Source organism: Paramormyrops kingsleyae, chromosome 16 (genome assembly GCF_048594095.1).
Source record: "Paramormyrops kingsleyae isolate MSU_618 chromosome 16, PKINGS_0.4, whole genome shotgun sequence".
NCBI classification, from domain to species: domain Eukaryota; kingdom Metazoa; phylum Chordata; class Actinopteri; order Osteoglossiformes; family Mormyridae; genus Paramormyrops; species Paramormyrops kingsleyae.
The window spans coordinates 20159390-20432286 of NC_132812.1; the positions used below are offsets into that span (position 1 = coordinate 20159390).

General features: G+C 42.2%; 4 protein-coding genes and 2 long non-coding RNA genes across 8 annotated transcripts; 3 read left to right on the plus strand and 3 right to left on the minus strand.

The window, feature by feature from the left end:
- The first annotated feature begins 13257 nt into the window (after positions 1-13257).
- On the plus strand, positions 13258-14940 carry LOC140578653 (uncharacterized). The gene is made up of 3 exons (XR_011982924.1): positions 13258-13275; positions 13399-13455; positions 14776-14940. It is a non-coding gene; the product is annotated as an uncharacterized lncRNA (long non-coding RNA).
- Positions 14941-27737: 12797 nt separating this feature from the next.
- On the plus strand, positions 27738-206803 carry gpc6a (glypican 6a). 2 transcript variants are annotated; one of them, XM_023793112.2, is made up of 10 exons: positions 27738-28258; positions 68637-68795; positions 116418-116809; positions 142955-143120; positions 170504-170634; positions 172810-172953; positions 175188-175217; positions 200358-200494; positions 202797-202972; positions 205614-206803. In XM_023793112.2, the coding sequence occupies exons 1-10, from the start codon at positions 28108-28110 to the stop codon at positions 205829-205831; spliced, it is 1704 nt and encodes a 567-aa protein (XP_023648880.1). In that variant the 5' UTR covers positions 27738-28107; the 3' UTR covers positions 205832-206803. The 2 variants fall into 2 exon arrangements, with proteins under 2 accessions (XP_023648880.1, XP_023648881.1); XM_023793113.2 differs by lacking the exon at positions 175188-175217.
- A 1618-nt stretch (positions 206804-208421) lies between these two features.
- dct (dopachrome tautomerase) lies at positions 208422-216919 on the minus strand. Its single transcript, XM_023793115.2, has 8 exons — positions 212854-216919; positions 212268-212567; positions 211851-211951; positions 210986-211152; positions 210663-210839; positions 210301-210436; positions 209901-210102; positions 208422-209613 (listed from the first exon to the last, which is right to left on the minus strand). Exons 1-8 carry the CDS (start codon positions 213140-213142, stop codon positions 209438-209440), a joined length of 1548 nt encoding a protein of 515 aa, XP_023648883.1. The 5' UTR covers positions 213143-216919; the 3' UTR covers positions 208422-209437.
- An 872-nt stretch (positions 216920-217791) lies between these two features.
- LOC111834121 (integral membrane protein GPR180-like) lies at positions 217792-224990 on the plus strand. 2 transcript variants are annotated; one of them, XR_002835914.2, is made up of 10 exons: positions 217792-218041; positions 219390-219530; positions 220998-221198; positions 221293-221473; positions 222041-222090; positions 222619-222773; positions 222959-223150; positions 223728-223805; positions 223897-224333; positions 224499-224990. XR_002835914.2 is itself a non-coding variant. In XM_023793081.2 (9 exons), the coding sequence occupies exons 1-9, from the start codon at positions 217888-217890 to the stop codon at positions 224047-224049; spliced, it is 1305 nt and encodes a 434-aa protein (XP_023648849.1). In that variant the 5' UTR covers positions 217792-217887; the 3' UTR covers positions 224050-224990. The 2 variants fall into 2 exon arrangements, 1 of the variants encoding a protein (XP_023648849.1); XM_023793081.2 differs by having other exon boundaries at positions 223897-224990.
- Positions 224991-240444: 15454 nt separating this feature from the next.
- sox21b (SRY-box transcription factor 21b) lies at positions 240445-242513 on the minus strand. The gene has a single exon (XM_023793120.2). It carries the CDS (start codon positions 241998-242000, stop codon positions 241257-241259), a length of 744 nt encoding a protein of 247 aa, XP_023648888.1. The 5' UTR covers positions 242001-242513; the 3' UTR covers positions 240445-241256.
- Positions 242514-248269: 5756 nt separating this feature from the next.
- LOC140578713 (uncharacterized) lies at positions 248270-252828 on the minus strand. Its single transcript, XR_011982975.1, has 3 exons — positions 250903-252828; positions 249798-249924; positions 248270-249610 (listed from the first exon to the last, which is right to left on the minus strand). It is a non-coding gene; the product is annotated as an uncharacterized lncRNA (long non-coding RNA).
- Positions 252829-272897: the final 20069 nt, after the last annotated feature.

Consider the following 272897-nt stretch of genomic DNA (forward strand, 5'->3'; position numbering starts at 1 on the left):
AAACACATACAAATTCAAATTCCTTTCACTCCAAACCTTTAGCATTTAAAACTCTTCAAAAGATTTCCCTTTCAGACCAAACACAGAGAATAATTGACTTGGGCAGCTAGCCATGACTTTTGATTTAAAAGAGAGTTAAAAAAGCAAACAGCATACATCTTTAATTTCCACTTTGTCAGTTGTGCAGCCCCGTCACCTTCATTTAAGCCATTGGACCATTGCTCAACCGATGCAGCAACAGAAAAAAATTTCACACTTAAAGATGTGTCCTTTTCCAAAGCCAGTTAGACCTCCACATGGATTTCAGACAAATCACTGTGCTTTTATAAAACACTAAAATGCACCTGCCTAGTTTTGCACAATGCTTATGACATCCTGCAGTGCAAAAATCTTTTCTTCTTGAGCTGTAACATTTTAGCAAAGTAGCTATAACTATTGCTTACTTTTAAAAGTAAAAATGTTGTAGTGCACACACATAAGAAAAGAGGCCGCCATTTTTAACATATTATGCAAAGTGACAATATCATGCAAAAGAACATTTTATCCAATAAATTGATTTTTGTTAAACCCAGCTATATTTTGTGCCATTTTTAATTTTAGTTTCATGGTCATATTGTTTTTTTTCCATGTGTTTCACCTGATTTTACAGCACAGTGTCTTGGGACCTGAAGCTCTTCACAAACAGCTCAGGGCTCAACCTTGGACAGAATGGCAAGCTATCATAGCTGGCACAAACACACACGCGCGCACACACACACTGTGGGGGATATAGAGACACCAGTTCACTGAACTGCGCATCTCTGGACTGTGGGAGGAAACATGGGAGAACAATGGAACTGGCCACCCACACGGAGCGCAGAGGCGGGATTCAAACCCTCAGCCTTTAAGGTGTGAGGCAACAGCACTGCCCATCACAGCGACTCCAGAGGGGGGCTTGCAACAAAGGGCAGGCTGGGAATTTGCTAAAATAGCCCCAATTTGAGATCGTGTGGCGAAACAGGGGTGGGGGGAATCCTCCTTGGTATATTTTGTTGATAGTGATCAACGTGTGTTATATGATTCCAGCACATCTTTGCTGCAGACAGTCCGTTTTGCCTTTTGGGGAAGGAAGACAAGCTGAGCGGGGAAATCCCCATACTTCTCCACGGCCAGGCTGTGCCTGCACCAGCTGTTCATTTTATAGATTTATTAGTGACAACACATTGCATTTGTCATTATATAAACACCTCCTGCGTAAACAATATTCATTATAGCTTATCATCAGTGTTTTCCTAGCTAATAGCTGGACCTACAGAAACACTAATCATACTTATTAATTACATTTGAAATTTTGGACTTTTTGCTCATTGAATATGACAAATCGTCTGTAAGTGCATGTAGTATGAAGGGAATTTGACAAAAAAAAGATTTTAAAGTTTGTGCATGTTGTCAAGTATAAGCATTTTTCCCAGTAGTAACTAAACATAAAGCTGTAACCAGGATTAACTGTTTTTTTTTTTTTTTTTTAACACTCAAGTCTGCTTTGGTCCAACTCAGTCCAACATATATCTGAAGCTTTGACCTTCACTGTCAGAGTGAAGCTGCTGGTTCTAGCAGCTAATCATGATGCCTGTGTGGCTGCAAAGGGATGCAGACCCGTCTCTGATGCTCTGTCGGAAGTGAGCGTTCCCCTAAGTGGCCTCCTGTTAGCATCTACTTGGCAGGTAGGTATACAATCATCACCAGTCAAAAGGCACTTCAAGGGATCTGCAGGTCACTCCTACATTGGCTAAGGCTCATTGTTCAAACTAACAGGCCTTGGATAAAAATCAGACACATAGCAAACGAAAGAAGTGCTGTCAAACTAAAGAACTTTCACATTAATTCAAGTTTTTCCAGAAAACACATAAAGCTGAATCTGAAGCAAAAATGGATCAGAAAACGATATAATGTTCTGAAATGCGTGAGCAAGTCATCAGCATGATCTTAGACTCTGGCTTCTATTTGGCTATCTGCATACAGTACATTGCTTATACAGTATACACCGATTAAGTTCATCTTTTTAGTAATTTTTAAACACATTCATCACCCATTATAATGCATTCATAAATTATTATAAACATGGCTATAAATATTTATAAAAGGCATAACACATTATAGCAATGTATATTATGCATTATGACTGCCTTATGAAGCTCTCATCTATAATGCACTATAGATACCTTTAGTTAACCTATTATCTAATATAGGGCCTGAATGGAATACTGAATGGAATGACCTGTCATGATTGATTAATGATGAACAAGCGCAGGATCAGTATGTAATTAACACTTAGTTACTGTTTAATTAATGCATTAAGTAAACGTGTACAACTACATTATTCATGTTCCCTCAAGTAGAGTGATTTTAAGTAAAGTTTTACCATTCATCTTATCTCATCCTTATCTCATCCTATCTTATTTAATCTTACCTTATCTCATCTCATCTATCTTCTATTGCCTTGTCGTGTCTTAAAGAATTAGTAGAACAAGGTCAGACTCCAGAACCATTGATGTTGTGGTGAGTCCTGAATCAAGCAGCTCATGCTTATACCATAAATATTGAGTTAAAGTACTGCACTGTGAATAGGGCTAGAGTTATACAGCGAGTGTCTGATCAATAACTGCAGGAAGCTTTTGGTTGCAGGTATTCTTGCTAAAGGCAGTACATTGTGTTATTCAATATATGGGTGAGATTTCTTGGGAGCCATGGATGTGTTTAAATATATCTACTAAAAAATTTCAGCACTCAAAATTCAGGTAATTTGATGTGCAAAAATATAGAAATAATTATGTGGAAAATTACTGGGGAGATTTTTAACAGAACTATATTAGATCAATTTTACATTATTGATCCATATTCATTATCATCATGTATTTAACAGGGATGTTACCTTTGCGGCTTTTGGTTATCAGTAAAGCCTTTCTTGGATCCATTATTCTTCATGCCAAATGCTAGTCAGTTAGCTGAACAAACAAACAAACAAACAAACAAACAAACAAACAAACAAACACATTGAATTAATCCCAAGCCCAATGTAAACCTTTGGAAATAACTCCAGTAGCTGGTTTCCTTTTGCTCAATGGGCCGTAGAATAACATTATTGTGACATTTTTTCTGGCACTTCAGTAGCTCTAGAGAACAGCAAACAAAATTCCAAACTCTTACTGTAATATAGCCTGATTCACTTTACACTATCATGCACCAATCACTAAAATTCAGGTATTTAATGAGACTTAGTCACCCACATTGATCTTTTAACTTCCTGTAAACTGGGCAATTAATAACAGGTAGCAGAGGCTCACAGAGCAGTGACACAATATGAAATGTGCCATGACTGCACCCTCCTGCAAACAAAACTCAGCATCATTCCTCTAAGAGGCAGCCATGCAGCGCCGCACCGGTGCTGTGCCAAAGGCCGACCCAGTGATGCAGATCTCCACCAAGGCCTGAAAGACAAATGCCAGACTGGCCTCATCTGTTCCAACAGGCTTTTGGCTAAACGCTTTAAGCGCTTTATTCCCAGAGGGGTCCTTGCGGCAATGTTCATCTGGAAAAAGTAAGTGAAGGTCAAAAGTAACTGCCAAAACAAAAATCCAGGGGTCCATTAGAAACAAATTACACAAAAAGTTGCCAGGACAGACCGTGGCAACAGTGAAGGCCTTGTAGCTGTTCACAGTCCAGAGGATCTATCAGGAGAGCCCAGCGGACCAGCCCGGAGTCTGCTGTACAGCTGAAACACTGCAGGCAAGTACAGCGACGAAACACACGGACCTGAATGTTGTTGGTTCCCGATCCAGTTGAAGTCCTGCTGTAGTGTCTCAGGCAAGCGAAGAGGCCATGTTCCTTGAAGGATCTATGAATAGGTTCAATTTTAAAGCATTTTGGAAAGAAGAAATTAAAATATTGTTTAAATCTTAAATTGAACAGTGATCACTAACAGCAACTCAGTCTATAATATGAATTCAACAGGTGAGGTTCCCCCTCATTCTCTGATCCTCCCAATGTGAAAGGAATGGTATTTATACTGTACTTCTGGGAAATGCCGGAGCTGGAAGGCAGCGGAACATCAGTGTAATCACACTAATCTCCAAGATTAGGCATCACAATGACACAATGGGGGTATCCTGATATTAGAAGTGCATGTTTTTCTTTAACAGGAATCTGAGACGGAAATGTTACATACAGCACTAGCTAAAGTCTTGGATAAGTGTAGCAGCATGATGACAGTGAGAACGTGGGGTGTGGTGGCATGCCTCGCAGTGGGCGGCACGCCTCGCAGTGGGCGGCACTCCTCGCAGTGGGCGGCACGCCTCGCAGTGGGCGGCACTCCTCGCAGTGGGCGGCACGCCTCGCAGTGGGCGGCACGCCTCGCAGTGGCACCTGAGAAAGCATGGCTCCGCAGAGGAGAGCTGTGTTGCCTCTGTGCTGCTGGCTGTTGTAGTTTATTACTAAAATCTCATTCTTCTCTATAATAAAGATCATCTCCAGTGTGATGTATTGTGGGATAAAATGGCTGCAGAAGGAGTTTGCAGCACTGTGTTATTTCCAGCATTAATGTGGCGCCGGTCTGTGTATCGGGCTCATGCAGTGTAACCCAGTGATGCTACCTGGCAAATCCAGGGGCATAAGGAATGGGCCGCTAATGATTACAAGACGTTGTACCTTGTTCTTTAGTTACACTATCTGCCAATGGCCAAGCAGCAGCAGTCCATGAAATTCAAACCTGAGTGCCTCTATATGCATATTACAGTGTAGCACATTTAATGAATTGCTATCTGAAATATAAACATTGGATCTCTGTTTTCAGTTTGGCAGGTATTTCAGGAGGGATGGTCACTGCCCAAACACACAGGTAATCTAATTTATACTCTCCTATAGTTTGATGAGCTGTGAGACATGGCTCAGGAAAAACTGTAATTGCTTTCTGAAGTCAGATAGTTCGGGGCACTGGTGGCCTGATGGTTAGGGAAGCGTACTTGTAATCAAAAGATTGCTGGTTGAAATCCCCAACCAGCAAAAATACCACTGAGGTGCCCTGAGAAAGATACTGCCCCCAAACACTGATCCCTGAGCACTGAATTAGCTGCCCCCTGTTATGTCACATATGGGTTAAATGCAGAGGACATTTCATTGTTGTGCACTGTGTGCCGTGGTGTGTCAATGATGCCAACTAATCCCTTTCACAGATCAGTTAGGTAACCACCTGTGCCAATATAATTACACTAACAATTTGCAGATGTTCTGTATTTTGATGAATAAACAATGTATGCATTTTTTTCTACAGATATAAATTAGGATGCATGTTTTTTGTGAACAGGTATTTTAAATGAAAATGACTTTTTTAATTTGGAAAAAAAATAGTTTTCTCAGTGTAAATGGCACAAAGTCTCGTACCTCAAGGCTTGAGAAAATTCAAAATGAAGATTGAGATGGGAAGCATTTCCCCGCAAGCCTGAAGCTGACAATGAGAATGCTTAACGGGCAAGAAGTCATGTAATAATGAAGAGCAGTTTCAATACGAAACAACAAACATAATTTCATATTGAAGCTAAGTAGTCTAAAGCTATTTATTATTTTATTGCATTTTTTTAAAATCTGACACCAAATGGAATGAATGCCACTTGGAAAAGGGGTGTAATTTGTTTTGTAGGGTAACAATCTTGCCTGTTTCTGTCACTCCAAGCCGTAAAGCCGTAATCACTTTCAGATGCTGGTATTTCACATGATGCTCTGCTTTACAGATGCTGCAAAACACTTATGAAGCAACCCGGAAATATTGATAAATATCCATCATCTTGATTGTCAAAATCATTTCTTTTTAATTTAAAAAAATGGCAAGAAGCATATGAAGGAACAAACACTGTGGTACTGAATGCTTTAATGCCTTGTTTGTTTTTTCATTGTGAAAAAAAAGTAATTTCTTCCCCATTGGACCACAGTTTTATTAGATGTAATTGAGTGCTGACTTTTAGACACGCCATGATTCACTCGTCACTAACACTCGTTTGTAATTTGGCAGTCATAGTTTATTAATTTGAATGGTATGTAAAAGTGACGGATGAAACAACATGTGAAAGATCAAGGCACATGGGATTACTGTTCTGTCATCGCTGCGTAGTCCATGCAAACGAGATTCAGTAATAAGCTATGTGAAAATGCTTTGGCTGTGTTCAGAAATTGGCGTTAATTGCGAATCATTAAATTGTCAAATCAAAAAATGCATATATGTAGATTCCGATATTCTGCTTTCTTATATTCCCCTTAAACTGACTGGCACTGATTTCTAGTTGGATGAATCAACACAACACTAAACTGTAGCACATGCAATAAAGATGTATTTAGCTCTGTGTATCCTGACCCAAAATAAACTTGAACAAATTAACATTACTGTTTGGTTTTTCCAAAATTTTAATAGAATAATTAGGTACAGTATGCCTTACTATAATCTCATTTGCCTGCAGTGACATATTATGTTTTATGCATGACTCGGAACTAATGCAAATCCCCTGCCGAAGAATATGCATTGCGCTTGTTTGAAGCTAAGATCGCCAATAGCTTTGTAAAATAAATAGCTTTGGCTCAAATCCTCTGCCATTGTTACTGAGTTATATGTATTCACATGCAGAGAACAGTTCATTTTGCAAAGACATCTCTTGAAACAGGACGGCCATTCAGACTACTAAACATGAATTCCCCCGTATATATCAACAAGCACAAATGTCACAAGATGAGAGGATAAAAGGACACGTGTAAAGGTGTGACAGGAAAGCAGAATGTCATCTTCATAAGCAAAAATGGGCTGTTTCAGTGTTATCCTTTAATGTACAGTAGATTTACTTGTGTTACCTGTGATTAAAAAGTGCACACTTATGTAGAAATGTGGTAACAAGAAATCTGTCTAATATACTGTAAATAATGGCACAAAGTCAGGGGTTTTTCCCTCTGGCCGTCTCCAAATCCCAGGCCTAGATATCCAAAAATAAACGGCTGAATCCTCGCAGTTACCCCACCTTCCACAAAACCTAGTGGTCATGTTAATCTGTCCGTCATGTTAATCTGTCCAGTGATTGTAACTGCTGCATCATTTATAATATTTTTTTTTCTATTGCTTCCTGTAATACATCTTTTCTGGCATTTGAAAAACAGTCCCAACAAACTCTGAAATTATTTGCTATTCTGTGTATCTGCTATATATTGAACATAGTCCTCCAAAAGGAAATTGAGTTGAATCTAAAATAAATATTGAATCATGTAATATTAACAGTATAAACTGAGAATTTCCACAATGGGAGTTGCACACAACACCATTCTCTTGTCAACATCAATCCACTGTTTGATATTTACATATTTTGGTTTATTTATTGTTAAGCTAATATAATAAGCTGCATTCCTGTACCTTTACCAAAGCACACACAGTACCCTTAGGTACTGTTAGGTATTCATCACCACATTATGTCAGACATTGAGAAAGGTTCTGAGATTTCCCTGCTCATGTTGGTATACTGTTAAATCACAATTAGAAGTCTAAAGTATCTAACCATTAAATTAAAATTAAAGCTGTCATTTGAGCCTGTTTTGTACAAACCATAATCACCAATTTATAAAGGATGACAGTTGTAGATGATTATAATTTAAATGTATCATATTTATGTGATGTGTGTCTGTCTGTCTGTCTGTGTGTGTGTGTCTGTTTGTGTGTGTGTGTGTGTGTGTGTGTGTGTGGCCTGCCAGTTGTAGAGAAGAAGCAGGGTGGAGCCTCAGACGATCAGCTTTTAAGGAGGCTCTCCTTAAATCATAGCATTATATAATCTGGATTTATGTATTTACTATTTAGGAATTTCGTCCAGCCAGGTACCTATTGCCTAAATATGTGGTTGGAAAGGCACTAGACTCAAATCCCTTTTGCAGTATAAGTGGTTGGAAAACAGTTGGATGGAATATACTCCATTAATATTATGTTGTAGGTCAGTATGACATAAAGTGGATTCCACATTTAAATAAGGCTTTTGTTTTTACCAGTTTATAATAAGTTGAACGGGAAAGACCATGGCTCGTTCTTCTATAGTGGAATAATGCTTCATGTAAAACTCTTTCATTTTAGCTTTAGAACTTCATGCAAAATTCATGTTTCTAATTATTAAGCCCCAAGACATCATTAATTCTCTCAAATGAGTTATTTTCATCCCAGCAAAACAAACACCTTAAACCATTTTAAATTTTTAATAAGAAAACTTAAAATAGTCCTTTCTGTAGCAGTTTGCATAAATTAACAAGTTAGAAAAAGTTCTGAAAGCCTTGTTCTAGGACTTTTTCCAGCTGTTGGATTACGTTTCCCACATCTGTTCTGTTCTGATGAAAAAACATATGCGATGTTATTTATGAAAGCATGTTAGCACATTTCACAACATTAAGTATTATCATGTGTTGGAGAGTTTGCATTACAGAATCATAATGCATTGGAGACTCATACTCATTGTGGACTCCTTAGCGTACAGGAAGACTAACTAACTGAGGAATCTGTGATTGATGGTGCTCTTTAAATTTGGGTTAAAAGACATCCATACAGCTCTGAACTCATCTGAACTTCGCTGAAATGTTTGCTTTAAAAATATGTACGGTTTGTAGTGAAATATACCAGAATAATAAAAACTATGTAGTAATAAATAATAAAGTTAACAATTGAGTATGGAAATAACTGTGGAGATGGATGAATGCTTGGATGGATGAGAGACCACTTTGGGTATTTACAAACATTTATCTTCAATAGTTCATGATTTTTTTTTTTTAAAGTAGCTTAAATTAGACTTAAAAATACGGTAACAAACCAGGGCATGCTGAACGTGCTAAAGTTTGTGGAGTAGGACACATGTACAGTATAAAGACATGAGACGTGTCACAAGCCTGTGAAGGAGCCCCTCATGAGATGGGCTGTGTCTGCGTAAGCCTTCACAGTGCTGCAATCGTCATAGCTTTAGAGAAAGAGAATTCACATGAAGTCTAATGTAACATGATATCCCTTATTATGTACAGATATCCATCATGTTGGTCTTTTGGGGGGTGGAGGGGGGGGGGGGCTCAGACAGATGAGGGGGGTAAACCCCTGATGTCATAAGATCCCTGCAGCGGCCATGGAAGACATTGCACTGGAAATGCTTGTGTGTTACTGTGTTCAGTGTGAATCGGCTTCGGGGAAACACGTAATTCCTTCTGGCATTCAGAAACTACTTACAGTCTCTCAGTCGCACATCTAAGGTGTTGATATATTCTTATGCATAATAACACACCTGGCAAGACAAGAATTATTACAAAAATTTAATTAGCATTTATGTGTTACCTTCTCTTAAAAAACGCTGACATTTGGCTTCTTAATATTGGTTTTAGGGTATTTGTGTTCTTAATTTTTTTTTTGTCTGCGACAAAGGTTAACAATAATAATTATGTTTCCGTTTGACTTTACTCATATTTTATGATAAATGACTGTCTTCCAACCATAATTACATTAAGCACCTAGGAATGCCTTCTAGCGTGCTTTGCTTAATGCATGTATTAATAAAGGAACAGATGCACGACAAAGCAGGAACGAATAGATTAAATTGTGATATCTATCACAAAGAACCGCTATTGGCTACATTTTCCATAGAGAATAGTCAAATCAATATGGTGCACATTGACTAAACGTTGAACCACAGCAAGTCTTCCTTCAAATCAATTTCATATTACCTGGAAAGGCCACCTGTCTGCTTTGGGTCGATGCAGAAATTCAAGGTTTGTTTGCAGAAATTAGTGCAGAAGCAAAATGCAGAACAAAGACCTTGAGGCAAATGCAGATTCACACTCATTATATCAGTGTTTTATTTACTTTCTGGAACAAGAAGAAACATCTGAAGGTGTATCTGAGAGTATTATACCTTGTGGTGTGTAACATCTTAGTAGGTATACAAAGTTAAAGTCTTTTAACTACGTTATGGTCAGGAAGTGGTTAACATCTTACATCACCACAATTTCCACTTCAGATGTAATATATTACAAAGGTGTTATTGAATGTTTATATTGAAGTTTCCATGCATCTTCCTGCTGCTTCTCCAATACAGGCTAATGGGTCTGGATCCTATCCTGGGCAGCGCAGCCTGCAAGGCGTTTGATTCATACTGAAACTCACCGAATATAAGTGTGCTGCTGAAACGTGACATCAGAGGCCGGTGGCCCTAACTTAGTCATACTGCTGTTGATTGTGCATTGAATGAAAATAGACACTCATGTGGTTACAAAAGGTCTGAGCTTAATGTGCTTCACTTGGAATTCAAATTTTTCAAAGCATATTTCAAGGTTGGAGGATCTGCTTGCATAATTGATTCATGTATCATTGATGTTTTAACTCAAATGTCTTCAAATGCCAAGAAAAAAAAACTCTTTCAAGATATGATTTTACTTTCTACCTGCAACGTTATGCAAGGTTATTAACAATATTGTGCAGTCATGGTCTCAGGAAGAGGCTGTAGTGTTATTGTAAGTAGTGTCTTCTTGGTGTTGCTGTTCATGGGTGTTCCCCTAGAGGGCAGAATGATTGACTGAATGAGAAATGATTGGAGGGACTGAAGGAGACCATATGGGTGTGTTTCTTGGGCTTTCACTCCCTCGGTACCCTGCTCATGGCTATGGCCAACAACAGCCGTTTGGAAAGTGATAAAAGAAAATATCTGATATGTTATGTAGGGAACGCAATAATGTTAATCAACATCCGAGGAGTTGCTAGACATTCTGGGCTCCCTGACAAATCATCACCTTGGGGCCCTTGCCCCCTTTTCATTATGTCATTTTATGTATTCTAGGGCCCCTGCAAAGTGCTGGGCCCCCTGGATCTGTCAGGATATCCACACATCCCTCCGATGCTCCTAGTCAACATACTCAGTTTTGTTTTTTTTTTTTTGGTGAACAGAGGCTTTATTTTTATTACGTGTGCAGTACTGTTTCTGTGATCTTGGATCAATGAGAATTCATCTGTTTCCGTGAAGAAAAGAACCAAAAGGTCTTGTCATCTTCTAAACCTACATTACACACCATTTTGATCTCATCAATGAGCATGTCCAGGCGTAACAGCGCACAGTATGTTCCTGCTCATTAGTATCTGTTCTAAGTTTGTTCTAACTGCAACTCTGCTGTCAGGATAAAAAAAAAAAAAACTTCTATTAGGTAGCTTGAAAAGGTCATGAAGGTTCGCTGAGAAAACAAACACAGACTTCAAGATCAACTGATCAACTATAACTAAATTTTTCCTAGAATTTTAGTGTTAGTTATTGCTGTTAACTGTGTTAGTGAGGCTCCCTGTGCTGCTGATGTACTGTTCTCTTTATTTCGCTGATTTTATACAGATCTATCCAGCGACATGCAAAGAGCAGGAGAGGCCATCGGAAACATCCTAAGGTGAGATGTGGCTGGAAGAGAAAAATCTGGCATTTGGGCACAGTGAATGTACCCCAGGAGAACACCAGTCAAAACTGCAGGCAGTAAGCACACCGCTATTAATGAATAGTAGTGGGAGGAAGTTAAGTGCTCATAACCAACTCTTGTCCTGAATAGAGGAACATGCATAGTTACCATCCTGTGACTGCGTCATACTTACACAATGACCGTACGACCCTATGTCTCAGCTCTATGGTTGATATTCACTCCATCCCAGCCAAGACTACATATATAATGAAAGTACTGTGCAAAAATCAGACAGAGTTTAAAGCTATTTCCCTGGGTAGAAAGGGAATATTTCCTGTTCATCATTAGAATGCATGCAAATGAACAATAAAACAAAACTTGAATTTCTCCTGTTCTCCAAAAAAGACCAAAAGAGCAGCACACTTAATTAACATAATTAGTTTAAAAAAACGTAATAAGGTATTAATTAGCCAAAAATGGTGTGTTAGTGATCGAGTCAACAAACACATCAGGATATTGAAACGCGTTACTCCAAATATTGTGATTGACTTCTGGAGATCTTTAGAATTTGTTAAGCTGACACACTTTATCTGATATAATACGATAGTTTTACACAAATATGAAAACCGGCCATCTATCTTCTATTATAGCCACTTGCCTGTAGCAGGGTTGTGATGGTCTGGAGCCTATCCCAGAAGCCATGGGTGCAAGACAGGGAATAACTCAGGATGGGATGCCAACCCACCGTAAGGCACATAGTCACAGTATGTAACATTTGTCATAATGGACAATTTGACAACTGCAATTCAACTTGGCATGCTTTTGGGCTGTAGTGGGGAAACCAGAGGACCTGGAGGAAACCCCACGAGGACATGGGGAGAACATGCAAACTGTAGCCAGGGCAGAGACTCAAATCCCAAAGGTACCAGGCAAAGATGGTAACCACTGAGCTACTGTGCAGCCCAACATAAAGATCATGTAAACACAACATACATTTTTTGTAAATATTCTTAGATGTATTTTTTTAATATTTTCTGTAAATATGGTGTTTCTGCTTCTAGCACTTTTTCACAGTATCATATTACTTTTCTACATTTCATTGAGTGCTTGTACTTGTTGCAATGGCAATAAAGTTGAATCTAATCTAATCTAATCTGCACTTAACACCCATCACTATCACTAGCAATAAAGTGAGCCTACAGCCTGTAATAGGAAGCATTGGGCACGAAACAGAGGGCATCTTGGTGGTGATGCCACCTCACTGCATTCCTGTCCTATGTGTTCGGCGCCGTTTAGCCAACAGCTGCTGCTGGCCATCCTGTTCGCTGTCATTGTACTAGTACCTTCAATTTTTTCCTATTTTTTCCTATTTCTCCCTGGGCTATTGCATAGCTCAGTGGGTTGAGTGCATGGTTCTGATCCTATAACCATGCAGTCGTAGGTTCAAATCCAACGTCTCTTGCTTTGTTTTTTGTGTTTCAGTTTTGTTTATCCTATTTGTGTCTCTGGTTTAATCCTGTTCTGCTTGTGTCTGTGTTCCTAGTCCCTCCTAATGTTCGCCTTCAGTTGTGTGTCAAAATTCCTAGTGTTTATTTTCCAGTATGTAATGTTTCCTAGTTTTGGCATTTGTTAAACTTCCCTAGTTTCTATGCTTGTTAATTGTTAGTTAAGTTTCTCCACTTGTGGCCTGTTTCCCTGCACTGTGCTCTCTGGCTAATTGTCTTGATGATTCACACCTGCCTTTTGTTAGTCCTCGTGATTTGTGTATTTCAGTGCCTGCCTTTGCCTTGCTGCTTAGGCTGCCATTGTGAATGATATTGACCTGTGGTAAGTTACGATGAGTTGCTTCATTGTTCTGCTCCTAGTGTTGCTCTTTGCCCATCGTTGTTACCTTTTTGATATTTTTGTAGTTCTTGTTCCCCCCCCCCCCATGATCCTTTTCTGTTGTAGTTTATCCATTGTGTTCAGTTTCTCCAGTAAACCCCTGTGCTGTCTTGGAGCCACAAGGTGGGTCGTCACCTTTTCCCACCTGTGCAATGCCGAGCTGTAACACAGTCATGCACATACTTTGGGCATCTTACCAACACCAACTCACTGCAGGTACATAGTCACACGCATACTATGGGCACCTTGGCAACACCAGCTCACTGCGGGTACATTATCACACGTATACGCCACACCCTCCGGGTGGATAGAATAGCAGGTACAGTATGTATACTGTATCTGTATACTTCTCCATAGTACATCTGTATATTTGTCCTTCTGTATAGCAATATAGAATATCTGTATATCTACCAAACTTATTTGTATATTACTAATGCTAATTTATCCCCATCATTTACACTGCCCTTATCTGCTCACTTAACATACTTGTACATAAACTCCACTTCTGTACATACTCTCTTAATTGTGCAAATTGTACATACTGCACATATTGCACTTGCTACTCTCTGCACTTCTGATTAGATGCTAAACTGTATTTCGTTGCCCTTTATTTATATATGTGTAATGGCAATAAAGTTTAATCTAATCTAATACTATGAGCGCCTTAGTAATACCAGCTCACTGCAGGTACATAGTCACGCACATGCAATGGGTGCCTTACCAGCACCAGCTCACTGCAGGTACATAGCCACGCACATTCAATGGGTGCCTTACCAACACCAGCTCACTGCAGGTACATAGTCACGCACATACAATGGGTGCCTTACCAACACCAGCTCACTGCAGGTACATAGTCACGCACATACAATGGGTGCCTTACCAACACCAGCTCACTGCAGGTACATAGTCACGCACATACAATGGGTGCCTTACCAACACCAGCTCACTTCAGCATTTCTAAGGTAGAACATGCAAAGCAACTAAACCCACAGCCCCGGTAGTCTGAAGAAACGGCAATTTCCCCTAAATCACCTGCTACTGAGTATCATTTAGATATATATAATCTTTTACATTAATGCAGTTAATACGTCTTTAATATACAGCATGTCTAATTTTTGTCAATATTTTTCAAATAATTACCTGTGCACAAGGAGTCTGCTTCGTTTATTCTGCTATTTTATAGTCTAATAGCTTCTCATTTATCTACTTCTGTCATGAGAAAATATTGATCATAGCAATTATATGTTGAAATATCATCCTAATATATTCATCACTGGGTAGCAAATGAGTCAATTCTTTATATTACCAGCTGTTCTGCATACTCTGCTTTCTTCTGTGCATCAATCTAATCTGAAAAAAAACACTCTATTGAATCTGTTGATGAGATATTTTGCCCCTTACACTATAAAGGGAAACGAATCAAACAAGGATCCATGTTTTCAGATTCTGGCGTCTCTCCCAATGGAATTTCAGAGTGAATATGACCCACCTGCACATAACCTTAATTCCCTGTTCTCCGTGAGATACAGAGCGGTGATTCGAATGAGGAACTGAAAACATAAATTACGTTCAAATGAAATCTGTCTAGAGGGCAATGCTTGCTTGACAATATTGATTGAGGAAGAGTGGATAAATTCAACCTCTTTCAAATGATCCTATTCATTTTTAATTAATATCCTCCAGCAAATGTACCATGGTTGGGTTTTGACTAAGTTGTCACTTTGTCAAAGTGGATATGGTGAACAAATGTTCTATATATTACATTATTAAGGCAAATCACTTGCATGCATTTATCATTTTGCACAGTTATGTTTTCACTCCAGTTTAATGAATTGTGTTGTATATTACAAATATATTTATCCCATATCCCAGTTCATGTTTTGAATTTTGAAAGACATTTGTGTCTTCTCCAATACAAACATGCCATGACATTGATGATTCAGCAGTGATGCCTTTTTATTGGATTATAATGCCAGAGTCGGGGGGGGGGGGGTCAACATCATTGCCTGCAATGTAACTCTTACAATCTATTCAGTGTTATAATGAACTTCAGATAATTGGAAATCCACAGAAGCATCCTGTCTACTAAATTACTATTTGTGCTGGAGTCAATCATCTGGATTTCATTTTCTCTGAGGGTAGGGATAATTGGATTAAGGTTGAGATGTGTGATAATTTGAGCATGCATGATTTTATGAAAGCACTTGTCTCAGACCACCGGCAAACTACTGTTCGAGAAGACATGTTACCAATAAAGTCCTGTTATTCATTCCACAATGGAAGCAGACACCACCAGCTTTGTCAACCTCCTGTCCCCTTGCTCCTTCAAAGCTCTGGTGTGATTCATTTATAAAAGGCAATATTATAATAATGCTATTCTTTAGGTGGCATCCGACTCTGTGTATCTGAGTTTATAACAGTATAAACATATTTGATATTTAGTGATTAGGAATCTCGGTCCTGTTTCTAAGGTAAATACCAGCTTGTGATGTAAGATGCTCTACCCAATGTATTGGTAATAAGCACTGTTAATAAACATTGCTAATAAAAACCATCAGAAGTTCTCAGCTTTTGAACTGCATAAAGGCATGTGTGATAATTCCAGTCTCTGGTTGTCATGAATCACCTCCTGCAGTTTTGATTGTGAGGGCAAAAGATATATAGAGGATATTGTTAATATCTCCATTGTTGCCAAAAGGTGAACAAAACAAGTAGTGCAATATAACGTCTGAAAATTATTGTAAGGAGATTATAAAGCTAAGCTATCATGATCTGCATGGGAACAGACCCATCACACATGAGAAGGGGCATTTTATTTTGTTCTGAGATATGAGGTTGCCAAAATGGACAGGGCTGGGGTCAACACAACAAAGCAGCTGGAAGCAGATGAGAAAAAAATGTAAGCATTGTTGCGGTAGAGTGGAAAAATACAGAAATGAATGCCCGCAGGCTTTGGAAAAGTGAATGAGGAAGATATGGGTGGCAGTTTAGTAGGGGCAACAGAAAAGCAGAGGGAAGCTTTTACGAGTGATGTGTTTAAGTGCATCTTATTGAGTTTGAGTCAGGACCGAGTCCAACAAGGGCTTAGTCCACCTAATTGAGTCTGAGTCAGGCCAGAGTCCAACAAGGGTGGAGTCGACCTTATTGATTTTGAGTCAGGACCGAGTCCAACAAGGGTCAAGTCCACCTTATCAAATTTGAGTCAGTACCGAGTCCATGAAGGGGCATGTCCACCTTATCCAGACAGAGTCAGGACCGATTAAAAACAAGAGGCGAGTCTTATTGAGTTTGAGTCAGGATAGAGTCCAAGGAACTGACTGAGTCGAGGAAAACACAATTCTATGCTATGAATCTGAGTTTGAAACTGTAAATTGCAAACTAAATGTATAAATATTTATAAAAGAAAAGGTTGAGCTATTTTTCAGCTAAAAAATTAATTATTTATCAAACACAAAGGTAACAGAAACACACCTCCACTGCATTATGCAGTAATTATTAAATTCATTGTAACAATTGTATCTTGCTGAACAAATTAAAAATTTGTTCTGGAACCAAAGAATACACATAAAGCCATACAACGCTTAAACGTTGGCTTTTTTATTTAGCAAACATTTTTAAAACACACACACGACGTATGTAAAGATGCATACAGACACACACTATGTATCACTGTGTAACATATCTCTTATGCTTGGAACTCTCCACACTACAACACCAACATAGTGCTATTCAGAAAAGGACTGTGAGCATTTTATGCTTCGAATACACACGATGGGGTCTCATTATCATGGGGTGATATCATTTTTACAACTACCTAACTAGGAACTACCATCAGCACGCATAACATAATTGATTTTAAATTAGGCTCCAGTTACTTAATTTAAGTATATACTGTAGATAATGTTTAATGTATTTAGTATGTGACTCAGCGGGTTAAAAATTGCTGGTTTGATTTTGTTCCCAGCAGATCAATCACAACACCATTAGACCCTTGAGCGAGAGATCGAAGACAATTGTTGAACATAGTCAGTAGTTTTAGGGACTTTTAACAACATGATACTTTGGATATATATTCTTCAAAAATTATTGAAGGGGACCCCAAGCTGCTAAATTTTATCACCAGGATTTAAATAAAAAGTCAAAATACAGTATAGCACGGTATAATGTCTGGGCGTTATAAGGGAATAAAACATCGTTACCACCCCAGGCTGAACTGAACCTTCATCAACTGTGGCCAGTCTCCCCTAAAACCTTTAAACGTAACTTCTCCAGGGACGCTGACTGATTATGTCTCTCTGGAGACCAAGGTCTGAGATGTGAAAAGGAAAATTTTAGGGATTGATAAAGTACAGCAATAATTATTATTATTAGACATTAGCTAGCTAGCTGAATAGCTATCACTAGATTACTATGTATTTTTCTGAACATTTGACCAGCCATTGCCTCTTGACAAACTGAATTCACTAGCATTAGCTTACGTCATGCCAGCCACCACAATTATTGATACTTTGCAATATTTGCATTTCACAGTGTGCTTGTTTTTACCTGATGTATTGCAGAGAAACTCCTTGTCATGGCCAGACAGGTGACCACGCCCCCCTAGAGGGAACACGGCTGTAGTCAGTTTGGATGTTCTTCCCCCGCAGCATAAAGGCGGTCGAGCCTGATAGGGCAGTGTGAAGTATTGTTGCCATTGTCTGTAATGAGCCTCACTGCCTGCCCCACCTGCCCTGTCTACCTCGCTCTCTTTTCCTGGATCCCTCGTCTTTCCAGGTCCCACCTGTTCCTACCTCTCGTCCTTCCCGTTCCCCTGTATGGTGTGACTTCGTAGGACTGACCACCCCAGTTTTGACTCCTCCACCCCGTCTGGTATTTGACTATGCCTTCTGCTTCAGTTCCTGCTGTTGGTTGTGTTGGTTATTGTAATAAACCAGAGGTCTCGCGCAGACTGGGTCCTGTCTCCTGTGTTGGCCCACGGTCTGACGCTCCTTATGGTTTATGTACACAAACCGGATAATTGCTGACTTGGCAGACATGATGGGGACATGAGTGGTTGTGGGCACAATGGTCGAAAAATATTGATGCTAACATCATAAATCGGGAGGGGGCTAAAGCGGCATACAAGTTGCAAACATATGCTATGGACTCAGATGGACGTGGGAAGGTTTTTCCAATCATGAGTGCTTGAATCTGAGTCAGGACTAAGTAAAATTTACCCAAGTGCATGATGAGACCAAGTCCATTTATATGTGGACTGGAGACTGGGCTCGAGTGCCACAACTCTGGCATCTATATTTAATAACAAAGTTCATAGAGACAATGAAACACCTCCTCTATTATCCTATAGAAAAATGCTTCCCTTGATTCAAAGAAGTTCAACCCTTTCTTTGTATCAGTAGTTTGTGGGAAACACCATCCTTCAAGGAACAAACAACAGGAGTCTAGTTGTTGAAGACCTTCATCTAGATGCCTATCGAGGACAGTGTTAACAGGGTTAAGTTCAAGCATCTGCTCTTCGTTAATGGTACTTTTCACAACTAGTCTACATGTGTTTTGTGGACCTGGAATAGGATACAATCGTGTCCGTCGGGGGGATCCAGTGGGGGGTTTGGTTCGCATTGCCAGCAGTAACTCAGACTCGTTCCCAGTGGGTGTTGGATCATCTTCTATGGACAGGATTTCTAGGAACAGTGACAGGGCGAAGGGTGTATTTGCTTTTTGCAGATGATCATTGTTCATTGAGCAGTGACCAGCAGCATTAGGGTGTTTTACAGTCAAGAGGGGAGTGGCCAGGATGAGGGTTTACACTCTACATTGGAGGTTGTGGTTCTCAACCAGAAAAGGGTGGACTGCCCTCTTCTGGATGAGAATGAGTTACTGCCTCAAGTGCAGGGGTTTAAGTATCTTGGGATGTTTACGAGTGATGGAAGGTTAGAGCGGGGGATTGACAGGTGGATTGGTGCAACGTCAGCAGTAATGCGGATGTTGTACTAGTCTGTCATGGTGCAGAGAGAGCTGAGACAGAAAGTGAAGCTTCCAATTTACTGGTCGCTCTACATTCCTATCCTCACCTATAGTCATGATCTCTGGATAGCAACTGAAAGAATGTAATTGTGGATACATGCATCTGAAATGAGTTTCCTTCGCAGGATGTCTGGGCTCAGCCTTAGATGTAGGACATTTGGGAGCTGCTGCTCCGTCACACCGAAAGGAACCATCTGAGGTGGTCTGGGCATCTGTCTAAGGTGCCTCATGGATGCCTTCCTGAGGAGGTGCTTTGGGTATGTCCAACTAAGAGGAGACCTCAGGGCAGATGCAGGACACATTGGATGGATGGTCCATTCTTCTTACCAAAGGGTAGAACTTCTTGTAACCTATGTTTTGCATTATCCTACTATGTTCCAGGTTCTTAATATTTTTAAAAAGTCTCGAAATGTAATCCAAGGGTCTGTTAAACAACTCCTCTGTATATGCATATTCATGACGCCCTCATGAATTATGCAGAAGGTATACAGATCGAGACATGTAAATGAATAATGCAGAACACAGACCTGCAGGGACAGGTAAGTTGGAAATTGAAAAAATAACCCCTAAACCTTAAAAACAATAATTTTGTTACTTTGGAGACATTTTTAAATCCTTTTTTGAGACTAACCACAAAGCATATTGAGTACTTTATGTTCTTGATAATACCCTAACTACCACAGTTTAACATGGAAATAGTCTGGTGCACACACTCATTCTTCATGCACCCTAGGACATATAATTGCTTACATTGATCGGTCAGGGGTGCTAGATTAAAATGGCTGATTCTTTGGGGTATCCTGCAGTAGTTCAGTGGACAAATGTTTTGTGAGATATATCTCATGTGGAATTTGAGCTGCAGGAAAAAGTCTGGGTCATTATGGGTTTTATCACTCATAATTCAGTGTGTTATGGACAGCAGTGACTCAGAAAATGTGGTGTAATTCACAGCAGACAGGTCCCTAAACACAGAAACCAGTATCAGACATACTATTGATTTTTTCCCCATGTCATTTAGCATTTTAATCTGTGTTTAGCTCTGTTTCTTTTTAGATTAGTTTCTGACCATGGAAGTTGCTCTCTGTTGTGGTTTAAAAGCAAACGGAAAGGAATTATTTTAAAGTTGTATCCACCAGGTAATTTGAGGTTTCAGAATATCATCTTGCCAATCTATATTTTGTCTTTCCCTCCCACAAGTGCCGGGTGATCCTAAGACTAGAACTTTCACGAATGTGTCCTCATGAAAAGGGATTATGGTGCATGTCAAAGGGGGAATTCCATCTGAAGATAATAGCCGTTGTTTTGTGCATAACTGGGCCCTTTTACGAGCATCCAATAGAAACTGTCTTGTTCACAGTAACATAAACAGTGAACTGGTCCAGCCCATTTTCAGTATCAATGCCAATATTTCTGGTCATCTTGTGTCAATCAGCTGAACTATCTTAGTGTATTTTTTTAGTAAGAGTGAGCTGCTCACAGCACCTGCTGATTTCTGAATTTCTAGTGCGTTTCCCCTTTAAGAATATTCTCTCACATCAGCCTAATGTATGTCCGTAATAACTGCTTAAATCTAGTAAAAGGTTTCGCCTGAGTGGGGATATAAAACAGATGGGAAATTTGCTTTGTATTATTCTTTATGTTGTATGTGAAGGAACTGCAGCATTGCTCTGCAGGCATGGTGTAATATTTACTGTGGTAATATAATGCATAATAAGCTATTAATCAGGCTTCTTACTTCATGGTAATACAAAGATCTTTAATCTACTGATACCAAATGAATTCCCATAGTGCAAAATTGCATGAACTCCACTGAACAGAAGTGATTCCCCCCGTTCTCTCAGAATGTGTCAGTTGCTGCATCGTAGTTGTTGCCTATTTTAACATATCCTGTTCCACAATATGGCATGATGCTGAACTGTAATTTGCCTCTTATTTCCCAGCAGAGTGAGGTGCACCTGAGTAAACTTAATGAATGATGTGCCTTCCGTGATCCGCGCGCAGACAGTCCTATCCCAGATGCTTAGCTAACACATTACATAGTGCGTATAAGAAGCTCTCTGCCAGCGCCAATGGCTCCCTGCATTGGAAGTGGAGATTTGCAGCCTGCTTTTGGTTGCACGGCCTGTTTGGTGCAAGTTCACAGCCTACAGTGCAGAAACAGTACAAATACCAGTGGCCTGTACAACGAAGCGAGGTTACTGGCTAATTGGGGTAACTTGTCAGATTTAAGGTACCACAGTTTAAATGGACTTCATATTCGTTCACTTGCATTTTGCCCAGACTACCTTAAATCCGACAAGTTACCCCGATAAGCCAGTAACCCCGTTTCGTGGTATAAGCCACAGGGCTTCATATGTTTTCGTACCTCTGAACCAATTCAAAAGGGATCGAATGGCTTATTTTTTTTTAACTAGCAATTTTTAAGCAAGCCAAACCATTTTCTAAATTGAGTGAGAAAGAATAAACAGGATTATTAAAATTTAGTATTTATGCTGTGTATTATAAGGGTAAGCAAATTCAACACTGTAATCAATAACGTTTACGGAACTGAAATGCATCGATAATGGATGGATGGAGGTTGGTGATATTTAAATTATGAAGTTGTAATTACTTATTGAAACAGAGGTATTATAGCCTGTAAATTTGTTAATTATGAATACAATGAAATATTCGTCAGCGTGTTGCTTTTGATTGACATTTCTGTATATCCTTTCAAATTTCCATTAACATATAACTTCTGTTATACGAAGAGTTGCTAACGTAGAGCACAGCCATCCATATTGTCTGTTATTCTCTTTGACACATGTAGGTAATGGAAATCTCAGGGACTCAGAGATGTTGCATCTTGCATGTCGTCCCAAAATGTGATGCATAAGCTGTATTTTTGATTCCCTTGATTTTTTTTGTAATCATCTTAGTATGATGTGGATTTTTCCTGCCTGTCTGACTCGAAGTGAGGTGTGGTAGCTGAAATGGGGAGTCATAGACCATTCCCTCTGCTTCAACAAAACTAGAGTCTGTCTCTGAAATGGAGAGTCATAAACCATTCCCTCTGCTTCAGCAAAGCTACAGTTTCTCTGAAATGGAGAGTCACAGACCATTCCTTCTGCTTCAGCAAAGCTACAGTCTTTCTCTGAAATGGGGAGTCACAGACCATTCCATCTGCTTCAGCAAAGCTACAGTCTTTCTCTGAAATGGAGAGTCACAGATCATTTCATCTGCTTCAGCAAAGCTACAGTCGTTCTCTGAAATGGGGAGTCACAGACCATTCCCTCTGCTTCAGCAAAGCTACAGTCTTTCTCTGAAATGGGGAGTCACAGACCATTCCCTCTGCTTCAACAAAGCTAGAGTCTCTCTCTTTCATTGGGTATCATCAGCCACGTCGCAATCTCCTGTTTGCACTGACAAGACCCTGAAAGTTTTTTTGAAGTGATTCTACATTATGTGTAGCTTTTTGTGGGACCAAGGCTCTGCATTCGTATTGTAAGTGAAGCATATTGTGAGTAATAAGCTGAAAGCTTCGCAGCAACAACGAAATGGTTTCACTGGACTAATATCTGCCTTCAGATGATTGCCATAGACTTTTTTCTACTTATAACTGCAGGACACTTCTGGTTTTCAATTTTCTTTACGTGTAAAAAATCCAGAATCATGAATTTACCTGTTTTGAGAACCCCCCCCCCCCCCCCCACATGGAGTCTGCAGGCAAGCTTCAGTTAAACACTGGCGTTCGTTGAATTAACGACCATGTACCACATCAAGAGTATATGGTAATTGAAAATGCAATATTTGTATGGGAAAATCAGCCTCAAATTGTTGGTTTCTTTTGCCTCTCATAGCTAGAAGGATGTAAATTAATTGGTGATTCAGCCTGTCTGTTAATGCATGTACTTGCAGAATCATGGATTCCGATTGAGTGTTTAATGGTAATAAACTATGGCTGTGTGAAGTATGTAAGATGCGAACATGCTTACATTCTGCCTATTTTCCTCTGTTCCCAAAATCTTTTAAAGGCAGAATTAGTGTAGTGGACCATATTCTAAGCTATTTTTACATGGTCCCAGAAAGACTCGCATAAATATATGTGCATATATCAGCTATACACATACAGTATATATAGAATCTGAATTAAAAATTGAAATATCTGTGAAGAAGGCTGCATGCGAGTGACTGATGTGTAAATTGTGATAAACACATATAAACATTCTTTTTATGTGTGCATAAGGAGAACCTTCACTGAAGACAGTCTCTGGAAATTGCTAGCCAGTCATGAGGAACTGTCTCCAAGGTGTTTTTTTTTCCAGAGGAAGAGAAGTAAGGACATCATCACTGAGGTGGGTCAGCTCACTGAGTGGCTTAGAAAGGCAAGAACAGAGCTTCTCCACTCCAAAATCACCTGTGAATCCTCTGCAGAAGAATAAGCAGAAATGGCTCATAAAAACATGCCCTACGAGCGCATATTCAGGGAGCAAAGGCATTATACATCTCGGCAGTGTAGACGGTTGATTTGTTCTGACAAAGTGCTAATCACCATGTTCTAGGCTGAAGCATATCTGGGCCCTGTGATGACACCCCAATAAATGGAACGCCCTTCCTGATTGGTTCCTGTCGGATCCATCCTTGACTGTCATTCCCCTGTTTGACCAGCTGGTGTCGCTGGCCATCCCGTTCTGTGTTCCCCTAGTGCCCCTTGGTTTTAGCTCCTAATGTGTTCTCGCCAGAGTCCCGAGGCCACAGCCCACTTAGCCCATTTAGCCAAGCAGTGGTCCAGGGAACAGGAAAACACATTAGGAGCTAACAACTAAGCAGCTAAGAACGGGGTAGCCAGCAACACCAAATGGCCAAACAGGGAAACAACAGACAAGGCCAAGACAGATCCTGACAGGTTCCAATAGTGGCATTAATGATGTGTAGTGCTCATTTGCTTTGCGTGACCTGGATCCACTTCTATTAAAGGACAGATGTAATGCACTCAGTCCCATGGTGGGAAAGGAGTATTCTAGCATAAAAGTATGACGGACCACAATGCACCTCTGAAGACCACTACCCAAGGCATTCTGGGATGCCCCTGAGTGGAACTGACAACAGTGGTGTCCTCCTCCACAAACTGGCATAAATTACAGGCATTTGTAGTAGGGGAACAGGGTCAGAATCCCAGCAAAGTGTCTTTGGACTGTGTGCTTCTGAAACACTCTCATCTGTAAACTCCTATACTCAGAAATTACATCATGTTTTACTATTTTTTTCCTCCCTGTTGTAGCAACGGCCCACTCCTCATTTCATACTGAATATTCTTTTTCATGATGTTTTATAGTTGTATATTCTTTAATTTTGGAAGTAATACATATACAGTATATGTATCCACATATATTGCTGAAGTAATTCTGTATAAGGTCCCTTTCTGGGATTTGAACCGACACGAACTGGATTACACGTATAGGTTCTTAATTACCTGCCACTGCACACTGTTCTACTAGCATTTCTTGTAGAGCACTGGCGGATCAGAAGTCCTACAGACAGCAAACCCAGACCTATTTTCTCCCTTCAAAGCTAGTGTTATATGCCATAAACTGCGGTTATGCTTGACACTGTGCCTTATTATTGATTCTGCTGAAGGTCTCTTTTTTTTCCTCCAGTCCTTTGTTAAGGGAGCACTGACTAGCCTCTGTTCTGTATATCCAAACCACCTCAGGGGGTGCTTAGTATTTCCACGCTCAGTGTTCAGTGTGTCACACTCCTCACGTGTGAGGCAGCCACACCACTGGCCAGGAGCAGTGACATTTACAATAGGTTTGGCCAGCCGACTCGTCCACCAGGTCACACGCAGCCGAAGGCCTCATCACTAGAGTTTTTGGTGGGAGTAATGTGTGTGTTTGGGAACTGGGGGGGGGATGAAGTCCAATGTTATCAATACAACACAGAGGAAAAAAACATGGTTTCATCTTTGCAGTAAAAGCCTGAGACCTCCTGAAAGAAACGCATCACACAGGAGTGTAATCTGTCCTGGGGAGGGAAGGCAGTCTCCTGTCAGCCCCCTGCAAATGAGTTCTGCCAGTGACGGGAATCCCGTTCACTCTCATACGTGGCCGTTCTGCTTTTTTTTTGGTATTTCTCTATACTATAGCATCAGATAACACACCTTACACGCAGTAATTCCCGCAGGCCTATAACGATACTGAACGCTACATGTAGTGATTCAGCATTTGACTGGCATGGAGATGACAAAATACTGAGTAAGAATGAAAAACAAACAGCAATTCTGCTGAACCTGTCTTCCCAGTATCCCATAATGCTAACACTACACCAGAACTTAAAAGCAAAACTGTAAAAATTTCTAAGAGTCAGCTCAGCCACTCTAGTAACAATTTATCTATGTGGCCCCTTCAAAGAAAAGCACGAGACATTTAACACACATTTCTTTTTGAAAAACAGACAATGAAGGCTTTACTACATAATACTATTTACTAGATACTGTGGCTTGGTGTTCTGTACATTAATATGAGGAAGTCTGAATATCTCAGACAAATGATCTTTTTTTAATATGTTTATTGTAGCCATATTTGACATACTTCCAGTGATCTCTGAAGGCTCATAAGACTGACGTGAGGAGTACAAGGGGAATATACAGCTAAAAACATGAAATGCCATGAAATATGTCTCCCATAGGAGTACCTATCTTCCTGTTTTGAACATGTGATCATTACATCTTCCAACCCATTTTACAGGAATCAGGGCGATGTGAAATGGAAACTCCACCCAGAGAGAAAGTCCCGCATGAGCATAACTTTGAGCAAAGGAGTGTCAAATCAGGGCACGGACGAGCACGGCGAATCCCCGCTGATATATACACTCCGTGGGCAGTTAATTAGGCACACCTGCTTGTTAATGCATACGGCTGCAACTGAATACACACAGCACACATAAGCAAGGTCAAGAGATTTGATTTTGGTTTGGCTAAGCATCGTATGCATGGATGTGCATGATCGAAGCGGCTCTGAATGAGGTGTGATTGCATAAGCGTGGATGTGCGTGATTGAGGCGGCTCTGAACATGGTGTGCTTTCATACAATATGCATGGATGTGCGGGACCTAAGTGGTTCTGAACCTGGTGTTTTTTCATGTGCGTTGATGTGCCTGATTGAAGCGGCTCTGAATGAGGTGTGCTTGCATAAGCGTGGATGTGCGTGATTGAGGCGGCTCTGAACATGGTGTGCTTTCATACAGTATGCATGGATGTGCGGCACTGAATCTGGTCGCCCTTCATATGCGTGGATGTGCATGATCTAAGCGGTTCTGAACTTGGTGTGCTTCTTGGTGCCAGATGTGGTCAGTTCAGCCTTCAGAAGCAGCTGCCCTCCTGAGATTTTCTCCTGCCATAGTCTCTACAGTTCAATGTAATGGTGCAATAAACAAAACAATAAAAAAACCAACATCCAGTCAGCAGCAGACCTGTATGTGAAACATCTTGTTAATGAGAGAGGTCAGAGGAGAATGGCCAGTTTCGTTAATGCCAACAGGAAGGCCAAAAGTGCAAAAGTAACAGCTAGATACAGCAGCGGTGTGCAGAAAGGTTTTGGTGATTCACTTCTGGAGAAAAAAAGTGGCTCCTGTCTGATACTAACTAGGTGTACCTATTAAACTGGCCACTGAGTGTGTATTTGTCTATATTTCCATTGTGCAATTTGATTGGACATGACATCAGGACACTGTTGATTTTCTGTAAAAATGACAAAACATGGTCTTGGAATCTGTTATGCCCATGAGACAGATACAGAACATTTTTCTTACTGGGTATACCAAACTCTCAATGAAACGTCTGAGTGCAGTGTTGACAGTGAACTTATTTCTGTGCAGTGTCCAGTGTTTTTTTTTTTTTTTTACCACTGACATGTCGCACTGGATAACAGGTTTAAAAGTAGTGCACTTCAGCTTCAAACGTTTTAAGCTTTTCTCCAGCTTCATGTTAGTATTTAACCTGGCACAATAAATCTGCCAGAATGGAACAAGTAAAACAAATGATAGACAATGCACTTATACATGCCCCGTGGCCATGACCAGAAAAGGCGTCTGGAAGATGGATGAATGGATGGGAATGTTTGTGTGGAGCTGGGGTGCAAAAGAAATAATAATAATTAAAAAAAACACATTTCGGAGCCATCTTCTTATGATTTATGAACATTTAGGTTGCCAGAATTAAAATAGGTTCCTTGCTTCAAGACGGCCAGTTTATTTGATTATTGAGAATAACAACGCAATCGGTAGATTGGTGAATATTTAATGACAACACGTTGAATGATGAAGTCCGCTCCGTTTCTCTGATAGCGAGCGATGCTGATCTCCGGACTCCGTTCCGCGTTTTGCCGAGCGCTCGGACTCGGTGCCCTGGCAATGCTCGCCGAGTATATCTGGCTCCGCTGGATCCCCGGTTTCCTCTCATAGATGTAATACAGTATCTCCGTATGTGACAGAAGTTAACAGGACACTGCATGTAGCGGTGCCTCGCGAGTCGGATTTATAGGTCTGTGTCGCGAATTTCCAAATTAAAGACAGGAGCCCGCTTCACTGGTGGCAAAGTAAAAAGTGTGGTTTGTGACTGACAGATATTTTCCCAGTCTGCAGAGCAAGAAAAAAAGTGGAAAGGCACTGAGCGCTATATTATCAACAGAGCTACGGGGGCTGCTCTGCTGCCTGGATTTGCTTGAACCTGGGATCGTTCGTGGACCAAATACGGATTTATCGAAGAAGTGCACAATGTCGAGAATGCAAGCCGTTTTTTACACTTTCTCGGTGCTCTCCCTGTCTGTGGGAGCAGATGTGAAAGCACGGAGCTGCAGTGAGGTTAGACAAGCCTACGCCGCTAAAGGCTTCAGTCTCGTCAATGTACCACACCAGGAAATATCAGGTAAGCCTAAAACGTGTACATTTACAGGGCAGCCCTCGGAATATATCCGCTACAGTCCAGAGCGGTATATTTATATACATCTTTTATTTATTTTTTATTTATTTATATACATTTTTTCCTGTCTCACTTCCTTTATATTGATTGGTACCATTAATGTGGTTACTGGTAAATAAATATACCCGTTGTCATCATATACGGCTAAAGAGAATTCGTAGGGAAATTAAATACTAGCAATAATTCAAGGGCCGTTAAACTTGTCAAAACTTGACCATAGTAGTTAAAGGGTTCTTCACACTCATCCGCAAATACCTAAGCGCACAAATCTATCTCACATCCAACAGACGTGACTGATTATAGTATTATATGTATATAGGCTACTCATATGTTTTCATAAATGTTATAGGCTATATATTGTCTACGCACTGTTGGTGTCTACCATAAAACTTGCCCAAATATGGTTTTCCGAACTGTTTAATATACACGTCTCCCTTCCTCTAAGATGCCGATTAAGTGCCAGGATGAAATTATTGCAACCAACAGTAACATTTATATACTATAATGATCTCGATGTAAAGGCGAAGGACGAGACTTTGGCCAGAGCGGCTCTTCCGTGGCGTAACTGCCGTTCGAACGAGATCCGCTCCTGCTTAATTACTTATGGATTGGGCCATCAATGAAACTCTTGATCTATCTATGATAAGCGGAAAAGGTTAATTAATGTACTGTGGGGTAAAAGTATAAGATAAGACAATAAGGTTGGCCTACCGCAAAAACAACATTGATCTCAGCCTAAGCACCAAAAATCAGGAAGTCACATGTTGCTTGTGTTGCTTTTTCGATAACATTGATTGAAACATTTTTGCTACCCAGTGTGACCAGAACAAGCCAACAAAGTACTATATACAGTCAGTTTACTGGAAATGATTTTGGAGACATCAACAGAAATTATCGTAAAATTTTAACTATTAACTGTAGCTTGTTGGGAAGCTGTCAACTTTAACAAGTTAAAATAACTTTGCACAACAAATTTAAACTGTTTAAAGCTCCACATAATTCGGTAAAGCACTGTCGAATACAAATGACATACTCAGTTAAAATTAAAAAGTATCCACAATAAACATCTTTCTGTCTACTAAGAAAATCTGGCAGGCCTTTTCCTTTATAATTTGGTTTGATTTGGGGGGAATTAATAATATTAATATTAATAACAGACCTACTAATAATATCATGTGTAAGTTTTACCTGATAATTACACAATTTTATTCCACAAGTCAACTTCAAGGTGATGAGATACAGAACAATGACCTGCTTCTGCTCTGTTATTTTATTAAAGATTAAAAAAAAAAAAAAAACGTCGTTTGCTTGTATGAAAATACAATAGCGTGAAATTATTTAGTCTAAATGTTTAAGTATGACTATTATTCGTGAATATAAAAGGAAGATGTATATTATACTATAATACAGAGTTCGTAAATATATCACTTTATCGCGAACATTTTTTTCCAAATCTGCCCGCCCTTCTACAAGTACCTAAGTCACGCCATGGATCTCTTTCATTGTTTTTAAGTCCGAATAATCTCAATTGACCTATAGATTTATAGTGATTGTAAATGAGTAACATTCATACGCTTAATATAAGTTCTGCCACGTTTAGGAGTTCATTAACCGGCCGGAGTCCCGTTTTCCATGAGTCATCCGGAACGATGCCCCGTGTCCGTTAGAGGGCTCTGTATCCGCGGCAAAGGGGCCGCTGTCTGCACTCGCATGCGTGAGATGTACAAAATTACTCATGTTAGTTTTAAAAATTTCATTACCATTTGTGAACAAATAGCAATTCTCAGATATGCATGCGCGTGCTCCATTGTGGAACTAGATTTGCGTTTAAATGATTAATAATGAGAAACCTGGAGACCGAAACTGGTTTCTAATACAGCCTGCGCTTAATGCGGTTTTTATGTTCTTTTCCAAACGCTTCACTTACAGTTAAAGGAAATGGATAAACGAATAAATATAGCAGAAATCTTTCATGTGAAAGGGGTAGCAACTGATATTTTAATTTTTATGATATATATTTTTATATAAAGCCTCTACCTTCAAAGCAATTAGATGGATCCTCTTAGGAAAGAGGGAACCAGATGCTGATTGTATTTTATCTGACATATAGCATCTTTTAGCAGCCAGTTAGCAGCAGGTGCTTCCCTGCAGGTGTGATTCCTGGGTTAATTAAATAATTAGCATCCCATCATGCTTAGGGCCATCTATAAACATTCTGGAAAGAGCTATGTGCCCGTGAATGTGGGCACAGTGGCTAAGGGAAGAGATAGCGATGTCTGTAGTGTAGTCTGAGTTTAGCTTCACATATGGCAGGGCCTCAGTGATAGACTGCTCTGGGTAATTAAGCAGTATTAATAGTCATAAGGTTTGCCTGTGAATCTGTGGGAAATATATCAGCCGTGGCCCAAAGTGTGTATTTATAAACTGTAAAGTGCATGTAGTGGTTCAGGATGCAAAGGCTCTGAATTTGTCTCCCACAGATATTTTGTTAGATACAAAAACTACTAGTTTTGAGATTGAACCTGTGCCCAGTGCTTACTGGGGCTGATGTCTGGCAGATATTATGCAGTTTGAGTCTAATGCCGATTTTCAATTTCACTACCACATTGAATGTAAACCATTAAGGTGAAGTCAGTAAACACACCTAAACCTGAAATGCTTTTTTTTTTTTTTTTGGAAATTAATGACTTTTTTTGCCTTTGGCTATGTAAGAGTAACACAGAGGTAATTACAGGAGGCTGACTTCACAGCCCAGAATGCCTAAATTAGTGTCCTCCTTCTGTCATCATAATTAGTTTTCACACACCCAAAATAGATGTTAACATTTCACGCTGTGAGTTTCGTTTTTCTTTTGTATTTTAAACTGTTTACTCATATTTCAGCATGATAATATTGGATTTATCAGCAGCATTATTTGAAAGATACATACTTTTTGGCTTTAATGCCTTTCAGTAAAGCAAAGCTGTTTTTTTTTCACTTGTGAAAGTAACTAACTCTACCTTCTAGTTCACTAATGGAGGTTAGGATGTGAATCGATGGTGTCCCATGCTGAGAAAGTCAACAGACTGATGGGATCTGTGCGCTCAATATGTACCGGTGTGGTTCATTCTGCTGTAGTAGCACAGGGGAGAAGGTAGTTACACCATCAATGAAAGCTAGTCAGTCTGGTACTGATGGTATATAAAGAGTACAGAGGGAAATTACTGGAAGGTACCAAGGCCGTTCCCATTGTGGGAAAATTACAATGACAAATATGCTGATATAACAAAATAGATGTATTCAGAACATTCGGGTATTTCTGCTTAAATACTCGGTTCACAAATAGTACTTTTCTTATTAACAGAAAAATCTATTTAATGTCATATAGCAGTATGTCATTTTTGCATGCAGTAGTCTGCTGTGGAAACATGGAACTGAAGTCGGAAGGCAATCAATGCATCAGTAATCAAGGGCGTCGTTTATAAGATCTTATCTAGTTGCTGTTCATAATTTGCAGTCTGATATTCAGGAGAAGGGGCTTCAAAGTATTTCCCATTTTAAATGTTCTTTAGTTCATTATGTAAAGCAAAAATGTGAGTCTTATTCAAAGAAAATTGTAGTGGTAGATGTGTTTTAATGAAACGGCAAATAATAAAATCTATTTATATGGCATTTGAGGAAATTGGAAAAAGTATGATAGCTGTTCTGATAACTATAAATTTAACAGCATGTAGATGTGTGCTTGATATATAAAGCATGCAAATTTACCGTGGTTGGGAGTATTAATTGGCCAAATACTGTTACCATGAAGAATATTTCAATTGCATGGTGAGTGTACAGAGATGAGCTGTTTGGTAACCTGTGCCGAGGCCAGCAACACAGAGATGAGCTGTTTGGTAACCTGTGCCAAGGCCAGCAACTCAGAGATGAGCTGTTTGGTAACCTGTGCCGAGGCCAGCAACACAGAGATGAGCTGTTTGGTAACCTGTGCCACGGTCAGCGACACGAAACCCCAGGGTTACCGGGGCTCCAGAAAGGGGGCCAGCACAGCTCAGTACTGAAAGATCTGAAATTACAAACACTTTTCCCACTTATACAAAGATGGGAAACCCACTTCATGATGATCTATGCTGAGCTCTGTTGCTGCATTTTATAGAAATTCTGCATTTGTCTGATTTTGTATGGAATTAAATAAACTTAAATCTCACTGTTTAACAATTTATACATGAACTTATTATAATTGCACTGCCAGTATTACATTTTCTAAAGGGTTTTTTACCCATTTTCGCTTTAATGTTTCAATGCCATTATATATTTGCTTTTTAAATTGTTAACTTTAATTTAAAATGAAACATATAATGTGCTGCATTCTCTTGACTAGAGTTTCAATGACCAATTGAGGAATGGATCCACTTGTATAATTCCCTATAAACCCTCGGTAATGATATCGGCATTATATTTACAGCACTTTTTTCCTGCTGCCGTAGCTGTGAGGGAAAAGCCTTCCGTCTGCAACTGATGAAAGTGACACTGATGTGACGGTCTGTTAATATTAAGTGTAAACTCTTTCAGAGGTGATCGCAGCTTTTATTATTGTATGTGCAACTAACTGGAAAATTGACCTTAAAAATGGCATCTGTTAAAAGTGTCCTTTAATAAGTAGAAAGTTGCATTTTTAGCAGTTTATTTGACACATCCTTTTTCCTAGAGGCTGTGTAAATCTCTCACTGGTTCATTCAGTGTCAGTGTTTGATCCATCAGATGAGAAAATACGTACTCTGATAGGAGTATTGTGTCTAAGTACTGCAGTTTTTTCTGTATTCCTTCCTCTTGTGGTCTGAAATGCATCAAACTGCTCTGCATGATAAAACAAGTCATACCTCTCAACTCTAGTTGTTCACTTTTGAGACGCTCCCTAATTCACTTTTATGTATGCGTCTATAAATGTTAGGGCCCAATCTGTTTTAATGGCAGATTTACTTTTCGGGCAATAGTTCACTCATCATTATTAGTCTAAATTTTATGTAAAGGTTATGCTAATCATAATTACCCAATATCCTGCATTCTCCCCTTGGTACCCATAATTGCTTGATACCCAGGCAGAAACCCTGATTCTTGTCTGTCACTGGGTAGAGGACAAGGGGAGAGACGTGCGTTCAGAGTTAATGCCGATGTTTTGGTGTCAGGCATGTGGTCAACACATTGCTGTTAGGTAGACCAAAGAATAGCGTAATTCTCCCTTGATGACCTTTTCACGCCGTGATCCTTTCGTAGTCCCACCTCCTCATTTTCAGTCTTGTCATTCTGCAGGTGCGCCTGAAAATTTGGCCCTCATATAAAGGCCAATTGTTTAATAGCAAGTCCACCTGTTTGCGGATTCTGCAGTTAAATGATTGAATAGCCCAGATCTGTGTTTCTTTCTTTGTCTTTAATCACCCAACATAATGAAAAACTCAGCCTCCTACAGCTCTAAATGTCACAGCTGAATGAAAGGCGCTTGATCATAGTTAGCAGTAGGCTGTTCTGGTTATCCTGTGCGCGAGGTAATGAATGACATCTGCCTGTATTTATTATGCAGCACAAAGGCATTCTGTTACATGATATCTCTTCCTGTTTATAGCATTGCGTTGAACTGGTACACAAAAGCAGGTGTGTTGGTGATTATCGTTCCCTTCATCATTTTCGCTTGCATTTTAATTAATTTGAAATGCAGGTAAATTGAACATGTTATACAATGAGAAGAAGGGGTGCAAAAAATTACAACCACAGAAAAGGAAAAAATTGTAATTAATGCGAGAGGACACATTTTTCATGCATAGAATCTGTGTGCGTGTATTTTTATTTTATATATTTCATACATGATATTAACTTTCATGTCTCTTTTTCTCATAGTGTGGCAGATGTCGGATGCCTTTAGCGTCAATTCTCAGCCATATGATGTGCAGGCTAAGCGGTTGCGCTGTAGTTTAAGGCCATAGTCTACTTTGATGCAGCATTTTAGTAAATATAATCTCCCCGAGGCTGTGAATCACATTCCTGAGAGAAAAGGTGACCTCTTTTGTAAAAGGTTTGTTTTGTCTGTGCAAAGTATGCAAGTCAAATGTGGTGAAACTAACTGACCGTTTCGATTATCACGGTAGCTGGGCTGCCTTCCTGGGCAAACAGAGTTTCGGTGCCTCATTTTCTGTGGAACATGTTGACCACACACCCAATTGTGTAGGTTTAGGAGCACCAAGAATCTTAACCACTTGGAATTGGTCTGCTATTGCTGCTGATACTTCACCTTAGTCAACTTATTAGAAGGTCCTAGTTATAATTTAGAAAATTTTAAATGAAGATAAAAAGAACTAAATGCCTGCATTTGCTGTTGCAAAGTATTGCCTGATGCAGTCGGGGTAATGTGCTGCATTCTGTTGATGATGCAGAAAATGAAGTTAATCACATTAGAAATGCAATTCCTCCTTCATTCAGGGCGACCCCAGCACAACATCCACCATAATCCTGTCTCTCTTCTTTCCTCTGCCTTCCCGCTAAAAGGCAGGATACTGATAATGGTCAGGCAACTTATTTGAATGAGGCTGCCCTGAGAAATATATTTAAATGTTATTAGCTGTAATTCAGAGGGTATTTCCATTAAAGGAGCAGAGTAGCTAGCAGGGGTAGGCTGTGTGGCGCGCATTCAGATTTTAAGCCGCTTGTGTATACATCTTCACTGTCTTTGGTGTAAGACATAATTAATGCCGTTATGAATGAAATACACCCCATCTTCCTGATTTACATAATATGCAACATATCTTCCTGATTTTCTTAACATAAACCCCATCTTCCTGATTTACATAACATACACCACATCTTCCTGATTTACATAACATACACCACATCTTCCTCATTTGCATAACATACACCACATCTTCCTCATTTGCATAACATACACCACATCTTCCTCATTTGCATAATGTACACCCCATCTTCCTCATTTGCATAACATACACCACATCTTCCTCATTTGCATAACATACACCACATCTTCCTCATTTGCATAACATACACCATATCTTCCTCATTTACATAACATACACCCCATCTTCCTCATTTACGTAACATACCCCACATCTTCCTAATGTTTTATATAATATACACCACATATTCCTAATTTATATAATATACACCACACCTTCCTGATTTCAGATTTACAAAGGCGAAAGCGCTTTCAGTCGGCAATAGGGTATGCAAAGCAGTGAGACACAGCTCACAGTCAGGTGCATTACGTGGTCACTGCTATGCAGAGGTAAGGAAGGTTCCTTACACCATTTACCTTCAGTTTATTAGCCAGAGGTGAGAGTTTGGACTTCAGTGCCTTTAGTGTGCTGCTCAGTCATCCTTTACTCAGAAGTTACCCAAGTTATTAAGGACATGGCTGGGCCTGATCCAGGGAGGGTCTTATTTTCAGGAGCCTTGCCCAAAGTGCGTAACAGCATAATTCCTAGCTTAAACGTAAGTGCCACTGGAATGCCAGGCAGCTATAACGTCAAGTATTGTATCGTTTGAAATTCAGTGAAAATCATTATTCACATTATTATATATATATATAAATTCAAATTCATTCACTTTTATATCACTTATCAAAACTTGTAGCTGATGACTTTACCGCTGAAGGAAATGACATGGAACGCGTTGAGGGTGCTGGGGGTGCTGAGAGTGTTAGGGGGTGCTCAGGAGTACTGGGGGTGACACAGCTGCCGGGGGTGCTCTGAAATGCTTTGGGTGCTGGGTGTACTGAGAGTGTTAGGGGGTGCTTAGGGGTGCAGGGGGTGCTCAGGAAATGTGAGGGGGTTCCAGGGATGCTTGGGGAATGCTCAGGTGTGCTCAGGGGTGCTGGGAGTGTCCAGGGGTGCCACATACTCAGAACTGTAGCCAGGTGGCTGACGTGAGCATCACTTTGTGGTTACTGTGGTGAATTACAGTTGGAGTTTGTTCTACTGTGAGGAATTGTTTGCACCGGCCTGGCCTGTGGTCCTGTGGTCCAGGTGTCAGAGAGGTGTGCTTGTCTAGCAACTCCTCCTAATAATTTTTGTCTCATTTTCATTTTTATCTGTGATTCTTTTCAAGCTAAAATTAATCCATCTCATGCATGCAGTCAGCTGTGATGCATTGAATGTACATTCCAGGGTTGATCTATAGTCTACTTTCAAACTTCCCTGTTGTCGTTGTTTGTTGTAATGAAGTAAATTTAATCTAGTGACCAAAAATTCCCTGCATTAGAGAAAAGACTCCAGGAAGTTAAAAAAATGACTGTGCTGCATTTCTGTCACACTCATTTGTGACTTGAATTGACGCATCTCATTTGTATTCCCTGATTGTGAAAGGTGGCATACAATGAGAGACCCTCTGCCGGACAGGATGGACATACGGAGAGTCGCTAGACAAAAAGAAAATGAAAAGCCACACAAAACGAAAGCCATGTGTACATGTTGTGCTTTTGCCTATTGAACAATGCTGGGTGTCGGGCCTTTTTAAAATTCAGTCTCTATAATACATAATTGGGGTTTTAATGCCTTCAAATAACCTTTACATAAATACTTCAGAAAGTAGTTGTTGCCTCGGGAGGACTGTTGCGGAATGCACTCCGCTTTTACCTAATTAGCACTGGCATCTCAGAAAGCCAGGCATCGTACAGGCTCCAGACTAGACAGTTACATGAATATTTATCTTTCAATCCAATCCCACCTCTGCCCTCCTGATCATATCATGCTCAAAGTTAATAAAACAAAGTGGTATTAATTACAGCCAGAATACTTTGATTTGCATAAACTGATTATTTTGACAGCTTTGGGAGAATCCAATTTGCCCAGGTTATTAGTGGGAAGGAACGACATTTTTGACTGGGTTAGAAACTGGAAGCAGGAAGGGAAATGGGTATAAAGACAGTTTTGCTCTATGTAAACTGCCCACCTTTTCTCTGCCGTTTCTTGGGTGTCGATGTTAATAAGTTCTGTTCAGAGCTTCCAGTTTCACTCTAGAGGTGAGCATGGTTTATTATTGTCTGTTTCCATCCTTTAGGAGATTCCGTGACTCACGTTATGTCCCCACTGGAAGTGCAGACTCACTGCTTGTGTCGTTTTCCCTACTGTCTCAAATATTCCATTTCCCAACTAACTTCATTACAGTTATGGATATTTTTCATGTTTCGTTGGATGCTTTTTTTGATATGTTAGCATGCATTCTGACTTTCACCATCTGGAGTACACATCCAGTGTGTTTAACTGGTCTTTATCTGAGGAGCAGACCGGCCCATATCTAAGGACTGCGTCTGCACCGTAAGTCGGCTCTAAGGGTTGTGGTATCGACAGAAATGCTGCATTAAGCCAGGGCCATGAAGTACTTTTGGCCAAGTGGGGTCTCTGTGTCCAGCCCGCAGGGGCAGGTAGACCTGCTAAGAGGCTGTCAGCGGCCTGCTGGAACATGCCGGCGAGAGCACTAGCAGAGCAGGCCTGTCAGGCTGCAGACCTACTGGGCTCCCGGCCGAGCAGAATAGCTCCGGCTCCTGTGGCTGAGAACTGGGACCAACTGTCAAGGAGTTTATTGCATGTGGACCCACCTGCAATCATGCAGAACCCTGAGCTGGGGAGCCAGGGAGCCATACCTTTGCCGGCAGGTGCCCGGATCCCGGCCTACCTTTCAGTGAGTTCGGGGGCCGAGGGCGTTCGATTAAGGCGGACTCGCAGGGGAACGTGCGCCGTAAGGCAGAAACGCGCCTCACCCTCTGTGTTGCCTCCTCGCTGTTAGTTTCTGCAACCATTAAAGAGTGTCAGGAGAGCTGAGGGTTTGGGTGTGGGGCATATACAGAAAGGCATCTAGCGCTCTGCCACTGCTCATGTATTAGCAGCTATGGCTAATAGCAGTTTACATGGTTAGCAAAATTTATTTATACAAGTGACATGCAATTGAAAGCAGGTTGAGACGTTCCCCATGGTAGTTGGGGTTAAGGGCCTCTGTCAAGGGTGAAATTTCTCTGACAACCCTGGGATTTGGACCAACAACCTGCTGATCCCGGGCACAATGTTGTAAACTGCTGATCCACGCACACTCACACAGGAGTCCCTGATGTTACTGTGGCCAATCATGAGATGAGTCAAAGCACAAGCCTTGCGTGTCTCATTTTGGGGAGGGGTGGGTGGGGGGGGGGCAGGGGGGGGGCATCAGGATGACAAACAATCTATGAAGCTTACGCTGTGCCTAAGAGACACGCCATGCTAAAGCGTTAAGGCACCTTTTCCTGAGCTCACTTGACTTGCACGTCACTGCTCACCAGATTCTGGTTTCACTAGGTGGGGGTGGGGTGGGGTGGGGTGGGGGGGCAGAAATCCAGCACTGTAGTGTCCAAAAAGGGTGGGGAGCAGAGCCGTGCTTTATCAAAGAGGGGAGATTAACTGTAATGACAGACCAGAGTGGTAAATATTGGTTCCTGGAACAGAGGCACGCGGGAGGCATCTGTAGCGGACCAGGGCTGGATCTTCTGGTCCTTCTCTCTGCCAAAATAGATCCATTCGAATACTACCTACATCTTCTCCCCATTAAGCATGGCCACGAAAGCCAAATTTCTGCATGACGAGCTTTTTCAACAGGCCCTTCCCTCTCCACTCTGGGCAGAAACACTACACCCCCCCCACCGACCCCCAGAAGAACACCCCGGCGTCTCGCTGAGTCCAGTGAAGCAGTGCTTCATGGCAAATTAACAAACTGCGACAGATCGGGGAGCCAGGAAACCCGGGAGTCCACAGCTGTTATCGGAAAGCCGAATCCGATGAGGACTCTGGCACTGTTTTGTCTTCCATCCCTCCAATAAAAACGCTCCTTTGGGAAATGGACCTTCCAGCGTAAAGGAGGACGCTGCACTTCACACGTATCCCACCGGTCGCAGGGACCTTTCCGTTTGCTCCAAGCGTACCTCTCGATATGCTGAAAGCAGCGTCGGCAACTAGGGAACAAAGACCACATCATTATCATATTAGGTCATAGTCAGTCACTGCTTAAGTGCACACTTGAATAAATAGATATGTTTTAAATGTATTCTGGCAAGCATGAGGAAATGTCTGCTCTGAAGAGTCAGTGTGATACTGCTCTGTTGGTCCACGATCACTTTCCCCAGCCCTGCATTAATAATCCTAATTTTAACTGTATGCAGAGCTAATCTTAGATCAGCAGTAAGTTCATGTAGATTTGTGCAGTATAATTGCTGAGGTCCACTAATTCTTCTTTGGCACCTCCATTCGGGTTTACCGGTCTCTGCATTCACTGCAATCCACCAGAATAACCATCTTCATTAAGGTGTAGTTTTGCTTAGGAGCGTGTGAACCTTGTTTGCTTCTTGTGTGATGAATATGCAGATGTTTCTGAAGTGCACCTCTGGGCCATCGTGGTTAAATAACAGGAACGTGCTGAGTTGGTACAGGTGGGTGTCTGGTGGACGTTTCAGTGACAAAAAGCAAATGGCAGCCAGTGTAACGATTCGAAGCTCTCAGTCCAGTTAGGAGCCAAAGTGGGGTGAATGATGGGCAAATCAAGATTGATCAAAGGCAGCAGAGAGGAATTTCATAAGCGCAAAGAGTGTAGGTGTGCAGCTGTGGATATACAAAACATCCATCCATCCATCCATCCATCCTCGAGCTGTTTATCCATCCTAAGAATGATGAATCTAAGGCCTATCCTAGGAATGGATGCCATTACATTGCAGAGAGTTCCACCTTGAATGCTGGCAGGTGTCCACTTCCAGGAGTTAAAGGGTTCCAGCCGTTCTCTGTCCTTCCCATTCACATGCCCAGAACATATAACACAACCTGCAGAGAAAAGACATGGACTCATTAGGAAATTTTAAGGTGCAATATGCGGTTTAATCAGGTTTGACTGAAAGTCCGAGGGATTTCTAGCACTTTCAAAGCAAATAAAACCTCATTCTGCAGGTCAGAATCATTCAGAAAGAAAGTAGGGATGTCAGTATTCCGTGGCATATAGCTGTGCAACGTGACTCATTTAACTATGGAAATGCAGACAAGGAAGAAAGCCAGATGAATGTGGCTCGGAGACCTGAGACTAAAGAAACATCTGCAAGCTTTGGAAAGCAGAAATCTGGGGTGACAAATTCTAAATTATTCGTGCGTCTTTTTAAAATTTAAACCAAAATACTTTTAAATGCTAATATAGCAGTATTTATGCTGGTTTTGTGAGTTCCGGAGCGTCTAAATCAAGGAATTCATCATTCTTTCCCAATTCTTATACGTTCCCTTTTGTAGGTTTTTTTTTTTTTTTGCTATGGCCCAGGGGAGTGAGAGAGAAGAAAAATGGGCGGCTGTTTTATAAACCTCAAAACCTCGTCTGTGGTCAAGGGCATTAGTAGATCAGCACCTGCCTGATGTTTTTACGAGGAAGTGCACCTGGCAGTTTGCTGTAATGGTGTTTAAATTGGAAGTACAGAGTACTCTATAAAAAATAACTCGCATTTCCAATGCTGTTACTATTTCATATCCTATGTGGCAATATATTAAATAAATATGTCAAAGCATTTTCAAAGTTATGCATCAATTTTTCACCCCTGGAACGATACTGCATAATCTGATTCTCTCGTCATGTGAGCCGTCCGCACCCCCATATTCAGTTTCCCGGCCTCTCCCACCTTTTGTGAAGTGGAAGTCGTTTCAGGATTACTTTCTGCTCCAGTTGGGCTTAAAGCCAATATCATTGTTTAAATATTATTCTCCTTTCATATGCATGGTGGTGGAGATAGGACGGATACTCTTTCTACATTCATTTACGTTTGTCCTCATACTCCCGTTGGCTTTAAAAATTTAATGGCGTGTGAATTTTCCATCTGATGTGCTGCCTTTTTTTATTTCTGGGATGGTGTTTTTTTTTTTCTCCTACTCCTTCTCCTCTGGGGGTCTGGGAAAATGTCAGTTTGCATATGCAGATGTGTCGCCTTCCCAAGCTGCTTATGCGATATGCTGTACTGTTGATGGGAGAGCATGTAGGATGATTTGCTGACAAATGCCGGCACTCAGCAAACAGGTAGAGCAGCTCACCTTCCATGCGTTTGTAGGCTCGAGACAGGAGACGGAAGCCTATTATTATTCTCTCCCAGCTGCCTCCCTTTACACAGATACAGCTCATTCATCCATCTTCCATCAGGGACCTGGAGTCTGTCTCAGATAGCACAGGGTACAGTGTTGGGGTACAACATGGGCAGAATGCCAGCCCACCGCAGGGCACAGGGCTGGGGTACACCCTGGACGGGATGCCAGTCCATCACAGGGCACAGGGCTGGGGTACACCCTGGATGAGATGCCAGTCCATCGCTGGGCACAGGGCTGGGGTACACCCTGGATGAGATGCCAGTCCATCACAGGGTACAGTGTTGGGGTACAACATGGGCAGAATGCCAGCCCACCGCAGGGCACAGGGCTGGGGTACACCCTGGACGGGATGCCAGTCCATCACAGGGCACAGGGCTGGGGTACACCCTGGATGAGATGCCAGTCCATCGCTGGGCACAGGGCTGGGCTACACCCTGGGCGGGATGCCAGTCCACTGCAGGCCGACTATCATACTCTACAATTAACTTACACACCAGTTAGCCAAACTCTGGACTGTAGGCAGACACCAGAATACCATCACGACAGCTGTACAAAAATGGGGAGCATGCAGACTGTATACACAGGTTGTGGAGATGGGATTTAAACCAACAACCATGGAGACCTGAGCCGCCACGTCTGCCTAAATCTCATCTGAGTGTATAATATTAAACTATAAAAGTAATCTTTGGCGATGGCAGGCATTCATATTTATAAGCAAAATAATAACTTATTTATAAATTATATTTATGAAATCAGAATGTCAGTAGTTCAAGTTGTGTTTTTAATGCTAGAACGCACTCAAGATATTTTCTATAGAATTTTTCTTCTGCCAACAGTTTTGACATGAAAATGTACTTATCAGTCAACACTTCCTTAAGCCTAAGTAAATCATTTCAAGTAAGAAAACATCAAATGAATGACACGGGGTAAGCTTGTTGCGGGTCATGTCAGATGCATGAGTCTCTAGACAGAAAACTACTGAGAAAAAAATATTATTGCTGACCTCTCAAACTGTAGTGCAAATAAATACAGTGATGACCGTCAACTTGTTAATGAGCCATTACTGGCCTCCATTGCTTCTCCATTTCCAGTAAACCCCTGCAAAGTGTAAGGGGAGACCCCGCATCCAATTTGGGAGTCTTATATCAAATGGAAATAATCTACAGTGCCCAAATTTAAATGTGGAGAAATACCTAGTCTGAAAACTATTTATAAATAAAGAATTTGTTGTGGGGGCCGCATGGTGACTCAGTGGAAGGCACTGCTACCTCGTGCCGCTGGGGGAGGGGGTGGAGGTTCTGATCTTGCCTTGGCAGGTTCTCCCTGTCTTTGGTGGGTTTCCTCCTACAGTCAGGAGACATGCAGTTAGGCTAATTGGTACTTTTAAATAGCCTCCGGTGTGTGTGTGTGCCCAGTGATGGATGGGCATCCCACCCACGGTGCGTCTCTGCTGCCTGGGACAGACTCCAGGCCCCCTCCCAGGACCATGACTGCCATCAGCATTTGGAGGATGGATGGAATTTGTTGTGAATTCCGATAAGCTTCTGTAACATGCTCTGTGTTTCTGTGTGTGTGCATGCGCCTGAGCAGGTATGCCTTACCTTATGGGGACACAATGTCCCCACAAAGTGATGAATGCCAAACTCAATTTAATAAAAATCTGTGACTGCAATGAAAAAACTAAAAATGCAAAAACTGCTTTATTTTGCTTGGTTACTTATGGTTATGGTTAGGGCTGGGTAGGGGTTAAGGTTGTCAGTTCGCGTTAGCATTTTTGAATGAATGAGCAGTCCCCATAAGGATATGTTTACCCGACATATGCGTGTGTGTGTGTGTGTGTGTGTGTGTGTGTGTGTGTGTGTGAATTGAATTTGCTCAGAATGTGAATAAAGGAAACCGTGTCTTTATTTCCGCTCATGATTACTTAAATTAAGTGCATAATCACCTCATGGCACATTACGAAATATTCAACACAAACAGCTCACATTTCTGCTTTCATTCTCAGATCCATCGCTAATTTTCTCTTCCCTGTTATGTTAAATTGTATTGATTTATCAAAGATGAATCAGAACACAGTCTTTGTTTTGAGGGCTGGGGATGAAAATCACACAGATTTTAAAATGTAATTAATTTAACACCTTTACTTTGTGGCATTGGTGAGAACATCAGTGACTCTTGACTGGTGTCTGAATCTCCCTCCCTTAAACTCGGGCGAAATTATAGTGGAAAATCTTAACATCTACTGGCTGTTAGCTCTGCAAAAAGTCACTAGGTCATGCATTATTAACATTACCACCTTTGCGGTCAACCCCACCATGAGATTAACGTGTGCTGTCGCATGCATATTTGCTCTCGTATTTAAGCTGCAGTCTCTCGCTGTCTCTGAGACACGTTTTAATTGGGTTACTCCTGACACATTCTAAGGCACCTAGGTGACCTGAATCGTGTCAAGCTTTCACAATTTGAAGCCTCTTATGGCATCACGATATGCCAACCAAAAGCTACAACTTTTACACCTGGGCAACTTAAAACGTTTCCATGGTAATTGCGCATTTGTTTTGTACTGTTTACCTATTTCTGGAAACCGGTGCCTAATTTCATCAAGCGCGTTATGTTCCTGTTGTGTACCGATGTTTATGGCTCTGCAGTCACAGTTAATAAGCAGCACAAATGCGCTTCTATGCACTACCGTACATGTACAATTCATTTATGTGCATTGTAAGTACGCCGTGTGCACATTCTCTAATTGCCTGTTAATTATCTGTTACCAAAAATGATAACTACAAGAGTACCAATATATACTCTTTCATTACAAGACCTGAGCGGAAACTGCACCTTTTAGTGGAGTGACAGTCCAGCAGGGCACGGTCTTTATTGTCTTTTGATTTAGTGGGGTTACAGAGACAGCTCAGCTCTGCAGTGAATGGAATAAGGCACAGTGTTCCATCCGTCCACCTGTTTATCCTGTCAAGGTCATGGGAACCCCGTTGGTGTAAGATGTAATAAGTGTGAATTTCCCTTTTCAGGCCACCAAAAAGGGGAATGCTTACCCTTTTAATTTCTACATTATTTTTCAGTGTTTCTTTTCATTTTTGTTCAAAAGAAAATAAAAATCTACTTCCACGTTGCCACTTACATTTCGCTGTTCATTTGTAAAATGTCCAACGAACGTTACAATGAGAAAGGTGCTTCGAAGCGATGGATGTCGTGTCTGCGGTCTCCTCAGTGATGCCGACAGGGTGCCGAAAATGTGCATTTGCTCTCATATGGTCAAACGAGCTCGTTAATTGCATTTCGTTCGAAATGCTGCACAATATATTTTTGTGGCTATGCTTGCACACATCTTTGGGCAGATGCTGGCGACAGAGTTTATTAAAACTTATCAGTTAAATTAGAAAATTACTGAAAGTTTGGAATTGGATCCAACAGAAATAGCATGAAAGCAGAAGCCATCGTATTATGAAATTTTGTTAAATTTGAATAATATTATTATATACATACAATAATATATTCCCCAGTTCATTTAGAGATACTATTTTGTGGCTGTGTCTCAGTTTTATTTTCACATAATGGAATATATAGTTAATTAAGACTGACTTTTCTGTTAAGTTTCAGTAAATGCAAGTTTTATGGTTTTCATTCCGCCTTGGTAATAATGTTTTTTTAAGAATACAATTTTAACAATTTTATTAGCTATTCTGGACCAAATGTATTTAACCTGAGATTGACATTAGCATGTACATTAACCCGGGAACCGCAGAAGTTAATATGGGAACCACAAAAATGGTCAGACTTCGCTTTTTCCGGAAGTCAGTCCAACCCAGCCATTAGTCTCCAGTTTCCCTGGAGAAATGAATGATTTCTGAAACTGAAGAAGAAAATAGAGTGGAATCAAATGAGTGACTGAATGGGGGAGGGGGGGTGGGGGGGTGGATAATCTGATAACAGATCAGTGATTGTCCTGGATGTGGCTGTCCTGCTCTATTCTCTGCGAGACTTTTAGAAACTCCTGACAGATAAAGCGGTGCCATATCTACAGTATATGCAGAGGGTTTCTGCATCCTTTCTTGTAAATTACTGTATGTTTTCACTAGAATAGGGTAGGAAATATGTATCTTAAAGAGAACATGACATGGGTCATCAAGAAAATGCAGGAGAACAGGCTGTTGTCTTGCTTTACTTTGCAAAACTGGATTGGTCATAATGAGGCATTGAAATCCAGCACTTAGCTTCCATTATAACTCCAACAGCTGGGTCGCTTAGTTGGGTTCTGTTATTATGAACATTTTTCACTCATCCTGAGACCCAGACCAGGATAAACGCTTGGAAGACGGATCGATGCTTTCACTCATTTGCTAAACCATTTATTTTTCTGCTCTGTCCCTAACCTTATATAAAATGCCACAGCTTTTGCTGTAAAAACCATAATAAGTAATGATAACACTCGTATACCCAAGGTTTTACTCTCACGGCGGCACGTTTGCTGGAACAGAAGCATTAAGTGTCTCCCTGCTTATTGCTGCTTCAATCGCACGTCTCTGGTTTTACTGTTATTGACAGAGCAGGACTGACAGCACGCCTCCGACCGCAGAGCCCCCACGTTTTATTACCACAGAGCAAACGGGCACCGTCGCTGTGGCTCTTTCCCGAGCCGCCGGCTCCAAGTTTGGAGGAGGGGGGGGGGGGGGGCACCAGAGGTTCCGCTATCGCTATACCCTCGTGCTAATGGAAGCAAGCACCCCCCTCGCCCCCCCTCCCCAAAAGTAGGCCATAAATGACGAGTGAAAGATAATGATTAGTGAAGGCCTTGGGGGGGTCTTTCTGGCTCAGTCTCTCCACCAGCTGCTACCTGCCTGACTCTGCCAACGTTCCGGTTAGCGGGGCGGGGGCGGCGCGGTTCTCCAGGCTCGCAGGGCCCTAGCCTTTATCAAACGCTGACGACAGCCACTCCGCTCTTCCCGCGGTCCATCTTATTCCCTCTCTTCTTTGCCTGGAGTTGAAGCCAGGCGAGATCAGACTCCATTAGCAAGGAGTTGGGGACGGATGCAGCCGGTGGCAGTTAGTGCGGCGCAGCCCCATCACCCGGGGCTAATGACGGAACTCAGGTGTGACGTTTAAAGGTCTTCTGGGGGCCCGGAGGCCTGGACTGTGTCCCGTTTTGACTGCCTTTGTAGGGACACGGTTTTAAAAAAAAAAAAAAGAGAGAGAGACAAAACACAGCCATTGTACGGACATCCCGATGAAAGAAAAATGCCTTTACACAACTTCATTAAAAAATGATTAGAAATGTCACGGTTGATCTATTTTTGAATTTTGTTGGAATGAGGTTTGAAATCATTAATTGCCTCAAAATTACCCACAAAAATGCCAGCATGTTGCATGTGTGTGCGTGTGTGTGCGTGTGTGTGCGTGTGTGTGCGTGTGTGTGCGTGTGTGTGCGTGTGTGTGCGTGTGTGTGCGTGTGTGTGCGTGTCTGTATAAGCATATGAAAGACTGCATGATTTTCTGGGAAGGACTGTGTTAGGTGACAAGGATTGATTATAAATATACCAATTATCTTGCTAGGCTTGTTTTTTTGACACGCTTCTGTTTTTCCTTTGTATTCGTTGTCTCTGCTGCTTGGCAGAGTTTTATCTTCTGTTATTCCATGACTGTACATTGCCCCTTGTAATACTGCAGTTGCGAGTATTCTGTGTGCATGAAAACTCCCAAAGCCTCACAGGTATTAGTACTGTAACATTTTAATGGCCCTCACGCCCAACTGCTGAACGCATCCGGCAGGTTAGCTAACGTCTGAAGCCTCGGTTGGCGGCCCCCTTACGATACGCTCGTGCCGAGCCTGCCGGCGGAGTCTAACTTCTAATTAACGCTCAACGAGGTTTCGGTGGGCATCTGAAATGACTCGCGAGGCCGTCGCTTTACAATAACGAGCCTTGAATTACGGGACGGCGGAGAGCTGCGATATAATGCGCGATGCACCTTGGGCCTGCGGTGGGATGCTTCGCAGGATGATGAGCAGAAATGCCATTTCAATTCTCACTGGCCGTAGCTCTCGTGCCTAAGAACCAGTGGACCATAATTTAAATTAGTCCAAAGTTATTTCTCTCCTTTTTTCTCTCTGAAGGTGAATTGAGGAAGCTTATGAAGCCCAAGGCCTCAGCACTGTTATCTTAATAGTCCTCTGCCACTTCTTCTGTTTAAATTCTATTTTATGTATTGTTAATCTTAAAGTCATTACACTAGTTACCCTAGAAACATTTTAAGTGGATTCGGTTGTTTCAGTTCATCTTCTGAGTTTCTGTACGCGCTTCAGGTGCTCACTGTTACAGCAAAGTTGTATCAAAGGAACAATTATTGAGGAATAAAGATTGTAGTAATGCATGCTATCTTGAATATTATTATTTTCTTTGTAATTACTCCCGAAAACTCATTCCGTTGTGACATAATTAATTTTCACTCGGGATAATGCAGTATATTTGGCTTTTACAATCCTTCGATGTTGAAACGAGATGGATGTTAAAATAAGCAAAACAGTAACTTATGCCATTGACCACGTCTTTTGAAGCGGCTGTAAGGTACTTACAGTAGAATATGCGTTTAGCTGTGAGTGTAAGACTTGCCCCCGGTCTGACGATAGAGAGATCCTGCATGATACAGTGACGGCAGGAAGGGACAGGACACGGGTTGTGAGTATGGGAGCGGATCCGGGTGGAACAGGACAGTGGGGAGGAATGAAAACAAAACACCGTTTTGGCATCAGCACAAGGGAAACACACCGGAAAACAAAACTGCCTGACTGAGTTCTGGCATGAGGGTCTGATTGTCTGCTTTGTGGCTGAGAGGGGAAAAATAATTATTTTTATCTGATTGGTAATTAAGGTGAAGTGAATGACTGCTCTCATCACCTGATTCACCCCAGGATGTGTACGCCCCCCCCCCCCCCCTTCTAGCAGTGCTTTATGTACCTATGTTATACAACGCTTGATGCCGTTTAGAGATAGTATTAATTAACAGTTTTCATGTTGCTATATTCTTTGTTTATCGACATGTACTGTTATGGTTGCTAACAGATGTTTCGATTCCTGTTTTCCTTCTTTCTTAAAAAATGGCCCCTATGGATGCCTACAGCCTAGCAATCACTTTGAAGAATCCATATTTCCTCGGCTAGCAGCTGATGGGCTCCTGTTGGATTGTAAGAAGACCTTGCAGTAGAAACACTCGCATGCATATACATATATAAGTACGCTCACACACACACACGTTGGCGTACCTATCTAAATGGGGAAATCCCCAATCCCAGTCACAGCACCCTTAACCCTTAACCCCTACCCAGTAGGTATGTATCTCGATTCTAAAGTCACGGTTCAGTACGCTTTCAGTACAGTGGGGTAAAAGATACAAATCATAAACTGCTTCTTTTTTTCCTTTATTAAACAGTGGTTTACTGAACAAAGTATGACTGTCTTTTTTAAATAAAAAATACTGCTGCAAACTATTAATAAAAAAGTAACGTTACTTATAACTAAATAAAATAAATATTCTTTCAAGTAAATAAAAATAAAATAAATACCCATTAAGGCACACATTTAGAAAATTAACAGTACCTGTACAAATACTGGTTATCTTTGTTAGCCATAACTATGCAGACGTGAATTGACGCGGCTTCATCCGTCCCCTGATGTGATCCCCAAATGTGATCTATGTAAACCCACACAGACACACAGACAGACACAGACACACACAGGCTCACACACACGCGCACACATACACACGCTCACACACGCACACACTTATTAATGTCAAAGCCGATGATGGTATTTGGGGTCATTCCAAAGTTATCCAAGTCTTAGGCTTCGGGGCGTGTGACATATGGTTGAGCGGGGCTTGGGAATTAGGCATCTAGTTTGGATTGATTTAAGTTGGTTGTTTAAGTAGGATGTTCATCATTCCAGATAGATCCCACAGGACACTGTTACGCAAGATGTTCTGGAGGTGAAATGGAAGGTGGCAGAGCTGATGCTGTGATATGCTACCGTTTGTTCTTCCACCCCTGTCTGTAAATGCTGATAATGTAGAACCCAACGATAAATGAATGCCGCCGTTCTGCTACTGGGAAATCATTCCAAACAGTACCTTGGGTTTTATTTGCCTAATAGTGTAAGCGGGCATATGGTGCTGCTCACAGTGTGTTTATCTGCACGGTGATTGCCTTTGCCATGGCGATCACTGAACACTATGATACAAATTACATGATGGTAGTAATTATTTTGTCTTTTTCATTATTGTTAGCAGGGCTGCAATTTAATTCTGCTCATAGCATACTAGTAACAAATTCTGGGACTGAGAGATGCTCTATGTACCTGGGATTCTTATAGAAGGTCTGGACACAAAGCCTATTAGCTTGAAGGTGTCAGATGAGCTGAAGAAAAATCATGGCGTGGACACAGTGGTACACAGTGAGATCCATAACCAGGTTCATAAGCTGCTCTTGTATGTTGGAGAAGCCTTTTCTTTCCTTGGGGCACCACTCGACTACGCTATGGGTCACATCAGTCTGATTGAGGTCTTCATTTGAGTGCCAGACCACAGAGTGAGAGTGGTAGCTTGTTCTCCATGCTGAGGAGAAAAGAGTTTTTTTCTGCTGAGGACGGGTACTGCTGTCACCTGCCTCTTCACTCTGCTGTCCGTGGTACTGAATTCGGGCTTGTTGGTAGATCAGCCTGCATCCAGAGGCAGACTGCAGCAACATCCTTCCTCCTCGAACGACATCTCAGAGCAACCATAACTGCAAGGCTCCAAAACGTACTAAAGTGAGTCAATAACATTGCATTTACTGCAATCAACCAGGGAAGATGAAAATGCAGGAAAAGCGTTCCCAGGTGCCTCGGTCTGGGCCTGCATTTATTTGCTTAGCCCATAAACTTTTCTGAAGGATCTTCACACTTTCCCCCTTTAACATGCCTGGATATCTTTATGCAACCTGAAAAGCTGCTGCAGAGACTGAGACCGAGGCGCTGATTACATTGCGGTGGGTTTCCAAATAACCTTTTTCAGGTGACGTCCTTAACCGCTAGGCTGAGGGCGGCTCCGCACGCAGCCGCACGGCGCTGGTCGTCACGGCGTTGCTTTCATTTGTCTTCCAGCGCAAAGGCCTGATTATTAGTCATAAGGAAAAGGTGTTGCTTTGCGACACTCTCAGCTTTCCTAACGAGCTGTTAGGTTAATTCCGCGGTAGGCGAAAGACGGAGTGAACTTTCTTTGTGGGGGAAACATCTGCCTGCTCCAGATCCGTTCCACCCATTTGGCCTGCAGTGTGAATTTTAATAAGTTAATGGAACGCATGAGCAACTGAAATCAATGGAGAGAGACAGCGCATTAGAAGCACAGGAGAACATGTTTGGGTGGTGCGTGAGTAATGCTACTCCGCATAATGAGCCTGTCGCGTCACTCTCCTGGGCTGCGTGGGGATGTGGCCCCAGCAAGGGCGTATCTGATGCCAGATCGATGTTATCAAGGGTAATTTATTCAGCCAGAGTGTCTGCTGCAACACTAGCACTGAGCGTGGAGGTTTGGCGTGGTGTGAAAACATGAGTCGCGAGGTGGGACTTCTGTAACGATGGCCTCAGTTCCACTTATTTTTAGTTACAGCAGAATGACTCTTCTGCCGGGGGTGTTTGCAGGTAGGGGGTGACCCTTCAGGAGCGGGAGGTCCGCAAACCACGTCACCCACAGGATGTCCCTTCTCCGCGTGAACCCTTTCCACCCTAAGCCAAACCAGTACAAAAAAAACCCAAAAAAAACACACAACAACACTCACCTGTATATATCTCAGGCATTCCACTTGTGTTTGTTTGTGACATATATAGAATAAAATTTTAGAATTGTAGATTTAAATATTTGCCTTTATTTATGAGTTTGGCACAGGCAGCAAGGGAAGGGGATCTTCAGCTACCATTATAAATGTGTTGTAGGCCCCAGTTGCTAGGTACACTAATGAATACTACAGAGAGGTAGTCTAACTCTTCTGGCTTGGATTCTTGCAGTGGCTTCCTGATTTTCCCCATCTCCTCTTAATGCCAGTGGACCGTCACTTTACAGGTACACAGAGAAAATAAGTAATTTCGCATACCAACATAGAGAACCAACAACTTATGTGACACAGAGCATTTGGCAATGATTCAGCTTGGTGGTGATTACAGCCCTGGTGGCGATTTTGCTGGGGCAATGGGTTTATTGTATCTACTCTTTCAGATAAGCCTTTGGATATTTAATGACCAATATGAGTCAGGACCCTGGATAAGGTCTTCAGCTGAAATATGAGAATCTACTTTATCACAGTTCGTTGTCTGGAAAAAAACAGCCTTTTCTGAGAGCCTGTGATCCTTCAATCATCCTTTGCTCCAAGGATAATTTCCAGTTCCGAGTCTGGAATTGCCATAAAAATGTTATTTTGGAAGAAATTGATTTTTTAACATTAATATGCATATAAAATGCATTCAAACATAAGGATTTTAGTCTGTCAGGAACACATTAATATTCAACCGATTTTCTTAAAAAGAAAGCCTACTTGGATGGTATAAATACGCTATCTTGTTCACACCCTGCGAATCCCATTGTATACGAAGTTACATAAATGTGAAGAATGTGTCCCGTGATTTCGGCCATGATGATAATTTATAACAGAGCCCTATTCAGTGGGAGGGACAGGTCATCCGCTGAGTGCCTGCGGTATGAGTTAAGCCCCGATTTTCTGCCGGTGTTTTCCTCCACTTTGACAGAGGGATGGCGCATATATCATGAGAACGACGGGTCTCTTTGGGCGAAAATCCGCCATAAACAAGTCGGCGCGAGCTGTCTGGTGGAGCCATCAGCCCGCGCGCGGTGCTTTAGCGCCGCGCGTGCCTCCGCCGTCATCCAGCAGCGGCGCGCGCCATCCCTTCTGATCGCTACCCTGTCAGTCTTTATTGGAGGACGTCCGGGGTCCGGCGCGATAAGGTTATTATAAGATATCCGCTATTGATCCGTGGGCGAAATTCTTGTGTGTATAGCAGCAAGGTGCATAAAATGCACATAATACAAACGTCTAGTGCAAGACAAAGACAAAGTGCAAAGACGGACGGTGCACACAGTGCAAACAAGTACCCAGTGAACAAAATGAATATCCTGAAAACAGAATATTGTTCAGCAAATAAATGGAGATTTAAAAAAAAAAAATGGTATATATGCAATTGAATCAGATAGTGCCAGTCTGCATTAAAGATGCAATGCTTTTGTGATGTGCTTTGCCTGGGGGTGGCCCTGGAGATAGTGCACAATGTCTGGGGGAGATTCTGTTTTCCCTGCTCGCCCTTGCCCTAAACTATAGATTATCAGTCAATAAGGACGAAAGAAGGGAATAGAAATAGTACAAATTGCCGTAAGTGAGTATGAAACGCAGGTTTCCCATATGCGGCATACGGGAGGGTGTGGTGAGCGTGAGCCCCCTCCATTATTGGGCCTGCTTGGTGGTGATGCTGTGATCCGGAGGTTCTGCCTCATGCCTAACTTAATTACAGCATTGGGACAGGCAGGAAGTAATTGCAACTCAAGAAGGCAGGTCAGGTACCTGCAGATGTAACGCTTAATAAATGCATTCTCCTCATTACTGTGCTCGGTCTCTGTATATTTTCAAGGCTTCAGTGACAAATTTGTATGCCTGGGCACGGCTGCCTGTTAACAAGCAGAGTCTTAATGCGACGTGTCCTAACCATAGCATGAACCAGCAGCAGCTTAATGCCATCCGCTAGTTTATTCGGATAAATTTTCAAAAAGGCCCCTGATGTTTGTAGCCTTCAGATAAAACAAGTGCGGGTTAATTTCATGAGCACCATCCGTGCATCTTCCAACGAGGTTTATCCAGCGCAGGGTAACAGTAAGCCAGTAAGTTTGACTTTTCATTTTCCAACAGGATCACAAATGTCAGAGTTTGGTTATTGACCTCAATTAACTTTTCTTTTGACTGTTATATGTTCTTGTATTTTACAGCTAAGCAAACTAAATATAATTATTGTGATATACAGTGGCATTTTATATATTAATTCAAGTTCATAAACTTAATTAAGTGTTAAGGTTAGGACTGCATCGGGGTTAGGGTTGTCATTGTTGGGATTAGGGTTATACCCATATAAATGAATGGAGAGTCCCCACAAAGATATAGATAGCTGTGTGTGTGGAGGGGGGTGGGGGCTAAAATGAGCTTGAGTGAGTAAAATTCCGAAAACTCTGACAGGCAGCACCCTGGACGACTCACTAGTCTGTCTTGGGCCTTATTAACAGCAGACATGGAATCCTCCTCCACAGAGCGTGATTAGGAACTAGCTACATTTGCTATATAAACACAGCGCTTAAACTTTTTTTTCCCCCAATTTGATCATTTATTGTGTACGGTAAAATATAGAAAGTGATCTGTATTTTTATCAGTTATTCTTTTCCCATTTCAGTAATAAGAGCTGAAATTGCACAAATACGGCGCATGCTGAATGATGGAAGCAGTGTAATGTTTAGTTACTTGATCACCATCGGTCATGCGGAGTATGGGATTACAGCAATTTCCCTTAGCCAACTGTTATTTTTCTGCCTGTAATGGGTGTCTGCCACCCACAAGTACCACAGCAAACAACAACAGGGATGTAGGCAGCACAATCACGCTCATATTACAATTAATGAGCCTTAAGATTTAGGCACCAGAGGCTTGCATGTCTCCCTAAATGACAAGCATAGAAAAATGTATTATCTGTAATGTGAAACCTTTTGCAGTGCACTTACAATGCTTTTTTCTTTTTTTGTTTCCTCAAATTTTGCCTAATTGAATGTCTAGATAGTACAACATTAACCTCTGAGTCTGCTCTGAATATTGAGCGACTGAAGCCTTGAGACAGATTAGGTTTGTAAAACAGCCCTTAGTAGCATTTTAAACAGAATTTTTCAGTGTGGGTGCCTGAAGGTGTGGTAGTGTTTTGCTTTTTTACATATAAGTTTCGAATCCCTTTAGGAAAGGCATCCATTTACTTCCAAATACAATGTTCATTCAGTATGATATTCATGCAGCACAGAATTTTTTTCTTTTGCATTGTTTTTTTTGGACCATAACTACGTCAGCCAGTGGGTGGATGGTCTGTCCTCCTGTAGAACTCTGTGATGCCAGGCTGAATTTAAGGCTCCTTCAATGCCATAGCATCCATCCTTATGCAGCCAAGTACCCTCAAACAGTGACACTATCACCAAGGTACCTGCCAGGTGACCTGGGAACCTTACTGTGCAGTGTAGTGTGTGATTTTTCACCAAGCATAATGGCTTTTTGTGAACCACCCTCAAAGTTTTACTTGAGGGCTATAAGTGCGACCACGGTCTATAAGATGAAATGTTTTTTTCAGTGGGAAATACAGTGACCGCAGTATCAGACGGCTTACTTTTTTGTGATTATTTATTGTTTACAGCTTAAAGTTTATCAAAAGATGTTGTTGTCCTGTCTTTTACCTGAAATCTTAAATGTTCACTTTATGAGCTTCATATATGACTTTTGACACCAAAATTATTATCATGTTCTAATACTTCATTCTATTTGCAATATAAGCTACTTATATGCTTGAAATGATCTCTTTGCTCTTCAAAAAAAAATCTCATGTATTGAAATATAGTCTTTTGTTCCAATTAAACATCAACATGAAATTGCCAGATACCGCATTTCAAGATCGTGCTGAATAAATTCAGGTTCTCAGCAGCTAACATCTATATGCGTTTCGTATGTAGCACTTTGTATTCATTTTATGCTGCTATAAGGGGGCGCTGTATTTTCACGTGAGCAATGCCATTTTAGAAATTGGGGGGCGGGGGCGTTAATATTTGTGAGGTCTGTATACTTGTGCATTAACTATACACACACATACATACATACGTATTCATACATAGACATACATATTTTTACAAAGACAGTAAAACTTAATTATTGGACATTTTTATTTAACCGCCATGTGTAAGTAAAAGGGTTCATGGGAAGGTAAAGACATCACAATACACAGTGCAGGCAAAATGACAAGAGTTTATTATACATTGTTGTACAGTATTAAGCATTAACATGAGCTTGAGCACTATACGGCGATCACGTAAAGGCATAAACTAATAACTCAGAAAAATAACAGTACAGACAACTTTTAAACGGCACAAACTATGGAGACCGGTTCGGAGGCAAATGGGGGGCTAACTTTACAGCGGAGTCACGTGACTACGTAAATAAGCAATATCTGCACGGAAGCAGCACAACGAACAGTTTTAACGGCACAAACGACTGCGATCGGTTTGGTCGAAATCAGACGCAAATGGGAGGGGGGGCATAAGAACATAAGAAATTTACAAACGAGAGGAGGCCATTCGGCCCATCAAGCTCGTTTGGGGAGAACTTAGCTAATATCTCAGAGTTGTTAAAATCTTATCTAGCTCTGATTTAAAGGAACCCATGGTTTTAGCTTCCACTACAATAGCAGGAAGACTATTCCATACTCTGACTACACGCTGTGTAAAGAAGTGCTTCCTCAAATTTGTTTTAAAATGTTCTCCCGCTAATTTCCACTTATGGCCACGAGTTCTAGTATTTAGACTAATATTGAAATAGTCATTTGGCTGAACAGCATCCAGACCCGTTAGAATCTTATAGACCTGAATCATATCCCCCCTTAGTCTCCTTTGCTCAAGGCTGAACAGATTCAGTTCCGCTAACCTCTCCTCGTAAGACATTCCTCTAAGACCAGGAATCATTCTCGTAGCTCTTCGTTGCACCTTTTCTAAGGCAGCAATGTCCTTCTTGAGGTATGGTGACCAAACCTGCACACAGTATTCTAGGTGGGGTCTTACCAAGGAATTATATAAGTGTAACATCACCTCCCTTGACTTAAACTCCACACATCTAGAGATATAACCCAACATTCTGTTCGCCTTTTTTATTGCTTCCCCACATTGGCGAGAGTGGGACATGGAAGCATCAACATACATACCGAGATCTTTCTCGTAATCAGCAACCTTACAAACATTAATATCTCAGAAACTAAAGCAGCACAAAGGACAGTTTTAACGGCACAAACGACTGCGATCGGTTTGGTCGAAATCAGACGCAAATGGGAGGGGGGGCAACCTTACAAACATTAATATCTCAGAAACTAAAGCAGCACAAAGGACAGTTTTAACGGCACAAACCAGCACAAACGCAGCACACACAATTGCGATCGGTTTGGTGGAAATCAGACACAAATGGGGGGCTAACTTCACGCTGCTGTCACGTGACCATGTAAACAAACATTTATATCTCAGAAACTGAAACACCACAAACAAAAATTTTAACGGCACAATCCGGCACATACGATTGAGACCAGTTTGGTTGAAATCTGAAACATATGGGGGGCCAACAGCAGGTGAATCACCTTCCTGAGAAGAGGATTATCTTCTGTCAGGTCTTTAACTACTTAAAAAAATGTGTACTGATTCCCAACAACTCCATTAAATCCAAACAAATGAAGGCCAGATTAAACCTGTGTGGGATACAAAAAGGTGCCTTGAAACCAGGATGGAATGAAAAGTGAAGAGTGACAGGCAGCCATGTATGAATGAAGGATCAGAATTCACATCAAAGTTCTAGCATTGGTTGAGATTTGTGATCAATTTTAAGATTATAGTTGCAAAAATGCCTTTGCGAACAATGACTTATTGTTATCTTTGTTCAAGACTAAATGAACAATTGGCAAATCAGATCATGCTACAATGTTCTAGTATGCCTTTTGCGTGCTATAATGGACAAGTTTGGGTGAGCTTAAAAACGTGGGAATGTTGAGATTTGTTGGCATTGCAGCCCTGATAATTTTCTGAGCAGCTCTTGCATTAAAGAGCACCTTAATGTTACCTGCAAGCTGTGTTCTTTACAGCTTTAGTGAGAAGCATGTTTCTTGGTGGTGAGGTGGCCTCACAAGCCTTTCGTAACATTCACTTGGTCACTGCGTGACACGGTGTCCTGTGGAAGCTGCTGGCACTTCATCTGCGGACAGCGTGACGACGAGGAGGAATGGGCTGACATGCGTAATGGAGAGCTGTGCTCTGCCGATGACTTGGAGGGACCGTCACGTTCCTGCCACCGTCTCCCCCGCCCCATCTAAGGGCCAGTTCTGGGCCCTGCCCCCCAAGGCAGGAGCTTGACAGAGATGAATGGTGTGTTGCAGCACCTGGGCAGATGGAGCTCCTGGCTTTTGTTTGCTGCCGCAGTGTCGATACCGCCATTTGCCCGACACTGTGAGCAACAGGTTCTGATTTACAGGTGTTTCTCCTCTCCCGGTTCCGAGGAGCTGGATGTTTCCAGAAATCTCCCATGTGTCCGAAAATCAGAAGCACCATTTGGAATGCCGAGCTCGGTCATTAGCATGAAAATTTTCATTTACTCTCTGCTGTATGGATTTTCTGTTGTTGTTGTTGTGGTTGTTGAAAATACCAGCAGTATGATGGGCCCTCGCATGACCTCGCACCCAAAAACAGAGAATACATTGGGGGGGGGGCATCTTCCTCTGTTACCTCCAAGAAAAACCTGATTTATTCCCTTACACCTGCTTCCTGTTACTAAATGTAATAAATGGCTTAATGAGAACGACTTTCACCAGGCAATGCTTCCAAAGCAAATCCGTTTTTAACTGATCTTACATGATAATTGAGAGAACAGGTCTGCCTTGTGCTGACCTGTTTATAGAAGTGTTTTGACTGTTAAATCTGGAGAACTCCGCTGGTATTTTTCACTACTTCACAGCGACTTCTGCCTTTCTGTATATCATACAGGCTGTTGTGTAGCTTTTTCCCCAAACTGAAAATAGCATTACCAAGAGGGTTTCTTTCTCTACTTCAAGCCTCACTGCATGAATACAAACACCTTTTGCCTGCATGTACATTAATTGAGTGCATTTGTGAAGATAATGTACTTGACAGCATGTAGCAAACATAATATGATTCAATTTAAATATTTAAGTAATGAGAACATAATTTTGCAATTATAAACTGAGCTGAAAAGAGGAAAATTATGGATTTCTCTAATGTTAAGGAAAATGCTTGTCTAATTATAGCTGCTACTAATTACTTAAAATATGCTTAGTAATGATGGTAATATACGTAATTTTGGTATTAACTATGTGGACTTTTAAATTAATATATTAACATATGTACTTGTATTGTTTGTTATGGTAATACACTCCTGGATTAATTGTTGTTTTTTTATGTAACGTTTTCCTCTGTGTCCCTGTTTTCACAGAGGATAAAAGTCATCAAACTTCACATTTAGATAAATGTCATTTGCTGTGCCTTGGAGACATAGCTGTTTATTTCCAGAGCAGAATGACCTCATGGGTCATTCAGATAACCTTCTGTAAGGCATGTTACCGTCCCCAATAAGGCCTTTATCAAGTGTTTGTCAATGCTGCACTTTCTATTTTGAATTGTTGCTCACAGAGTATGTAAATAAACGGATAACACTTTAAAGCCTGGAATCATACCTCACACAGATTTCTAGATTACAATTAGAGTTTCAGTAAGTCTATTTAAAATTTAATAATATACCTCTACATATGACACAGGAAATTTATGAAATATAAACAATTCAGATGTGTAAAAAGTTACAATATTTTTTGTGATTTTTATATAACATTTCAAATGTTCATGTATGTGAAGAATGATATTTTTATAAAGAAATGCACTCTGAGCCATAATGGGTGACACTGTGCACGGAAATAGTTTCACAAGACCGTTTTTTTGCGAGCATTTTTTTTTCATTTAAAAGCACCCTGATTGAATGTTTACTTTTGCGACTTTAGTGCTAGCAGGGGACTAACAAAGACAGACTTTACTCGGAGATAAACCTTTGTCATCGACTGATAAATGAGGCCGAGGGTTGGATCTAGCTGGGGAGCGGCGGATGAATTTTTCTTTCCTTTGTGTTTGCGCACACACACACAGGGAGTATGCCCAGTCTGATGCACGCGTGGCACACACACAGGGAGTATGCCCAGTCTGACGCACGCGTGGCACACACACAGGGAGTATGCCCAGTCTGACGCACGCGTGGCACACGCACAGGGAATATGCCCAGTGTGACGCACGCGTGGCACACGCACAGGGAATATGCCCAGTCTGATGCACGCGTGGCACACGCACAGGGAATATGCCCTGTCTGACGCACGTGTGGCACACGCACAGGGAATATGCCCTGTCTGACGCATGCGTGGCACACGCACAGGGAATATGCCCTGTCTGACGCATGCGTGGCACACGCACAGGGAATATGCCTTGTCTGATGCATGTGTGGCACACGCACAGGGAATATGCCCAGTCTGACGCACGTGTGGCACACGCACAGGGAATATGCCCTGTCTGACGCACGCGTGGCACACGCACAGGGAATATGCCCTGTCTGACGCACGCGTGGCACACGCACAGGGAATATGCCCTGTCTGACGCATGCGTGGCACACGCACAGGGAATATGCCCTGTCTGACGCATGCGTGGCACACGCACAGGGAATATGCCCTGTCTGACGCATGCGTGGCACACGCACAGGGAATATGCCCTGTCTGACGCATGCGTGGCACACGCACAGGGAATATGCCCTGTCTGACGCATGCGTGGCACACGCACAGGGAATATGCCCTGTCTGACGCATGCGTGGCACACGCACAGGGAATATGCCCTGTCTGACGCATGCGTGGCACACGCACAGGGAATATGCCCTGTCTGACGCATGCGTGGCACACGTACAGGGAATATGCCCTGTCTGACGCATGCGTGGCACACGCACAGGGAATATGCCCTGTCTGACGCATGCGTGGCACACGTACAGGGAATATGCCCTGTCTGACGCATGCGTGGCACACGCACAGGGAATATGCCCTGTCTGACGCATGCGTGGCACACGCACAGGGAGTATGCCCAGTCTGACGCACGCGTGGCACACGTACAGGGAATATGCCCAGTCTGATGCACGCGTGGCACACACACAGGGAATATGCCCTGTCTGACGCATGCGTGGCACACGCACAGGGAATATGCCCTGTCTGATGCATGTGTGTCGCCGGAAAAAGGGGGAAAGACTTTGATGTTGAACCCTGGTAACATGAACTAAAAGGCCTTGAGCTTGGGGGGGTGGGAGAGACTTCATGTATATAACCATCTCGTGCATGTTTCAGTTACTGGGATCCTACGGGTTTATATGTGTGTGTGTGTATGTAATGCTTTTTCACCATAGACAACTTACTCTCATGTTCATCAAGCCTGTCCTTGCTGGGAGATCAGTGTTGACATGAAAGCCTTTCCCTCCAGTGAGGCAGGAGGGCGTGGGGTGGGGGGGAGGGGGGGGGGGTGCTGTGGGCTGGTAGAGTCGTACACATAACCAGGCCGAAAATCACAAGGAACCATTTAGTTAAGATATTCAGGCTTTGTGGTGGTGAGCAATGGTTTGTTCTGAGGAACCCACACTGGAAGCGGGATTCCTGATGCCTTAATCAAAATGACTGACAGACCCATGGCCCCCGCTCTTTGTTAGAGCCCCCCCCCAATAATGGGGCCCCATCCCTGTTCAGAATAATGTGCGTCAAAATTATGAGCTGACAGGCAGAGCTCGGTAGTCCTAAACACAGCGGAGCATTGTGCAGCTGGAAATAGCTTTGAGTCATACATTACGGGAGGCGGTGCCTGAAATCGCTCAGACGGCTTCAATTTGTCGAAATCTAAAAATATAAATAATTGAGAAAAAAGGATTCAGCTTCTTCGCTAGCACCAAAGGTATTTCAACTTCAAAGAGAACATTTTGAGCTGTATTTTTCACCTGTTCATTCAGACCGCGGGGTTTATTGCGCATGTCTCCGCAGGATGAGGGTTTCATGTCATCATTACTGCTGTTTTATGGCATGATGGCAGTGCAGCTGAATGCATCCTTTGTTTTTTTTGCCACCTGATTTGTTTGTTTGATCAATCTACAGTGACTCCAGTGTTCCCATTAAGATAGTATGTGCTTCACTGAAGCTGTTCAAGGGTACAGTACAAGTGTGTGCCCCCCCCCCCAAGGCAAAGCAAATAGTAAAGTTGCATGGCTTTGTGAAATACATACTATGTGCTACTTTACCTCCTGTTAATTTACAGACTATTTAGACAGACACCAAGCATTTATATGTGACATGGTGGTGCAGTGGTTCACACTGTTGCCTCACACCTCTGGGACCCGGGTTCGAGTCTCCGCCTGGGTTACATGTGTGTGGAGTTTGCAAGTTCTCCCCGTGGGGTTTCCTCTGGGTACTCCGGTTTCCCCCCACAGTCCAAAGACATGCTGAGTTACTAAATTGCCCATAGGTGTGCATGTGTGAGTGAATGTTGTGTGAGTGTGCCCTGCGATAGGCTGGCCCCCTGTCCAGGGTTGTTCCCTGCCTCGTGCCCGTTGCTTCCGGGATAGGCTCCGGACCCCCCGCGACCCAATAGGATAAAGCGGGTTGGAAAATGAATGAATGAATTGTAACGAATGTACCTGAAATGTATTTGCTTCTGAATAAGTAAATCAGTTAAAAAAATCAGTCTCTTTACATTACCATCCCATACTGGGGAAGTGGTGATGGATGGATGGATGCCTGTATTCTTTTGCCGAACTGTTCTTTGCAGTCTATTTACAGTGTCACACAAAAAATATGGCGACTCTATTGTGTGGGAATAGCTGATGAAGGAAGATGTGGTGCAATCGCTCAGGAGATGAAAAAGGCAATCCTAGAAGGATAAGTGGCCTTGTCTGTTTAAATAAAATTGCTGCTTTTGACACATATTGCACGATGTGCGGTGTTACTTTTAATAATATATCAGGAAGGACTGAATCGAAAAACGTTCATCATAGTGATCTGAATGAATTTGGTGAATCCTAACTGTATTTCTTATATTATGCTGTGTCCGTGGACTTGTTCACACCGTATTAAAGTAATTTACATACAATTTAGAAAAGGAGACCTTGAAATGTATCTCTGTGCTGATGCAGAGCGTTTTGTTAAAACCGGAACACGCGGGAACATTTGAAACGAGAATCAAACACGCCGTGGAGATAGATACGGGACTAAAAGGTATCATTTCGTGAATCTTGAAAACATGCATAAAAATTGCACACTGGTCTAAATTGGTCTAATGGGTGCAATGATTCGGTGCTCTCTGAAGAGGTATGATTTTCTTTATTAAAAAAAATTCACATGGCTCACTGAACTTCACTGCACTGCTGTTGAATGATGCATACATCCATTAAATAGCATTCTAATATAAAAACTCCATATTGGGTTTCTGCTTGTCTTCAGTAATTGTTCAGCTGTCCTTTAGCAATTCCCTGTTTCCCAGCCTCTCCGCTTCCAGAATACAAAAATAATTACGAGACTAGAGGAAAGAATTATATAATTGACCGACCAACTGAGAGTTGTCAAGCTGTATATGAAAGTTACAAACTGCATGAATATTATCCTCATAACCATCTATTTATTTATGTATTGACTATTTTGTGTTTGTAAGTCTGGTGGTTCCCAAAGGATAATCATTAAACGGGTGGGTAATGATGTCTGACATTGCATCAACATTTTCTTTGATATCGCATCATCGAAATCAAAGGCCACCGCTCACCTAAGCGCCAACTCATATGTCATGTCAATGTGATCATTAGCAGAAGCACAATCTTAATGTCGAAATAAATGCATGCAATTTGTTTGACTGTCACTTTTTTAAAGATTACTGGCCAAAACTGGTTGCTGTTGGGGAAAATTGAGCTCGCTCGGAAGTAGGCTTTCTCAAACAGATTTCGGTTTCTTTTTACAGTTGTTTACTGGAGATCATCTTTTCCTTTACAAAAGCATTAAAATCTCCATAGAACTATATGATCATAAATCTATGGACAAAAAAGTCATGGCGATGTCACTAAAATAAAATGGCGAGCTGGACTACAGGAAGGAGAAAACGCAAACGTTGTTAGAAAGAAGACCTGGTAGTGATCAGTTCACGCTGCAGAACTCCACTAGAGACTATAGAGCTTCCTGCAGGATGGAGGATGGAGTTTGCTTGTTTTTCTGTCCCACCACTTAATTATGCAAGACTTCTGAAAGGCAGTAGGGTCACTGTGCCCCCTCCCACAGGGAACAGGAATTTTACTGAGTGAATGAGGCGGCATCATGTCTGTTTAAATTACTGTGTAGGTTTCTCCAAGTAAATACTATAAACCGGAGATGTGAAATGACCATAGAGAATAATGTCAGCGGAAGGATCTCATTTCTTCCTTCTGATAATTAATCCGCCAACCTTAATTCAGGGTATTCATTGATAGATTATCGTGTGACAAAATCCACAGGACATACCAAATTACTCTAATTACCTCATTCCCTGTATGTATTTAATTATTTAAAATTGCTTATGCAGTGTGAGATGTGTTTGCTACACTGTAGATATATTGCCAACTGCTGCATGTGGATTCTTACTGGATGGATGTGTTATTTACAATTCTGTAAACATCACTCTGCCAGACTCATCAACTGTCAAGAATTTTTTTTTTCTTTTTTCAAAAAGTATACGTAAGGTTTAGGTTCCTAGATCCCCTTTAATATTCCTCTTTTTTCATAATAATTCAGTTATCCATCTTCTAATAACTTATCCTGGTCAGGGAAACCCTGGATAGGGTGCCAGTCCATCGGAGGGCAGGGGGCTGGGGTCCACACTGGACGCAATGCCAGTCCATCACAGGGCACAGGCCTGGGGTACACCCTCAATGGGATGCCAGGCCATCACAGGGCACTCACACCATCAGACATTATGGGCAACATGGAGATTGCCTAGCTACATACCTTTGCCCTGTATGAAGAAGCCCTTATAATTCCAGTAAATATGCAAATTCCATACAGACTCACACAGTGGATCCAAGATTTTCTGGCCCAACTCAGGAAGTGCGAGATGAGAATGCTGCCCACTGAGCCACCTCTGTTTTGCTAATAGTGCCTTTTCCTGCATCAGAAGCTTAACTTTAAATCACCTGCTTTAAGTCTGACATTTTATTCACACAAATAAAGCATGTACAACAATCTACACCATCTGACATTTGCTGAAAAATATCCAGGTGTCATTTCCTTTTTTATCAAAATCCACTTACAATATGACTGAATACACCATTCAAAATGCATTTCGTTCAGTTAAATTTCTTGATTCCAATAAAAAGTAAATAAGTCAATTTGCCGTTTCAAGTAACAAGAAATAAGAGGCCTTTAAGCCCTCGGCCTGCGCTGCTCATGCACGGGGAGTCGAAGGGGCATGGACACCCTGACAAATTCGGGGGGGCAGCACTTCACAGAGGCCGTTGAATACATAAAATAATATAATGGGAGGGTCAAGGTGACATTTTGTCAAGGGGGGGGGCATAGCTACTCCCCTGTTCATGTGCGGATTCTTTCTTTGTGAAGGGCCGATACGGTTAATATAATTTAATCAGGAGCATCTCTGGAGATTAATGAGAAGACAGGGGCTAAACTTTAAGTAGGATCTAAAGCGACCCCCCCGCCACACTCCCCCAAATCAGCCCTAGCGATGCCTTTTAATTTAAAGTAAAATATATAATGACATACAAATATGCATAAGAAACATATTGCATGTTTTATTACAGGTAAACATGTAATCAATGCAAGTTACGCAATATAATACAAAGTAAAAGTACCATTTTATTAAACACAGACAGCACCCCCACCGCCGATGGTAAAGTGTCCACCTCCGGAAGAATCGATTGACTGCAAGGAATCATCATTTCCCTCAATACAGAAAAGATGCGGTCATCACATTACAGCATATCCCGCAGCAATGACGTGCAGCTGTAGCAAAGGGACAGACCCATCATCTGCTGTCATTCTCAGTCTGAGACGATAAGCCATAGACTCAGGGGAGGTACCGGCTCCAACCCTAGATCTTCAAACGTTTCCTTTTAAAGTATTGCCTTTGTTTGCGTTATCGCCTATTGACCTGTAAAATATACAACCTATAAGCCGATAACTACTTAGGGTATTTATTTATGGGACTTCCGCAAGGTGGTTTGGGAAACTCTGGAGGGCTGGCAGATCCTGGCAAATTTTTAGAAGAAAACCCGCATAAAACTAACATTTTGTCCCCGTCTCACCTGCCCCTTACTTGCTGTACTGCCTGTTGCCTACTTCTGTATGAGTTTGAATTCAATATCAATATCTTCCGAGCAAGGATACACAAGTGCCCATAAAATGCCAACAGAGTTTCTCCCACCAATCGACAACTGGTATGCGCCTGACGTCACAGCAGGAGGAAGTCACTGCGCTCACGCTGACTGAGGAGCAAAAAACTGAGGCAGTTTTACCGTTCAGCTTGAATGCTGCAAAAAAAAACACATCTAAAATGAGAAAGAGCCGACATGCGATTGATTGTACAAATAGATTTAACAAGAAATGTCTATGTTATCAGAAAGCTAAATGAGTAAGTATCAGACGTGGATTGGTCACATATGACTGATACCCGATCCGTCAAATATGTCTTTTTCGGCGCCCTGACCCTCAGTCAACTTATATATGAAACGAACGTGAGAGATAGGATTTCAGACACAGCGGCATAAATAATTGCTTTCGTTTCATTGTAATGCATTGGCCGGTGTTCTGTCATAAAATCCTACCTATCGAGACGTGCTGTCTAGCCTTTCTGCGCATGTGCAGTTCCACCGTTTTGGGATTAGGGTTAGGTTTTAGGGGTTAGGGTTAAGGTAAGGGTTTTAGGGGGTTTTGGGGGGTTAGGGTTATCGATTAGCACTACGTTAGCATTTTTCGACAAGGCAGGATAAATCGACAGAACACCGGCAGTGCCGCCTAGGGCGCCGTTTCCTGGGGGGCGCTGATTTAGCCAATCCATCTAGCTTTGTTTCTGTCACTGGCTGCTTTTAAAATAAAAGGTGAATATTATTGGCCTCTAATAACAAAGTATGTCAGCTAGAAACCATGACTGGCAGGAACGGTGCAAATTATGAAGCGAGAGTAAATAAGGCCGAACTACACATGCTGTACAGCTGGCGGGGCTTTTTTTTTTTAAATCAATTTTTCATTAACTAATTATTCAGTATTTTTATTATCAGCAGCCCTACCGATAGCTGACCCCCCAATCCATACATATTTGCGTTGTGAAGCTATGTATTTCTTATACTCTGTCTTCTCGTTAATACAGAAAATTTAGCATTCTTTGCCAAGTTCAAGGTAATATTAACTTTTAACTAAATTACCCGAGAATGATGTGTGTGTGTGTGTGCGTGTTTTCATGACGTAAAGTTTGTTACCTCTGCCAGTGTGCTAAAACCACGCACTGGATAATGGTCCTGACAAGGCTCCTAACAAGGCAGTTAATCGTGGCACAAGGAAATATTTTGGTTATTTACCCGGACACACACAGAAATCCTGAGACAAACAATTCTGACCAAAAAGCTAAACCTATGTTTTGGCTCTCTGATGAGATTTTGAGTTGTATCTTGTTTATCAATGCTTGCTTTGGAATGACCTTGTTTTCTGTTGTAAACTGAGAACCCAATATCCTTTATTGGGTCTTTAGATTGCTAATTTATGAGTTCTGCTTGACACCATTAAAACCATTAAAAATTCCCACCTATCAAGCTCAGTCATGCACATTTTATGCCTAGACTACTACAGGGTTAGGCATGGCTGTCTCACGTGTTTACCGCGATATTCAAAGGGCACTCACCATTAAATATTGTTCTCTCCATGTATAAATGGTTGGATACATTTAATTAGAAGACACTGATTATATTTTTTTATATCCATAGTATTCCTAATAGATACATGAGAATATTGACTAGATCCTGTCTCCAGATTTTTCTGCGGTGATATCCATTGCCAGTACAAGCAGGATCATAGACCTGTGTCACCTGAACTTTCAGGAGATAGTTGCAGATCATCATAAATATATTAAGGATTAGCACTGGAGATGTGATTCTCAAAGAGAGGATCGTCAGAGCTGGGTAATACATCAGTATATTGAGGAATGCACTAGTTTGGCTGCCATTAAAAGTATCATGATGCCTTATTTTGCAGTTGAGAGACACTAACACTGTGGGGTTCCAATCAGACCAGACTCGGTTTCGGATTCAGTTCTTTTACAAGGATTATTTTATAATGGGCTGTTAGTGGGATTTCGTGACAGTAGCTCTGCAGTGAGCAGGTAATGGTGAAGTTCTGCGCCCTGGGCTTGATTAGGTGGGTCACATGTATGACTGCGTGGGAGGGGGGCAGTAGGCTCATGATCCGTGTCTGCTGAATATATGCTGAAAATTAATGAACCAGACTTGAGTTCCACATCTCTCTCCCTTACTGACACCCGTGTCATTTTTCATGCCTTAAAGTGGTGAAGTTTATTGATTTGTCAAGTATATATTCACGATTTCTTAAAAGCATGTGTCGTAAGCAGTTACTGTAAATTCTGTTGAAGAGAGAATGACAGATTTATTTAAATATCAGTTTCCTGCTACGTCTGTATATATTTTTGTAGCAGAGTCTTGCCAATTTTCTTACCGGAGGGCACTGGGGATAGGTGTAACATCTAGCATAGGAAGTGAAAATTTATCAGGCGTGAGTGTATCTCCATGGGGACGTTATAACCGACCCGTGTGATGTTTTCACAAGCTAACGGATTTAGTGACCTAGTTATTCTTTTCAGGTTTAGGTGGTAAATGAGGTGCAGTTCGGCAAAATGGTGAAGAAAAGTGCCAGTGATCATGAAAGACATGAATGGTATTAGTAAGCGCAGGACTGAGACCGTGGGAGGCGATTGCAGTGCCTGGGAATTACATGATTGTTTTTGAGGTTGCTGGGGCGAAACCAAAACATAATGTCATTTATATATATTAGGGAGAACTAGTGACAGTTGGGATTAATCAAGATGCTGAAGGAAGCCTTGACTTTCCCTCTTGAGAAGATTATAGCTTGGTCATCCCGCCCACATCAGCAATGCAGAATACTTAACGTGTCCCAGAACATCTCATTCCTGGGCTCTGCAGGCCGCAGCAGCCAGAGAACGCCCTAACCCTTTGTCCCACGGTTACTTTGTTTGTGATTGGGACTCGTATTCTTTCCCTGCTTGCCATTAACGTTGGTTGCGGTGTTTTCCAGGTGAGCACCTGCGCATCTGTGCGCAGGGATACACCTGCTGCACGTCGGAGATGGAGGACAGTCTGAGTCAGCAGAGCAAGCTGGAGTTCGAGAACTTGGTAGATGAGACAAGTCACGACCTGAGGAGCACCTTTGTGTCCAGGCACAAAAAATTTGACGGTAAGGCATCGGTTTTGGTTACACATGGCTTCCCCTGTCAGCCCATAAACATTTCAGCATTAATATATCAGACCATCTTGCCAAAAGTCTGGACCCGAACACTATTTCAAAGGAAGTCCTACTTGTAATTTCAAAAAAGGATATCAAATTTATGGTTTAAAGCTGTTGTGCTCAATTGCTATAATTTGTAATTGTTATAAAACATTTTAACACAGATTCCTTAAATTAGCCCTGTTCCTCTTTGTCTCATTCATGCAGCCTCTGAGTTTTGAGGGTTTAAATCTTAGGTACTCCCTATTCCTGCTGCTGCCTGCCATGACCATGATGCTCTCGTGTGAGGCAGCACTTGATGAGCAGCAGTTATCATTAGACTTGCTTTGTGTCAGACTTACTGTAGAAAGAAAAGCCCACAGAATCCAAGATAGCCTCTCATTTTGGGTGGGGGTCGAAGGTCACGCCTCTCAATGTCCATTCCTGATTTAGATGAGGCCACTATGGCGATCAGTAAGAATGCACCGATTCTGATAAAATGTGCTGCATTCGTATCCATTTGCCCGCACACGCATGTATGCGAAGTTACAAATTAACTATGAGATGGTTTATTTGTGGAATTGTAATTATTTTTGCGTTTTGTTATCAAAAGAAATGGGTTGAATTTTGACTGAAGGTTTTTACATACCAAAGAGAACCAATTCTTCTCCACGTAAAACAAAAGTAAGGGATCTGTTTTCTTAATGATGCAGTATAATTTACTATATTTAATAAAGCTGTTGCGGCAGGTTGTGGGGTTTATGTCTGCCAGATGGGCAGGGTAACAACTCAGGTGTTAAAGAAAAAAAACAACTTTATTAACAAAAACCTGTGAACATTAAACAGGAAAGACAAAAGATCCAGAAAACTGACAGTTCTGAACAGAAAACAACACAGAAAGCTCAAGTTTCCAAGTATTCCGCCAAGTATTCGCCCTCAGTATTCTGCCAAGTATTCGCCCTCAGTATTCTGCCAAGTATTCCCCTTCAGTATTCCGCCAAGTATTCGCCCTCAGTATTCTGCCAAGTATTCGCCCTCAGTATTCTGCCAAGTATTCCCCTTCAGTATTCTGCCAAGTATTCCCCCTCAGTATTCCTCGCAGTACTCCCCCAAGTATTCCCCCTAGTATTCCCCCCAAGTATTCCTCCAAGTATTCTCCCCAGTATTCCCCCCAAGTATTCCCCCCAGTATTCTCCCAAGTATTCCCCCAAAAAAATCACTGAGGCACTGAGCTTCATGCTGCAGGCTTCTCCCTCTCCCCACCATGTTAGCTCTGCTTTTACCTGGTGGGCGTCATAAATCCCGGTGTCTGTGGGCACAGGACCGGTGATCACTCTGCCCCCTGCTGGCCTGCACCTTTCCAAAATAAGCCTTGAAGAGTATAGAGCAATTTGGCTCACAGCCAGGCAGGGTACTGTGAGTAATTACTCACGACAGTGTGCTGTTCATATATGTGCTATTTGTTCTTTGAAGTCAGATGGGCACATGATCTCTAATCTGTGGATACAATTCAGAAACCGTGCTCTGTCATGGCACCCAGTGAAAGCAGCTCTCCCCATTCACACACTGACAAAAATGTATTAATAATCAAGTCATGTCTTTGTTTCAGTACAGAATTGAACTATGAGATGTATCCTATTCACACGAGGCCTTCGGTTGAATTAATATATGTGGCCCATCCACTGTGCAGTGACAAAAAGGGCATCAGTGTTCTCAGGGATCTCATTCCATAATGTGGTTGTCAAAATGTCTTGATCTGTGATCACTTCTCTCCTTATATGTTTAATGTAATATTATGGTAAGGTTAATTGCCCATTTTGGCCCCAGTGTACTTGCAAAATCTCTGTTTTTTATTAAATCTCTTTTATTTAAACATCACTTGGGGGTGCGCTGATATCTGAATTGACATTATCGATTATTCCTGCAAAACATCTATCAATAAAATGTAAATATATGTTCATGAGTGAGAATATATTTATACAGCTTATCTTGCATTTCCGTTTACCAGCAATACATAGTGTAGGTAATGTCATTTGTTAAGAATAGTACTGTACAGACTATAATCTCCAAAATTTGGTTCACATGTTTTTGTATAACGTCAGTTTCTGTGTTGCAGGGCAGAGATTCCAGGCAGAAAGCTTTACAAACTAACGCAGGTGTAGTACGTGAAAGTCCTTTATATTGTGTGTTTTCAACTCATTACACAAATGCAAGAACTACTCAAGTCACCATTAAAGTGCTTTTTCAACTTGAAACAGGAGCAGGAAATATCGACCAAAGGAACAGCGCAGTGGCAGTGGTCATTAATTTATAACAAATCACATAAAAACAATAAGATAGGAAGCTATGTTTTAGTATGCTCTCGTTGCTTAAAGGCATGTTCACTTTGCTAAGGTGTAGACGTGTGTGCAGTGAATATGCAATGTGCCCCTTCTTTATGGGGAAGTCGGCTTCTCGCAGAACGGCGAGGAAAAAAGGGGGTTGTCGTGTGTTTATTTTTTAATACGATAGCACAATTTAGATCTGGTGAAAATAGAATTAGTCGTAACTAGCAATAAAAACTCTTTCCACACACATTTTTCAATTATATCAATATATCTGGGGGAAAAAATCTAAGGAAAAAACATTATTTGAAAATATTGATTATCTTCCCAGCCTTATTAAAGATCTTCTTTGTGGATGAAACAATATGTGAAGATTTTGGTCTAGATGGCCTGGATGTGGGCCTGCTTCTGAAAAGGATTGATTGGCCTGCAGGATCTCTCAGCTTATCAGAATTTCTCAGGACTTCCTTAGGGTAAAATTTGATCGTCACAATTTTATTAACACTTGTCACAGTGCTGCAAGTTTAAGACTATAAAACATATATTCCTAAAGAACTAGAGTAAACTTTTTTTCTTGTTTCTGTTCCTGAGCTGGCAGTTTATAATTGTTTTTTCTTTAATTTAAGACAGATGGTTGAAGCTATTTAATTAAATATCGCGTATATAGCATCACATGTTTATTTTATTTGACCACTTGAATCAAGTTTTTATTAACATTAATTTTGTATGTTATTTCTCCTGAATGAATACTTACGTTATGTTAGTGTCTTGACATGTACAGTAATGGATCCATTGTAAACAAGTACCTTTCTCTAAGTAGCACATGCCGCGCAGCAATTAGTGTGGAAGTCGGCACAGGATTTAAGCCCAGATTTTGGCAGCTCAGATTGCTACATTACAGAATGCCATTTTACGTATGGTTCTGCAGAGAAAATGCGCCGCCTTTGTAAGTGAGTGAGTTGTAAAACTAAGCCAAACTGACATTCTGCTAATCAGCTTAGACATTATTGTTTACAAAGAAGTGTAAGTGATATGACAACGCGGAGTGCATGTTGTGTAGATGCTCATTTCTTGGGTGTCGTAAATATTCCCTGTGCTGTGTGTTAGTAAAATGCTCGCTAAGTCCGCAGGACACCCGAAAAGCATTCGAATATTGTCTCCTTCAGACTCTGTTGGTTTACCGTGACCCCCCCCCCCTACCCCGCACCAGCACCTAATTTCCCCATAGGCTGTTTGGTGTGTTTTTAAACCAAAGATCTTGTGTCCCCATTTTCCCCCAATGAAAAGTAACCTTGGGTAGATTGGGTTCTTTCACACACCATCACCCAGCTGTGATGTCTCACCTGTGGCAGTTTCCTGGAACTCGTCAGAAGTCCAGCTTTGACCTGATTTAAATCGCACTGAAATAGCTTCGCATCGCCTGCATTAGATAAATATGAGAAATCACTGAGTGTTTGAAGTATCAGAACAAAGGCACCTCAATAACTGTTAACCCTGGGTTGGCTACATCAGGCCGCATTATGAGATCAAATCAAACCAATCAAATTAAAGTTTTATTTGTCACATACACAGTCATACAGTATGTATAAGCTAGTGAAATGCTGGTATGATTTGCTCCAAGACTTTAGCAGCATAGGGACATAAAGACATAATAAACAATAAAGACAAGATTATAGATAACTACAGACAACTAGCAGTATGTGTAGATGAGGCAGTAAAGTGGTGTTAGTAGTGAAGAGTAATGAATAAATAAATAAGATCAATATTTGCGTTCCAGCTGTGCAAGGAAGGGACAAGGGGTTGTGCATAAGTAGTGCTGTAATGATGGCTCATGAGAGTTTAACGTAAACAAAAATGTTCTGTGGGCAAAACAAAAAATGATTGGTTCGGAGAGATAACCAATCAGATTATTTAGGAGATGGGTCTAAGCAGCTAGAGGAGGCAGGGCCAAGACATCTGATTGGTTGGTCCTGCCTTCCATAGTTGCTTGGATCCACCTCCTCTACAACCTGAATGGTTATCTCCCTGAACCAATCATTTTTCGTTCTGCCCTCAGAACATTTTTGTATAAGTAAAACTCCCACGAGTGTAATGTTAGAGGGAAATGAACAGTCCTAAAAGTTGTCTTCATTTAGGATCCATATCGCCTGGGAGAGGAAGCTCTTCCTAACCCTTCCACTTGCTGTTGTTATCCAAAGCTAACTGGACCAATCCTTCCTCCTGGATTAAGGACGGTTACACCAAGCTGTTTGTTTACACCTGTATGCATGTTTCCTTACCAGCAAGCACTATTAAATGCACAGCAGCATAAAGAAGAGTCACACAACTCTTTCTAAACTTCTTTTCACACTGTCCAAGTCTGCTGCTGTAAACCAGTTCCAGTTGACTGTGAAAGTTTTTATGGTTCTGCGCCCTACTTGAGCATTATGATCCCAGTTTATGCAGTATGGCAGTGAACCCGAAACTGTGGAGGGCCCTTAGTCTGTCACTGGAAGCCTGTTCTGCTGTAATGGACTGTGGATCCACTACTGCCTACACAACTCTATGCTCCTCAGAGGCAAGAACTTCTCAGCATAGTGGATGACCACCCCCCCATGAAAGCCCACCGATATGGGTCTACAGAGTTGACTCAGAGGAAACACTGAAAGAAGACGTTCTGAGACTTGAGAGATTTAAATAATTGAATTCTACTAATGTACTTTTCGCACTAAAAACCCCTTTTTATCTTTCTGTCTGACGTTTGAAATGTGGGCTGTGGAAAATGAATTAAATCTGGTGAATAACCCACTTCCATCGACCGGCTGAACTGTAAAAGCATCTCTTGAACTTCTTTTTCAAAGGCACATAATGGCATCTGTGTAGGCCTGTTCAGATGGTAAACAGTGCGGAAATGTAAGGCTAAGGTTTTTCAACCTTTTTTTTTTTTTATTGGATTCCCGTTTGGCAAGAATGACCAAGAGCATGGGCGTGGATCTCAAGTCACCATATCCGCCAGTTAGCCTGGTCAGGATGACAGGGCGGTGTGAGCTAACGGCTCTAGCCTCTGAGCCACTGTGCCGCCCAAAACAACAGTCACTAAACAATGATTTCTGTAGTCATGGAAGATTTTCTTGTACATCAGAGGCGGTAAGGAGTGGAATGTATAAACACAGTGAAATGATTCCCAGTGAATATATTCATTTAAATAATTTCAAGAGTATTACTGCCGTATCCGGAAAGGGTTATACTGTAGCTCTGAATAGTCTTCCATAAGCACTTCTCCAGCACAGTGAGCCTGGATCTGATCCCAGAGAACGCCGGGCAGCGGGAGCCCAGGGTGTCATGCCATCCTTCACAAGGGCATGCGTTACGGGCAGGTTGTAAAGAAACCAGACCACTTAAACCGCTTGTCTTTGGACTGCTCGGAAAATTCTTACAAACGGGATGAACTTGCAAACTCCCCGGACTGCAGGTGCAAGGCTGCGAGCGCTAGTCGCTGTTCCTCTGTGCCGTTGACTACAAGAATATGCTTTGCGACTAAAGGACATTTCATAAAGTGAAAGGTAAAGGTGAAGTGGTTGCAGAATATGGTTTCCAGCATTTCATTTGTTGAATCGCTGACAATGAGGCACCATAAGTGGTGGTCGCTGCACAATCTGAATGATACAAAAGAGTTATTGACTTAAGAACGTAGTGATTCTCCAAGGTAAAACTGGGTCCATAAAAATGAAAGACTTTGACAGGGAAAAATATTAAAGTCTCTTGCCTAAGAAGCAGCCCCACCATAATGTTAATGATATGAAATGAAAAGGGTAGAAGAGACATAAACCAAATATCTGTTTTATCACTTCAATGTAAAGACCATTAACCACAGTGTAAAAAATAGCAGGAGCTGCACTTGGAAGACATGCCCCCAAATGTTTTATACGGTTCCTCTTGTCTACAAAAGCGCAACGATACAATGCTGCAAGAACTCTGCACAATGTCCATCCTGTTTGTGTCTGCTTGCATCCATTACAATAGTAGACAACTTCCTGACAGAAAGTTCCAAATAGTCCCTGTAACAAATAATCTAAAATGTTGAACAAAACAGATTAATGCAACTCTATGCTAATGTCAGGTTTATAATTATTGACATGATTGACACTAAATGGTTAGAATTATTAAAAGAAACACCAGGAAATTAATTGATTTCCTGTGAAGACTATAATGGCTGTGGCGGTTTTTTTAAGAAATCTGGCTCTCTGCTTATGAATCCTCTTGTGATGTGTGTCTGGGAGTATTGGCTTGCGTGGGCCACTGAAGGCTCCCTTGAATTTGCACTGCGTGGAAAAAGTCGACATTTGCCATGTGTTGCCAGTAATGCTAGTGTGTTACTGTTTCGAAGACGATAGCCATGGGTGAAGCAGCAAAGTAATTTTCATCGGGGGGTCGACTTACGTGCCCCAGAGTCATAATGCCTTGGCATTAGATTGGATTCTGATGGTTCCGTGATGGACCTGGGTGGTTTTGCTGGTGTGCCGTCATTCCACACTTCCATCAGAAACTGATGAATGGTGAAAAGTTACCTCTCTGGTCAATGAACTGCATCCCATTGATTCCACACTCTCACGAAAAGTTGATGCATGGTGAATAGTCACCATCCTGGTCAATGATCTACATCCCATTAATTCTACACTTTCATCAGAGGTTGATGCATGGTGAACAGTTACCATCCTGGTCAATGATCTACATCCCATTAATTCTGCACTTCCATCTGAAGTTGATGCACAATGAAAAGTTCGTCCTCTGGTCAATGAACTACATCCCAGGATGCATCACTTCTTTGCTGTTTTGGATGGAGGTCTTCCCAGAGAATACTGCACTACTCCACATTCATTTATTTATTGTCAATTGATGATTGATCGCACAGAATCACACTTGATTCTTTGTCATCAATCCGCAAGAGCACATTGTGAGGGGCGGACTGGACACATTTAGGTGACACATTCTTTTCACCTTCATCTGTGCCTTATTAACTCTCATTTTATAAGAATGAGTTCTGTTTCCTGTCAGCCGAGAAAATGTCCAGACCTTGACTCTTGAGCACACACTTCACTGTAGCAGTATTAAGAAACACACATAATCTTAGGCAGTAGGCCTTTGTCTGACACACAAGTGTATTCATGGATTTATGCAGATTCAATGAAATTTATCCTAAATGCTGTAGTGACAATTTGAACTGTTCATTATGTTTTTACAATTTTCAATTTCTGCATGTTTACATTAGTGCTCAGTTTTTAAATGACCTTAAATAGATTTCAATGTGATACAATGATGTCATCATAAATGCAAGTCTCAACTGCTTGAATGAACTGATTTTGATATATGACTGATGCTTCAGGTGTTGCCATGGTAGAGCTTGATATTTCTGTAAGTAATAACATAGAATTACACATGAATTTGGGCAAGTTTCTGAAGCCCTCAGCAACAGCAAAAAGGAAATGGAGCAAGTTGCTATCAGTATGTGACATTCCCCTCATTGATCATTTACGGTTGATGTGACATTTTCCCCAATATCACAGCTGATAATAACCAGTACTTTAGGAAATATAGTCGGGAGCATTTTATTTATGGATACTGAAGTTAAACTTGCAGAAAATGTTCATGCATCTTATGTATGTGCAGTTGTATCACTTTCATAATGAAAATTAATTAGTCAGATTCGCACATGGTGATTGAAATGTATTTTATTTCACTGCAATTAAACAGGCGATGCCTGTTAATGCAAAGACACCCAAGAAATTTGTCTTGAACTTATTTGAGGAGTTTTCTTTCTGTAATTAAGTCTTCAGGTATATGACCTGGGAATCCAGGTTTTTCATTCATGAGAAAAAGAAATTGAGTCCAGTTGTTTTATTTCTGCCTTTCAAGAGAAACATCATTTATTGTTAACATTTCTGAGAACAACTCATCTAAAATTCACCATAGAATCACTAGAAGTTCGTACATTCTTACCCTGCTTGCAGATGCATTGGCACATTCCAATTGATTACATAACAAATGAAAGCAGGCTGCTATATGTCGATGAACTTCTGTGCTTTGAAACCCAACTCCCATGTCAAAATTTCAAGCTCTTTTTTTACCTGGCAAAAAAAACCAAAGTAATTCCTGGAAATGTACCTAAATAAGTAAGTGTTGTTTTGATATGCTTGTGCCGGGTGAGTGGATGTCATAAAGCAGCCTGCTGCTGCAGGAAATGGGGTTTCTCCTGCACTTTAGCTCATGGCTTGCGGCAGACTGGACCTCAAGGGAAGAGCTGCCACTCTGTAATTCCATCAACGTCAGGATGGATGCTCGACACAGGGCCTGACGCTGCAAGTCAGCGCCACCTTGGAGATTTCGGGAAATGATAAAGCTGGCCGAGGGTCTCCACAGAGGAAAAGCAAAGGCCAGACAAGACTGGTTGAAGTAAGATTTCATTTTTGACTGTTGGTTATCTATTTATTTGAGCACTTTTTTGACGTGAGTTAAAACCTGCAATTCCCTGAGTCCTGGCTCTAAATCAGTGAATTCCACAGATGACTGTTAAAAACTGATCCTATTTCTGCTGAAGTAGAATGCATTCCTGTAAGAACTGACTTCTCACCATAATAATGGCATTTCTTAGTAGTCTTTCTTCTCCGCGTAATTGTCATATTAATGCAATGCTCACTGTTACTATTATTAGCTGCAAATTGCCGTCTTCGAATGATGAGTCGTCTTCAGAAAACTTAGTTGGCTTAGCAGCAGTTGTGCAGAAAAGTAACTACTCACAAGATACTACAGTAGCTTTAATTTGTGAATCTGATCGTGCCAATCTAATTATATATACCTTTAAAAACTGCAATGATATACAGTATGTGTGTGTGTCTGTACACACACGCATACATGCATATATATGCATATCATCTCTATTAGTAGATGACAGAAAACCTTAAAACTATTCTTGGGCTATCAAGTATAGCATCATTACAAACATATGAAATATATCTGAAACTGGCAACCTTTAAAAGCCTTTCAGATAAACAATAGGAATTCAATACTCTCAAGCCATCACAAATTATGCAGGCTGACTTTAGTAGATTTTCAAAGAACTATTAGATTTGCCTTCGCAGAGATACTTAGGCTGTTGTGGAACTGATATCGGTTGCTGATATACCATAAAATATAATTACATTCCATATTGCCCTGTTAGCGATTTGTCCTTACTACGCAGGGAAACTAGATGTGTTCTTTGAAAGCTGAACGTTATTGAGATGCAATGTTGGGAAGCAAAACCCTGCAGCAACCGTGCAGCTCCAGGGACAGCAGCAATATGTCACCGTACTGGGGAAGTCACCGTTTTCACCTTGCCAGTGAGGACATTTTTAACGTCATAAATTTGTGCCATTTTAGGTTTACAGTGCAACAACACTACCAAACGCAGGTGTTTGGAAAAAAAAAATGTCATTAATAGTTTAATTGCATGTTGGGTTAAGAAATAAGTAAAACTACTGTACAGTTGTGAGAAAATCTTGTGAACCATTTGAAATGACCTGAATTTCTACAAGCTCATAAATGTGATCCATTGTTATGCCCTTACACCGTGATATGTTACTTAAAGTAATGATTTTGGTGGTCAAGGAAATTGATGGAAATGTGATCCCATGTATATATTAACTGCTGTAACTTCCTTTATTAGTTGATATCCTGAACCAAAATACTTTCTGTGTTTGCTTGCTGGACATGCATAGCTGCTGGGGAGTATGTTGGCCCATCCCTGTAGGCATCATTTAATTACAAACCATGCGGAAATCCACATATTTCAAGTTGTTCTTGTAATTCCATAATTCCACTTTTTTTTTCTTTACGGTATATACATGACATATGAAGGATTGTGCAGGCAAGATTTAGAAACGTTTTTATACTTTATGTACCAAAAAAGAATGATCTGATCATAATAAGAATAATAAAAATAATTTTGTTATTGACAACATTATTACTTATATTATTTTATTGTTATTATTTTTTATTATTATTAATATTATTTAGTCACATTAGCTACTTAAACATTTCCAGTCGATCATGAACTGAAATCTTGTACATATTTTGCATTTGTCTGTGTGATATCATGGGGCATGATGGGTGTTCTGCAGAAAGCACCATCAGATTTATACTGCTGATGTCATCTCCTAGTTTTTGCAAGGTGCAGCTCCCAGGTTCTGAGGGTAAGGAATGGATCTGAACAGCTGTGCTTGTCTGCTGATGTGTGTGATGTGTGTCTGGCATCGGAGAAAAGGAGCTGAGTTATATTTTTATTTCTTCTCCAGCTGGGTTGCTCATCATGTGGGCGTGGCTGACTGACATGAGCCCACTTTGAGATTCTAGAACTGTGTCCCACGCCCTAATATTTGGGGATTCATTGTGGTTTGTTTTGAGACTCAAAGGCCAATTATTACATCTTCAGCATATAAACCATCGTACCATTTTACGTCTTTGGTGGTTGCCATTTGCGTTATGGGAATGAGTGTATTCTGTGTCCAGTGAATGAATCATCTTATGCCAACAGAGGTCATTAAGTTGCACTCTGGATACAGTTTAAGGTCCATTTCCAGCAGTGGTTAGTCATTATGGATCTACAGACCAACATGATTTAGAGGCCACGTTTTTTTTTCATAGATATCAGTAACCGATATCACTTCGGCTTCTCTTTAAATTCTCGCCGCTTTAAAGTAACAGTCTCTGAAGAACTGTCTGCTTCATGAGTACCTGAACCATCTTGCCCAAGCCCAGGAAATGCTCAGCTTGATGAATTAACCCGCATGACCCTGTGTGTAAGCTGTCACGGGGATTTCAGAGAGATCCACAAGCAAGGTCAGGATGGAGCCAGAAATGCGATGTAATGTGCTGCAAAACAGCTGCACGGCGGTAGACGAAACTCTACTCTGAAATGGAGCTGCACCCTGACAGGTCGTTTATTCTTGGAAATAAATTTTCCATGTTTGTTTTCTGGAAAGGAATTCCATTCTTTGTCTAAAATACAATTGTTTTATACTTCTAACTTTATACGTTTAACTTTACTCTGCATGAAAGTTTTCATATTATTTCTCTAGCTGGCTTCAGTGCTTATACCTCTTTACAACTGATGCAGGGCAGACAGCACGACAAACTGGTCAAGGCCGTTTCCAGCAGACGAAATTTGGATGTCATGGAAAACATTTTCCCAGAGTTCAGTGGTGGAGTAAAAGGGGTCATAATGAAGGTTTGCTTGATCGGTGGATGCTTGCACAAAGATTATTGTAACACAGGAATCTCTCGAAGGCTTCCACGGTGTGCAGAGTCAGTGGCTTGATAATCTGTCGATGGATGATTTGCTATGAGTTGGCGAACAACCTGTTGGCGCCCAGGACTGCTGTTATGCTTATTGACAAAAAATTGTGTTGTTCTAGTAATAGTGTAATAGTTGTTCTTCAACTTGAAGCTTTAAGTTCATGACAGTTAATTTGATAGATCTATTTTTTTAATAATGCTTTTTTCAATTTGTCATACCATTGTCTTCTTGAGTATGAGGAGATTAATAACTCTGATGTCTTATGTGGTATTAAAACAAAGCAAAACAATCAAAACTAACGGGCAACCACTCAGTTGTGAAGGTTATGTGTTTATGTTTACTGCACTACCACCAAAGTAATATATGAAATATACGGTGACATAAATCTATAGTGTTTAGTCTTAACACGCGATCAGTGTTATTGCCATCGATTTCACCCCCCATGTCTATACATCCTTAAATAAAGTACAATGTGTTTTAAATCTTGAATATTTCATCCCCTTTCTCCTCCTACAGTTTATCTTAAATTGATTTCTCATCCAAGCTTTCTCCATTAAAAACAGACATTTATTAGTTTTCCATTACCGTCATCACTCTTCATCAGGTAGCACTTCTGGAATGCATTCAATTAAGACCATAATTCATCAAAGGTCTCGGCATGAAGCTCAGGCTGCTGCAGTCAGGGCTGTGAGGTTAGAGAGACGAGGGCCGGCGCGGTGATTTGAGTTCAGAGCACACTGGCAGTCAGGGCTGTGAGGTTAGTGAGAGGAGGGCCGGCGCGGTGATTTGAGTTCAGAGCACACTGGCAGTCAGGGCTGTGAGGATAGAGAGACGAGGGCCGGCGCGGTGATTTGAGTTCAGAGCACACTGGCAGTCAGGGCTGTGAGGATAGAGAGAGGAGGGCCGGCGCGGTGATTTGAGTTCAGAGCACACTGGCAGTCAGGGCTGTGAGGTTAGAGAGACGAGGGCCGGCGCGGTGATTTGAGTTCAGAGCACACTGGCAGTCAGGGCTGTGAGGATAGAGAGACGAGGGCCGGCGCGGTGATTTGAGTTCAGAGCACACTGGCAGTCAGGGCTGTGAGGATAGAGAGACGAGGGCCGGCGCGGTGATTTGAGTTCAGAGCACACTGGCAGTCAGGGCAGTGAGGTTAGAGAGACGAGGGCCGGCGCGGTGATTTGAGTTCAGAGCACACTGGCAGTCAGGGCTGTGAGGTTAGAGAGACGAGGGCCGGCGCGGTGATTTGAGTTCAGAGCACACTGGCAGTCAGATCAGCAACATCCCTGGACGTTCCGGTTTGATTGGGACGCGGAGTCATACGTTAGCAAGCCGCAGATAGGCCAAGTCTCTGCTCAGCGGTGGGGGGGGGTCTGCTGTGTGGACGGGCTTCTGGGTGGCTCTGGGTTAAGGGGGACAGCTGGGAGGGCTTATGCTCTGGTCGATGGGAAAGTTTGAGGGCTGGGTTTTACGATAAGGGGGCCCGAGGTGTCTGGGAAGCCCTCCCTCCCTGGAAGCCCTCCCTCCCTGGAAGCCCTCCCTCCCTGAACCTTTTTGACCTTTCCCTCCTCACTCATTCCCAGACCTCCACCCGCTTGTACACACTGCTCTCGGTTTGCCTTGGACGTTGCGGTGGCTGAGGGAGAGGCTGAGACACCCGGAGGTTTTCGTTAGTAAGACGTGACATGGCCAGTTGCGGGCAGCGATGCTCAGTGCCACTGGTATAAGCAGCGTGACTGTGGATCAGCTTCACAGGACAGCAACAGCTGTTTCACTTCATTCTGTGGAAGTCAGGAGGCCTGTGCAGGGTGCACTGGAGTACAGTGTGACCCCATGCTACTTTTATGCAAGATGCATGGATGGATGCATGGTGGGCCTATATTTATGTATATGTATTTACGTATAGGCCCACACACACACACACACACACACACATATATATATATATGAATTTCTACAGTTTTGAGGGCAGTAATTTTAGAATGCTTGAATAAGCGATGTCTCAGCTGTTCCACAAATACATAAGACCAGCCACTTCCCTGCCACCTCTTTACCATTGGACATTAGTCAAAAGCTGTTTGTCTGAGACTGAGACGCATTATAATCTTCTCCCCGTGGTTCAGAGTGAAATGAAATGTTTAAAAAAATTGCAGTTTCTGGAAGTGGCACAGTGCTGCAGTGGTTAGCACTGTTGCCTCACACCTCTGGGACCTGGGTTCGAGTCTCCGCCAGGGCTCCATGTGTGTGGGGTTTGTATGTTCTCCTGTGTTGTCGTGGGGTTTCCTCCGGGTACTGTGGTTTTACCTCACAGTACAAAAACAAGCTGAGGTTAATTGGAGTTACGGAATTGTCCCTAGGTGTGAGTTTGCCCTGCGATGGGTTGGCTCCCTGTCCTGGGTTGTTTCCTACCTGAAGCCTCTAGGATTGGCCTTGTTCCTCCTGCGACCCCGAATAGGACAAACACTTACAGGAAATGGGTGGAAATTTAAAAAGGTCCTTTAAGCAATGCATGTGCGTAGAGCAAACATCCAATACACCCATGTGCAGTTTGACTTTACCACTCACACGCCTCCTATCGCTTAGCTATAGCTAATTCACAATTGAATGAATGAATTAAGTGAGCTGGTGGTGAAATTTGAGTTTTACACCCAAAGCGGTATTCGTCTATCCATACAACAAAATATCAGTAACGTTTTGGAGAATAGGAGAAATTCTTTCTCATTTTTAAATTATGTTACTGTTAATTTACATATCTTACAATGTTAAATTGTGCATATAAAGTAGGGTGTCTAGATATTCTATTTAACACAGAGATATGCGTGTATTTCTTACTTCTAATTTCCCCAGTTCCTCAATCAGTGGGCTAAGTCAGGATGACAGTATCTAAATATGAAATATGAAACCATTTCAGTTATGGGTCACGGATCGCAGGCCGTATTTCCAGTGTGGAGCTCCATGCCTGTAGTACAGTACGGCGTGCCGCACTGGGCTGTCTACACTGGGGCTTTCGCTAGGAAGCACCTGTCTCAATCTTGCTGCGTGGCTGCCCCCATACATATTAAACACTGTATCTCTCGCTGTGCTGGGTCCCCTGAGTCTCACAGGTAATTTGGGTTTAGAAAATTTGTACAAGATCATTAGTTATAATTTCTAAGGTGCAGCAAAGCGCGGCAATGAGGTATTGTGAGGGATTAGATGGAGTCGGGAAGCATCTCTGCCTCTGTGATGCATAGATAACATGGGTAGGTGCTGATGTTAATTGCTGTTGCAATAATAAAATTAATAAGTCCAATGCAATATGTGCACAAGAAATTATGTAATTTAAATGGAAAAATGGAAAAATACTATATAATTATAACAAAGTATTAACATTATATGTTATACAACAACATTAATTAACCAATATTTTTTAGTTACTTATTATATTGTAACGTGTTACATTAGGCAAAATATCTATTAGATCAATTTCGTAAGCATACTGTAATATAATATTCAAGGTAATGTTTTTGAATGGCATATAGATGTACAATTAATTATTTTTTTATTTATTTTATTTTGATACTGTTAGATGTAATCCGTGTATTGTGAAATAATCTTTCCAGGTCACATTTCCATGTACGACAGAGAGAAAGCCAAAGACCACAGCTGTAGGAAATGCCTAATGATGGATTTAATTACTTCTGTTCAACTTGAAATATATCTGTAGACCACAGGCAGGAGATAATAATGCAGCGCAGCCTCAGATCATCAGACGGAGGCAAATGAGTATCAGTCAAAAAGTCTGAAGGGTAAAGAGATGACCGAGAGGCGGGGCGATATCATTTATGGAGTAGGTGAATCATTGCTCAGAAATAGAGCAGCTTAAAAAGTAATGCATTGATAATAATCTTGTTTAAGCAAGCACATTGTGGATGGCAAAGACGTTCAAGAAACATGCCATTTCTAGGGGTGACCTATGTCAAAATAAAATGCTGTGGCACATGAACACATCTGACTTATAACTGACAAATCTAGAGGCACAACAGGGATTTGTGCAAATTTACAAAAAAATGTTTTGAGAGTCATTCAAACAAATGTTAGGTATCCGGCCTGCATTTATATGAAAATCACCTGCGTGGAACAGAGCATTGTGAAACATTTTAAAATGCATTAGATTTTAATGGTATTGATTGGATTGTCTCTGACAGAGCTAGCCATGTGACCACGGCTCACAATCACATTTTCAGTAGCGTATTTCGGGGTTCAGTGCATTTAAGTTGCGATATTCACGTAATGCTCTTGCCATGTAACACACCAGCCAATAATTTATCTGAAGGACTGAGGGAGGCTTTTTGCACGTGGCCTGTTCCCTGTGTCCTGAAAAACTGAAAAGAGGACATGGAGCCCCTGCTGTAGCATTAAACATTGGTTTTTATCTCTGTGGATACGAAGACTGACATTACACCAGCCTCTACTGCATTACTGAAGATGAAGGTATTACAGTGGGTCCCAAACAGCGTGTGTGTGTGTGATTGGCCTCATTCAGTGGGGTGACCAGCTCAGGAAATCCACATTCAGAGGAATTTTGAATATTTTTCCAGTGGTGGTGCAAGTATATCATCAACATATTGAAACATTTCGGAAGGGAAAAAAACAGGAACATATAGTATATGTTCTTTGCTAATACATATATTTTAAATTCCAAACAGATTTGTGATTTTTATGTGAATAACCTTCATTTTGACCTGCTGTACAGTTTTGTGAGTACTGACTTCGGACATGAGATGTACATTAAGAAGCAATTTGGATCGGTTCCACACAGTGGAGAATTTAAAAAAATCGCATTTTAACATAAAAATCTCGGGGCTGGTTGCTGTTTGTTACACATTTGATATATATGCATGTGACCGTGTTTCCACAGATCGACGCTGATCAGTAAGAGAAGATGAGCTTTCTGTTCATTCCATGCCATGTTTCTCTGTTAACAACATTAATTTTGCTAGTTTGTATTTTTTCTAAAACTAATTAAAATAAAAATTATATATATGTGTGTGTATATAGACCAGTTTATATGATATATAACTATTGATTCAAACTATCGCCTCTTAGGGTAGAACGTTGTGTCCTGAGCTATCATAATTCATCATAATCCGTGCCCAAGTACTGCTCATAACAATTATAGTGTTAATAGCCATATTGACTGTTTGTCAGTGATGTTATTCACCTCACTGATTAACTGGGCATTACTGGTAAATCTTTTATTAATTGAGATGACTGAAAGAATTCAATGCCATAAATGACTATGAAACAGAGACTTAATCAGGCTTGTGGTGATGAGGTGAAATTAACTCCATCTTGCACAATATTCAAACTCTTGTGCGAGAGTAATACATTAAATTTCAGTAGAATGTTTTTTTTTTGTGAACTTCTTGTAGGAAAGATCAAATTTACAGATTTTCATGCAACGTGTGTGACGGCTGCTTATGAAGCTATTAGTTGTATTTGGTTATCAGATAAATCCTCATTCACCAGTGTGTTATTAAGGGTAAGCTATGTGCAGCCGCTAAGACTGCAGGCTGGGGCTTTGATGGAGATAGCTTTGTGTTAGCAGAAGGCTAATCCGCAGAAATGATTGGAACTGTATTTGCGTGCGGCATTGGCCTGCATTGGTGTGGACACTCCCTGCCCCCCCCCCCGAAATGGAGTCTTCCCGCGCTCTGCCAGAGCCTGTCTCTACCCACAGCGCCCGCCCCCACGGGCCACGCATGCAAAGAAGCCTCTGGCGGTTTTCGAACTCGGAATTTGATTACCACGGTAACTGGTGAGGGGGATCGATATGTGGCGAGGGGCTGCCCTTTGTCAGGTCAGAGATGAAGGCATTAAGTTTGGAGGTTATTAACAGCAAACAATGTTTAATTGCAGTCCCTAAGCCTCAGTCGATCGAGCAGCAGAATTAATCTTGACGGACAAGTTTTCTCTCATATGTTTTTTTCCATGTTAATGCTGTTTACTATTCAGCGCACACACACCTTTGGAGAATCGCACGCCCACACAGCAGTGGCGGCCATCGCTGGGCTAATCACCGAGCCAGCTCTGCGTGTGGCGTAGGCTGGCATCTTCACGGCAGTGACCAGAGCTGCCCACGCGCCAGCGAACACAACGCTGCAGTGTCAGGCAGGTCGGCTGTCTGTAAGCCATGCTAAAGTTCATGCTGCTGACAACTACAGACGAATCAAACAAAATATGAATAAACAATCGTGTGTGTGTCCATGCGTGTGTGTGTGGGTTATGTATATATTACATTGTGGGGACCAAATTACTCCACAGTCTAATAAGAACCTGTTACTTTGACATTGTACCATTTTTTTTCTGTCCCCACAAGGGGAAACTGAATTTTATAAAAATCTGTGACTTCAATCAAAAAAATTAAAAATACCATAAGTCTTGTATTTTGTTTGGTTACCTATGGTTATGGTCGTCATTGTTGAGATTGGGGTTATGCCCATATCAATGAAAGGAGTCCCCACAAACATATGAATACAAATATGTTGTTCTGAGATAGTGGTCCAGAGAAAATAGCCCTTAAGTTGGACAGATGTGACCAAAACACTGAGATTGTCTGCAGAATTACATTTCCATCCGTCCATCCATCTTCCGTAATGGCTTATTCCATGCAGGCCTGTAGTGATTATCTTTGTATGTCAGGTAACATTCATTGTCATTCATAATGATAAACATGAATATGAAAAAAAATATATGGGGTATTTTCTCTTTAATATCTGTTACTGAATATTTACTGGTGTTTAACTCATTTCTGATGACATTTCTGTCCTATTTTAGTCGTGATAATTACATTGCTAATAGTTTGTCTATATTTATGTTTCTATTTTGCTACATGCAACCTGTTGCTTGTTCTAATCTGGCTACCCAAGGGGCATGCATGTCATTTATAGCAGACATGCAGTAATAACAGGCCACACACGGGCACTTCACAGAAGACATGAGATCCACCTGCTCCCTGTCATAACCAGGCAGCAGGAAAAGGCCTCCGATGCAGATCGGCATCTGCTTTGAGCTTAATAAAGGTAACCCTGCATTGCATGCATTAAATGCAGTCGACTCCTTTGGCTCCGCCCCCTGATAGGCACGGCAGATGATTAAGCTGAATATCGCCAAATCTTCCTCTCTAATATGTGACTGGGGCTCTTCCTTCATGGCCCCAGGACACTCCCAGCTTCCACTTTCTAATAGACCAGGGGTCTCAGCGCTGCGTTATCAGCCTGCAAAGGAGATAATTGGGAAATGGGCCGTCATCGTGCTCTGTAGTATATATACTGTAACACAAAAGGGGAGATGGAGCAGAGCGGAAGACGTTTGACAGTAGCGGTTGGACCCCTGAAATTGAACCTTGAAGCACGGTGTGTAACTCTGACTCGCTCCCAGTAAAATATCATCTTTAATTTAAATGGATAAAGTTTGAAATTTTGAGCCCTTACTTTGAGAAAAGTAAGTTAAAGGTAGAATTAATAACCTTTATTTGTTTAAAGAATACCTCAAAGTGTAAAAACTTCATAATCTGTTGCATGTAGCATTTCAGATGAAGGGTTTCACGGAAGCAGAGGCAGAAGAAAATGTGATCAGGGGAGCAAAAATGAAACTCAAACAAAGGTTGAGTGTGTAGCAGAAATACCACTGGAGTGGCATTTAGGCAGCACCTGCCCTTTTGTTTTCTTTCATCACCTAAAGCCCTGGGATGAAAGAGGCGCTGTAAGTCAGCAGAAGTAGCCAGCGCCTTCTAGCTCTAGAAAGGTCAGTGATGATCAGTCCTTGATAGCAGACGGGGGGGTTGTTAACTGTAATAGCGATAAACGTGGTGGATGCACCCAGAGCAACTTGAAGCACGAATGCCGGCACATATATAATCTTCTAAGTGCCTGTCCTGCTCGGGACCATCTGGACCCTAATCCAGGCAGGAAACGGGGAGAACATGCAAACTCCACATACAGTGAAGGTGGGCTTCAAACCCTCAGCCATACTGGTGAGAGACACAGCGTCACTCATTTACACCGGCGAGCCAAAACATTATGACCGTCCCCATGTGACAAGAATGCATGCCAAGGTGTGGGATATACTGTAGTAGACGGTGAGGTAACATTCGGTACTCATAGTCCACAGTGACGTTGAATGCAGGAGAAATGGGCAGCGATAAAGATCTGAGTGATTTTTATAAAAGCCAAATCGTTATGGCCAGATGACTGGGTCAGACCAGCTCCGAAACGGCACGGCTTGCGAGGGGCTCACGGTCCAGTGTGGTAATTTTGTGTCACGACCCACAATGCATGGAACCTTGCGGCATATATGTCAATATACATATCAGTCAAAAGTTTGGACACACTCACCTATAAAAAGGTTTATTTGTACTATTCTACATTTTAAAATAATTATCAAAACTATCAAATATGTGTATTATACACTGACCAAAAAAAAAATTGTTGGGGGAGGGCACTCAGAAGGTTGCTGGTTCACATCCCCGGATCAGTAGAGTGATCCCACCATTGGGCCCCAAAATAAGGCCCTTAACCCCAGTTGCTCCAGGGACTGGCTGACCCTGCCGTCTCCTCTACACCAGTGCCATGAGGTGGCCTCCTGGGATGGTTTTCCAGCTCTCCTGAAGGAGGTCCCACATAAATGCTGAGCACTGATTGGCCGCTTTCCCTTCACTCTCTGGTCAAACTTCTTCAAAGCCATTTGTACTGTGTTTAGTTCAGGTGGCCAGGTCATGTGATGTGACACTGTCGCTCTCCTTTATAGGCAGCTTGGCGTGTCCAAAATTAATGTAACTGTAACAGAAATGTTTTGCTTGACTGCAACGCTCGTGCAAAGCTGCATAAGAATGTCACACTGTCGTTTCATGTTTTGTCGTATTGTTTTTTTGCTACTATCAGTAATGACAAATGAGAAACATCTCCTCCTGTTGACATTGCATTTACAATGAACGGTTGCTGTTTCAATTTAATTTCCGAATCCGACATGCTCAGGGGGCAGTTGGTGCATATGGAACTGTTAATTTCAGTGTTTATTTACTCATCAATGGCCCAGAAATGTAAATTCTGCTTCACCAATTTCCTTGCAATATGCAAATTTAGTTATTCTCTCTTTTTTTTGCAGTTTATAAGTAATATTGGCAGCATGTGCTGTAAAAATGCCATTATTCAATTTTGAATGGCATTTTTGTAAATACCAGGAAGGATATGAAAATTGCATGTTGTTGGTGGGGGGGGGGGGGGGGGGGGCAGCATGGTGGTGCATTGGCCTTACATCCCCTCCCCACCCAACCCTGCGTAGCATAAACAGCTGGAGGATGGATACTTTGTATCTGTTACCTTATGTTGCATTTTGAGTTGTATGTCCACTGGGTTCAGAAGCCATAGCTGGCTTTCTGCTGCGGCATGGAGAGTATCTCCTTTGTTTCTCCACGACTCAAATCCTCCCACTTGGAGTGACTCACTCACCTCTGTAGCGAAGTCCTGTCCCCATGGATTTGTTGAGATGACACCCCTGAAGTTAATATAAACACAGCAGGATTCTCCATTTTCATAAAGTACTTTCAAGTTTGAACAACCGTATACATCAGATTGTCATGGTATTTTTATGGAATGTTGTGATCTCTTTTCACTCACCGCACATATTATGATTTATGTTTCTCAGTAAAAGTTTTAAAAATGTTTGAAAAGCACTTGATGGTGAGCTGTCTTGGCACGGTGCTCTTTATAACATCATAGCAGTGTAGCTTTATGGAGTTAGACTTATGTCAGGAAGAGATATTGATGAGATGATAAAATCCGATGTGGATAAGAAAAAATATCTCTATAAAAGTAACGAAGCCATTTTTTTTCACCTGAGAAACTGGAGCAGATCTGGGCTTGAATGCAGCTGAAGCTTCCAGTGTCACACTCACAGTCTCATACTGTATGCGGCTTTTTCTCAAACAGAATTAAAGGCAGTTCCTGTGCCAGTGTTTTCTACACTTAACATAGACCTATTTTTTTTTCTTCGGAATGACTTCCAATCACGAAGAACTCCCACCTTCAGTTTTTTTTTATTTGTAATTAGCACAGTTAAATGCAGTATTTTCCTTGTCATTGTTAGGTCACTGGACCCTTATAGAAATGTACCTCTTTTTAATATCTAAGGAGACCAAACATGTGGTGTTTTGCTGTATAAAATACCCTGATTTCAGGCATTATCTTTTCATATTTATAGGAGCAATAGCAGTATTCAAGCCACAAAAACCAAATATAGCAAATTTATGCACTGATTAATAAGTACCCTAATTAGCCACGATTCATGATACTGTCTGAGAGACAGGTTGTCAGATTTTTATTATGGAATAGCGATGTCAGAGCGCAGCAGACAGAAGCTTAATTGCAGTGTTCGTGAGGGGAAATAACATTATAAAATTTTTACGGACGTTGACTAGCACCGTCCTTCGGAATCAGTCACTGTAGGCGTGACCAAATCAGCAAACACCGGTCAGATTTACTGCAGAGCTGGGGGCGTGGCCACAGAACTGGGGGCATGGCCGTTAGCCTTGGGGGCGTGGCTGTATACCTTGGGGCATGGCAGTAGACCTGGGGGCGTGGCAGTAGACCTGCAGGGTGTGGCCATATACCTTGTGGGCGTGACAGTAGACCTTGGGGACATGGCAGTAGACCTGGGGGCGTGGCAGTAAACCTGGGGGCGTGGCTGTATGCCTTGGGGCGTGGCAGTAGACCTGGGGGTGTGGCCATATACCTTGGGGACATGGCAGTAGACCTAGGGGCACGGCAGTAGACCTGGGGGCATGGCCGTATGCCTTGGGGACATGGCCGTATGCCTTGGGGACATGGCAGTAGACCTGGGGGCGTGGCAGTAGACCTAGGGGCGCGGCAGTAGACCTGGGGGTGTGGCCGCATGCCTTGGGGACATGGCAGTAGACCTGGGGACATGGCAGTAGACCTGGGGGCGTGGCAGTATGCCTTGGGGCATGGCAGTAGACCTGGTGGTGTGGCCATATACCTTGGGGACATGGCAGTAGACCTGGGGGCGTGGCAGTAGACCTGGGGGTGTGGCCGCATGCCTTGGGGACATGGCAGTAGACCTGGTGGTGTGGCCATATACCTTGGGGACATGGCAGTAGACCTGGGGGCGTGGCAGTAGACCTGGGGGTGTGGCCGCATGCCTTGGGGACATGGCAGTAGACCTGGGGGCGTGGCAGTAGACCTGGGGACATGGCAGTAGACCTGGGGGCGTGGCAGTAGACCTGGGGGCGTGGCAGTAGACCTGGGGGCGTGGCAGTAGACATGGGGCCGTGGCAGTAAACCTGGGGGCGTGGCAGTAGACCTGGGGGCGTGGCCGTATGCCTTGGGGGCGTGGCAGTAGACCTGGGGGACATGGCAGTAGACCTGGGGGCGTGGCAGTAGACATGGGGGCGTGGCCACATAGACGGCAGCGTGATTGAAAGCTGCATCAAGATGCAATTTCTGGGTTTGTTCCTCTCATTTCATGACCAGAAGAAGAAGGCCTTTCATGTGTTTCTGAGGAATGCGGCAAAGCATTTGAGTCTGCAGACAGGGTATGGAAATGAATGTTCTCTTTCCGCCTCCTTTACATCTGCCCTAATTGTAAGGATGACATTTCGCGTCTGCAGTACCACATAGCAGAGGAAGCCAGTTCTCTGAGCTTCCAGGCCATAGGCTTGAGTGCAACTCAGGAGCAGGTGAAAAGACAAGCGGGAAAAGACAGCATGTGACAGAACTGCCGTGTTGACAAGAATTATCTAATATCTGCAAGTCCTTCCCAAAATGACATCATTCTCTGTGTGGTGGTCACCTTTGCTTTCTTGTTTATTTCGATGAAAATATGTCACAATTTTAGGCTTGCATTCTTTTTTCGTTTCTTAATTGTAATCATATAAAAACATGTTTTTTTCTATCGCCTCTGTTAAAATTCTACAGCAGACGGTCTGCAGTGGGGTGAAAACTGGAATAAATAATTACATAAGTTCCATAATTTCTTCCCCTAACCTCGCTGCCTTCCAGCAGTCAAAAACAAATGACCTCATCTTCAAACAGCAACACATTTACCTGAAAAATGAAAGCTGATAAAGGGATGAAATATGTCCCCGCTGCCTTTAATTCACTCCCATCCTGGCCCAAGAAGCTGCCTTGTCCACGTATAATTAATTTTTCAAGGTCAATTATTCCAAAGCTTTAAAAAAACACAAGAGGAGAAATAAATTATTGTAGAAAGAAAACCCTTCAACATTTTCTTGAAAATGTCTCTACTAATGGGCCCCCATCCGAGGATGATATCAGTACATAAACTTAACGTTTCATTCTTCTATGTTTGTGCAAAGATCTATTTGACTTTAACAGTGCACTATTAACAACACGAGTACCAGTACTCATCTTCTTGAGAAAGACCTGACAGTAAAGGAACTGTTTTGCCTGAACAAAAGAGGATTTGTCTCGTCATAGGTGTATGTTTTTTTTCTGCAGTTTTTGTGTGTTCCTCTTCAGATAAGGTGTTCTTCCTCACGTCAAGAAGCATTAAGTGCTCCCATAATAACGTATCTCCTCCAGGCAGGAAAACAGACTGACCCACTGACAGATGCAGTGCACTGTAGGTACTTGCACAGAGAGAGCTGCAGGGGCAGAATCTGTCTGCGCTCTACAGCATCAGACATTGGGGCATCTGAATCTCATCTGTTTACTTAGCTGGGACACACACAGTGAGCACTGAGGAAGAGGGTGGTCTGACTGGTTCTGAATACTGGGAAATCCAGGCAGATTTGATTGGTAGGCGAGGCTTGTTGTGCTGGTGCTGCTCTGAGGTTGTGTTATTGCTGCAAAACCCATGTTGTGTTTGCTTTGAGCCTTTATAATTTCTGCTGAAAAGGAGTGTTTTAAGGTATAATCAGTCTGAGTGCTTATTCAAACATTCCTAAACATCCATTTTTAAAAGTTATTTGGAATTTTATTTCACTTGATATATTCAAATGTGAGATTTTGATTTTCACATATTTAAAAGTTCAATCAGAAATGTATTGTGTTTTTTTGGTACCCTTTTAAATATGTCATTAATGGGCAATAATGAAAATTTGGCTTATTCTGAGAGTTAAATTAAAATATAGAGATATTGGATAGCGATTGGAGGCAAAGCACGACGGGGAGGTCCTGCCTTTCAGACTGCCCTGTCATTAGGGCTCTCCGCTCTGTCCCACCATGGTCCTCCGAATAGTAACGGCTACACATCCGTCTGATAAAACACCAAGGGATTGCAGGTGCCGTCATCCTGGTGGGACCCTGCTGGCTGATGGTGGTCATGTTGGTCGTCTCACACATTGGTATTCCAGCACTATCCTGGAGCACCCTGCTGTCAATACCATGGGGATGTTCTAGTATAAATCTCTAAAAGCCTTACTGAAAGCATTGTCCTTTATCTCTACCTGGCTTGGTTCCCCATTTGCCCACTCAGAGGTCGCACTCATCAGCGAACGTGCCGAGAAGCTGCTCAGCAGCCTCCCCTCCTCTGAGAAGCTGCACGTCTCCAAAGTGGGAGGCTTTACTGTAACTGTTGTGGCTGGTCTCTCCCACCCAAGGAACAGTCTGCTCCGAAGACCTACTTTACAAAACCACTGCTGGTCCATCAAAGACCAAAACAAATCAGCTTTTGAACTGTCAGTGCCATCTTCCTGGTCGGGTACCCCCTGAACGATTACACCCCACTGTACTCCCGGAATCCTCACACACACTAATTAGACTTTGCTGTCTGGATGGAATTCATTGTAGACAGATTCCATGCCCATATACTGTACTCTTGTTCTTCAAACAATGCTAAGACTCTCTCTATCTCTCTCTCTCTATCTGTGTGTGTGTGTGTGTGTATATATATATATATATATATATATATATATATATATATATGGACAATATTTTGAAATGCATACTTGATTTGCGTACGTCATACATATTTAGTTTGGATACTTATGGTTAAGCTTAGGGCTGGGTTAAGGTCGTCATGTTGGTATTCCTGGTTTCCTGGAATATCTATCCCCCTACCCAGGGTGCAGGATTGGATACGAGGCTGAGCTACAGCCTGGACTGGGTGCCAAACCATTGCAGGTCGCATGCTATGTCTGCATGAAACAGGCAGACCATGTAAACGCCACACACACAGAGCAAAGGTGCTGGCACTGACCACTGTGCCAGAACGAGCTTTTCTTTGTTTTTTTTTGTTTTGTTTTGTTTTTCTTTTCCTTTACTCACTGTGAAATTGTGAACAGTCAATGTTTGTAAGATTGGGCTGCATATCTAATGCAGGAGATTGCATTTCTTGAAAGTGTGGTTTTTATAGTACTTTATATTGGCAATTTATCAGTGCTTTGACTGGGGAAAAACAGGTGCCAGTACTCACCTTGTTATTCAGTACTGGCAGATTAGAGGTGCTGGTTCTCTGAAGAGAAAAACAAAGAGGTTCTGGTACTGCATGCCAGTGAGTACCGGCTCACATCAAGCACTGCATTTTATAGATTCAATCCCTTTCAAAAGAAAATAGATGATATTCCTTTAACAGCGCTTCTGTTGAATATATGCAAATGTGGGATCTTATATTGTCATTAAGCTTTCTCTTAAAATGTGAAAAAAGTGCTCGGTCTTAGCACACGTAAACATCCACATCCTGTTGACGGGTTTATAAGCCGCACAGTTTCCGCACTGCAATTACAGGAATCACACAGAGGGTATTAAAATGAAACGTCACAAATGACACCTTGCGCATCTGCATTTATTTCTTCTGTGACATGAAAGGAAGGCCTTCGAGTTCATTTATGTCGGCTATCTCTGGCTCAACCTCTTATTTGAAGTCGCTATTCATTTCTGCTCGATCGACTCGCGGCCCACCCCCACGGAATAACAAATCGGCTGCTCTGTATCCGTCAAGCTGCCCGTGTCTTTGCGCCAGGCGGCCCGCCACCGCCGAGGAGGCGGCAGATAAGCCACCGTGAATGTCGCGCCGGGCTGTCCACTCGCCAGCCTTGCCCGCTAACAGCTTAAGTGCCGTGTCTGCACCTGGAAACAATTCATTCTTCACGTTGCAGTGATCAGGGTGAAACGTTTCCATGTATTTGTCAGTTGTGCTTGATGTTGATTTGCAGTCGCTCAGAGCTTACACATATGACTCTGTTGTACATGAGACCAAACGTGCTGGGTGTTTCACTCAAGCATATACATGCCTATCTTCTCAGACCTGAGACAATCCATCCATACATCTCTCCATCTATTCAGCCCATATCCTGCTCAATGTTGTGCTTTTGTTGTTCGTGCTGCATGATTTTTATACATCTTAGTTGTTAATATGTTGCCTCCTACCTGCAAGATTATGGGTTCAAATCCCACTGTGAATTGGCATGTTCCCCCTGTATTCTGTGGTTCTCTTCCCGTAATCCAAAGTCACGCAGTGAGCTGAACTAGCGCCTCTAATCTGCTTGTACTGTTTGCTGTTGCAGTGTTGGCATCCTGTCCAGACTGTACCATGTCCCATATCCTGCACTAGATCATTTGTTATGGAAGGCAGATCAATATATTTCATAGATTAGGACAATTATAGTGTCCGGTCTCATGCGCTTAACGCTGAGATGTGATATTTTAACAAAATCCTCAGTGAAAAAAACTGTGAAATAATTGATAGCATTCTATAATTTAATCAGTGTAACACAGATGCTGTCTAATGGCTTATAATATTATGATGATAGGGCAGATAAGATATTCCATCTAAAACATTTTCACCTCATTCCTATGACACAGTAACTAAACGTTGTTTTGAATGTCCTGACATTACTAAGCAATCGACTTTCTAGTGAGTAAACAAAATGTAAAAAGTATGTGTCATAATTAATAGCCCCTTGCCAGAACACCTGTGTTTTTATGTGGTTATTCCATTTCACTTAAATAGCTGCTACTTTATGAAGCAAAGAGCTCCTCTCTCACCCACAAACAGCCACTTTTCCCTGTACCAAAGCAATCCAGTCATCTCTCAGTCTAACCCTATCCTCCAGCTCCGCAATACAGAATCATTTTTGTGATGAAGGGACTGGGAATTGATCAGCCGGCCCTACCGCTCTTCCCGGGACGCATTTCCTGCACACGTTACTTTCTGAGATGCGTCTTCCAGCCTGATCATGCTGCTCTTGATAAGGGTCACATGGATTAATGGGTGGGGTTGGGTGGTAGGGGGCAGGTTGGTTTCCGACAGCCCAAAAAAATTGAAGGTTTCATCTAGAAGCATTAAAGAGAGAGCATCCATTCATGCATGTCGAACTCGTCAAAGCCCTCCTCCCCCCACGTCTGTCATGCTGAGAAACCCACTGGTAAGTGGCTCCCTCAAAGCCTCCAGAGCCAGCTCTCCCCCGCATCCCCCCCTCCCCCGCCCCCAATTGCACACAGCCCTCACACACACTAGCATAGCCTGGTATGAAGCCTGGGCTGAGACAAATTACTAGTGTGACCCGGCTCCTTATGTTGAGAAAAATGATTTGCTCCCGTGGAAAAAACGTGTCCCCTCCAGAGGAGGCAGAAGAGCAAACTGACCCATGGACGGACTCCACCAGTGCATCATGGGTATTCAGACAGAGCTGCAGGCTCTGTCCAGCATCCATCATGAGGCACAGGGCTGTCTGAATGTCCCTCTCCTGTTTACTTAGCTGGGACTCACATGACGGCTGGTGAGGGAGATGTTTCTGGTCCTGCCTGTATTTCCGGGAGTATTAATTTCATGCATTACGGGCTATGTTGTAGGTTACCTAACGGTTAAAGATATGAGTTGGGAAGATGACAGCTTTTACTAGTCGACCTACTGCCTTGTTTTGCTTAGTGAGGCATTTGGTGGGATGGGATCTTTTTCAGATTTTGTCCTACATTTTCACCACAAAAGGTAGCTGTGCAGATTTTCAGTGATAAAATTTGCGTTCCAGTAATTGGTTTTCTAGTTTTTGTGTAACAGCTGGTAGTTCAGAGTAAATCCCAGTGATTTGTCATCACATGCTTTGCTTTTTTATACAGGACCAAGTCATGACGGGAATAATCCTGAAAAGGCCAATGTGGACGTTTTTAATAACTATCATGACATAAGCACACCAGCTGACAGGATAATCGGGAAAAAAAACCGTGCCAGGCTGATGCTGACGTAACATGAGCATTTATCTTTTTGAAAAACAAGACACCCACTTGTTTGAGTTGCATGTAGTACAATTTGCTTTGGGCATCACACAGTGATGAATAAAACAAGCTTAAGAACATTTTCCTTGTAATTCTCCTTTAACCTACATTTGCTAAGTATGTATCTGTGTATTGTTGTAATTAAATATGCAGCGTTGGCTGGGAAATGATTTCAGGAGAAGCTATATGACGTGTAAAATAGACGGAGGGGGATTCGCAATGGAAATGAAAAACAGGAAGGGAAAGAGTTAAAAAGACACAGCACCATTCTTTCTCATCTGTGTGTGTCTGTGTATATATATATATATATATATATATATATATGTGTGTGTGTGTGTGTGTGTGTGTGTGTGTGTACGTTCTCCAGTTAAAGGGGTTCCACTAAATGGTGGGTCTGAGTGAAGATTATCATATAAATCAGTCCCAAACAAGCACAGCTGTGGTCTGGTTCTGTGCCTCTAACAAGGTTGTGATGTTGCTTTTGAGAGCAGTTTGTGCTTCGGGTGCCTGCCGGATCGCTGCAGGGAGGAGTGAGGCCCCCCTCCTCCTCGTTGGGACCGTTGCTCGGCAGCGTGTGGCCTGGACCCGGACACCGTATGACGCCCACCGCTTCGCGACAATGAACCGTCTCATACAGTAATTCTGCTCCACACGACCCTGTTTTACACATTATGAAATTAGCTGCTCCGCGGCAAATAAAATGGCGGCAGATATGGAAATTAAGGAAATAAAATCCCGCGCTTATGTTTTTAAGCAGCTTGGTTCCAGAGCTTCTCCTAATGAGAAGGCCTTGGCTGGAACTGTGACACATTCAGCAATTAGTAATTACAAACCCTTTTTTCAAAAACAGCTTTGTAACATATCGTGCACGTTTCCCCTCTTTTTTAGCGCCAAAAGGCTGTTGTATCATGCTTTCATAGAACAGATGAGACGCGTCAAACCTTTAAGCGTCGTCTCTAGCTGCAAATCATTAGCGTCCGACCCAAAATAAGCACCTCCACATCCGCTTTGAGGTTACGTGTTCAAGGGAAGCCTAAAAACACTCAGAGACACTCTTTGAAAGCACGGGCAGATCATGTTCACCCCTCAGAGACGACAGGCCTCAACCGTCTGACCAGGAGTAGCTGCTCGTACGCCGGAAGCGGACTGCCTGCTCTTTGAAGTTATTTAGTGTGACCATCTAAGCTAACCTGGGGCCTTAATGCACCTTACTGGCCCCAGACGGTGATAAACACATATCAAAATATTGATGCTGAACTCACAGTGGGTGTTTGCTTTGCTCAGAATGTCGTGTGTTTAAACTTCCATTCATCTTGTAGTACCGGATCGCGGTGAGTCTGGCGCCTATCCCAGACAGCAGAGAGCACAAGACAGAGCTTACCCTGTGCGGGATGGCAGTTTACACACACACAGAGCTTACTTAGCTGCACGTCTTTGTGCTGCAGGAGGAAATCGGCAGAGCGCGGGGAGAACATGCAAATTCCATATGGGGCAGGGGAAGGATTCAAACTGGCAGCACTCAGTGCCACTCACTGAACGGCCATGTTGAAATGATGAACGCGAAGCATTAATCAGCATATTCAAATGGACGTACTGGGGCGAACGTAATGCTGGGATTAGTTGTTAAATGACAGGTGCTTATTTTAATAGATCGTACTCAATCAACCTGTTTAAAAACTGCTCCGAGTGTCTGGTGATTAGTAATGTAAAGTGAATGAATGTTGCTGTTAGTATTGTTGCAACCAGACGTTACAGACAAACCACATAAAGAATTAATAATTTCCTTTCCCATGGGTCATTGCAGTTTCTATTTAATGAATTAACCATATTAGGACACATTACCTTGCAGGAAATGTATTTTTTGGAGTGAAAATATCTATAACTTCCAGAATTTATTACTCATGTAAAATGCAGTATTTATAATTAGAGATTTAAATTCGCAAGTACATTGTTACTTTCTCGTTTATCAGTTTATGGCTTGCCGCAGAGACACGTGAACGTTGTCTCGACAGATGTTTGTTTCATACTACTGTGCCTTCAGGTACAAAAAAAATGTGCTCAAGTGCTGGACAGCAAAAGGTCTATAAAATTAGGAAAAATGTGAAAGTTAATGGCTTGTGTGTGAAATGGGCCTTTTTATTCCCCTGCTAGGGAAAGCCTTCTCACATCAGTCCCTAGAAGCCTCTAGAACAGATGTTTTTAGTTTAGGAACATCGGCGGCGGGTGAAGCTCACCCCACTCTCAATCAAAAGGCAATTAAAAATGCTGGAAGACATTAATCCATGTTTATCCATATAGTCTTTGCCTGCAGTTCGCGGGACCAGTTTGTCATAGTCATAATGTGTCCTTGGGGCACGGGACTGTGCGGCACAATGACAAAGCCGTCACAAGGTACAGAGAAGCAGATGGCCTTTTCACAGCTGGAAACGTCGCCGTGTCCCCTGGTTGTCAAGGCTGTCAAGGCCTTAGTGATGTAGGGAGATGCATGTGGCAGAGTTACTTTTACGAGTCCTCGTGCTTCCTCACTCCTTCGCACCATTATTTTGGGTTCCCGTTCCCTCCTAATATCAGAGCCCCTGTAAAAGTGTCAGCTAACCAGGTTTACGAAGTGTCTCGTCGGGGGGTTTTATTTTAAAGTAGCGTTCATATTGTTACTAATGCTACGTCATTGGAAATGAATTTACAGCTGATAAATCTGCACTAGCTACCTCAGACATGCATATAGAAGCAGCTCGTAGCTAGCAAGATGTGTGCAAGTGGTCCGTTTTCATCTTCTTGTGCGAGCAACTCCCTCCGCTAAAGGTCACTCTCTGTGGTCTAACACCATACACTCTCTTTTCAGTGACAGCCTCACTGTGAAGAAGGTCAGCACCTGGTAGATTAAAGGTCGTACCAGATTGCAGTGCAGTACTGTGACATCTCTGTGACATCACTCAGCACAACTGAGTTTTCTGTATGTATTACCAATATTATGATTTTAATATTTTCACTTTTGCTGGGAGTGATGGTGGCTCATTGGGTAGCGCTTTTGGGGGCACGAATTCCATATCTATTCTGTGTGTTTGGAGTTTGCCTGTTCTCTCCATGTTTCCTACAGGTTCACCGATTTCCTTTTTCAGTCTAAAAACATGCAGTTAGGATATTTGGTGTCCCTAAATGAGTGTGTATATGGCCCACGATGTACTAGCATCCCATCCAGCGTGTACACCAGCACTTTACCCTGTGCTGCCTGGGATAGGCTCCAGGCCCCCATGACCCTGACCGGGATAAGAGTGACCCTGACTGGGATAAGGGCGACTCGGACCAGGATAAGAGCAACCTTGACTGGGATACGAGTGACCCTGACCGGGATACGAGCGACCCTGACCGGGATAAGGGTGACTCTGACTGGGATAAGAGCAACCTTGACTGGAATACGAGTGACCCTGACCGGGATACGAGCGACCCTGACCGGGATAAGGATGACTCTGACCGGGATAAGAGAGACACTGACCGGGAAACGAGCGACCCTGATCGGGATAAGGGCGACCCTGACCGGGATAAGGGCAACCCTGACCGGGATAAGGGAGACCCTGACCGGGATATAAGTGACCCTGACCGGGATAAGGGAGACCCTGACCGGGATACAAGCGACCCTGACCGGGATAAGGGAGACCCTGACCGGGATACGAGCGACCCTGACCGGGATAAGGGAGACCCTGACCTGGATAAGGGCAACCCTGACCGGAATAAGGGAGCCCCTGACTGGGATACGAGCGACCCTGACCGGGATACGAGCGACCCTGACCGGGATAAGGGAGACCCTGACCGGGATATGAGCGACCTTGGCCGGGTTTAGCGAGACCCCGACTGGGATAAGCAGTGAGAAGATGAGCTCTTATTGCTGCTGCTTTTGGTTACGGACTGAATCTAGCATTTCCCTCCAGTCTTGTCTTGTTTCCTTGAGTTTACGCCAAGATGGGATTCAGATTTGCCATCAGTAAATCTGTAAATCTTTAACACTACTCTTTCCAGCCTTGTTTACTTCTCCCTCTGATCCTGCCTCCATTGAAAATGCAGGTTTTAGATGTGATATTTATCCATGCATTTCATGAATAATGGTTCTGCTCTAAAAGTTCGCTAAATGGGCTTGGGCGACGTAGCTGCATGTAGCCTGGGATGTGACATTTCCATAATGGATAAACTACGCTGAAAGCATGTGCCTGAGAACATGTACTAGTCTCGTCAGACCTGCATCCGGTGGCAGATCACATAGTAGGTCTGTTATAAGCTAAAAGCTATAAAAAACACAGAAAAAGCTAGAAATAAAAACGTGTCAGTGCATATTGAAAACATCCTTATGTATCACTCCATTCCAGGCAAGAAGGCAGAGTTTCACCTTAGCTATTGCTATGGTCGCTCCAGGCAATCCAAGTCTGCACCTCACATTACTATGCAGTATATCTTCTGCTACACAACCCTGCCTTAAGTTATTCGCATCTTTTGTAGCAATTACCACTGCCTGTGAGAAAAAAGTAACTTGTTAACGACACGTGGAGTTGTCACCATTTTCCGAGTTACTTCAATAGCTATATAAATTTGCAAATGTGTAAGCTATATCAATGAATTTAGATTTAGCTTAGCTAAAAATAAAACGTAAAAAACAATCCCATGAATCTCACGTTAAAAGACTTCTTTTGGCTTTTGCCAAATAAAAACGGCTTTATGATTGCGGCTGTCAGTTCAGTCCCAAATGTTTGTAAACATCTGGTGTTTGAAATAAAAATGTTTTGCGTCTAAAAGGTTGTTTTTTTTTTTTTTTTTTATTACCAGATGCCAACAGATGCTGTAACAGCTACTACCGCTGTCGTGAAACATTTTTTAAGCTGTGCACCTACACTATTTTGAGACTTTTTAAAAACTGTGTACCTAAAATTAATAAACATATAACATAAATGACTTTTAATCTACCCTTTGAGTTTGTGCCTAAATTGCAAGGTAATAGAACAACAACGGTATAAGGAAAAAAACAAATCTATCATTTCATATAAATACATAAAACTGCACCCTGAAGTCTGTTAACGTTATACATTTACCATTGTCCATCAATGGCTCCCGACACATGAACAGACACACTTGACACAGATAATCATTTCAATCAGTTTAGCCAACACCTCAGTAATCTTTTGTCTCAGGTTTGCATACTCAGGAAAAGAGCAAAGATTAGTGCTGAAGTATATCACAACAAAATGAAAGGATGTCCTAGTTCACTGGCTTTTGCAATAATGTGAGAAAACAAATTACTCTGTACAAATATTTGACCTCTCTGCCACGAGCGATATGCTGTCCCACTGGAGGGTGCGTGCGGCCTTCCATTTAATTTAGGCTTGTTGTCCCTTATTATTGAAGTACTCTTTTCTCCCTGTCTACCCTGGAAATTAAACAGAGCTGTCAAATAACAATCACACGTTGAGGGAGCAGCAGATTTTTTCTTTTTTCCCTGTCATGTTGTTATGTACGAGCTGCTGCGCTGTGATTGATGGGATCCTATGTAAGCGTCTCCTGTTATCACAGTGTGTTGCGGCAGAGTGATTTAATTACTTGACCGCTGCATTGGTGCTCGCCGCTTCTGCACGATAACGCCACCTGCTTCGCCTTCGGGATAAATCCCCATCCAAATCTGTACGCTCGAGCGTCGTGGGAACGTTTCGTCCCAAGGTTCATAGGGTCTGAACCGCATTGTGTTCCGACTAAACAAAGCGGGTTACTATGAGTGTCAGTGTAAAGCATCAGTCACCCGGCCAAGGAGCTGCATCAGTCATCCCAGCTAAAGTGCTTGGCCTCTCCCCTCCTCCCAGCCGCGATATGAAGGGACAGGATGGGGATGGGGAGGGGGGGAGGGGGTGTCTGCAGCGACTCCGGTGTCACCGCACGTAGCCGTCTGTCCCTTTGAAAACGACGTGTCAGCTTCGTGGCGAGTGAGCCAGCTGCTTGTTGACCGGCGCGTCTTTGATGACAGCCTTGATGGCTAAGTGGTGACACTGTGTGCTTTTAGCCTCAGTGTGTATCAGAATAGCTCCCATGTAAGCTGGAGGAGGCTGCTATGCATCAATCAATGACGTTAACCTCCATCCAAAGCTACCAAACTTCGGGCCCCAGCTGTGATCATTTTCCATAACCCCTTATCCAGTGCTGGAGTGCAGTTTCAGCCTGGAAATGGTGAACTGTCCCAGGAGGCCTACTGCCTGGGGCTGCCCCCCCCTCCCCCAGGACAGACTGCCAGCATAATACTATTCTTTACTTAAATTCTAATTTTCTTTGACATATACTGATTTGCTGTGGTTTATTAAGGAATAACTTATAAAGCTCATTAACTCATTTTATTATCGTGCATCGTTTGTTTGCAAATTGGTTTACTTTTTTTGTTCCATATTTTTCCATCGGCTTCAGTTTTAAGACTTTACATTATTTCTTTATATTAATGACACCCTGACTGGAATAAGCAGGTCGAAGATGGACGGATGGATGGATGGATGGATGGATGGATGGATGGATGGATGTAATAACGAACGCATATCGGGCAGAAACACTAAGAAGGCTAAAAAGACTGAGCCAACGAGCATGGAGCTGTTCGGCTGTCAGCTTGATGAAAAGCGGTGGGTCGCGGGGTTTGGGTTGGCGACGGCGGAACGAACAGAGAAGGGAAATGTAAAAGGCGGGGGGGGGCGGGGTCCAGTTACAGAGCCGGGGGTAGAAAGGCAGCGTAGGGTTTCATGTGCCCAAATAGATGTAAGCGTACAGGCAGATGCCTGGGCTGCATCTGTCTGCTCGGGGTTAAACCAGGACCAGCTGCAGGGAAGGAGGCTTGAGGAAGGAGGGAGACTCACAGAAGCATGTGGGCAGACATGCTGGAGGTGGAGGACAAGGCTTTAAGCTGTTAATCACAGCTGCTGGAAAGTGCGTGTCTGTGTGTATTAATAAATTCATCAGTATGGGATAATACTGCCCCAATAAATTATGCACTCCTGTATTTTTACAGGATTCTATCCATCCACATGTCCTGACTGGTTATCCTGGTTAAGGTCGTGGGGTACACAGATATCTAAATTTTTTCAAATATTTTGATTTAACCTTGTGTGTATAAACGTTGATTTGCTTGATGCGTGATTTGTTTGAAAATGCGGTTTGAAATGATTGGTTTTATTGTGCAGTCCTGCTTTGGAATTTTAAGGATATTTGCATTTTATTCATTCATTACTGCTTGTATTTTCTTGCCATTGATCCATTTCTCATAAGCGCTTATCTAATCAGGGTCACAGCAACCCAGCCTGAAAAGGCGGGATACACCATCGTAGGTGTATGGGGGTTTGTAGACGCTGGCGTTCGTGACCTGCGTTTGTGACACAGCGGTTATAACGTTTGCGTCTCCTAATGGGACTTTCAGCTATATCCTTGAGACGGGCATTTAAACTTAGTTATTTTAACGAGTACCTGGATATCTAACTAGGTGCCTTTCCTAGTGCCACCCTAGACTGGGGCCCCACTGGAAAAGCTACCTTCGGCTGGTAAGAGAAACTCATTGCCCACAACCTTCAAAGCACCCCAGTTTATGTGTTTGCATGGAGCAGAGTGTGTCTAAAGCTATATAAGGGGCCCTGAGTTATATAAATCAGAGTGTATTTTAAGTGCATATAAATGTCTATCTGTGGCAGGCCGTCATAGCTTTCACATGTGGAATAGTCTTCATGCATAAGTGGAGCACCCCGACATGCGTTAGGAGAGCAGACTGCGAGCGAGCTTTCTGTCTGAATCACGCAAGTTCTTGTTTGAGAACACGTGGGTGGATAAGTGGGAGTCTGTCGCTTGTTTAAGCGAGTGATTCTCATACAGAATGGCACACAAAAAGCAGGAAGATACAGGATTCTTCTTGCTTTGAATACTGATCTTCCCTCCATAAACTTCCATAACAGAAAATAATTATCTTCAGTCTGGCAGTATTGGGGAACCTAGCAATGCACCTTCCCATACTACTGGATCATTGTCCTCGAATCAATGTCCTCAAGAGCTTGCAGGCTCTCATTAAGTCAGACCTCTTAATTAGTGGAATTTATTGAGCTTTTAATTGAGCTAAACTCTAAATACGGTATTGTTAGAAGGACTTGTAGCTGGCCGGTCGGAAAATACTAAAGCCTCTCGATGATGCCAGCATCATTTCATATAAAATGATATTTTATGAAGGATTGTACTAATATTTATGTTAATGATTGACTCTAAATGTTCTGAAATTAATAGGTGAGATCATCATGGCTCCAGTTATAGCCCGCGCCAGTGGTTGGCCGATATATATCAGCCAGGCAATCATGATGATGCTTCTTTTTCAAAATAGCACATTGGCTGATCAACACAGTCATTGCTGGTAAGAGGGACGTTCATGTAGAATGGGCTTTTAATGGCGCTGTATCCAAGCAGTGATAGCCCCCCCCTCCCCCCCATTATCAGTGGTGCCTGCAGAGGATGCACTGCAAACCTTGCATCTGCCTGAATTAATTTTCTAGTTTTCCATGCTATAATGTGGCTATACTAACATTTAGTGTGAGGCTGTGTAATAAAATATTGAAGTGTTTTGATGTTTAGATGTGATTCACAAATGTTAAAGTTGGCCCCTTGGCTTTGGTAACCTTACGTAAATGCTATAATTTGAATCCATTCACTGTCTTAATAATTAATTATTATTATGGGGAGCCATTTATGATTTTATGGAAGAATTAAAAATTAAACAAAGGACTTGTGGATTTCTTTTTCAAAACAATGGCTGAGGAACCTTTACTTTTAAAAATTGCACATTGTAGTCAAAGGGAATTGTTATATAAGTGCATGTTTTGATGCCAGTGAAGTTGAGTCTTTTACAAGTTCTGTGAGACTCTATTTTCACTATATCCAAACCCTCATCCACTTTCCTGTCTGACTTGTCGTTCTTGATTGTCAAAGAACGTCATCAGGTTGCCACATTTATTCTCACTATGCAGTCTCCAAGAAACAAAAAAACAGGTGAGACGTACAGCACTATCCTCACCATAGCTCGATTCCTTACCATAGCTCGATTCTTTACCGTAGTTCGATTCCTTACCATAGCTCAATTCCTTACCGTAGCTCAATTCTTTACCATAGCTCGATTCCTTACCATAGCTCGATTCCTTACTATAGCTTGATTACTTACCATAGCTCGATTCCTTACCATAGCTTGATTCCTTACTTTAGCTAGATGCCTTACCATAGCTCAATTCCTTACTATAGCTTGATTCCTTACCATAGCTCGATTCCTTACTATAGTTAGATTCCTTACTATAGCTAGAATGCCTTTACAGCAAGTTCACACCAGAGTGCTCTTCATGGTGCTTCAGAGAGATTTTGTGTTTAAACAAATTCTGGTGAACTCATTCATGAGTGCAAATAAATAATTTTTTTAAAGCACAGTATAGCCCAGTGGTCTCAAGCTCCAGTCCTGGGGGGCCGGAGCCCTGCACATTTTTGGGTTTCCCGTCATTTAACACACCTGATTCAAGTCCTTGTGCTAATTACCACACAGCTCTTGAGCTGAATCACTTGTGATGGAACAGGGAAAGAACTAAGCTACACAGGGCTCCGGCCCCCCAGGACTGCAGTTTGAGACCCCGGGTATAGTGTGTTGTCTTTCCAGATTTCCTTAAAATAGCACAAATCCCAACCAAATGCAACATTCAGGTCAATTGTTGTTGCTTCTCTTCATGGGAAGCCTAAATGAGTAAAGGAGAATGTTGACTTTTATATGTGTGTAGGATGCTTTTATGAATTAGTAAACTATCCATATATGGGCGTGATTATGCCATGTTCATGGTAAGCCATGCAGTGAGATATAGCTGTCTTCAGAGACATGCACATTTGTATGGAATGTATGCAAATTATTTTGGTAACACTTTACTGTAGGCCATGTTTTTAGTATATGGCTTTAAATAATTATAAAAAGGCATAACACATTATAGCCATTTTTATTATGCATTATAACTGCCTTATGAAGCTGTCATCTATAATGCACTATAGGTACCTTTATAATGCAGTACAAAGCCTCCTTAATGGTTATACTGAGCATTATAATACATTATATCTACAGTACATTATAGATGAGAGCTTCATACAGCATTCATAATGCATAATACACGGCTATAATGTGCTATGCCTTTTGATAAATATTTATTGCCATATGTATAATGTTTTATGAATATGTTTATAAATTACTAAAACATAGCCTTGAGTAAAGTGTTACCATTATTTTCTTTGCAGAGCTGAATATATTCATAAAGTTATCCTGTTATTGTGATTTTTTTATTCTGCTCATCGCATTTCTTATTGGCTGCATTTAGGTACAATCCAATCTCAGCCTTGCATTGCCCGTCAGGCACTCTGCTCTCTAAATAACCTTATGGGCACTGGCCCTTGAAGAAGCCGTATCAGTCAGCCACTAGCATCGACAGAACAATACAGGAATAATTTAAATATCTGAGAAATCAAAGTCTTGAGTGAAGGAGCTCATTGAGCAGAGCAACGCGAAAAGACAGGTATTTATTTTCTCATTATTTTAAGAGGCATTGCACACACTGCTATTCACTTGGGAGCGACAAAGCCAGAAGACATAGTGCTTGTGAACAAACAAAACAATCTGAAATGTTATAAGATATAAATGTTTATAGGTCTGCGTCCTTGTGGGTGTTTTTGATTTATTTAGTTTTCCCAAACCAAAACAATGGTTTTGGAATTTTTTTCATAAGAGGAGAGTATTTATACTACTGTTCTATCCAATCCATCTGTCTATGAGATCCTCCTGCTTGCACTTCAGAAGTCCTGTACCACTCTGAGGTCAAAGGAACTGAGCAAAATCCATGTTTAATGTGCTTCCAACGCACAGTACGGAACAAGTACTGATGCAGTCCATCTGCATCATCACCAAAGGAGTTTCTCTTCCTGGTGCAATTTCATACACAAAGCTTGGAAATTGGAATGTGCATTGGGAAAATCCACAAGCAAATCATAATTGCATGCATATCCTGGGGGATAAAGTCTGTTGTTCCCAGCTGTAAATGTAAAATAAAACCAACATTGTACAAGTTCTTATCTGTATATAATGGTAAATAAATAATGATAAATATTTGCAGTAAAAAAATATTTCTGAAAATCTTTGGTAAATATGGCTGCTTTCCCAGGCTTAAAGTAGGCGTGACAGACATGCGCACACTTTACTCGTGTGAGACTCTGCTCTGCAGCTTTTGCTATTTCATAAACTACAGCGTGTTTTATAGTCTGTGTGTCCCTGGAAGGCGAGTTTCGAATCTCGAGTGCATTGTACACATGCCTCAGTATTATCAGTCAGAGCAGGCAGAAGTGCCGTGCAGGACGATTATTCAATATGCAACAAGGCCTCTGATGTTGTGGGGGGGGTAATGATTTTTGATGTTTTTATACATAGCTGTATGTCTTCCGTCAGTGTAGGAAAACACATGTAATACCACTCAGATATTCCCTGTATTTCCTGCTGTAAGCCAGAACATTGTTAGAAGAAAAAAAAAAGATTCCATGAAGCAATTGATGCCATAAAGTATCATTATGATGCCAGACAATAATTGATAGGGTGACAAACGTTATGAAATATGCATGGCGAGACACATTTTCCCTATAATCACAATGAGCGGGTGGCTCTCTGTCCTAAGTCATTCGCCTGGAATGACTGAAGGCCGGCCCAGTAAATGGGTGTCATTCTTTGATGGGCTAATCAATAACCGCAACTGGCTAAATTATGACAGTGGTGTTAGTGGGCAGCCACATGGGCGCGGACCTTCAGCAGCTTGCTGAATGCTGCCTTGTCAGCAAAATATCGCCGAAGACATTTATGAAGTCATTACAATAAACGGCCTGTTGAGACTTTATTGTTTGAGGAGACAAATGACCCTGGGTTTTGCATTCCAGTGATTTATCGTCTCAAACTGTAGGATCATTTTTTAAATATGTCCTGTAGTCCTTTCCAGTTGTTTTACTTTTCTTTAAGAACTTTTCTCACTTAATGATATTTTTAGATTACACATTCAGAAATCACTTGTCACTAAGCTATATCATGATTTAATTTTGTGCGTTTTGTGCATGTGTTAACTAGCTACAGTATGAAACTCTTCTCACATGAAGGGCTAATAGAGTACTTCAACTTACAACGTGTTAATTTGTTCCTTTACAGAGATAGCTTTAGTCTACAGTGAACCGAGTAAGGCCCTTGATATGATTACACACTACGTGCAGGTAATGATACCCAGAATTAATTCTGTGCTCTCAATTAACCGAAGTGAAGCTCAATTAATTGTCACGGCTGAAGACGCTCACCCCTGTTACTTATTTTAAGTACCTACATGTAGTTTTTTTCCAAGCTATTATACCTTGTGACACACAACTTAAGATATAGATGCTTTTGGCTGGTTGAGTCATGTGTACTGAGTCATGTGTACTGAGTCATGTGTACTGAGTCATGTGTACTGAGTCATGTGTACTGAGTCATGTGTACTGAGTCATGTGTACTGACACCTTGATTCCCAGAGGAACAAGTTCCTTAATTGAACCTGCAGTTGGCATGCTTGCAAGACAACTTGTTGAAATGGTGAGAGATTAGTGGGATTTGACAAAAGTGCATCAGTTTAGTTTTTATTGAACTGTCAGCAAAAGGTCACAGACTGAAATCACAAGTACAAAATTCTGTTTGGCTCCTATGGATACGTATAAGAGCTCTTTGAATCACTGATCATCTTTTTTAAAGTCATTTTTCTTTAAGACTATTTATTTGCAGATGTTTTATAGATAGTTTTGCTGAAAAGAATCATGACATAATTAGAATCACGTTGAAATGCAAGATATTAATATCCATGGTAGTTTTTTCATATGTACATTTGCATAAAGAATATGGGAAGAAAAGTGTGAATGTTATCAATGGTTAATTATTGAACAGCCATGGACCCCTTCTTTGCTTCTCTGGAGGGCCGTGTTTCTAACAGTAGTTTGATGAAATATTTAACGCAGCCTTTTGATTAAGACACAACAAGCAGTTGCTTTGTCAACCTCATTTTCAGCAACTTTCAATAAATAAATAACAGGGGAAGTGTGCTGTTTACAGTTTTTTTTGTATAATTTTACTGTGCATAATAACTGTGCTAGAGATTCTTTGAGTAGAATCACAGCAAGCATTGTGAAGTATGTAAGGACCAGACTATTATTGCCTGGAAACCTACCTGCAATATTTTTTTCTCAATGCAGCTTTTTATTCAAATCAATGCCTGATTATAATGGCCATAGAAATTTCATTTTACATAGAACCACATGAAATGAATTGCTTAGATTTCTCTGGATTTCGCGGCAGGGAAAACATCATGGAATTTTTTGTAACATCGAAGCTAAGATGGGGGAGGGTTTGCATGGCCCAGTATGAAACACCTGACTTAATAAGTGATGATGTAATCACGGGCCTGTCCAATGCAGTGAAAGTAGAATACGTAAGTAGGGATTTAGTACTCTTTAATGAGAACACTTGATACACTTGTTCAAATCTGGTTCAGTGCAGCTGGAAAGATCACTTTTGATAAGTAGGCTTTTTTTGTGGGGGTGGAAGTCCAGTAAAGTGTAGCCCCTAATATTTTAATTTCAAAGGCATTGCTAAGCACTAATGAGCACTTAAAAAAAAGAAATTAAAATTTAATAAGACCCCTTAGATTTGCTCCAGTAAGTCACTGAAGTGTTACATAAAACGAGTGATGCGGGGGGGGGGGCGTCATTCGGTAGTAAGTATATTCTGAAAGTGGCTGAGAAGAGTCAGATGACCTTGACAGATACCGCTTTCGACTGATAGGGAATGCGTGTTACACATGATGGCAACAACTCAAGTCTCAGAACCATGACTTCTCTTTGATAGAGGACATACTTTTCGGCTGGGACTCGAGGGTGTGGGTCTGCTCCGACTTTGGTGGCTGTACAAGGCGCTGGGAGATGGCAGCCAGCTGAAACTGATGATTAAGTCTCCCCATTAGTGAAATGGGGGCAGACATCGAAGGAATTTCTAACAGGAACTTATTTAAGTTTAATCAGCTGCTGAACATCTCGTGTCTCTGACCCCATGAAAGGTGACCCGCCCTTCAGTGACAGCATATGGGAGAAGACATTACCACCTCATTTAAGTTACTGGTGACAGAGAGCTGGTAGATTGCCACCTGTAAATACGGAAAGCAGGACAGAGGAGGTAAAAGGAGGAACTGAAGGGCACGAGGCTGCCATTGCTGGTCTGTTTAATGCCAAGGTTTCCTAGAACGTCTCCGTAGTTGGTTTGAAGAATATGCTGCAATTACAGGTAGTTCTTTGAATCCCAACACTTCGAGTATTTTGCCTGTAGAAATGCTTACATTAACTGGCCAAGGTAACAGCAGTGTGTTATGTATAAAATTTTAATATTGCTGTTGTGTTTCAGTAGAAAAATAGTTTTCAGCGCAGTACTGAGTTCCAAGAATGTGACAATAAACAGGTTCTTGCTTGTACATGAATGCCACTGAACCTTCCTTTCATTTTTATTTATTTATTTCTTTTTCAGTTTGCGGCATGCTGGAGTTCCTCTTTGACATTGTCACAGTGGCAGACATGTTTCCAGTCAGAAAAGATGATATTCTTTGAGGTTTAACCTCAAGACAATCAATTAAAATAGGGGATCGCTACCAAACAAATGCTCAGTGACTGCATGGTATCATGCTGAAATCGAGGAGGACAGAGACGGATCAGCCTATTGGATCTTCCCTGTGTCCTGGAATCCCACATAGAAAATGCGATGGTATCAGTGCTGGGAATCAATCACTTTTTCTAAATTTTATTAGCCAGGAATTGGTGGCATGGAGGCTGGGAATTTGAATCAGGAAGCCGGTTGTATAGTAAGATGTACGTAGGTTACACATACGGCTGCACAGTAAGAGGGTGTCCATTTTACTGTCATCATTACCGTACCCAGACACAGCATGTCAGTGTATTAAATTTCACCAAAATTATATGTAAATTAGAGCTAGCCGAATGTTCGCAAGTTAGGAAAAGTACATCGACAGTATCATGTCACTTTTAGCAATGTATAATTCTTGTAATGGGTCATACCCATTAAATTAGGTTTTGACAGTTATGGTATGACAGCTTGCCATATGCAATATTTAGCTAATATTTAAAATTAAATATTAGTAAAGGTAGACATAATCTGTAGCCCCAATTTACCATATATATCTACTGTACTTAATGATGTAAATTTTCATGACATCACTACATTTGGATGATAAAATTACCTTAAGTTATGCAGCAATATACCAGTTAATTAGTTATGTGCTTAATCTTAATGCAGCTTTTCTCCCCTTTTTGTTACATAAAAACACTTTTTAGCTAATGGTTTGTGTACACGTGTGGGCAATAGCTAGTGCTAACAACATCCACAAAACTCCTAATAGTCTTTTATAACAGGACTATCCCTGCTTGATCAGCCATGCTGAAGGACAATTCAACACGTTGCAAAGAGTTCTGAAAAGTAGTGTGGGATAATGGATATTTCTTGACAATATCCTGCAGACCCTTGTGGTTTCTTCTTATTGCTTTCCAAAACAAATAGCATTAAGCCTTTGAGCACAGAGGAGAAGGTCCTCTGTGTTTCATTAAAAGGCCTGTCATTTACTTTGAGCTGTTACACATTTGTGAACCGGCGAGGTACATCTGACAGACTCGCACAAGGGACGGATTTCCGACGCATTCACTGTTTACTCTTATTTAGAGCACTGTCAGGCGTAAAGTGTTATTTACATGACAGCGCTGAAAACGTACTGTTTACACTGGGTGTCTGATGTAAATGTGTGTCATACGAAGGTGCTGACTCGTTGTAAGGACAGCAACCCAGAAATGCAGCAAAGACGAAATCAACTTATGCTCATGAGTATGAATAACGTAAAAAAATTATAAAGTTGTCAACCAAAAAAGTCACAAAATATCGCCACAGATCTGTGTGGTTTTAGGAGTAACGAACCACCAGCATGTAGCCTGCATCTGACTAGGTGTGCAGGCAGTAATACACAGTTTTGCAGTTACATCCTATTGAAATTCATTAATGCTGAAATGTTAGTATTACCTAATGAGCTTTCAGAAATCATCAGAATTCACTGAGCTTTGGATCTGATACTTTATGTGTTGTATCCCTGTCCTCTTACACATTTACACTGACACACAGGGAACTCAGGTGTGTTGTTAAAAGCCTCATTGCCGCCATTTAGCAAAACTGGAGAAACACACAGCTGTTCCCCCAGGGTGAATGATGTGGGTTCGTCCCTCCCGCATCACCTGTGAACCATGTTTGACTGGAGCGTGAAAAAAGGATTAGTGTTCTGATACATCGCGCAGGATAGTCGTTTATAACAGCAGCGGTGATTAAATTCTGGTAGCGTTTTTGTTTCCCTACATGAGAACCTTTTCATTAATTATTTATGTTGGTAGTCAGGGTGTCATTATTTTGGGTAGTTAATTATTTATGGTTGCCCAAGACTGCCTGTTGGTAACGAAGTTATGTCCTGCAGCAGTGCAAAGTTGTGAAATGTTTGTTCACAGGCGAAGCCATTTCTGTCTGTCATAATAGTTGAATTAATTAATGTTTGCAAGATGGGGGGGAGGTGGGCTACACTTTTAAAGTGACAGGATGTGTCTGGTTCCCACAGTGCTTGCTAAGTAGTTTGCCCAAAATATAGAAGGACAAGAGTGACAGGTCAGTGTAGAATTACAGACACTGCAAGTCCTAAATACTTGCATCGTGAAATCCAGAAGTGAATAGCAAAACGGCGAGTGCTAGACACTGACAGCGCTGACTTAAAAATAAATCTGCACGCTCACCACTTAATGTTAGTAACAGAATCTGATGTAAATACCATATGGACAGGCAGCGGCCTTTCAAAAGCCGATAGCCAAACAGAAAAAAACGATCCCAAATTTTACAGTGAGGAAATATTCATAATTACTCTCTCATTTATACATAAATCAAAGAACTGCGTTTGGTGTTTTTAGTGAAACTCAATCCCCCTGCTTTAGTTGAAATCTCAAAGCTGGTAAAAAAAATAATAAAGTACAGTGGTACCTCAAAACTCGAATTTAATCCGTTCAGAACTCTGGATCGAATCCTAAAAAGTTGTGATCGAATTTTCCGCATAAGAAATAATGGAAAACCAATTAATTGGTTCTCGGCCCAAAAAAATTACATCTAAATATGTAAAATAACCCGGATAAAACAAGACGAGCATATACTGTACTAAGGACATCTAAGCACATTTATCAAAACAGTAATTTGTAAAGTAAGAAAATAAATGTACCCAAACAATGTGTCCTGCCCCGATAGTCCGCTCCTTCTGTGTGCCACGCCCCCTCGTTACCCCCGTGTGGAATCCCCGTGTGATCAGCTGTTTCTGTTTGTTGTCATTAGTCTTCTGTATTCGCGTTTCAGTTTGTTTCCCCGGTGTTCTGAGGAGTTGAGCTACCTATCGAGTCCTGCTATCGAGCCTTTCTGCATATGTGCCGTTCCACCATCTTGGGATTTGAATTATGTTTTACGGGTTAGGGTTAGGGTTAAGGTAAGGGTTTTAGGGGTTTTGGATGGGTTACGGTTAGGGTTTGGGTAAAAGTTAGGGTTAGGGCTATCGATTAGCACTACGGTAGCCTAACTCGACAAAGTAGCTCAACTCAACAGAACACCCGGTCATTGTATTGTCCGTCTGCGTTTTGCCTGCCGTACCTGTAATTAAACCCCGTTTTCCCCGATACCCTAACATCTGCGTCTTTGTCTCCGTTCCGTCCGCTCGGCACAACAAATTTATTATAATTAAACGTATTAATGGTTTATTATTAATATTAAAATTAATAAGAAATCTTTATTTTTAAATGTATTTTATTATATAATAATAATTACTGTTACTGTCTATCATTGTCTAAATGTATTTTTACAGTCTAAACATATGTATTCAGCTAGTGTAAACATACACGATGTTATCACAGCGAATGCGAAGCTGAGACTGAAACGTTACCCTTTGTTTCCGCTGAGAGACGTGCCGCGTGACTCATTTCCCCGCGTGTACAAGTTATCTTAGGTCGGCGTTCACGGTTTGACTTCTGAGATTCAGATCAAGTTCTAGGTGATTTTTTTTCGAACTGGTTGGTTCGACTTTTAAGAAATTCGAGTTCTAATTAGAGGTACCACTGTACTTTGCAAACTTTAAAAAAATGTTTATTTCTATATTAAGTGAGATTGTATATAAGTAAAAATGAAAGCTAATCTTAAAACAGTGGTTAGGATTAACTCCTGGTTATTATCTTTAACATGGTCTGTTTTAATGAAATAAGTGGTGCAAAGCTTTTTAAAAACACCAATTGAATTTGTATTTAGCTTATAATATAATGAAATCCATATTTATATATAATGATAAATTAATGTACTACCTCTAATATGTCTTTAATATATTTATAATAAATGATATCATCTTTTAATATACAAATACGATATGTGCATAGCATTCTTCAGGTTCCAAAATCAATTTATCGAAAAATAATGCCATGATATTGGTGTTATCTTTGCCTTTGGAGTTACCTCTCCCTCTGACAGCTTTTTTCTGTTTTCTTTTTGTTTGCCTATGAATCATTTCAATGCAGAATTCTTCCTGGAGCTCCTGGAGAACACAGAGAAGTCGCTGAACGACATGTTTGTACGGACCTACGGCAAGCTGTACATGCAGAATTCTGAGGTCTTCCAGGACCTCTTCACGGAGCTGAAGCGCTACTACACCGGTGGCAACGTCAACCTGGAGGAGATGCTGAACGACTTCTGGTCCCGGCTCCTAGAACGCATGTTCCAACTGCTCAACTCCCAGTTTCAGTTTAGCGATGACTACCTGGAGTGCATCAGCAAATACACGGACCAGCTGAAACCCTTCGGGGACGTGCCCCGGAAGCTGAAGGCCCAAGTGACGCGTGCGTTTATTGCGGCGCGTACCTTCGTCCAGGGCCTCATGGTTGGCCGGGAGGTGGCCAATAGAGTCTCTAAGGTAAGATTATGACAGAAAGATCTCACTTCTGCTCTGGTACTTCCTTCACATGTCAAAATCTGATGTGACCTTATATGCAGAATCGAATCGCTGCGCTTGGGATGAACAGCCTTATGCTAGGCCAAGTGCTAATGATAGTCTGTCTTTCTTCTGCATGAAGATTAACTTAATGCCTTTGAAGTCTTTTGGAGCACATCTGCCATACAATATTAATTTGCCATCTGACTCATAAGGTGTCTATGGTTTTCTTTTTAGGAGTCCCTGAGCTAATGAAAGTGTTTTCTTTTTTTTCCCCCAACTCTGGCTTTCTTTACAATTTCTAAGCCCGTATCGATAATAATTTGAAATTCATTCCATGCACTGAGTACCATGTTCAGAGTATAGCTCTGTTTCATTGGCTGGGAACAGTACTGTGCATTAATTAAAAATGCTAACAAGGATTTAGCTGTACTAAGTAATAAAACTGATAAATAAATATAGTGACAATGTTCTGGCTTATTATCAAAAACAATAAAAATAGCTTATACCTGAAAGATTTAAGTAGCATTTTGCTCGTAAATAGGTAGCTTTCAGATTGCTGTATAAGAAATTACTGTATTAATATCTGACATTGCTTTAATTGATGCACAATTGAGATGTGAATACTCAAACTAACATCATTTGAATCACTTGCCTGCTTTACATTTGCCTTTGAGGTATGTGTGCAGGTACGCTTGTGGTTTCAGAGCCCTTTCACTCCTGAACCTCCACTCTATTTCCCCAGTGTATTTTTAGTGGGGAAGAAGAATCCCTTTGATTAATCTAATCGGGAAACAATTGCTCAGTGCGTGTTTTACATTTATCACCGAGCCCATTAACCGAGACGTAAGTGAATGTGTACTGCCAGCCAAACACGGCGTCTCCGTTAGTATTCTACCGCAACACATCAACCCATGTTGACTATTAGTAGCAATAAAGCTAATTTCCTTGCAGATGTGTCTGGTTCTGAATACAGGAATGGCTGCAGTATTGAGACCTCAGCCTTGTGTGATTTCTGTCCCCCTGTGCTGATACTTATGTCAGGGAAGACAGGCGTAGATGTCGGAGCGCTGTGGGCCATTTGTTCTGCTGCTTGTCTTCATTTCTGCAGCACGTCGAAGACAAAAGCCTGCAACGTCTAACCCACAAACGAGGAGGAAATTAATGGCCCACGAGCGTCATTTTTGTGATGCTTGTTGTCAGTGTCTCCATGGTCTGTCTGGGCAATTAATGTGCCAATCCCCGACTGCCTTTGTAACACTCCATGCGTCATTTAAAATTTCGGAGCTCTCTCTGAAATGTCTCGCTATTTCAGAGGTCTTCAAGGTCTTTGCATATAAAATGAAGGATGTGTGTGTCTCCGCTTATAAGTTGCATGTGCCTCTGAGAGTACCCGGTACAAACTGCCAGCCGACATGACAGTAAGGAACGGCCTTTTGATGCATTTTCCTGTGCCATTTTTCTCCGGGGAGATCAGAGTCGGCACAGCGAGGACGTTTCAGAATTATGTGCTTTTCATAGTGAATGTATTGATCAAAGACAAACGTTCATCTGGAGCCAAACGAAAAGCTTTTTAATCATATTGTTTTCATTCTCTGCCCGCAGCAAAATCTCGACCTTTTTTTTCCATTTGTTGAAAGTTGGTAGTGACAGCGAATGGTTCCTGCTTATCTCGGAGTATGGGGCAGGCCTAGGGGCACCTGAGGGTGGATTACGATAAATTACCCCCTTCGGGATAAACAAAAACCTTTTGGAGTCATACTGAATTTCCTCCACTGCCTAGAAAAGCCACATGTCAAAGCAACTTTCAGACTCAGGTGTCATCTCACATTTTTACAGGTCATTTAGGAAAATTATTTACTTTATTTTTAAGGAATTGTTGCGTTGTCTTAATGACTGTCAACTCAAGATAGCATGAATGTACATTTCCAGAACAACAATGAAGAATATTGGACATTTTTACATGTTCAAGCCTCAGAATAAATCCATAGAGAAAACACTCGCCTTCACCCGGGCAGAAAAGTTGTTTTTCAGCACGGTAAATATTTTTAAATATACAAAACCTCCCCTCTGTTTATCTGGCATGTGATGCCAACGTACCAGATGTCGATGCAAGCCTCAACATAAATTGTCACATATTTCAACTTAACTGTCTTGAGCCATTAAAAAAGATTTTTTTGAAATTCATTTCAAACTTTTTAGACTATAAAAGTAGTTTTAGTATATAATAAAATGGTATTTAAAATTTTATTTATAGTATGTCTTGCCTGTTGTTGTTAAGTCAATGGAGCAGTGATTGTATATCTTAGAAAATGCAGATAGGTATCCAAAATAAATCAGCTGTTATGTTATATGTGGCGGCTCCTCCATCTGCCACAGCTGAGCACTGTCCACCAAATGTGTTCTGCTGGTGGTACAAATGTCCCCATACAGCTACCAAGCTGAATTAATCCGCTCTCACCTTGAACCTTCTTGAATCTCAAAGCTCCATGTCACAGCCTTCATTTGCTTGTCTTTTGTGTAGCTTACGCCTTATACTATATTTGCTAATTAGAGTTCTTAAAAATAAAATCTGTTGAGCCAGTTTGCAAGCACTGAAATTATCTTTTTTCAATGCAGTTGATATGAAATTCGGGTGAAATACCAAGCATCCCACAATATAGAAAATCTGTATTATATGCAAAATTGTTTCTTGCATATCTCGATTGTTTCTCCTCTTTGCTTAATTGTTATTACTGTTATTTACAATATAATCCCTGTCTTTTTATAGTAAATATATAGCTGTAGGATGACATGAATAATGCATTAGATACCACCATGCCTGCTTTGTTCGGCAGTTCCACCCCACTGCGCTTCCCAAGCTGCCTGTGTGGAGTCTGCATGTTCTCCGCATGTTCATGTGCTCAGGTCTCCTCTGGGAGTCCCAAAACACACCCACTTCGGTGAGTTTATGTCTATAAATTGCCCATAGTGTGTGGCATGTGCCTTGCCAATGGGCGTCCAGGAAGGAGTGACAGGCTCACCTAGATCCTGTATTGATGAGTGGCTCAGCCGTGAAACAAGCATATATGGGTGGCTGTATATCTGTCAGTTTCTTGTCTTGGTTTTTTTATTATTTGAGATTGCAGTTGTCACTGGAGGCAGCACGGTGGTGCAGTGGGCACTGGGGCCAGGGTTTGAGTCTCTGCCAGGGTTCCATGTGTGCGGAGTCTGCATGTTCTCCCCATGGTTTCCCCCCACAGTCCAAAAATCATGCTGAGGCTAATTGGAGTTACATGTGCATGTTGCATGTGTGTGTGACTGGTGTGTGAGTGTGCCCTGTGATGGGTTGGTCCCTGCCCATAGGCTCTGGACCCCCCACAACCCTGAATGGGACAAGCGGTTACGAAAAATAAACAGATGGGAACAATTGTCTTTGACCTTAAAAAAGTGTAGCGTTTTTGATTTGGTGGATATTGCCAAGGACACTAATGTAAATGTGGGAAGGTGAAAGTCTAAAAATGTGTACATTTTGGTTGTGTCACCAATATTATTTCTTTGATGGATGGATTTTTAAAATTGCGCACAATATTCAGTTTTTAAGCTGCTAATTTGTCTCATGCAGTGAGGTTATTTGTGTCTTTAGGTGAGAAGGAATATGTTGTTTTGGTTAGTAGGCTTGTGTTCACAGTTACCGTATGCCAAGCCGTATTGTGATCTCTTCCATGCCTTTTATTAATAACCTGCATGTTTTACTGTGTTTTCAGAGGACACAAAATCCAGTCATTACAGTATAATTATATTATTATTAAAGACCAATCACCATCATCACACTGTTAAGATGCTAATGATGGTCCATAGGTTGACCAATACACGTCCAGATCGATGAGACTTTAAGCATCTTATAATGCAACAAACTAATTATATTGATTGCAGTTTTATTTTGCATTTGCACAGAAATATCTCATTATGTTGAAATGGCTGTGAAGTGTAGGGTCTTTTGTACATACGGCACGATATCATTTTTTATATCCTGATCTCGATATTGATATTAAAATTTTGAGTATCTGCCGATACCAATCCATTATTTTCCCCCTTTATCAGCTACTAAGCATTAAATGAGACATCTGTATCAGTACATTTTGATTAACCATGCACACTGTCTGCATTTAGTACTGTAGTGGCATTGTTTGCGTATACTAGCATAAGAACAGGAAAATATAAAGGTGATGTTACTCAAACAAATTCCACAGCCAACATGATTTACACAGGTCTGCTTCTTTGTTTTAATCAGTAACAACTTTCATAAAAATGAAGTGCAAATTGTACAATCTGTTGCCAAATTAAGTATAACAAAGAAATCAATCATAAAAATAACACTGTATACCCAATTAACCATTTCTAGTGAAATAGTAGACTTAAGTCTAGTACAAAATAGCATGGATACAGCATTTAAGTAGTAATCAACCAGACTTTTGAAGGAATATAAGTCTGAAGACATCTAGTTTGTATAAGTTTCCCTGTGTTCAGACTTAAGAAAAATCAGCATTAGCCTTGCATTCACGCACTCTGCAGTTTGGCTCTTGTCTTCCTTCAAGGTAAAGTACAGTAACGGTAGCGTGACAACTCCGACGCATGCGTCCTGCTAAACAACGACTGTCACGTGACTCACTTCTGTTCACCGCGGTAAGGCTACGAGCATTTTCACAATTTTTCAGGTTAGATTTATCTCTGGTTAAAATTTGGATCGGTTTCTTACCCCGCCTATACCCGATCAAGCGTTTTTCTCCGGTACCGGCAGAAATTCATTCTGGTGTAAAAAAGGACACTTCCTGGTAGAGGTGATGTTGAAGACCTGTCGTAAGGGCGGAGGTTTTGGGACTTGTGGCTCATAATCTGTAAGAATTTATATTAGGCATCTGTTCTCTCGCTTTTTGGGGGGGGAGTTGAAAACAGACTCTAGTGTCTTTCAAGTGAGAAGACCATCTGTCTGGCCATCTTCTGCAGCCCCCCGGCAAAGAAATACTGACAAATGTCTGTTATCATTATGCCTCCCCCCCTTGGGACTTGTAGCCTAGTCTGCAGTAAGCTGGCCAGACATTCCGCAGTAAAAAATGCCAGCCCTTCAGCGGTGACCTCATCCAAGCATGAATAACCAACCAAATACTAAAAGGATAAAACGATACAGATTGGGATTATTTTACTTTACGTGCTGGGATTATGATTTTATCTACGATTAAGTTCAGAAAATCCCCAAGATTAAAATGGAAGTGCTCTTTTATATTTCTGTTCTATCTTTTATACTCAGTTCTCAAATCTCGGAATAGGTTTTAAATTACTGTTTGATGGTGGTTTATAATCTACACCAATGTAATCTGTAGGTAAGAAGGTCATCTGAAATTTATATATATATATATATATATATATATATACACATACACATGCAAAATGTATGCATGTGTGTATGTATATATAAAGGAATCAGACTTTTCTGTATGTCAGGCCTATTGTGAGCTCATTTCCCGCTAAATGAGTCGTGTGTAATTTTAGGGGGGTTCGAAATGAAGTTCACTCCTGTCTTTGGCCTGATCTCATATCCATGTCTTTTAGTGCCACTGCCCGGGGGGGCGGGGTGGGGGGGGGCTGTCCTGATAGCCGCAGTGGCTGCTGTTCTGGGCCGCACACAGCAAGAGGCTGACAGTGACCAGGCCTCCGGGCAGGTTGGACTCTGTAGGTAATGAGGTGCATTTCATTCATCCATAGGCGGATGTAGAAATAGCCTTAATAAATTAGACTGAAAACAGAAGCAAAGAATGATGATTTTATTTTGCTTTTTAATTTCACTAAAAATTATTCTGCTTTAAAAGGCACTTGCACATCCTAGGCCACTCTAGTGCATTTGATTCATTTATACAGCAAAATATATTTTATGAAAACAGTGCCAATCGATTACCCCACCTGAGGCTACAACACCAAGGTCTTTGGATTAGAAGTTTTAACCTTTTGGTTGTAATGCATGAACTGCAAAGCTTTCCCTGCTCTGATGAAGATGAGGAAAATAAGCCCCACCACAGCTGTCACACCGCTCAGGCATTTAGGCAGGCCGCCCAAGTGGTCTGTGGCAAGGCCCCCATCCTTCCAGGTCCTCCTCTTGCCACCCTGGCCTTGCTGGCCTCTGTGCTGCACAGATTGGCGTGAGCAGGTCACCATCGTCCACGCCGAGGTGGACAGATGGCTCCCGGCCCTGACGGACTTCAGGGACACTTGACGTTTTTTCATGTGCTGTGGACAGCAGAAGCCTTTGTGGCGCCAGATGTTGTATCTCCAGCAAACTCTTACTGTCGCTTGTTAAACACATAATAATATAAAGAGTTCTCCACATTGTTCCTGAAAGTGTGCGGTTTTATAAGAGCTTAAATACCGTCGCTGTCAGCTTCAGCTAACATGCCTTTGTAAGACCAGGATTGTTTGATTGCATATGTTGAAAAGTCAGCAGACATCAAAAGATTAAATAAGTAATTTGGGTAACACCGTCTACGAATGCCGTGGATGTAAGAATCTATGAAAGCATTCACAAACATCATAATGCATTCCTCGCGTAAACAGAAAGATACATATTGGTGTCCTTGATGCAGTTATTTTGTGATAGCTGGATTATCAAAAGAAAATTCTTATAAACTTAAGTCTTCTGTGTATATTTGAATAGAAAGTAATAAAATGACTCCTTACATAACCCCGTGTATATTACCTTAATAACAGCTATACGAGTATTACTTTCACAAGTTCAGAAAATACAATTATTCATTTATGGGCCCAAAACTTCAGAGCCGTTTCGTTTATATTTATATTAATTTATATTACTGCATTTGAGTAAAAAACAATATTTTTTTCTCCATAAAGTGTTTAAATAGAGCTGGAAATTGTGTTTATTTTATATTACAGGATGGCTGTCCAGATTGAAGGTGACTCTGATGATTGAACTATCCAGGTATTTTTAAACAAGTGATCAATTACCTCATTAAACTTCACATAGACGGCTACAACAGAGTGCCTGAAAAATGGAGGAAAAAAAAAAACAACAGGAGAAAATAATTAATAGGTCAATATTATTGCGTGTCCCAGAGGTGACATGGAAGAGTAATAGTCGCTGTTGTACCACTGGACCTAAAAATGGTTCTTGCCAGCTGTTATGTGCAATTTGAGCAGACCTGCCTCCGCCTGGGAGGATCCCATATGACCACTTCTGATTACACTGGATGCCCACAACCCACAATGCACTCCATCCGCATTGAACTTCACTGAAGGACTTAAGTGCCGGACAGTAAATGCTAGAGAGAAGAGATCTTCTCCGCAATGTTCTCCTCAATGTCCTGGGCATCATTCCAGGATCCGCATTCTCCAACGTTTCTGACAGTTCAGCTATTATGACATTCTGTGGATTCAAAATGAACTGATTGACAGTCTTGTGAGAGAATAATGAAACCTTCCTACATTTTGTAAATCTGCATGTCAGTAACTGGTATCCAGTCCACAGCCTTCAGTCAGGGTTTCTCCACTGTTTATGCCGTGGTCTCAGAATAAATAGATTGTATTGAATTAAGTAATTAGCTATCCTGTGGGGTTTTTTGTGTCTTATTGTTAGTCCAAGGTGTTCTCTAAATTCTCTATTTTCTATATACTATGCACTTTAAAAAAAGGCGTGTGCTGGAGTTCACACGTTTAAAATATGACAATTTTGGAATTTTCACCAATCCCCAGCATACATTTGACAGCAGTAGAATTTAATACAAGAAGATCACCAATGTTCACCAGTGGTAGTATGTCTCTTCATGAAGGATAGTTTTGAAAACCAGGTGTATCCGAAATATTAATCCATTAATCTTCCATTAATCATTTAATCTAGTATAGAGTCACCGTGAGCCTGTCGCATGTCGCAGGAAGCACAGGATACCCTATCAGTGCAGCACATGATCACATACCCTGGGAATAATAGAGAAAATGGTTCACATGTATTTGGACAGCAGGGGGGTAGCCGGGCTAACCCGGGGGGTTAGTGATCATGGTGAGCACCTGCTGGTCGGCACGCCCATATAACCCTGCCTGGCTCAGACAGAAATGCTCCATTACCTGCATGGTGAAACATGGGGGTCAGATGCAGAGCCATTTGGGGGGCAGGTGGGTGTGAAGGACAATGATGGTAGGCAACCCTGATCCTGGAGCGCCGGTATCCAACTGTTTTTCGATCCTATCTGGTCTCTGATGAACCACAGCTGATCTCAGGCAGATAGTAACTCATCAGGTAGGATAGAAAACCTGCTGGATACCAACACTCCAGGATCCAGGCCTACCCCTGGATTAGATGTTGGCAAAGGTCGAACATTACCCGCATGGTTGGGAAGGAGTCTGACCTAGCAAATGATGGAGAGGTATTGGCTAGATAGATTCAGCTTTACCTCCACACATAGTGTGGGCTCTGCAATTATGGGGCTGGAGTCTCTCCTACTCTGGAGTTCCTCGTGGAGAATGACCTGAGCTGGGTATAGGATACTCACAGGCTGAGGGCTCTGCAGCTGGACGTGAGAGTGGCCTCTGTATGAGCTGCCAAAGAAAGTCCTCCGTGTGTGAACCGAACGGCGTTCAGAGTACCCAGCCATCTCAGAGAAGATGGTTGAGGAACACTGCTGAGCTCCTGGGAGACCTCAGTGCTCACTTTGGGATCAATGGACATACCTGCATGGCCTCCAAGATCTAAACCACAGTGGTGAGCTTTTATTGGACTTTTGAAAGCCGTGCTGGAACACAAGGACATTTATAAGTGTACCAGTGCACCCAAGGTCAAAGGTCACGATAGACTATAGTGGTGACACCTGACTTGATGTTGTGTACTTTAGTGTAAAAAGGGGCAGAGTTATCAATTAATCACCACGTGGTAGTGAGCTGGATTTGGTGCCTGTAGTGGAGGTTAAATGGACCACGACGACTCAGAGAAGTGGTCAGGGTTTGCTGAGGATGTCTGGCTGAAGTTTCTGTGTGAGAGGAATTCACCTCTACAGCTCTAAGAAAAACTTCTCCCATGTCCCAAGTGAGGCTGAGGACATTCTGAATGGAGCCTCTCAAGGCCTCAGTCCTCGACTATGCTCATGAAATGTGGGTAATGACAAATAGTATGATTTCGCGAGTACAAGCAGCCACAGGGTCTCTCCCTCTCTCTGTGCCGGGGTCAGAGTTCAGAGATGGAGAGGGACCTCAAAATAGAGTTGATGCTCCTTCAGATCAGGAGGAGTCAGCCATGGGGGTGCGGCCGTCTTCTAAGGATGCCACCTGGACGACTCCCAAGGAAGCTGTTCCAAGCATTGGACTGAGGCTTCAGGGAAGACCTCGGACATGCGGGAGAGATTATATCTCCCAGCAGGCTTTGGAAGGTCTATGGATCGCCCAGAACGAGCCGGAGTCTTTGGCTCAGGAAAAAGACATCTGGTCTGACCTGCTTAGCATTGTGACCTTTACCAGGAAAAGCGGAGGGAAAATGATGATTGTCGTACAGTACATAGCCGTCTGGCAAACCTGTCCCACCCCAAGGCACGAGCTTTTGTTTCCCTTTAGTCACTGACCGCTTAATTAGCTGTAATTATCATGTGTCGTAGACCACAATTGTGTTTACTCGCCAGATCTCCACCGGGTGCACTCACCAGCCACAGTTAGTTTATTTTCTATACAAGAGAAAAGAGAATCACACTGTCCAACAGGAAAATTTCTGTAGTGGGTGTGGAGATTACATTTATTTTAGGCATTAACTACAAGCCGCCTCCAGACTAGATTTTGCCCTTTCATTCTCTGATTTATCCGTGAGGGATTCGATTGCTTGATGCACGAAGTGCAACAGAAAATGAAGTTAAAAAATAGACAGGATGCTTGGCTGAATCTAACTGGCATTAAAAAATGCACAGTCACTAAATAAGTTATTCTTGACTGTATTTTCATCTACTGATGGTTTTGGTGCCAAGCTGAAAAAAGTACACTGGTTTGATCCAGTCTCTATTTTTCTCTTTTCTCTTAGGAAAAGAGGTGGGAATTCTTAATAAAGATCAAAAAGGTGAACACATTTTCATCAGCCTCATTTCAGGAGCTTGTTTTTTCTATCTATTTTTTTGATAACACAGAAAACCTCTTTTACTGTAGGATGTTTGCAACACAGTGAAAATTGATGATGAAATAAGCATGAAACCACAGGCAGAATCCCAGCTTGCCATAGATTTCTACACAGTTCGAAAAATATATTCGGAAAAAAACATGCCTGACACATTACATATTATGCAGCGCTAGACTTTTAAAATGGCAGAGAACATTGAATGAAGCTTCAAAATTCAATGCGGTCTCATACGAGGGTAGCTAATCGGAGTCATACAGCTGATATTATAGCCCACTGGTCTTAAGAAGGGGATTTATAACCAGCAGGGTGGTATTTGTGTAAAGAACAATTCAAAGACACTGAAAAAATGTGTATATTCAGTATTTTGTGAAATATGTCTGAATATGCTGAGATGACAACTAGAGTCATGGCAGTAAGTGCTTTTATAGCCAGACTTTAAAATCACTTTAAGCAGAAGCAGATATCGTGCTGGGCAACTTTCAGGATCAGCTTGCTCGTGTATTTACAATCGTATATGAAGAAAACATCTCGATAAAATGAAGAACTGAATGAAAGATGGCAGTAAAGTGCAGCGGATCAGGCATGTCCCTTACCTGAAGTGGGGAGTGAATCTTATTTACTGTATACCTACTCTCTGGGTTGGATGTTAACATTCTCATTGCCACATTCTTGGCAGTGCCAGCCTTGACGACAAGCCCATGACATTTCAGATGGACTTGGGCCCCTGGGGTCAGATGAAGATGCCTCTAAGCGTGACACTTTTATCAAAGAAGCGTCAAAGGGGGAGAAGAGATGTGGCTCAAGTATGACGACACAAGTCAGGTGTGATCGCCGAAGGGCCCCCCCTGGAGGCAGGTGTCTGTTGTGACCGTTTTGCTGGTGACTAGTCAATGTTTTGAGAGCCGTCACAAGTCATAAACTCTGCAGCATTACCAGACACAAACATCAGCTGTCTTGGCACAATGTTACAGGAGGATTTCAAAAAAATCTCCAGAACATCTTAACCTTAGCAACAGTTTCCTTGCGTAAGGCTTCATCTTGGCCTTCGTGGGGCAGTGTTCCTGGTCTAACACCATTCAAGGGCTGCCGATCTTCTGTCGAATAGTGAGGAGAAGCTTGTGGCACAGGATTGGGCAGAGAATCTCCGGTTAATCGGCTTCTGTGGTGCGGCACAGGACTGCTTCAGCACCACGATCAAACGGGAAACCTGACGGAGCTGAATGACTCCAGTGAACAAAATATAGGAGAACAAAACTCCAAACCTGTAACCAGGAGGCTCTGAAGATTCAAGGCAGCAGCTGAAGTAAAGTAGCACATGCTAATTTATCCCTCATCAACAGGAAAACTCCCCAGTGACCTGACCCCACCCCCTTCAAAAATCTGATTTTAGCTCATTTTGTTTCTATATGGCACACTTTCCAGCAGGCTTAGCATTACATAAAAGCTCCTGGACTATTGTGTCCGCGTCTTAATACTCAGTCTGAAATGTATGTAAAAATGAGCAGAGAATCCCCAGGCCGGAGGCTGTGTAATTTACAGCACTGAGTGTTGCTTTGTTTCTCCTCCTCCTCTGGTTGCTGTTCCTTACATAAGCTTATTTGATTAAGATACCTCCATTGAAACACTGTGCAGCAATTTGAACAGCATAATTACTGGTGCAAAACAAATTATAGGAAATAATAATGAGCAGTGAAGCATCTTTCTAAATATGGTAAATATGGTGCTGCAAGCAGCGGATGAAGCTCCAAGACAAGGCAAGACTTTATACAAGCTTATACACACTTTATACAAGTGTACATTCATCTTATTCATGAAGCATACAGATGCATGGTATACCAGTTAATGTGTTGGTAGCAGCAGATATTTGTTAAAAATCAAGATGTCAGCATCAAACTGATGCGTCAAACTTTATCATTATTCAAAGGTTAAAGATCTAAAGACATAATCGAGATGATTGCAACGTAGAACGATCAGCAGTTCTCCATAGTGGAGGACGAGGGATTTCATCAGTTCATTCACCACTTAGAAGAGATCTCAAAGTACTGGTCCACAGGATGGCTTGGAACATTACATTTATTCATTAATAAATTAATTGATTATTCGTTTTCCACATAATGAAAAACTATGTAACATTATTCTGCCAATCACTACCCCACCCCTGCCTCATCCCCAAGATCTACAGGGGGTTCAGCGGTTAGCTGGTTATCAGTATCTGCGGTATTAGGCAAATATCTAAAAAAATATGCCATTTATCGGTATGTGCAGTATTCGACAAAAATATATTGGTTATCGGTATTTGTGGTATTAGGCAAAAATATATTGGTTATTGGTATTATTTGCGGTTTGAATCCCACCTGCACTGTGTGTGTGAAGTTTGTGTGATCCCCCAGTGGAGTTTGCATGATCCCCCTGTGGAGTTTGCGTGATCCCCCTGTTGAGTTTGCGTGATCCCCCAGTGGAGTTTGCGTGATCCCCCTGTTGAGTTTGCGTGATCCCCCAGTGGAGTTTGCGTGATCCCCCTGTTGAGTTTGCGTGATCCCCCTGTTGAGTTTGTGTGATCCCCAGTGGAGTTTGCGTGATCCCCCTGTCAAGATTGCGTGATCCTCCAGTGGAGTTTGCGTGATCCCCCTATCAAGTTTGCGTGATCCCTCTGTGGAGTTTGCATGATCCCCCTGTTAAGTTTGCGTAATTCCCCTGTTGAGTTTACGTGATCCCCCTGTGGAGTTTGCGTCAGAAGACTGACATGTCCTGTTGTTGTTAGGGATGCTTTCTATAGGACACGGTCAGCGAACAGTTGTGATGCTGCTATATTTAAACAGTATCATCCAATAAGCAAACTGTTCATCTACATTCATCAGAGAGTAAACACACTGAATTCATGGAGGAAACAAAAAAATTACCAAATAAAACAAATATCTACCAGTTGTAAGTGGTATTCCGTGCAATATTATCAGAGCAAATGCACTTATTAAGAGCAGAATCACTGAGTAATTCACATCCATACCAACCATGACAGAGAATAAATTTTATTCTACTGTAACAGCCCTGGTGTTGTGTTCCAAAACTGAAAGTGGAACCACGTAATATCTTTCTCCTTCTTATACAGTGGCATAGATTTTTTTGAGTTTATACAGTACAACACTTGTCTTCATGAAAAATATTGCACTCGAATACCATACCAGATTCCACAGGTCTTAGCACACCATGGATGATAGCAGTGTGATATTGTCTTTTTCATCCTCTGCAAATATCCTACATGTCCTACATTAGAAATGACCCTGGCAGTTGTGTGAAGTGATGGTTGACAGTTGACACGGTGAGTCATTCTTATCTTCTGCGTCAGACCTGATTTTGCCTGTGTCATTTGTCCACTGTTAGCTAAACTGACTTCAAAGACTCTGAAAACTGACTTCTATCATGCTGGTATCTACTGAAATGCTAGCAGGCAGTGAAGCCAGGTGCAATAAAAATCTCCAGCTCAAGCTCTGCTAAAAATCCGCCCAACGGAAGCTGAAACTAGCCCAATATTTAAAATCCAAGTATACTGAGTCTGAAAGAAATAAACCAGTATTTTACACACTGATTACATTCAAATGTTATAACATTTTAAAACCATGGTTAAACACAATGATGTCACGTAGACGGATGCACTCTCTTTTCCCAGGGTTGCCAACTTTGGTCAGTTGACTGGCGTGAGATTTTATGCACACGCATTTACATGTATGTAACAGTTTAATTACCTCATAAATAGGCTGCAGGGTTTTGCAAACTACCCCAACACCTTTGGTGTTGGTAATTTTAGGTTAATAATGGAATGAAATAGATTGTCCGTAAGACTGCCTGCGTGAGAGTCTGAAAGCTTGAGTGTCGTGCCAGATGCGTGGGAGTTGGTAACCCTGCATTCCTTGTGCGTCTGTCTCTGGCTTTCGGTGGCTGTAGCGATTCAGTATTACTCAGGATTAGGAGCCTCTTGCATTGATAATAATTAATTTCTTTGTTCCCTTACAGTCCGCTGCCGCGGTACATTATGGGCGGGAAAACAGCGGACCTGGTAACTCTGGTAGCAGGACTTGCCTTTTTGCTAACACTAGCAATCTCAGTACCACTGAGAATGGAGAGGTTCTGTTGAATATATATATATATATATATATATATATATATATATATATATATATATATATTTTACTGAAAACTGGACTTGTTTGAGTTTGCTTTACTGACTATGCTAATTATGAAGTAATATATAGGATTTTTTGTTGTAGCTCTTTCACTGTTACGCTAATGTCCTCTTTGATTTGTTAAAACTTTATCAGAACAGCCAGTAATGGGAAATCCATGACCCAAGGTGGATCTGATACCACTGACATTACAAAATGTGTTATATTAACCAAATATTGAGGCTTCTATTAAACTACTGTGACAATGAAACCTCAGCATCGATCAGAAGCCTGTGATGGTTTTAGCATCATTTGATTTGACTGGGATTTGGGACTAATGTGAACTTAGAGAAAGGTCTACATATATAGAGGTGGGAGCCTCGATGTCCTTTGACCGTCTTTTCTGAGTTCATGTTAAAAGCCATAACAGAAAGACCTCTGCAGGCTTCCGGCCCACTAAGAACTCTCACCAGCCAACAAACCTCATAACGGCAATAGGCTGTCAGCAACATCCAGGAAACTCTCCATTAACACAGATTTACAGAGAAGATTTGCTAGACTGTGATTATTTTCCAGCTTGAAGGTTAATCCCCTTTAAGCGATGTTTAATCACCCTTTTGAACACTACAAATCAATGACTAGTGCTCTATCCGAATAAGGATTCTCTTGACAAAAAGCCTGTCATCTGTTAAATGTCCTGTATGACTGTGCAACCTGCACAGGATCAGAATGTTTCGCAGATAAGTGAAGTTCTGCCTCAGCTGTATTCCGAGATCAGCGGACGTTACGGCCGTGTCGCCAGGCTCCCCGTAAATAACTCGTTCTCCCAGAACCGCTAGCTGTGCTAATTCGTCTTTTATATATACGTTTTCCAGCTTGAGCAAGAAGTCATGGATCAACATCACGGCCAATTCTGATGGACATTTTGATCAAAATTAAAATTTGACCACTTACGTGATTTTTCAAAATGTTGCCTGAATAGTTTTTAACATGGACACAGACAAATCTCGCCATGCACACGTGTGTCTGTGTAGGGGCTGGTTGTCAGTCCCTGCAAGGAAGTCTGTTGTTTCCCTGTTGACTTTTTATACCCTGAGAAGTTATTTGTTATAATTTATTTGTTGTGTTCTATGGCTGCTTGATATAAGTGGAGGTTCTTGTCACTTTGGTGTTACTGAGACATATCTGTCCCTGGAGTTACTTTTAATATCATAGTCTATTGACAACCTTTCACCCTGCAAGCATTTTTTGTATTGATTTGTATTTTGCAAGCTTTCTTCAATTTCAAAGTACATGTGTGTACATATGCAGCATTTTTGTTATGTATTTCTTTCTCCAAGGATCCCTACTGGAAGAAAACATTTTATTTTTTGTCTTTTTTAAGGTTTACCACCAGTGTCTATGTTTGCCATTATTTTTCTAACATAGAAAGATGGTGTCCTTGGTTTGTGGAAAACAAGGTTGTCTGTATATGGGAAAAATGTTTTTTTTTCCCTTTAAAGTATTTATGTAAATATTTGTCCAGTTTTATGTGGGATAAATTCAGCCTCTTTTTGGGTGTTTTGTAGCCGTAGATTAACTATCCCATTCTGCTGCTCTACCACTTATTCATCCTGTAGCCCTGTGGTCATGTGGTGTGGTGATTTTCAGGGCTGTTTGAGCCCATCTGGTTAGCTGAGAGGGTAATCGTTGGCTAACTGACTTCCATGCCCTCTGCTCAAGCACAGCAATTTGGCTCTGACTGTGCAGAGGAAAGCAGAAGGAACCCTGAAGGCTCTGAGAGAGAGTTAGTCATGATCTGGTGTCTCACGCTCCGCAGCGATGGAGCCAGGAGCTGAGCTGCTCGCCATGATGCCGCCATCGTCGTTTCTTTGGTTACTCTGCGGATAGCTGAAGGCGTGTTGGATGTCACTCTTATTATGCACTCAGATGTTGAGGTTAGATCAAGACGTCACCGTTAGTCTTGTTTTTCTGAAATCTGTTTTATAGATTCTTGGATATGTGGGTATTCTGAAATCTCAAAAAGAAGGAAAAAAATGTATATATAGTGTTTTAACCATGTACAGTACTGGTCTGTTTTGTGCTGCTCAAATATCTGTCAGTGCTGCCATCTCCTGACTTCCTGCCTTTGGCAGCTGATGTCTGTTGTATACGAATTGAATCCTTTCTCAAGGCATCTGCCCGGAAGCCGTGGTTTTCCTGGATTCCGCGTGGAGGTCGTCGCGTTCCAGTGAAGGGAGTCCCCGTCCAAGTACCATTGGTGGTCTTTGTTCAGATATAACCATAATCCCTGCCAAAGAAGTGCAGATCTTTACTTTATTCATACTGCCTGTGTTTGATAATAATTTGAAGTGAATGACCTGACATCTTTTAAAAATCATTGTTGCTGTTGGGCTGGGAATGCTGATATATGATGAATCTAGGAAATAAGTAGGAGAAAGTAAGAATACATTCCGGAAATAACCGGTTTAATAATACAGCTAGTTAGTTTCATAAAGCGGAAACTTGCAGCACATCAGTAGACTATAATGTCCACTTTAAGTGAAACCAACTTTGTTAGCAAAGCCATGGGTCAAGATAATGGAAATAGTTTACACTTCTCCCGAAACTACGTAATTTTCAATGACAAGTTTGATTGTTCTTGGTTGCTATGTGCATGTGTATGTATATATATATATATATATATATATATATATAAATATATATATATAAAATCAGAAAGAGCACTGACCCCCCACACACACACACACATATATATATATATGTGTGTGTGTGTGTGTGTGTGTGTGGGTTCAGTGCTCTTTCTGATTTGATATTTAAGAACAGTGTCTTCAGGTATGATTTGCCAGATACTGCTCACTCATTTTCAGCAGAAGGTCCTCTGAAAGCATGTCTGAGTGAGGCTTAATGAATTTAATTTCTTTCCTCTTTTTGGATTCTCGCTCAAAGAGTTTTCAAGGCACCTACAGCATATCTGAAGCAGCCCAGCTGTCCTGTCTTTATATCAGGATATGTGAAGCTGTAAGACTTACGGCTACAAGCATGGTTTCAGGGCAAAAAAAAAATCTGAAAAGTTTGGTTGTTCCCCTAAAGCTATTAGGGTTGAAGGCGGAAATTTGAGCTTTTTAATTCTTACTGAGCTACTCTTAGCATTAAGCTTTTTTAAAAATCTGGCACAAGTTAGTATTTTTTGCTTTTCTTTTTCAGAGTGTTAATATTTGAGTCATGGCACATTTCACATGTATAAGCAAATATTTACTTTTTAAAAGCACAGCTTATATTTAGTCGCATGAAGGACATTGAAATTTTTTACTGTGCCAGGTTATTTGAAACTAACTGTGATTTACCTTAATACTTGGTAATGCGATAATAATTCACTCAGGAAAACACATCCTTGACACTAGACACCCATCACTGAATGTGAATACTGGATTTTAAAAGGTAACTGAGTCCTTTACATTTCCAGCAGCTGCCCTGCTAATGGTGTGAATCTCCTGCAGTGGACGTTGACGGACAGTGACACCCTTTGACGGACAGTGACACCCTTTGAGGGACAGTGACACCCTTTGAGGGACAGTGACACCCTTTGACGGACAGTGACACCCTTTGATGGACAGTGACACCCTTTGACGGACAGTGACACCCTTTGAGGGACAGTGACACCCTTTGACGGACAGTGGCACCCTTTGACGGACAGTGACACCCTTTGATGGACAGTGACACCCTTTGAGGGACAGTGACACCCTTTGATGGACAGTGACACCCTTTGACGGACAGTGACACCCTTTGAGGGACAGTGACACCCTTTGACGGACAGTGGCACCCTTTGACGGACAGTGACACCCTTTGATGGACAGTGACACCCTTTGAGGGACAGTGACACCCTTTGACGGACAGTGACACCCTCTCATTGGTGTGGAAGATCCTATCTAAACACTAAGTTCCTGGAGTGAGATGCGCAGAGTAGCAGAGTACTGTACATGTATATAAAAAGACCGTAAGAGTCCACATTATTCTGGGCGTGTGATGGCTATAGCCAGGGACCCACTGAGCTCACAGAAAGTCTTGGTACACTTGCTAAATTCCATAAAAATATTCCAAATCATTACTACTTCATTCATTTATTTACTATATATATACAGAGAGAGAGTAAATGAAGTGACAATTCGTATCTGATATATATATACATATATATACACACACACACACATATATAAATAAATATATACACACACACATAGACACACATTCACATTAGACACTGTGGTACAAATTTCGCTGGAGTCGATTTGTTTAAGAGTCTGACAAACTTTATTACCACAAAGCTTTGGGGGAACAGACACTCAGCAGTCTTTCATGCGCCTCGTGATCTGCTCCCCGAAGAAGTGCATACATCTTTTATAGCCAAAAACGCGACAGTTTACAGACAGTTTGGGGAGGGGTCAGATATCTGTAGACATCAGTTACTTCTGATGAACTTGATCCATTATCAGGTAAAGGCAGGGTTGAGCTTTTCATGATCGCTCTTGTGATTACATCACCCTACTCAAACAAGTTCATCTCACTTCCCCTTACGTTCCTTTAGTTCTCTTTTCCTGAGTCTTGACTCCCAATATAGACACTCTTCTTATAAATGTTTACTGCAGCAGCCTTACTCTTGAATCAGGTCTGTACCTTTTTGCAAAACAAGCTCTTATTCCAATGTATGTTAGTTCCACTTACCTAAATGAAAACCTGTTACTTAAGCAAGCTTTGCATTATATGTTTAGTATATTAAATGTTTCAAAGCAAAAGTTAATCATTACAATCATCATATTTGAATCTACAGTGTTATTATAAGTGTTATTAATAATTACTGATTGAATCTGCATTGGATTTGCATAATCATGCATTTTTCTTCCACAACACAACCATAAGTATTAAAGTTAAATATTCAGGTACCAATAAATTGAAATGCAAATTATATGTCAATGGGCTTTTGTTATGAAACCAGTAAATTAGTAAACTAGTAAAAAATAAACACTATTACAGAGTTAAGCAAGCATCCCAACACTTTCTATGAGCGCTGTAGCCAGATATTCTGGGCCCCCTGACAAATGTAATTTTGCTCCCCTTGCTTGGGTTTGAACTTACAGTGTGAGAAAATATTGGGCACCCTGAGTAGATTTTGCCTAGCAGGGGGCCCCAGCGGTGGATTTTGTGGCCCCAGTAAAGTGTCGGGCCCCATGACTCTACCATGTTATTCATGGCCTTCTGACACACCCGATTATAGCCAATAGCCTTAGCTTCTGAATGCTCCCAGTTCATGAGTTTAACAAATTATTTTTCATGGTCGGTCGCCTTTATTAGCCATATATGAAAACTCCTGCTCTAACAGTGTGCTGCAGTAATTTGCAGAACTATCATATTCCTGGAGATCAAGCTGTTTCCAGCTCCTTCCTCTTCACAAAACAGATTTGTCGCCTTTTTCATTTTCACTCTTAGCTTCTGTTGTGGACACTGTAGTCAGTCAAACAGATGACGCATGCAGTAGTGGACTCATTGTGGCCAAAATGCCTGTTGCCTACAAAACCTAAACTCTGATCTGATTGTTTCCCCTTTATCTAAAAATGTTTTCCCTCTGACCAAGATTAGCAGTTTCAAGATGGATGGATCGTTGCACAAAAGTGTTTTTTTTTTTTTTGGTTTTAGTTTATTTCTGGATGTTCTTAAGTCTCCTTGGAAATAGTGAATAAAATTGTGAAAATAAGACTTCAGAATCCCACAGGCAAACCCAGCGTGTGACAATGCATAGAATTTGTGACACGTGACTCAAACTAATTCCCTCCTTAGCAAACATGAGCCGCTTTTCTAAGATGCTTTCCAGCTCTAATGCTCTGTGTGACTCGTTTCCAGCTGGAGCTTTTCAATGCTGTACAGTGTGTTTCTCATACATTGTTTGGGCCACAAACAAACTGCCTACTAGAATCTCATAAAAAGAAAAGCAGGCTTTATATTTGCTTTTAGGCTTTAACATTCTCTACTGCCATCCATACTGAAAACCCTGTGTACAATGTGACCAGACAAACTGGACTGATCTATGAAAATTTAGACCATTACATCTGACGACACTGAGACAGCCTGTATAGGTGGTTGCACAGTAGTAGTGTCCCATCACAGTCTGGATCTCTGCACATGAATGTACAGGATCCTTTCCAGCTGCTAATGAACAGTTGACATAACTTGAATATAGGTGTCCTTAGTCCACTGGTACTAACTGGAGTCAAAGCATGACAACCTGTATGCTAAAGTCAAAGAGGTTGCAAGTAGGTCCACAGGGGAATGCTTGGCAGTAGAGCCTAAGCAGGAGTAGTATCAGGTTATCCGGTGACATCCCGTATGCATTTAATTTTGTGTGGTTTTGTGCACCATACATGATACAACTGTTCATTATTTGTAAAGAATTGGATCTGTAGCCTGAGTGAGCCAGGATGAATCACAGCTGTGTTTTTCTTTCTTTGTTAAACATATTAATCCTGGGGAAATGTCAATGAACAGATTTGTTTTCTGCTAGAGAGCATGTCATCCCAATTTGAGGCTATCACAGAATGCCTTTGAGGTCGACATATCTTGGTGAATCAGCTTCAAGCATATTTCTTGCTCATATCATTAAAATTTTGAGGAATTAAATTTTCTTATCACGCTTAATGCAAATTGCTTCCTCAGTCTTTTGCCTTTGCTTTATTATTAATGAAGTGACTGTGTAGTTATTTGAGGGGGGGGGGGTGGTCTGGGCTGCTCCACTCACTGTCCTCTTGCTGATTACTGGGTATTGCTGGGATTATGGCTGCAATGACATTCTGGATTTCTCTTTGGGGCCAAAAGTTCAGAAGCAGCAGAATATATTGTCATCCTTTGGCAGAGGGAGGGTATAAATTGGCAGGGGGTATCTCAACCAACTACTGCAAGAAGCATCTCTCAGGGCTTTGAGAGTGGTAGTTGCAAGCAGTCAGAGATGCTGTCCTGGCTGAAAGCAGAAGAAGAAAGAGGATTGGTAGGGACACTCAAGGGAATTGTGGTACGGTAGATCATCTGCTATTTCCTGGCAGACTTTAGAGAGTTTTCAGCACTATAAACAAGTGAAACTGTGGGGGAAAAGGGCTTTCAAATTAATATTTAGACATCCCCAATCTGGCATTCAGAAGCTGATAAGGCACATAGCGTGAGTAGGGGACCTTTGAGGTACAGATACATTTTCACTTAGCATGCGGCCATGCCCACTGTGACGCCTCGCTGGAAAGTGCATAAACTTTAAAAGTCAAGTCAAGCTGCGTTAATTTTGGCAACGTTGACATTTATAATGTAGACTGAAGTTAAAATGACCTCCTTCTGGTAAGTCACGTTCTGCAGAAGCTGCCTGTGCACCATCAGCTTACAATCAGCTTATTACACAGTTAGCAGCCTAACTGCCGCTATGTTACAGAGACCATTCTTTTTATCAGAATAGTTTCCCATAAATGTGTCATCATTGGCAATTATACAGTTTAGAAGTGCAGATATGGCTGGCATTTGTCATGAAACCTCTGGTGACCATGTTTTGGTTTTCAAAAAAGAGGACACTGGGAACGGGGTGGCAGCCTGGGGGCAGACGGACACCCAGGGTGGGGGGAAGGTGGGGCCTGGGTTGGCACTGTGCCAGTGTGTATGGGGTGGAGGGTTTAAGTGGCTGACGAAGGTGTCCACAACCATGCAATGTTACTGAACTTTAAAAACATTAATAACTTTGCAGGTCATGCATCCCGACCAAGACAGAAACATGGGAATTTTTTTTCTGTAATTTATCTGTGAATTTACATTTGCATTTGGGATCTTCTTTTAGCTGTTCAGGATGTCAGTGTGCTGCAGGCGACAAACAGCCTGCTGCTCTGACTCTTGGCTGTTGCTGTGGTGCTGAGGGAAATGACTGAGATGCAGTTTGACCATTGTTTTTGACCATTGTTTTTGACCATTGTTTTTGACCATTGTATATGACTGACCAATGGTGGCATGCAAGAAGGAAGGACCCAAAGAGGAAGGTAGAAAAGAAATGCAAAAGCACACACAATGAATGGCGACTGTACAAAACAAATGCTAAATCGCAGGCATTTTTGTTGATCTAGAAATCCTGGCTTGACATATTTTGTTGGTCCCAAAAAGAGGACATGCCCGGGAAAAAGAGGACGTATGGTCACCCTAATGAAACCACATAAATGGCTTCACGTTTGCATGGCTCTGAGTCATCCAATAACAACGGCATCATGAGATCGATTTCTTAGCTGAACCGAAGCACGTGCTCTGTACGCCAAGCTTGTTCAATGAAATAAATAGTTTATGTGAACCGGAAAGTGTCACTGCAGAATATACATGACATTTCTTGATTACTGTTGAAACTAAACAACTTTTAAGCAATCAGGTGAAAAGCTTTAGTGTTTTATAAGGGTCTCTCATAGCATGCAGCATAAACACTTAAAAAGCTTTAAAAAGTTTGGCAAAGGTAAAGAAAATTGGAGGGTGAAGTACCAACTTTGCTGCTGGGGTTTGGCTGAATCCCGTGTATCACATTCCTGCCCATCTCCTCCCTGTCATGGCCCTAACAAGCCACGCCTATCCCTCTCGTCTTGCCTCTCGTTCCTATTCCTTGCGTGTAAATCATTCCCAGCTGCCTCTCTTTAGTTCCCTCATTAGTCCTGTATATACGTGCTTTCCAGTCCTGTGATCCCCAGTCCAGTCATTGACGCTGAACCGTCTTGTTGCCTGTGCCTTTCCTACTACCGCTCCTCCCCTTTTTTATCCTCCTGAATCCAGTTTATTTCCAGTCTCTGTTCTTTTGAGTTCAGTAAACCCTTTTTGTTTCCCACAACTCCGGCCCTCAAGTCCTTCATCCCTCCAGTCATGACGTTAACCTGCTGAGAGTGAAAAATGCTTGGACCTGTGCCCAGCTAAGTCACACACAAACAGCCAAAGTTATTAATGTCTTACTCTCTAAGGAGCAAATGAGGTGGCCTGAGTACAAACTTTAAGGCCCAAATGGTTTCCTGGCAAAAGCCACCCTGAAAAGTGGGATGAGATCAGAATCATAGAGCTATTGTTTGTTTATATTGGTAAATTGAATTATTGAACCATCTGAACATATTGCACGGTAGTTTAAGTTTCGGGCACCAGCGACCGGAGGCAGGTCTGAAGCATGTGGATAATAAACAAGGTCACAAACACATACACCCCCCCCCCAGACAAAGATCACAGATAAATGTTAAGGGGCAATACAGAAGAAGTGGTCCCTCTGAATTATGTGGAATTTCACGCGCGGTGGGGTCCTGCAACAGCTGCACAGAGCAGAGAAGCACTTGATGAACAGCAGGGCTGTGCCGTGAAACAGGGCCCAGAGATGTGCCCTAAGAAGCACCACAAAGCCTGCAGAGGGAGGTGGGACCCGCTAAAGCACAATTTCAGATACAACTGAAATCATACTTATTCCGTGATCCTGGTTGTGTGTGTGTGTGTATACACACACACATACACTGCTCACCTGTTTTGTTGGATCAACTTCCATCCGTGTAGCTATGGATAGGTTCTTGGATAGGCCTCTGGTCTGATCTGCCTTTTCACACAAACTCTATAATGTTTGTGTGTGCATATATATTACATATACAATTTTCCACAAACACAGTATACTTAAAGAGATATTATACCCTATGATTATACATATATAAAAGAATTGAACGCTGTGAAATCTTAAGTTGGTCAGGCATTAATTCATTTGGATGAGATTATCTTACCGACTTACAAGGCAATTGTTTTTGGACTCACAAAGTTATCTTGATTTCCTGTTTTTTTTTTTTTCCTTTCCCTAGATAAGAACCCAGTATTCCTGTTTTCCATTTGTATGCTCTACAGGCTTATCTGGACTACAGCCAGCATCCGTGATAAAGGGCTGTTGATTCCAAGTTAATTCCGTCTGTGCCAACTCGCATGGAGTAAGCAAAATGATATAATATGGTTTTGTCATGTTGTAAGAAAAAAAATCTCAGATGTGCATTGAACACATCACAAAGGATCAAGGTGCACGTAATTCAGCGTTTATTGTTTTTTCTCTCATGTTTGCATGACAATCTTCGTCCTCTGAGCAGAAATCTGTTCACTCCTTTGAAATGCCTTTAACTCTTGCCAAGTGGAGTCAGTGGCACTGTGACTTTAGGGACTATTTAGTTTACTGTTCATTCTCTTTACACTGTAACTGCTTTTGGAAGTCGAGTCGGTCACGACAACAGGACGGCGTTAGTGAACATCAGACATATGTAACCAGGTCCTGTGAAAATATATGCAGCAAGTGTCAAAAATATGCCCTCAAGAAAATTCTTACAATGATGAAAACAGAGACTGTCAGTAATATAAATAATAAAGGTAACAGGAAGAGACTATGCTGCATTGTAAGAATTAATGATGTATACGAACAGGATGTGTTTTAAGCAGAGGGAGGTACTTCAGATCCAGAGAGTAAAAGTCCAGACCAAGATTTTGTTTCAACCAACAAGTTGAGTACTCTGTGAAATAAAATCTTGGTCTAGACTTTTACTCTAAGGACATGAATTACTCACCTCTGATTTTAAGTTATATATTGTATAGACCTACTGTATACCCTCCATTTTTCTGCTATTTCTAGTAATATTTCAAATAATTTCTGTTATGAATTGTTTTCATAATGACAGGTAATTTGCAATCAAATGATTCTTGTTTTGGGTATTTTAAAAATAAATTGCAGTATTTTATCATCCATTTTCCTAGAGATATCCTTAGAAAGTATTGATTGGTCATTGTCACAATCGCACTAACAGCTTTCTTTGTAAGCCATATAGCGCTCTGAGACCATTAGGAAGCAATGGGAATAGTGATTTCCTGCACTCTCTTCACTGTACTTCAGCTTCTGATGTCCTTGTAGCCGTCTGTAAACATTAAAATGATAAGACATTTTGTTGTGCTGCAGCCTGTGCACTTCTTTACACTCTGCTTTCTTTAAGTGTAAAAAAAAAAAAAAAAGTGTAGGCGTTCAACTCAGTTTTGAACATCCACAGTCCAAGGGGTCACATCATATTGTTCTCTTCGTATGCAGTATGCAGTGTACACCTTTGGCCGTGAGGGATATGGTCTGCCTGCACTTTATATATATATATATATATATATATATGTGTGTGTGTGTGTGTGTGTGTGTGTGTGTGTGTGTGTGTGTGTGTGTGTGTGTGTGTGTGTGTGTTCCTTATAAGGGGAATATCAATTTAATAAAAATTTGTGACTGCAATCAAAGCACAAAGAATGCCAAAACTCTTCCATTTTGTTTGGTTAATTATGGTTAAGATTAGGGCTGGGTAAAGGTTATGGTTCTCATTGTTGGGATTGTGTGTGTGTGTGTGTGTGTGTGTGTGTGTGTGTGCGAGCACGTGCATGGAATGAGAAAAGAAAAACGATGGGCAAGATTGAGTTGTACCCTGAGTATGTTACTGAAACAGTTCTGGTAAAATCCCTCGCTTAGGGAGACAATTGGGGGGCCTCATGAGACTTGGACTGCAATCACTGTGGTCAAAAGTCAGGGGCTGTAACTATCTCCCTGTCTGCTGAGAAGAGTTTTTAACCTTCCCCTCATCTTTCAGCTTCCAGGCCACGGCGCACAGATGTCAAGCAAGATTTTTCACATTCTTTGCCAGAACGACCTCTTGCATGCCATCGCCTACATGTTTGTCATGTCCATCATGTCTACTCAGCTTCATAAAGACGTGAAATGAGCAGCCTGGTTTTTCCCTCGTGGTAACCCTCTCCTCCATGCCCCTATAGGTCAGTTTGATCCCAGCCTGCATCCGAGCCCTAACAAAGATGCGGTACTGCCCTTACTGCCGCGGCATGCCTCAGGAGAAGCCCTGCCGCAACTACTGCCTGAACGTCATGAAGGGTTGCCTTGCCAACCAAGCAGATCTGGACCCGGAGTGGAACCTCTTCATCGGTAAGACATCTGGTGACTTGGAAAGGCCTCTTCTATTGGATTAAAATTGAGCTGGAAGTTTTTTTTTGTTTTTTTTTTTGCAGCTAGGTTTGTTTTTGTTCTTTGTGAGCCTCTTTAGCGTTTATATTGGCTGTGTAATGGGCATGAGCATTTTCTCAGTTCCGGAATGTTTGGAGATCCTGGTCCACCGATGACTATAAAACACTGGTACCTTGTTGTTTTTATATGGCTAAGGATTGTAGCGCTATGGCTTAGGTAACATCTGCAAACCTTCCTGTTAAACACTAGGCATCAGACGTACAAATACGCCAAAATCTCTGCTAGTTTATTCAGTCTAAACAGTTACAGCATTGAGAAATCTGGGATACGTTAAACAAACCAGCGATAATCCCATCACGGCGCGTTAGTGATTGATGCTTCAGAGGTGCCTGACAATACGGGCCCACTAAAAAAGAGCAGACGCGACAGTGTGGCTTCCCCCCCGAGAGCCGCCAGAGAGGCAGCGGAAAGCTTTCTGGGCTGTCTCTCAGGTGTGAGGAAATAAGCCGAGTTTCCGGATAAAACAGCCGTGTCTCGCAGCATTGCCTTCTGCAAGTGGAAGGCTGGGCGTCTGCATTCATTCTCCTGTTTGAATTTTTAGCCAATGTAACCTGGACTGTCTGAAATAAAGTAAGCTGTGGAACAGTGAGACGTGCGTCTGAATGGCAGAGGAAACAGGGCCTGTGTATGATTGCAAAGGGTAAATACTGCATATTTCTTCTTTGGGTTTAGGAATTAAGAAAAAAAACAGAGCAAATGTCAAAATAGATCTTTGTAGAATGTGTTTCATTATTAAAATGGCTTTTCACTCACTTTAAAGATGTGTAGCTTTTAACTGACACAAAATAAACCTTGGGAACATGAAGCGATGTTTCTCCAAGCAAATGCAAGCATTTCATCAAGTATACAATGAAAGTTTTCAGCCCCGGGTCTGCTCTGCTACATAAATTTTGTCACCATTGTTAACATGATGAATTAAATGTCATTTTCATTAGTTTTGAAGACCTGACATTTCATATTCATTTTTACCCCTAAGGATTTTCAATTAGTAAGTGGTACACCCACAAAGAAATATCGATTTTGCTTTAGGAGAGCAGTTCCTCGCTTATGAGGGTGACAGATCGAAGACCTCGCTGAGACCATGTAATGTACGTATTATTTGACCAGTCGCAAAAGGCCCAGTGCTTTCTAAATATTATTACATGCAAGATTTGACTTGTATTTCCTTGTAAATGAAACACGGATTCCTGCCACATCATTCACTTTTAATGGGGTCGTGAAACATCCGCCTGTAAAACTGCCCCTGCAGTTTAAGCTTCGACAGATGTGTGAGTCACATATACTGATCTATTTCTTAAAATGCTGTCACGTTCTGTGAATGTAAATTGCGGTTTGGGTAGTATGAAGTCTTCTCTTCAGAATCAAATGTGGTTCGTGTATAAGATTTAACTAATATATCTACCCCAGTCTTTTCACCAAGGGTGTATGTTCAGTTTAAACATCAGTAGGGACCAAATCAGTCTGAACCCCCTGTCACATAAACACGGTACTTCACCAGTATTAGTAAGGGACATGTCCTTACCATCCACACAAAAATCTACGGCCTTGCTTCTCACATGTGTTTGAATGCTGGATTTTTTTCATTAGAATGGGTGACACCCACATGCATTAATATATTATATACAGTTTCTCTAGGAGTGCAGGTCATATTGGATGATTAAGCTGGAAGAGTGAATTCTAAACACCGTTTAGTTACACTTTTACGGGAACCTGTTAACAGTGCCATTGCTGCTGTACAGGACCTCGCCCGTCCTCCCCCTGTTTGTGGCTTTCTCCTGGCAATGTGCCTCTTTTCCGTCCTCCTCCGACGAATGACTGACTGTTTTGCCCTTGCCGTGACTCTGGCTGAGTGAGCTGATGTCATCACCCAGTGTTAGAGTTAAAGTCGGCTCCAGACCCTCCGCCAAGCTTAGGTGAAATGATGAAATGTTACAATGTTACAAAATGTGTGCTGTAGCAACACTGAATTAAAAAAATCTCTTCGTCATACATTGTACATTGAATTCATTAGTTTTCTTCACTCATTGGAAGAATATGCACTTATATTAACTTATAATTTTGCTTTTTTTTCCCGTACAATTTCGCACCTAAAACTGTGTGCAGCCACTGCAGTTAAGAGCTTCCCTCAGCACACCGGCAGGAAGGACCCCGAGCAGAATCTGAAACTCCAATTTCAAAGTTAGAGTTCGGCTCCAATCCCCAGGGAGGTGCTCTGCAATCCTGGCCCTGGTTAGACAGGCGGGTCACCTTCCTACATCATACCGGGGCGGGGGGGGGGGGGCGGGGGCGGAATAAGTGAAAAGGCAACCGTTTCTAAATGTGACAAATTTCACATGGAGTGTTTTCAGAAAACAAGAATGTGTGTGTAAACTGCATGGTGCGATATGAGGGTTTTTTAAATTCATTTTTGTTAAGATAAACATCTTAATCCGAGATCACCTAACGAGCCAGAGGCTGTTTTTTGCCTTATCGGTCAAAACAGGGAAAAAAATAAAAGAAAGAGGACAACAGTGGTTATCTCCAGGCACGACACCTGATCTCGGTGTGGTTATCTCTTTACAGCCCTTATTTACTGAGGATGAGAAGTGACCCACGGGCTGCTTTAGCGAAACATCGCTGTAATTAAATCTGCTTATTCATTCCCCATTAATCTGACCCTAATTCATATTATCCAGTTTCCTAGTGCGGCTGCTCTACTAGCGAGATGGGGAGGGATGCTGACGCTGCTTGGGAATACAAAAATTCTCGGGATACGGCTGTATCCCCCCCCCAGAATGGGGCGGGAATATGGCTGGCTCGTCCTCTGTGAGACTGAAGGAGTAATTTACTGTCAGATATTTTAATCATATAATTAGGTCAATTAATAAAACTCAATGTGGCTCAGTGGAGAGCATTGTGGCTTCGCAGCTCTCGGTTTGGGTTTAGAATCCCATCTGCGTGTGTGTGTGTGTGTGTGTGTGAATGTGTGTGTGTGCGAGTATTTGGTTTATATTACATTGTGGGGACCAAATATCCCGCACAGTGTTAAAAAAATAACTGTTATTTTGATGTTGTGGGGACCATTTTTCAGGCCAAAAGTTTGTGAATAGAATAAAAAACTTATGATTAGGGTTAGGGCTGGGTAGGAGTTATGGTTGGCATTGGGTTAGTGCTATGGCCATAGAAATGAATGGATGGTCCCCAGTATGTGCGTGTTTCTGCCCTGTGCTGGACTGGCATCCCATCCAGGCTATACCCCTGCCTTGGGTCCAGTGCTGCCTGGGATAGACCCCTTAGCCACCCTGAAACCATGACCAGGATGATGGTTACGAAAAGGGATGGATGGATGGATGGATGATTCTATCCAGTTCAGCTACTATATGCATTTTAGTGTTTTGTAACAGAACTGTGGACGTGGAATTGTTTTGCCTGCTGCTAATCTGCCATGTTTTAATCCCATTAGATATGAGTGTGATTAACATTAATGAGTTTCTAAGACCTTTATTAGATCCAGAAGGAATACATTCTTAAAATGTACGCTGTGATTGCATGACGATTTTAAACGGCTATGGGTTTGGTTGTGGAATGTGCTTTTGTGTATTTGTTGTCTAGGCCACCGTAAAAAAAAAAGAAAAGAAAAAGAAAGTACAATTTGTTAAATGTGGATTCCGTGTTTGAGGAGCAGGATTCCGAACGGGATCAGATGCCCACAACAGCAATGACATTCCTTCAGAAATCCAACAAGGAACCAGCACTGCAGCTCAACCACACAGGCCACAGAAAAAAGGGCTGGACGCTATAAACCTCTGCCAGAGCAAACGACTGGGAAAGGCCAGATTTACTGTCCTTTTAGCAAGTGCATGTCTAGGTTCAGCCTGGTCAAGGCTATTTGATTTGTTTATCCAGAGCCGTATGCAACAGCGGGCAATGTGAAGTCTCTGTGACTGCAAGCAGGCTCTGTTCTTTTGTTATTTCATTGAAAGGCAACAAAATATATGTTGTTTTGCTTCAGGCTTGTTTTTTTGAATACTTCTATAAGAGAGACCCATGTATTATTAAGATGGGAGGGTACCTCATGAAAGTATTGCGTTGACATTCGGAGAGCAGTGTCGTCTGCATTCTTAAAAATGTGGAGAATATACCTGAAGGTTTCCACATGTCGTCTTTATATCTGTGCTGTGACACTAAGGCAGTGGTATAAATGCTGGTTGAGTCAGCTCAAACGCCTTATGGAGAACATGCATACATGATCAGTAGTGACTAGGTGGCTTCCATTGTGACGTTTTAGATAAAAGACTGTCTGGCAATATTGACGTTATCCTTCATGCTGTGCATGATTATACTTCCTGAATCTTACCTCCTGCACACTATAGCCATCTCATATCTTTCAACCGTATGATGTTAAGAGCAGTACATGTCAAGGTGTGGGATGTATTAGAGGGTAAGCCAGCATTTGGTACTTATAGACAACATCTTCAATGCTGAATAAGTAGGCAGGAAACCTGAGACCTGAGTGACTTAGATAAGGGCCACATCATAGCAGCCAGAGGACTGGATCAGAGCAGGTCTGAAACGGCACGGCTTGTGGGCTCACGGTCAGCCATGGTGAGGACCTACTGAGAGCGGTCCGAGGAGGGAAAAGCCACGAATCTCTGACAGGATGTTAGGCAGCCAGTGTGAAATGTGAACAAAGGCTGTCCTGTACATACCAACAGAAGGATTACTGTAGCTCAAGTCGCACAGAATTTTAATGATGTTTACGGGAGTAATGTGTCACCATGCACACTGCTTCAAGTCCATTTTGGCTCATCGTTGTATACACAGTCTGGACACACCTACAAAAAATCATTTATTTTTCAAAGAAGATAATGACCCTATGCACACCTTGAGGTCAGATAAGACGTATTATCTTGAGAACATGGAAAGAGACAGAGTGCTTAGACAGAGTAAGGACAAGGTAGCCAACATCTGCCCAGAACTTGGGGAAACTCCTTCAGGACTATTAGAGAAGCATTTCCGGTGGCTACAGGACTTTTGACTTGTACTGTATATAATTTTTTACTCATACAGCTGTGACATTTACAACACATACAGTTTTGATTCCTAGGTCATCTAGTATCTTTAGAAGCAGAAAAACTGTATAGTATCAAAGTTGTAATCCATCCTCTTATTCATTTCATCGTATTTTCCTGGACAGGATATCACCCTAACCTTTCTCAGTCTCCTCGAGCAATTAATAATTTGCTATTTAGAGCAAACTATAGCCTGTTTTATAATCTTATTTTCACTAGTTCAGGCTACAAACACTGACAAACCGACTTATTCCTAATAATAATAAAGTCCAGCCTGTTTTGTTTTGTCAGTGTCACACTAATGGCACCATAGATCACAGTAATATATCTTAAAGTATATCTCAAGTCCTACATAACTACATCTACTTCTTGTTCAAAATCGACCTGCTTGTGTAAGAGACATTACACGTATTTAAATACAGAGCATAAATACAAAGTCAAATGCATTTTCCAAATTAATTTATTCTTTCACAGATATCGCAGACTTCTATAAATATAACAGTTATACTAAATAATACCTTTTTTGTGTAACATTTATACAGAATAGATTTTAAGGTTTAGGGGAAGATTATGTGACCACTATACCATATGGTTTTGCAAATATATAAAAATATAAGTACAGTAGCTTTTATAAATTCCATTTAAAGAAATTTCCGCACTGCCTGTTCACAAAAAAAGCGTAAAGAATATGGTGTGTATTCTGGTGGCGAGAGGCGTATCTGTCTCTCATAGCACATTTTCCAGCATGATAGCTCTTGATTTAATTCTGGGACTCTTATCTCAGCTAGAAATAAAAGAGCTGATTAAAAGTTTCAAAAGTGACGCCTCTATTAAGCATAATCACATTTTCATACAATCACATTTTGTTTAATTTGTACCTGAAAGCTACTCTGATGGTAAATTACCTTATTAATAGTAATAATAATGAAAGCATTTCTTATTTATCACCAGTTAATTGCGTCTGCTATTATTAAATTTGCTTTACCAGTATGTTCTGGTAGGAAAATGGCATATAATAATAAAATAGTATATAATCAAGTACCAAATAAATACTTAAGTAATCAATTTTTTAGTGTAGTTACAATTTATTGTATATTTTGCAAGAATTTTTGTTCCATGGTTGGTTGAAACACAGAGTACTCAACTGGTTGGTTGAAACAAAATCTTCATCTGGATTTTTACCTTCTGGACCTGAACTTTCCACCTCTGAGGTGGGAATTGTGATCCAGCTACCAGGACCAGGAGAAGATCAAAGCAGGAAACTGATTGTACACTGGATCTGGCTGATGCCTCAATCCATTCTCTAGCCTCCTGAGACCCAAAGAAAAATTTTAGGATATTTGTGTTTGGAGGAAATAAGACATCTTACAATTTAGATTTTTTCTAATTTATTTTTATTTTTAATTTGACAGCATGTTCAACAGGAATAAATATGTTTTCTTACATCAGTGAAACGATAGATGCAATACAATGTCCACTACAATGGACATTAATGAATGGGTGGGGTCTCAGGAGGATAGACCAGGGGTTCTCAAAGTCCGGATGTGGACTAAGTTAATCCAAGTTACCCAACCGATAATGCACCTTATGAATTAGTATGTTTAATGTAAAAAGGCTTATCGCGTTTTGAAGTGCAAAAATACAATGTAGAACCATCAATGTAGAACTTCACACCCACGTAACTCGTCATATCCCCCCCCCCCCCTATATCGAAGGGTATTGTTAATTCATTAAAGTTGGTGAAATGCTGTTTTGTTATTGAAAATTGTCCTGGACGTCTGACATTTGACGCGCACCATTGATTAGATAGTTTGAGAAGCCCTGCTCTAGACTTCGTCGGATGCCGCCTGTCTAGCTTGATGATCTGTTATCTCAGGGTCATTTGGCTCCTACTGAGTGATTTATCTGAAACTAGAAAAAAGCCTAAATACACAATATTGGTAAAAGTAGAGGTCAACTAGGTGCAGTACAAGAATAGGCCCGGTGAACTAAACTAAGAATGCATAATAAAACGATTAGAGGTAGGGGTGTATATATCCGAGAGGGAGACCAAAGGCGCTCAATAAGAAAAGTCGCCATGGAATGGCTAATGGGCGTAATCACATGCATCGTTAGGGTTGCGCTATCGATTACGCAGCTCACAAACAGTTCTGTAGACAGGGTACACGCTTCACTTAACACCTCTGCCTTGGGGAGCGTTAAGGTGTACGTTCTTCCTATACACTTAAATATATCAAGTTTATCATGTATTCAGTCAGAAATAGAATCAAAGAGATGAGCTGCTGTATAATTCTATGAAATACGAGCCCTGTGTGAAAGGATTCTGCCGGCTTTTGCTGTTTTTAAATTTTTCATTGAATTCAAACGCACCAGCTGTTTATTATAGCATTGATTTTCTTAGTGAAAACATATTCCAGGTAAGACAGAAGATAGAAGGGTAAAAGAAAACTGAAGTATTTTGCATGCAACACATCTTTTCTTTGTGAATTTAAACGCAATAGCTTGTGTGCAGAGACTGGGAGCTTGATAGCAAGCAGAATAATTTAAGTCCATTAATTAAGTCCAGTCGGGTGCCGACCACAGTTCTGATATTTATTTCCTTATTCTTAGAGGAGCTTAGCACCTAGGCATATTAAACCCGGTAAATATATAAAGCTGAAGTACATCAAAAGCTTATTGATCAAAAAGTCACTTTTAGCTGATTTAATTCCGCCGAATTCAGGTTGCTCCCATGGTACTCTATTTTTCGTGTAAATATGTACTATATAAATTATATATCAGTAATCTGATTTCACAGTGATTCTTAGTTTATAAGGAGAGCTGTTTTTCTGCATCTAAAATCTGAAAGCTCTTTATTCTGTAAAGCCTGGCTTCCTTTCCCCTGACTCACTGCGGGCATGAAAAGACATCAGTCAGATACAGGCGGGTTTCTGCCTGCGTGAGAGCAGTGATGAAGGTGGTACGGGAGGAGCTCTGCAGCTCCCTGTGACCTGCAGTGGACGGGGCAGCATCTGCTTCGCTACAGTCAGCGTTACTGGGGCTAATAGGGCCTCGCAGGGTAGTCTGTGCCCCTTACACGGTGCTTCAGGGTCACCACTGGGCACTTGGCTACAGAAGTACTCAAGGACTATTGATGGACAGGTTAATGATTTTAATATTTTATACAAGAACTGGATGGTTTAATTTTTTCCTCCTTATGTTGCCTCGTTAAGAGCCATGGAGCAACTGTTTCGTAATTGTATGAAAATAAACTGAATTTCATTTGTAGAGATTAATCCAATCACTGGCAGAATATCAGGGTCCAGCTGTTTCTCAGCTGACATAGTCGGTGATCAGAGTCGTGCTTAAAAATGAACTGAACGCTGATTCTTTCACATGTAATCTATTAAAGCTATTCACAAGTATCATAGCCTCTGATATGCAGAGAGCAGATACCCACATAGAGAAAAGGCCGGGGCTCCTGTAAAGGGCAAATTATTTAATTAACATAAGCCACCCATTAGGAGATTATCATCTTCATTAATATTTGAATGGTCGACTTTGAGGAATTATTGAAAAAGGGAAATTACACAAATGAAAACCTTTTTGTTCGCCGGTCATTCTGCCCTCTAGAAGCCAAGAAATACTTTCTAGAGAGCAGTTTTTACTTAAGGCCATGTTTTTAGTGGTTTATAAACACATTCATAATGCATTATATTGCATTCATAAAGCATTATACACATAGCTATAAATATTTATAAAAAGGCATAACACATTATAGCCATGTGTATTATGCATTATGAATGTTTTATGAAGCTCTCATATACAATGTGCTATAGGTACCTTTATAATGCAATACAAAGTATCCTTAATTCTTATACTGACCATTATAATGCATTATAAAGGTACCTATAGTGCAATATAGATGAAAGCTTCATAAAGCATTCATAATGCATAATACAGTATATAATGTTATAATGTTACATAATGTGTTATGCCTTTTGATAAATATTTATAGCCATGTTTATAAAGTTTTATGAATGCATTATTTGTTATGAATGTGTTTAGAAATTACTAATAACATGGCCTTAAGTAAAATGTTACCACAGTTTTTTCAAAACAGCAGGTGTTCCTGAACCAACTGATTTTTGACTTATTTACATATTTAAAAAAAAATTATTTTTCATAAGTATATCTCTAGCAATGAAATGGTTATGAATAATTTTAAATACTTTTTTGCAAAAATTTGTTGGCTAGGAGTTAGATATAGAGACTGTTTATGAAACTAAAATGAGTACATAAGTAAACAGGCACAACGGTTTTACACTTGAAGAATGAACTCACATGACTTTGCTCTTCTGGGGCTCCGCCGCCTCCGAGAGTGCTGACATTTTAAATCAGAAAAGCGGGCGCGATACGGCACATTCACACGCGCGGCGCCGGGCCGCTATCGGCACAGCTGAGTCCTGTGCAGAGATAAGTCCTCTCTCTTTCTCGCTGGCGCGCTAGCAGTGGTCTCCTACAGCAAACACCAGGTTCTTCTTTGAAATAATAGCACGAAATCAGCCTGTATACCCGAGGACTGGACCAACCCAGAGACAGTGTGTTTTACTGACACCAAATCTGCAGCGCAAGATATTTCTCTGGAAGAAACTAGGGTAAACTACACATAAATATAGCATTTATTTTTACGTAAAAGTTATCCGCACTAGTGCAGTGTAGTTTTTTACAGACCTAATCAAAAGGAAGAATGCATCTTGCTTCTGTTCTTCTTATCTGTCATACAGCTATTAGACACGTTTCCAGAAACTGGAACTCATCGTTGTAGTTTTGTACTTAAAAAAAAATCCGCTTTTTACAAATGCATTTCCGCCTCGTAATTAAACGCGCGCCTCATAAATGCCCACTGCCTCAAGTAATGTCTAATATCAGAAAGGGCATAAGGTTGGGTACATTTTTAATCACCACATAATGAAGCTTTAAAATTTCTGATCATGGGGCGCGTAATATATCTTTTATGTTTTTCGTGTTTTCCGTGGATTTTAATTACCGTGAGCTGTGACGAAGTATTTAATCATGCAACCTTTACAGCTTCATTGAATGATGTTCTTAAAGGTCGTTTAAAGAAACTATTCATCAGAGAGCCAGCCTACGGAGGCTCTGCGTGTAATAATATTTGTACCGATAAAACGTGACAGAACATCAGTTCCGGGATAGATGTGTCCCCCTCTGATTATGCTGACATGTCATTATCATTCTTCTTGTTGACAGCTTTTTCAGACGGAAGCAGGTGACCAGCTAACCTAGCTTATGTATTCTCCTGGTGTGTCTGTGGTCAGCAAGCTAGCCTCATAGAAGACTAACACGCATGTCTTTGGGTGACATCTTACAGTCTTGTTTTCCAGATTGTAAAGTTTTAATCTAGGCAGCAAAATGGCAATGAACACTTATTTTTATTCGCATGTAAAACCTGGTTTATGAAGTGTGGAATTCAAAACAAGCAACATGCCACCACACAGCAAAGGGCTTTCTCAGGAGATACCTGCCTACCTTTTATCATCCCAAAGGTTAAACTTAATGCCCTGTCTGAGTAATGGTAGGAAAATTTCACCACTGAGATTTATTTTTAGGGGAAATGTAAATGGTTTTCAAGTAGACTGGGGGAAGCGTTTGTCTGTCTTCTTTGCAGTGCCGTCATTATTGCATCTAATTGAGATATAGGCCTCTGTTGTCCTTTGTTGACTCCTTTGTCACCACAGTGTAAATGATCTGTATTGATTTTGTTTGCTCATTTCTTTTTAATTGCAAGGTTTGTTTTACGGTGTAATTATACCTAACCGCAGTCTCGCGATTCACCAAAATTCAAGTCAATAATATTTCCTGCCCTGCGAGAAGACTCCCTCATGAGTGGGATATAAATAATAGCCACCCCGAAACACCAAACCCCCCCAGGTGCCGTAATCGGTGGCTGTGCCCGTGCGCTCCAGCCGCCACTGATGACTCTGACCCGCCAGTGTTTTCCTGTTCACAAGGAGACCCATTCCTTTCCCTGTCGGTCAGCAGCTGAGCAAAGAGCTTCCACCTGACACACCTGCACCAGCAGCCTTTTATAAATAGTTTTCCTTACGAGAATCCTGCTGTCCGAAGGCATCAACCCAGAAAACGGCTTTAGCTACTTAACCCCCCCCTCCCCCGGCTCGACATCACCTGTCCTACACGACACACACCCACTTCAAATTACCTTGCACCGTGTAAAATAGCTGATAGCTTTTATTTCCGTAATCTGAAAATTAAATCTCAGTGACGCTTCCCCTCCGCTTTATTCCAGAGCCTGAAATTGAGCAGTTGTGACAGCCCGTCACTGCTTGGGCTCCTGTTGATCTTATGACGGGTCCGGTGATCGCCGGTGGCGTGAAAGCAGACCTCAGACCAGCATACAGATGGGACGAAACGTGAATGTGGAAATATAATTTCTGTGTGCTTGTATAATTAATGTGGGAGGCATTGCACGGGGGGAGCTAATGGTGAAAGCTTCCATTTCGGCTCTCAGTAGGTAAGCTGAGGTGGATATTGCTGAGCAAAGAGAAAGCAGACTCAGAGCTGACTTGGCTATTTTAAGAGCTGCCTAGCAAAGATGCGTCTGAAGCACCGTTCCTGTGTAATTTCGGTCAGTGTAATAGAGCTAGACCCTGCTGTCCTGTCGTTATTAACGCGGATAAGCAGGGCAGTACCCTCGCATCGGCCACCATCCGAGAAAGCTCGTCAGCGCAGTGATCGATGATCAACACGACACAAACAGTGGTGTTCGCGAGGTCTGAAGACTCGCTAAAAGCCAGCAGGCCTGGGGGGCTTCACTGAATGGATGTTTGTGTCGTGAGCCATAAAACATGAAAGTGATGCTGGGTACCCACGTACCTGAAAGTGTTTCACCAATATTGACTTTAAAACACAGCGGTGAAAATGAGAACAGGGCCCTGCATTCTGCCACACAAGCTAATTATCCCTGTTGCTATTCGGCCGACACAAACCGGCCAAGTGTTATGACTGGAGCCGCAGGTATCCATGAGCGAAATGATGAGCTAACACCTGCCATTTTTAAGGGGGGGCCTGGGGGACAGGGTGTGATTTCCCAGTTCTCCTCAGATCTTTATTGTCAGTCTTTCGCTTGGCCTTGTCAAGTGAGGCCGCTAGACTGGTAGCGATTCAAAGTCCCAGGCTCACATTACCAAACTCATGTGCCACAGCTCATAATGGAGACACTCCACAATGCTGGTCGCACTTGATGAGTTTCGACTGGCTTTTCAGAGTTCAGCCTCATGGTGATTTAACCCAGGGCAACACTTCCTGGAATTGCGCCGACACCACACCCGAGATACGAATTGCTTTTACACGTTTTTTGCTTCTCCCTCACAACGCGTATTCAGTATTCCCTTTGAGGTCGCGAATCCGAACAAGTTTCTATATTGCTCCATCCTTCCAAATGACTGAGCGGCTGATAGTGTCAATGACAAATATGGCAGGTATGAACAAGATAACCTGTTCCTTCTTGTCAGATAGAAGGGGGGGGGGGTTACTTGCGGATGTTTGCTGCAACCCGTGTCTCTAATCGGTGGTTTGTACAAAGACAAGGGTGCTCCAGCTTGCCATGTCGACCTAAATTCGCAGGCGTGGTCACTGCCTCATCAGCCCGAGTGTCTTTTAACGGCAGCTTCTCTGGTCAGGACAACAAACAGTGGCCCGTGTGACACGGGGATTAGACGGCAGGCAGCACGATTATTCAAAAGTTTTCCTTTTCCGGGATAGATGAGGACATATTGAAGGACTGGAGTAAACAGGACACAAATGTACACACAGAGACAGATAAGACAGGTTTGTGAAGGAATAAAACACAGACCAGGACAAGCGTGTAAATGGCGGTTATGGATCTTGCCGTTAACTTTGCAGTCCCGGTTATGGAGCCAAAGCAAAATATAACACACCGATATACACAAATTATCGAAAATTAGTGTGACAGGTGGAACAAATCAATACAGGTGGTCTAGGTCACCTGACTCTCCTTCCCAATACGACCTCACCTCCCTCACACCCTCCCACGGTGATTTCTTTTTATTACCTTGATCTAAAGTAGAGGGTAATTAAAATGTTGCCTGTACCCACCCCTTTAATAAGCCTGCAGTTTAGAGAAAAAATAGCTCTGTTCTTAGGCTGCCTATTACTGAAACGAATAACTCAGGTGGTACATACAGTAACTAAAATTCAAGTGCCTTACAGTTAAATATCAAATGCTTGAAATATTCCTCAGGTTTTCTTTCAGAGTTATGTGTGACGTAGGCTGGATGCCATGTCATGTCATGTGACATATGGCATAGGACAGAGCCACCGTTCAAGTCTTTGCATAAAGGATCTGGTATTTTTGAGCTAGTGCATTCTGCAGAACAGTTCTATATGAAAGTCTTAAGCAGTCAAAGAAAATGTTTAAAGCTATTTATCTGGGTAGTAAGTGTATATTTCCTCAGGGAGAAAAAAACATAATTTAAGATTAGGACTGCTTTTATTTGACTTCCATTTCACTTAATTAATCAGATAACCTGATGAGGAATTATTTAGCAGAACGAGGTGTGTTAGTAATCGAGTCCACAAATGCATGACTACATTGAATGGTCACTGCAAATATGTGCTCATCAATCAAAAAATCATTTTCGTTGATGATATTAAGGGACGTTTCAGTAATCTGTTTTTGTTTAGTCCTTATATTATTGATTTGGTGGTATAGTGCACGGTTCTGTACCCAAGCTATTCACCAAGAGTAGCCTTCACCTGTCTGGTTTGTTAAAAATGAAATTCCACAGGTGCTTTTCAACTTTATTTCTTTGCCATTAATGAAAAAATCACTAAAAAATGAACATTTTTGTCCTGAGTATTGACTATTTTTTTTCTGAAATATATATATATACCCGACTGAAGTGTACAAGTCAATAAACTGAATTGTACTTTATACAAGAAATTGTCCACTTAGTAATGTAAAAAGATTCAGTGGTTCATTCACTTTATATCAGCTGGCTCAGGTTATCTTTAGTATGTAACCTGCTTTCATCACAAAGGATTCAAAAGTAGGGTTTAAAAATTATTCAGTAAGTTTTTTATATACTCAGGTACATTGTCAAACGTCCAAGAACTGATAGTATAAAGCTTTTAATTTCACAAACATTAGGTGACTCACCACTTTTTTGCTTCCAAGTCAGATGCATCAAAGTGATAATTTTGTAGGTTGCAAACTTTTCACACCGTGTAATAGCTGGTGTGAATAGTGTGTGATTAAAAGGAATGTGCAAATGAAAATAGGACGGTATTAAAAGTGGATCAGCTGCAAGTGACAAAGCTAATGTTAGATTCATTTAAAATCTTCACCCTTGAAGCTCACCCATAAAAACTCAAATGAAGATTCTGAATGTTCGTGCAGCTATTTCCTGCTAGACCTGAGGGTGAAACAGTAACAATTAAATGGATCGTCACCTATTGTAACACATTACTTTGCTCTCTAGCTCTGTTGGACCATGGAAGCTTTACATGTGCTTCATTTCACATCAGCTAAATGGGTTTCTTTACTTTCTGGTGACACTTTAAAATGGTCTTAGTAACCGCTGTAATTTAAATCTGATGTCGCATGACTATTTGGGTAAGCTGTTTTAACAACCAAGTAATTCAATAATTAAATAATTAGAGTTACAGATTTTATTTTCATACGCATAAATAATCAAATAAGAGCATTTGATTTTTATAATAGTCCTTGAGTTGAGATTTAAAAAAACAGCCTACAAATTTCATAAAGTATGAGATAAAGCTTACATGTAACATTTTGTCAAGTCTTGAACACCGAGTGAAATTTTCTGAAATTTTTACAAGCGCAACAACAATGTGGGCATCTCAGGGACGGTTCCCGCTGACACGGGAGTTTCTGTCGGTTCAGGGAGCGGTGAAAATGCTCATGGTGGAATTCCACTAAAAGACACTAGTGTCTACGTTTGCAGTCATGCTCAGTTATAAAGTCAATTATTTCACCTGACAGCCATTCCTTCACATTCGCATAGGGAAAAAAAGTGTAGCGGTGTTGTGCATAGGCTAATTTGCACCTGCTGGGGCATTAATAAAAGCTAAAATATTAGAATCCATCTGCAACGCAACACCCAGTGCTGACTCAGCAAATGTGACCCCCAAATGCTTATGTCGACATCCAGCTTTTGAAGTGAATCCAATTCAACACACACTTTTCAGGTCCACCACTGGAACCATCTGAGAAAATAGTCTGTGTCATATCAGACCGGACCGTGGCGTCTTTCACACTGTACCAGCTTCAAAAACCCACAGTATGTGCAGGAGAATAGCTCAGGACATCTTAGGGTAGAATAAGGTGGGTTCAGCCATTTTCTCTGCCCTCTGAAAGCTGTCCTTTTCCACAGTGGTGGAACCGAAAATGATAAGCAAGGACCTGTCTAACATTATCTTAAATGTATCTTTAATGTAGATTTTCCCAACGTGTTTGCCTTGTGACAACAGAATCACTAATATACTTCTTACGCATTAATAATGAGCAATTACCAGCGTCACAGGTACATTCAGCAAAAATCGATGGCGTGCAATTTTGGTGTGAAGTCGTAGTGACATGGGAGAGAAAAGGGAAACTTTCCAAGGAGGTGAAAAATGCTGATATCTTTCGGGGGACCAAAAATGGCGTATTGCTGCAAAGATTTTGGGGCAGCTCTGTGGCATGTCTGATTGGACAATACATTAGCCACTGTCGCACTGAGTACATTTTTAAACGCTTTAATCACATATTGAGCCGATGCAGGGGATTCCTGGGTAATGCAAAGGAGGGACAGGAGGCTTTACCCACAAGTATGAATCTGACAGATGTATCATATAAAAGCATGTATTGCATCAGTGTTTAGAACAGCACAGTAAATAGGCTTAAATAGCTGTTTGCTTGCGTGATATTCTCCGTGGAATGCTTCAGTACTTTGGCACATGGGGCTTAGTTAATATAAATACTAAGCCTTGCATCCCTGGTGATCCGTAAAAAGCCTCTCACGGAATCTCATGGAAGCTATTTGTGAGAGGTTTGGGGTGGCATCAAAGGTACATTAGTCTGGGATGCTGTATTCCCATTATACGTGACATCTGCTGGATGAACTGGGAGTATCGTTATCAATGTCAGAGCAAAGACGTAATAGTCAAACCTGTAGTAGCTCATATGCGAATAGCTGTCAGAAACATACTGCGGGTTTATTTTACATTAATCCAATGTAAGCAAGTCAGCTGTGTTGTTGGAAAGGTGCTTTTAATCAACCCTCAAAAGTTGCACTCAGGTATTCATAACATGAAACATCTTCTCTGTAAACATTGTGTGACTTGATTTTGAGCATGGTAATCTAATCTAAAAGTTTGTTAAAATATATGAATAGTGTTCAAGTTCAAAGAACTGTAGTTCAGTGATCTGACAGCAATAAACCAGGAATAAATCAGAAATCAATATTTTAATCAAAGAGATAATATTTGGCCTTAAGAGTCTGATATTGATATTCTCTCATGCTGGCAGGTTTCTTTGGTGATGACTGGAGGTGAAGGTTAACGTCACAAAAACATCAACACTTAATATAATAAAAATAGTTTTTTTTTATCAAAAATATTCATTAGAGTGGGGAGACAAGGTGGTGCAGTCATTAAGGCTGTTGCATCACAGCTCTGGGACCTTGGTTAAAATCTCCACCATCGTTCCATATGTGTGGAGTGTGCATGTTCTCCCCGTGTCATCTTCAGGTTTCTTCCAGGTTCTCCAGTTGTCCCCAAACAGTCCAAAAACATGGAGTTACTAAATGGAGTTACCAAACTGCATGTGTGAGTGACTGGTGTGTGAGTGTGCCCTGTGATGGGTTGGCGCCCTGTCCTGGGTTGTTCCCTGCCTTGTATGTGTAACTGGTGTGTGAGCTTTGTTTTCAAAACTTTTTTGAATATGATAGACTGTGCTATTGGGTTATTTTTGTTTTGATAGAGTAAGACAATTTGGTATAACTTTACTTCATGAGCAAAAATACTTAGTAATAACTCAGTTACTACTGAAGTACAAATTATAAACAAATTTAGTTGCTACTTGAGGTGTCACGATTCAACCTAATTTATGATGAACAAACATGAGATCAGTATTTCACTTCTGTTATTCATTACTTGTTCCTTCAGTATTTCCTTAGTAGTTCCTCAGTAGTTCACAAAGGTTAGAAACGTATAGTAAATACTTTAGATATTTGTGACACCATTCATTATTGATTTATTAATATTACATGTGTATGTAACTAAGAGTTAGTTTGTGGTTAGTAATACTATAATACTATACTATATTATTTGTGCCCCGTCCAATGTTAGACAATTCCTAGTAGTCGGTAACAAAAAGCCATGAAAAAGTAAACAATATATAATTCACAGATTTTAGTGATCATCTTCTAAAATAAAGACATAATATACCAAAACACAATGAAACTTTTCCCAGCGATTAATTATGGTGTTATGTTCTACAGAGCAGTTCTCAGACACTTCTCTATTCTTCACTCTCATAATTTACAAATAATGATCATTAACTCCAAGACCACATCTTAATGGCAGACCTCATATCCTGCCTAATTCCACCACCTTTCCAAGTCTTTCCTGTAAAATGTGACCTATTCAGTAAATGTATTCACCATTTGCCAAATGATTTTTTTTTTCTCAAAGTTGGTTTTAAAAGGCAATTTGAGTTACATCCGGAAAGGCTTTTTATAAAATGGTAGATTAGGCAACATCAGGAAGCCAAAGAATTCTCGTATTACAGTAACAAAAAAAAAAAAGAAAAAAAAAACATCTGCGAATGCAATCACCATGTTGGTTTGTGTTTTTGTGGTGGCGACGTGTTCCAAAGTATGCGAGTTTATGATATGAAAATTGCTGTTCACTGAAAGAACGGGTTTTATCAAAATATTTGTGGTACGGTTTGTTAAAACAACCATTGCCTCCACCAACAAAAGAGTTTTAGTGACAGTCATTTAAAGTGTGTCTTACGTTTCCCATTTCCTATTAGTAATTATATCCTATGGAGTTTGTGCTTTGCTGTGTTGCATTTTAGCCCGTGGCTTCATCAAAGCGGAGTAAAATAATCTTTTCTGTTTTTGCCATTGCATCTCCTCCCAAAATAACAGATTATGTCCTGTAACTAAAACTAATTCATATTATATATAAAAAATCTTTCATAAAACACATTTATATGAGTAAGTGCCTTGCACTTTATCCTTTCAATAGCAGGATATTACTGTGTTTTATTGGGGCTGTATAAGTTAAGCACATTTCACAGGGGTATAAATTGTGCATGTCCCTCCTTGGGCCTTCTGCCACAACTGGATCCCAACAAGCTCCTCAAATTCTTTGCTAACATTCTTACCAAAAGAACACATTTGAATCAGCACCAAGCGGTGTCACCATGCCAACTTAATCCAATCATCCCTAAAGCAGTGTTTCTCAGCTCAGTCCTGAGTCCACGTTTTTGCTCCCTCCCTGTTACCGGCCAGATAGTCCACGTTTCTTCCTTCCCTGCTTCCTGCCAGATAATCCACATTTTTACTCCCACCCTGCTCCCAGCCAAATAGTCCGCGTTTTTCCTCCCTCCAAGCTCCCTTCTGACACACGAGTATGTTCCTCTGTGAAGGTCAGCAGCAGACAGTAGAGCTCTTTGGTGTTCTGGAGCAGAGCATGTGAGACGGTTTCTGCTTTTTACTTTCCTTACACATTTGGCTGCAGTATAATCTTTCCTGTTTTTGTGCCAGCTCTTATGTTCTGATAGTAGTCAAATAGTACTCCATATGAATATATACATGTCAACCTTTGTGTGTGTGGTATTGATGAACTGAATTAAAAGAGCTATTAAGATGTTATTTATCAGATATTTCACCCTGTTCTCATGAGGAGCCGTTCTTGAGGTGCTAGTAAAACGGAGGTCAACATACATATATATATATGTTGTACACATATATATGTACACACACACACACACACATACATATACACATACTTACCCTTTTTCTAGGACATGTTCCAGGATCAGAGGAACGTCTGATGCTGAGTAGCCTTCAGGACTTGAGTGCCACTCATAGGGGTCTGTGCTGACCCAGTTTGGCCTCTCACTGATCACGGCCATCTAAGGTACTTCAAAGCAGCTGTCGCTCCAACGGGGAGTGTCATGTGGTCTATGTCCCCCAGCACTGAGGACAAGTGTTTTATCTGCCTGGAACATTCTCCATATGTGGCAAGGAAGACCTTTCGTCTTTCGGCCTTCCGATGCATCCCTCGCTTTTCCCACCCATGCACTGCTTAATGAGGACATTGGCAACCCATCCACACTCAGCACCAGTCTCTCAGGTAGGACCACTCTCTGAATCTTTAGGCAGATATGTAGGTCAGAGAGTGCGTGTCTGTCACAGCATGTCAGCGTGCAAACGATTAAGAAGGCAACTCTCCTGTCTTCCAATAAATCGAAAAAAATCAATGTATACATACACAAGTGACTGCGGACATGTCTGTCTACACTCTGTTTTTGTGTAAAGCTTGGGCAGCCTGGATTTTATCTTCCTGGGCAGGTTATTGAATTTTATTAAAGTGAATGAAAGTTGGTCTGATTACTTGTTCGTAGCTGATTAAACTTTATGATGCATGCAGAAAATCTTATAGCCTTGATTTGAAGCCGTGTTTACAACCATCTGAGTGTAAAAATCAGCAACCATACAGGCTGTTTATCACGCTTACTATAAGTTCGGAGTTTCCTGTCCTTGAAGTGTTACTGAAGCAGAAATGGCAATTGCCTGATAGAGTATTTTTTTTCTTTCCCAGGTATCATTGTCACATTTTTCCAGTTTTGTCATCTGTGCAAGACTGTGAAAACAAAGAAAAGTATCCCTCTGTTGTTAATGTGCCTCTGGTTGTTTATGAAATCCTATTGCATTGGTCTAGTAAAAATTAATTAAGGCTGCTTTATATGTGATTGTTATTCAGAACTTTCCAAGAAGGTAATAAAGTTGTCTGACACTGAGGCACTTTGAGTTGGGGTCATTACCACTAAGGATAAAATGAATTTTGAAAAGGTAGCCATGAAACACCACCCCCCCCCCCAACCCCAACACTCCATGCACCTTTCTGTGTTTTCAAGCATTCTGATAAAATTTGCATTTCTGCCAATTATATTATCCTTTTCATGCTAAAAAACACTGTGCCGTCATCTGTGCAGAACAGAAAGTGAATTCTTGGTAGTCTGTGCCTCGGCATGCTGCAAAATCTGCTCTTGGACGGGTTAATTTGGATTACAAGGGATTAGCAAGCCTGCTGCACATGAAGGCTGTGTTTGATTTGTCTGATAGGTCCAGTGTTAGATTCTCAACAAAGTTTCCAAATAACACAAGGAAAACAACAAACAGATGAAGCCCAGATGAAGACATGCTCTCCCATTTGTAATCAAAAGGTTATTTTATATATGTGATAATATCCATTTTCTGTAACCACTTGTCCTATTCAGGCTCGTGGGGGGTCCGGAGCCTATCCTAGAGGCTACAGGTGCAAGGCAGGGAACAACCCAGTATGGGTTTACGACAGGAAGCAACAAAATTACTACATTAATATTAGTACATTAATATTTTGATATATTAGAACTTAATACTCACCTATTTATAGGTGGTTGATTTTCCATTAAGAACGACACAGAGCTAATTGGAAGGTATTATTTTATTTTCTTCCGAATGAAGTGTGCAGTCCCAGTTTCTTCAGTTTTGCATGTTGTTTGCATGTTTTTTTTCAGTCAGTTTTCAAGTAGCTCCACACGGCTGAAACGTGAAGGTGTTTATCTTTTATCTGTGAAAGAATTCCGGAGTATGAATTTGTTGTATACAACCTCTCTCATGACTTGAGAGATGAAGGACTTGAGGGCAGGCATTCGGGCAAAACCAGAGGGGTTTATTGAACTTAAATGAACAGAATTTGGAAACAGACTGGACCGTGAGAGATCAAAAACCAGAGGACTGGCAACTAGGAAGGGCACAGACAAGAGGAGGGTTGAATATCAATGACTGAACTGTGGAACACATGACTGGGAAACACGTAAATACGAAACTAACAAGGTAGCTAACAAGAGGCAGCTGGGAGTGATTAACATGAGGGTTACGAGCAAGAGGTAAGACAAACTAGTAACAGGCGTGGCTTGTTAGGGGCATGCTAGGGAGGAGACAGGAGGGTCCGGTTGACGTGACAGGCAGGATGTGACAACCTCCTGACTTGAATGACAAGACATTTTTAGGTATTAAATGTATAGGTACTTTAGGTCACCAAGCAAAGGTTTCAAGCAGAATTATATCAGATATGTATTTACCTGACAGATTAATACGTAATTCTTTTAGTAATATGATTAATAGCTTTTCTATTTTTTTTTTAAGATGGATGTAAGCTGTATTTGCTACTTCCAGTAAACAGAATGTCCTCTTTTAAAATTGTGATTTTTTTTCATTAATTTTAGGGCCCATAACCCTGCCCAGGATAAGCAGCTGGATGATGCATGGTACCATTTTGGCGGCGTGTGTGAAAACAGTACAGTCACTGCTGTTTTTTCCTACCTTTTTTTCGCTATTTGGGAGGAGGGCTTCTTCCAAAAGCATCCGTGAGGCAGAATTTTAGCCAGGAGTGCGAGTATTTCTCTGAGAGCTGACCGTGATTAAATCCAACCAAAACAAACAATGTAACCGGGTTCCAGCGGCCAGAGGGGCCTCTCACAAAAAGGTCATTTTGCACCTCCACAAGAATCCAGATGTCAGCCTTCCAGGCAAACTGCATCCCTGCATTGACATCGGGATCAACAGTGAGACCTTTTCACGGCTGCTAGCTTCCCCGGTATGCTACAGTAGTCAAGGTCAACAGTAAAAGAAAACACAGACATATGAGTGAAGAAAAAAAAGCACTAATATCCCAACTAAATCCTTTTAGTATTACAAAGTCCACTGTAAGTGCATTATAAATGTAACACAATTTAATGTATTTCATATGTGTGAGGCGTGAAAAAGTTTAACAGACTAAACTGCAGTTAGGTTTCTAACTAACTTTGTGTGAGAATCGCTCCCTTTTGGAAGGCAGACGTGTTAAAAGGTGATGGTGCTGTATAAGGCTTTTCTCTTTGTGGGGTTGCAGTACCATGAGCAGGACGAACACTAACGCAAAACAAAGAAACATGCAGGCAATGACAGACATTTTAACAAGAAACAAATACATTTACTTCCATTAAAATAAAGTGTTCTGACAAATTATAAAAAATTTCCAGACCTAATTTTTTCCCTTGTCCTAACCCCTAAAGGAAACGAAACAGTTCATTTAGATTGCCACAGAAAAAAAGAGGGTCACATTGCTGTCTTCCAAAAGGTTTCCTCCTGTTGGATTCTGCCCTGTGAATGTGGGGTGAACGCAGGAGGGATGGACATGAAAGCTGTAGAAAAACAGGTACATCAAATCCTTGCTATGCTCTTTGGGAAGATCGTGCTTACTCTCCCGTTTCTCTGGTTGAATCTGCTAGGAGTGGGGGGGGGGGGGGCAGTCATGGGGGGGGGGGGAGTCGGGGGGTCAGTGTTGTCATGATGCGCTATTCAGCCGCGGGTACAAAGCTGGGAGCTCTTGTTTGCGCCCTATCTTTCATCTCTGCCTGTCTTAATGCTGGAGAGAGCCCCTGCCATCCGCTCACCAGCTGAGCCCGCTGGGCTGCTCCAATAAATGTTAACAGTCTTATTTGCGGCCCGGCCCATCGCCACTGGTTACAGCCACCCTGGGTGTCTGCACCGTCCACAGCCCCCCCCACCCACGAGGCTCACAATGCCACATCCCCATAAGTCTCCTCTGTCTGTGTTGACCGGCTAAGCAAGAATTCTTGCTTAGCTGTAACAGGTCCTTGGTCTTGCTGAATGACTTTGCGACTTTGCTGTCGGGTGTGACGTCACTCTCAGCTGCGACATCCCACCTCAGAGGTAAATGGAACGCAGCACCAGATATTCCGCTCCCTTCCGACCATGACGGTCCCATCGCAGCAAGACAGGATGCTGTAGGTCCGCCCGAGGTTCCGCGTCAGCTTGCGACGTCCTCGCTCACTGCTGCCGTGACGGTTTTCTTTGCTTTCCTCATTAATGCACATACTGCAAAACACCAGCAGATGATGGTTTATTTATAAGGGCATTTAACATGATGATTAGATTAATTGCAATCTCCAAGGTCTAGCTAATAAATATCTGCAAGTACAAAAAGGCAGTTTTTATCTGTTTCCTATTTACATAAATGAGGTTTATGTTACAGTATGTCAAAAAAATCATTTTTCAATTATGGTATATTTGAAATGCGGTTTTTATTTATGCGCAAATGCCAGTGTGAAGAAGCACAAATGGATTGCATATGCATTTAAATAATTATTATTAATTGTACCCTGTAATGTTTGTGTTAGTATGCATGAAATCACAGTAGCGATGGCGTTCCCGAGGTACGGTGGACGATTTAAAGGTCCTTTGTAAATGTAAGCAACGGCAGGGATACCTGGAAGGCAGATCGGGAGAGGAAACTGGACGGAAAATGAAGTAAATGAAGGAAATTTGCCATCGCCCGCCCATTTATGGGACCGATTCCCCCAGAAGGCCGCTATGGTAGCCTAGGCGAACAGAGAATCGGAAAGGCGCTGGACTGTGTGCGGCATAACAACGATGCGCGAAAGCCGCTTGTTGCTGCGAGGGGAGGAAGCGGCGCCGGTGACGGATGGCTTTCAAGCACAGCGTTTATCCACAAGGAGAGCGACTATCTGGGTTTCTGTGTTTAAAAACGGCCGGCGGCTGCCTTGAACCATGAAAAGCACGACGCGGTGGTGCTGTCCGTATTGCAGCCATTAAGGCTGGATTTATGACTTTCTGTGCGCTCTCGAAGGTCCATTTTTAACCTGTCATTGAATAGACATTCACCGCAGCGCTGGGCTGACAAGAGAAATAACGGCATAGCTTGAAACCTGAAGCTAGCCTCATTAATTAAAAGCATTTAGATGTAAATTTTTGAAGAAAAAAAAAACTAATGAAAACACTGAAATGAAATTCAGGATACAAAGTTCGGGGTCACCGAGTAGAAATTACAATTTTTTTAAAAGTGTAGATATAGACTATTAGTTTTGTTCTCAGATAAAAAGAGAGCAGGAACTATCCAGAGGAAAAATGTTTAGTTTGAAAGTAATGTTTTTTTTCTTTTTTAACAGTGAGAAAAGTGATGTTTTTTCTGCGAATGGGCTTCCTCTGTTTCTGTTAAACAAGGCGATGCTCTTTTGCATTATTCAGCCGATAAAAAGCATTTTCCAGCTGGCTGAATACGTCCCTGTTATTTTTTCTCCAAAATGTCCAAAAGAGGCATTGAAATCACTTATGCTTCAACATAAGCAAATTTGTTTCTAACGCGTATTTATTTCTGTCCATTGCTAGAGGATGCGTGTCTGTCATTCTGTAATGTATAACCAATTATGACCAACCTTTAATGACACGGCTGCACTTTAAATTGCGGCTGCCATCTGATAATGCACTATTGAGAGGACGCATACTGCTATATGTATCTGAGAGGCATGCAGGACGCGAGTGCTTGTTTGCCCCTCCTGTCTGAGGTTACCGTCTGATTGATTGAAGATGGGCTAATCATTTTTTTGTGGTTCCACACCACAGCACAGCGCACTGGCTTTGTAACTGAGCCCTTGGCTGGGCTGATATCCCCGTTTCCCTTGCGAGGCCACGGTTCAGATGTCTGGCGTGTTAGTCGGCACAATTTGAAAATACACACCGATGCCTCCCGGTTTTATTTCACGCAAGTAGCAACAAAATCATCCCAAGGTATGCAGCCTTCTGCGATCAGGCCATGTATTTACTCATATGTATATTACACGATGTTGAAGGAGGTTACACAAAAATTGTCTCATTGTTTTATCCTGTAACCAATTCTCGCATATCGTAGCCGATTCCACTAAAAGAGTGATAGCTAAATAAATTTTATATTGTTATACAGAAATTCAGACAGATGAAAGATAAAGTAATTTGCATGTGGTGGATTTGAATATAATACTCTGACTGATGCTGATTGTTATCCAGGAATCCGATTGTTTTGCCTCTGATTCTCTGATTGTTTCATCATTGGCAGACTGACCTGACTGTGTGTATGAGACTCGTATCAATAAGTATTCCGCTGAGTAGAAATAACTGGAGATATACATGAATAGAGGATTCAGCTGCACTAGAGAGGGTACTAGTTTGTTAGATTAGCATTGTCTTCATAAATACTGTACCTATGCTCAAAATGAATGTCCTCATTAGTATTTTTTTTAGATCTGCCCCAGCCAGGGTTAACATTTATTCACGCATTTGCCTTCAAAGAACCCATTTCCTGCCCAAAACTGCCTGACTTTATTCTGTATGAAAACAGCGTTATTAAGATCCAGGTTGGCCTTTCCTGACAGCCAGAGGCCACGAATGATTATTTATTTGTTATTTATTTTGTTGGAATTTGTGGAGTTATTTCTGTTGTTTACCAATGTTTATACATACATAGATACATGCGTGTGGAGTTTGCATGTTGTCATTGTGGGGTTCCCTTTGGGTACTCTGGTTTTCCCCTCAGTCCAAAGACATGCTGAAGTGGATGGACGGATGGATGGTTTGATTTTTTTATATCGGGTAAATTGTTATATTAGTGTTGCTGTTTTGTTTCGAAAATCCTAAATTTAGCCATTAGACACTTAAGTCTTTAAGTTTCACCTTCTGAGCACCGGCAGGCTTGCGATTCCCGGTTGGGGAGACACACAGTTTCATGCAGAAAGGACGGGCGGCAGGGAGGCTGGGGCTTTCCCTCTGACAGCGCTCAGCACAGGAGATGGGAAAGTCAGCAGTCACGAGGAGGATCAGTCTGCATTTTATGAAAAGTGCTTCCTTTTTGTCCTCAGGGAGAGGCCTGTTTATGAGTAGATGGATTTACACAGGGAAAATGTGATGTTTGAAATAACTCCTGAATGGATTTGAGAGCAAATAAAATTGCTTTATTTTATTTGGATCTGAGCTTTTGGCAGTTGGGTCTTTTACAGTTTTATGGCTGGATCAGAATCTTTTCAGAATGTTTACTGTACATTTTGCTTAGTGCATTAATGTTTTTTTATTACATATTGAATAAAATGTGTCATATTGTCTTAATATATGTGAAATATTTACTGTCAACGAAATTACTTGTTTTTTCTTCCAGCAGTCATAACTGAGACAGAATCATCAGTAATTTCCTTTTTTTCCCTGAGTTTAATTTTGGCACCAGTTTGCAAGCAGCAGGATGTGGGAAGTGAGAAAGCATGTTTAGTGTTTTAATTCTCCACGTTATACGAGAACGAACCTCTTGCTGGCACAGACTCCGGAGCGGGTCCCATCTCCAGCTCTGCCTCCCTGCAGTTCACTGACGCTCTCCTCACCTCTCTAGCCCACCATGGGATGACTTTAGTCCCTTGTTAATCTCCCTCACCCCTGTGTATTGCACTAATAAGACCTCTCGGGACAAAGGTTGTGCAGGCTACCTGTCACAGTATCTAAACCAGCTACTTGATTGCACTTGTATTTTTAACTGAACAATAGCTACAATTAGGGATGATGCAAAGAACATCTCCGATTGCACAGACACTTGTATTTACATTAATCTAATAATAACTGGCAATACCTGTGATTCCTCTGTGCAGGAGTGGTCTCGTAAAAATAAAATAATATTCTTCTATTCTTCAGCTCAGTTGGATATAAGTTGTCTCTCTGGGAAGTGTCATGAAGCCTGTTTTATTTTTAAAAATTCTCCTTTTCTCTTTTTTCATGTTTATGACATTTTTTTCCAGACAAGCTCGGGGAGGTCATCCAGTTTTCCTGTGCCAGAGAAATGTTTTTTATAGTCTAGGATGTTAAATCAAATTTAAAAGGAGGGAAATGAGAAGGAAGGCTAGTTGAAATGTCACCGTGGCAACACCAGGCTTTTCCCTGACACACAGCTGGCGTCCGTCAGGTTGAGGTCTGCTGACCCTTGCCAGAGGAGTGCATGCATGCGTGTGTGCATGCGTGTGCGTGTATGCCTGTTTGCATGCCTGTTTGCGTGTGTGCAGGGTCCAGCTCACCATCCTCTCTGCCTCCATTTTGTCAGATGCCCTGTTGCTTGTGGCGGAGAGGCTGGAGGGACCCTTCAACATCGAAGCCGTCATGGAGCCCATCGACGTCAAGATCTCAGAGGCCATCATGAATATGCAGGACAACAGCGTGCAGGTGTCCTCCAAGGTCTGTCTGCTGACCTTTGCTTTTAGTTCTTCCTTTCATGCTTACATTGATGTATGGTTTGCCTGAAATATTTTTTTTTAAGTTACTGTTGCTATATTAAATGAAGGAATCTTACATTTGTATTCTGACAGCATTGACCTACCTCTGCTTGATATACTGGCTTGAAATCCTGATGTATCGCTGCACGTACCGCTTAATTTTTGATTTGGCAAGTAGTTGCCGAGCAGTTTTGTTGCAGCATGTAGACAAAAAGAGAGGCTTGCTGATGTGACGATAAATGTGACCGTGCCCTCCGGCCGTGCCGCAGCTTTCGCTAAGGTCATGTTGAAATACGACAGTTGGTTTCTCGTAACAGAGCTGGTGAGCTTAGGCCACGCCCACGTGCGCGTTCATGGTCGCCCGGCATTTCCTGAAAGTCTGCGCGACATTTATACTATGTGACTGAAGGATGCTGCACACACGTCTGTAAAAGGGGGATTTCGGCATTATGTGAATATAAGTGAATATCATAGTTTTTGAATATCATAAGTTTTATTACTGTACAGTGCGCATATTACTGTACCGTGTTTAAAACAATATTAGAGAATCCAATTTTTTGGGGGCCATTTGGGACAAATATAATTTTTTATAAGTTCATTTTTTAACAATACAGCACACAGCATTTTATGTGTATATCTGAGTGATTTGTCAAGGAGTAGCAAAACCTGAAAGCACATTTTGGTCGCTTTATGTCACATGTTCCTAGAATCCAAGAAATGTAGAATTTATTATTATTCCTGTCTAGTGAGAAGGATAAACACAGTCTGCACATGACGAAAGTGAGCATTAATGCAGAACTGGGTAAATGGCTTCGTTCAGGCTCCTTGTGCACCATGGTGTTGGCGTGTCCCTGATTTGCGATCACGGTGGCAAATAGGTGGGCACCGCTGGGAGGTGGGACCCCTCATGCAAAAGTCACACATATCATTAAACCACTTCATCATCGTCTGGGCTGGAGACCAGCGGAGTTAAACTGGTGGCATCAGACCATACTGGGAGGGCAATCAGATTTGTGTCGACTAAAGGTTAAGCTCACAGACACCTCCCTGGGGGAGGGGGGGGGGGGGGTGGCTTTTAAAGAGCTACAGTCTCTGTCATTTAACCTAGTGCTTCCTCTCTATTCATGGGAGAAAAAAAAAAAGACGAACCTCAATTTCTCAAGACCGGGACCCTTGAAATTGCAGTGCAGCAGCTCGCCACAGACACGTGTTGTTTGTGCTGTATTGAATCTTCGGTCGTGGTTCACAAATCAGAGTGAAGTGTTAGGAATTGATTTGTAAGACAGGAATGCTAGCCGTGCAGAATGGCAAAGGGTAAGTATCAGTTCAAAGGGTATTTCACGGTGTCTCTCCTCGATATTTAGAAGTCTTTGAATCATGAACTCTAATATTGTTGCTAAAACTGTGGGTAGGAGAGGATTTATGAGAGAGAGCACCAATATATGAATGTCATGTGAATCATCTGCAGGCAGAGATAATATCAAATCCCATAAATAAAATTGAAATCTGCAGATTCGGTGTGCTATCACAAGCCATTCTGAAACTCAGCATTTCACAGAACTGATAACTGACGCTATCTACACTCTACTCCGTGGAGATTCGCTTGAATGGATGAAAAGGACCAATCACACATTCTGTTAATTCCCATGTGACCGGCATTCATTCAGAATGGATCAGTATGGCCCCTGACTAGTTTCCAGATGAAAAGTGGATCTTGTCTCCCGAATTTTTCTTGTACGTTTGTTTTTTAGCAGACGTCTGGAAGTGGAATGTTTCTTTCGACAGAAAGTGTGTGCGTTTTAGTGATTGATTAATTTCAATCAATTTAAAAGGATGTTATTCATATAAACATGATCGCACAGAGATGAATAGGTAAAGCGTTGATCAAAAAAGACTTTCAGTTCTTTTCCTTTTTTCTGAAATTTATGACCCGTGTTTGAGGCCCGAACTATATTGAAAACATTCCTCAACCTGAAAACGAGGAAACATGCTGAATGGCTCCATTCCGGGTGGTAACACGCCTCACCTTGCCTTGCCCCTCCCTGGGCTCTGCTCGGCTCTGCTGATATGTTTGCAGAAGCAAAGTCACGTCTTCCCACTGCTTAGCAACTGCTTCTGCTTCTTCCTCTAATTGCAGGTCTTTCAAGGATGTGGGCAGCCAAAGCCTGCAGCGAATGGCCGCTCGAGCCGTGGCATCTCGGATGTGTTCAACGCCCGCTTTAGACCTTACAGCCCAGAGGAGAGGCCCACCACAGCGGCCGGCACAAGCCTGGACAGACTGGTAAGTGAGCCCGCCCCCCCCTTTAGTGTTCCCGCGACATCTGTGCAGAGCTGGGTTTGTGTCCCCGGTGACCAGCGTGAGCAGATTCTCCTGATTAGATTCGCCGGATCACCATCTTATCCTCCTGGAAACCTGGAAATGGGTCCTTTGTACCAGTCACCTGGTCACAGTCACTATTGATTTTGCAGACATTGGGGTACATTGGTTATACCTTGGGGTGCAATGCTGTGCGTCAATAATTTTCCATCCATTGTTGTTCTTCCATATTTGTGTACGCAGAGCGTCTCTTCTTCGGGGAAGGTCATAAGTAAACAGGAGCTGGGTAATGAATTTCCTTTATTACAGTTTCAATTCTGACACTCTAAAGGAACTGATGTTTTATTCACCGTCCTCCAGTCATTTGACGAACAAAAGGAAAATATTTTAGAGGCATGAATGTTTAAAAGGTGCTTTAATGCATTCATTTGTTCTTTTGATGCGTTACGAAAGCTCAGCCCATAAAGGAAGCGCTGAGGGAGGTCACCTGACTGCTTTTCAGTGGAGTAACATCGTCTGTAATATCTCAGTTCTCTCTCTCTATCATGGATCCCTTAAAGCATCCTTTCACTGTGAGTCAGGTTTGCACATTAGGAGAAAGCTCTTCTTTCCCTTAGCAGTGTTACTAATTTTCTCCTGCTGAAGAAACTCGCTCGAAGATACAGCAAACACCTTCTTGGGACTCAAACAATAAGTTCTCAGCTAACCTGCAGGTCCATAACCCCTGTTCTCAAGTAAGACAATACATAATGCCCTGCAGTATAAAATAAACACCCATTTCATTTATTTTTTTCATAAGTTATGAGTGAAAGGGTATGTTTGGTCTGGAATATGTGGCACAGCTATTGTTTGGACCAGATTAATGTGCTTTTGTGCATCTCAGGACTTCCCTGCATCCTTATGAAGATCATTCATCTTAGATAAACTGCTGTCCTGTCACGCTCTAGCATCCAAAGGGCCACGTGACACCTACAAGTAATAAAAAAGTTTGTAATCCAACCTCAGAGTAAAGCAGTGCTTGTAAGGTAAATGTCATGCTCCAAAGGACCTTTCCAGCATAAAATGGCAGTCTCAGTTCTTTATGTTTATTATATATCTCTTTTTTTTTTGTAAATTCTTTGTTCTCACCAAAAAAATTCACCTCAAATGAAGCTGATGAATCCTATCAGCTTGCTTTTGCTACATACGTCACCCTGGGTAATTCAGTCAACATGCAAAGGTGTTCCAGCTATACCACCCGTAACAAATCTGCACTGGGCCGTTTTTCTTATTACTGTGAAAGACAGCGATGATATGTCAGCAGCTATGCCACTTGCAGTTAAAACTAAGGAATCCATATGGGAGACCAACTGGGAAAGCTGGGTTGCTGCTGGAAGAGGTGTTGGTGTTGCTGACAGGTCAGTCCATCCTGTGGCCAGTGTGGATCCCGATGCCCCAGTGCAGTGATGGGGACACTGTGCTGTAAAATGGTGCCGTCCTTCGGATGAGAAGTAAAACTGAGGTCCTGATTCTCTGAGGTCATAAAAGATCCCTGGGCGTCTTTCAAAAGATTAGGGGCTAAAATTGCCCACTGTGACCCATTCAAATCTGGTCTCCTAATCATCCACTATACCTAACTGGTGAATTCTCTCCTTCCCCTTCACCACCTTAGCTACTGTGTGGTGGGTGCACTGGTGCAGATTGGCTGCCATAGCATCATCCAAGTGGGTGGAGTGACTCCTTATTGGTTTTTAAAGTGCTTTGGGTGTCTTGAAAAGGCCCCTATGATTACATTTAAGTGTAACATTCATTCCTAAATGTCTGTACCAAAAAAGGTAGCAGACCCTCAGAATTGCACTTGAAAGCTGCATCACTTGGAGCCATTTTCTTTTTCACCGATCTGGTGGTTAGTGGGGGCGGTATAGGAAGTCCTTTCTTAGAGATCGACCAGTAATCTCCACTTTTGAATTGAGTGACAGCAGCACAGATCTATGCTGAACAGGCCCCTATGATTGTGTGTGAGATGGACATGTACTACATTGTACCCCAAGGAAGCAGTGGGGGTATAAATCATTACATCCTGTTTCCCTTCCTAATGCATATATGTCGTATTCATGTTCAGGTATGTTTCCTCCCCCTTTCTCTGACTGATGCGTCTTATTTTCTTTTTTTAACTAAATCTCCCCTTCTTCTTTTCCTTCTTTTTCGCTGCTTACCAGAGGAAGGTCTGGACCACAATGCAACACAGCGTAAGATCCGAACCCTTCTTCCGTTTTATCGCGTAACGGTGCCATCGCACTCAGTCCGTCCTCCTCTGTCCTGCTCCCCTTTCGGTTCTCTTTCCCACACTTGGCCCGCAATGCTGCTACCGTGATTTTTTTATTGCTGCAGTTGAATATTTAAGAAGCAGAGAAGCTGTTCGGAGAAGTAGAAATGTCCAGCTGGTCAATTTTTAGCCTCAGTATTAGCGGAGCATCGCAGACATCTGGTGAATATTATCAGATGTTCCTGGCCTTTAATTACAGCACTAAGTGTTCGGTATCAGGGTACAACAAAGCATCTCTGCCGACTGGGTTCAGCATGGTTAATTACTGAATCTCGAACATTTGTTTTCCATTAAGAAACACTTGGTTTGTTAGAATGTTATTTATATTTTGGCCCCTTCCGGTGCATTCTTTTACAAATCTCTGCCGCCCGTTAAATTAGTTTGTAAACAAGGTCAGCTATATGTGGTTGCCTGTTCTCCCCCGTGAACCTCGGGCCTGGTCCCATAATGTGTATTAGAGGCACCCGCAGTTAGCAGGGATGACACACTCAGCGGGCAGGGGCGGGGGCCCCGTGTGCCTCGGCGATGGTGGCCGGGGGGAGCACCGGGCAGGGATATCCCACTGGGAGATTGGGGAGGGAAATGACTGAGTGACAGAAGTCTCCAGAAGAAAAACAGAGCTCCAGACTAAAAAAATAAAGACACCATTAGTCACACACAGATGAGTGTTTTGGATATCATCCATTTAACTGCACACATATTAGACCTTTTTAATGAAAATAAAGCTTTAAAAATATTTGCTAAGCAGCTCTGTTTGTCTGTTTCTAACATTTCTTTATGGAAATGTCATTATGCAGGGTTGTGAGGATTAGGAGGCTAAGACAATCCGTGCAGTGACTATAGTGTAAGCTGTGTGATTATCATAGGACAGGGGAAGCCAGGCCTTTCATTGAAGCCATAGTGTACGCTGTATGATTATTGTAGGACAGGGGAAGCCACGCCTTTCATTGACGCTATAGTGTACGCTGTGTGTGATTATCGTAGGGCAGGGGAAGCCACGCCTTTCATTGACGCTATAGTGTATGCTGTGTGTGATTATCGTAGGGCAGGGGAAGCCACGCCTTTCATTGACGCTTATCTTCAGACTGCATGTTTCACTGCAGTTTTGAAGCAGTTCCACTTGCTTGGGATCTTACGGTCTAGGAAATGTTGGAATGGTGTTACCATTGTTCTGTAATTTTTACATAACAGGTCCTGTCAGAAGAGAAATTCGTATACCAGTTAGATGGAGAGAAAAGCACTCAGTCACATGCAGACAGTTTCTGTCACTTTTTTTCTTTACATTTCGGATGGATTAACTTTCCTTAGTTACCCTGCTGGAGCAGTTTTGACCAAATATCTTTTTCCAGAATACTGGGCAGGGAACACTGCCTCAGCTTATGTCTTCATATCCTGTAACAGTACAAAAAAAGCACATCTTCAGATATTAATTCCATAGAGGGAATTAATGTTGATTGATGCTAATTTTCCCTCTTAGCTGCATATCTGATGCCACAGTCCAGGGCAATTTAGCTGATGCTTTTTCACTGGAGGAACTCAGCCTGAATAGTTTACCTTCCAACACTCTTCTGGAACATTCTCACTGCCATTATACCATCTGCCTAGTGCCAATGGCTCCATCATGTCACTTGTATATAGTAAATGCTTAAAAAAAACCTGCTAATGGAAGAAATCAGTGCAGGCATATGGAGAATTGTGGGTGGAAAATGACTGTATTTTGGCACATAGGAGCATGAGGTTTATGGTCCCTTGACGGGTGTCCAGTCAGTGGTAAAAACACCAATGAGAAACACTCTTAACCTTTAGGGATCATTTGTTTCTGTAGGGGTGATTTCAGAAATGCACCGCTTTTGTCTGGCCAGGTGTGACAGTCCTTGTTTATTATTTATACCACAAAATGTAGATCACATTTGCCAAAGCTATATCTAGTCAAGCTTATATGCTCCCTTGAAGAAAGTAATCTCCTTGACGGTAAAGATTATCAGTCCTTAAATACTTGTAGTAGACTACTAGTAAGCTGTATGCTTGATATGAGCTTACACGCTATTTGGTAACACATTACTTGAGGAGGCATAAATAACATAGTAACTCGGTTACTACTCAAGTATAAACCATGAATAAATATATTAACTGCATGAAAAGCATTTTCTTTGATTACTGATTAATGATGAACAGACATATGATTAGTACATATAGCTAACACTTTGTTTCTGGTTAATGAATACATTAAGTAAGAGTGTAATACCACATATTTTCTCCCACTGAAGTAAAGTGTAACCAGGTATTTGTTATTTAAATGATTATTTTCCCTCTCTTAGGCACAGAGGGTGTCCTATAGGGAAGGTGTCAGTCATTGTTAACAGTTTCAGATCTCCAAGCCTCATTTAGGGACACGATAGACACGACATTAAGAGTTACTGAGCAAAGTTAGCCAGGGTCTGGATGTGTTCCTCTGGCTTGGCTTTTTCCAAGCCAGCTCTGCGTGTGTGAGAATCCCAGCGTCGGCCTCCTTACCTCTTCATGCTACAGCATAGCATCATTATCCAGGTGGGCAAATCTGAAATGGTGGACAAAATTCTGTGGTACCTAATGCATTAAGTTCTGCTCATTTTTTGTGATAAACCCTTAATTCTAACCAGCGCTGCAAGCATATCAAACCCCTAGATGTGCTGTTCCCAATGGTGGGACTGGAATCTGACGAGCTTGAAATATGCCCAGTATATCCACAGACTAACAAGCGCAGAGGTCCGGTGGCTTATCTGCTTACAGGACTGAGGGTTTGTCTAGGAGTTCACTTCTAAATCTCCTACGGAGAACTTTTGCTCTTCAGCAAGACGCCCCCGTACCTTCAGCAAATACCTGGCCGTACAGATGCAGTAGCGTGAGGTCAGGAGGTGAGTGCATCAGGGATCCAGACTTGGAGAAAAATGTGATAAAAGCCACTGGATGTCATAATCTAAACATGAGCACTCGGGATATTGAAGTATATTTAACAGGGCAGTACTCAACACCTCTGCCCGCTGACACCTGCCCCCACCCATATTAGCATCCAAATTTCATAAAGCTACCCGTTGTTCATAAAACTCTCTGGGTCCTTCTTTCAAATATCTACACAGGTGCCTGCACTCGGAGTGGGAAGTGCCACACAGGCTACACAGGCCTGTTCTTCCCCACTTTCATTCCCACTGTTTGTGCAGCATCAGCTGAATAATTCAATGGCATTATGCGGAGTGTGAGCGCAAAGTAGCACTGCGGTAGTGAGGGTTTGGTGCGATGGCTGAAGCAGCGGGGGCAAGGGTACCTTTGATCACGAGCGTGTCAATGTTCATCACCGCCTTTGCTTTTGGGGAGGTCCATATGGGCCCGCTTTGCCTTTTGTCATAAACTATATCTATATGTTTAATTTTCTGGTATAACAACCAGCCTTCACACTACAGTATGTGAAGTTTGCTTTCAAAAAAACATGAAAAAAAATAATAACCCTCTGTCTGAGGGGATACCAAAGGTGAGAAGAGCGAGTGGAAGAACATCAGGCAGCCGCTGCTGTTATTTCATGCAAGGGTTTGTCTTCCACATGAATGTTTCAGGTTCCCACATGGCAGAGCTAATAACACAGGCCGTTATGTCTCTCACTGCACTCTTCAGCTCACTGGAAATGCAAACAATACAGGCAGAGATATAACAAAGGGTGTTGGGTAACCCATGGATCTAACAGGACATGACTGAAAACGTTCCATGGGAAAAAAACGTTCCATGGGAAATCTGAACCCTCCATTATGGGTGGAGAAGCCATAGCAGCCAGAGCTCCTCCAAGCCTTCCACAAACGCCTGGTGGAGTCGTCACACCCAAAGGGCCGCTTTAAATTTAATCTCCTTGAACCTTGCAGTGAGCATGTCTGTCCTGTTGAGGAAAAAAAAATCCAAGTCCTAGGAAACCAGCTCCTCAGTGGTTTTGGGCCACTGTGACATGCAGTGCAGATGGCCGCACTGGCCGGTGACAGTGCTGTCAGAGAGCCCTAGCCTTTTAATGGAAGTAATGGGCTTGAGTTGTGCCAGAAGCTCAACACCAGCATGAAACGAGGAGAAAGCTTACACCGTGATGGCAGCCAGAAGCACCTTGGTCCTCCAGCATCTCACCGTCGCACCAGTCCTCCCTCCCCCTGGTCTCCATTTTCAGGAAATCACGATGCTGTAACCCCATAGTAATCAAAATCAGCCAATATAACCCCTTGGACCCCATTAAATGAGTGGAGACTTCAACACCCCCCCCCCCCCCACACTCGCACCAAAGTCATGCCCTTGCTTTCAAAGCTCCATTTTTGCTTAAAATTCCCTTAGGATTCCTCGTAAACAGGTTCAGAGCATGAAAAATAACCTCACATTGAATGGACTGCATGCTGAAATCTAATTCAAATAAATAAATGATACAAAAATAACACCAGAAAGTGCTAACAGTACAGTTTGTCACTGGGGTTTCTCCTCTGACTGAAACTTGCTGCTCGATCCAGGGGACGGGTTTGACGTTGCAGGTGCAACTGTAAGCGCTTGCATTCTGAATGTTCCACTGGATGGCAGTGCTTCCAGTTTTGGTTGGCACTGCTTGTAGTACACAGCACAGGTCTGTTGCGTGTCGGACTCTGCCTAAGTACCACAGCACCACAAGCTCTTTTTCCCTCGTGTATCCACAATGTCTCCTTTATTAAAAGATGTTGTTTCTGCGATGTGCATTTTTTTTTTGGTATAGATTGTCCATTCTTAAAAGCCTATCATATGATTGATTGGAATTGCATTCATTTCTCTGAAGTGACTGGCTATTATGTGCAACCAATGTTCCTTATTGACAGTTTATTAAAGTTTCTCATTTTCTCATCGTTTATGTTTTATTTGACGAGAAGTGTACGCATCATTTATATCACCCAGCCATAATACACGTATCAACCATTTTCCTATATTCCTACATGCACCGCGACATCAGGTATAAGTATCAGCTTTTTGTATATACATGTATGTACGCTGTTTAGTTTGTTAACCCCTAGGACTGGCAGCACATTTTCTTATAAATGTAACGTATTGGCATCATATTGTTCACACAGTATCAAAAGAATACATGATTCACCGTGAATGATTTTCCAGTCAAACTGGTGTATAATAAAAGTTTATCTTCAACTGAATTGGAATTTTAAAGGTAGCATATGGGTTATTATTTAAGGCCTGCAAATGTGAATTTTTATGTAATAAAATTATGAACAGCTTCTATTCAGTCCTATTTCAGCATAGTAATTTTTTCTTCGAATTACATTAAGGAATTAAAATGAAGTTTTTTTTTATGGATGTGCTTGTTATTCACAGGAAAAGCAATTAAATAGCTCTCAGATCTATTTGGTACGAGGAAATATGGCCCTTTTGTTCTTACAGAAGCTTCGGCAGGTAAATTTATTTTTTCTTGCTACCACAATGTTTTAAGTTTGTTGGCTGGTTAAGAAAATAATTGGGCTGACATTTAACAAGGAATGTGCACCCTACTTCCGACATAAATGTGGTTTAAATGGATGGGGTCGGCTTTTTCATGGAGGGGCTGCCCAAGGCTTTCCAGTGCAACTTTTCTGTCACACGACGGGGACTGTGCCGTCCGATGATGGTTTGCTTTGCGGCTGCCGTCCCAAAATGTCACTGCAGACTCGCCATGATGATGAAAAGAGCCATGCAATGTTTTCATAAACAAAACAATTATGTTTAATGACATTGCGTGTAAACGGCAAATTTTATTCATTTCTTTACCACAATCTGTATCAACAACAACACACAATGGTACTTGTGCCATATGTAAAAAAATATTGTATTTATCATATAGTTCTATTAATTTTAGACATAAAGCAATAATAGAGACAATATCGATGACTTTCTTCACCATTAAGGTTCTCATATGCCATCCTGGCATACAGTTGTTTGTGAGCTACTGGTCAGATTTTAATTATTGGTAAATTATAGCGGGACCCAGTTCATTTTCGTCTGGATGTGAAGGATGTGGCAATCAGGCACACAGGAAGTGGAAAGCGAACGTTTACTCCATTTCCTGTCTTGGCCTAAACCATTGGTTGTAACCACCTAGTAAAGTTGAGAATCTTATTTAAGTCACTCAGTGTTCTTTTATTGGTTTATGTTGCAGTGTAATGGCACTGAGATATTATCCTGCATGTGGTTTTTTTAGTCACTCCCGCCTGCTGCAGTACACAAGTAGTGCTCCAACTGGAATATAACAAAACTAGCTGTTTATTCCCTGATGTGCGACTACATTATTAAAAATATTGGGCTAACAATGTTACATATTTCTCTGAGAACCAAAGCTGCATTTTCACAACAATAAGAAATGAAACAGTGGCATCGTGTTTAATCTATACCCTTGGCAATACTAAAGATGCAAGAGCTTTCCTCTATAGCACCATAATTACTTCTGCAAAAAAAGGAAAAAGTAAACACGTATAATTAAGGGTGTAACCTATTTCCTCTGTACACAAACAACGCGCAATTGCAGGGCAAGCTGCTAAACTCCTTCTGCACTCTCAGGAAGGCTAACGCGTGTAACCAAAGTCAAACTCCGAGGAAGACAGGAAACAAGCGAAAGGTAAATATAGTTCATCAGTGAACTGGATGCTTCTCTAGCCCAGTAATCGATCCTGATGTGAGGGGCTGTTAGGAGACTGAAGGTTAGCCAACATTTGCTTTGCAGCAGAAGTCGGTGTGGTTTAGCCGTACGGAGATAATCCCTGTTTATGCTGTCAAATGACCATGCAGACAGCAGATGCTGACCCGCTTTTACAATATTTTAACCCCCCCCCCAAGGTTAATTGCCTGTGGACTCTTCCGACATGCAAATTTTGAGCCTGTTTTCCCTTCCCGCAGAGGGTATTGAAGTGTGCCTTTTTCGTATCGTGTTATGACCCCTCTTTCTGTAATGTTACGGCACCTGCACCGGTCTTGCAGGGGGTTGTGTAGTTGATTAATGGGGGATATTAATCAGGTTGTGCCCAGCCTCTGCACCGAACAGAGAAAGAATTGTAATCACAGTGATGAACTTAGGAATGTATCGCCGCCCACTCCGCGCACTCCGCGCACAGCCGCGGGGCGATGCAGGCCTGGCCGGGGCGCCGGCTACTTTACACATTAATGTAGCTTCTGCTGTCGCTCAAAGCAGAAATAATTCAATCCAGCTGAGCCATGAAGCTCTTGGTGTCACCAGAACCTTCTCCCATCCCCTGAGTTCACCTTAGATCAGGCCGCACTAGAGAACGGCCATTTTTAACTCCCAAGCCCACTAGCTGGGCGGACCTCCCTCCCCGATTCCCCACCCTGTGGCCTTTAAATGGCCAACCTCATAAACGCTTTTTTACTTTTCTTTTTTCTTATGCTTCCTGCATGTTTACCTCATCTGTTACAGTCATGTTTGCTTTTAATCTCCTGGGGCCTGAAACATGGTTTATCTCACTTTCTAGCACATTCTGAGATTGTCGAGCAATGGGCTGAATCTCAGTGCTTGGCTGATATCGTTGGTGGAAATTGCGTATTTGTTTCTTTATTCCTTCCAGGCTATGTCTTCAGACTTACAGGATTAAAGTACGTTACAATGATGTTAAAATACATTTCGGTGACGTTAAAGTACATCACAATGACTTCCCCACTTCTATACCCAACAGTGTGTTCCTGGTTGAAGTGCTGAATATTTACTGTGTGTGTAACCAGGGAGAGGCACCAAGGGCAGTGCTGTTAAGCGTAGCTGCTAGAAGAGGGTTTGCCTTGTCTGCCACCAGGCAGCTCATTGGTTTATTTTTGTTGAAAATTGTGCTAAATAACCTTTAGCTTGAGCATTTATACTTGAGTGAATATATTTATTAAAAGTTTGTGTGTGTTTGTATCAGGTGACTGTGTTGCAGTCTACATCCAATCGATATTCTCTTTTTATTTTTAATGACTTTCTACATATTTTGCACCCGTCTGTAAAAATGCACACTTAAATTAGTTATCATTTTTAACATTTAATCTTCTACAAAGGGAAACTTCAGACAAGACCAGAGGGTAGCTTTATGCCTTAATTTAACTACAGAAGAGTATTTGGATCAATCTGTGATTCGGCTCTTGAAATTCTTCAAAATGCATTTCAAGAAGCGAGTGGGCGTGAGCAGGCAGCTGTAGGTGCAGCCGTCCTGGGACTTTGTGCAGAGCAGCAAGCGTGGATTCTGACAGCGACAGTAAACACCTACATCCAGCATGTAAGACACACGGCTCGCGGGGCACATGTGCCGCACATTGACACGATTTACAGATCGAATTCCCATAAACTTTGCACTCAGCTGAGACGACATCGCTAAGACGTTAGCCTCTCTCCATGGTTGAGCGTTCAGCAGGCCGCACTGTAAGCTAATCTCCCCTTTCCGTCATCTTGATAGCGAGATTTTTCCGCTGCTTGGTGAAAAAACCCCGGGATTCCCAGCTCTCTCAAAATATCATGGCAAGCTGTGCATCATGACAACAAAACAGGATTTTCCTTCATATAATCCTGCTGTGTTTGATTGCTAGAAAAAAAATCTCTACCCACCTCTTACAGGTTGTTTTTTTCAAATGTATATCAAGTTGCTTATTGTGGTTTCGGTGCTCATTATTTTATGTTAAGAATTTATTTTTATATGGAACTTCATGGCACCCTTTTATAAAAATATATTGATGGTTTGTCCCTTGCTTGATCTGGCATCTGTTTGTTTGCAGCCCTCTCCCTCTCGTGCCCACTGTGACCAAAATCACCGCTTCCACTTTACAATCATGCAAACTGCCAAACCAGAAGGGCATTTTATATAATAGTTATGTAAAAATGGTTGAATAAACATACAGGATTGACAGAGGTATTCAAAATATGAATGAGTCCTCCGGATTAAGATATTGGTCCCACCATTTTTTCCCTGCTGCGACTGCTTTCTGTCAGGCGAAATGAAGACAAGCAAACTCAGGGCTAAATCTATCTGTTTTCTTTGGTGTATGCCACTGCACTCAGATTCACTGTAATTACACAGAACTCTTATAACAGAAGTTGCATTTTTCTAAACTTCGGTTTACTTTTCTCTTTAACTCCATTTGTTTTGAGTGGTAATGCCACAAATTCCACCGACTTTTTTTAAACAGTAAGAACACAGAATTTTACAGCAAGACGTGTATGTGAACATCCTATACCACCTTATTATAAGAGCTTTCAAAATAGCTGCTGAGGAGGTTCCACATACCGTTAATTTGGTGCGTCTTTAATGCTGAAAAGGTACCGTTAATTTGGCACATTCACTTTGGGAACCCAGGCCCCGGAACAGAAAGTGCAAGTTTTCTGTTATGGATCGCAAAGCTGTCTGTCAACGTTTTACAAAGTAAAGTCTCCAAATAACTAATTATGTCCTCTGGAAGATCTTCATTTAGCTGTAGCAAATTTAACTGAGTTACAACCAACCCATTTCCAGATCATAAAAACATATAACATATGTTATAACAAAAAGACAATGCAGGTTTTTACCTTTTTACTCTTTCTGATCGGCCATAGTTAATAGTAGAGTTTTTAAAATTAAATTAAAACCTTGAATTTCTTTCATGAGATTGGCCCTTTCGGTGGCCAATCAAATGAAAGCTGAGTGAAGCCAGCAGAGACTATCTGTCCGTGTCTTAACCACGTAGCCCAGGTAGCGGTGATGCACAAGACAGTACAATCCGACACGCTGCTAAATCCCAGTGAGGCATTTATCGAGGCAGCGGGGCGACCCAGCACTGTTCTGCTCCGTGTTTCGGCTCTGGCAGCTAGGCCCAGCCGGCCAGCAGCAGACGCAGCTGCCACCCTGAAAAAGAATTGGGAAGAGCATCCAGAGTAATATTTCAGTGGTGGCCTGTTTTCCCCAGTGTTACGCCTGCATTTAGATGCCATTAACTCCAAACCACATCCCTTTAACACCATCCAGTGTTATTATACTTGCCATTGGATTATGCATTAATTAATTGATTTATTTCGGCATAGTTTTGGAGTATTTTACGCATATCTGTGTGTAATTGATATTTGAAATAGATTTATTTACCCGTGCGGAGGCCATCTGTGTGCTTGGTTATGCTCATTTCACAGAGGAGAACCCAGCTCAGAGTTGGCTTGCTTCTCTTCCTTTAGATCGCCCTGTTGAGGAATTCTAGAGTACGGGGCACGCGGGTTTGGCCTGGGCAGCCCCGCAGGTTGCGGATGACAAAGACGGACAGCTGGGGAAAAAATAACTGCGGCTTGGCTTGGTTAACAACGGCGCAGACCGTAGAGTTGTTGTGTTGGGCAGGCGTGGAGTTGCCGCAGGGGGTGAAGTAATGTCAAGGTACGGCTTCCAGACGCTTGGCGAATATCAATCATCACGGCGTGCGCTATATTTGCGCAGCACAGTGGCCTAGTTTACAAGTCGAAACAGCGGCTTCTCAACTGCATGTTCCCACAAAGTGACACATGGCTGTGGATTGCCGGCATCTGTACATCATCACAAATTTAGGCCACCATGATCCGTCCGCCTCTCTGTAGCCTTGCCGTGCTTCAGGTTGTCGCCCACATCTTCCGAATATAAAATGGCTTTTTATAGATATTGGCAGTTATTTAGTACATCCACTCCTTCCTCCATATCGCTTTATCCAGTACAGTGTACTGGGGACACCTTGAACGGGATGCCAGGCCATCACAGGGCACGAGGCAGGGGGACACCCTGGATGGGATGCCAGGCCATCCTAGAGCACAGACTTCCACATGTAAGGACACAGATTGCAGTTTATCCAGCTGCCTCTTTCTGGGAGAATGTGCCCACACTGGACACACAGCTGGGGACAAGAATCAAACCCCAGTCCAGGACGTACAAAGCTGCTCTGCCACACCGTTATTTAAAGGGGTGGCAGTATGGTGTGGGTCAGTATGGCAGAGTAGATTCCAGGATGGCCAACTCTCTCCCATCTGGCGTGACACTCATGCTTTCAGACTGTCACCCTCACGCAAGAAATCTTACAGCAAATCTGTATTATTCCATTATAGACCTAAAATTAAAGACATCAGAAGCATTGGGGTAGTTTGCAAACCCTACAGACTATTTGCAAGGTAATAACACTGTTACATACATGTAAATGCGTGGGCATGTGTGTGCAGAAAATCAGCCAGATGACCAAAGTTGGCGACCCTGAGCTTCTGCCTTGAAGACTCATTTCACTGTCTGAGAGTCGATTTAGGTGCTAATTTTGCTGTCCACAGAGGAGCCTGAGTGACTGGTGGTCTGTCCCAGAAGACAGGGGCAACAGTAAGAGATAGAGCTCCTCATAAGATGGGCATAGAATAAAATAGGATAGAATAGAATAGAATAGACATTTACTGTCATTGTTTTTAAAAAACAACAAAACACTGTTTAGCATCTCTAGGATTGTCAGCATAGAAAATGACATAACAAATATAAGTATGAACAAACATAAATGACAACACAGTGAGGTAGTAACCAAAGTACTGCCAAAAAATGCTGCTCGGGTGTCCAGTGAAATGTTTAAAGTGTTTCAGTAACATATGCATCATAAAAAAAACAGTGAAACTGTTAATGAAAAAATAATGAGAGGTAAAACTTGAGGTCTTGAGCTGCATCAAGCCCTTCTGTCACTGAGGTGTGGCACTGAGGTCCTTTGGTCAGGGACAGGTGACAGGAAGCTGTGTAGGACAACCTGCTGGGTTGCTGGGCAGAGATCACTGCTCAGCTTAATGCCTGGGCAATCTGCCGACCAGCAAGCCCGTCTAGCTGGTTTCTTATCATTTATGGACATGAAATTGGATATATAAGTATAATGAAAGACCTTACTCTGATATCTTTTAGTAGGATACTTAAAATTTCTGTGAGAATATTTAGTGAGAAAGTGGGAATGTTTAACTACATAAACAAAAGCGTGAGTCAGTCTGAAAGATGGAATCAATGAATGTAATAATAATATTAATAATAATAATAATAATGATGATGATGATAATAATAATGATAATAGTAATAATAATAAAAGTATTATCGTCATTCCTCTCTTATTGGTCTGTCCGTACCTTGTGAATACAGGAAACAGCTGTATAGTGAGCTTCTGGTGTTTTTGTAGCTGCCGTTATAAATTCCCTGCCGACTAAGCATTCGCTCACAGGGCTGATCTTGCAGCAGCCGCAGTCCCGGGTCGAGCCCCATGGAGTGTGAAGCCAGAGATCACGTCCCCATGATGTGTGACACTGTTCGCAACTCCCAGGAAAATTCATTAGCACTTCCAGGGGTGCGGAAGTGACAACCTGGGGCGGCTCTGTCAGGGTCGTGCTGATGTCGCTCTTCACCCACTACTCCTGCAGTACTGCCTTTGAGGGTGTATACACCCTGCTCTTAGCAACCTGGGAGCTGTGTCCGGGAGGGGCTAATCCTGACCTTCACCCACTACTCCTGCAGTACTGCCTTTGAGGGTGTATACACCCTGCTCTTAGCAACCTGGGAGCTGTGTCCGGGAGGGGCTAATCCTGACCTTCACCCACTACTCCTGCAGTACTGCCTTTGAGGGTGTATACACCCTGCTCTTAGCAACCTGGGGGCTGTGTCCGGGAGGGGCTAATCCTGACCTTCACTCATAGTCCTGCAGTACTGCCTTTGAGGGTGTATACACCCTGCTCTTAGCAACCTGGGGGCTGTGTCCGGGAGGGGCTAATCCTGACCTTCACCCACTACTCCTGCAGTACTGCCTTTGAGGGTGTATACACCCTGCTCTTAGCAACCTGGGGGCTGTGTCCGGGAGGGGCTAATCCTGACCTTCACCCACTACTCCTGCAGTACTGCCTTTGAGGGTGTATACACCCTGCTCTTGGCAACCTGGGAGCTGTGTCTGGGAGGGGCTAATCCTGACCTTCACCCACTACTCCTGCAGTACTGCCTTTGAGGGTGTATACACCCTGCTCTTAGCAACCTGGGAGCTGTGTCCGGGAGGGGCTAATCCTGACCTTCACCCACTACTCCTGCAGTACTGCCTTTGAGGGTGTATACACCCTGCTCTTAGCAACCTGGGGGCTGTGTCCGGGAGGGGCTAATCCTGACCTTCACTCATAGTCCTGCAGTACTGCCTTTGAGGGTGTATACACCCTGCTCTTAGCAACCTGGGGGCTGTGTCCGGGAGGGGCTAATCCTGACCTTCACCCACTACTCCTGCAGTACTGCCTTTGAGGGTGTATACACCCTGCTCTTAGCAACCTGGGAGCTGTGTCCGGGAGGGGCTAATCCTGACCTTCACCCACTACTCCTGCAGTACTGCCTTTGAGGGTGTATACACCCTGCTCTTAGCAACCTGGGGGCTGTGTCCGGGAGGGGCTAATCCTGACCTTCACCCACTACTCCTGCAGTACTGCCTTTGAGGGTGTATACACCCTGCTCTTAGCAACCTGGGAGCTGTGTCCGGGAGGGGCTAATCCTGACCTTCACCCACTACTCCTGCAGTACTGCCTTTGAGGGTGTATACACCCTGCTCTTAGCAACCTGGGGGCTGTGTCCGGGAGGGGCTAATCCTGACCTTCACCCACTACTCCTGCAGTACTGCCTTTGAGGGTGTATACACCCTGCTCTTAGCAACCTGGGAGCTGTGTCCGGGAGGGGCTAATCCTGACCTTCACCCACTACTCCTGCAGTACTGCCTTTGAGGGTGTATACACCCTGCTCTTAGCAACCTGGGGGCTGTGTCCGGGAGGGGCTAATCCTGACCTTCACCCACTACTCCTGCAGTACTGCCTTTGAGGGTGTATACACCCTGCTCTTAGCAACCTGGGGGCTGTGTCCGGGAGGGGCTAATCCTGACCTTCACCCACTACTCCTGCAGTACTGCCTTTGAGGGTGTATACACCCTGCTCTTAGCAGTCAGTCGATAGTAATTGACAGATTGATCGCCAAGACACCCATAGTCAATGGTGACACTCTTACCCCTCCCTGCCCACATGAGGCCAATATATCTCAGATATATCAAGAGGAGGGCCCCCCCCCTCCCCAGCAAAACATACTGTTGCAACTCAGTAGCTGTCACTGGGAAAGACTTTGGATATTAGTGTGACTTTTTAGTCCACAATCTAAATTTCTTATTATTTTTCAGTGTATTATTATTTCAGTTCATTCGTATTGAGAATAAAGATCTATTATTGTCAGTAGGTATCCTCAGAAATGTATCTTTAGCATTCTTAGCTGTCACAGTATCTTTCAGCCTTTAGAATTTCTTTGATCATTTCATGTTGTGTGATTTTATTCAGTGTGATATCAGGGGATTTACTGCCTGCTCATGTGTCTTTCCATCTTTCCATCTCTGGAAAGGCTACAGACCTTCCACAAAGACCTTTTTTACAGGACTAATAAGCTATCAGTCCCGGCTGTACGGTCTGTCTACCTCTGGCTCTCAAACTGTCACCTGGGAATGTCCAAACAAGCCCCTACCTGCTTCCCCACCGAAGATGAGTGCAGTGCACAGGCCGATGCCGACAAACAGCCAGATCATGGCGTTGCACTGTTGTCCTCCAGCGAGGCATAAGAGCAGCTGATACCTGGAGGTAATTTCCCCACAAGTACCATGTCATAAAACTGGCAAATTGTAACCCTTTGACCAGTCTCCAGCAGAAGGCGCTCTCCAGCTCCCCTGCTTTGTCCCCCCCCCCACCCCCCCACTTTGCCAGTGAAGCTCTCACCTACGGGGACATCTGGGAGCTGAAGGTGTGGAAATATCAACCATATCTTCAGGGCTCTGTTTAAATGATCCCTGCTCAAACTATAGCTAGATTATGGCCGTTTTTTCGAGTCCATTTAAAACGGAAAGGTTGTTTTTAGGGCCTCAGCCAGCAGGAGGACAGAGTTTATAGTCTGTAAATCTCACTCCTCCGGTATAACAGCGGCTTGTCGCCGTAATATATTCAACAACGGAAGAAGTACGTGTCCAACGCCCTGTTAAGTACTTAATTAGTCACGCTTAACTGTAGCAAGCTGAAGCCCAGGTGTTGCATTACATTGATGTCATGCTTTGATGTCTTTTACGTCATCATCTTTCTCTCACCATTGGCTGGCTCCATTCCTTAGTCCTCTATGATTGTTAGTGATTGTAACGTAAAGTCCATTGGCTTTTTATTTTTTTAATGAGAACTGAAATAGGAAGAGTAATAAGCCCGCAGTTGAAGAGCTTTCGGTATTAATTAGATTAATGTTTTTTTTTAGGTAGAGAAACATAGTGCCAAGGCAGAATCTTTGGCAGTGGTTCTTAAATCATCTGTTAGCATATTTACCTACAAAGAAATAAAACGTGAGAGTCTGATGTGTGAATATGCTGGTGCTGCTGTGATTTTAGAAATAAAAGAGGGAAAATAATCCAAATAAAGCGTGACGTATTAATGCCCTCTTCTGTGTTGGCAGCTGGTCGCGATGAGAGAGAGACTTTTTGAAAAAGGAGCTGCAGACTCACTGAGCTTTTGTGTTTCTGTGTTCCTGTAAATCCCGTTTTGGTGTGGCGGAAAGCTGAGGGAGAAATGAACGTTTTCCTTCCATCCTGAGGTCAAGTGGAAGAGATGGGAACGTTCCGTCAGATTCCACTGCAGTGGCTTGGTGGCTGGTACCCGCAGCCTCACACTACCAGGGTTGACAGTGCAGAGCCTGGAATCCATTGGTTCTGTGTTTGTAGAGCTGATTTCTCCGTGCAATTCCGTTTTCTAACACAGAGCAAAAGCAGGCAGTTACGTGAATCAGTGTGTCCCTGGCATGTATGTGTGTCTCCTGCCACATCCTGTGCTTCCCCGAATAGTCTGTGGGCTCCCTTTTCCTGGACTGGGTAAGTGGTCACGTAAGATGGATGGATTTTGTAACGTGAATTGTATTTCATACACGGGTCTATAGATTTTGTGGTGGAGACTGCTACAGGGAAGCCATCCAGTGAATAACTTTCCTTTAAAATCCAAGTGAATCAGTGAAAGGTTCAAGGTCTTACCACTGCTGCAGGACACTCATGCAGTGATGTTTGACTCGAAATGTCAGATGCAGCTTCCTGTGGTTCTCATTGTCTTCTGCCGCTTTCCTGGGAAGCTTTCCTGCATTTCACAAGTTAGGATCACTTCAATTTCCGATTGAAACATAGAATATACATGCTACACAGAGCTGACTCAGATTTAAACATTCCTGTCGCCCTACCGTGTAACAGCTGGCCAAACTCTTATGAGTTCTGTTCAAAGACAAATACAAAAGGCAGCATTTTTTGTTTGTGTTTGTGTTGTGTTTGTCACAACATGTTTTCCATAAGGAGTGGGTGTATGATTTAGGGAAGAGAAGGGGAAAACGTGACCAGACCTGAGTTTTGAGATATTTCCACAGTAGTTATGGAGGGGTGTGTCTGTCCTTAAAGGTATTACTAATTATAATCATCATTTTTTGGTTTAAAATTAAGTTCTCTTAAAGTCTAGTTTTTAAATAATTAAAGATCACCCAAAATGGCCTGGGTGTGGACTAATATGGTAGGGATTGAATAACACTGTCATTTTTGTTTAACATGCAGATCTATCTAGCGGACTGTTTCTGAATTGCACCTCAGGACACTCACAGTCTGGTTTGCCATATGTTTTCATTTATTCCAGTTTAAGTGCCTGACAGGCATGTTTATAGAAAGTGAGTTACATAGCTTTCCAGCTTACGCAGTTTTTTTGTGTTGGGCATGTATGTTACAGCAGTGCTACGTCAAAGCACCACCACTTCAGAAAACAGTGGCTTTCATTTTAAATTGATGTACACTTCTCTGCCTACCTTCTCTGGGATCTGGACTGGGTGAGGAAAAATATTCACTTTAGGGTTCTTCAGCTTTTAAACTTTTAGCAACAATGCGACTCCTGTCCAAAAAACAGTGACTCAGCCTGTTGAGTCTTTGACTCAGTGGAGCCACGCAGAAGCTTCAGCTTCTCAAAGCCCCACAGATCTCCTGGAACTCTGCTCAGCAGCATCAGGTAGGTGGGGTTCAGAGCTTTGTGACGATGCCAGCAAACAATGATATAAAGGCTGACAGTTTTCGTGTGGGATCCAGTGCTGCTGCAGTGAGGACGCCAAGTTGGTAAAGTTTCTTTTGCTCTGTTCATACTATTTGACTACGTTTCAAGGTCTTGGCCTGCTATTTTTATTCAAGGTCAACCAAGTTTTAGATGAAAGAGTTTGTGTTTTAATCATATGTTCCTGTTCAGTATATAAAACAGTTACCAGTTAGGAAATAGCATTTAAATAAGGGAAATTACACTGACCTTCATACACAGGTGTCCTGTGGCGAACTGGCATCCTGTACAGGGTATATTCTGCCTTGTGTCTTGTGGTTTGTGGAATAGGCTGCTGCTTCAGTGCTATCCAGTAACAGATAAGCATTTACATGCCTTTAGTTATCAGATTCTTTTATACAGTACAAACCGATGTATAATTGAGAATGCAGGGGCAGCCGGTCCCGGGAGCAACTGAGGTTAAGGGCCTCACTCAGGGGCCCAACAGTGAATTCAGTCTGAGGTTAAGGGCCTCACTCAGGGGCCCAACAGTGAATTCAGTCTGAGGTTAAGGGCCTCGCTTAGGGGCCCAACAGTGAATTCAGTCTGAGGTTAAGGGCCTCCCTCACGGGCCCAACAGTGAATTCAGTCTGAGGTTAAGGGCCTCCCTCACGGGCCCAACAGTGAACTCAGTCTGCTGAACAGGGGATTTGAACCAGCAAGCTTTCGATCACAGGTACGGTCCTAACTCATAGCCATGCCCCTCCCCACGAGGGGGGCTTGGGAAATGGATGGAGTTGAAGCTACACGGTAAAAGTCAGTTTGTGCCAGATTGGCAGGTCATACAACTAAATTTACAAATAGCAATTTCCCTGACAGAAGCTCTCTCCCATAAGGTTGTGGAATGGTACAGTAACTACTTGTTATTCAATGAGTCATTCCATTTGTTTTTCATTAATTTCAGTATAAAGCACATACGCGTACCAGAGGTTTCTTAAAGACAAATATGTCACAAAATCAAGCCAAATAAAATGCGCAGAAAGGGAAAATATGAATATTATCTGGGCACACTGATAATTCATGAGTAACCTCACCAAGTGAAATTCTGAAATATCGAATTGTATCAAAATTCAAGTTAAGTGACTAAAATGCATTAATCGTTGCCACCCCTTGATAAGGACATAAAGGTATGGTGTAGTGTTCCTGTTGGCCATCCAGGATACTTCTATAGGACTATAGCTGCAGTAGATTTGTTCCAAAATACATCTTCTAAACCTTCTCAACACATCCAGCACCAAGTAGCAGGGAGACTCTACAGATCACAAGGCACAGCGTCATCATAGACTGTCTTTTATGTTTATTTTAAAACCAGAATTTGAATCTGAATGCAAGTCCATGTCCTTAACCCTACAGTACCTGCTGCCCTCCATCTGCTGGCCCATATTTCACTTCCCCTGCCACATCCTCAGGAGAGCGGCACAGGCAGTGGGGCAGCCAGGATGAGCTTGCCGGAGAGGCCTGTGGACGGGGAATACTGGCTTTGCTGGCGCTCGTGAACACTGATGTGAGGGTTTGCCGTTCTGGACGGGTAACCCTGGAGCAAATATAGGAAATAAGGCAAACTTCATTGATGCATTGTAAGTGACATGGTTACGCCGGGAAGCCAGCATTTAAATGGGCCTGAGCGGGCCTGTTGGTGGGCCCCTGGGGGCGACGCCGTGGCCACGTGCCGCGCCCGTGCTCTGAGCTCTCCCCGAGCCGCAGAGCTCCCAGTGTAGCTTGGTGCTGCTGCCAGAGACGCTCATCTACAAAAGGAGCTCCTGGTCCCCACGGTGACGGCCCCATGGTAGCTGCTGGAGGTCCCAAACAGTCAAGACAATCGGAGGGAACAAAAATGAGGCCACTGGGAAGCAAGGAAATAAATCTGCTCTGAATAAAATTAAAAGAGACATGCGGCAGACAGATAGAACCAGTCCCAGCCACGGCAGAGATAAACGGACGGCGAGTAAGGAGAGATTGCCCTGAATGCGAGTGGCGGTGGGGGTCCTGAAAGCAGCCCCCACGCCACGGAACTAATCATTAACAGCCCGCAGAAAGTGAACCAGCCTGCTTTTAAAATAACCTTCTGTGAGGAAAGCTGTGTGGTTTAATAAAAAAGCATGCAAACGATGCAGCGAGAATTCCCAACACGGTGAGACTATGCTAATTAAGAGGCAGGCTGCATGCATGTGTACTGGATCACGACCGCAGGTGAAACAGCTCCATGCATTTAACAGAGGATGGTTGCAGTTCACAGCTGTGTGCGTAATGCAGGATTATCCCACGTAACGACCGTCATATTCGGTCATTTGGCACAAGGATGTGTTTACGGTTATATGCCGTTTCATATTGGCTTTTTAAAGAAAAAGATGGATATTTTGGTTATACATCACAGAGGGCGCTACGTTCATAAAATAATGTCATATGCAAAATCTCCAGTGAACAAAACGCTGTGCGTCAAATGAAGATGATTAGATTTAATTACGTTCCTTCAAACATGGCAGCCGCTCACTTTGGTGGGGAAAGATAAAAAGGTAAATTAATGAGTGAGGAATCTGTGTTTGTTTGTGCTTTTTTTTTTTAATAGTGAGGGTGTGCCGGCATGTATGTAAAAGTGCCCTTATAAGTTTTGCTATAAAGCTGATCAGGAATTTAAGTGTGATGTTGTGATGCTCTTTTAAAGTCCATACCCAAATGGCTTCTTGTACCAATAAAATAAGGATTTATTCGTGGTGTGAACCTCCAGAGCTGCTCACAAGGCCAACACATTGAGCTTCCGAAGTCTCATTCTCAGTCATCATACATCTATTATTACCTGCAGGGAACGAGGCAGACTTTTGAAAGGAGTGTCAAAAAAAAAGAAAAAAAAACGTCTGTCAGCTTCATAAAAGCTGACTTGATAGTCACTGAAATGGCATCTGAATTGTATTGGACCACTTTGGATTCTCGGCAGATGTTGCTTCAGGCCTTCAAGCGTTATGGTCACCAAGGAGCCCCTTCTTGCATCACCTGGGACACAGTCCTCCCCAGTGGTCCATCTGATGCCCATCGCTTCATTACAGAAATCACGACCCATGCCAGACAACCTCCTAGGTCCTGACATCCGGAACATACACACAGTGCATCAAACACCGGCCTCTTTCATTGTGGAAACCAGCAGACATGACTCTGAAAATAGATTGCTTGTGTCTCTTTCCTGCTTTCATCAGCTCCTTGAGTCTGCTCTCTCAGGCGTATGGTTGAAGTGTCTATCACACTGTCTATGATGTTCATTAAATTTCCTTCCTGAAATACTACATGGGGCAGCTCTAGTCCTTGCAAATATTTCTTGATTTTTTTTCGTGACCTACTGATTTTATGTTGTATTCACAAGTCTTCTCAATGACATGGACTGTCTTTATGACTCCTCCACGATAAATAGAGCTTACACCAACTTCTACTGTCTTGTCAACTTTATTCCACTTGCCGTCAACTCCTATCCTGGGGTATGTGACCCCCAACTCTACAGGTATTCACAGCTACCACCTATAACAATGAAATCCAATACATAATATGTTCCTGGCCTAATGGATTTTGTCAGTATGTTCATAGACGACATTTGGCCATTGGTGGTCACAATACACTTTCAGTAAAGTGAAACATTCTCTTGTCCTAATTAATAACAAGGCTGGAAAGTTTGTGGGAATGTTGTATGACGCTAAGATGTTTATGAGTCTCATATATGAATGTCTGCTTTCTGCAGTCTGTTCCTTTGGTGTATCTGTAATTTTGTCAGTGTTAAAAGATTGCATTTGGCCGTCGGAGGTCACAACACACTTTCGGTAAAGTGAAAGTTGAGGAATGGGCAATATCACATGTATAGAGTACAAATGATCTGAAACACCATTCAAGTGTAAAAAACTGTGATAATAGTGAGCGATAAACTCCTGGCACCAGCTAAAACAAAAATATACAGGCACTACACAGACCATGCAGGATTTTCTATCCAAGAAGCTCATCCAATATTTATGGTTCCTTCTTAATGATGTTTACTACAAGAGTGTTTCACACCATTGCATCTGACTGCAATTAGACAGACCTCAAGGTTTCCCACAGGTATCCTTGCCCCCCCACCCCCAGCCCACCCTCGGTGCACACACTGCAGTCATCACTGCAGCCATCACTGCAGCCATCACTGCAGGAACACTACGTGCTCTCAGTGGCCTGAGAGAAGATATCTTAGACCTACTGTTTAAGTGCTTGAGTTTATACCACTTTTCTTCAGTGGACAACAAAGTACGCCTCACCATAACATCCCTCTTATTAAAGGATTAGCCTGTGGCCTCTTTTTAATTTTTATTTATAATTACTTTTGACGTTATTAGCCGTTAGTGTCTTACGGTAATCACAGCTGAGCTGTAAGTAGGGGGACTTACCAAATCCATACATAAAAACAACATCCACTCTTCAAAGAAATGTCATCTGCTAGCGGACATAATGGGCCGGTGTATTAAACAGTGTGTAAGGGGACCCAGCGTAATGTGGGTTTGGACTGGATCGAGGGTCGGAAGTGGTTTGTAGTTTGAGGCTCTAGGGAAGTGGAAGTCTATAGGCAGATAGCTCTTTAGTTAAGTGCTAATATCACTTCTCGAGTCACCATACCCTTCGTTAAGCATTAACGCTGAAGAGTAATGGACAAGATTATGAAATTATTGTCATTATTGTATTGAAATGGAATCTTTTGCATCACCGATTCGTGGTACGAAACCACAAAGTCTTTCATTAGTTGGCCTCGAGCCACTCTGACCCGAGCTTAACCTAATGGCATAAAAGCAAAACACACTTATTCATTCATTCCATGCATTTAAAAATTTTTGTTTAACTTCCGCAGCCTCAAAAGCAGCCACAGACTTGGCTTTGATTGAAATTTAATCTGCCTCTTTTCATCATCAGACCCCTCAAATGAATAAATGCTGCAGTGTCCCACTTTATTGTTGGTCTTTGGGGAATTCCTGACAATCCAGTGAAGTCGCCCCATTCTTGTAAAACCATTTAATGTTCTCTGGAAGCTTCCCTGAGATTATGACATTTTCATGGTTGTTATTGCCACAGCTGATTAAAACCGTATTGTGGATCGCATCCATACTGCTGCTTTTCTGGTTTGATTCGTAAATGTGGGTTCCTGGTATTCCGCTATATTTTCTAACTCCAGTGAACGTTCTTCTCAGCACGGAATGACCCCAGTGGCGGTCAGGGCAGACCCCGGGTTAATTCCGGGCCCTGTGCAGCTTGATGGACCCATGGCGTCATCCTCCATTGAAGTCCACCTGCCACGGAGCCTCCTTTTAAAATTTTAATGTTAATTGCTTGCAATTTCTGCTGGTAACACATGAACCATCAGCCTCACTATGCATGACAGCATGTCTCCTGCACTTTTCTCCGTTTTTCTCACACTCTCCTCTATCATTTTCTCTTTTTGTGCCTTTATTTCCCAGCTCTCCCATCATTCCCTCTCTTTTATTCATTTTTTCTCCATCTATCTCTTTTTCTATCCTGATCTCCTCCCCTCTCTTGTCTATTATCATTCTATCACATTCTTTTCTTTTCCTATCATCCTTCCTCGCTTTGTGCTTTTTTTTAAGCATCGTTTCTCCCCTCTATGCCTCATGATAGTACTCTCGTAGTGGTGTAGTGCCATCTATTGGCCGTAGAAAGTTAAATACTTGCGCAAATTTTTAAATCAGGTCATTAATTAAACATAAAATAAAGAATTTTTCAAACGACCATTATGGAATTGAGTGGAGCAGTAATTCAGTGTCTAGCACTGTGCCGTTATTCCTCTAGGGAATACGAAGGTTGCATGTTCTTAACATGTTCAAGTAGATCTCATGCAAGTGCAATTATGGAAGACAAATGGATGTTATCATGTTATTCTACTTGCAATGCCCATATCTAATAACACATACAGCAGAATGGATGCAGCTCCGGGTGTCCATATCCATGCTGGATAAGGGACTTAAAGTCCTTTTTTGTTCTCCTTACTAGTTTTGGTCACATGGTCACTCAAGCATTTTAACAGGGTCATTATAAAAGACCTCTTACCTTTGAAAGGATACAAAAAAAAGTTGACATGACTAACTTTGATGCCACTGAGTATTTTGTGGGGTTTATGGTTATGGTTGGGGGGTGGGCTGACATTGTCACACACCCCCTGGACCTGCTGAGCCCCAAGCCAGTGCTGGCTCTGTCCAGGTGGAGGTCAGTGACTCTGGGAGCCTGTGGGCTGAGGTGTCTGTAATGGGATTACTGCATCACAGAGGCCTCCAGCAGGACCTACACTCATCGAATCAAAAAGCCCAAGCAAAGGACATTCTGTGGATCACCATTCATGCAGTACCAATCACGCATAGCACCAGAAACCTTTATGCTTTACTTTAAATATTCGGCTTTAAAAGCAGCGAGATACACAGAAAACCGCCCATGTTTTAATCCTCTGAGTCTTTGAATTGTGGTTCCCTTGCTGTTTTACACCCATTCGAGGTCCACTTTTTAGAGTGATTTCACTCCCATTGTTATTATGTTCTTAATCTCCCCCATTTCTGCCCCTTGTCGGCTTCTTGAAGCCCAGCTACTGCTGTGATCTCAGCCTGGCATTTCACGCATGCTGTCGTATTCAATGGCCGCCACCGAAAGGAAGGACAGGGGCGGATTTACGCTAATCAGGCCGCGCTGGGGATGCCGCGTGTCGCTACGGCGCTGGCGCGGCCCTGGGCCGCCTGGCCTGGCGGTGTCCGCACTGTCCGTCAGCACATCTGGGGCCCAGAGGCAGCCGGCAGGCTCTAATCTGACAGCCCGATCGGGGGTGTAACGGATCGCCACGCAGGGAGCTCCCTGGCTGCCGCAGCGCTGATAACCATCGGCTCTGTCCTGCACTTGATTAATATCAATTAGCACTACTGTGAAATCCAATGATAAACAAACACGGCTTTCGCCTACAGTGTCACAACTTGTGTCCGCAAAACGGTTTTATCGGGTACGAACTTCCTTATCAGATTAAAGGGATCTGAATAAGCGCCGTGTGATCCGAGAATTACATCTTGGGAGATTGGCTCGCTAGCGCCGTTAATCTTCCCGGACATTAATGTAGAGATAATCTTTCAGAATCGGCTCTTTTCTTCTTCGGAATATAAGGGTCGTTCCTCAGATTGTCAAGCACCTTCTTGAGAGCATCTTAAGTCCTCGGCAGTATTCATTCCTTTATTTTGCATTTCATTACGTTGTTATGAATATTACTTTTATGGATTTTACGTAATTTGCATGAATACTTTTTGTGTGTCAATATCAAAGCACGTCAGGTTTACGCAATAAATAAAAATAACATCTAGATGTGTTGATTAATTGAAGTCATTAAATTAATCCAAAGTAACGACAATAAAAACTTAGAGTCGAGACTAATGCATGCGATAGGCACGGGAATTGGTGAATAAAAATTGCAAAGTGAAATAGCGTAGCGGTGGTGATGGTACATTAGTAAGCTATGTGGTAAATAATAGATTCGTTTTTAAAAAGTGTCAGCGCTTCCTCTTAAGGGACAGAAAACAGCGCTGTTCTTAGGGTCGTCCTTGTCTCCACACTTGAGTAATGATATCCTGCTTAGCTAGATGTTAATACAATATTCATGAGTGTCTCTTCGAAGGCAAAGCGGGTGGGAATCTGATCGTTCCTGCGGCCACAATGTCAGCAACTGCAGGCAAATGCTAATTGCTAATAAACAAGCGCAAACTGTGGCTAAGGCTGCGTTTAGCATTTGGGGCTCCTTCACCTCAGGCCCCAAAGCTTCAGGAGAAGCCTGGAGCTGTTACATTGGGTCCCCTTACACACTGATCCCCATAATGTGATGATCAGTATGTATATGATAACCATTTTTAAAATTCCTTTCCAGCATTATAACAATTCCATGGCCTCCCGTTATAAGCATCCCGATGTTGCGCGTCTTTACAGGTGACTGACGTTAAGGAGAAGCTGAAGGAGTCCAAGAAGTTCTGGTCCACCTTGCCTGATGGCATCTGCAAGGAGGATGAAGTCACGGCTGGTGTGGCCGATGATGACCAGTGCTGGAACGGGCACACGAAGGGCAGGTAGGGTCGCCGCGGGGTCTCCCCTGACCCTAGCCCATGGTACGGCGTAAAGGGGAACTTGCAGGAACACAAAACTGCAGCATCGCAAAGAAAGGAAAACAAAATTCCCAACATTTCCTTGTTCCTCCTCTCAAGAGAATCATTGCACTGAACTAAATATAGATCTTTCATCCCTAGAGAGGAAGTTTGCTGTTTATTTGATTTTTTTTCCTTCTATTTTTTTAAGAGACATTGCAGACTGGGGCTAATTGCATTAGCAGCAGAAAATATTGGGCAAACGAGTTTAAATGCGGTTGCAATCCATAAGGGACAGGCAAATTACACTGATTAAATTTCCAAATCCATTATTCCGTCTTTTGGAGGAAAAATATTTAGAACTCTGCTTATTTAGAAGCAAGATAAAGATATCATCCAAATCTCCGTGGACTCATTGAATTTCTTTTCAAGCAAGCAGATGCATGCTATTAACTGGTATATTGTGCGTGTGTGCTGCATTTTTCATTGTTACACAGTCAGGCTTGTCATCTGTTACATGTTGTCTTTAAATACATTTCAATTCAGTATCCAGAGCCATGAAGTAACAAGTCAGGGATGTATTACATTGTTTTTGCATACGGGCAGATTGAGGTTTATATTCGGTCATTTTTTAAATAGGCCGACCCATAAGCTAAGTCTCTCAGTATCATCTTTTTAAACATCCATCACTAAATGTTTATTAATGCACAGTTTGCACCAGGTCTGCACTATCAGGGATCCATTCAGACCAGTACACAGTTCCGGGTCCGACATCCCCGCGATAAGCCGCACCCAGGGCCCCCACGCCCGCATGGAGATCGCTTTCTGTCAGTGAAAAGTACGATTCGTCTACATGTGGCACAGAAGATGGCCTTCTCTTCTGGATCTTTCCCTCTAACGTTAGTTATGAAGCAGAAACCGTTGTAAAAATGATATTGTTCCCCACAGTATAACCCTTCATGCAGTTTTAATATCAGCAGATGGTGTAATAAAAGACTGCTTCATCTGCGCCATGTTAGCTTAAGTTCCTTCAGTTTGGTGTGAAAAATAAGCATTTGGTGTGTTATACCGCCTTGAGGTGCGAAATTGAGAATTAATTTAAGGTAGACCTAGTTTTGTCACATCGTTCTCTTATGTAGAGTAATATAAACAGCCGATTCAAGCCATGTCAAATGGATCGGTGCACTGGACACGTGTCATACAGCATTGGCCTTTTAAAGTTATAATAGCAGTAATTGTTCAATTATTGAGCAAATTCTTGTGACACATAACAAATGACGACATTTAATCTATTGCATTTGTGTATTGAATGAATGCATTGAATTGGTAGCCGTCAGACATCTCACCTTGGGCATATAGATCCCGGGGAGACCCTGGAGGTGAGGTGCTGTCGGTAAGATTTGGGGGGGGGGGGCTGCTCCTCTCGTGAACATTTTTAAAAAAAAACTCTCTGAGGATCTGTGATGCACATCGTTTGCAGGTGTCTGGGAGCTGCTGTGAATTTATGGGATTCTTCCGGAACTTCCGGGAAGGGTGCGATGTCTGACTTGTTGTTCTTCTTAATCCCAGAAGTATTCCAAAATAATTATGAAGTCGGATTTTGACAGTGAGTACTTAGCTATACAGTAGAGTGACACCCCTTTTGTCACTTTTCTCTGCTAGTGTCCAGAATTTGATTTAAGTGTTCAGAACACTGCTGCAGACAGCAATAAATTCTATCGCTAAGGGCACCTCAGGATATGCTACACTTGATCCTTTCTCTCCCCACAACTAGGTGACTTTTTGGGAGAATTCCCCTAACAAATCAGGCATGCGGGAGAGCACCTTACGTTTTATTGAGTCTGTCGGGTTTTATTACCAAGAGTGACTTTGTACCTATCGGGAGCGCATCGGCAAGTTGCTCCGATGTTCTTCATGAATTGTTTTGGTAACGGCTTAATGAATTGTTGTTCGCCTTGCCATACGTACATCTGCGATGTTTAATAACCTGGCCCATCAGCGGTGTGTGTTCACTGAAGTACTTATTTGGTCTGAGCAGAAGAAACCTTTTCCATTATCGTTTCATTACCCTCAACTGTCAAGTTCATTTCCTGGCAGAGCCGGACAGCTTCACAGAAGTTTTTCTTGTACCTGTTTCTCGTCGTGCAGTTAGCGGTTGGCATGGACATTACGGCGGACTTACGACCATCATGATTTAGGTTTATAGGCACTACTCTGTTTTATGCTGATCAGTCAAGTGACCGTAGCTGTCCCTGCCAATGAGCACCTGGATTTGTGCCACCCGTAGGTATTTCCCCGAGGTGTCCAAAGATGGTTTGACCAACCAGATAAACAACCCTGAGGTGGAGGTGGACATCACACGGCCTGACACCTTCATCCGCCAGCAGATCATGGCTCTGCGAGTGATGACCAACAAGCTGAAGAATGCGTATAACGGCAATGACATCTACTTCCAAGATTCCAGTGAGTCTCCTGTTCCACTGGTCATGATGTGGCCCCCAGTATTTGTCAGTGGGGGGGGGGGCTTTCTCAATGTTTTATCAGTGTTCTGAATACGCAGAACTGTTTGCATGTGGAGTTAGCTAAACCGCCTCACACTAAATATCTGTAAAAAGTTAACCTTGTCTAATTATTTTATATGAAAAACATCGCTGATTGGTGAAATATAATTAGTGTTTTTTTAATTTAATTGAAATCTACTAAGTATTCATTATGACTGCAGAATTAGCAGACATGCAGACTTCACAATTTGCTAGTTAATTACAATTTGCTATTTAAATAAATTAGACATGTAGCATTTCATTAAACTGCAAGCAGGAATTTCTTTTTCTTAATTGAAAAGGACTTGCTGTTTGCTCCATTTGGCTTGTCTATCTTTCCCCTCTTCAAGGCCAATCTTATCCTGCAGTACTAGGCCAGCAGGAGCAGTGCATGTTTAATAGCTATAAATAAAATAATAATTAATAATAATTAATAGCTGTATTGATCCTGCAGCATGGCAGGTGTTTTCCTAACACTGCTGTGCTATGACTTCAGTCGGCGAAATGCTGCTTGCTGGAACTCATCGCCCTCTGATTGCTGTTGCTTGCAGGATCTTTTTCACCCCATTCCTCAAAGCAAATATTTAATTGTTAAAATTATGAACAGAATTTTTGGGGTACATTAAAGACAAGAATGTATACTGCGAGTGGGAGGAAGAGGACAGACTTGTGTGGAAGTTCTCAGAGTGGCACTGTTGGCTCATAACTGCGGGGTTTGGGGATTAAATCCCACCTCTGTGTGTGTGGTGTTTTCATGCTTTTTCCTTCTGCAGCCCAAAGACATGCAGTGAGGTTAACTGCCCATGGTGTGTGTGTGTGTACTTGTGTGTGCGATGTGAAGGACGGACAGCCAGAGAGTTTCTCAATACCAGAAACGCAGAGATCGTACTTGTGGTCTTGGCCAGACAGTCAAGAACAACCTTGGGGCGCAATGAATCATGGGACTTTTTTTTTTTTTTTGCTGATAATGCAGCCTGTGTATCCTTGACATTTGGGGTGGGGCAAGATCGACTTCTACTGTCCTCTGTACTTCTGTACTTGAGTATTGCACCTGGTCTTCGGCAATGGAAGCTGACATAAAACCGGGTACACAAGAACACAAGCATGGCCAAGTACGCATATTGAAACACCCCCAGCCTAGAGTGTACAGTCCTTGATGGGTGTTATGGCCCCTCATTACTCTGTGATGGATAAAAGATGGACTAATTGATAGTTTGGTCACAGAAATCTGTGGTCTAGATGCCATTTTGTGATTAGGCCTCATCTGGAGTCGCTGTAAACATCCACAGTGGCAAAATGACAGCTTTGTGTGAAGCGTCGAGACAGCCGTCTCAGGGCAGGATTTGCGACCTTCAGACTCCCCCTCAGATACACTAATCCAGCTGTGGGGAAGGGGGATATAAATCCTGTATTAACCAGAAATTAAAGAGTGTGAAGAGATCAGCCAAGAAAAGCCACATATCATGAACTCTCAGCCTGTTTCCTCTTATAATTTCTTTTTGGATCAGAATAAAAGTCTACAGATATTTCAGAGTATTTTAAGGATAACTCCTGCGATTCTGTGACACACTTACAGTTGCTTCCAGCTGAATAATCTTTATTAGTGCTCTTTAGTAGGGGAGTTTACTTTGTAATATCAAGTTTAGTATTATTCAGGATTTGACAGCATCTGAAGTACGTCAGTGTTAAAAAAGAGGTCTTACAATGGGAGAACAGACTCTTTTGTTTAATTGTCAAAGAGTAGACTGTAGAAAAACTGACATTACAGCTCCCTGCTGGACACCCCAGTGATGGTGCAGAAAAAGGTCCATATGTCACACTGTGCCGCATATACCCTGGAATGCAGCTTTGGTTTTAATTCATTTCTCGCAAATTCAATTTTAACTAGTTAAATGCCAATTTATGATGTCAGGAATTTAGTTTTAGTAAGTCAAAATGACTTGTTGATATCAGAAATAAAATTTTAACTAGTTTTAACTAATTTTAACTACATTTTCTGGTATCGGGAATTAGTTTGTAACTAATTATTTTAATTATAATGTTACAGTTGAATTCCTGATATCTGAAATTTTGATTTTAAGTAGTTAAAATTGGATTATAACTAGTTACAGTTGAATTCTTGATATCAGAAATTAGTTACATTGAATTGAAATGAATGAGAAAAAAACATTTGAATCTCACTAGCTAAAATAGAATGTCCGATATTAAAATTTAGCGTTATAACTAATTAAATAGAATTTCTGATACCAAGAATTTGCATTACAACTAGTTAGAATTCGCTTTGTGATAGAAATGAATTAAAGCCAAAATGACATGCCAGACGTATACTTACCTCTTCCATCATTAGGAAAATAAGTAGCAGTTACTGTAAGGTGCGGACATTGTATCGGGAAATCGCAACGGAGGCCCAGCTACTCTGCCTGACATCCTGCTTATAATTCTTCAGTTTTGTACTGTCTTTCACACTGGATGTGATATAGTGTGGGCTATCTGTGGGCTTCTGGGAAGGCGAGTGTGTGGGCGGCCGGGCGGCTCTCAGCGCCCTGTGTCCTGTTACCCCGCAGGTGACGAGGGCAGCGGGTCGGGCAGCGGCAGCGGCTGCACGGAGGCATGCGTGACGGAGCTGCAGCTGGTCAGCACCAAGGCCCCTGTGGCGGATGACGACGGGAGCGCGGAGCAGGCGGCAGGAAACACCAGCGCCGCCAGCGCCCTCGGCCCCTCCCTAGCTCTGGCCGCTGGCCTCGCCCTCGCGGCTCTGGCCCTGCAGAGGCAGTGGAGATAATGGCAGTTGGACTGCTGCCTCGGACAGCAGGGATTTGCTGTTACGCTCCCCAGCAACCAGGACGACAACCCTGGAGATCCAGTTAGAGGAATTGGTACAGGAGGGTTCAGACCTGCTTCTTGCTTTTCCTTGTTTTTTCCTCCCCAAAGAATGCCAGGGAGCTCAAGAGGCCTACTGTGACAGGCCAAGCCGCTTACGCCACCTTCCATGACTGCGCAGAGATGCTCTCCGGGACAGCGTAGCGTTTGAAAACGTTTTTGTGAGAATTAAATAGGTAAATTCTTTTTTTCTGCACCAGAGGAGATACCAGAGGTCTTACGGAGAAGCAAGGGGCCCAGCACCCCCCAGCACCCTCCGAACCTAACACAGAAACGTAAGGGGAAAAAATCATACGCAACACTGTGAGAATGCACAGGGACGTCTTAAGTAAAACCTACAGTGATATGAGCTCAAATACCAATCCTTTTAAATCCTTTAAGTTAAAACCAGGCAAAGTATCATTTAAAGAGCTGAACAAGATACAAAAGTACATGCCTATTTCTGCAAAAAAAATATATTTAGAATTCAAAGCAGGTGGGTATTCTGATGATGTATTTTTCTAAATTTGCACAGATTTGATGTAAATACATGGATTCATATATTTTAGACGCTATGAAAGATTACTCATCTTTTAGTAAATGGGAGCTCATATCTGATCAGGTCTTTACTAATGACTACTTTGTGCTCCTTTAAATGCAGACGCTGATTGGTTTTCTACCTTAAAAGAATATGATTTGTGATGTTTTCGTTCCCTGAGCAGTAAAGAGCACCATCAGAGTATAGCATGGTAATAGGCAGGTCCATCATAAGGCTGCTTTTTGTCTGGACGTGTTACGAATTGAGGCAGAGGAAGTGCAAGCTCCCATAATGCACCTGGCTGAAGCGTTTTTACAATAAATGCAGCGAGGTGTTTAAGCTCCTCTGCTAATGTCATCCTGAAGAAAGCATGCTGATTTTGTCCTCTTCCCTGCTCCATCCCCTTCCTGTCGACATGAACATGCCCAAAGCAGTGGTCCACATGGCAAACGTGATGGCCGTTTAATATGTGTATTTTTTTAAAGAGGAAATGTCCTGCTGAGAATCTGAGGAGGCCTGTGTCTGTTACTGAACAGGAGCAGAAAATGTATTTCTCACTTTCTGTCTGGTACTTTATCATCTATTTTTATAATCTCAGATTCTGACTTATATCTATTAGCTCAGGGTTGACATGTCTGTAAACATGCAAGGTGTATTGTCAACCTTTTCGTTTGGCCATTGCCATTTCTGTGTTTGTCTGGATTCGTTTTGTTTGGTTTGTCGATCATCTGCTAAACTGGCTTTCATGCCGAGGCTCACCAGCTTTTCCAGACGTGTTGAGAAGCTTCGCTCACCTTTCCTTACCCCTGACTGCAGGCGGGCAGTAATGCTACTGAATGGGGGGGCCGTTTCGATCTCTGTCTCCGTGCATGACCACGACAACTTTACGGAAAACAAAACTTGCCTTTTTTTGTGGACAAGTTTCTATTAAAAAAAAATAAAGTTAAGCTCTTTATGTAAGATCCATTTTTTAGGAAAACACATTCTTTAGAATGGAACTGAAATGGTATGAAGGGGAAAAAGAAAATAATTTTAATAAAATGAACTATATATGAAATGTATGAAGTACCACAACAAGTGATAATTTAAAGGTATTTTTGCAGTATTAATTATTCATCCTCCATTGTGTTTAATGTACGAAGCTTTTATAAATGCGATTTTGTCGCCAAAACTAATTAAGAAATAGATACTTCTTTTAAGTCTTTTAAATTTTTTTATATATCTTTGAACTGAGAACATGTGTACTGGTAAGTGCTTACTGTCTCTATGGAAACAGCATCTCTAGAAGGTAAGGATGTTTTTTGTCAGGAGGGGAGGTTAACAAGATTAGATTTTGTATGGAATTTGTTACAGCTGCTTTTCTGGGTCAAATTACCAAATTATTGCCGAAAACATGACGGCAGGGTTCAAGACGTATGAAAGAGACACTGCGGCAGATGCTGCTGAGGGCAGCGGGGTGCTGGGAAAGTCGAAAATGACACAGAAATGCAGACGTGGTGGCTGCAGATCCACTCCTTCTTAAGCTCCCCCCCCCCCCCACCCTCACATTTCCTTCCAGGGAGGGTACAGGGCCCTTAGCGGCTTTTGAAAATGAGAAAATTCCTGTTGCAGCGCAGACTGGCTTCAGTGAGTGACTTGCCATGGGTTCCTTGACTGTGGAATGTCTTGAATTAGTGAAGGAGGCTTTTTCTTTAATCTCAACTGAAAGCCAATCGGGAAACTGAAATATCAAGTGGCTGCATTCTTTACACAGACACGTCTAAAACGCCCAGCAGGTAGATATCAATCATCTGACATTGGTACACACCCTCCTACCTATATGTCTCTATGGCTAAAGCCCACCCCACCCCCCCAAAAAAAACGGTTCATCGTATGTGTTGTACAAGCTTGCTTTGTAATTCATTTCAGCCCCCCTCCCCCCCATTGTCTGAATGTAAGACATATTATAAGAAGTCATACAGAGGAATATTACATGTTTAATCATAAGAGATTTTATTCCACTTGCATTGCGACAGTGGGTCTATGATGCTGCGTCTTCAAACAGCTTTCTATAGAAGATTTTAATGTAACGACGACTCGAGATGCCTTTTACCTTTTATTTTTTATCACTGCACTTTGTTTTAGATTGCTAACTTTTTGTCTTGTAAAAAAAAAATTTAAAAATGTAATTTTTATGTATGTCAGCAAAAAATAGCCATGCAAAGCCATTTCAGTAACTTTGTTGAAATTTGGTGATGAGATCCATTTGACCATATTTTACTGGAAAAAAAAAAAATCTATGAAATCTATAGTATCACTATCTGGAGATTTAAAATACACCTAAAAATGCCGGTTGTGGTTTTACATAGAATATGAGTGGCACCGAACAGATCTGCCTTACAATTTTTTAAAAAATGATTTACATGGTTTGCTTTCGGGTTTTTCTTACTCTTGTATACAGAAAAAAAATAACAAGGTGTGCAAATAAACATTTATTAAAAATAACCAAACTGTTTCCAGCAACTTACATCCTTTACCAAAGGAAAACTCAGGCATTTCCAATTCGTACCCGACTGTCAATCACCACTGATTTTCATCACCATTTTTGAACCCACTTGAAAATAAGATGGACTGACATTTAGTTCAAACTAAATATGTAGCTAATCAGTCATACATATTTACCCTTGAATAACTATTGCAAAGAACTCATTAAATGCCAGCTTAATTGCTTTGTACTTAATTGTCTTGTACTCGAAATTGACTACAATTTGGAATTACAATCTCACTAGACAAGACTAGATTTTTTTTAGTTCTTACTTTTTGTTTTTTATTCTATTAATTAAACGGCAGCTTCTGTTTATGGTGTAGGGCGAACTACCTGTAGTCGACTGACACATAAGATAAAAGCTACTGATAATGCTACAGTGCAGTTTCTTCAGAAATATCAGCCTAATTTTCATCTTGGTAGCTGCACCATTCGCCTGCTCTGATGTGCCGCACAGTCCACACACACTAAGCCTCCTCGGTGTACTTGGGGCTGAAGAACTCCGCCTTCATTAGCGGCTCGCGGTCCTGGCTCCTCCTGCGGTGGAGATAAAGCCCCAGCAGCAGGAGCAGCAGAGCCAGGCCCAGAAACATGCCACCAAGCGTGGAGCCCAGAACCACAGCTGAGGGGCTGCTGGGGTTGTCTGTGGGACAGAGAGGGGGGAAACCAGTCAGACCAGTGCATGCCTATGCTCTACATTTTCTTTCTTCAATAAGGGATCTTTAATATTCTATTCCAATTCTTACAAGGAAAGGGGCTGTATGGGAATAGAGAAGCATTTAATTCATGATATTGGATCTTTTTTTCAACAGAAACCATAACAGAGGAGTAAAACAGAAAAATGACATACTTCTTTGTCACCTATAACAATTCAGTTACCGACTTTATGTGGAGGATTTAAAACTAGGAAGCTGAACTAGTTTGGCAGACCTGCGAAGTCGACGGCGTAGGAATATCCAAGTTGCTCCGACGGGAGGAAGACTTGCTCATTGGTCATGGGTGGGAAGAAGGGAACCATGTTGTATTCTTTGTTATGACCAATAGGAGCCATTTCCACAGGGAGGCTGGAGTCGGAGGGGACAGACCGCTTCATCCACTCGTTGAAGATGGCGTCGGTGAAGGTGTGCAGCACCTAGACACACGGGCCAGACATGCATAATAGTCCTTTGCTCTTATGCTTCACCATTAAAATTAAGAATTCTATCCGATATGGAGTTATTGTTTAAAAAAACTCAGATCATTTGACGTAAGAGATTCATAATTTATTAAAAGAAACCACTGCAAAGTAAAACAGGCACTTTTGATGGCTGACCATGTGGATTCCTCATACCAAGAAGATGGGGTCATTGGCCGCAGAGTGAGGCAGGGCACTGGTCCCATTCAGCAGCGAGTGAACGAGGTTGTGGAGGTTGGAGACCGTGGAATCCACCATACCGTTAGGTTTGTCATAACCCTCCAGGGTATTCCTAAATGGAGCAGGAAAAATATTCCCTCCAATTCCTTCAGAATTTCCACACACATAGTAAACCATGCTATTATCATTTTCAAAGCGCAATATCGCATCTTGCCACTAGGTGGCAGCAGCAATCAATGCTAAACTCACAGCTATACATCTAGATTTTGAATGTTGATGCATTTTGTTTGTTTTCTTCCAATGAAGTTAAACTGTACACCTGAGATGAGGCATGTCACCTGAAGCTGGATGTGGAGTTAGTGAAGTAGGGGGGGCTGTCAAAGTTTTTCACGCTGAGGCAGCTCCGGACGTCATCCATGCTGGGCAGAGTGACGTTATTCCACGGCAAACCTCTCCGCAGGGAGCCCTCGCTGGTCCCATTACAGAGGGTCACCCGCTGATTGTAGTCTTCCAAGCTACAAAGTAACATTAATACTAATATCTTCCAAGCTTAAATACTCATAATGACAAATTTAAATGCCTCATCGTTTTAGCATTGGGGTATAGAGAATCGATGTTTGTATTGTTAGTGATTCTTGGGGGCCCACGGTTCCTTACATACCTGTTGCAAATCACCCCCCACTTGGAAAACCTGGACTGTGGACTGATGAGGGAGGGATCGTCGGTACTGGTCCCCCCCAGCAGGGAATCAGTACACACATCACACTCGCTGTGCCCCGTTGCAAAGTTCCAGTACGGCAATGCAAAGTTCTCATTGCTCGTTAGTTTCTGTGGGGGGGGGGGCACATGCAGAACACTTACCATTCTGTGCAGGATTTGGACATTGCAAATAAACCAAAATGAAAGAAAACTAACAATAATGAACACTGCGATCTTATCAAGGCTGTTGGCCTGCTCTACACCCTGTTCTGTCTGTGATAATGAATTATATTCACCATATAAATGCATTAAAACTTCACATGTGGTTCCTTTGAGGCATGATCAGACCATAATAATGGAGGGATGCCATTGTGAGGAATATGCAGCACGAATGTGAATAAAAATAACAGTGCTGGTGGTCTTTTAAAGTGCTCGCTAGTCGAGATAACAGACGGCGTACACTTGTATCAATCAAAGGGCCTTATGTTAAGATCCCCTCTCAAGGGAAAAGAGGGAAACCGACGCCAAACTCGCCATCAGAATCACCACGAGTTGCACAGCAGCACCCTGTGTCACTGTAATACCGGCAGTGATCTCGTGTTCTTCACTAGCTCTCTGAATACACTGTCTAACTGCAGAAGTCACTGACATAATCACTGCTATTTATTTACACTTTCTCCCTGCTGTTACTATCCTTGTAGTAAAAACTTTCTGTGGGGCTCTGAAGCTTTGAACTGTGTTAGCATTGTGCTCTTTATGAACAGCAAAAAACTCTGTCTATGACCTGGTCTCCTTGTCCAGTGTAGCAGCCACAGGTCACATGGTACCTGTAGGTCTCTCTCCAGAGACAGCAGATGGTATCTGTGCCAGGTGATAAATGCAGGCCCTTTGTGGGAAAAGTCGATGGCTTTAAATGGACGTCCCGGCCCTGTGGAGTCAAAGCAGGCTGGTACATTTTCATGTAGTGATTATTATAGCATTTCCTCTAACTTCCCTGTGCTATCACACGTAAATGGGAATAGCATGGAAGCCAATGTTAAACCTCCTAAACCAGTGTTTCTCAGTCCAGACCCCCAGAGAGTCCACATTTTTGCTCCCTCCCAGCTCCCTACGAGACAGTGACTAGGGATCCTCGAGGACTAGAATGAGAGACACTGTACTAAACATTTTTATATCAAAGGTTACTGTTTATCTGGCCTAATAGACACCATTTCCCCAAAGCCTGTTTCCTCCTCAGTGTTCACCTAGAAGTGTGTCCCTGACGGAGTAGTAATGCTGCCACACAAAGTAGTCGTAGATGGAGACGTTGGTGAACTGCGGCTCCGTGCCGTTGGGCCCGAGGAGACCCAGCCAATGCTGGGTGGCGACCATGAAGTCTGGGTGTGTGGTGCTCTTGGCCAGGTCCAGCGCGTCCAAGAACTCCTGGCGCTCGGCGGGACTCAGCGAGTGGATGTTCTTACGCACCACAGGGATCTTTGGCTGTTGGCAGTTCGGACCCGTCCAGCCGAACTTACACTCTCCGCAGTTAGGACCCGCAAAGTTTCCTTTGGGGGAGAGAGACAGACAGAGAGGGAGGGAGAGAGAGAGAGAGAGAGGGGGGTGGAGGAGGTTTCCACATATCATTCAGCCCTTAAAATAACCTTGTTTCACTTTCAGCTTCTCTCACTTTTGTAACACTAAGTAATTAATGCGAAAAAGACTGCACACTTTCTGATATACTATTTTGGCTGCTCAACAATTTGAATTTGTCCTCAATGGTTCCCACACAATGAAAATCATTCATATTAACAGAGCTAAAGCAAAATGTAACACACCCTCATCCCTACTCACCGAAGCACATGCAGGTACGGTTGAAGAACTTAAGGGGCCACCATTCGCGGTCGTCGACGTTTTTCAGGTTGTAGGGCCCCCCCCACGGCTTGTTTACCACCCGCACGTTGCTGCACACGCCCCGGCCTGACATCACGCCGCAGATGTTTGCCGGGTTGGACCCAAATGCGGGGCAGCACTCTTTGGATAGGATGCCCTCCACCGTGCTGCAGGCTCTGGGAAACTGGGCCCCAGTCCAGTCAGGCCTCCCCCAGAGGCACAGCAGAAGCAGCACCACTGAGCTCTTCATCACCGCCGCTTCTTCCTCCAACCCAGAAAAAGGCGTTCACAGAGATTTCTGGGAATGACTCAGCTAATCGGTTCCTCCAATAAGGCAAAAGGGCTGATGTTACGTTAGATGCAGTATCAGACCATTTTCCTCAGGACATCCAGAGAGAGAAGGACCAATGTCTCTGTCTGAAGATCAGGCAACAAGGGCCTCAATTTATACGGGTCTTCCAGTGCTGGGAGGATTTGGCTGTGGGTCTTGTGATAATCACCTGACAGAGTTACTCTGATCCACGTGCCTGACTAAAGCGAGGCTTGGCAGGAAAAAACGCAAAAATACCACCCATATTCTGTGCAAAGCTGCACCTAGTTCCTCAGTCCCAATGCATTTAACTTTGAACAAATTACTTTAATTTACTCTTGAAACTATTCCAATTACAAGCTACAAAAAAAATTACAATGTCCGTCATTTTAAAAGCTAAATGCACACAACCCTGAATAGAACAAGCGGTTACAGAAAATGGATAGATGTATGGGTGGATGGATGTATGTATGGATGTTGCATCATGTTATACACTTAAAGCAAAACAAACAGGCGCTCTTATGCAGTTTCACTGTAAATCCTGCTTTAGCACTATTATGTGCTATTCAGGTTAAGTACCTTGCACAAGAGAACAATAGCAGCCCTTACGCAGAACCTGAGCAGACAAATTTCATGTCCTTTGTTCCCGCTGCTTTGTCGTAATATCAGCGCTGTATGTTTCTTTAATCACACTTTAACAATGATTTCCCATCTGCCAACCTGCCTGCCACCCGCAGTGTACTGACAGGCTCGTATTGGCATGTTGGCATTGATGAAGGTGGGCTGTTGGACGTGGCCTTGGGAGCATGTGAGTAATGTAAGCTTATCTCCATGACTACAACAGACATGTGACTGCACATGATCACTGATATAAGTTGATATGATTTCGCAGTGCCTCGGGTGGTAGCACTGTTGTGGGTTTCCCTCATGTCACATGCATTTTTTATGGGTTCTCTGCTTTGTTCCAGTCCACAAACATGCAGTCAGGCTACCTATAATTGTGCACAGTGTATGAATAGAAGCTTTCCCAACGATATTCTGGAACCTGGCCCCGGTTTACAAGTCCTGGGACCTTTATGCTAAATAAACATGAGAGACACAAAAAGTTCATAGGATAAACTTCACACTCAATTTCGTACAAAACTACACCACCACAGCAAAAAAAATGGAGAATAAATAATTTGCTTTGTTAGTTATTGGGGGGATCAATCGCAATCAAAATGGAACACAGGCATTTATTTATATTTCATTTATATGACCCGCGACTTGTTCATGATTCTTATTAAATCAGGCCAGTAGATTGATCTTTTGGTTCCTGATAAGTACTGGCACCAGTGATCATATATGGAGACACAAGCAAAAAAAAGTATTAATTGATACATTCAGTGTAATTGGGCTACAAAAAATTGTTCCATCTGCTCAATTTTTACTCTGCTACACATTTTGACCAATCAGCAAGCTGTCGCTGTAAGTGCCTTCCCAGTATTTCATGTTCGAAGGGAAAGTACTGAGTCTGGAGTTGGTACAAAAATGGGTTCTGCAACTGCCTCAGAGGAAATACAATCGGCCAACATCCTGCGGTGTGAATGCAGCAAAAGTCCCTGGTTCCAGAAAAAGGTTCTGGTTCCAGAAAGAAGTTCCTGTGTGTGTGAAATCGCCTCATGAGTCTGATTGTGTTTATGGGTCCTGCAATAGACTGGCCCCCCATCCAATGTGTACCACAGGGTTGCACCCCCAAAGCCCCCACAACACAATCAAAATAAACAGTTGGAAGGTGGATGGACCTGCTTGCTTACAATGTACATTCATTAAATTTTACCGTCTCCCAAAATGTACATTTGGGCTGGCTCTCCATTGGCTCTCATGAATAGGACAGAAGTTTCTGTCCCAACGAATAGAATCTGCTGGAACAAGGTAAGACTCTTCTCTCAGAAAGACGAGCATAAGAAAACAATGTTGTGAAGTAGATCTGTGACCTAAGGCGATTTGCTATGGCGTCTGAAGACCTGGGCCCCAAGCTGGGGGGGCGGTCAGCGATCACCATGTGACTGATATGGTCACCAATCTCACCACACTCATCAGTTAACAGCATAACAACAGGGCCGAATGAAGGGGATTGTGAGACACAACATATATGAATGTCTTCTCTCACTTACCATGTCATTAACATTATATGAGTCAACATATCATTACCATTGTAGTAATAATACATTACAGCTTCATAACACATAATAACATACATAGGTTTTGCAAATGGACATCACATAACAAATTATGTTCAGTTTTTAGTTCTAAAGTCATCTTGTTCTGAAGTGCTTCTTGAATTCTTGTGTTTAAATCCTTTAATTGTTTGCAGGATAGTTAGTGAACCGCTTGACCATGAGAAGGACGAGCATTTATACGACAGGTTGACGAACAAAAACAAAATGTCTTCACTAGTTCTGACATAAAGAATGTCATTTTTGTATACGCATGCACACAAAGTTAAGATCAACATGGAAATTTCAGTTACTTATAAATACTGGCAGAAAGAAGTTGTATGTTTTGCATTGTTTTTACAAGAAGAATGGGGTTGAAATATTAGTACAAATAACACATTTGAATAACTTACTGATTGACTAGAATCAAAATACTCAACATAATTACTGTATATTCCCTGCTTAACGATTCTCTTAATACTGTCAAAAAATATATGAAACCACAAACAGAAAACACAAGCAGGGCTCCTTCAGGAATTAGGAGTATTATGGGCCATTCTCATGCTCCGCCAGAATTCCTAAGACAGTTTTTTCCTCATGCCCAGCAAAAGGGATTAAGGATCTTAGTAAATCAACCAAATAAGTTTATCATTGGTCAATGAATTGTGAAAGGAAAGGCTGTAACTGTAATAATCCTACGCCTGTATTCTGTAAATGCAGAACTTACATACTATACAAGAAACTGCATCATTAAGCACAACTTTTTCCTAAACAAAGTAAAGAGCCAGGCCTCTTTTTACCTATGACATCACCATGACATCATGACACCGCTCCTTTCAGACATAGATTATCATTCAAAGAAATTCAAATATTAATCACAATTATACTATACATCACTGTGTAATCTAAATGTTCCCAGACTGTGCTTTTCAGGTTTTCTGTATTGCTGCATTCTTCGTCTAATTCACACGTACACAGACCTCCTTGCTGCCAAGAGTTTCACCCCTTTTTTCCCCTAGCTCAATAAATATTTTAAGAATTTACGTCATTTTAGATCAATTAATTTAAATTAAATTTTTGGCCAGAATGTGATATTGAGGTTAATTAAGAGTTTTTCTTATGAGATTCACCACATCATCTAGCATTTCAGTCTCTCTCTCAAATATTTTGTGTTGAGAAATATATGTCTTTAGTACCCAATAATTTCTATAAAATGTGTCTTTACTGAAGCTGCTACCCCCACGACCCGAACCCCGGACAAGCGGCAGATGATGGATGGATGGTGTTATAAAGGACTATATTTAGTTCATGGCAAGCCATGAGTTCATTACTCTCAGACTAACAAAAGAAAACTCCACCTTGCTTTGCACATTGGGCTTATTTTGAGCTTGTTTTCAGAGGTGAGGTTGCTCGTGAGACACTGGCAACGCTGGGGTCACAGCACAGGTTCAGTCGGTGTGCAGCAGCCCCAGGAGCAATCAGGGCTTAGGGGCCTTGATCAGGGGCCCGACGATGCCATCAAAATGGGCGCAGAACCTTAAACCGCTCCACTGCACCCCCCCCGCCCCCCCAATAAATTATAAGCTGCAGCATAACAGTAACAACATTCAATTCAGTATTAAGATACCAGTATTCAAGACCTAAAAACACTAAGCATCAACTTTAACTCCTTAGGTTCAACGTTAACTGTTATTCTTCAAATGTAAATTTTAATTTTACTTAATGTACAGGACACATTAAGTAAAAATAACTTTACCTGATAGGGCACAATACTTAGTACACTCAGTTACTACTGAAGTACAAATTATGAACAAATCAATAACAAATACAGTTGCTACTTGAGATAAAAGATGCACCCTGATTCATTAATAATGAACAGACATGAGATCAGTATTTTACTTGTGTTATTCATTACTTCTTCCTTCAATAGTTCACAAAGGTTTACAGAATTAACAGGTATAATAAATATAGTAACTACTTGGGATGCAAGATGCATCATGATTCATTAATGATGAATTAACATGAGATCAGTATGTAACGAAGACTTATAGTTTGCGGTTAATTAATACATAAGTAATAGTATAATACTGTACTATTATTTGTGCCCCGTCAAGTAAATTGTTACCATTTACCAGTTGCCAGTCCATCACTGCAGACCACTATGTGATCTGTAAATAATTATTTACAACAAGGAAAATTAACGGTGCTGTTAAATTAATTTTACTTGTAGAACTACAGAAACGTTCGGCTTTTCCAACCAACTTCAACCTTTTCGTCAATGAGTGTGTTTTACGGCAGTCCCAACACGTGTCCCCGTGCAAGATTCTTATTGGTTTAGAATATTACAAGGCCAGGAACGGCCCGTTGTGATTGGACAAGAATAAAGTCAATTCTGATAATGCTATCTAGGTTTTTCATAATTGTCATACCAAAGCTGAGCCGCTGCGACATGCAATAATAATAATAATAGTAATAATATTTTTATTAATGAGTGAAATGATGTATTTGGGAGCTGTGATTGTCTTGTTTTTCTATTCGCATTTTGTTTCCATGGCGAGCGGAAAAACGGTGACCGGAGTGTTTCGAAGTGATGCGGCAAGAGAACACAACGGACAGTACATAACAAAATTTCTGTTTCATGGTAGGTGCATATCAACCAAAATGTTTACCGTACCTGGCATAACTAACCAGTGACCTAACTAGTGCTATACAACGTTTATCAATGAGTCAGTCCTTGTGTGGACGAAAAAAAAGAATTTCTTGCTGAATTCAGTTTATTAGAAATGTACCATGTTGAACTGGACATTTAGCAATCATTTGAAATTATCTCAAGAAAATCCACAGTACTATCATAGTACTACATATTTATCTACGATGAAAAAATTTATATCAACCTATAATCCTGTATTTGATATATAATTCTAAAACTGTCATGTGCCAAGAAGTAATCAGATTATCCACAGTTTAGTTAAATCTTAAATTAGAATTTGCCCGCTTATATCAGGTTACTTTAACTGAAAACCATGAGTATTAGCAGAAGGACAGTTTCCCTTAATTCACTTAACTCAAATATGGAGGCCACATTAATCGCAGTATTTTCAAATATCTAGAATCAGTGAGTCCATTTAGGTCATTATTAGTCTTATTAATCTGTTTCAACCCGAATGTATGTTTCGGTAAAAAAAAAAAAAAAAAAACGCACTACTGTTTGTATATATCCATAAAACTTTATATGTGAGCATATATTGAATTAAAATCTGTATCGGAGGTTTTATATAGGTTTGTATTACCAGAAAATACAAAAACCTTATCAGTGTAGTATGAAAGAAAAAAAATCCAGAACACTCTGACTCACTGAGTTCGTGACATTCATGCTAGTGTTATGAATGTAGTTTTTGGTATGAGTTACCGAGAGCTCATGGCACAGTGGTAACCTTTCCCAAATGCCATTGGCTCCTTCCAGGGGTTAAACGTTACCGCATTGCAGAGCGCTCGATTAAAGTAGGAAAAACGCCAGTATGTAATTCCTAAAGTGAAACACAAGGTGGCACTAAATAGCCGCATTCAATTTCGTATGCCGGTGTTCTGTCGAGTTGAGCTACTTTGTCGAGTTAGGCTACCGTAGTACTAATCGATAGCCCTAACCCTAACTCTTACCCTAACCCTAACCACCCAAAAACCCCTAAAACCCTTACCTTGACCCTAACCCTAACCCCTAAAACCTAACCCTAATTCCAAGACGGTGGAACTGCACATGCGCCGAAAGGCTCGATAGCACGTTTCGATAGGTAGCTGAACTTGTCAGAACACAGGCAGGGAGTTTGAATTCAAAGTTGGGAGCATTATTTTATTTTATTATTTTGCGATTAAGGCATCGGAGAAAGCGATTAAAATGTTATGCATTATGTAGAAAGACTATTTAAGAGTAAAAACAACTGTGGATGGGTTGCATGGTGAAAAGCTTAATATTCTTGTCCCAAAATCTGCAGGAGACAACGCCCTGATGGTCTACAGGCTGGAGGATGTGAGCACAGCCGTGCAGAAAGAGGCCAGGCTGCTCCTCTTCCAGAACGTCGAGGGCCTGAACAACCTGAGCTGCGCAGAATACATCTCCAGTGCCAAACTATCCAGTGAGTACCGAAAAGCACCCAATCACGTACAAAATTACTTCTTAATGTCTCCATTATCACATCACTGGATTGCGAAGTTTTTGTCTGTCTTCTGTAGGTAGTTAACACCGATACCGATTTTATTTTTAATGTTTACTTTGTACCTAGAGTAACTACAGGACGTTTCATCAAAATAAACCGATATGGAGCATCACAGAACAGCTTAAACTGAATAACTAACAAGCACTATTAGATAATAAAAAATAAACGTTCAGTGTTTCAGTTTACAGTTTTATACATCTGCCCATCACCTTCCCGTCACTCCCCACCATTTGTTATAAGTATGTTGCTACTAAACACCGTGGCTGCCAATTTAAGCCCCCCCCCCCGTCATTATATAATTCAATTTTTCCTTCTCTCACTTTGATTTCACTGTAAGTGACTGAGTTGCGCCCGCATGAAAACCGGAGCGCCATTAATTTTCGGATGTCTAATTGCAGCGCGTGGCGCTCTCCGTCCCCCCCTTTGTGGCGGAAACAATGCCGCGCGAGCTTGTTAAGAGCGCGCGACGTGCGTCTCCGTGCACGTGCCATTGTCTGGCCAAATGGGAACTGGGAGCGAAAGGGCGGAGGAGGGGGCACCGCTCGGGTCCTCATGTGCGGAAAATGCAGCCCTCCCCGGCTACTCTTAATAGCATTTCAAAGGGTTTTACGCATATGAAGGTGACGCCTAATTTGCGAAATGATCTGCCGGCTACGGCGCTGAATGCCCCCCCCCTTTTCTTAATAAGTATCTGAATACTCTTTAAATTGCATTTTGTCTCCGTGCCACATTTCCGGGGGTGTAGCGTATTGTTAAGAAGAAAGACACATATAAAATGGTTTTTGCTTAATTAACTATAAAGGGGGCTGATACTTTGAGAACTTCAGAAGTGTACTAACTGGATAGTACTTATGAAAGCCCATTCGCTTAAATCTGCCGTGTTCTTCTCGCACGTTTCAGTACAGCTGCGACTACCGTATCCTTAAATACGGAGCAAGCTCTAGCATCACGGCTGCACATCACGGATGTCTGACCCTTTCTCTAAATACTGTACGTGCCTGCTGTTCCCAACCCAATCTAGCGATAACTATCAAAGCCTCCGGGGCAAGTTGGCCAACAAAGCTGATAAAATATTCAACAAAGTGACATGGGCTTTGATTACCTCCTTTCCACAACAGAGGACTGACCTTAAAGTCACTTTGCAGGTGGACCAGGGAATGTTAACTGGCTATATTTATACAAATTTATAAACATGAAATATGTCCTTTAAAATACTGCGTGAAAGATATGAGTTAAATATTGTATAATAAATGTCAGTGCATGTAAAAATGACATTTTGACAAGAGCAGCTGTGTAAACTTTGTCAGAGACCGATACAGCATGTGTGTGTTTTTAATTTTTTTTTGTTTCCCTGCAATGAAATCGCCTGTATCGCCGCTTTCCCAGTTACACTCAGTGCAGAGGAGCATAACCAGACCATTCCTACGACGGCCGCCTCTCCGCGGGCGTGGCACATCCTGTACGCCGATCGCCATACCTGCCAGGTGGGTGAGGGCAGTGGTGGGGGTGATCTTCGCTTCCAGATCGTGCTCCTCAACCCGGATTCCGAGGGCAACCCGCTGGACCACTTCAGCGCCGAGCAGGCAGGTCAGTCGGCCCCCAGTAGCCCCACTGCCGTCGGCATCATCGGCGTCCGTCGTTCCGCCACTTCGAGGTCGTCCTTGACCGTTGACTCCTGCAGGCCTGCACGGCTTCTACCTGGCGGTGGTGCTGGCATACTTGGCGGCGGCCTGCATCTACGCCCGCCCACTGTGGCAGGCCTTGCTCCGCGGAGGTCCGATGCTCGCCGTGCTCAAGGTTCTGTCCCTGGCTGTGATGCTGCAGGCTGGCTCGGCGCTGTCCAATTACGTTCACCTGTCGAGGTGGGAAACCGGCAGGGGGGTCAGGCCCAGTACAGGTTTACACCTCCTTCTGTACTGTCGCCGGCCTGCCGCTACTCCTCATCTGCCTCTTATACCACCATATGTGCTGTGACTTTGTAACAAAGAATTATATAATTAAGTAATTATATAAAGCGTATTCAAATATTGTCCTTTAGGTCCTAAATCATACTTATTTCAAGTCTCATTAAGTTTCATTGTAACATGTGTCCTGATGCACATGGTGAAATTCTCGTGTCACGCTTGCACAGGAGCGGACAGGTGCGTGGCGGGGGTGGGGGTGGGGGGGCAATAGGACCAGAATCAGTGCAATGAAGGGCAAAACTGCAGTGCCATGATCGTGCTGACTGGGATAAAGTTAAATCTGAAATAAATTTTTTGAGATGCAGATTTCCCCTGTATGGTTTGCACCAGCTCTTTTCCATGTGTCTCCCTGGCTAAGGTCGTCGTAGGTTGTCTGCGTACCTTAAGCAGCAGTCGGGGGCTTCCTGCTGCTCCATAGGTCTGATTCCATGTGCGGCCAACAGGCGTCTCCTGTTATTCCTGCAGATTTGCGGGGGATGGCTTGGGAGTGCCTTGGATGGGCAGTCTGGCTGAAAGTAGGTGCCTCTTTGCCCGGCTCTATGACGCCGTTTCGCCCCGTGCCCTCCCTCCCTCGCCCCGCGCCCTCCCTCCCTCGATCCTGTGCCCTCGCTCCCTCACCCCCTCGCCCCACGCCCTCCCTCCCTCGCTCCCTCCCTCCCTCTCTTGCCCCGCGTCCTCCCTCGATCCCGTGCCCTCACCCCCTCGCCCCGCGCCCGCCCTCCCTCGCCCCGCGCCCTCCCTCGATCCCGTGTCCTCGCTCCCTCACCCCCTCGCCCCGTGCCCTCCCTCGCCCCGCGCCCTCCCTCGATCCCGTGTCCTCGCTCCCTCGCCCCGCGCCCTCGCGCCCTCCCTCCCTCGCCCCGCGCCCTCCCTCGCCCCGCGCCCTCCCTCGATCCCGTGTCCTCGCTCCCTCACCCCCTCGCCCCGCGCCCTCGCCCCGCGCACTCCCTCGCCCCGCGCCCTCGATCCCGTGCCCTCACTCCCTCACCCCCTCGCCCCGCGCACTTGTTCCCTCGCTCACGCCTGTCTGTTGGCGACTGCAGTCTGCGACGCTGCATCCCAGGTGCAGATGCTGTTCATGCTGCTCAGTCTGTGCACGGGCTGGACCCTGAACAAGACCAGGAAGCCCCAGAAGCCCCTGCAGTGGGACGCCTCGCCCGCCTCCACCGCGCTCGCCCTGGGAGGGGGGGCTGTGCAGGTTGACCCACCAAAGCATCTCTGACACCCTGCTTTGGTTGGGGTCAAGATGCGATGGATACTTGAAATGTACCTTATGTTAAGCAGCTAATAAGTAAAATAATAATCATAAGTACTTCTGTATAAGCTGTGTTTTGCTGGTGGTGCGCAGGATTTTTCCGGATGATTTTTCAATTTTGCCTGCAGGGGGCGCTGTTGTTGTGGGAGCAGTTTGAGGATACGGACCATCACAGTTTCCACACGCATGGCAGCGTGGCCGGCATGCTCCTGCTGGCCCTGCGTGTTGGCCTTGCTCTGCTGCTCGCTGCTATCCTTTACCAGACGATCGCAGGCGAGCGCAGTGCCATCAGGAAGGACTTCTACCTCGGCTTTGCGAAGGTGCAGGCTGAGGTTCCCCTTAATGCTGCTGTTTCATTTTATGATTATATTTATAGACAAATACAGGCATTACAAGAAAAGTCTGTGGCAATTAAGCACTACAAAAAAAATTGCAGAAGAGATTTTTTTTTTTTTTACTTTTTACAAAACACTTGAAAAACTTGAAAACATTCACTAGATGGTATGGAGCTGAGTTGGGGATCTCTGCTCATGTCCAGAAGGTTATGGGTTTGAATCCCGTGTCTGGCTGATTACTGCTATTACCACTAAGGCCCTTAAATCCTACAGCTCCACAGGATCTGGATGCTGACTGACCCTGTGCTCTGATTGTGTCACTTTGGAAAAAAAATGATCTACTAAATGAACACAAAATCATTACTGCGCCTCATAAATGGACCTATCTTTAAAGGACATTGATGATATATCCCCAGTTAAAATCCTGAGTTTTGCTCAGATATTGCGCTACATATATGTGACTGTGAAGCTCCTGCTTTTAAATGCTTATTCGGCGTACATTCTGCAGTATAATTGCATGTGAAGCCTGATTGCCACTGACGGTTTGTTCCGATCCGCACAGGGCTCTGTCCTGTGGTTCCTGTGTCACCCAGTCCTTGTGCTTCTCTCTGTAGTTTTCAACGAGCATCAGAGGGAAAAGGTGAGAACGGCGAACCCGTCTGCCCCGTGTCACGTGTTCCTGTCCGTCTACCCTAAACACACCATGTTCTTTATTCGTTCTTGAACCTCAGGTTGTCACCGTGGGCGTCATCCTCTGCCAGTCCATATCCGTGGTCATTCTCTACCAGCTGTTCCTGTGCCGCACTTATTACTGGGAGGTCTCGGCCCTGTCCTCCGTCTCGCTGCCTCTCACCGTGTCCCGGGGGCCCCGGAGTTCTCATTAACCAGGTGGGGAGGGTAGGGCTGGCAGTGCAGGTGGGTGGACACTTCAGCCAGGGGCTTCCAGGTGGGTCTTCGCTTATGCCGGGGGGGGGGGAGGTCTATGGAAGCATCGTTTGTGGGGAAATACGGCATCAGCAGCACTGGGATGGGGAGCAGCCAGCCGTCGCCGGCCCCTTCATCGCTGGGAACCTGGCAGCCTGACTGTTGGACTCTTATCACTGCAGGACTGAAGCATGGGAATTTGCGAGGGGGAAGCACCTGTGAAAATGCAGGCGAAGCAGCAGAGGTGGGGAATTTCACCTGGAAATCTGTAAAAGATATTCCTCCGTTCTATGGATTTGTTTAACGTGGCTGCATTGCTGAAATGTAAAATTAAGCGTTTGCGGTGTAGATATCTGTACACTGTGTATGTGGATATTCAGCAGACAAAACGGGTCGTTGCAAATTTCAGGCCTGGAGAAGAAGAAGTTGGAGGAAAAGCAGGGGAGGCTGGAGAGCAGGTGGATTTGCGTGTGTGGTGGCGCGCTTTCCCTACACCGGGCTGCCGATGAACGATGCTTCCGAAAATACAGCCGTGATAAACAAGACCTTGACTGGGTAAATCACAGAAAAGCGATGAGCGTATTATAACTTAATGAACCCGATTATTAGTTGGCATAGTTAGGGAGGGAAATGCTGCTCAGAGGACAATGTGGGGGTGTTCTGTTACAGAATATCTTTCATGTAATAATGCTGCCCATGAAGAATTAATTAAAAGAGGTCATGCTTACGCAGTCATAAGAGGTATTGTTCAGATGAACGTTTGCCGGAATAGGTGCCCGTTAGTAATGGATACATGGATACATTATTACCATGGCAAAAGAAGTATTGTAGTTAAACAGAAAAACCTGAGTCTACTACTTGACTGTGAAATATTTATGAAATTAAAACCAAAATATAAATATTCTTTGTTCAAGTGTGTTGATTTTTTTTGTAAATGTTGTTTATAGATATATTGATATTTGCACACATTACTGAATATCATTGTACATTGACCAGTAAAATCCACCTTTCTTGAATATAATTACACAGTAGCAAACAACCTCCATTTGTCAAATACTGCATTTTGATATCGGCTAGTAGAAGCTGCCCATTTTTAATTTGTCTGTCGGCCAATAGGAGTCACTCGTGTTGAATGCAGTTGTAGATCTGCCTTTAGATTCTGCTCATGTAGGGTCATGACGTTTGAAGGAATTTTGATCAGAGCCTCTGCTGTTATTACTTATCGATTGATGGATTGATTAATTTTGGGGGGGGTTATAAACAGGGAGTGGCTATAAAATAGTTGCATGAGACGCATCTATGAAATAATGGAAAACTGGCATCTAATTTGTTTACTTTTAATACTATCTTAATAATTCTATTAATAGCTATTTTAATACTCGGGGGTCTGTGCATGCAAGCTGTCAAAATTCACACAGCATGGTCTTTCCACAGAAACTTAAGAGGAGTGTGGCAGATGTTGGTCTGGAAGGTTATGGTGAGCTAATCCGGAGGTATGTAAGGTATGTGGGTATAATGGGCAGGGGGGTGATGTACTGGGTGGTCTCTTGGTGTCCCGGGAAAACCGCTCTTGTATGTGGGCATGAAAGACACGGATGTCACTGGAAATAAAGCAGGAGGCCTCGCGTGTGCAGAGCGAAAATGTGCACTCCCAAGCACAGCCAAGGAAAATTCTCGGTAAAAAGAATTAAATCCGAGTCTCACAACATACATCTCTGGAGGATATATCAGCATTCAAATTAAATTGATGTTCCAATTTGAAGGTGAAAAATCCTAATTTGTACTCCAACCTACTCTAAATGTTCACTGGAAAACGAGATTACCGCTTTGACTTGTAAAACGCTCAAGGTTACTTATTTTTGAAATGTAAATTGTGTTATCTTCAGATTTCCGTGCCAACTGACGGCGATTGGCAGGGACCCACTCTTGCAAGATGCGGCGTTTTAGCTCGCCGCGGAGGATTCTATAGATCGTATCCACGTTCGAAGGCAAGAGGCACGTGCAGGACACCCGTGTTATGGCGGTTATGGAACACAGCGCTTCATTTTTACACAGAAAAAGCAATTAAAAGGTACATAAAATACCAGAAGCACCACCTAATTAGAATTCATCGACACTGTTAATGTGACGATGACACTTTAGTGGCGTCTGTGACCATGTAACCATGAGTCTTCGCGAATAAATATTGTGCGCTGCCCCATCTTACGGCCACCCGTCAAGCGATAAAGGACATATAGACACAGACATTGCTGTTCTACTGACTCAGAGAACAAAATGGGCTCCCCCCCCCCCCACACCCCGTGCCCAAATCGGCGTGCTGGATTGACGGCTGGCCCCCCACCCCCTTGCCATTCCCGCCCACTACCCTGGCAGCTTACCGATTTACATTCCGGCATAATGCCTGCCTTAGAAAAGGCACAAGGCGTCCCTGATAACTTACAAAGTGCCACAGGGGTAAACTTCACAAGAGAGGTTTTGGAGCTATTTACAGCATTCAAATCCTTCAAGTGCTGGTAGCTCGGGGAAGAGATCAGGGCTTTACCGTCGATGCTCCCCGCACAAAACCAGCACAATGCACGTGGGCCGCTTGCTTCCTAATTGCCAGACGACATGAGCTGTAAACGGGCTGGATCCTGCTGCACGCGTGGATCCGAACAGGGATCTGGGCTCCCGGCACCCGGCAGACGCACTGGGGAGTGCCATTCAGTCAAGGCAGACCTTATGAGGACTCAAGGAGAACATACCTTGAAAACAATCAAAATATAGCATTTTATTCCCCCTTTAAAACTGATTGTGATGCTTCACAATCATGTCTTAAGTATAATGCATCACCAGCATTTATTTCAATTGCATTTCAACCCAGCTGTTTGTGAACATTACAGATGTTAAACATTTATTTATTTCTGTCTGCCTGGATTAATAGTGTCCTAGACTCATACTAGACCTGTACATGGCATAGAGGCGGGACTTCCTGCATCTGCGCCTGCTTCTTCCTGCTCACCCAGCTGAACCTTATCACGGTCCCAAACGCCTGTAGCATGCGTCCCTGGTACAGGAAGAGCGGCAGAAGCCACGGCGCCCCCTATCCATTGGCATGGTGCATGGCAGGAACGTCGCCGCAGGACTTTAACGCCTGCCAACGTCCAAGTCGGTCTCTCTTTATTGACATTGTGGGCAAGAGCACTTGGAGGATTAGGCGGCGTGGGGCCTCTCGATCTGTCGCAATGGGGGGGCCATCCCAGCAAGCCCACCTCAGGCACGTGCCCCCCCACCCCCCGGCTCCTGGGAGGCATGCGAAGTTGTCACAAGAAAGTGCACCCTTCAAACTTTCCAGCACTGCTGGGAATTCTATTTTCCCCCAACAAAGAGTTATACATATTTATACAGGCCCAAATGCATATATGAAATGTGGGGGGGGGGTATTTTTTTTTTTGGATTTGCAGAGGTAAACTATATGTAAATGCCACAAAGTAATAGACTTGTAGTGCAAATCACACCATTTTATCTTTCATTTTGCTCTCGTACCCCTGCTCCCCCCCCCAAAAAAAAAGAAAAAAAAACATCCACCCCTCCTCTTTCCTCTGGCTTAAAGGTGCATCAGAGATATGCATTTAAGCATATTCAGAACACGGGGCGTGAAATTAAATGTGTGGCAGAGTGAGAAAAATATACAGACGCCTGAGATGCCTTAAAAATAGTCATTTATGCAGATGGAGAACAGTGAAATCATTTGCAATGGGATGACCCCCCTCTCCAAGCACTCCCCCACTGTTCTTCGCTAATCTCACGCTGTATCTTCGTTTTTCATTGAACTCGCCAGTTTGCCGCTAAGCAGCCTTGTAGATAAGTGCTAAAAGGAGGCGACGGTGGGATCTCCATGTGCCCGTTTCTATTGCACTCTCACCCAAGGCAATGGGCAGAATTTAACGGATTCCTTCCAACATATGTTTTTGCCAGATAAGTAAACAGTGTGTGTCGGAAATGAAAAAAAAAAAAAGCATTTGCAATTTAATGACATTACAGCTCCCAGCTTAGCGGTCCGTGCTGCGAGGCGAAGAGCAGGGGGACGGGAGGCGCGAGAATGGAACCGGGTGTCATCAGTGGTATTTTTTTTTTGCCCCCTTCTTTTTCCTCGCAAGGAGCACTACCGGATTCTCCCCTTTTCTTTTCATCCGCCCTCCTCCTGCAGCCCCTTTCCATCCTACCGTCTTCCCTGCCACTGCCTTTAGTTTTCACCGCTTTTGTCGGGACAAATTCATCCATTATTTTATGCTGAGAGGAGAAAAATCCTTGCCTTTGTCCCGCCGCCTGTCCTATTGCCCCGCCATCAGATTTCCGCCTCCCCTAAAGACCCTGCCTTGCTCCCAGCCCTTCCTGCCCCCCCCCCAACTCCCCCCCCCCCCCCCCCCCCCACTCACTCAGCCGCTATCTGGCCTTAGAGCTCAGAATAATGAACTAATGCTTCACTGTTGCCATAACACTCAGCATTAACTCCCAGCTGCCTTCTCGGAAAGTGTCTAAATAAAAAAAGCTGAAAAAAAAAAACATTTGCCTTTACGTTTGAGAATAAGTGGAGACCCATCCGCTTGTAATTCTTCGAATGATTCTGCTCTTCCTTTCTGGTCGCTGACAGCTGCCTTATTATTGTGGACTAATTGTGCAGGAAAGCAGATTACGGGGACGCCGGGGTGTACTCCTTGACCATGTGCTAATGTGATGACAAGTTTGGGTCCCGCTTAGCGAAAAGCGCTTCATGCCAGAGAACTTTTGGCAGCGGTTTTAATCTGCCTTTGGTATTAACTCAGTAAACCGGCTTGTTTGAATGCGGATCAATCGGCTCGCCCATTATTTTTACAAGGGAGTATTATATAGGAGACCATCCCCGCCGTTGATCTCTCATTAGCTGTGCGACGTAAACGCACCGGCAGCCCCCCTGTAAGCGATAAGGGGGTCCGGCCCCCCGGATGGGCCCTCCCCCGCGTTCCGCTCTTCCCACGAGCACTCTGCCCTTCCTCTGGCCCCGTCACCGCTCCTGTCTACCCCGGACGGCTTCGGCGATGTTCTGCCCTGAACCCCAGCCCCCGAAGCTGTCCAGCGCATCAGGGGAGACAAAGGGCTCCTGTCCTGGGAGCCAAATCCGACGACTGGTGGAGTCTCTGGCCGCAATGTGCACACGCTCCATTTGTGCTCAGTCTGGCCGTAGTTCAGGGCAAAACATGGAGGCGACTTTGCCAGACTGCAGAGTACGGACGTCTGGACCAGACAGCCATTAGACGCTGGAACGTCATTGAGTATCGCCGCTGCGGAGAGGGAGGTGAAAGGTCAAGTTAAAAATCGATGGCAAAAGATGAAAGGTGTTTCTTCTGAAATACATATTACCTATTGAAGTACATTAAAATTATATATATATATAAATATATAAACATACACACATAAATATATGTGTGTGTGTGTGTACCTGTGTGTGACATGTCACTTTCAGTGCTTGAACTGAAAACTTGCCTTATTGTTAACTTGCTCTGAGTGCTTCGGACGCCATGACATTCAGATAAGTATCCTGCATATTTCAGCACCTACAAAGCTGTGAATCCCTCTGACGGTGAGTGAATCAAACTGCCGAGACTTTTTCAAAAATTCACCTAGCTCACCTAATCACTACTCCCTAACCTGTCTGTTTCTGCACACAGAAAACTGTCTACATTCTAATACATGGTAATATTTATCTGTGTATTTGGAGATCAGTTTAAGGCACACGTGCTCATGCATGGTGAATGATGTCAGAGTAAATTCAACCTGACAACATCTTCTAGTGACTTTGCATTTCTGAAGTGTCCTACATACATAAATCCATGTCTCATTAAAATGCATATATATGAACTATGCATATTTTTAAACATGCCACTCTTAATGAAAAATCTACAACTAAAATCTCACTGTCTTCAATGAAAGGGAAAAGTTTTCGCACATAAAATTGTTATTTTAAAAGTTGCAGTGCACGTTCTGGTCCTGACCCATAAACTCCAGTGGGAATGTGTTTTCACCTGCCCCATTTTAGCTAATCAAAGGCAGCCAGAAGAGTCTTTTTCACGAGCCACAAGGATGCGTTAACAGAGTCACACCCTGCACCCTATTAAAGGCAAAGATAAGTAACCAGCCTTCTCTCTGCACTTCACTGATTTTTTTGCACTAGTCAAATGGCAGCCTGGTCTAGCCTAACATGTGACAGAGTGTCTCAAATCCTGGTAACACAATTTTTTTCCCCGAAGAGAACTGAGGTTATTGGAAAAATAAATTTAGTAAATATATCTTTAATGCTTGTAGCATTTCTTTCCCTCCACCTGATTCCACAAATTTTTAAGTGATGCATCAGTTCACTGGCTTCCTAGTGGGTGGCCAGCAATCCCAGAAGGACGCTGATCTTCACTGCACACTGTAGACAAACATTTTTTATCATTTTAAAAATCCATCAGGAGAACACAGACCTTCAGCAAACCAGCATCCTCATTACTTAATGAGTGCTAAAATTAGTTCAACCAAAATTATTTTAAATGAATAAAAAAAAAATATTAAATTGGAGGAATTTCCCATATTTAATTCTATGCTGAATTTATCTTCTTCAACATAACAAAGAAGCCCAGTGAAAAATTACATTAATCAATTCTAATTAAATATAACAATTAGTGATAATTAGTTAATTGATAACCATCATTCCCTTCATATATAACAATGACCATATTGCATTACAAATGACAGAATGTGATTTTTTTTTTCTGTTTATGGTTTTCTTAATATAATATACAAGGGAATAAAACACTGCATATCTGATAGAAGGTCTGACATTTATGAAAATTAAAATAATAGCAGAAATAATAATAGAAAATAATTCAGCAAGCAAATGGGTTTTTCGAAGATTTTATGTGTTGCAGTTTATAAAGAAATACTGTATAATTTCAGACAAGGCCTCTAAAAATAAAACTTAATTCTGTGTTTATTATAAAACAGAACTGTTTTACACACAGCACATAATAATGAGCGATTCAATGCAGCGAAGGACTCACAGTTCACAGGAATTAATCTTTTGGTGTATATTGCGTGCGTGCACATGTGTGCATTTGTGTATTTTAATCTAAGGGACACACAAATGATTTTAAATAGCACCCTAAGGATGACTCAGGCACGTTCAACTGAGCATGTACAACCTAATTAATTTATTAAATCAATTAGCAGATTTATATCAAGAGCACTTATAAGTTTAACATACCGGGATGCCTCAGGAGTCCATCGTTCAAGCCAAATACAACTAACTTCAATAATTAAAGGAAAGAGCCATATAGTCTTGCATCATATAAATTAAATAAAAATTAAATATAATGAAGAAACCAGATAAATCATGAGACCGGATTCTTACACCTGGACGACATCAGAGGTTTTTGTTATTAACCTCTTCGTTAAAAAATGTCCCACGTTAAGTCATTAATTAAAGAAAAACAACTAAAATGGATTTTTATTTTCCATTCATGAAGATCACTGTTCCACCCTCAGCAGAGCTGCGTCAACCAATTCAGTGTGCTGCCGTTCACAAAGGCGAAACCCTAGTTTTCTGTACTCCACAGTGGAGGCTGGATCCTTTTTTAGGACATGGGGATTAAGGGGGGAACGACACCGCATTTGGCTATGATCGCCTTTGCTGCCGTTGTTAATTAAAGCAAGTATGGAGAATTTTGTGTGCAAAGCCACGATATCACTATGCAGTGAGTGAATCCCAAATAAGGCTTTGCATAAAATAATCCCATCGAAATGTGAATAAATAAAGCATGTGAATTAATGTAGGCAAGTTTTTCATTTAATAAACGCTGCAAGAAACAGAGGGAAGGGGGGAAAAAAGAGCTTTACATCTCACTTATTTTGAGTGGAGTCAGGAGTGTGATCGATTCATTCTTTCCTATTAAAGGTGCAATCTAGAACCCTCCAGATATGCAACGTAATAACCACCAAAATAATCTCCTTTATTGATAGGCACATGCAGCGGAGTTTGGGCCAATTTCCAGGTACTTATCTATTGCCTGTATCCTGTCTCGTGGAAGGATATAATTCTTTGTGACTGTTCTTCAGGGCACCAGCACTTGAAGTTCATTAGTTCTATTTCTGATAGATATATTTTGCCCTAAAAACCAGGGAATTTAATATGAAAGCGGCGACAATCTCCGCCAGGGGATATTTGACGCTGGAACAAAGCGCAGTGCCGAACTTGGGAGTTCTTTACAGACATACACCAACATTTGCATTTCTCTATAATGCAGGAGCAGTACAGTGAATTGTCGTGCTATGTACTGCGTACCCTGGGCCTTTTTTGGTGGAAACCAAACACTCAGAAATTGCTAAAATGAAACTGCCTATAATACCAGAGTCATTAAATATCTAATTCAGCCAATCATAGTGGTGTAATTACACTGTGGAATACAATGAAGCGGATGGTGCCTCGATGTTGACTTCAGACGTGTAGAGCAGTGTTTCCCAACCCAGTCCTCGGGAACCCACAGACGGTCCGAATTTGCTCCATCCCAGCTCCCTGCCAGAGAGTCCACATTTTTGCTCTCTCCCAACTCCTGGTAGCAAAAATCGTGGCCTGTCTGCGGGTTCCGGAGGACCGGATTGAAAAACACTGGTTTAGAAGAAGCGTCTGGGCTTCCGGCCCCCTGCTTCAGCTCTGGTATTCGACACAGCGATCTGATCATCGTAATTAAACCTGTGTAGGAGGAGAACCACCTTAATCCCTTTTTAGCATCAAATAAACACCTGAAACATCTAATGCTTCCAGCCAAGGACGGCTAGCATACTCACCATGGCCCCCATAAAGGGGGAGGAAGCTAGGATGATTCCAGGGATCCCTGTCATTCGGGGGCCCTAAAATTCAGGAACATAATTGGATTGGTCTGGGTTGGGGGCCAAATGTAATATGCTTTCAAGGGGGCCAAAATCTCTAGCAGCGCCCCAGATCCTCACTGCTTTTTATGCTGATCCAATCCTCCATAGTTGGATTGCTTGTCTTGCAGTACAAACCAAGAAAAATGCCACGGTCCTACTCATTCGTTTAGATATTCCTTCAAAACAAAAGTCACACATTTGATCTAACAAGCATGCCCTCGTCAGTCCTGCCGAGATCTTCTTCTGGGTTGTACATGCATACTGTGCACCAGACCCTAGGCTATAGTGTCATTTGAGTTCGATGCTGGTACTCTCATTATTTCCTGCTCGTAGAGTTTTAATGGGGGGGGAAATTAGGAACCCAGAAACCAAACATGGAACCATTGAGATATGGTTCCACCAAAGATCTACCGTATGTCACCATCTCTTTAATAAAAACTACAATCAACATAATATTCGACTCTGAACATTTCAGTAATGGGTGCACACACAGGCTGCATCAGCCAAAAGATGCACATTCATTCAAGGCCCATATTGACCACAAAAATCTCACCCAGCAGCAAAGAGCAAAGGCAAGATCTGAGAATATCACCTGTCACAGCATTAGAATTATCAGGCCCTAACACATCTGTCAACAGTTAATACATTTTTTTAATCTTTTTTCCCTGACATCAAGTGCATGCCTGTATGTTTTACGGTGAGTTAATTATGGAAGTGCCTTTCAGGCAACAGAAGGCGCTTATGCTGTCAGATAGAGAACAGAGCATTTCTGCATTGGACTGGTTTCTCACAGCTAAAGTGCTGTGTACCATGAGACCACTGTATTATCAAAACAGAATAACCCAGTAAAACCACAAGCGGTCTTGGACCCCAATATAACATTCCTATGTTTCATTTGTAATCCCTATGTTTAACTGCAGTGAAAACCTACCATGTTTATTTATAGGCATGTCACCATATTTTTCAGTTCTAAATTTTGCAAAAATATCACTCAGAACTAAAATGAGAAAGAGGTAGGCATCTCTTTAACCCTCCTTTATACGAGTCCGGTGCGATTCCTGTCATTTACACTGACGGCGCGTTCTGAATTTCACAATCCCGGCGTAAATAGTGACCCCACTTCAGATTTGCACAGAGTGAAGAAAACTCCTCCTCTATGTAGGGCACCTGCTTCCAGATGGGTGGCAGAGGTACATCTGATGCATAGATCTCAAGGAAATCCCTGAGACATTTCCCAGAAGGATCTGGGAACTACAGGTTGACACCGCTATACACAACTTTGCACTGGTCCCTGGGGCTAAAATGAGTAATACCTTAGAATATCAAACCGAGTCCCCACAATCATTTTAATTGAAATATAACTCTTCAATTATTTCATGGTATGTGTATATATATGTATATATATATATATATATATATATATACACACACACACACACAGAATGTGATATATTGAAACACAGTTTTAATAGAGACCCCATAGAGACCTGAAGGAGATCTCAGAGTGGGTGATGTGTGCATGTGTGTGTGTCTGCGCGTGTGTGTGCGTTCATGTATATATAGGCTTTTTAATTTAATCTGAGAACCCTGAGGAATGCGACATATATGGTTTTAAGGCTCTGATTTGCCACGTTTAGGTGTCGGGGTAAAGGTGCAATGTGAGATAATTTAGGTGTATCTCCTTCCCGCGAGCCTACAGAAATAGGAAAATGTAGCAGGACCCTTTTCTGAAAATTACAGGTACTACGGTACACAGAAGTCATAAACATTCGCGATACACACCTATGATGCAGCGATTGCTCCAGGAGTGGTTTTATACACTTCGATTATCCCAAAATGAAATGGGGAGGGTGGGGGAGGGTGCCTTTGAGGGTCTTCACAGAGAAAGCAGCCCTCGTGACGGAGCCCGACCCGCTGTGCGGATGCTCCGGTGCTGATGGTCGCTCCAGAAGCAACACTTAAAAGCAGGCGGCCGCGAGGCCTCGGTGCTCCGTCCCACGTGCTGCTGCGTCACGCGCGGGGCTAAATGCTCACCGAGTCTTCTAAGGGCTCCTTCAGGCCAATTAGCCAAAAAAATAAAAATAAAAATATTTATAGTGCTTAATTAATTGTCCCATTTTCTTAGATTGTCCTCTTATTTTTGTTTTTTTATTTCAACATTTGGTTACTTCATGCTTTGCCATATTTTTCTGTTCCTGGTGTGTGGCGTGACATCTACTCGTGATTACAGGTTACGAAAAACAGAGATCCAGCGGAGACTAAAGAGCTGCAAGCTTGGATCGAAAATAGTTGTGGCGGAGCTTGGAGCGACAAGATAAAATAATGTAATTATATTTAAACTGTATACGGTGTATTTATTGACAGCACCACTAAAGTAAATTATAAATAGATCAAAGGCAGGACAATTAAACATATTAATTAGAAATTATTTTAATGTTTTTTAAGGACTACCAACTTTGTAGGAATGTGTAGCTTTCGTGCTGTTGTGAGATTTTTCATGACCATCAATTTCAAACTGTTGCTTGAGTTTTTCAGAACTCAATATACATGTAAAGAAAACCCGCTTTACATTCACCAGTTACCTCCAGTTATCATCCCAGCTGGGGAAAATCAAATAACTGTATCAGAAGAAGAAATACCCAAGATTTTGGGGACTTGGGAACCTGGAAGCTAACGGATACTTAAATTACCCCCCCGCCACACATACACACACACACACACGCGCACACATACACACAATTATTTCACCTAAATTTACAAAAACATTACAGCAGTGTAATATTTATGACATTATTTATGGAAACCAACATATTACCACTTTTGTTGTATTTATCATTTATTTGTTTCGTTATGTGTATCATGGGTAGATTTTAGCAAAATAAGTGTGTGCATAAAGAAGGAATCACCGACAACTCACTGTAAAACAAGCGAAGTTCATCCACGTGACCTGCGTCATTTCTCGAGACACAGCTGTTACAGATGTAGCCGTGGCATAGCGACAGTGGCTGGTGCTGAAAGACAAACTGCGGCGCGGGGGGGGGCACGGGGGTCTTACATCTGATTTTAATCATGTAAATACATTGGTATTCGGGGCTCTGAAAAATAAAGGAATTCATTAATATTTGTTCAAACTCGGCTTTCAGACTGACTCCCTTTACAAACTCGCCATTCAGTCGTTATGTTTACATAAAGGCCCCTTTTACTCAACAGTAAGACATCGAGGAACAACTTTTGTTAAGGGTAAAAGTTAACTTTATTATAAAAATTTAATTCACACTTCAATTTTCCTTATCTACATCTAAAAGAAGATACCGGCTAATTACTTGTATTGCCAAAAGGCCACTAGACACGGACCTGAGCACGACCTACGATTGCCCACCTTATCCTTTATCAGGCTGTAATGAGGACAGACTGCTAGGGTTCAAACTACACCTTCAGTGACGGGCTGTGCTGTAATATTAGGGCCGGACGTATCTGAGATAACGGCTCTGTAAGCGGACGTGGTAATAAGTGGTTTTACACACAGATTTGTGGGGTATCTATTAGCTTCCAATTGACCTCAAAGATGGTTCCACTTGACATGTCACAAATAACGTTTGAGCTTGGTAAATAATTATTTAAAAATCAGGTAGAGTATAAAATCTTATTTTATTGTGTTCATAGTTCAGAATACAGAAAAATCTACTAATAGCTCATTGTATATAGTTATTCGTCACATATAAAACGTACTTTTTGTGTGTGTTTATTATTGGTTATTATTTTAAATGCATTTAAAAAAATTCATATAGATTATGTATTTTACGTGTAATCTATATAAAGAAATTATATATAAATGATTTTTTGTGTGAAACCATCTGCTGATATTATGATGTGGCTCGCATTGTTGTTTCTGTCTAGAGCAACTTAAGACATTCACCAAATCACACAGCTGAACGTTTATTTTACTGGGAAAACATTAGCAGGTGCCTTTCCAGAATGTTCCAGCAGCAGGATCCAGCCGGGAGAGCAGCTAGCAGATCTCAGGTTATCCTGTGCAGCATGCTTCTTATATGTCTGTGTGCCACACGTCGAAAATGTTATTGAAGTAGTATCTAATTATTAAGAGAGACTGTGATATTTTACTGAATTGCTGCACACTTTGTGGAAACAGCTGTAGGGAATCCCTGTTTATCGCGGCTGGCAGGGACTAGCCGGCTTCGCGGCTACCTCAGCCCTTAATTACTTTATTATTAAAATAAAATCAAAGTTTGCCTGCAGCTATGAATCAGGTGCCTAGAGAAAGGTACCAGAGAAACTGCAGACTCTTTAAGTCCCCCCCTCCCAAAAAGAGGCTCTCCATCCCAGATACAGAAGCATTTGCCTCAAGTAGGTGAAGCCGCTGATTTGTGATCCTTCGTCTCACTTAACCTACCTGCAGTAAGGGCAATATACTTGATTTCATAATTTCCCAAGACTGAATGTGCCACGTCAGAAATAAGCAACTATTCTTAAAATTATACAATAAACAAAGTCGCAATAAACATTCCAATAAACTGACTCTCTAATTGATGTAACCCTTATTTCTTTACATTATAAATGCCCATATCTTATTTGAATTTTTTGGATGAAGACATTTTAAGCACATGTATTTTAATGTTAATTGTTCTTGAATTTTTCATCGCTTAGCCATGAACAGTCTGCATGGGTCTGACGAAATTACTTTACATATTAAAGACTGTTGGTCACCTGTTAGTTAAGTCTGACTTTAAAAAAAAAAGCATGCTTGGATTAGTATTTAACTTACAAAGAATGGACGGTTTTGTTTTTAAGTAATAATAATAAGTATTTATAAATAGTTGTAAAACTGATTAGGCTTATTAATTTATTTTCATTTTTATTACTTTTATTTTATTTCGTGCTGATTAACATAGTCCAGTTCATCACTCTCTTCGTGAACAAAGAAAAAAGTAAACTTTGTTAGACTTGTACGGTCAGACTCTTAATCAACAATTCCTATTCACAAGATAATCGTGTGAACAGCCTTTTCCCTTGTTTTGCCATTTTTAAAAAGTTTTCTTACTCAGTCATTTGCATGGTTCCATCTCCACCTTCCCATTCAGTTCCCTCGCCGCGAATGGAAAAAGCATATCTATTCAAAAGGCATTTAGTTTATTTCTTTCTTGGCCGGTAAACCTATTCATCAATTGTTCTGCCTTGTATATTGCATTCTAATGCTAATCTGGCGTGTTAAATATCTTTTTGTTCCCCTTTTACCGTTTTGTCATTCAGGTTATCCAGTTTTGGTCACCCATTTTATTTATTTATGCGCCTGCTCCTATTCATGCGCTCATGTATTTTTTATTATGTTGTTTCGCTGTCATGCAGTGTCAACTCTCTCTATTGAATGGGGGCTACTTGAAGGGCTCGGGGGGACAAAGCGTGTACACATTGCAGTGCTATTCACTCCGGCCAGCTGGATCGGCAGTGTAAAAAAAGAAGAAAAAGAAAAAGGAAAAAAAAAACCTTGTGAAAAGAAATCCTCTACAATGGACACAGAAGAAGCACACAATGCTAACAGTTTTTCAAATACCACTGATTGCTTTCATCACAATGAGAGAAAGCAGCCGTTTTTTGCTGAGCTCCACTTCAACAAACAATCGCACAAAAAACTCCCAACCCACGTTTTGTTCGCCGACAAAATCTCCTCGACTGTCTAAACGCTCCCACTGAACGAAAAGAGTCCTTTCATTCCTCCCCTTCCTTTCTTATATAAAAAAGTAAAATAAAAAGGGCAAGATGATGCTGAGGAGGTAGTACGTGTTCTTTCATAAACCTGATGACCTTCGTGGTATTTTAGTCAGCAAATAACCCCTGCATGATATTCTAGTATGTTAATGTTAGATAAGATACATAGCTTAATGTTGTATAACCGTGTTTGCCACATCTATAAATCGCCTATATTGGTGTCAGAAGAAATATTCATGCAAAGGTGAAAAGTGCGGGAATTATACAGGATCCTGGCAGGCGTATGGCGTGTCTGATTTTTTACGTTCATAAAGTTGAACAGAACATCTTGGTAAGCTTGATGAGCAGCCCTGCGTATTTAAAAATGCGAGTAGATCGTAAAAAAACGGAGCTCAGATTTTGAACAGTATATTTCCTGACTTTCTCTCTTTAGACTGCAGCGGAGGAAGTGAAGAAGAAGAAAAGACGCGATGGGCGCCTGACAATGGAGAATGTAGCGTAGTGAAAAGGTTTAATTAACCGTGTCGGAGATAATTATCCCTGGACAGTCCAAATTAGTTTTGCATAATCGGTCTGATCCATATGAATTAACTTCTTAATATAATTTATCAAGGGAATATTCAGTGCGTAATACATCGTATACTTTGTCATTAGGCCTGTAAAGCATAAAAACAGATATACTGACATACACACAATTATTTAAAATACACTCTTTTCACTGGCATAGTCAGAGCCCCCTTTTTCCCAGACACCTTTTATCTTCGCGTTTAAAACGTGATAAATCTGTTTTTTTGGCTTCCTGTTACAATGGTTTGATTTAGATTACGAAGTAATTCTATGCAAAGCCTGAACAAAAGCGCCCTTTGTAGTATACCTTACACTTCACCTGGTCTGACAAAGTAATGCCAAATTAAGCAAAGTCTTGTTAGCAATTCATCAAGAACATTTCCCGCTCGCCTTTTTCCTTTTCCCCACGTGTCCGCAGTGAATGCAATTCTTAATATACATTTTTTTAAAATAATAGAAAACAAAGTCTTTTTCATTAAACTCGTTTCAATATACACACCTTCTTAAAGAGATTAAATATGACTCTTTAGATATTGCGACAACTAAGTGCAATAAATGTCTTTAAAACCAGCATATTTTACACAAAACTGTTGCGGTGACTTTTAGTGCGCATGTTCCGTCAGCGGCCACTTTATTAGGTAGTCCTACATAGTACCGGTTAGGATCCGCTTCAGCCTGTCTGAGAATGTCTTCGAGGGTGGACAGTTTGTGCGGCCGGAGATGTATTTCTACACACCGTTGTTGAACTGAACTGTATTTTGACCTTGTCGTTAGCATTAATGAGCCTAGTAATTCTCCCCTGATCTCTCTTATTAACGCAGTGTTTCCCACCCACAGAACTACCGCTATCTGTATGCGTTTCGTTTATTGCATCAATATCTGTAAACTCCAGTAGTTAAAATGCTGGAAACGTCACACCCGGCGTCAACAATTAAAAGACGTTTTAAATTACTTAGCTGCACAGTAACTCTTGTCTTATAGATCCATTAACGATTCGCTATTTATAAGATCAGGCGTTTGCTTGCGTTAACTAACAGGTATACCTAATTAAATGGCAGTTACGTGTATATGCCGCTTTTAATGAATAGGTTAAGAAATTAATTTGTAGCTGGGAAATAAAAATGGAGTGTAGGCCTGTATCGCACACGCACTACAAGTTTATTGTGCAAATGTTTCAAGACACGTAAAGTTCTCTTTTAAATCAACTTGGTCACCATAATGCGTCCACTAAACAATAAATAGTACAGACATCTATATAACAGTATTTGGAACTTAAGATGTGCATTGTAAATCTAGCAAAACAAATCCACTCTGGTCCAGGTTCTAACTGGATCACTAAAGGTATGGAAACTAAACCATTCGACTTAATTTATCTGTACACATTTACACGTTTTCAGTCAGCCTGTCTGAAAACAAAGTGATCAAAATGACACTCATCGTGGCTAAGCCGTTTCTCAAAGTCCAGCTAAATTCGACGTAAATTAATTAATAATTGGTTGGATTTTGAGCACTATCACCATTACCAAGACCCCTGAAAGTTCAAAACTATAACGTGACAGTCAACGATTCCGGATTCGATTAGTTTAACAGACATTGGTAGGTGCATTGGCAACAGGTTGAAATATGTACCATGTCGAATCAGTATTCACATTGAAAAAGGGCACGACTGCAAGCTGTACAACAATTAATATGATGAATGCACAGCACATTTTTCAATTAATAGTCATCATTTGTTCGCTCTCTCTGGGATGTGGACATGTGACGGTTGTAAATAGTCTTCTAAATATTGTTTTTCTTTAAAAAGTGCCTTTCATAAAGGCATTCATTTATATACATACACATGTGACACTAAAACGCGTGTGTTGTATCACATGTACAAAATCTTGCATGCATCAAATAAACAGTCTCACGTTCTGTCTCAGTACTTTAAAAATGATCTATGTCCAGCGTATCATAATGCTGACGCGTACGCGGGGTAAGGTTCAAGCTGCGGTTTGCCCATTCCCGGTAGCAAAATATAAGCCAGGGGTGGCTGCAGAGCCGCCGGGGGCCAACCTGTACAGTTACAGGGAATCATATAGCTAGGATTGCCCGGAGAAGGGTGGGAGTGCGTGTGACTCCCGCTGCCGACTGTTCCTGTTCCGGTGAAAGTAGTGGCAGCACCGGGATACCCAAGCGGGGAGGGGTATGGAAATGACGGCGGGGAGATATCTGTCATCTTCGAGCCGAGATCAAAGAACGAGTATGGGTTCGTGGATACAGACGGATTGAAGAAGACTCTCGCCGCTGCAGCAGCGGCCGCCGCCGCCGCCTTATCCGGATTCCCCAATAAGGACTCGGAGAGGGCTGCCCCAGACAAACCGCTCGCTTTCAGTGCTTCGTGATCTCCTAGGTTGTAAGGCACTGGAAAAGCAAACTTCTCCTTCTTCATTAAAGTTTTCGGTTTCCTCCTCGGTCTGTATTTGTAGTCAGGATGCTCCTTCATATGCATAGCTCTCAGTCGTTTCGCTTCGTCTATAAACGGTCTTTTCTCGGTCTCCGTTAACAGTTTCCATTCCGCTCCTAGTCTTTTGCTGATTTCAGAGTTATGCATTTTTGGATTCTCTTGAGCCATTTTCCTCCGTTGTGCACGGGACCACACCATAAACGCATTCATCGGGCGCTTTACGTGATCCGTAGGTTTAGACATGTTCATCCAAGGCACTTTCCCCCCCAGTCAAGGTAAAACTCCGTCAGTGTCACCTTACTGTCAACTTCCCTTGAGATCTCACTATAATAATAGTCAGTCAAAGAAACTCAGGCAAGCTGCGTACAAATGCTCGTCGCATGTAACTCGATTTGTCTTGTAAGGAAAGCGTAACGCGTTTAATTATCTGTCGCGATCGCGAATGATTTGACTTACTTTAAAGTTTGTTTTTCATCGTGCTGTTTTGAAACGTATCCGCTTGGCTGAAAGTCCACTACAGCGAACAAGTTCCGTCTATATGGAAATCACTTCACCAAAGTTCAGCTGCAAGACTCATCCAGGAAATTCAAAGAAAAAAATGCACAATACTGAATAAAGAAATGGGAATTCTCTTGTATTCGCAAACATGAAAGTGGTGAACGAGTTTTCTTCCGTAACCATTCTCTGCCAAACGTTCAGCTCCTGCATCCAGCGTATGTGTAAGTGGTTGATATCTCTTGCTGCCCCACGTGAAATAGTCCCTTGAATAGCTGGTATACCATGCCCCCTCGGAGCATGCGCAGTGCGTATCGAGGTAAGTGACAATACTACATGTGCTATAAATGTTCATTCAGAGAAAAGGGGGACGGAGAATGAGCGGAGTGACGAATAAAACATAACACATAGCGCTGATCTGCTTACATTGTACGACAGGAACACGCCATACCGTATTAGTTAATAGAAGGTGAGGATATAGGTGACTGCCGGTATGCGCCCATTAAGGATAGGCTACTCTTTGCTTCAACGAGTAAAATGATGATTGGAGGTGACTGAACCTGTTTTATATTTATTATTATTATTATTATTATTATTATTATTATTATTATTATTATTATTATTCGACCGGTATAGGCCTACTACACTGCCTTGCAAGAGCGTATTCTTTAAATAAATCATATTAGGCCTAAACATATTTTTAACAAATCCCTTGATGTCTTTTAAAATTAAATGTATGTATTAATGCAACGATTTTTTTTAATCAAAATTATATTTTAGGAAAATAACAACGACTACATGCGAATTACTTACCTTCATGTAACATTATAAGAGTGAGTTTTGATTTTATAGCAGCGGTTTATTGATCACATTAACAAGAAATAATCAGTATCTGACATTGGTTGTACTGAAAAAGGAAGCTTACGGTAACTACTGTTAACTAAATATCTATCCGAATATTCGACAGATAAACTAGAAGCCGGCAACCTGTCATGTATCTAAATAGCCTAGTATATGCAAATTCATTAACGTTATATGAACAACAGTCGAGCGGTTCTCAGTCCAAACGCAATTTATAAAGAAACATGGAATTGCTTCAGAGGAAAGTGACAGGGCGAAAATACTGGTGGTGAAATACAGATGTGACAGAAATGACAGTTAAAAGCCGGTTTTTCTATTAAAACGTGCCTGACGTGCTGAAGAAGAAATATTTTGGCGAACCCACCAAAAAAGTATGATGCTACAATGTGACAGTAGTAGAAAAAAAAGAACAAGTGGCATTTAACGTAGTAAATTTCAAAGTGTACTGCGCATGAAGCACAATAAATAATTCAAAAAGATCATATGCACAATAGATTTAATAAGAACGAACTTAATAGAACCTGCTGAGAATATGTACATTAACACACCATGACAAACAATAAGCTAAGCGCATTTCTTTGGACCGCTTTCACATTTAATTTTCATTGAATAACTTTATTCGGTGCTTAAGAAAAACGGGTATAAAATTTGATATGAAAGTTGATTTGCACACTTCATTATCTGACTACATATATGCTACAATAGTAATGCTTTAATTCATACATATTCTCCGTTCAATCACGCCCCGAACAATTCATACATTTAGCTCGACACTGAACAGCATATGTATCGGGTGTTACTCCTCTTCTCAAGGTTGTGGCTGTTCCGTTACCAGTAACATGGACACGTAATGTTCTAACCGCTCCCCAGTGGTTAAACAATAATACTCACACTGGTTATAAGGTAACTACATTTTCCTCGCAGGTAGATGCAGCGTAAACACTCCGACACCTCGCTAATGATAGTTTTTATGCTTCTGGTTTTAAATGTTATTGATTTCTATGACATTCTTATACAGAGCGACTCAGACAACTGTCATTACGGCTCACAGAAAATGCACATAGAAATACAATGACTTCCACGGGATTGATGCGATTATTGTTTTTATAATGATTTTTTTTAAAACAAACATCAACATCATGTTACTGAATATTAAATCTCGGTGGCGAAAATCACGATTACCCTCTTACTGCAACAAAATTAGGGATTTTATTTAAATACCTCAACAAAGTACGGCAATCCGTGTGTAACAGTGGACTATATGACGAAAATACTTTATGGGAAAGTTAAAGATCTCTTAAAAAAACAAGAAGAATGTGTTTTATTTAGTAGCATGTGAAGCTTTTATTTCTTCAGATTTGTCTGTTTATTCAGCCAACTGAAATACGTGGTAATAAAAGTGTCAAACTGAACACAATTCTGGCCCGTTAAATTCAATGTAGATATTTTACATTAAATGTTCAATTATTAATCGAAGAGTAATTGTGAACTGGCCTTAATATATTTCACCTTTTATTTATATATGACGGCATATAGCCTAAGTAATGAATAATAAAATTGCTTTACAGGTGTTCATAATACCCCACTGATTTCTAAATTAAACATACAGATGTTTACTTCTCCCTACGTGTACTGCTGTTTCAGCGATTATATACCTTATCACCCAGGAATCTTTCACGGAGTTCCCGTCTCGAAGAGACTAAGCGACCCGTAAGGCTCGCAACTTAAATCTTCTTTTACCAAGGAAATAGACCGGATCGGCTGAAGATCACATTTTACTTAACGCGGAGTAAATCTGGGCTCAGTTTGCTGTGAGGAAACAAAGTCCATTTATTTCTGCATCTGGTACCCAGTCCAAAGTTATTAATAAATATTCAGCATTTATACAGTTGGCTGTGGAAATACAGAGTAGGTGCACAACATGTGGTTAGTAATTTTGAGAACAATTAATTGCAGGAAAATTCCTTCACAGGCACTATTGAGCGCAAATACACATGATTGAATATAGAAAATGGTCATCCGAGGCATTAAGGTATTGCTTGGTGTAAAACGTTTGTTTTTTTTTTTACCAACTTAAGTAGCCTACGGCTGAAGAGAAAGTTTAATAAGGTCAGAAAAACCCACGATCGGTGCTACTATTGCGGTACAGAGTATCTTCTTTTTGCTGCCGTTAAAATGATAGAGCAACCTGCCGAGAGGGCGGGTGTTATGAAAGGTGCGGTCGCGGACTGAACAGGCGGTGCATTTAACGCTAATCATCTGTGAACAGGAGCTTCCACCGCCTTCCTGTCTTTCAAAGTTCGCTTGTCCTGTATTCTTCATTGTGCCGCCTAAGCATAATGCTGGAAAAATAATCTATGCACATAATTTCAAATAACGTAAAAATGCGGGGGGAAAATAAATGACATTGCATTGTTGATGATAACCGAATGAAACCGTTTTTTAAAAAAAAAACAAGAAAAGGCTTACATTATTTTCAATAAAAAGAGCACAGACTGGGGAAACGCGAAAATACGAGCTCCTATCAACAAATATGTAAAGTCACCGTCCGTATTCATTAACGGAGAGGCATTTTTTACCTTTATCATATTGAACAGATTTATTGAAGAAGGGGATTTATTCTTCTGAATTATAACTATTGTACTCCACAAAATAAATTTCACAGTTTGTTGGAAAGCATTTAAATACACATTAAAGGTGAACTCAGCGGCACATTATATTATATATAATTACTTGACCAGTTCACAATAGCTTGTAGGTGAACCATGACCAATTTATACAGTGTATGTACCGAAAGACTAGCCTACCTTGAAATGCTCAGTACTCAGGGAGATAAAGGACGCTGAATAAGCTTTTAATTCAATTAATATTTCATTACTTTAACAACTCTCCGATATAATTAATAACCATGTTAATAACTCTGGGCTTGTTCATTTAATTATATATTACAAAATTTCTTAATGCTTAAATGTATGTACAACGCTTAATCACCAGGGTGAGGACAGTGGTGCGGAGGTAAAATCGAATTAAACTTCAGAGGGACTTCATAAAGACATTTCCATGTTGTTTTCCATAGAGCGGTAACTGGGGGATATAGTGAGGACGATTGAGACTATTTGTCCTATGGATAAAAACCGCGGCTTTGAAACATAGAGGGACTAGCCAGCGCAAAGAATTCAATTAAAATGAACGTCGATTTAACGCAAAGTTAAGGCATTTGACTGGCGCACTCTGCTATGAAATTTGTGCACAATGAAGACCGCACTGTCGGGCTTCTTCGCTACCAAACGCTCCCATATAGGGAGTTAAAAGGAGGATTCCCGCCGATAAAGACGCGCTCAATCCGGAGCGGCGGAGCTCAGCTCTGCCACCCAACAGCAATACCGGAGCACCACGTGATTCTCCTTTTCTAAGTCCGATGACACATGATGTGGCCGGTCTGAATTTTTTTATACGGTGGTCAAGACCAAAGACTTGCTGAACTGAATACTACATCACTAGTCACAAAACCGTACAAATGAACTATTTTTCGTTAAACACTCTAATCGTCGTAGAAGCACTTCACTGTAAACATAATAGACAGTCCTTTTACATCCCGTCGTTGTCATCAAGAAAGTAGGCCTATATAAAGGTTTAGACGATTGGCACTAGGAAATACCCTTTGTTATGATTTCAGTGATGCCAGGCAGCACATCCATTGCTGTTTACTGGCGTACCCCGGTGCGGAAAAGGAAAAGATCGAATCATTTGCACACAGGAAACTGCTTTCAAGAACAGAGGGACGTCCACTGTCTGCGCTGGCTTTTATCCGCAGATCTTCAGATTATCTTCTGCCTTTTCTTTAACACAATGAACTAAAAAGGCTAAATAACCACATGCGAGTAAGAGGCATTTTAGACCACGGGACTGCTGTTTATTTACTCAAAGATTAAAGGATGTGCATTATCAGAGACAGCTTAAACGGGGTGGGTGGAGACTGAGTTCACCTCCTGCGCATTTTGGAAAAGTCTGCCTCACGGACAGCAGCTGCCTTACAGAAGAACTTCGTCGTTATTTATCAGCATAAAGTTGATATCTTGTTTCCATCTATTATTTTCCCTAAACGAGAGTGAGGGAAAATGCTAATTCAACCCAGAAGGAGTCTGCCTGTTTAATATTTTCTGATAGCAAATCCATTTTCCGCACAGATTACTAATATCTTGGATTTAGGGTGCTGGATGTAAGGGCATTTCTGTGCATGAATGCAAAAATTATGCAAGGTGTCTTGTATGTTATAATTAATGTAGTCATTCTGATAGTTTAATTGGCCCATCTTCGTATCAGTAGGAAACACATATTTGTTTGATATTTTGCTGAAAATGCAGCCATGTCTGCGGTTCTTATGGAATTAGAATGGTAAGTCAGTCTGGCACCAGATTTCACCGTGAGTATTTTATCAATACTCCCTAAGTGCTAAAATTTAACCACAATTCATTTACAAAAGAATGCAACTCATTAATTAGGGGGGAACAACAGTAACAAGTCATTCAAACAAACAAATAATGCAAAGAATATGGGTTTGGTGGGTCCAGAAAAGGAGATCAGCTATTATAAGGAAAAAATAATATCACACAATAAATCATATATCTATAAATTTGTCCTGAAGTTATGCAACATAACTTGTTCAAATGTGGCAATTATGAATACAAGACAGTTTTGCTAAAAGTATACAAAATTAAACAGAATCAGAAGTTTAATATATTTAGCATCTTATTTCATTTCTTATTTTTTTCAATACTATATTTACATGAAAAGGAATTTCATTTAATGCTAGTTTTTGACATGACAACCTGAAAATTCATCAGTGTAAACAAACTTTCGTGAAATATGAGAAAGACAAGGCGTGTGTATTATTATGTAAAAATGAAAGGGCTCTAAATAAATCCGACACTTTCTGAACAAAAAAAGAGAATCTTCAAAAACATTCTATGACTTTAGCACAGTGACTGTTTTAGTGAAATTGAACAAGCTCAGAATGATGTCTTTATATGCTGTAATAATTCTAATTACACAACCTTAAATTTACCCCAGGGATGAATTTGCTGTCTTTGTTTCAGTGAATGTGGACTTGGGGTGGCAAAGAACCCCCCCCCCCCCACCCCACACACACATTTTTACCTTGGAATACCAGCTTGACTAAAGATTAAAAAGCAGGAGAAAACGTAAATCGCTTGTCTTTTTATATATTCCCAAAAACGACTGACTGTTGACTGAATCAGATCAGGGATCTTCTGTGGCAGATGTATAATTCTGCATCCCTTAGCAAAGACCTTCCAATATTTGTATCATATGCAGGATGATTGTGTCTTCTGTAATTTATCAATGAAATTCATGTATCGTGTACGGTATACGCATGGTTGTTTTCACTGCGATGGACCGGCATTTCATCCAGGGTGGACCCCAGCCTTGTGCACTGTTCTGGGATAGGCTCCAGGGCCCCCCATGACCCTCACCAGGATAAGCAGTTTCAATGGTGGATGGATTGATTGATTCCACACCACAAAATTGGCACGGCTGGGTAAGCTCACTCTTAATTCAAATGGAATAAATAGGATAATATGAAAAACACGATGACGAGTAAAACACAAAGCTCATAATGTAAAGGCTGAAATGCTGAACCTCAGCTCAGTCTAGCCGTCTTCCTCATCTTAATCCTCCTCCACCAGCAATATGTCTCCACTTTGAGACATCAGCAAAAGCTAAACCCACAAAACCTGCTAATATCAAGATGATTCCAGAATGACCTCCAGAATCATTTGTCAAAAGTCAAATTGTCTTTACGGTGTTGTGATTTCTGTCCTCACCCAGAAGGCATATATTTAGTGGTTAAAAGTCTCGCTCTTTTTTTTTCCCTTCAATCCCAGAAACGTGGTTAAAAACAGACAGTCAGTTATGTCCCTCCAGGCTAAGACTTTAGCAGGTGATAGAGTTTATGTAGCATATAACTGGTGCATTATCGTCACCTCTTTTCAGTCATTATACCTTCCTTATCTCCCCAGAATCGCTGCAGAGCCCAAATAGAGAGCTGTAATTATGCAGTCAGCTACCTGATAGCACCTATTCTATCAGTTTTATCACAGTGGGTCTTGCCGTTTCATCACATGGACAGGGGTGGGGGGAGGAAACATAGCCTGTGGCAAAGCCTCTGATAATTCATCGCAGAGATACATTTATAGTTCCCGTGAATCAGTGAGAACTGATGCACCTTGACAATTTTCCATCCACCCTTCCCCGCATCACACCCCCCTCACCACAAAGGTCGCTCTCCTGCCATCCTCGGCGAGACCCTCTGCCTCTTTGTAGCTTCAGATCTCAGACGGCTTCGTCGCACGGAAAAGCAATTCAGTCTCTTCACACCCCCGGCGAAGATCTGACACACAGGCACCTACTGTTCCAGGGCCTATCGCGCCAGTGGCTCCCAGCCTTTCGGGGCCGCACTGATAATCTGGAGCTCCTGACTCAACCTTAGAGACAGAGAGAGTTTTGCCATTTCTCATCTGTTCTTTTAAGCTTCTGCTAAATACACCTTGAGTCTAAAGCCCCGTTCAGACATACACTGCCATCCTGAATTTTTCTAGACATTACCGGAGGGGCCGTATGTGTGAACGCAAATGTCCGAATCAGTCGTGCCGGGCATTAAATGTACTTTACCCTGCCAGCATCCTAGTGCAAAGTCTGGGTAATTCCCAGTTGACCCCCAAGGGCGGACGGAGCAGGAACAATTCCGGAGAATTCACCACAAGTAAGTTGGCGTGTTGACGATGTTCCTGTCATGCGACTGGTACAAACACAGAAGAATACAAACATCTGAGGGCAAAGCGGATGGGTTATTTGCATGAAGAAGACCCTAAAGCACATGGCTAATTGGAGAGGTGACAAGTATAAGGAACTGTAAGTAATGCCTTAAAAGAAAAACACACCGATTTCCGCAGAGTACTTTTCACGTCATGTCCTGTCTCCTGCTCCACCTAAGTGCACCATCATCTAAACAACACAAAGTAATTCTAGTAGGTGTGCATGTGCATGATACTGACAATCTTTCCTTGTGTACCACATGTGTGAAAGGGTAACTCCAGAAAATGTCTGGACCTGATCTGCTGGACAATGTGTGAAAATGGCTTAAGAAATGTTCCTTGAGTGCTCTCCACCTTGATGGAGAGATAGAGAGTTTGCGCTGACTCACAACTCCTGTCTGTCAGTCATGACGAGAGACATTGGTCCACGTCTTCTACACCTATCGTGCTTAGACGGACCCTGACAGGCCTCCACGCAAAATGCCTTCAACGTTACATGGTTCTATGACACTTCTTCATTTCTCTTCCTGCCAGAAAAACCTCTTGTGGTTTTTATCACCCTTGTTGTGTTGCGTTCACCCTGTCGTTGCCCCCGGAAGGGTAATCACCAGATAAACCTGCCATCCTGTGCAACATGGATCTCCTTGCCAGTGCAGACAAACAGTAATATCACCGGAGTCTTAAAGTGACCGGCTGAAGACCAGGAAGACTTTCGCACAAGATAGCTATTCTGCTACGTCTGCACTCACATGCAAAAAGGCAACATACGAAGAGGACCAATACCATAAAGTTAGAAAGTGCGTAATACATTTTCTGCCTGGACGTTTTTGCAATTCTCCATTTTTGACTAGAATGTGATATATTTGTTGGCCGTAATTTTTAATTAATCTTTAACAAAATATGAAACAAAAGCCCACTGTGACAAAACGCCTTTTGGTATCTCAATCGGAACAAACAATTACCTTTGCCTATTGTTTTCTGCTGTTAGTTTAGCTTGTAAACATGATTTATTAAGAGGGACACTGCAGGCTGAGCTGAGATTTCAGGAGGACGAGTGCAGTGTATACAACCATCCCTACGCAGTCGTTCCCATGGCCTGGCATCCTGCAGACAGAGAGGTACAACAGTGTCTGAAAAAGAAAATCAATCTTACTTGAGGAGATTAAATGACCAGGATAATAAACCATGTCATTGAGACAAAAAAAAACCCTTTTCAATGGAGTGGAATAACATTATTGCTGCAGATGGCTCCTTGTTGTACGTGAATGTTGCATTTCTCAAGGCAAACCTACTGATACAAAAGACAAAGAAGATAACAAAATGGAAAAAAAACAACCGTCCCTTTCTGCTGACATTCCCGTGAAGAGCTTGGTTGTGGACTCAACATGCTTGCTGCTCATCACAGGATCATCACATCACTGCCGTGTTTGGGTACAGGGGTCCCCGATTTTACTAAAGGAAAAGATCTGCATGTGTTGTGGTGACTGTGAAGTTAACTCAGTCCTAAGTTAGGAAGTACATTGTTCAAATTCCTGCAAACAATGTCTGCAGTCTGTTTTGCAATTAATAAACCATCCCAACGAAGCTGTAAGCTTGTTTGTTTGGCTTTTAGAATGAATGCCAAAATTTAGGCTGTCTGGAGGACTATAGATAGTAACTATCACCTGATGTGGTAACACTTAACTTGATGGGCTACAAATCATGAACAAATATAGTCATAATTTGAGATAAAAATGTGTCACAATTCATTAATGATAAACAAAAATGAGATCAGTATTTCATACCTGTTACTCATTACTTGTTCCTTTAGTAGTTGACAAAGGTTTAGAGAATTAACAGATATAGTAGCAAATATAGTAACTGTTTGGGATAAAACATGCATCACAATCCATTGATGATCGAATATGACATAAGTAGGTAACTAAGGTTAATGAATACATAGGTAATAGCGTAATACTGCATTATTTGTGCCTCATCAAGGAAAGTGTTACCCAAGGTGTGTGTGTGTGTGTGTGTATGGGGGGGAGGGGGTTGCCGAATATTCTGGGGTGGTGACAGGTCATGTGATGAGCACGCTCATTCACCTCTGCTTTATTACTAATCGTTATATAAGACAAACATTTATTTTCTCTTGTCAAAGAATAACGACATCTGACGTCCGCTTTGTTTTTGTGTTCCTCCCACTTCCACTGCTGAAATGATTATCTGCAGGCTTGTTTTCTTCTTCGCTGTTTCGTTAACCCACTGCCAGCAGCTCTTTCCTCTGGTCCCCCGGAAGTTATGTGACTCGGACGGGCCTCGTACCCGCAGCCAGTGTTAGGATGCCCTGTCACTCGACAAGTTTTCGGAGAACAAGTGAGTCTGCTGATCTCCCAGAAACAAATGTACAGATAGAGGCTTGGCAGCTTCTGCTCCCTGAGTAGAATCTTCTCTGCTTCATAGGGAAGGTCTATAAAGTCCCCGTCAACAGTGTCACTGTGGACACCAAGAAACATGTTACCACGTCATCACACGTTCAGATCAACTGAATCCAATTAGTAGTCTGTTATAGCGCATGCAGCATTACTGGTGTTGCGACCAGGATGTTGTATGGCAGAGAACAGAATGATAATTACAATGAGGTATATTTGTTATCTCAAAGCTTGTCCTTCTGACGTTTGAGAACATTTAGGCAACAGTCATGGGCTGAAATTAAATCAGGAGTTCTCTCTGTTTAGGTTTTGCTGTTTGCTGCTGTCTTACCTGGTAAAACCCAGCATGACTGCAGAGTTCCACCCAAAACCTAAGCAATCCTGATCGCTCGTTATGAATTTAAATTGTCCCCGTTTCCAGCTCCGCATCTTCCAGGACGTGTCACAGCAAAGATAAAAATGGAGCGGCGTGATCAAACTAATCCCACATTTCAGTCCCCCCCCCTCCCCCTCCAACCCCCCCCCACCACTGCCATCGGTTATTTGAGATCCACGCCCAGACTTCAGAGTGTGATTCCACCCTGCTGGGGGGGTCAAGTTGAATCAATAGGTTAATCCATATATTTCCTGTGTGATAATTACCACTCGAAGCTGTAATTACTGGGAACACTGATGCACTCCTTAGATTTTGTACTTAGTGCGGTACTTTACACACACACTACATTTATAATCAAAATAACAATTCGTGGAAAAAAGTTGCATGTCTCCGAAAAGAAGTGCACGAATGTCTTTCTGAATGTAAAACAGATGAGTTTAAGGGCCACAGCAGGGCTTTAACTTTCTCTCTCTCTTTTGTGGACCATCTCATAATCTCCATCTCTATCACCATTGAACTTCCTGCACTGACTGCTATAGTCTGCTATGGAAACTGGAAGGAAAAACAAACCCACATTAAAAACAAACTTGAAGACAGAATGCGATGTTCTCCCATGATACAGAAAGTGACACGATGAGCTTCCTAATCTGTGATTTCATCCACTTTTTTTTTTCCCCAGAAACCCCAGCAATCCCACAATGCTGCGGGGGCATCCTCCACTCAAGTCTACGCTCGCAGCTGGTGCTGCTGTTGCCGCGCGTGCAAATGATGGTTTGTTGTATTGAGACGCAACAAACAAGCACTAACACACGTCGTGTGTGGCGGCCTGCTGAGCCACAGGTACTGACTGGGCAGCCGCTGCTGCCGTTCAGATAATCACGGTTTAATTGGGTGACAAGAAATGAAAACTGTGTCCACATTATCTGGGATTATCTCTCTCTCCTCTGGCCTGCCATCACCTGAAAGAAGCCCATCTATCAGAAGGGAGCAGGCCAACACCCATCATCTACAGGAAGAGCTTGTCAGCCGGAGCAAGGAGCAGGGTGACGAGGTGGATCAGGCAGCCCCAAAAAGCTGGCCGATCCCCTTAAACACACATTAGTCTCCCAGACGCACGTCTCTTCAAAGGCCCCCAATCGATACGCATCATATTTATGCTAAAGTGCCACAGCGGGAGGTTCCATGGCTAGAGAAGAGAGTGGACCTGAACCGTCACCATCGCCCAGCTTGTGACTGCAATTCGTGAATAATTACTCAGGAAAAATAGCAACAAAATGGCACTATTCAAATGTCTCTGTAAGGCTGTGGGTGTGTGATTTTTTTTTCTTTTTTTCAAAGAATACCGTAAACCGATTTCAATCAGCTGACAAACAACATATGTCACCTGTCTGTTCTCTCAGAATAATCACGAGGCACAAAAGAGCAGGCGTGCTTACACAACCAACACTATCCAGTTCAAAGACAGAAGTCTTTAAAAAAAATAACAGAGTTCGCCTGTCAGGCTTTTATCTCTTTTACGTTCAGAACTGTTTAAGAGCGCCGTAGACTAACAGGACAGACGCTGCAAAATTGTTGGAATAGTTCAATTCCTGCGAACACCAAAGCGATTACGGAAACAATATCGGACAGAAGAGGTTTGGCGGATGAAAACGTTACGCGCAGAGGTGGCCGAGACAAGTGCAGAAACGCTGATTTCTTTATCTGCTACCCAGAACTAATGTGTGTTTTTTCCCCCTTGCTGTTGCTCTCAGAGTAGCCGTCATCTGCACAGGGGCCGTTTCTTAATCCAAAGCAGGCCCCGATTCTCCAGCCCCAAAGTAATAAACACTCCTGGCCGCTCTGGGGGCCCCGCTAGCCACCGAGCCCCCACCCCCCACCCCTTTTGTCCAAGCCATACTCAACATTAAAAGCCCCCCTTTCAGGACCCATGAATGCATTTCATTTTCTCTCAAAGAACTTTGCATTGATAGCTGAAAAAAAGGGGAAGGTTGTTTAGAAAAGGAAGGAGAGACAATGAGGGGGAAAAATGAAAGCTTTCGGATTCCATTATGGACGCTGCACTCCATTCTTCCCAGCTGTTTATACATTTTCGGCACAATAATACATCCTCCCGGTAATATGTTGCCCCTTCTTTCAGCTCCGGTATTAAAAAGGCCTCACGTCGGCCCGAGTAATAAATCCCCAGAGAAATGTGGGAGAGACGTGGCTGCTTGGCATTTTGTGGGAAGATCAAGGTAGGGCACAGAGACCAAAAAAAAAAAAAAAAAAGAAATAAATGAAGAAATAAATAAATAACCGGCATTATTCTCCTCCTGCTTCTCCACAGCGACAGGTGAAAGGGAAAGACCTTGCCAGAGTGCCACGTAGCAATTCAAACTCCACAGCATTGTGTACATATTTCAGGTGTGCAGATCGTTAGAGAGAGAGCAAGAAAGAGAGAGGGAGAGAGAGAGAGGGAGAGAGAGAGAAACAGACAGACAGAGAGAGAGCGACTTTTTTTTTTTTCTAAAATGGTCTGAGGGACTCAAATCTCCTGGCACACAACGTCTGCACTGGAGTGCTTTCTATTCAAAACGCGGTGGGCGACCTTGGTTATGCGAACACAGAACACTGGAAGGTTATAAAGGATATTGAATGCTTTTAAAGCAAAAGGGTGCACTCATAAAACCCCCAAACACGATGTATGAAAGTAAAGGTGCTCTTTGTGTCTTAGCTGTCGCATTTTCAATAGTTTGTTTTTTCTTCAGTCTGTGTCCCTGAGCTGGTCTCAGATAAAATTTCATATTATACAAATATATGTGTTCCTTTCTATGTATGTTTTATATAACATGGATGACAGCACCAGGAAAGACCTGTATAGCTTAAGTAGACCGAAACGCTACCAAAAAATGGCTTAACGCTGCTAGTTTTACACTACGGTAATATGTTTTGTGTAGAATAAGGTCATATGTAAGATTTAAAATGTGAAATATCTTTTTTTCAGGCATGATATGGCTGGTAACACACATTTACATGTAATACATGCCTGGATTACTGTCACACTGGCAGGTCTGAGGCTGCAGTCCGGATCCCACAGAGGTGACTTTTGTTCATTTTCTCCGTCGCCCCAGATATTACCCAGCATGCCACACATCCGACACAGAGCCCTTTAACACTCCTGAGCCGTGCCAAGCCGTGCCAGGCCATGCCAGGCCGTGCCAGGCCGCTCCCAGCTGTACGGTAAGGACCCATATTTCCGCAATGTTTCGTGGGAAGATTTTGACCCTGGTCCACGCCGGGGCCCGATAGGGCCACGCTGACATCTCATTCCGTGATTGGCTGAATGCCATGCAGTCACATGGTGGAGGAGAGCCAACGATGTTTCATTTGTGAAATGTCTACAGCCATCTTCAGAAAAGACAGTTAATACTGAATATTTAAAAAATTGTACTAAGTATATAGCCATTTGTCTTTGTTCGATGGATGTTGCACCAGTGAAACATAACCAGAGCTGGACTGGGATAATATTTCGCCCCGGGACTTTCGGGACCCCGACGGGGTGAAGTGTTTTGCAGAAGATAGCCCATAACTTTCCATAACTTTCCACAGCAGGTATATAATTTGCCAAATAATAATCCAGTGCTGGTTCTGTTTGCACCAGTCCATTCTCTTGCATGAACTTCACTTTGAAAATACAATACAGCGAAAACTCAGACAATGACTGAAATTCAACCAATGAGTAAAATTCAGCCAGTGACTAAAATCATCCAGGCAATGAAATCAGCCAGTAAATAAATCATCCAGGGACTGAAGTCAGCCAGTGACTAAAATCATCCTGTATAATGAAATCAGCCAGTGAATAAATCATCCAGGGACTGAAATCAGCCAGAGACTAAAATCATCCAGGCAATGAAATCAGACAGTGACTAAAACCATCCAGGCAATGAAATCAGCCAGTGAATAAATCATCCAGGGACTGAAGTCAGCCAGTGACTAAAATCATCCTGGTAATGAAATCAGCCAGTGAATAAATCATCCAGGGACTGAAATCAGCCAGTGACTAAAATAAGCCAGTGACTAAAATCATCCAGGCAATGAAATCAGACAGTGACTAAAACCATCCAGGCAATGAAATCAGCCAGTGAATAAATCATCCAGGGACTGAAATCAGCCAGTGACCAAAATCTGACATCAGACTCTGGAGCAAGATTGAACCAAATGTTACTGGTCCAGCTGTCTTCCAAAAGCAGCTTTGAGGTGGGCTTAACAACAAAGTTGGACATTTGGACCCCACTAATTCATGCCCACCATCCTGATGGTTGCTGACGTGCGTTCATGCCTAATCCATCACGTATTCACTGGAGTCCCCTGGCAAGCCGGCCAGATTCAGGAGCGAATGACAGTCGACAGAGGTTCAAATTGTGACTGTTGTTCTGACTGACGCCGTAAATGTCATAATCCTGAGCCCTGTCTACTGCACCTGCTGGGACCCATCTGGTAGCAGCGGGTGCCTGACCATATCCCTGTCACTTAGGGGGCTTTTCCACCACACCGAGTACAGTACTTTTCATACAGTTCTTTTTCATTAATTTCCGGTCGAGTACCAGTATCAAAAGGTCCTGCACTGAAAGTGCCAAACCAGCTGGGCTACTTCTTTGGTATGTCAGTACTTTGGGGTGGGACTTGAAATGCTTCCTTTGTCGCTCGGTTATGCAAATAGCCTGCCGCTGAAACGCAATACAAACGGCACCTTGAACACAGTCGCGAACTCAGAAATAATGATAAACAAAGTAAAAAAATGCTATTTGGTCAAAAGAACATATACAACAAAAGGATCTGGATGGTATGACGAGAAATTACAAAGTATTTTGTTGAATATACTAATACAGCAGGCATATAGCATGTGGCGCTAGCGATGTGATTTTGTTGTAATAAATACTGGGCTATTTATAAAACAAAAAGGAGTGCATAAATTTCTCACAAACCCATCTTTAAGTGATTTAAACAGCAAGGATGAAAATGATTATGATTATCTTGGAGAACGTATGCAGCGCTCATGCAAAAGCAGCGGAGGTAAACTTTAAACTGATTTTTAAACATATAGGAATCTATAAAAGGAATAATAATTAAAACTGCAAAAAGTTTTTTTTTCCTATGACAGAGTAAAAATATTTAACCTTCTGCGCTATAGTGTCCGTACAGAACTGAAAGTAAGAAAAGGCCTTATTTTAATATAGCTGACTAAGAATTGCATGTGCATAGCATGCGACGTCGGTATTAATATCACACATCATCCAGTACTACTACAGCCATTTTTTAAATTCAGTACAAAAAATCCTGCATCACACTGTGATGTCATTCACCACCAGTACCAGTTTTTACGGCAGTGGAAAACCAGCACCTTGAAGTACTGTACTTTTGGTACTTTCTCTAAGTACTAAAAGTTCGGTACCTGGTGCGGTGGAGTGAGCCAGGCCTGCCCGGCCTGGACTGCAGCCCGGAACCAGGTGCTCCACTAGCGCTTTTCCACTAGCACCATGCCAGTGCTGTACCAGTGGAGCTGGTTCCCCGGTGGTATCACAGAGCTCTTTCATTTTAGCCATGACTTGCCACAGACCAACTGCAGAGAGCTGCTATTTTGTACTTAAGTTAATTCAAAACAGCTGTTGACAATTAATCAGGATAATTAGAATGTTCTAGAACATTGTGGACTATTTGCAATCGGTATGTATAATTTCAGACATGTTAATAAAACATGGAAATTATGTGTTTTTTCATTAATATCTCTAGCACATTGTTGTATCATATTTTAACACATCTATGTCCTTTCCAGTCAGAACCTGTTGGTTAAATAACAAATCACTTCAAATCTAAATCTGTCAGGGGTATGAGTAATTTTGGGCTTAACAGTGAGTTTGTGTGTGTGTGTGTGTGTGTGTGTAAATATCTAAAACCTACACTGCATATATGCCTTCTGCTCCGGAAGAGGAAAGTCTTGGATACACTGATGGCACAATGAATATATGAAATTAATTCAAATAAAATGCTTTGAAAAGTAAATAACCGATCTGGCTATCACCGAGGACGGAGGTGATGTTGCCACGGAGACGGGCCACCACGTCTGACGGACCGGCGTTAATCGGGAACCGCTCCTGAATGAAATCACCTCAGTCCAGTGGGGGGGGGGGGGGGGAGCGACCCAGCTAATGAGACTGCAAATAGGGTTTGATCAGCGTCCAGCTTAATCTGCAGCAGACGCGGCGTTTGGGGGCAGCCAATCAGACGCGGCGTTGCCTGCAGGTGCCGTGGCGGAGACAGCCTGTCGCCCCGGGGAAGTGCGGCGGGGGAATAAACAGGAAATAAACGCAGGCGCCGGGGAGAAGGGAAGAGCTAATTCCCCCCCCCCCCTCACATCCCGCTGCAGGGCAGCCCCTAATTACCCTCCCTGTTTAGACAGAGAGCCTCCCACTCAGCCCATTCCCTGGCAAGGAGGGAGGAGAGGGACCCCAGGGGCTGGGCACACCCCTGGCAGGAAATGCCCAGCCGCTGGGGGGGGGGGGGGGGGGTGGCAGTAGGGGTGATGCTGGTGTGCGAATCTGCGCACACAACTGTGCGTCCCGCCGTCTCCAGGTGAACTGGAGTGCATTCACGCTGCTTTCCAACCACCCACCCCCACTGCCACACTGCGCCCCCCAGGGGGCTCTGACGTGTTAGCTGCACGCCTCATTTCTTTCAATTAGGCCCTAATGTGGGGGCCACAGACGCCGCCATGGGCAAGGGGCCAAACCCCTCTTATTGCGTGCGGCGCATGGACACACTGACGCTTCGTTCGTTAGCGACCAGCGTCACCGCCGCCCCACCCCCCACCTCAAACGGCACCAGAGCCAACGGTGCCCCGACAACACAGGGAAACACATGTGACACGATTTCCTGAACATCCGAATTTATTTAGCATGTATTAGCCATAGCTTGTCAGAGAAAGGGCCCTTCCAGAGTGGGACTGAGATTCAGGAAGAGAAGACAAGACCTACACAGCATACAGCGACCTAATCATCTTCCACCAGCCATTTATTAATATATATATATATATATATATATATATGTGTGTGTGTGTGTGTGTTTATATATGCTCAGCAGCTGTAAGATTTTAATCCATCAACTCGTCAAGCTGGCAGATTACCGACTGACTATTTATATTTGGTAAATACACACATCGAAACACAATAAGCACTTTGCCATGTACAAATTGAAAGGAGTTTCCTGTGTGAAAATAGCATTAAATTAGTAATCAGCAGGGCACACTGAGTAAAAACGAAACAGGATCCTTAAAACGCTGTAATTACAGTTTTGGAATGACATCAAAGGTGGGCTCTTTGAAGAAATGTGATCCATGAAATAAAAAAATGCGCTTGACAACGGAGGATAAAGGCAGGCATGGGAGTAAGGCACCTCTGCCTAGCATGCGTCAGAAAAATCGCAGGGAAGTAGCGATGTATGAGTCTACTTTCATTTGCCAGCAGCAACATTATCTCTGCTCCGCAGAATTACAAAAGAATATTCCTTTGTAAATGTATTGATTTAGCACAGCATCTGAAAATAAAGCTCTTTTTCATGTTTTAAATGAGCTGCTGTTTACCATTGTGCACATCCCCCCTTTGGTTTCAAAGCCAATTAACGGTGCACAAAAAAAGGTTAGAACGGCAAACCACAGCGTCTCACTTTAAGCCCTTTCTGTCCTTTGTCCTCCATTATTGCAGCAAATTTTTATTTAATCAGTGCTCCCTGATGGTGCCTAGATGTGGGAAGGGGCAGAGGACCCAGGGCAGGACCGTGAGGTACAGCGCCTGTCAAGGACAGTCGGGCAGCCCGGGAATCCGAACCCAGCCGCAAATCAAATTACATCACTTGACACTTGGTAAGTGATGGTGAGTGAAAAACTTGTCTGCAAAGGGCTGCAACAGCAGCGACTAAGGAGTGCTGATAAAACTGTAGTGCAAAAACACAAAAAATGGTAATAAACAGCACTGTTACATGTAAGAGTGCAAATTAGAAGTAGTGGATATGGATGACAGAATAGATTCATGGTCCTGATTCCAGCATTCTGTTTCCAGTAGAGCTCATTTTTCTGCTTCCAGTAGAGCTCATTTTTCTGCTTCCAGTAGAGCTCATTTTTCTGCTTCCGGTAGAGCTGATTTTTCTGCTTCTGGGAGAGGTAATTTTTCTGCTTCCGGTAGGGCTCATTTTTCTGTTTCCGGTAGAGCTCATTTTTCTGTTTCTGGTAAAGGTCATTTTTCTGTTTCCGGGAGAGCTGATTTTTCTGCTTCCGGAAGAGGTAATCCTCCTGGAGCTGGCTGCTTCGGGCCTGACGGCAGCAGTGTGCGTAGTTTGTTGCTCGGGCGACTGGGATCCTAGATGATTTTCCAGGTTTTCCTTAGGCTATAGGGTAATGGGTCTCCCATGCTACGGAGTCGCCCTCAGAGATTTGGGATTCATCCCCAAAGAAAAGTCCACTTAATGCAGAACAACCAGGGCCCAAATGCAACTGAGACACCTCAAGAAAATGAAACGAGAGCAAACGAGAGAAAGTAATAGTGTCACGAACCAACAGATTGCACCGGATGAGGCACAGAGACTGGTCATGGTCCCGCAATTAAGGTGTGTGGCACTGTTAGTTTTTATTTGGCAAAAACAGGAGAGGGAGATTGTGTTTCATTATGTGTATGTCGCTCACAATGCGCAGCATTTGAAATGGAAAGACTTCTATTTCTAAACCAGTGTGAAATTTCTTACGACATACGACCCCATTTCCTAATGATCATTATAGAAAAAGCAGAAGAAGATTGCTGGCGTTGTCTGGGACACAAAAGCAGCATCCAAGCAGCTTCTCAAGAAAAAAAAAGTCTTTCAAAAAATCTTATAGAAGAAACCGCTTTACATGAAACATTTCAATGAAAAAGCTGATGTCTTGTGGGTAGCATTAAATTGTGCAATATTTCAAAGCCATGGTGTGAAAATGTATGATAAAGGGTTATACCTCACTGGCAGGACAGAACACTGTGGATGATGTGTAAATGAGGGCATTTCTGAAAGCTTCACCCCATTTACAAGACATTCAACTCCTGCTGATCACATTTTTTAAGCAAAAAAAAAAAAAAAAACATTTGCTTATTAATTAAACACTCTGAATGGACAAGAAACTGGATCATCAAATGACTGACATTCATAAAACAGGCTGTCAGTTCATTGCCCAAAAAAAAGCATAATTCCTGAAAACAAATGCGCTTTCCGCTGCAATCTGAAAGGTGTCCTCAGCATGAACACAAAGATTTGGGGCCTTTTACACAGCATTTCATGTGACCTTACGTAACGCTAGCGGTGGAAATCCTTGACATGTTGGCAGGGAAAAGCCCGAGTCTGCTGAATGGCAACAGTCATGCACACCCCCTCACTCCCACACAGCAACAAACTGTCTCAAAGAATTAAACACATTAGCCAAACCAACACAGGCCTGATCCTGTACTTTAATTCAGCCGCGATTCCTTTTAGCATCATAATGAATCGGTGGCTGTATTTAAAACCAGGGCCCTTTGTCTAGTGAGTCCCAAATCATCTGCTGGGAAAGATATTTAAACTGTAATTCAGAGCTCTCAGTTTGACTGCTTTCGGCCCCGTTTGTCTGAATCGCTTCAACTTGGCCATGTGGGTTGTCTTGTTCATTGACTGGGGAGACGATGATGACATGTGGGTCCGTTTCGATATCTGCATTACAACACCGTTATGTTACCCCCTGTCCTGCTCATTTCATCCCCCAAACCCCGGAAGCAGTGCGGCTATTTGAGTTGCTCCGTTTCTGGCATGGATGAGACACAACTTCTTGGGTCCACAGTACCTACATTTTCCGGCCGTCAGCCGTTATCCCCCCCAGATGGTGCTGACACGGTGCTCAAATATGCTTCTCTTCCTTCTCTCCTCACTATTCTTTAAGGCAAACCTCAATCCTAAAGCACAAATCATTGAAAACCGTTCCTACTCATCTCCTCTCTAAGTGGAGTGAGAATCTCTTTAAACGCCAAAGTTTATTTGGGAATAATACAATGGAATTCAGGATATTTTTCCTTTCTCTGCACTTGGTATCCTGCTCTGCGTCATGTTTACTTAATTTCCCCGGATCCACGGTGGCTGCTTGCTGGACCGGAACATTCCAGCTGCCTCCTGAACATCTCATTACTTTCTCTCTCTTTTTTTTTTTTTTTTGAAATATCAGGCTTGTATCTTCTTGATAAATAATTCCTACCGGTATAATGTATCAGACTAAAACATATTTTCGCCAGACCACAGAGGTTAAAGTGCCAATATCACCTTTTTTAATTTTTCAGCCCTGAAGACAGTGAATTTCCATATATAGAGTGACCAGGATACGTGGCGAACACAACCAATCAGGGTAGGTTGCTTGGTGACACATATTGCTGACAGAGATTGGAAATGAGGCCTGCTAACCTGTAGGCACCCTCCCCAGGGCCAATCAGCCTCTCACGGCACCGTCGCATTATCTAGCGCTGAAAGGAATTACCATCCTGAAGTTTTTATCTCAATCGTTGACAAACATTGCGCTGTAATGCAACTTTGCGGAAATGCATTCTTGTTCCACTTTCGGAGCCATTTATCTACTTGAAACCTGGGAATAACTGTTGCCATGGGGAATGATATTTGTAACAGACCACAAAAGGGTCAGAGTGATCCCTGTGTGCACTAAGGCTCTGTCATCATTTCAAACTGAAATGTTTATCCGTGGACAGGCGTGGAATATGCATCAGAAAACCTTTCTGGGTGTCTCCTTTTTACGTTTGTTTTGAAAATTTAAGGAACAGAGCAAGTGTCAGCTTCCTGCATTTCACTGAAGCTACTTCTCACAGGTGTATTTGACTGTAAAGTGACACAAGGGATTCGGACTACAAACTACATACATTAAATACGGCTCAAGATTCAGCTTCACGCCACTAAGACAGCACAGCATGTATGTCATTATCGTGCCATCACTTTTCTATCACCATGTGGCAGAATTTGGCTGTAAAATCGTCTTCATTAAAATTCAATACAAATTTTAACCACAGGCCAATATTCCATTACTCTTTAACCATAAATTAATGCTCAGACAAAGCAAGAAGTCAGTCGAATGAAACTATTATCATGATGGGGTTTTGCCAAGAAAAGAAACTTTGAATCCTGTCATACGAGGCCAGGGATTCTGGCGTGTGAGGGAGGCCTGTCTTTTTCACGCCGTTCATTGAGGGGGACAGACAATGTGCCGATGGGGTTGTTCAGAGCTGTGAAACAGGAGACCCTACGCACCCTCAATACAGCTCTCAGGAAGCAGTAACAATAAATCAATAGACTGTCACTCCCAGGCAGGAGAACCATGTAAACAAATTAAAGGGAACCCAGAACAAAGCTGATTGGTTAGTGACTCAGCAGGGTCTCCTGTGACTGGAATGTTATTGTGGCACTTGCTTTCACTGTGGGGACCCGAGCAGCTTGTCCTGCCATTTCTGCACTTAGTTCCTTTAAGTTTGATCCCCCCCCCCCCAGCACCTTTCATCTACAATTCCAAAAACTCAAAACTGGAGGAAAAAAAATAATTTAGGGATAGAATGCTGAGCACATGTCAAAATGCCCGTGTTAAGTTAAAAACAGCATTCAAAACCATGGACTGGGGGAGGAAAGGGTCAAGGGGATGTTTGTAGGTAAGATCTGGAGAAGGAGAGAGAGTCATCGCTGCATTTAAAGGGCGTGGAGTGGATGCCTGCTAAACAGGCACCATCTTGACCTCCTGTTGCATAACAAAACTCTACCTGGAACAGAACAAGACAGGAAAATATATGGGACACTGACTACATTGTGGGCCATAAATATAACAACAATAACTTATCATACTTAACCACTCTGGGAACACAAATTTCTGTGAATCAGACCCGCTGTAAATGCTATTTACGGATGTTCAATAATGAAATAGAAAACTGGACAACATTTTTGTTTTTTTTACATTTTTCAAAAGAAAATTTGCCGTGGCTTCCCATTAAAAGTAAACAAAATTCTTTACCTAAAATGCATCAGAAAATCACGAAAATAAAACAGCCTACAAGAGCTTTGTCCAAACAGTACCGTGACAGAGCTTCGTGTGCATCTCTTACTGTTTCTCAAATTATTCTTGAATTTCCTTTATTCATCTTTTCCAACTGTTTGGGGGGTGTGGGGGGGGGAGTGAAAAAAATAGCAAAGCAAGTGCACAAATACTGATCAAAGGTTCTAAAGGGGCCAGTGCAACATCTACGCAACCCAGGAATTTTTTTTTTACTTCATTTGCAAACTAATGATTTAAGCCCCAACAGTCTGTCTGGGGTCAGGTCTTGTGTATTTCGGATACGCTTGGCTATTAGCATCACTGAGAGCTTCAGATGTGTCAGGGCCCGCTCCCCCTCCACTGGTAGTCACCTAGTTTAATTTCCCTGCAGGCTTCAGAGGGGCATGAATTCAACTAAAATCACATACTGTTTTGTTGGCAGTCCTTTGTGGCCTATAATGAATCTAATGAATATAAAGAGAGAGAGGGAGGGAGAGAGGGAGGGAGGAGGAGGGGGGTAGCTGGGCGACAGAGTACGTCCCGGCCAAGCCGTGCTACTCCGGATTGCCGATTCGTGACCCACAACAATAGGGACAGAGGCAAGCTTTTTTTTTTTCCTGAAGGGCTTAATTTGCCTTTGTGTTTTGGCTTTTGTCACTTTTCATGAGGGAAACTTTTAGAGTCACCAGTAAAAGAGTAACTGCTGACCGCACTGGATGTCAGAAACTGGAGCGGCTTTAAGGCGAAACCCCTGACCAACGGCGAAGGGAGGCTGAGGGGAAAGGCAGAGTGAGAAAGGATGGGGGTATTTGGGAGGGGGGCTATTTGGTATCATTCTAAGCTAACCCTCCATAGACTCCCCGCCCCCTCAGCAGAAACTAGGGCCGCGAGTTGCCCCAGTTGTCAATGTAAGCCACATTAACAGGCTGCCACAGGAGTGCCAGGTTACGGCGGTAATTAAAGTGCAGGCCTGGTGGCAGTGAGGCGTCGCGGCCGCCGGGGCCGGCGAGCCAAAGCCCCGCGGAGTCAGCGAGGTGTGGCCCCAAACAGCCGCGCCACGGCTGCTGGCGACCTCGCCCGGCTCCTCAGGTGGCGTGATTGAATTAACAGGCTCGCCGTCCGGTCCCAAGGTGGGCATTCAGGTCAGAAACAAGCGTCTACCGCTGGCAATCCTGTGACAAAAGACAGCCTCCTTATCCGAAAAAATGAACTAAACCTGACAGCAACTATTTGACTTTACATGAAAAGTGTTGGTGCAACAGCTGAAGCAATTGTAATGACTAGCATACCGTTAATGTACCTATTAGTGTACATTGTCTTGTTATTCATTTGCACCATTTAAAACCCCCAAGCAAATATAAGACATGTCCTGCGATGGACAGGTGTCCTGTCCACTTACTGTCCCTACTACCAATAAACTGTACTTTCTGGAATAGGCTCCAGGGACAATGGGGTCATGGAAAATGACTGCATGGGTGGATGAAAATGTCACAAACCACAAATAAAATATAACAAATAAATATCACAAATAAACCACAAATAAAACAAATAAAATATCACAAATAAACGACAAATATAACAAATAAACCACAAATAAATATCACAAAGAAAAGTTTAACAGAATTGGTGATAATACTGATATGAATACCATTTTTCTCCTTGAAAAGAGCTTAAATAATTATTCCCCTGGCAAACAGAAAAGGCTTTGAATGATATTTGCCAGATTAAGTGACTCCCGATTGGCTTTACCCCTGATTCCTTCTGTCCTGGCCTGAGCTGTTTTTTTTAAAGATGGCAGGATTTCATAATGCTGCTCCGTCCTAACGTTTCGCAAAAATAATTCAATAATCTTAGTTCACCACTTAAGCCAGGAGTAAGCAAAGAGAACAATACATCTTTATGGGTGATATCATAAAAAAAGAAATATTTTTTAAAAACTGTTGGAATTAAATACAACAAAATTCAATGAAATAATCTGATAAGTGGAGTCATGCTCAGCACAGACAGGTCACTGACGGACCACATTTATCACAGTGGGCCTTTAAGATCGTAATGGAGCTAGAGATTCCTGTCACCACTGATCTCGTAGTGCAATGCGTTACTCACGTGTTTGTGGTGATGCTGGTGTAGGAACTGTCTTACCAGTTATATAAAAGTATAGCACATACAATTCTTTACAGTTCACAATACTTAGTCATGATAACTATGTTACTAGCTTGTTATCACAATACTGTACTTTTACTTGTTATTCTAGAGTGTACTCTTTCTACTTATATATGTAAAACGTTTACTGTAGCCTAGGTGTATAGTAAGTAAGATAAAGGTTTGTGTAAGGATACTCTACTGGTGCCTTTCAACTGTCACCAAGAACTGAGCGTGCCCAGGCTATACCCGCACTGTACCCGCACTGTACCCGCACTGACATAGCCCTGCTTACAAGCAGGACCTAAAGCGTGACCCAACCAACCAGGTTGTGTTACCATCATCTGACTGGTCGAAATGCATGAAGATACTGGTGTTCTGTGCATTGATTATCTGAAGGGGAAATGGGCATATTCTATATATCATTCATTATTAGTAGTATCGCACATTGCAATGCATTGATGCATTCCCGATACTTCGGATCACACAGTGCACACAGTGAATAAGCATGTCTTTGTTTTTATGTCATCATCGCTCTTGCCAAGCCGACCCTGCCGCAGTGGAGAACCGGAGGGAGCCGAAACTGCGCTGGAACTGGTCTCTCTTCATGCTATGGACTGAGTTCAGCCTGGTTCCAGAATGCCAGTGGAGAAGCCCCAAAAGATGTTTGCACAACGACGGTTAAAATGGTCATGAAAAAATATGTTTGTGGTCAAACAGCTTCACTCTGAAATAATTAAAGAAACGCAACCTTTAACTGAAGTAAATTTATTCCAAAAAAAGTACCCTTAGCGGGTATTTTTTGGACAAAATCACATTTGGCGCATTCAGCCAGCACTTTGTGTGACCTCCCCTCACCAACATAACTGGCCTGAGTCAGCTCCCATACGCATAGATGGGACTGAGGAACACAGATTGAGGAATCTGAGACCATCCCTCAATACAGACTCGTTCCAGATCCACACGGTCCTTACAGGTCCTCTCTAGAGGACTCTCGTCCCCAGCCTGAGGTGCTCAATGGCGTTTTGGTCGGCGGACTGGGAGGGTCACTGAACTAGCTTTGTGTAGATTTGGAGGTTTTGTGTTATTGTCCTGCTGAAAAATCCAACCATGACCCCGTTTCAGCTTCTCAGCAGCTGCAGCCAGATATTGATTTAAAATCTCCTGGTACTTTACGGAGTCAACGGTACCATGTATCTTAACAAAGATCCCAGGGCCTTTGTAGAAAATCAGCCCCACTATATGGAAAAACATTTTATAACAATAAATTCTTTCATATGAGCTGATAATAATAATCACTGATATTATTAAAGTCATTATTTATTTCAATGCTCTACTTTTGGTTAAAATTCCAACAGGGATTTCCATTAGGCAGAACACGAAAAATGACAAAAATTAAACAGACTTCAAACTAAAATCTAATGCTAACAAATACTTTTTTTCTTATAGGGTGTAACATTAGAAAACACCAAAAGTATGGTTTGTGGCTGTTTAAGGGGATCGGTCTGACCTTGCTGGTGTTTGTGACTGTACCTCAATGTCGTAGGGTGTGTGATGTAACCAGGGCAGCCCCCTCCCCGAATGACTGTACCTCAATGTCGTAGGGTGTGTGATGTAACCAGGGCAGCCCCCTCCCCGAATGACTGTACCTCAATGTCGTAGGGTGTGTGATGTAACCAGGGCAGCCCCCTCCCCGAATGACTGTACCTCAATGTCGTAGGGTGTGTGATGTAACCAGGGCAGCCCCCTCCCCGAATGACTGTACCTCAATGTCATAGGGTGTGTGATGTAACCAGGACAGCCCCCTCCCCGAATGACTGTACCTCAATGTCGTAGGGTGTGTGATGTAACCAGGGTAGCCCCCTCCCCGAATGACTGTACCTCAATGTCGTAGGGTGTGTGATGTAACCAGGGCAGCCCCCTCCCCGAATGACTGTACCTCAATGTCGTAGGGTGTGTGATGTAACCAGGGCAGCCCCCTCCCCGAATGACTGTACCTCAATGTCGTAGGGTGTGTGATGTAACCAGGGCAGCCCCCTCCCCGAATGACTGTACCCCAATGTCGTAGGGTGTGTGATGTAACCAGGGCAGCCCCCTCCCCGAATGACTGTACCCCAATGTCGTAGGGTGTGTGATGTAACCAGGGCAGCCCCCTCCCCGAATGACTGTACCCCAATGTCGTAGGGTGTGTGATGTAACCAGGGCAGCCCCCTCCCCGAATGACTGTACCTCAATGTCGTAGGGTGTGTGATGTAACCAGGGCAGCCCCCTCCCCGAATGACTGTACCTCAATGTCGTAGGGTGTGTGATGTAACCAGGGTAGCCCCCTCCCCGAATGACTGTACCTCAATGTCGTAGGGTGTGTGATGTAACCAGGGCAGCCCCCTCCCCGAATGACTGTACCCCAATGTCGTAGGGTGTGTGATGTAACCAGGGCAGCCCCCTCCCCGAATGACTGTACCTCAATGTCGTAGGGTGTGTGATGTAACCAGGGCAGCCCCCTCCCCGAATGACTGTACCTCAATGTCGTAGGGTGTGTGATGTAACCAGGGCAGCCCCCTCCCCGAATGACTGTACCTCAATGTCGTAGGGTGTGTGATGTAACCAGGGCAGCCCCCTCCCCGAATGACTGTACCCCAATGTCGTAGGGTGTGTGATGTAACCAGGGCAGCCCCCTCCCCGAATGACTGTACCTCAATGTCGTAGGGTGTGTGATGTAACCAGGGCAGCCCCCTCCCCGAATGACTGTGCCCATATGGGGCCACCACTGCACGCTGCATGTAGCTATAATCACAATACGACTGCGATCAGAGAGTGGAAATATCAAGCTTATCTATACCATACAAGTAACTTTACTTACAGCATGATCAAATATAATTGCTGCTTTTTTTCAACAGTCAATATTAATAATTATACTTCTTTATATTTTATCACCATTCTGCCAAACAAATAAAAGCCAACTCCATTTTTCCTTATAGATTTGCAAGAATTAATGAAGTCCACAATTTTCTGAAGCACTTGGAAAATTTGATTTAAATCACGTGTCCACATCGGTGTGTTTTTGAGTCTGAATATGGTCACTTGCTTTCAGAAATAAAAGACACGCTCCATGTGGAAGCTGTCCATGGACATTTGGGTTTATAATAACCTTCTACTGATGATAAAGATCTTTCCCTACTTTTCCAAGTCCGTGGGCTGAAGTCATGGGCATATTTAATCACACATGACTCCTGCATCGCTCCAGGTATCACTCACAATCTTTTTTAAATTCCATATACATTGTTCACTTTAATGGGTATCTAATTTGCGTTATCAGCTTTCAGGGCACTAAGTAATAATTTGCATGGCTGCCCTAAGCAAATATGCTTCCATAAGCAGCCCATAGAATAGACTTTGGGATGGATAAAACTCCATATTGGCCATGCCCCAATGATCAATGCTTTTAGAAAAAAAATAGCAACTTGTAGTTCGGTTTATGGGGAATACTGAAGGTGACAATTGCCAAGGAGAAAAGGTGCCTGTGGATCCCCCCTCCCCAAGTTCTTAAAAATCCCCACCCCTGCGCACTACAAATGTGTCTTATTGCTCCTCTACATAAATCCACATACTTCCTTAAATGTCCCCTTATTGTCAGCTTCTCTTCTAGAAATATCCACATTTTGGCTGGTGATGCACAGACTGGTGCATCAGTGTGCCACCTTTTGCTCCCTCCATAACGTAAAGCCCCCGTCGCTCCCCCCATAACGTAAAGCCCCTGTCGCTCCCCTCATAACGTAAAGCCCCCGTCGCTCCCCCCATAACGTAAAGCCCCCGTCGCTCCCCCCATAACGTAAAGCCCCCGTCGCTCCCCCCATAACGTAAAGCCCCTGTCGCTCCCCTCATAACGTAAAGCCCCCATCGCTCCCCCATAACGTAAAACCCCCGTCGCTCCCCCCATAACGTAAAGCCCCCGTCGCTCCCCCCATAACGTAAAGCCCCCCGTCACTCCCCCCGTAACGTAAAGCCCCCGTCGCTCCCCCCGTAACGTAAAGCCCCCGTCGCTCCCCCCATAACGTAAAGCCCCCCGTCACTCCCCCCGTAACGTAAAGCCCCCGTCGCTCCCCCGCAATGTAAAGCCCCCGTCGCTCCCCCCATAACGTAAAGCCTCCCATCCCTCCTCTGTAGTGTAAAGCCCCCGTCGCTCCCCCATAACGTAAAACCCCCATCGCCCCGACTGTGATAACCACCTCCAGCGGGCTGGAGGTCAAGGTGATTACTTAGGCCTGCCAACTGCACGTCAGCCCCCTCCCACTGATAACCTCTCGTCTTCGGCTGCACTGACCGCCGGCTCCCCCGCATTTATCTAAAACGGCTTTCTGACATAAGAAGGGGCCTCGCGGGACACATCCGTCGCGACCCCATGTCAACAAAAATCAAAGAGGATGAGGCCTGTCTCGCTAAAGCAGCTCCTCAGGCATGAGTCTCTCACACCACCCAGGGTGCAGACGGTAATTATGCCCACAGCAGTATTTATACATGCTAAATGTCTTGGTTTCTCTGCGTTCCCTGAAACATTGGACTTTTATCAGCGTTAAATGTGGGAGGGACTCTAAATGGAGAGATAAGACCACAGATCCCACCGATGCTCATTAGCTGGTAGCTCTAGGTAACGGTGATGAGCATCTGCGATTTGCCTGGTGTGAGAAATCAACAGGCTTCAGCTCTATTAACACGCTGTCACATTAAACTGCTAAATGCTAACTAAGACTTAGGGGAAAACAAATAAAGTTACTGCTTATATTCCTGCTTATTGAACATACTTTCTTAAACAAAAGTCTTTCAAAAACACTGGTGTACGAGGACTTTTACTGTGAAAAGTCAGATTATAGTGTCTGTATACTTTTGAGCCGTGGTCACAAGATCTCACTCCCCAGCTGAACACACGGAAGCATTACAGCCGATCCCGCCCCAAGTTCAATCAAATCATTTCAATATATAATACAAACAGCACAGCACATTAAAACCCCTGTCAATGGAGATCGATTCTAGCTGAGACACCAGCTAAGGACTCTGATTAAACCAAAGTCATGAGACAGCCCCTCCCCCCATTTGCATCCTGCCAGTAATCTCCACTACTTGGTCGAATCATAGTTAATGCAAATATAATATCAATGCAATAAGTATAAATAACTTTGCAGTGCTACGGTAGGAGGCCTGTCACATAATCAATACAAGCAAATCATGTACAGCATAAGCCTGATTATCCAGAACACTGTGAATATTAATGTGACCATTGAGATCAATCAAGAATCCGAATACATTATGTGTGGTGAAGGGTTATAGCAATGGGCTAATGTTCTTAGCATTTCTTTTGCATGACTGACCAACGGCTGGCAAACAGCCAAAATGGCTGAGAATGTCCCCCATGAACCAGGCACCGCGTGTAAAAAGACGGTATTGATGCTTCTCTGAAACAGGACCGACATATCAGCCCTGGTTCAGTCGGTTCTCCATCCCATAGATGGCTTTGCTACATTCAGGATAGTGACTTCTCTGCATCCCCAATACAGCAACCAGCATGACAGCATCCAGCATCCATCCTGCTAGAACATCCATTCAGTCAAGCGCATTATTTATTTCAGCAGTAGATGTATTTTTTGGACATACTAGAACTTTCCTTGCTTATGTCATCTCCCACTTAATGAGAAACTAATCCAGTCCAGTGTTTTGCTGATTGGCACAACACCAATGGTTTTTTCTGGGATTTGAACCCACGGCCTTCCGAGACGTACACTCTTTCAACCACTATACTACCTGCTATTTGGATCCTGCCCATTTCTGTGGAAATGTAAAGTTTTATTAGATCAGACTGATCCGGGGTCCATAGCCTTCACACAGTATGTCCACATGGCAAAGCCTTCTAAGATAAATATCTCCAGTTATTTCCACAGA

What these genes read in the sequence shown, in the direction of transcription:
- gpc6a (XM_023793112.2), top strand. Translation starts at nt 28,108, where the DNA reads ATGTCGAGAATGCAAGCCGTTTTTTACACTTTCTCGGTGCTCTCCCTG. An exon ending in ACCACACCAGGAAATATCAG is followed by an intron (nt 28,259 to 68,636) that starts GTAAGCCTAAAA and finishes GGTGTTTTCCAG; the next exon opens with GTGAGCACCTGCGCATCTGT. An exon ending in GGACCACAATGCAACACAGC is followed by an intron (nt 175,218 to 200,357) that starts GTAAGATCCGAA and finishes GCGTCTTTACAG; the next exon opens with GTGACTGACGTTAAGGAGAA.
- dct (XM_023793115.2), bottom strand. Translation starts at nt 213,142, where the DNA reads ATGAAGAGCTCAGTGGTGCTGCTTCTGCTGTGCCTCTGGGGGAGGCCT. An exon ending in CCGTACCTGCATGTGCTTCG is followed by an intron (nt 212,568 to 212,853) that starts GTGAGTAGGGAT and finishes TCTCCCCCAAAG; the next exon opens with GAAACTTTGCGGGTCCTAAC. An exon ending in AACTCCACATCCAGCTTCAG is followed by an intron (nt 210,437 to 210,662) that starts GTGACATGCCTC and finishes TGCTCCATTTAG; the next exon opens with GAATACCCTGGAGGGTTATG.
- LOC111834121 (XM_023793081.2), top strand. Translation starts at nt 217,888, where the DNA reads ATGAGTGAAATGATGTATTTGGGAGCTGTGATTGTCTTGTTTTTCTAT. An exon ending in AACAAAATTTCTGTTTCATG is followed by an intron (nt 218,042 to 219,389) that starts GTAGGTGCATAT and finishes CAAAATCTGCAG; the next exon opens with GAGACAACGCCCTGATGGTC. An exon ending in TGGGAGGGGGGGCTGTGCAG is followed by an intron (nt 222,774 to 222,958) that starts GTTGACCCACCA and finishes TTTTGCCTGCAG; the next exon opens with GGGGCGCTGTTGTTGTGGGA.
- sox21b (XM_023793120.2), bottom strand. Translation starts at nt 242,000, where the DNA reads ATGAACATGTCTAAACCTACGGATCACGTAAAGCGCCCGATGAATGCG.